This window comes from Cotesia glomerata, linkage group LG1 (genome assembly GCF_020080835.1).
Source record: "Cotesia glomerata isolate CgM1 linkage group LG1, MPM_Cglom_v2.3, whole genome shotgun sequence".
In the NCBI taxonomy this organism is placed as follows: Eukaryota; Metazoa; Arthropoda; class Insecta; order Hymenoptera; family Braconidae; genus Cotesia; species Cotesia glomerata.
The window spans coordinates 33,440,264-33,684,696 of record NC_058158.1 but is presented as its reverse complement, the minus strand read 5'-3'; the positions used below and the strand labels follow the sequence as shown (position 1 = coordinate 33,684,696).

General features: G+C 30.3%; 29 protein-coding genes, 3 long non-coding RNA genes and 1 other non-coding gene across 63 annotated transcripts; 15 read left to right on the top strand and 18 right to left on the bottom strand.

The window, feature by feature from the left end:
• Positions 1-1,146: 1,146 nt before the first annotated feature.
• On the top strand, positions 1,147-4,106 carry LOC123275221 (UPF0692 protein CG33108). 5 transcript variants are annotated; one of them, XM_044743191.1, is made up of 4 exons: positions 1,147-1,303; positions 2,154-2,589; positions 3,122-3,454; positions 3,525-4,106. In XM_044743191.1, exons 2-4 carry the CDS (start codon positions 2,375-2,377, stop codon positions 3,724-3,726), a joined length of 750 nt encoding a protein of 249 aa, XP_044599126.1. In that variant the 5' UTR covers positions 1,147-1,303; positions 2,154-2,374; the 3' UTR covers positions 3,727-4,106. The 5 variants fall into 5 exon arrangements, with proteins under 5 accessions (XP_044599126.1, XP_044599124.1, XP_044599128.1 ...); XM_044743189.1 differs by having other exon boundaries at positions 1,149-1,308; XM_044743193.1 differs by lacking the exon at positions 1,147-1,303 and adding an exon at positions 1,879-1,898.
• Positions 4,107-7,984: 3,878 nt separating this feature from the next.
• On the bottom strand, positions 7,985-22,725 carry LOC123264643 (phosphofurin acidic cluster sorting protein 2). Of its 5 annotated transcripts, none has more exons than XM_044728056.1 (12): positions 22,503-22,725; positions 13,949-14,540; positions 13,751-13,850; positions 13,513-13,668; positions 12,816-12,935; positions 11,909-11,935; positions 11,094-11,380; positions 10,799-11,004; positions 9,611-9,958; positions 9,095-9,489; positions 8,898-9,014; positions 7,985-8,771 (listed from the first exon to the last, which is right to left on the bottom strand). In XM_044728056.1, exons 1-12 carry the CDS (start codon positions 22,604-22,606, stop codon positions 8,638-8,640), a joined length of 2,586 nt encoding a protein of 861 aa, XP_044583991.1. In that variant the 5' UTR covers positions 22,607-22,725; the 3' UTR covers positions 7,985-8,637. The 5 variants fall into 5 exon arrangements, with proteins under 5 accessions (XP_044583991.1, XP_044583983.1, XP_044584004.1 ...); XM_044728048.1 differs by having other exon boundaries at positions 12,816-12,938; positions 22,503-22,724; XM_044728069.1 differs by lacking the exon at positions 11,909-11,935 and having other exon boundaries at positions 22,503-22,724.
• A 581-nt stretch (positions 22,726-23,306) lies between these two features.
• LOC123264634 (protein YIF1B) lies at positions 23,307-25,237 on the bottom strand. The gene is made up of 4 exons (XM_044728036.1): positions 24,890-25,237; positions 24,538-24,617; positions 24,091-24,462; positions 23,307-24,008 (listed from the first exon to the last, which is right to left on the bottom strand). The coding sequence occupies exons 1-4, from the start codon at positions 24,918-24,920 to the stop codon at positions 23,475-23,477; spliced, it is 1,017 nt and encodes a 338-aa protein (XP_044583971.1). The 5' UTR covers positions 24,921-25,237; the 3' UTR covers positions 23,307-23,474.
• Positions 25,238-25,628: 391 nt separating this feature from the next.
• Trnac-gca lies at positions 25,629-25,700 on the bottom strand. The gene has a single exon. It is a non-coding gene; the product is annotated as a tRNA-Cys (tRNA).
• Positions 25,701-26,160: 460 nt separating this feature from the next.
• On the top strand, positions 26,161-35,180 carry LOC123264576 (ankycorbin). Of its 6 annotated transcripts, XM_044727910.1 has the most exons (14): positions 26,161-26,408; positions 27,740-28,090; positions 28,913-29,247; positions 29,755-30,031; positions 30,146-30,394; positions 30,637-31,061; positions 31,300-31,422; positions 31,591-32,409; positions 32,482-33,695; positions 33,753-34,061; positions 34,143-34,219; positions 34,290-34,444; positions 34,555-34,631; positions 34,833-35,180. In XM_044727910.1, exons 2-14 carry the CDS (start codon positions 27,867-27,869, stop codon positions 34,992-34,994), a joined length of 4,446 nt encoding a protein of 1,481 aa, XP_044583845.1. In that variant the 5' UTR covers positions 26,161-26,408; positions 27,740-27,866; the 3' UTR covers positions 34,995-35,180. The 6 variants fall into 6 exon arrangements, with proteins under 6 accessions (XP_044583845.1, XP_044583837.1, XP_044583862.1 ...); XM_044727902.1 differs by having other exon boundaries at positions 31,591-33,695; XM_044727927.1 differs by having other exon boundaries at positions 31,591-33,695; positions 34,542-34,631; positions 34,833-34,986.
• Positions 35,181-35,524: 344 nt separating this feature from the next.
• On the top strand, positions 35,525-41,339 carry LOC123264611 (cyclin-dependent kinase-like 4). Of its 5 annotated transcripts, none has more exons than XM_044727981.1 (6): positions 35,525-35,821; positions 37,727-37,916; positions 39,191-39,538; positions 39,615-39,875; positions 39,964-40,122; positions 40,837-41,339. In XM_044727981.1, the coding sequence occupies exons 1-6, from the start codon at positions 35,754-35,756 to the stop codon at positions 40,975-40,977; spliced, it is 1,167 nt and encodes a 388-aa protein (XP_044583916.1). In that variant the 5' UTR covers positions 35,525-35,753; the 3' UTR covers positions 40,978-41,339. The 5 variants fall into 5 exon arrangements, with proteins under 5 accessions (XP_044583916.1, XP_044583906.1, XP_044583944.1 ...); XM_044727971.1 differs by having other exon boundaries at positions 35,527-35,821; positions 39,615-39,881; XM_044728009.1 differs by lacking the exon at positions 35,525-35,821 and adding an exon at positions 36,905-37,009 and having other exon boundaries at positions 39,615-39,881.
• A 52-nt stretch (positions 41,340-41,391) lies between these two features.
• Positions 41,392-44,084, top strand: LOC123264626 (1,5-anhydro-D-fructose reductase-like). The gene is made up of 8 exons (XM_044728022.1): positions 41,392-41,529; positions 42,013-42,145; positions 42,244-42,408; positions 42,944-43,147; positions 43,232-43,348; positions 43,421-43,815; positions 43,888-43,933; positions 44,000-44,084. The coding sequence occupies exons 1-8, from the start codon at positions 41,474-41,476 to the stop codon at positions 44,024-44,026; spliced, it is 1,143 nt and encodes a 380-aa protein (XP_044583957.1). The 5' UTR covers positions 41,392-41,473; the 3' UTR covers positions 44,027-44,084.
• A 64-nt stretch (positions 44,085-44,148) lies between these two features.
• LOC123264605 (DNA replication licensing factor Mcm5) lies at positions 44,149-46,913 on the bottom strand. The gene is made up of 3 exons (XM_044727958.1): positions 46,339-46,913; positions 46,106-46,278; positions 44,149-45,818 (listed from the first exon to the last, which is right to left on the bottom strand). The coding sequence occupies exons 1-3, from the start codon at positions 46,744-46,746 to the stop codon at positions 44,201-44,203; spliced, it is 2,199 nt and encodes a 732-aa protein (XP_044583893.1). The 5' UTR covers positions 46,747-46,913; the 3' UTR covers positions 44,149-44,200.
• A 396-nt stretch (positions 46,914-47,309) lies between these two features.
• Positions 47,310-60,666, top strand: LOC123264572 (WD repeat and FYVE domain-containing protein 3). Its single transcript, XM_044727886.1, has 5 exons — positions 47,310-47,538; positions 47,672-47,991; positions 48,652-48,892; positions 49,008-58,981; positions 59,222-60,666. The coding sequence occupies exons 3-5, from the start codon at positions 48,668-48,670 to the stop codon at positions 59,334-59,336; spliced, it is 10,314 nt and encodes a 3,437-aa protein (XP_044583821.1). The 5' UTR covers positions 47,310-47,538; positions 47,672-47,991; positions 48,652-48,667; the 3' UTR covers positions 59,337-60,666.
• Positions 60,667-62,325: 1,659 nt separating this feature from the next.
• Positions 62,326-64,457, bottom strand: LOC123264564 (chromosome-associated kinesin KIF4-like). The gene is made up of 5 exons (XM_044727874.1): positions 64,159-64,457; positions 63,692-64,046; positions 63,149-63,400; positions 62,657-63,068; positions 62,326-62,569 (listed from the first exon to the last, which is right to left on the bottom strand). The coding sequence occupies exons 1-5, from the start codon at positions 64,206-64,208 to the stop codon at positions 62,445-62,447; spliced, it is 1,194 nt and encodes a 397-aa protein (XP_044583809.1). The 5' UTR covers positions 64,209-64,457; the 3' UTR covers positions 62,326-62,444.
• Positions 64,458-67,973: 3,516 nt separating this feature from the next.
• Positions 67,974-70,300, top strand: LOC123265372. The gene has a single exon (XM_044729097.1). The coding sequence runs from the start codon at positions 68,536-68,538 to the stop codon at positions 70,261-70,263; it is 1,728 nt and encodes a 575-aa protein (XP_044585032.1). The 5' UTR covers positions 67,974-68,535; the 3' UTR covers positions 70,264-70,300.
• A 1,654-nt stretch (positions 70,301-71,954) lies between these two features.
• Positions 71,955-73,164, bottom strand: LOC123267531. 3 transcript variants are annotated; one of them, XR_006510068.1, is made up of 5 exons: positions 72,864-73,164; positions 72,694-72,795; positions 72,531-72,576; positions 72,179-72,431; positions 71,955-72,106 (listed from the first exon to the last, which is right to left on the bottom strand). It is a non-coding gene; the product is annotated as an uncharacterized LOC123267531 (long non-coding RNA). The 3 variants fall into 3 exon arrangements; XR_006510066.1 differs by having other exon boundaries at positions 71,955-72,178; positions 72,258-72,431; XR_006510067.1 differs by having other exon boundaries at positions 72,258-72,431.
• A 700-nt stretch (positions 73,165-73,864) lies between these two features.
• Positions 73,865-85,210, top strand: LOC123261307 (rootletin). 3 transcript variants are annotated; one of them, XM_044722905.1, is made up of 3 exons: positions 73,865-74,001; positions 77,568-77,660; positions 78,468-85,210. In XM_044722905.1, exons 1-3 carry the CDS (start codon positions 73,993-73,995, stop codon positions 84,273-84,275), a joined length of 5,910 nt encoding a protein of 1,969 aa, XP_044578840.1. In that variant the 5' UTR covers positions 73,865-73,992; the 3' UTR covers positions 84,276-85,210. The 3 variants fall into 3 exon arrangements, with proteins under 3 accessions (XP_044578840.1, XP_044578830.1, XP_044578847.1); XM_044722895.1 differs by lacking the exon at positions 73,865-74,001 and adding an exon at positions 77,288-77,368; XM_044722912.1 differs by lacking the exons at positions 73,865-74,001; positions 77,568-77,660 and adding an exon at positions 77,887-78,033.
• Positions 73,905-77,294, bottom strand: LOC123261323. The gene is made up of 4 exons (XR_006508666.1): positions 77,159-77,294; positions 76,743-76,951; positions 75,765-76,030; positions 73,905-73,981 (listed from the first exon to the last, which is right to left on the bottom strand). It is a non-coding gene; the product is annotated as an uncharacterized LOC123261323 (long non-coding RNA).
• Positions 85,211-85,376: 166 nt separating the features above from the next.
• LOC123262617 (venom acid phosphatase Acph-1-like) lies at positions 85,377-86,439 on the bottom strand. Its single transcript, XM_044724894.1, has 3 exons — positions 86,055-86,439; positions 85,654-85,983; positions 85,377-85,571 (listed from the first exon to the last, which is right to left on the bottom strand). The coding sequence occupies exons 1-3, from the start codon at positions 86,262-86,264 to the stop codon at positions 85,410-85,412; spliced, it is 702 nt and encodes a 233-aa protein (XP_044580829.1). The 5' UTR covers positions 86,265-86,439; the 3' UTR covers positions 85,377-85,409.
• A 15-nt stretch (positions 86,440-86,454) lies between these two features.
• On the bottom strand, positions 86,455-93,827 carry LOC123275185. The gene is made up of 10 exons (XM_044743138.1): positions 93,682-93,827; positions 91,472-91,576; positions 91,127-91,392; positions 90,763-91,046; positions 90,480-90,688; positions 90,264-90,407; positions 87,825-88,073; positions 87,288-87,719; positions 86,886-87,218; positions 86,455-86,812 (listed from the first exon to the last, which is right to left on the bottom strand). Exons 1-10 carry the CDS (start codon positions 93,766-93,768, stop codon positions 86,654-86,656), a joined length of 2,268 nt encoding a protein of 755 aa, XP_044599073.1. The 5' UTR covers positions 93,769-93,827; the 3' UTR covers positions 86,455-86,653.
• A 428-nt stretch (positions 93,828-94,255) lies between these two features.
• LOC123275177 (venom acid phosphatase Acph-1-like) lies at positions 94,256-99,355 on the bottom strand. Its single transcript, XM_044743126.1, has 14 exons — positions 98,993-99,355; positions 98,633-98,900; positions 98,453-98,552; positions 98,267-98,371; positions 97,475-97,740; positions 97,104-97,387; positions 96,621-96,829; positions 96,379-96,555; positions 95,952-96,065; positions 95,781-95,885; positions 95,199-95,461; positions 94,831-95,114; positions 94,540-94,748; positions 94,256-94,447 (listed from the first exon to the last, which is right to left on the bottom strand). Exons 3-14 carry the CDS (start codon positions 98,540-98,542, stop codon positions 94,301-94,303), a joined length of 2,253 nt encoding a protein of 750 aa, XP_044599061.1. The 5' UTR covers positions 98,543-98,552; positions 98,633-98,900; positions 98,993-99,355; the 3' UTR covers positions 94,256-94,300.
• A 2,079-nt stretch (positions 99,356-101,434) lies between these two features.
• LOC123275170 lies at positions 101,435-107,989 on the bottom strand. The gene is made up of 11 exons (XM_044743114.1): positions 107,848-107,989; positions 107,642-107,715; positions 105,993-106,113; positions 105,717-105,824; positions 105,362-105,627; positions 105,020-105,303; positions 104,046-104,437; positions 103,244-103,450; positions 102,119-102,547; positions 101,712-102,044; positions 101,435-101,640 (listed from the first exon to the last, which is right to left on the bottom strand). Exons 3-11 carry the CDS (start codon positions 106,077-106,079, stop codon positions 101,476-101,478), a joined length of 2,271 nt encoding a protein of 756 aa, XP_044599049.1. The 5' UTR covers positions 106,080-106,113; positions 107,642-107,715; positions 107,848-107,989; the 3' UTR covers positions 101,435-101,475.
• On the top strand, positions 107,986-109,957 carry LOC123262771 (venom acid phosphatase Acph-1-like). 3 transcript variants are annotated; one of them, XM_044725192.1, is made up of 7 exons: positions 107,986-108,083; positions 108,208-108,318; positions 108,399-108,512; positions 108,580-108,793; positions 108,916-109,112; positions 109,183-109,518; positions 109,599-109,956. In XM_044725192.1, exons 2-7 carry the CDS (start codon positions 108,238-108,240, stop codon positions 109,821-109,823), a joined length of 1,167 nt encoding a protein of 388 aa, XP_044581127.1. In that variant the 5' UTR covers positions 107,986-108,083; positions 108,208-108,237; the 3' UTR covers positions 109,824-109,956. The 3 variants fall into 3 exon arrangements, with proteins under 3 accessions (XP_044581127.1, XP_044581136.1, XP_044581121.1); XM_044725201.1 differs by having other exon boundaries at positions 108,058-108,150; positions 109,599-109,957; XM_044725186.1 differs by lacking the exon at positions 107,986-108,083 and having other exon boundaries at positions 108,120-108,318.
• On the bottom strand, positions 109,938-112,063 carry LOC123262762. Its single transcript, XM_044725173.1, has 3 exons — positions 111,947-112,063; positions 110,446-111,476; positions 109,938-110,390 (listed from the first exon to the last, which is right to left on the bottom strand). Exons 1-3 carry the CDS (start codon positions 112,035-112,037, stop codon positions 109,938-109,940), a joined length of 1,575 nt encoding a protein of 524 aa, XP_044581108.1. The 5' UTR covers positions 112,038-112,063.
• Positions 112,064-112,222: 159 nt separating this feature from the next.
• On the top strand, positions 112,223-113,181 carry LOC123275327 (mitochondrial import inner membrane translocase subunit Tim13). Its single transcript, XM_044743401.1, has 3 exons — positions 112,223-112,448; positions 112,513-112,581; positions 112,783-113,181. Exons 1-3 carry the CDS (start codon positions 112,344-112,346, stop codon positions 112,879-112,881), a joined length of 273 nt encoding a protein of 90 aa, XP_044599336.1. The 5' UTR covers positions 112,223-112,343; the 3' UTR covers positions 112,882-113,181.
• A 1,450-nt stretch (positions 113,182-114,631) lies between these two features.
• On the bottom strand, positions 114,632-118,460 carry LOC123275304 (uncharacterized protein DDB_G0283357-like). 4 transcript variants are annotated; one of them, XM_044743330.1, is made up of 6 exons: positions 118,256-118,460; positions 118,060-118,113; positions 117,685-117,951; positions 116,771-117,617; positions 116,482-116,699; positions 114,632-116,350 (listed from the first exon to the last, which is right to left on the bottom strand). In XM_044743330.1, exons 1-6 carry the CDS (start codon positions 118,349-118,351, stop codon positions 116,270-116,272), a joined length of 1,563 nt encoding a protein of 520 aa, XP_044599265.1. In that variant the 5' UTR covers positions 118,352-118,460; the 3' UTR covers positions 114,632-116,269. The 4 variants fall into 4 exon arrangements, with proteins under 4 accessions (XP_044599265.1, XP_044599274.1, XP_044599284.1 ...); XM_044743339.1 differs by having other exon boundaries at positions 116,482-116,696; XM_044743349.1 differs by having other exon boundaries at positions 116,506-116,699; positions 118,256-118,459.
• Positions 118,461-118,557: 97 nt separating this feature from the next.
• On the top strand, positions 118,558-119,674 carry LOC123275320 (39S ribosomal protein L27, mitochondrial). Its single transcript, XM_044743388.1, has 3 exons — positions 118,558-118,764; positions 119,176-119,342; positions 119,421-119,674. The coding sequence occupies exons 1-3, from the start codon at positions 118,677-118,679 to the stop codon at positions 119,622-119,624; spliced, it is 459 nt and encodes a 152-aa protein (XP_044599323.1). The 5' UTR covers positions 118,558-118,676; the 3' UTR covers positions 119,625-119,674.
• A 17-nt stretch (positions 119,675-119,691) lies between these two features.
• Positions 119,692-121,510, bottom strand: LOC123275317 (tRNA-splicing endonuclease subunit Sen34). The gene is made up of 5 exons (XM_044743374.1): positions 121,319-121,510; positions 120,974-121,245; positions 120,683-120,893; positions 120,015-120,170; positions 119,692-119,924 (listed from the first exon to the last, which is right to left on the bottom strand). The coding sequence occupies exons 1-5, from the start codon at positions 121,368-121,370 to the stop codon at positions 119,731-119,733; spliced, it is 885 nt and encodes a 294-aa protein (XP_044599309.1). The 5' UTR covers positions 121,371-121,510; the 3' UTR covers positions 119,692-119,730.
• A 117-nt stretch (positions 121,511-121,627) lies between these two features.
• On the top strand, positions 121,628-126,470 carry LOC123275294 (splicing factor 1-like). Its single transcript, XM_044743319.1, has 8 exons — positions 121,628-121,934; positions 122,014-122,166; positions 122,735-122,810; positions 124,211-124,363; positions 124,451-124,557; positions 124,640-124,806; positions 124,874-125,032; positions 125,189-126,470. The coding sequence occupies exons 1-8, from the start codon at positions 121,751-121,753 to the stop codon at positions 126,038-126,040; spliced, it is 1,851 nt and encodes a 616-aa protein (XP_044599254.1). The 5' UTR covers positions 121,628-121,750; the 3' UTR covers positions 126,041-126,470.
• A 256-nt stretch (positions 126,471-126,726) lies between these two features.
• Positions 126,727-128,148, top strand: LOC123275074 (microtubule-associated protein 1B-like). The gene is made up of 4 exons (XM_044742979.1): positions 126,727-126,861; positions 127,072-127,416; positions 127,489-127,596; positions 127,682-128,148. Exons 2-4 carry the CDS (start codon positions 127,073-127,075, stop codon positions 128,070-128,072), a joined length of 843 nt encoding a protein of 280 aa, XP_044598914.1. The 5' UTR covers positions 126,727-126,861; position 127,072; the 3' UTR covers positions 128,073-128,148.
• A 25-nt stretch (positions 128,149-128,173) lies between these two features.
• Positions 128,174-130,878, bottom strand: LOC123275073 (sodium channel protein Nach-like). 2 transcript variants are annotated; one of them, XM_044742976.1, is made up of 6 exons: positions 130,685-130,878; positions 129,914-130,126; positions 129,455-129,754; positions 128,613-129,185; positions 128,385-128,494; positions 128,174-128,316 (listed from the first exon to the last, which is right to left on the bottom strand). In XM_044742976.1, exons 1-6 carry the CDS (start codon positions 130,876-130,878, stop codon positions 128,174-128,176), a joined length of 1,533 nt encoding a protein of 510 aa, XP_044598911.1. The 2 variants fall into 2 exon arrangements, with proteins under 2 accessions (XP_044598911.1, XP_044598913.1); XM_044742978.1 differs by lacking the exon at positions 129,914-130,126.
• A 977-nt stretch (positions 130,879-131,855) lies between these two features.
• Positions 131,856-135,524, top strand: LOC123275072 (exostosin-1). The gene is made up of 8 exons (XM_044742975.1): positions 131,856-131,994; positions 132,362-133,510; positions 133,605-133,806; positions 133,926-134,045; positions 134,124-134,354; positions 134,533-134,799; positions 134,928-135,178; positions 135,317-135,524. Exons 2-8 carry the CDS (start codon positions 132,627-132,629, stop codon positions 135,495-135,497), a joined length of 2,136 nt encoding a protein of 711 aa, XP_044598910.1. The 5' UTR covers positions 131,856-131,994; positions 132,362-132,626; the 3' UTR covers positions 135,498-135,524.
• Positions 135,525-137,593: 2,069 nt separating this feature from the next.
• LOC123275071 (mucin-12) lies at positions 137,594-185,775 on the top strand. Of its 4 annotated transcripts, none has more exons than XM_044742972.1 (17): positions 137,594-137,792; positions 140,629-140,733; positions 166,294-166,468; positions 169,523-169,621; positions 171,988-173,881; positions 174,901-174,950; positions 175,074-175,222; positions 175,342-175,541; positions 176,950-176,993; positions 177,218-177,352; positions 177,810-177,848; positions 178,357-178,550; positions 181,148-181,373; positions 181,819-181,948; positions 182,092-182,399; positions 184,111-184,309; positions 184,408-185,775. In XM_044742972.1, the coding sequence occupies exons 2-17, from the start codon at positions 140,682-140,684 to the stop codon at positions 184,564-184,566; spliced, it is 4,053 nt and encodes a 1,350-aa protein (XP_044598907.1). In that variant the 5' UTR covers positions 137,594-137,792; positions 140,629-140,681; the 3' UTR covers positions 184,567-185,775. The 4 variants fall into 4 exon arrangements, with proteins under 4 accessions (XP_044598907.1, XP_044598908.1, XP_044598909.1 ...); XM_044742974.1 differs by lacking the exon at positions 137,594-137,792 and having other exon boundaries at positions 140,115-140,733; positions 171,988-172,720; positions 172,829-173,881; XM_044742971.1 differs by lacking the exons at positions 137,594-137,792; positions 181,148-181,373 and adding an exon at positions 180,568-180,793 and having other exon boundaries at positions 140,115-140,733.
• Positions 185,776-188,272: 2,497 nt separating this feature from the next.
• LOC123262921 lies at positions 188,273-189,647 on the top strand. The gene is made up of 4 exons (XM_044725417.1): positions 188,273-188,411; positions 188,596-188,749; positions 188,834-189,017; positions 189,256-189,647. Exons 1-4 carry the CDS (start codon positions 188,344-188,346, stop codon positions 189,579-189,581), a joined length of 732 nt encoding a protein of 243 aa, XP_044581352.1. The 5' UTR covers positions 188,273-188,343; the 3' UTR covers positions 189,582-189,647.
• Positions 189,648-200,936: 11,289 nt separating this feature from the next.
• On the bottom strand, positions 200,937-206,239 carry LOC123275161 (adenylate cyclase type 10-like). The gene is made up of 14 exons (XM_044743101.1): positions 206,161-206,239; positions 205,708-205,841; positions 205,512-205,626; positions 205,221-205,440; positions 204,839-205,139; positions 204,645-204,763; positions 204,443-204,584; positions 204,164-204,307; positions 203,902-204,108; positions 203,588-203,844; positions 202,383-202,804; positions 201,827-202,044; positions 201,317-201,494; positions 200,937-201,148 (listed from the first exon to the last, which is right to left on the bottom strand). The coding sequence occupies exons 1-14, from the start codon at positions 206,237-206,239 to the stop codon at positions 200,937-200,939; spliced, it is 2,748 nt and encodes a 915-aa protein (XP_044599036.1).
• A 1,936-nt stretch (positions 206,240-208,175) lies between these two features.
• On the bottom strand, positions 208,176-209,938 carry LOC123269698 (protein hunchback). The gene has a single exon (XM_044735537.1). It carries the CDS (start codon positions 209,930-209,932, stop codon positions 208,238-208,240), a length of 1,695 nt encoding a protein of 564 aa, XP_044591472.1. The 5' UTR covers positions 209,933-209,938; the 3' UTR covers positions 208,176-208,237.
• A 503-nt stretch (positions 209,939-210,441) lies between these two features.
• On the bottom strand, positions 210,442-213,080 carry LOC123269706. The gene is made up of 2 exons (XR_006510461.1): positions 212,617-213,080; positions 210,442-210,486 (listed from the first exon to the last, which is right to left on the bottom strand). It is a non-coding gene; the product is annotated as an uncharacterized LOC123269706 (long non-coding RNA).
• Positions 213,081-244,433: the final 31,353 nt, after the last annotated feature.

Genomic DNA, 244,433 nt, shown 5'->3' with positions numbered 1-244,433 from the left:
ACAATTATTTCCCAAAAAGCAAGATTTTCGTCTCTGGTGTCTAAACTCGTTGAGTTATCCATCATCACTGTTTGGTAAATAATTTTACCGAGTATTCTACTGTGTTTATTTTTTTATTCACTTACTCTGCTTATGTTATGTGTAAAGTTAAAGGGCAAGAATTGAATATTCATTACTTTCAATTCAATTCATTTCCTAAAATCATTTTGAATGAAAACTACTTCACTTTGTAGCTTATATTCAAAATAAATCATACTATTATCAGTGATTCACGAAAATCTTACAATTGACATGAAAAATATAAATTTGAGTTCTTATCAAATAAATTTTGATGATGATAAATACTCTGCATGGTCTTCTAATCTCAATAGAACTGAGTAGACAACTGAGAACTGAGAACTTGTTCATAGTTTTATTTGATTGAAGGAAATCATAATAATGATTGACATATTGAAGGTAATTTCAAGAACTCGTTAATTCCGCATCTGAAAAAAATCAACAATTATAGACTAACTGGCGTTGAAGTATACATAACTTATTATAATCGGCATTCATGTATGTCATTATTTTTTTGTGGACCTTTTTTCATTCATTATTATTGAAATTGCAATTTAATGTGATGAAAAGTGGTGTACCATCGTTGTTGATCTTCGATCTTTAATCACGTATGCAATATTTGTACAGACAGTATGCAAAAAAATTTGCCATTGATATGAAGTCTTCAAACGGCTGGATATCGATGATCAGCGCAGTGACCATGTTATTGATCTTGACAGAAATAGTAATATATTCCTTGCGGTAATTACAGGTTCAATTAATTATGTAATTAACAAATCTATAGGCAAATAAAAATTATGTCTATTTTTAAGCACCAAAAAAATATGTTAATTTGGAATATATCTTCTCTTTTGTTATTGATAATAAACAAGCAAGGTTGCAATTATTAGAAGTGTAAAAAATTGTTATTGAATTTTTTTTTTAATAATATTGTATTGCAAAATTTGTTTACTAATTTTTGCGTTTTTATTTCAGGGATTTTCATTCAATGAATTCAAAAACTTCTTATGTGTCGTAAAATTACTGACTGAGGAAGTAACTGAAAAGTTGGCTACTAGATGTCAGGATAAAGGAATTATTTCAGTGATTCTTCAAGTCATATGTCCAGGACGTCAAACTTGAATTATTATTATTCTATTGTGTGACACTAAAACTTCAATACTACTAGAGTTATCTTCTTAATTGATATTATATTAATTATCAATAGATTTAAAAACCATATAAATGTTATTCAGTTTTTGAATATGTAAGGTAATTTCTGTTTAGTTTTCATTTTTTAAATCATCTGATAAAAAAATTAAATGGCAGTTCTTTCTCGATTACGGTTCATTTGACACTTGTACTTAATAATTAAATAATAAATATTTTTTATTCTTCAGTTGCAGTAAAATACAAATTTAATTACAAACAGTATTTATTTTTAAAACAATTAAAATTTAGTTTTTAAAATTCTATTTTATTTTATATAAGTAAAATTCAATAAACCGCGCCCTTAAAAATAAAATAAAATTTAACAAGTGTACATACACTTGTAAAAAAAAGCCTATAATTGCAATCATAAGTAATGTCAGTGTCAGTTAGTGTATCGTTCTTGTAATTAATGTGAATTTACTTTTTGATATATAAAATTTTTAAAAATTGTAAATATTTTTCTTTATGATTTTATTATTATTATTTAACAATATCAATTGCAATAATACGCATAAAAATAAATAGTTAAATAATTGTGAAAAAATGACATTTGGGCTTGTTCACAAGAATTTAATTAATCATTGCTAATTTTTTTTACGTCAATGATCCGTCACTACTAGTTCGAGAAATTATATAATCTTTGATACTCCGTGAGTCATAATATAATGTTATTAAATAATAATTTAATAATTTAAAGCGTAATCAAACGTCAAAGCATTCAATAATATAAGTAAAGTAATAAAATGTTAAGGATTAATTTTCTATAAATTCCTGAATCGCAAGCAAAATGGACGATTTATCGGAGTAATAATTTTATTGATGATATGTATAATTTATAATTATTATTTCTTTCAATAAGCTTGTTTTTATTGCTCTTTTAAATAAAAGTGTTTATCAATTTGCAGATAAATGGAGCGATGTCACTGATGAACCAGCGGTTTAATTATTGTTTTATGTGAGCTAAGTGCAATAGTAGTTGAATTACAGATAAAAATGCTCAGGAGTAATTAAAGAAAGAAATATAACAGTAGTGTATTATTAACAGTTTCTAGAAAGTTAAAAATATAGTACACTTAAAATTACAACGTTAAATTTAAAGGGAACTTAATAATAGAATCATCGATTAATGTACAATACGACGATGCCCGCTCCTCCGACTCAAGCTCCAGCTTGTAAGAAAAAAGCAGAAACTAATGAATCAGAAAATTTACCGCCTTGGGCTAAAATTACTCTAACATCATCTGAGGCGGAGATTGAAAAATTGATTGCAAGACACGCACTTAAGGATGCTGAAGTCACCTATTTTTCACAAGTCGAACCAATTCTGCAGGATGGACCTCAGTAAGTTACTAATTATTTCGTTTAAACAGAAAAAAATGTTCTTGAATCAAGTATATAATTTTGAAGAACTTGATATTCTTGATTTGATTAGAAAAATTCTTGATTGAAGGAAATTACCCTCTTTAAAATTATATTCTTGGTTCAAGAATTTTTCTCTTGAATCAAGTTAATTTTTTTTTCAGTGTACATATCGACGGTCTAATTAGCAATTTGTCTAACTCCTTATTTTTTAGATGGTGATTTTTTAACATTTTAATGTAGCAATAGTCCAATTATAAATTATTTAAATGATTCAAACCAAAATATTATACCTTTATTAGATATTAATGATATTAAATGGTTTTTTAAAATGATAATAAATTTTGAACTAATTGTTTTTTTCGTACAAATGGAAAATTCTCTAAAATGGAGTTAGACAAATTGCTAATTAGAACGTCGATATGTAAATAATTAGCTTATTTGAGGAATTTATTAAAAGTTTCAAGTTAATGAATGTAAAATAAGTAATACATATATGTATGTGTTTATACAGATGTGGGTTGGTGGCTCTGTCAATGGCATCTCAAGAATACACTAAACCTGTATCTGTAACCCAGCTACTGGCGGAAGCACGTGTGCGTGGTTTTACTCAACACGGTGAGGTTTACAGTGTTGATTTTATGGGAACATTGGCTGCTGAATATTTACCAGATCACCGACCAGATGTACTTGTGGATTTACAGACTTGCCCGGATACGTTGACTCATGCATTAGCTCATGGTGCCATGGTGCTAATTCCGTACGATTCGGATTTTAATCATGCGCCGTGTTTGAAGAGAGGACATAAAGCTCACTGGGCTCTTCTGGTCGGCTTGATATCATCTCGGTAAAAATCACATCACATCACAGAGAATAGGCTATTAGTCAGCATTAATAAAATATTTTTCTATTTACAGGCAAGGGTATTATGTTCTCGCAAGACATGGCAAGTCACGGCATTTAGCTTGCTGGCCGCTGAGAGATTTAATTGAGAGCAATGGTAATTTAGAGGAAGAAGGCACAGCTAGGCATGCGGGTGGTTACGTCATTCCGAAAGGAGGTGTAGGAGGACAAAGAGGCCTCCGTGGTCGTGCGTTAGCTCTTCATCCGTATGTATGAAACAATGTTAATATGATGCGTCATACTACTGCTCGTTATCATCGTGGGAAATAGATCTCGACGCATCAGTAGTGAGTAGCACTATCATTGAAATCTGTAATTTTGCTTCAACTACGGTAAAAATACTATAACTAAAACCAAATAACATTCAATAACAAAAAAAAAAAGAGATATTTAATTATTGTAATACGAATAATCGTCATTTCTTGATAACAAGAAATGAATTTTATGTACTTTTGTCTCTCACTATTTAATATTTAATCTATTTATGTATATAAATTATTCTATTTGGTGTAACGAGATTCGTCAAGCTTGTGCAATTTTTAAAGTAGTAGAACCGCTGCTATTTTATTTAAATATTTATTTATGCATTTGTTATTCAAAAAAAACTTTTTGTTTTTCAAATAATTGTTTTTATATGGATAAATTTATTTTATTATCACAGATTTACTGTGATAGCAGAACGAATTGATTTATTGTCACAGAAAATACTTTTAGAAAAAAAAGTATGAATGTAATGATTAATTGTCCATACTAAATTTTTTATTTACAGTGATTGTATTTAATTATGTAGACCAAATTTTATTTTGAACAAATTTATGTTTTTTGTTTTATTGTTTAATTTTATTGCTAATTATTAAAGATTACATTTATATAACTGCACTATGTATTTTTAATTTAAGAAAATTGTTTTATTTTATTTGTTTTTATGACTATTGTTTTTAAAAGAATTATATTGAGAAAAAAAATATATATATAACTCGTAAATGAATGGAAAAATATATAAAATATCTGTTTCAAATTGGAAAATATTGCAATACCAGTGAAAAAAATTTTTGTTATACAATTGTGTTTTCAACGAATTGGAAAATTATTTATATAATCTTGCTATTGTATTTTTAAATTTAGTTTATAAGTATACGATGTGAAAATTACTTAAAAATATCAATAAAATTATGCAAAAAAATGTGTATTTGAAAAAAAAAAAAAATAAATAAATAAAAAAAAATCTTACCATTATTCAGAAAAAAATGTAACTAAATTACAAAATAAAATGACTCGACAGCGCAAAAATCAAGATTATTAGTAATAGATATTATAATCATAGTTTAAATGAAATAATAATTATAAAAATCAGAGTAAAAAATGTCTATTTAATTTTGAAAATCTATCAATCTATTAATTGCTTGTCATTAATTTTAATTGGCGTTAAGTAAACCAAAGAGCGAATAAAATTGATTTTTATAGACACTAAAAATTATTTAAACATATATAATAAAACCAAATATTGTTAATTTAATATAATTAAATTATTTAAAATTTTTTTCAGTATTGTAATGTAATAAAAATGATGAATTAATTCAAATATACTTGTTTGTGTCACTGTTTAACATTAATCGATAACTTGAATGAAATGTGTTCAACTAAAAATGTTTTCTAAAAAAATAAAAAATAATGAATAAGTGTGAAGAAATAGAGGTAACAAATGTAGTACAAAAAAATGCGTTACATTTTTATTTCAAGAAGCTTACAAACATCAACAACATATGCATTTGTTTTATTATAATTATATTTATCATTACGCCTCGGTAACCGTACTGTACCTCTTATCATTAATATTTAATAACTAAAACAGCATTTCCGATGCTCATTTCCTTTTGGGTTTCTTGTTTTTTTTTTTTCTTTAACTTTTATTTTAATACATATTTGAATTATTTCTGTTTTAAATTGCATCAACTTGTGTCCTGAGCATAATGATATTTTAATAAATTCCTCAGCTTAGTTTATAATTGATTCAATAATTAATGAAAAGTTTATCAGTTTTTAAAAAGTTGTTTTTATAATTAAAGCTTTAACCAAAGAGCAAACAAAATCATCAGAAATGATTTTTAATTAATATCACATGTTAAAACATTATAATTTTCTACAATTTATTAATTAAAAAAAAACAGTAACTTATACTAAAAATTTAACCGGACTAAAAAAAATATTATTTATAGTAATAATAATAATTAGATTACCTACGAGCCCAGGGCACAAGAAATAACTAATCTAATTAATAATTAATAATATCCGCAGTTTGAAAATTACAATTTAAAATTATGTATCACATACAGGTATTTCATATTTTATTATACAAATAATGGGGAGTTGAATTAAATCAGGCTTCGCAAAAAATTATCATTATTTTAATTATTAATTGTTAGATAAATTTACTACCAAACACTACTCATTTTCCTTCTACTGGCATTCTCGTTTCTCATACATTTTTTTTTCCGTTCATACACTCACATACACTCAAGTTCTTAGTTTTTTTCTTTTTCGCGGTAGTCTTCACACATAAAGATCTTTGTGTTGCTGGTAACATTGCAAAATGTTTGTTAAGTAGGCACTTTCAGATATTCTGTCCCACTATCGATGACAATTGATAAGGGACCACTCACACTTTTCAATCATTACTTAATCCATCGTAATTTACTATTACCTATTTAATTATTTTTCCATTATAATTATTTAGCTCGTTAAATTTATATTTTAAAATTTCTTTTTTTTATAATTATAATAAACACACATTAATTTCTTTCATTTCATTGCGACAGTATCATCAATTGTGCACATAGAGTTTTCACATAAACACGAGATATGCTTTTCATTTTATCATAGCTTTGAGCTTTAACTCAGTTAAAAATTGATAAAAATAATAAAAATGAATTTTACATAATTTTTTATCAATCGAAATGTTAACAGCCTTTTTTTTAATTAAACTCTCTAATATTTTTGATAATATATTATTATATAATTATCTGTACATGTACAGCTGACATCCTTTTATAAACACAGTAAAGATGTCTAGTTCTATAAACAATTATCCTTTTTTTTTAATCGTAGATATATTCACTTGTTTATTAATTAATAATAAATATTAATTAATAAATTAACTTAAAAATTCCATTTAAATATATTATTACCATTATGTCTTTAATTATTGTAGGCTTTTGAGCTTGGGCCTGCCTCTATAGCCCTATAAAACTCGCTTTATTATAAACAGAAATCATTTTATTATTTTCCTTCTAATTATTCTTTGTCTTTTGACTTCACGTGCTAACGACCTCATCAAGACTCTGCCAACTTTAATGTAAATTAAAGAGAAAAAAAAAAAACATTCTAGTTTAACATTTAAATAATGTTATTGAATCTGTAAAAAAAAATCATGGTTATTGATTTATGACTAGAATAATGAGTAATTTAAAATTACAATTATTATTGTAACTGGTGAAATATCCGTTCGGTCAATGGTTCGCTTAACCATTAACAGTGGGTCGAGCACGCGATTAGATATATGTATATAATATAACTAGCAATTAATTTTGTTTTGTTTATCATCAATATCAATAAATGTAAATGAATGAATTATTGCAATTTTTTTTTTAATTAAATGAAGTTAATCCTCATTAAAATAATTTATACTTGATATTCAACATTTTATTATAAAAAAATAAATTTAGCTATTAATTTATCAAAATTTTTTTTTTTTCATCAAAATATTTTTTAACCATAAATTATTGATACTGCAAAATCCATAAAATGAGGATCCTTTTTTAAAATATAATATAAAATGATGATATACTATAATATACATTTAATATAAAAAAAAAAAAATTATTTAATGTACAAATTGAAAATTTTTGTGCGATAATTTCAGCAACGATCGTCGTCACATTTATCTAATACATATTTTTATACTTATATATTATAAGTAATATATAGATATATGAATATGTTATTATTAGGGCGATGGAGTATTTATTCATACAAGTCAAATGGCAGGTTTTGTTGCTGAAAGTTATCCCAGCAAGCTCTGTTTAACGATGAGGCAGTCACTCAAGTACATCATGGCCCTTTCTGTATCTATTCACATCAATTCCACAATTATTTTAGTAATATATGTATTTATATATATATATATTTTTTTTTTATTTATATATTTAACTATTTTATATTTTAATTAAATTTTGTTCTATGACTTTTATACTTTAAAATTATTAAGCCCAACTGAATCTTAAGCAAAGAATTAATTAAAACTTTTCTTGGTGTATAATAAAATGAAGACTAGTAACAATGAAAGAAAAAGTTGAGGCTGTTGCAAGCCGGGTTAAAATAAAAATTTGCTGTCTTTTATAAAAATTTTTCAACAGTCGATTGGTAGTATATAAAAGATGGGCTAGGTGTATGTTATGTTGATGGTTATTAATTTTTGTTCATTAATTTGGCATTAGGCAGTCATTGCAACCCACTACGTTGCTCGAAAGAATTTATAGCAAATAATTTTATTTTATTAAATATTATTCGCTTTAAAAATTAGACGTACCTATTGTAAAATTATTTACTTTTTTAGATACTCAATTTTATGAAGGAATGATATTTTTTTAAATTCTAATTTCTATCGCGAAAATTGTGAATTTATAATATAAATATATACTTAAGATAAAAAACAAAACTTTTTTAATCAAAAAATAATACTTTAAAAGTATATTGGGAAGAAAACATTTGAATAAAATCAATAATTGTATTATAAAAACAGCTTTTAGCTAACTTATAATTCATAACGATGGAAAAAAAAAACAACAAAGAAAACGAAAACAAAATAGAGTTATAAACATAAAAGAAGTCTTAGGAAAACTCGTTATCGAGTAATAGTTAAGAGCTTCAAAGTCCACATTACGTGTTAATAAAACTCGATATTGGAAAGAAGAAAAAAAAACGTCACAAACTCATCATTAAAAGTACCACGGGCTGATCCCCAAGGGCTTAAATTAATCAGCGTGACGAACAGCTAAATCGATTCTAACGAATTTCAATCCTAAATAAATTAAGGAATAATTCAAGCATTTAATAGGGAGACTTTGAAATTCAGGTGAGACTTGCGGTTTGTTGGAGCGGGTTGTATATAAGCATTGCTACCGGGAACGTCTTAATATGCGTTTGCCATTGCGCCGAGAGTTGGAAGAATTTAACGCCGTACCACTCTGTTCCGTCAATAGTAACTGAAAATGAAGTAATAATAAAAAATGATAATGTGAGCAGATAAATATATGCAATATAAAAATCAATATTTCGATCATTATATCATTTGTTTAATCGTGAACAATCAATTGGGAGTATAAGCTCACCTCTCCATGGAATGTTGTGAGTTTTAGCGGAGCAAATGAGTCGAGTCACGCCATCCACTGCCTGGCTCTTGGGCTCGTTCTCTTTCTCTTTCTCTTTTTTCTTACCCAGTCTCATTACTGCAAAAATACTCGTGTTACGCAAAATAGGATACTTTAAACAGGATAAGAATTAAATAAAACATAATTATCTAAATTACTTTTCTGTTTCTTCTCTTTAGTCGTGTAATTCATAGAAAGATACGGTCCAGGATTCTCTCCCATTGTTGGTAATCTCTGGACATGTAACGCCCTGAAAGCTTGACGCAGTGTGCTCTTGCCTTTATCACCCAATGTTGGCTTGCTCCAGTAGTCAAGTTGAAGTTCAACTGGCTCCCAGCCGTCACGTGGCTGACTGACATTTGGACTGCTCGGAGGAGTTAATTTACCGGGCGGTGGTATCGCCAGACTGGGCGGCGGCAAGGATGGCGGCGACCCCGAGGACACTGCTGCACCTTCTTCAAGGTCAACTGAAGCGGAAGTGCTGCTGTCAGGACACCCGACGCGCACGTCGTTTACAAATGGAATGAATATTTGACTGCTGTCGTCTGTCTCCCTGTTGACAACAACGTATGAATATTCAATAAGGACATTTAGTTATTTAAATAAATATATATTTATTTTATCCAACTCGGAAAGACTAGCGCGTCATACGAGACTGCGGATAAATATCGTACCTGTACGTGACCATGGCCTCGGCGATTGGTAGTAAAAGAGTAGGCCCAGTTGCTGCTAAGTATTCAGACACACGAGCTGCGCCTTCACTCGCTCCGCTGGCTTCACGCTCCAGCAACTCTCGCCATTCTTCCCCAAACAGCATCGAGTACTTGCTGTCGATAGACCCAAGGTACTTGGCTAGCGAGTTGGAACCCAATGGTACTATCAAAAAACGCAGATAACTTTGCCAGTCTGGAGGTCTGAAGCTCAACAAATCTACGTAATGCCTTAAAACGGCGTTTACGAAACTATCTCCACCAGCTATCACTACTTTTATTGGCGCAGGTGGTTTTGCTGAACTATTACAACTGAAAATAGTTAAAAAAAAAAATTATGGTAATTATTTACAAGTGGTCAAACCTATTTTTGGCCATAACTAGGTGAAAAATTAACATTTTCAAATTTTTTTTTATTCTGCTTGTTTTTACGGCACATTTATGATAAAAAATGTAAAAGAAAAAAATAAAGATTTCGATAGCTTTTTTGTCTTCAAAAGTTGGAAAAAATTTTGGCTCTCATGTTTTTAGATAAAATTTCTATTTTATCTTTTTTTGATTTTTTTTTTTTTTTTTTTTTAAAGTAAGGTAAAATACCCAGTTGTTGACACTGGCCTAGTTATTGACACTTGCAATTTTATTTTAATTAAAAAAAAAACAAATCAACTCTAATAAATTTATAAATATAATTTTTGAATTATAAATTTCAAGATAATTGTTTTTTTGACATTTTATTTTTTTAATTAGAATAAAATTGCAAGTGTCAATAACTGGGTCTTTTACCTTATGTAAAAAACGAACAATTTAAAAAAAGTTGAATATCATAATTTTCTAAAAGATTTATAAATTTTTTGAAAATTTGTTAAAATTATGATAATTAACTTTTTTTTTTTCATTTTTCATTTTTTTATTTATTTTCCAAAAAAAAATGTATCAATAAAATCAAATAAAAATTTCGTTCAAAAAAATGAAAATTAAAATGGTCGATCCCACTTGTAAATGATTACTAAAATTATTCATCGTTCAATTATCTAACTATGAGTAACTAAGTTGTGATAAAAATAATTACTATGTCAAATAATCACAATGCAACTCGCGGATGTATTTAAAAATAATAACGCAATTAACACCAGGTAAAAAAACAATTCTTACAATTTTTGTATCCTCGCGATTAGACAGGTGAAGGTTGCGCGGATATCCGCTGGCGAGGCAGTTGTAAGAACTCGTAGATTGCGTTCTTGAAGCCGGGCTGCTAGAACAGCACCGCCAGGATCTGCTAGAGAAACTAAAGATACTGCTTCCGGTAATGAGTCATCGGGCAGTACGCGGCTCAATTGCTCAACAAGGGCTTTTCTCGGCTAGAGATTGAATGAAAGGGGATTAGTCATTTTTTGTAGATTATATACGAAATAAAGTGAAAAAAAATTGAAATGAAAAATGAACGAACCTCGGAATTATTCAGCTCTACTGACGGCTTAAGATCAACGCTTAGGCTTTGCTTTTTAGATTTATTGCTTCCAGGCGTACCTCGGTCTCTGGCAAAGAGCCTGCTTCGGCGGTCAGAGTTTTCATTTTTGTTCGAGTGCTGGTGATACTGCGGGTGCTCGGATTTAGGAGGCGATCCGGCTACAGTACTTGGTGCGTCATTAGCTTCATGATCGGTCCAATTTTCAGGATGCGAATCGCTGTCAGCTCTTCTTGAGCTATCGTCGCTTTGTCTGTCGCCGCCTCTTTCTGCAATTTATTGACGTTACTCTTTTTTCTACGTAATAATAATACTCGGTGGTGTTGGCATACTATCGGACTGTAGATATACATTCTAGCTAGCCGTTATGTAGTATTATATCAGATTGACGGAAAATAAATCGACATTGTGAAATAAGTAAGGTACATAATAAGTTACTTTGTGAGTAGTAAGAAGACACTGTTGAGAAAAAAAATATGATTTATAGTTTTACGTGCCAAGATAAATTATCACTTAGGATATAAATTTTATAATGTTAATTTTTTTTTTTATTATTATATATTATTTTTCATGTTTTTTACTGCCTTGGTCAGTTTTATTTAACTTTGATTGAAATAGTTATTTGATTTATAAATATAATTTTTCTTTTTGTTTTTACTTTAATAACAATAAAAAACATTTGATTGATATTCAAAGTGAAGCAGCGAGGAATTACTTACGCAGTGGATTACTATAAACGTGGGCATACAGATTTAACAGAGACATAAAAGATTTTATAGAATGAAGAGAATACGTACGTATATATGTGAGTAGAAAAATAGAGACTTCAGTTCAAGTTGGATAATATGAAATAGTAATTTTAAAATAAATAATAAAACAAATATTTAAATACATATATATGTACGCGCACACGTACATACAATATTTAAAATTCCAATTTAAATAAGGGAGATTTAATGAATAAATTACAAATAATAAAAAAAATTATACACTTTCATACATAGTTAAATAAGGAAATGTACATGCAGTTTATTGTTAATTACTCAAATGTGTTTAATAAAAATAAAATACAATTTTAATTGTTTTCAGCTAATAAATAGTAATTTATTCAAACTACTGCTTAGTAATACATAAAGTACATAATTAAGTGTGAATTAAAAAGAAAATGAAAAAGATAAAAATGAAAATTAAAAAATATAAAGTATTAAATAATATAAAAAAAAAATACAAATATACATTATAAACTTTGTTTTAGTTACGAATTAAATCAAATCTTTGCCTAGTGTATTATTTATGAGGACACGACGTCAAATGCAAAAGAACTTCAAGCGCTGGAGTTGCGCCTCCAATCTATAAAATTCATTTTCTTTTAAATAAACTCAGTCTTACTTTGTTTTAAATTATAAAATATGCGCTAAGTTATTGACATAAATAATCAACAACTAAAAATGATTGCCAGCTACAGAATAACTAAAAAAAAAAAAAAAAAAAGAAAAAAAAATAAAAATTATATAAATTAAAAACGCGATTGCATGCTCGGTTTTAAAACCGTTCATGCTTTCAATGCTAGATGGTGTTTTAATTAAGATTAAATAATCAATTAAACTACTCGATGATGGTGAATAAGGGTGTGTGAAAGAACGTAGAAGAAATGAGAAAAGCAAATGAATAATAAAGGACGTGATGCTTTATATATTTACGTACCTGGGGTTGTATGTCCCACACGTGTTTTCTCTTTGACAGTTGAGCCTGATGATGACTGGCATACATTTGCTGCCGCTGTTGTTGCTGTTGTGGTATTAGTGGCACTCTCCTCTTTGGTAACTACTATTGAATTGTACCATGCAACAGTGCAAAGCCAGCCCACCAAGACTTTCATTTAGTTTAATGAATTTTCATAGTTATATCGATTCAGGGATATTTATTTTTATTTATTAAAATATATAATAATTTATACTTGCAGTATTCGATTGAATTGAACGATAATTTAATCTATTTTTTTCCTTTGGCCTTTCAAAGCTTATAAAATAAAACCTTTTTTATACTGTTAAATTCATGAATGAACATTATTATTATTATATGCGAAGGGAAAGATGATACGATTTACATTATTGACAAAAAACCAAATACTGAATAAAATGTATTGTCACAAAGCTTTTTAAATATTTTTCTTATAGATTTGCTTTAAGAAAATGATAAAGAATAACAAAACCATGCTTCGGTTTATCTTTCATGATAAGATTGTGAGGCTCACGTATGTGTAAATAAAAATGAGGATACAAAATAAATAATAAAATATAACAAGATTCGAAAGCTCGGCGCTCAACGTGCCTCAAATTCTACAGATACGATATACGAATGGAAAGTAATATGTGTTATCGGAGAAAGGAAAATAACTCACCGGGGTGAGGTGGTGCTAAAAGTGAACGACTAGAGCTGAAGAACGGCCTCAGTGATGGCTTTGGAGTACTGCTAACAGACATCGTATCCAACTCAGGCCCGCTATCCGACAAGTCCTCTAACTCATCAAAGAGTTCTTCAATTTCCATGTCACCGCCTGGAATCAACACTTATAAAATTAATTTAACCATTTTACTCAACAAGTATTGTTCTTGAACACGCCGTTGTGTTCCACTTACCCGATAACTTTTGTCCAATCTCTTCCTGGTCGTGTTCCAGCTCTTCTGAAACTCGGAACCGCTTGAGTAGAGCAATAAACTTTTGCTTCAAGTTTCTTTGCTATAAAACCATGAATAATATTATATTATTGAAGTATAAATAAAAGTTTAAAAATTTAATAAAATAGTAACGCCAATAATAAACTTGAATGAACATACTCGAGCATTCGGAGGAATTTTATTTCTATTTTTCCGCCTGTGGACTTCTAAAGTAGGCTCACTGTCACTGCCCTCAGCTTCGCCTTCAGAGCTGAATTCTTCTTCCTCGTCGCTGTATTCTGGACCAAGTCGCTCGTTTGGATCGTTGAGCAGTCTTTTGTCCTGATCAACCGGCTGTGAGCTCAATGCAATAACATTTACTTTAGCCAATACCACTGAATGCCCGCCATATTTTTCCGCTTTATCTGACACTAGCTCTAACTCAAGATCCATTTGCTTCTGCAGGACTTGAGCCATATTTATTACACCCTCTGCTAATGTTTTGTACCCTAGCATTGTACGGTTCTTGTATCTCTTTCTTCTCTGCAGGAGTATCAGCAATTTATTGCCTTCGCGTTTGAGAAAGTGCGGGTATTGAAGGGCAAACTGCAGTTCCAGTTCAGTGTCGAGAATTCCGCCCGATGGAATAACCATTTCGTTGGAACGTAATGTCCTTTTGGAGCTTTGCATCTTAACTGCGATGCTGATGGAAGCCAGATCTGCGCCCAAAGGCCGGAGAATCACAAGCCGAGTAAGGGTCAATGTGCACAATCTAAAATAAAAACAGAAAAAAAAAAATAACTAGTATTATTAACATTATAATAGATTTGAAAGTTTTTATTGAAAACTAAATTTATATTTGCCAATAAAATTTTAATATTGTCAATTAATACTCATGGAGATATAGGTCGCTGATTTTAATTCAGAAGTAAAAGTTTTGAAATTCTAAAGAGCGGATCCAATATTGGAAGTTTAAATTAAAAAAAAATAAAATATTTAAAAGTTTACTATTCAATATTTTCAATCGATTCATTTAAAACAATAACTATTTTTAATTAATTTTAATTAACGATTGCAAATGCATTTTTTTTTTTTTTATAAAATATGGATTTAAGGAAGATCATTACCCTGAAAAATTAATCAGTAATACATTAAGAGGGAATTGAACTTATATAATGGATATGAGTCTCCAACTGGCAGTTTTTATCCATGACAACTTTTATTTCTACAGAGGGGGTGGTCTCTAAATATAACCACTGCTAGTAACTACAGGTGGTAAAGCTACTACACTCAGATAAACGACATCAATATCTATAGACTACGGTTTGTCGGTGTTCATATACTTATATCCATTTATACACATATATAAACATACATAGTAATAAAGGCGAGACGAAAAGAGTGAACTTTAGCTTAGTCGGCACGCGATGAACGAGTCGTGATTAAACCCAAGCCCGAGAGGGTCTACGTCTTGACTCGCCTTCTTTATTTTTTATTTTAAATTCCCATTCTCGCAATAATTTTTGCATACCCAAATAGAGTTTAAAGCAGAATAACGGGAGCACAAGTACAGTACAGTATATTTCTGTCCAAGGAAACCAGGCAAAATTGTTACACAATCGATTGTTGGTATTATCAACAAAACGAATAGTCATAAAACAATTTGCCATGTTGTTGCTACAATGGTGATGCACGGAATATAGATGAACAGCTAGCTATATTGATCGTATATGTATATGTAAGGGTAAAACAGAGGTAATTGACAATGAAGGTGTGCGTGTGGCTCCAGGGGGTCGGCTACGCCGATGAGGCTCCCGTTGTCGTGATAGCCAATGAAAAAACCCCATACACTTGGATTTATAACAGGTGTATTGTACATTATGTGGATAGTTATATAGAAGATTGCTTGTACAATTAATTACACTAGCGTCATTTTACTTTTTTTTTTAAAAGCACCAACTACTTTATCGTTTAAACTTTATGTTGGATAGAAATTAATCGAATTTGTTTTACAGCCAGCTTATCCACTGAGTTTTAATGTTGAAATAACTTGAATGGCAAGTTTATTGTCCAGTGAATAGAACAATAAGGAACTTAAATATACGATAGACTTAATTCATAAGCTTTATCTTTAAGCAATGACTGTGGCAAGTGTTGCTTTTGTTTGCAGTGAATTGTTCATGAGCATTTTCACACGTTTATCACTATCATCGCCGGTAAACTCTGTACTAGGCTATTTTTAACCCGCAGAAACGTAATATACTGCATATAAGATGTTTTGTTGGATGTCTAGTTGTACTTGTGCAATTTTACAATGTTACTATTGCTGTTGCTAGTTGGTTCTAGCCGCGGAGACATCAAATCGATCCAGTGGTTTGCGTTGGAGTTTACACATTTGCTAGCATATTCGCACGCACCTGCTACCTGCTCGTATCTCTAGAACATAATCTTGTGCTATCTCACTTCATTCGTCACCGGACGTTTCCGATGGTTATTTCTCTGAGAATTTTATCCTGTGTGGGCGTAAAACTTTACAAGTATAACAGCACAACTAAGCTTGATACAAATCATATAATTTTTTTTTTTAACGTGTACTTGCAGTCTTTCATCCACACTTGGCTCTTCTATATATAATGTACATTTATATGTATATACTCTCAACTTGATTTCTTAACATGAGAACCGTATAAATCACTCGTAGACGGTGAATGAAATACACGAGAATCCGAGCTGAGAATGAATATATATCCAGTAGTTAAGTGAATCTCCACTTTTTTATTTGATTTGCGCAGAATACTCAGCTCTCATTTACTCAACAATTGATTCTTGATCCTCTAAAATTGCATGAAACTAGAATCTAAAATAAAATAAAAAATTTTTAATAGAAATAGTACTGACGTATATTCGTATTTAATTAAATTAAAAGATAATAGATCACCTGAAGATTATTATACTCATACGACAAATATATTGCGATAAAGGTAAAGTGAAGATAATGAGACGTTTGATGAATCAAGTGGTCATGATTTCCTGGTAAAAGCCCACTGCTTTCAACCACCCACAAACTCTATCGATATTGTTGTAATACACATGTGTGTAAAGTTATAAGCACACAAAGTAATACGTAATAATGAAAACGTGAGTGATACAGAGTAACTATAATAGATTGGTATGTATAGATACCCTACAAAACCACTAGTTTGATTAACATCAGATACAAATGCAACTATAGATGGAAGGATGCGAGGTTTCATATTTACCGTTGACTTGTGACGTTTATGACGTTTGGGTTTGTGTCTGAAAATGGAATATCGATTCACTACTACATATTACTACTACTACTAGTACTTTTTCTATCTACTACTACTACTACTACTACTACTACTACTACTACTTCTACTATTATGAGAATCAGTGGTGTTGATACTAGCACAACTACCAGCCGAGAGACTGAATAAGAGAAAGACATATAGACACAGTCTTTAATACTACTCTCTTTCTAACGTATAAAATGTAGGAGTTAGGAGTAGTTGGACTAGCTCGAACGAACAGGTGTATGTTTCTTTTATTCGAAACCCTCATTCGTTTCGTCGCAATGACGTACATACTGCTTTATTATTTATTTTAAGTAAATTATTCACTGAACGCGTTACCTCGAAATGCTCAAATTATTTTTTATTGTTTGATTTAAGTGTAATAATATGCAGTAGAATCGATTTTAATATCTATCAGCTATTCTTGGTCAGCCAATGTTCATTTTGATATTAATATTAAGACCGTGTATAATGATTATTGTAAAATTGTAGCGAATGATATATGTATGATATGTAAATGTTGTGAGATAGAGGGCACATGTATATATAATGATAATATATTGAGGAAGTATTAAATGAAATGGAGTGTGTCAAGGATACGTGATATGTGTGATAATTGATGGATGTGTTTGAAGAATTTTTGGCATACAAAACGTGATAGACAGTCACACGTGAAGTAATAGTTAGCCAGATAAACATTTTGCGAAACTAAAATGTGTCTCGACGTTTAGTCTTTTGGCACGACACGACCAGCACGTGGCTCTTCTTTATGAAATAATATAATATGAGAAAATATCGCTCTTCTTAGTCTGTTATTGTTTTACCGTTAATTAAATGAGTAGGCTAGAATATTAAAGAATGTATAATAGGTCATTAGAGGTAATAAATTATAATAAACTAGACAAGTAAACCTTGTAAAAAAATATAAAAAGTATACGCCATTAAGGCTAATGGCCGTAAGAATACAATATACGGGCAGCAATTTATATTAGGATTTTAGGTGAAAATTCGAGGTACAATAAGCCCTAAATACGCCCAACCAGTGCGACGGTATTATACGCAGTCTGGAACTAACTGAATTGAAGAAGAAAATTAAAAAAAGTTAAGAAAAATTGCGATGGGAGTAAATAATAAAAGACCCACGTGATGAAAAGTCAAGTGGTTGCTAAAGTAAATAGTATAAAGCAAAAAGAATAATATGTGTATACTTTTAAAAATTTATCTTGGAGCTAAATCTCTTGACGTAATGACAGCTGTGTTGATAATTTATTTCATATGCATAAATTCCAATAACATCTAATAGAACTTATCTTTATTTTTCTCACTAAAAAATATGAACTGGTAAATAAATTCACAGGGGTTGAATGTTGGCCTCGATTCCGGGTATGTATGTGCATACGTATACAACCACTCGTGAGCTTTTTATCCTCACTCTCTTTCCTCTTAGAATTTTTTACTCTTCTTTCTCTACATTAGTTCCTTCAGTCTTGAGTGCATGAGTTTGCCTCCACTTCTTTCACCTCTACCATTTCCATCTCCATCTTTTCTTGTGTCGAGATCGAAGAAACTGACATTGGGTTGCTCTTCAGCATTCCAAGAGCATGCAGCTATATAGCTTTAGAACATCTAGTAAAACGTGCTGGAGACAGAACTAAAAAATAAATAGTAATAAGAGTTGAGCAATAAAAAAACTAAATTACGAAAATTTAATAACATTTTTCCGAGATTTTTGTAATAATAGAGCTTTTGATAAAAATACGTCTGTTGTTCCAACCACTTTATCCATTTCGTTTTCATTATTTTATTTACCTTACATTTCGCGATTATTTGTTTAACTTATTATATTAGTAGACTAATTGTGTGTATACGAAGAGATGAGAAACACTAGCCCGTGGTTGGCTTGACTTTTATGCAATTTAGTAGGTTTATTAGTGTTGAAAAGTACGAGTAAAAAGAATTGTACGTACAGTTGTACTGTACAGTTGTTGTTGGAAGGAAGGTCGATCAGTTTCGAGAAATCTTCTTTGTATTCACGCTTTGCAATGTCTTTCATTCCCTCTCACGGCTCTTTGTCGAGGTCGTTCTTTTTATTTTATTTTGCATTTTTTTTTATACCTTTTACACCGATGTCCTCTTTTTTCTCAACTCTTCCACTTTTATACTAGATTTTTCATCACTTTTTTACCATTTTTCCAGCGGGACCAGTAGCAGCACTAGCAATAGCAGCAGCAGAAATAATTTTTTTTTCCAACAAAGAAGACCTAAAAAAAGAATATAAAAACGATGAATTTTAATTGAACCACTGAAGAACAAGACGAGTTAATGAAGTATCGATTGATATGAGAGAACGTAGTCCAGCGTCAATCGAGCATAAGTCCAAAAAAATAATATATTTTCAAGGTCGTGGTTTGCTGGTTATAGATTTAACTAGTACCTTGTGTTCATACCGATGATCCCTTTGATTAATTAACGTATATATTATATGTATACATAATAGATACCACAAAGCCTGGATAATCTACATTAGGGTCAAATGTTCATGACATTTGTATTTGATTGGCTGCTCTAACGCGCTTTGATCCTCTTTCTCGTTCCTCATCATCGTCGTTACAGTATAATACAATTAAAGGTAAATATTATTAAAACTGTGTATTTTATATTATAAACTGAATATGAGAGCACGTTTATTCTTTTGGCCCTCAAATCCCGCATTGCACCAGCTCCCAGTATTACGTCAGACAAATGCAACAAGCGTACACCAAATCCTAAATGGTTTGTCTCTTCAGGCGTGCAATTATAAATCGACTTAGTTAATAATTGATTTAAAAATAAATTAATTTGTTTCACTGCTTATTTTTCTTTCTGCTTACTTATTTATTCAGCCAGCTTAGTTCTTCTTGTTTTTTTTTTCTTCTGCTTCTTCTCTCAAGTCTTTTCCTTATTTTTCTTTTTCTGCAAAAATACACAGAATGGCCTTCTATTTTCGATGCACATTAAAATTTTAGGGTTTCCTTGAAACCTTGATTGTTTACGCACGAGTCTAAAATAAAAATAATATTACACACAAGGGATATATCTCCATCAGATTGTTTATATGTCCTGATAAGTTAAGATAAGATTTCAGAGTAAAAGAGAAAATCAAAAACTTCACATGGGATATGTCAACTCGAATGAAACTAGTATAGATCCAATTGCCAGTTAATTTGATAGATTTTTAGGGGAGAATAGTCCTCTGTTCAGAGCCATCTGTTTCTTTTATCTTTTTCGTTTTATAAGATTTCTTTTATACGTCATTAATTGATTGATTTGCTTGATAAATTTATTCATATAACTATCATTATCATAAGCACGGTTACATTTTTATAATCATGGGGTGTTTCTCAATCGATAATTTTACTTCAAATTCTATTCAACGCAACAAATAAAATTTAATAACAATAACAATGTAAGAAAATAAGTATTGCTGAAATATTTTTTTCTTTATATCGTCAGTGATTGTACTGTACTCGTTACCTCTAAGATTAGTAGAAGATTTTTTTTTATTCTTGAGATAAGAAAAAGATAAGACTTTTGAATGATAAAATACGGCAATACATAAATTTTCTAGCTATTACGTCTATTTTTGGGTAGTCAGGTATACTTTATTGCTGTTTTTCTTGAAAAGATACCTTCACCCACAGCAAATCACGTGATAAAAAGTATATTGCCCGTATATTTTCTAATTGCTTGGCATTGTTGGCTTACGAAAGAGCCAAACATATTTGTGTATTATTCTTAGAAATTTATTTAGGATTTGAAACGATTCATGTAAAACACAAAATAATCATTTATATTTATAATTTTCGTGGAATACTTTTTACTTGACAGAACGCTTTAAATAAATTAGCGTGTCATTAAAATTTATTTACAAGAGCCGAGGTTTTAGTATGTATCAGCAGCAGTAGAGCAATAGCTAAAGCAAAAGCATACCATGATATGAATATGAGTCATTTTACAAGCAGCGTGAATATTATATGTTTAGCTGTGATAAAAAAGAAAAAAAATATTTTTAATCGATTTATTAGATTGTGATGCGGCCATGTTTTAAAACACTCTCACAACATAATAACACACACGTCAAGTACTACAGGATCGAATTATATTACATGTATCGTATACATGGAAACCTTATCTGTCTGCACTGGCGTATATTTCAATATGCTCTTCATTAAGAGCTTCCGATTTTGATCAAGAGTTAAAAGAAACTTTTTTTTACGCATCGTCATCGCTCTCACCAAAACAACGGGGCCAATTGTTTTAGCTTTTTTTTACGGCGCAGCTCTTTAATAAATCGTAGTTTTTAATTCGTTTAATTAAATCGAATAAATCTTAATATTAATTTATAAAATTTAACCAAGTATATGAGCTTGGAATTTGAATGACAGTGACACATAATTATAATTACATGACAATCAATCATTTAAATGAATCATCCAGAACCGGAGAGTGTATGTGGGATGGACATTAAATGTTAATGAATTTTCCCATCGGGATCAAAATTCTGGCGTGTCAACAGCAGCCGAGAATGCGCGTGATGAAAGTTTATGAGCATTTTTGAATGGTCATTAAACTCGATAAAACAGCAACAAAATAGCAAGATCATTTTAACTGAAACAAAATAATAATACTGTTGATGATGATGATGATGATGATAATATATAATTATTATAATACAAGGGAAATATAAACAAACAAACAAACAAATATAAATTCAAAATAGGTGTGAAAGTTGGCATGTTAAACTAACCCATCGATAGTATCTCACATATTAGTGAGTGACGTTAGTTTGATTTAATTGAATAATAAATTAAATCTTGATAGAATTTAGGTCTCAATGAATCCAACGTGACTCGATGATTGATCAATTGTCATTGAGAATAAGCACGTGTAAGAGAGATACGATTTGCGTATTAAATGAGGGAGATCTGTCAAGCTGAGAGAATTGACAGCTCGCATCCGTTTGTGCTCCTGAGACAGCTACGCATTATCCTGCCTCGTCATGCCTACTCTACCTTTGCTTCCAATAAAATACATTTTCCATTATATACAATTTATTGGAGCTATCTCGGATTTATTTAACTCATAATTTTGGAGTTATCTCCACACAGCAGAGCATCTATGAGTAAGAGGGAATCATCACAGAATCAATAGCTCGCAGACACGGAGGCTAAAAGAAAGATAAATTAAAATAATAATATTTGCTGGAGAATAAATGATCGGTCACACGTATAATGTATTTCCTACTAGCAACGTATATATATTTTGGCGTCTGTCGTGCTTCTCTCTGATAGTTGACTGAGCGCGATGTCGTTCACACCGGATGATGATACAAGACGACGCGAATCTTTACAATTATGACAATAATGCTTGGGGGTTATTACCTGGGTATGCAATTCGGTGGTGTGCGATCAACTTCCCAGGTAGCAAAGAGCTTCATTGGCACTGGCCGGCTCGCTGGAGCCGTCACTTTTGTCCGTTCCGCCATTATTTGGCCGTGCGGCCTACCACCAATTACACACACCACACCTACACACTGCCGCACTCCACGGCGAACTGATCTGTAATCTGTGAAATAAAACAGCTAAGACCCGGTCAGCCAGTACAAGCTAATGCTAGAGGACTTTAGTGAGCGGGCGTATGTTTTCACCATCTTTTTGGTATTACTAACGCCATCTATTTTCAGATTATTATTATTGCGGCAAATTTTAAATTTGTATCAACACTTGTATTTATTTTGCTAAAATAATAAATAAAAAAAAAAGAATTTTAATAAAGATGTTTGTGTTAATTAATTTATTTTTTTATCTTATGTATATAATTATTAATGTGTCAAAAATATTTATCAAGCTTACTCTAAATAATTTAGAGCAATCATGTATTTTTTATATTTTTTTTAAGATTTCAAGAATTAAAAAAAAATAAAATTTACATTTTAATATGAGACTGAAGTTAAAAATTTTCACTGATAATTTTCTTTAATTTTTACATGTGGAATTTTTTTTCATAACAATTTTATTGTTATAAAATTCTAAAAAAATTTCTAATGTTTGTCAACTTCAGTGTTAGGTATATTTCAATTCTGATTCTTAAATTTTTTATATAATAATATTTAAAATATTTGTTAAGTAAAATTAACTTAAAAAAAAATATTACTAGGTATTGAATAAACGAAAATCATAGTCGAATTTGATAGAAAATAGCGTAGCGATGAATAATATATTCTGATGTATTTTTATACAAAAATTAACCAATAATTAAATTGCTTTACATATTTAATTTAGTTGTCTGCTTTTCTTGCTCATTGATTCACTTACGATCACAATTACAAAATATTAATTAAATAATTAATTGACTTATGAAATAAGATGATAAGAGAGCCACCACATGAGGAAAGGCTGGAGCATGGCAAAAAATAAAATAAAGTACAATCGTCTCTTATTACCAGTAGCAGAGTAAGAAGAGTGTCCTTCAGGAATAACGCGCAATTTTAATGATCTTATTAGGAAAAAGGCAAGTGATATACTGAAGTATATTAAAACACCATAGTAACCAACTCGCCCGAAAATCAATGACAGCAATATTGCAAGATTTATTCCAACGTATTTGTAACCACCATAAGCTACCATATCGAGAGTCCTTAAGCTCGTGTCTAAATTCATCACATAAAGCGTTATTGTGTGAACAACCAATTCGATAATACCCCAAGCGAGTGCTGTGCTTGAAATTATTCCTAGCTGTTCAGGTGTGAAACGTTCTTGAGTGCCCAGTGACAATCCTGCTATTACAACATAAGTTAAAAATGCCATCGTTGGAATATACATGTCTGGGGCATTCTTTTCGTAACGTGGCTGTAAAGGTACATCTTGTTCGTACTTTACTGACCAATCCTAGAAAATAAAAATAAAAAATTAACAATCAATAAATCTTCAATTATCACTTTGTAAAAAATTTTATCGACTTGTTAATTACCTTATGCGTAAATGGGAAAAAAAGAAGTGCTAATTTTAAAAAAACGTAGTCTGTGTCTACAGCAAAGTAGTATTTCAATGCACTAACGGGTACATATTTTTGCAAATGCTGTTTTCCAGAACCAACAAGAGCATCTCCATACTGCATAGCCATATTAGCTACCATTGGTTCAGCGAGAATATTAGCTGCGAACTGTGGAGACGGAAAAGAACTTTGTGGTGTCTCTGAAGGGTATGGAGGCATCGGTGACCCAGTATTCATTGCTGGTTGCATTGGAGGAGCCATGCCCTGCTGGTTAAATCCATACGCTGGTGAAGGCTGTTCTGGTATATTAAAACCGTAATCTGGCTGGATTCCATTGTTCATAGGAACCTGAAATTATTTTAATGAATAAACTGATGTATTTTTTAATTATACTTTTACGTTACGTCATGTTAAAATTTTTACCTGCTGATACATATACGAATTTGGTGGAGATGCTGGTGCTGGAAATCCTGCCGAAGGATCTAATATCCTTTTAGGCTTGCCTGAAAAATTAGTTATCATGAGTTTCACTAATAAAGCACAACAAGAGTCTTATTATGACTTATTATAATTTTATTTCTCGAGTATTGTTGCTTTGGAGTAAACTTAACCTCTCTTTTTATTTTCTCTTGAAATTTTAGGTTATTATTAATTCTACTAAGTAATAAAAATTAAAAAATTAAATTTCATAAATTAATATTTAAATTACAAACACAAAAATAAATTATTTGCACTTATAATAATTTATTATTAAAAAAAAAAACTGTAAATTTACCTCTTCGAGCTCCCGAATGATTATAATTCATGTTGACGTTTTATTTTAATAAATTTATTTTATAATCTTACTGTAATAATAATTGTTAATTATTATTTAACTCCAAAAAACAATAATATTTTGGGTCCACCCGTCGTTATTTATTCTTATTTATTATTATACAGTATATTGAAAACAAGTCAACTTGTACGTCGCCATGTCCCGTCATTCATTGCGCCTATATTTTACGCTGAGCCTTCGTCATCTTTTAGCTCGTGGCAAACCGTATGATTTTGACAGATGTTTATATCAAATTACATCTCTAAATTATTACAAGTCTGTAATTGACAATTTAATCGTCTCTTTCAATCACTCCTCAATAAAGAATCTGCTTTTATTATTGATAGTTGATTTTTTATTTAATACTACAATTTATTTATCGGTTAAAATTCAGTAAAACTGTTTATTTATTTTTATTATTATTTATATAATTGTAGTAAGCTGTAGAAAATATTTTCCCTTTGTTTTTTATTATTGTTTTCTTTTACATTAAATACTTGTTAATAATTTTATAAATTATCTCATAACTTAAATTTTATGTACATATGGAATTTTTATTTTTATTTTTTTTTAATACCTTTTAATTTTTAAATAAGTTTAAAGATAATTTTTAAATATTAATTAATAAATTTTATTAGAAAAAAAAATCAATAAAAGTTTTTACATAAACTGTGGCAAAAATGAAAACTAAAAAAAAACAAGGGGGCACCCGGGTTTGAACCGGGGACCTCTCGATCTGCAGTCGAATGCTCTACCACTGAGCTATACCCCCGAAATGTTGAGAGGAAAGGATCTAATTTAGTACTTAAGCTTAAAATAATAACAAAAATTTAAAATTGTCACTAAAAAAATAAATTGATTCACTTAAAACATAAATTATTCTCTCGCATAATTTAAATTCTAATTTAATTTCTAATTTTATCCAATTTACTTAACAAGCTCTATTATATTATTGTTTCCTAGTGTGCGATATTTATTTATATGTATTTGAAAATAGAAATGTTTATATATTTCTTAAAGAAGAATATTACTGCAGACAATTTGAATTAATGAAGTGACGCTTGGCACGATAGGAAGTGTCATTTCCTCGACGACTTTGGTAAATATATAAATGTATGAGGATTACGAGTAAATACGTCACCAGGGGGTTGGTTTCCAATAGCAACCTTAGCATTAACTGCGCTGCTTGGAGAACTGTATAAAAGCACAGTAGTGTATGCCCAACCGGCGTCAGAAGCTCTTCAATTTCTTCGCGACTGCAATTTCCTCGTGGTCGGCTGTCTTAAACAAATATTTATCCATTACTAAAATTTTTATAAAAAATAATTTTTACATATAATGTAAAAAAACTATTTAGCCATTCAATACTTACGTGCAATATTTTTTTACGAAAGAAGAAAACAATGCTGTTATTGATATAGTTGAGTAACATGTGTCCAGTGTGTTGTAGATCAACATTGAAGCTTTACTTGTCACTTTTGTAAGTATAAAAAACAATATTTGAATTAATTTTTCTACAACAATAATAATAATTATTATGAAAACAGTAATGAATAAATATACGCAGTTTGAATATCCATAAATTCATCACAATGATGCACGGTTCATCGGATTCAGTAATGTCCGTAAAAGGTATGGCGGGTAGGGTTGAATTAATGGAAATAACGATTTTCAGTCACCGCTGATGGTGTAAAGTTCCAACAACATGTGCACGTGGGTTCGTTGGACAGCTCTTTGTGTACATACATTTGAACTATATACACAATAATATGTACTACAAAGTTACCTGTATGCATAAAACCTGATCCAGTGAAATATAATGTCCTCAATGCTTATCACGTGCGTTACTCTAAGTCACGAATGTTTACTAATATTGCTGAGCCATGTCCTTATTTTCTATTTATTTGTAAACATGAATTACTTATTTTGGAGACTTTAATGCAAGAAGTTGCTCCTGTTCTTTTATAAAAATTAAGAAGAAAAGATTAGAACTTTGCTAAGTGAAGAAGTAAATGTACAGGCGAACTAAAATGCGCGCAGTATGATGTAGCGTGATGTCTGACAGACAGGAGCTCTACAACGCAGAGTTGTTTTATGTTTGAAAGTTTAACGAAGAGTGAATGGAAATGTCTATATTCTTCATTAATTATAAATTATATCACAGTATTTTTAAATGAAGCTATAGTTGTAGTTTCATTAAATAGTTTCAGTTTTTTAATTTAGGTCGATTGTAGAAAGGGAAGAAAACTTTTTGAAATAAACTTAAAAAAACCATTAAGGTTTTTTTATAATTTTTATCACAATCTCCGTAGATTATGGTGTCATACTGTAATTACTGTAAATCACTGTACGTACCGTACTCTACCGTATTTTGGATCCGTCAGGGTTGATTGTATCTCCAAGTTGTTATTTAGATTTGAAATTAATTTTTAGGGTCACCGGTGGAATTAGGGTGATAGATTATAAGCTTGAATAGTATCAGGTTACATATTATCGCGTTAATTAATGACAATTCATCACATGGTGACCTTGTCGAGTAATCAACTATAAAAAATTTCGTTATCGAGTGGGATTGTTGTGCTGTCGGGTATCCATGACAACCTGAGTGACCAGGTCAATTGAGAGCACGTGGTCAGTAACCAGAGCTCTGGATTCGGCACCACTGATTTGAGATATCATAGAAGGAAGGGTAGAATAGACCCCCCGAGATTGTCTGCTATGATTTGAGTGTTGTATTCGTGCTCCAGATTTCCAGAAATTAGGTCGGAAGTGACGCTTGAGCGGTACGATAATTCCAGAGTCTTTTCTTAGGTCACGGAATAGTCAGCTGCCGGGAGTTGTGCGATGAAGGCGGCCGACAGCGACGGAGCGTCATGCCGTCCTGGCAGTGCTGCTGGACGCTGAGATCAGGAAGCCGGTGGCCGGTTGTCAGGCTGGTATGGATACTAAGACTCCACCGATAGCGTTCAAGCATCAGGAGAAGAACATTCAAGCTTTCAGAGCTGACAGGACCGCTAAAGCTGGAGATCTATCATTGCCTCCCCTTACGCCACTGCCAAACGGAAGTGCAAAAAATAAGTCTGCAATTTTTGGTGTACAATGGAATAAACGGGTACCTTGTGTTGATAAAAGTCAGGAACGGACTAAGAAACGGCCTTACAGGTAATTTATTTCATTGTTGATTTTTTTTTATTAAATGCTGAGAAGAAATAAAAATTATGTTTAAACAAGATTTTTTTAAAAAACAATTTAATATATTAATTTTTTGAGAGTTGGATATTAATTTCTGTTTTTATTATTATTAGCATCAAACTATGATACTGAAATCAGCAGACAACAATTTTTTGATTTTTTTCTTTAATTAATTTAAAACTAAGAAAATATTTTTAAAAAATTGGACTCAAAGTTTTTCAAATCTTTTACAAGTGAAATTTTTCTAAGGATTTTTTAAAAATAATTTTTTCAATAAGAAAAATCATAAAAATTGTCAGATTTCTGCAAAATTCATTTTTATAACAAACTAATAGCTTCACTTGAATGATATAAAAATTATTTCAATCAATTTGATTAATTTTTCAGATAAAAAAGTGTATTATTGTCAAAAACATAAATTTTCAAAAGTATATTTTTTCTCAGTGTAAAAAATAAAAAATAATTTATAAGTTTATAGATTATAACTTTTCATTTCTATCCAACAGTTCGTAGATGCAGTGATTTCATCAACCTCTAGAAGAAAATAAAATATTAATTGATAAAAAAGTATACATGCTTTTAAATAATTAATTAATCTTTCATTATTAATACAAATTTAGCAATAATTAATAGAATGAAAAATTATAATCATCTAAATACTTATGAATAAGTTATATACTATAATAGATTTTTTATTTATCTGAAATAAAAAAAAAAAATAAATAATGAAATTTTAAAAAATGTCCATAAAATAATAAAAAAAATTTTTTATAAAATAAAAATAACTTCTAGAGTACTTCAAATTGGAGCAACTCCATTAATGCACGCCTGCCAGCAAGGTGACAGATCACGCGTGTTAAGATTATTAAAGGAACAAGAAGAAACAATAGGATATCGTGATCGTACCCTGAGGAACGCACTCCACTACTGCATGGACGCGGCAACAGGAGGTGCAGTAGCTTCTGCTGCACCGGAACTCGTTAACGCTGTCGACGCTGAAGGACATACTCCACTTCATCTCGCAGTTATTGCTGGAGACACGCAATTAGTGGCAGTTTTGCTAGCTAATGGAGCGGATGTCAACGCAAAAGACTTGGAAGGACACAGTGTACTTCACTGGGCCACTGGTATGTTACCTTTTCCTGTTAACATATTTAGATTTCTATCGACCGCTTCTCCAATCATCTATATTGATGTTTTCCTGCAAAAAAAAAATTTATACACAAGAAAACAGAGTCAATAATTATTTAGAAATTATTTGTTTAGTTTCGCGTGAAACATAAAATGTATAATTGTTTCAACGATAAAAAATAATCGAGTATTATGTCATGAATTCTTAACAGTAAATAACGATCTAGGGAGAGAAGGAGTTATCAGGAAGGTTTAATCTCCTCGAAGTAATCGAGTAACACTGTTTGGTCAGTTAAGGTCAGTAGGTCACTAATAACGAGACACGTCGAGTTTGTGAGGACGGATCACGCGAGAACAGCCACGCGTCTACGTTAAATTCTTACTTCGACCCAGTGTCCTTGGTTTTTATTTAAGAGCTAGAAATATGACATGACATCAAAGGATCATAAATCATCCATCAACATCAACATTGTACTTGTATCCTTATGAAATATTTTTTGCAGTTTGTGGAGAAGCAGAATGTGTAAGATTGGTGCTTGCTGCTGGAGCCAGACCTTCTACGCCAGATTTAAGAGGCGGATCACCTTTGCATTACGCTGCTCAATGTTGCGGTGCAGCGGTCACAGCAGAGCTATCTGTTCCCAAGAAGGTCGGGTTGAAGGTACTGCAGACTCTTCTTGAATTTGGTGCAAATGTAAACGCAAAAGACGAAGATGGCCGACAACCAATTTTGTGGGCAGCTAGTGCTGGAAGTGTAGAAGCAGTATTGGCTCTAGCAAGGTAAATATTTAATTATTTTATGAAAAACAACGTTACCGTGATCGCGTGTGTACTATATACTCAATAATTAACGAATAATCATAATTATAATCCGATCATTATTGATAATTTCAGAACAGGAGGATCAGCGGCTGCAGGAGCTACGGACAAGGATGGCTTGACTGCGTTGCATTGCGCAGCTTCTAGAGGTCACGCGAGGTGTGTAGAAGCGTTGGTTAATTTTTGTGGCGCTCAACCGGATCATGTTGATGATAATGGATGCTCGGCGCTTCATTATGCAGCTACTCTGGGTCATGCAGATGCTACTGCGCTTCTTCTCAGGCTTGGAGCTGATCCAAATCGGCAGGATCGAAAAGGAAGAACGTGAGTTTCAGGAATTATAAATAAATAATTTATTTATTTGAACGCCAATCGGCATTATACAACAATTAGTATATTCCTTAAATTATAAATTTTTAAATTCAGAAATTTTGGCTTGAAAATTGCACAAAAATAAATTTATTTGGTGACGCCTAGAAAAAATTAAAAAATTAACTGTGTTATTAAATTAATAATATTGCAAAATATGTTTCTTGATAAGTATTAATTTTAAAATAAACACACAGACCTGCTTTGTGTGCTGCTGCCAAAGGGCAACTTGAGACTCTGAAGATACTTGCGCTACATGGAGGCTCGCTGCATGCAAGAACTGTTCGTGGAACTGGAGTAGCTCATGAAGCTGTCTTGTCCGGAAGAATAGAGCTTATTGAATGGCTGGCGAGGAAGAAACCCGCGACTCTTGATGTAGCGACACACGATGGCAGGACTCCGTTGCATGTTGCTGCGCTTCATGGGTACTTGGATGCTTGCAAAGTACTTCTTGATCATGGAGCAAGGATAAATTCTGTTTTTCGGACCAGTAAAAGCGGTCCAATGACTCCGCTGGATGCTGCTTTGTATCGGGGTCATCGAGACTGTGCGAAGCTTATTCAAATGCACGGTGGGACGACTGCACAACATTTACGAACTCACAGGACAGCTCCTAATAGAGGTGAATTTAATTATCAATATTATTGACCGTAGTTGAAATATTTTATGATTATTTATAAAAAATTTAATTTTTTTAATGATTGCATTTTTTTTATAAAAGTTACTTTGAAATTGTAATCCGGGAAAACGAAAAGTGATGAGAAGAAAAGTACTTAATTTATAATACTATATAACTAAGTCATTTAATAGATTCAGTCTATTCAATTTAAATGTAATTAGTATATATGTAAATTTATTAGAGAACAATAAACCAATCACAAATGAGATGGGATCCAAAATAAGGAAATTAGGAGTTTTGTACTCTAGAGACTGCAATTCTAAAGTAACTTGTGCGCTTGTAGCATCGAGGGAGACTCGAAGTTGTGCGTAGTTTAATTATTAGAAAATCAAATTTGCACTTTAACAAAATCACTTTAATTATTAATTACTTACACTGTGTGTTTAATTAATGATCGTTATAACTTTGAATTGTAAACAGTTTCAAAAGTTTTAATTGTAAATTATTATAATTATATCAATGTTGTTTATAGTTTTTGCTGCCAAGTTGAAAGTTAAACGTCGGGGATCAAGTTCTGGAAGTGAAAGTGACTCTGGGAGAAATCATCGAGAGCCAGATGTTTACATAGAAGAACATTGGGTGGAAAAACGTACTCGAAGAAGAAATACTCCTAGAAAACACGAAGACCGACGAGGCAGCAGAAGTTTCAGTGAAGAAGAAGTTAGATTGTCGAAATCTTCACGTCGCGATCGTCGGCGTAGAGCTCGCAGTGAGTCGGCTCGTTATGAAGAGAGTGAGCCTGAAAAGAGAGACCGTAAGAAAAGCTGCAGTAAAAAACACTCCAAACATGAATATGGAGAGTCGTCGAGTGAATCTGATGGTTATACTTCCGATGATGTTGTTGAGTGTGAAATAGATAAAAAAAGTAAATGCCATGGAAGTCAAGATGACGAACGCAGTTTAAGTGATGATAGCTTAGAAGTTGTTGTAGTTCGACGGTCGCTCGAAAAAAAATCTGAAAAGGTTCAATATTCTGGAAGAAGTTCAAAAACTCCGAGAGAAACGTCGAGAGAAACTAAAATGACAGAGACTAAACGTAAAAGTTCAAGAAGAAAAACGAAAACAGTTTCTTCGAGTAGTAAAGAAGAAAACGGAGCTACGGAAAAAAATAAGAGTCGTGAGTCTGTAAGTGAAGGTTCTACTGAAAGAAAAGAAGGAAAAAGCAAACCGGAAAAACGTCTTCGGAAGGACACAACTGACAGTACAAGCCAAGAAGCTGTTGAGAGGGTTACTGTAACAGCTATGGTTCACAAGGATCAAGATACTCCTAGATCTGCTCATCGGACACACGGTAGTGAATCTAAACATGAAGATTTTAAAATAGATGATGAATTTTCGAAAAATAAAATTGATGATATTTTAGAGAAAGCTGATGAAATGCAGAACGCTTTGATGGCCAAGGCGGCTGACCTTAAGAAAGATGTTGATGAAATACGCCGTCAGATGTCTGACAAAAAGTCTACTGGCGAAAAAGACGAGGCTGATGGTAAACATAGGAAAAAGTCTGCGTCAAAAGGTAGGAAAGATAGTAAAAGTGATGTGAAGGCCGCTTCACAAGATTCCCAATCGGAACTTTCAAAATTACAGAGTCAACATGAGGAGAAAGGTGGTGGGGAGAAAGATGATGCTACGACTAAAGAGTCAACTGCAATGGAAGGTGAGAAAGTTGAGGATGTTCAAAGTGAGACCAAAAGTCAAAATCTGCAGAAAAGTGAAGAAGAGATTAAAGAGAAGACTAGAGATAAGTCTGTGACGGAGGAAGATCGAAGTTCTAGCAGAGATGAGGTGTCGGTTAGAAGCAAAAGATCGATTGAGTCAGGATCTCAGACTAGTGAATCTGATAAAGAATCTGTAATTCAAATAGAAAAAGCGGATGATAAGAAGAGTGAAGGCAAAAGTAGAAATTTGGTTGATGGAGGGAAAAAAGAAACAGAAGAAATTAAAAAAGATATTGAGGTGGAAGATGAAAAAAAAGAAGAGATAAATGCTGCAAAAGAAGTTGAAGTTAATGATAAAGAAAAAACTTTAGTTGAAGATAAAAAGGAAAAATTAGATGAAAAAGCAGAACATGACGACTCTGAAAAAGTGGAATCAATGAAAGTAAAATCGGCACAAGAGACAGTGGCTCAAGAAAGCTCACCGTCAGCACCAAAGTCTGTTGACAAACAAGAAGCAGAAGGATCGATTTCTGATAATTTACGACACATTGATAGTTCATCGAGTTCAGCAAAGTCATCAAGAAAATTATCACATTCACGACCGTCTACTGGCAAGAGCAGAAGAGCTAGCTCAAAGTCTTCATCGAAAAAAAGTCTTTTTGAAAGTTCAGAAGAACGTTCACCCGATCGAAGTGCCATTGTTGCGGTCATTGAGAGTCCAGAGTGGGATGAGGAGGATGAAGAAGTCGCCAAAGAAATTCGCGATGTTGTTGGTGACGCTGAACCAGAAGAAGATTCTGATGCAGAAGACGAAGATAGTTTGGGAGTTCTCAGAGTTATACCGAGCACAAGTGAAGAAGAATCTCCAAGGCGATTGAAAAAAATTTTAAGAGAGTCAAAGAGAGATAAATTACCTCGAGTAAGTTGTTTTAGACATTTAAATAATAATTGTTATAATTAATTATATTGTTTTTAGGTTGAAAGGAAAAGCATCGGCAGTCCGCGAGGTCTTCGTACACAAACTAAACAGCGCCGAGACAGCGGAGGCAGAGATAGTGGAATCGAGCCTAGTCCAAGGGTTTCTAAGATACCGAAGAGAACTCTCAAATGCTGTCCCAATACTGAGAAGCAACAAGCGCTGAATATTGACACTATTACTCGTGATGTACAAATAAGCTTACGGAGGTATCATTTGGAAAGAAAAATATTTTTTCAATTAATGGAACTTAAGAGACTGCAGATACGGCATGGGAGAGCTAATGAACAAGTTTTGGTGAAACGACAAGTAATATTTATTATTTAAATTATAAATATGTTTATACTAGACTTGAATTAATAAATTAATAAATTTATTTTCTTATTTTAGGTTGAAATGTTTCATAAAGCTGGAATGTCCGGCCCAGCTTTGGGAGTCGCTAAATATGATCAAGCTTATACATTCAAGTTTGTATTTTAATATTTATGGCAATGAAAATTAATGAATAATCAATTAAATAAATAAATACTTTTTCAGAGACTTTGAAACTTTTCTTTATGAACAATTGCGACGTTTACAAAGAAGACCAACGTCATCAGACAAGTGTACTGACCCAAAACAATGCACAAAGAAAACCCACCGCTGTCATCATGCAACAAGCGCTTACACATCAGTGCCTGTATTCACTTACCGTAAGGATAAACTTTTTAATAATAGAAATGATTTTTTTTTAGATTGGGAATTAGGTAATTAGAGTAGTTAGAACTGATCTGCGTAGTTTGATAGTAGATTATAATTACAGTGGGCGGAGGAAGCCAAGAACGAGACGAGGGGTCTCTTTTTCCAAGAATAGAGAGTCGGGGAAAGGGTCAAATGACGGTATTAATTGTTAAAAATTAGAAATATATTTTTTTTTATCAAAATCGACAAAAATTTTCATCATTCTGGCTTTTTTCAAGTACCGCAGATCATTTGACAATTAATCATTTTTCATAATCTTTCTCCTTAATTAATTTATATTATTGTAAAGTTATTTATTTTTTTAAAGAATTACTTTTAGTAAAAGTTTACTATTTGCAGGTCGAAGTAACAAGAGGTGAAGAGAAGCAAATTATAGCCTTGCCAGCTGAAAAATTAGATCGCACAAAAAGATACTTTGTCACGTTTACAGTGAGGGGTGATAACGATGAAAGTGATATCAAGACTCCGCGCAACGCACAAAGAGCGACCAAAAGCGTGTGAAATTTGAAAACTGCCAGAGGAATAACTTTACAAATCTAGGATATTTAATATAAATTGTGTTATTATAAGAAAACAAAATAGATGTATGTACTGTATGAAATTAATTAATAAAACTAAGCGACGTTGTTTATAAGGTCATCCGCAAAAAAAAAAAAAAAAAAAAACGGGACCATTTATCCGTCCAAGTAAAGCGTCAATGTAAAATTAATAAGCAAATAAATAACTTGTGTATAATAATTAATCTTGAATTAAAATTAAAATTGTTGAATTTATTGTAGTGATCGATAAACTTGTTTACTATTCACGTAAAACCCTTCATCTATGATTAAAAAAATAGTTTCCTTTGTGGGGATAAAAAAATGTAAATATTCATCAACCTAAATTGAATTTATGATCAGCTCTGATAAGTTTGACGTAGAATTCTTTAGTTAAGTCAAAGTCGTGCTGCTTTTATAATAATAAAAGCATTATAATATATATTGCTATCAAGACTTGGTTCTCTTTACTAACTATCGATCTCACGTGACGTAGTTGTTTTGAAAGTATATAGCAATGAAGGCTCTTCGGTGTTACGCTCCGGCCTTTGCCAATAACTACACCGTAGATTTCAGTAGTAAGAACAGGTCTCTGTTAATAATGTTAATTGTGAATTGTTTGCTGAAATTAGTACCGATAATAATTGTGGGGATAAAATTAAGTACTATGTGATTTACTAAAGTTACAAGCAAAATTTACTACGGATTTCAGTGAAGCCTTCGCATGGACAAATGGCTCCAAGACGGAAAGCTCTGGCTCTTTGGCAATACTTTGCCGTTGCTGCCTCGAAGGTTTGTTTATTTTCTTCCAATATTCCAGTTATTAACCCATAAATACTTTATTTTGATACTTTTTTGCTATCTATCATCACAAGTAGACTTTATTTAATCGATACCGCTATTGTGTCATCGGCGGTAATCCGATTATTTCGCCACGTTTCTTTGATAAAACACGTGTTAAGTATCTGAGCGTGGATCTCTGTTGTGAAGGTATAAACTTTGTATATTATCTATGTCAATGTAAACAATGTATACAACAAAAATATATCAGCATATTTCCTTTTAGCAATGATACGTGGGCGTAAAGTAATAAAAGAACTTAATAATAGACTAAAGAAGTAAACATACATATGAAGAAATATTGACCCAATATTTGCGACATACATCGTCCATTTTGGCGGTCTGAAACTCTAATTAAAATTTATTAATATTCTACACTGATAGAAGGATTTTTTAGTATTTAAGAAGATTTCTTTGTATTTAAGAAATCATTTCTTAAATATCATTTCTTAGTATTTAAAAAATATTTCTTAGTATTTAAGAAATATTTCTTAAATACTGAGAAATATTTTATAAATACTAAGAAATGATTTTTTAAACACAAAGAAATCTTCTTAAATGCTAAGAAACCCTTTTATCAGTGTATCAAACTTTCTTGGGATAATTTTAACAATTTGCAGATCCGAGAAATATCAAAATAATCTTCTTTCGTGACCTCTAGAGAAGCAAATCGATGATCTATGACGTTTAAACCTGTAACACGCTATTCTTTGTTTGCTCCACACATCATACTCGTAATTATAGATCGAATAAATTATTAAGATAACAATATTTCTATATAAGATATTAATCCTAATTGGTTTAGCCTTGAATCCTTCATTTATTATTTCTTCAGACGTAATAACTGAAGAAACAACAAGTACATATTTAGCTGATGTCAGTATATGAGTTGATTTTCGATAAAATTAATAAAAAGGTTGTATGATATGATATCAACCTTGATGGTCGCGTTAATGCATGGTAGTTTATATCGATTGTCAATAATCAAGCAGCATATTTCTATTCTATATTATATTATATGGACGTAGGTACATATTTAATATACCCAGGTAAATTAGTACTACATGACAAGTCGCTGAGTGCAGGTGCCATTGTGTGTAGGTGATAACACGTCGTAATGAATTTTATGATGGAACTTTTGTAAGTGACATATCACTGTCATTATACGATCATCTTCACGTCATTGTTTTAAATTAAACACTGTATAAAGTGTGTATAAAGATAAGAGTTCAACGCTTTATAAATGGCAGGATGCCTTCCTGCTTGCTTCAGGTTCGAATAATTTATTCGCTTCTCGTAAAGTCACCAATGTCGGCTAAAACACATAAAAAATCATCAGATAAATGAAAAAATATTGTAATAAAGCAGTCATACATAAAAAAAAACTTATGGTTTACGATTGTGATAGTCTGTGCACGCAATTTAAATTTTACCCTTCATAAAATCCAACATCTAGTGTTGTATTTTAATTATCTATGAATTTTTTAAATCGAGACTTTGCGTGTTACACACTCGGTACGGTCAGAATAATGCGCGGGCGCGAACCCTTGTCCAGCAGGCTTCCCTTGGCTCTCTCAGGAGTTTGACCTCTGGTCAATGGTGAAAAGGACAGTCTTAACTGCAGTCTCCAGCGGAACGGAATGCTATTTACGCAGCAGTTCGCTCTTCCCTGCCTAGGAAGGCTTAACAAAAAGTCGGTAGTCTAAATAGTTATTAACATAAATTATTTTAAATTTATTCTTCGGATGCTGCACTAGTTTGTGGATCATGGGTCATCATTCCATACCATAAATCTAACTTTTGATTATTATTATTGCTGAATTATACTTGAGTGGTCGTAATGTTTTGTGTGACCAGGTCTCGGGCACCGAGTAAAACAATGGAGAGATATGAGAGGCTGGGAAGACTTGGTGAAGGTAGCTATGGAGTGGTGTTCCAGTGCAGAGACAGGCAAACAGGAAGACTGGTAGCTGTTAAGAAGTTTCAACAGACTGAAGACGACCCCCTTATAAGAAAAATCGCTCTCAGAGAAATACGGCTGCTTAAGGTATTTATTATTATTTTTTTTTTCATACTACTTATCTTCATTTTATCTTTTCAGGGCATCAATATTTTATCTGTAATAAAATATAAATTTTCTATACTTATTCATAGATAGCACAGGTATATGGCACAGGTAGATAGCACAGGTATATCTTCACAGAGGGTACTTACGTATTTTGTTATATATTAAAAGAATCTTCAAAAAGCTTGCTATCGTGAAAGCGTCTTTAAGATCTGCTCAGCAGTTTCGTGCTCCGGAAGCTCTGCGCCGGAAGTTAAAGACCTTATCGCTGCCAGACATACTATACAGAGTAAGAGCTACGGTGAATTTCTTTTGCAAGCGACGTTGCTGTATTAAAAGAGACCAGAAGCCTCGCATGCAGCAAATCAATCCTCTTTTTACTGCGACTATTATTGTGTACCTTTGTGTGGATTTATATTGGAGGGTGAACATACATGGTACACTAATATAGTGTTCCTACTTGTTATGGTGAAGGCGGACGGTGGTCAATATCGTCCCCGGTCAATACCTTGCCGTGTAAATATTCTCCATACCGTCTTATCTATAATCGGTTCTTTCTCCTGTAGTATAATATATCATGTATGTACAAATAATTTCCCGTTAGTTTACCAGTAAACTTATTTAATATTTGTAACTTGTGACCTTTTCTAACTTGATATGCAAGTTTACGTGAATTTTCTTCAAGGTTTTCTCTCTTCATGAATATAAATATTCCGCGTGAATCATTAATAATAGCGTACACCTCATGTTAACAATGCTTTTTATACATACTTGCCTTTGAATATTCACCACTTAGATTCTTATCAATTTTTTTCATGTTTTACGAAATTATATTCCTTTGTAATAGCTTTGGTGTTATATTTTATACTCAGGAAAAAAAATTGACTTGAATCAAGTGAATAATTTTAAAGAATTTCATTTTCTTGATTTGAATAAAAAAATTTTTAAATTAAGAAATTTTTTTTTTATTTAAGTTAATTTTACTTTTTTTTCTTTCACGACATTATTTATCATAAATGCGCCGTAAAAAACAGCAGAATCAAAAAAAAAATTAAAAAATGTTAATTTTTCACCCAGATATGTTCAAAAATAGGGTGGACTCCACTTGTAAATATTTATCAATTATTTTCTTGGTTTAAGAATTTTTTCTTGATTCAAGTTAATTTTTGTTTTTTTTTTTTTCAGTGTATTTTTAGAACAATAAAATTTTATTTTAATGAATAATATCATAAAAATTAAATTTAACTGTATTACAGAACCTCAAGCATCCAAACTTAGTGAATTTATTAGAAGTCTTCAGAAGAAAAAGAAAACTTCACTTAGTATTTGAGTACTGCGAGCACACGCTGCTCAATGAGATGGAAAAGTATCCGCGAGGATGCCCAGAGCAGATGACAAGACAACTCACCTGGCAAATTCTTCAGGGTGTTGCTTACTGTCATAGACTCGGCTGTGTTCACAGAGACGTAAAGCCGGAAAATATTCTCATCACAGGCGACGGCGTTGTTAAACTCTGCGACTTCGGGTTCGCAAGAATGCTAAGTCCTGGAGAAAATTACACCGAGTACGTTGCGACCAGGTGGTATCGAGCGCCAGAGCTTTTGGTAAGTAAAAAAAAAATTACTTGAAAGGTTTTAATTTATTCTTCAGAATTTAAATGACTTTTCTTCTTGATATCAGGTCGGCGATACTCAGTATGGAACTCCCGTTGATGTTTGGGCAATTGGGTGCGTGTTTGCCGAGTTAATTCGAGGAGAAGCACTTTGGCCAGGTAAATCCGATGTTGATCAACTGTATTTAATCAGAAGAACTCTAGGAGATCTTTTACCTCGCCACATGATAATTTTTCAACAAAATGAATTCTTCGCTGGTGTTACTCTGCCCACGCCTCAGTCAGTAATGCCTCTAGAAGCTGTTCTCCCCATGACTGCTAGTACACCTGTACAAGTAAAATGAATTAAATATATATTTTCTAATATGTAAATTTATGAAATAAAATAGTGTAAAAATAATTACAATTATTTTACAGATTGATTTTCTGAAAAAATGCCTAGAAAAAGACCCAGATCACAGGTGGACTTGTGATCAATTATTACAACATGTATACTTTGAAAACTTCCACTATATGTTGCCTAATGGCGAAATTGAAGAATATGAAAAGAATCGGAAGTATCGAGATCGATCACGAGTAAGTTTATTGGAGGAAAATTTTATCTATATTATTAAGAGAATAAGCAAAATTTTATGGCCAGTGTATTTATATGATAAAATGGGTTTTTATGGTTTAATTTGGTATCCTTAGAAAAGTCTTGATTTGAATTTGTATCTTTTCATGTTTTCATATCATTTTCACCAATAGTCAATTTATGATGATGAGTATTTAGGCTGCATTCGAAAATGATCTATCTCTAGATACATAATTAAGAAATGACCTTGTATCTCGTGAACTACTGACATTTTTAAAGATATAAACTCATCCCGACATTACAATCATCCAGACCTTTCATTTCCGATGAAAATTCAAAATTTGGCCGGAAGTGCCCAAACTAAGCTTCTGTTAAAAAATTCTATGAAAATCAAATACATCGTCTCACTCCAAAATATTTTGGCACACCCTTATATATATATATATATATATATGTATTGTATATATGAAAAATATATCAAAATGCATGTGGATACTCAAATGAAAGCTCTTGATGAGTATAACATCGGGATGAGCTTATATCTTTAAAAACGTCAATAGTTAAAAAAGTACAGTGCAATTTAACAAAAGTTATGATTTAATAAAACAAAATTTTATTTATTTATAGTTCACAAGTCACGGCAGTCACATAGTGATTGCAAGGTTGCTAGTAATTAATTAATTTTATAAAAAATATAAAATAAAATTGTTTTACAGAATTCCAATTACAATCAAATGGTGCTGCCGCAACTAACTTCCAAAGGTGGAGGACTTCATCAGGAAAGCCTTCCAAAAAGTTCGTCTGTCCAGCAACATCAAGACTTTGATCATTTACCTACAATTCGTGGATGTAATTAGTCTTGGTACTAAATAAGTTATTGTAATATACTGTCCATTTTTAACTGTAAAAAACTGTATAATTACTTCTTCTCAATGTACTTATTTCTTCGTCTATTTAATCCAATAATTTAACAATTATTATTTATTTATTTTTATTTTTTTATTTATTACTATCATATTTATTTAAATTAATTAATAACAATTAAACGATGAAATATTTATTCTAAAGTACATTTATAATTCAGTTATATAAAGTTTTATTGATAAACTATTTAGTCTTCTAAAAATAAGCTGTAAAGTAATTTGTATCGCTAACAATGCTTCATCTAACAGACTGAAGTTGATGTAAAAAGAATAAACAATAAAAAAAATTAAATACCCATCGGTTTTGAGATCTCATGATTTAAATAGTCCAGTCGCTTAAATCAGTCACTGATCTTCCTCAGCATCGACAACTTCTTTTAATTACTACAATTAATTTTTAAGCGTTTTTATATTTAATTAATTTTACAAAATGTTTTCTATTATTTCATATGTTTTACGAATTAACTCCAAACATTCAACTATTTCGTATGTTTATTTATTTTTTTATTTTTTTTGCCTGATAAATTTTTCTTATAAACCCTTGAATTTTTTTTTCTTGTATAAGCCGCATATCCTTGATAAGTTCGATATCCAATATTTGATGTGCTCTTATAAAAAAAAGTAAAGCATAATAAATTTTTTGCTATTTAAGTTTGCATCGATCAGTTTGAACATTCTCAATTCAAAGAACTAGAGTGCATGCGCTTTGGTGCTCCGAAATAGTTATTGCACTCTGTTGCAATGCAATACCTGTTCCATTCCTTGAATTATTAGGTTTTTAATATCATTATCATGCTCAGCAACTTTGACAACCGTTAATTAAATTATTAATACTTGCATGTCTTCAATTAAATGATAATTACTCGAAAAATATTGGCATTGATGTGTGCTTTATAAATAAATTTGATTTATCAGTGTATACTTGGCGTTGAAAATTTAATTCTATAAATAATGCTTGTGCAATTGTAGCCTCGGTGCTATTGCGACCGGGAAAAATTACAAGTTTCAACTATCGGGAATAACTCGCGGGATATTTACAATGAAATCTATTAAATTGTCATCGGGTTATGATATGCCAATGGTTGGCCTTGGAACTTGGCAGGTGATTGCAAACTATAATTATTTTAAACAATAAATAAAGTCATTGATTATTAAATTCAAATTAATCAATAATAAATTTGTGTTGTGTTCTACATTTAGACCAAACCAGAAGAAGTTGCTTATGCTGTCACTACGGCTCTGCATTTTGGATATCGACACTTTGATACAGCATTCAATTACAGGAATGAAGAAATTGTTGGTAATGGTTTAAAAAAGTGGTTTGCTGAAGGTGGAAAAAGAGAAGATGTATTTATTACTTCTAAGGTAATTAATTATTAAAATTTTAATTAAATTTGATAATTATTTATCATGTGGGATCACATATCTAAGTAAAAAATTAACATTTTTTAATTTTTTTTAATCTGATTGTTTTTACGGTGGATTTATGGTGGTGATATCGAAAATACCAAAAAATTAATATTTCGATAGATTTTTTACCTTCAAATATTGGAAAAAATTTTGGCTCTCATGTTTTTGGATAAAATTTCTATTTTATCTTTTTTTGATATATTTTTTTTGACAAGTACATAAAAAAAAAAAACGAACAATTTAAAAAAAAAAAAAAGTTGAATATCTCAATTTTCTAAAAAATTTATAAATTTTTTTGAAAATTTGTTAAAAATTGTGATAATCAACTTTTTTTTTTAATTTTTAATTTTTTTATATATTTTTCAAAAAAAATATGTCAATAAAATCAAATAGAAATTTCGTTGAAAAAAATGAAAATGAAAATGGTAGACCCCACTTGTAAATAATTACCTTAAATTTATTTTTAAATTAATATAAATTTTTATTTTAGTTACCTCATTTTGGAAACCGACCATCAGACGTTGAAAAGTATGTCAAAATGTCATTGCAAAATCTTGAACTGGATTACATAGATATGTTTTTAATTCATATGCCTTTTGCCTTTGTCTGTGATAAAACTGGCCTTGCACCTGTAATTAATGAAGATGGAAGTTATGAATTGGACTTGGATACTGATCCTGTCTCTGTTTGGAAGGTTTAAAATTTTTTTAACATATTCACAATAATCAATTTTCATGCCAATAATTTTTGTTTATCCGCACCAATAAACAAATTTCAGGAAATGGAGAAACAAGTCAAAGCTGGTAGAATAAGATCTATTGGAATGAGTAACTTTAACGAGGATCAAATACTTGACGTGTACAATAATTCTGAAATAAAACCAAGTAATGTACAGGTAATAAAAACAATTTCAATTAAATTTAATAATTTATTAAATGAATAATTAAAAACCGCTAAAATTTATTAGGTGGAATTACATGCGTATTTTCAACAAAAAGCACTGAGAGAATTTTGCAAAAAACTTAACATTGCGGTGACTGCTTACAGTCCGTTGGGATCTCCTGGATCTAAAGAATACTTCCAATCGAAATACAACTACAGTCCCGACCAATTTCCAGACTTATTACGGCACCCAACAGTTCAAAAAATAGCAAACAATCATAATAAATCGACGGGACAAGTTTTGTTGCGATACTCAGTGCAGATGGGCGTAATAGTTATTCCTAAGAGTACTGATTATGATCGAATAAAAGCTAATATTGATATTCTTGACTTTGAGTTAACAAATGATGAAATGAAAGAAATGGAATCATTAAATCAAGAGCCTGAGGGACGGATCTTTACATTTTTATTCTTCAAAGGGTAATTGATTCATTACCTGATTTGATTAGCATTCACTTTAAATTTAATATTAATATAAATATTATTTTTCAGAGTTGAAAATCATCCACAATACCCTTTCAAATATCTACTTCGAGAGGTAAGCTGTTTTTATACTTTTTAATTAAAAATATAACTATATTAATATTATAATTAAAACTTTCAGGAAAAAAAGGTCGCAGCTGCTAAGTAAAAAAAATTTATTCAAATTATTTTCATAAAAAACATCCACTTCTTAAATTGGCACAAAAAATTTAATTTTATTATTCGCATTTTCTAGCTGTTATAAAAATAAAAAAAAAATATTTACGACCGTTAAATAACTAAGCGTTTATGATTAATTCATTAAATTGACATTATTTATAATTTACATAAGTCTGTATAACATTTTGCGTTGCATACGGTGTTGTAATTCACCACGACGGATCATTGTGTGAATAACTTTGAAAATAGCACGCTCTGGGAATTTTTGCCTCGTAAAATCGTTGACAATATTCTGTTCAGACACTTGAGAGCCAACAGCAAACCGACGTTTCAGCTGTTTCTCAATTTGAGCAAGCATTTCGTGATCTTCTTCTGACGTGAAACCTTCGGCGCCAGCAAGAGATCCAGATACCGCTGCGTCGAGTGTTGAAACTTGGAAAAGTCGAAGAGCCTCATTGACATGAACTTCTGTGGCGAATGGGAGCAAACGCATTTTAGCCAAAGATTCCGATATTCTTATAATAGCTTCCAATTGTCTCACAGTTATTGGAATCGATAAACGTTTCTCAGTGTCTTTTTCGTGCTCGTGAGTACCAGCACGCATCATAACGTAACGATTTTGCAATTTTTCACCGGCCTCTTTGCTCAATCTCGGACCACAGCGTGATCTGCAGTATTGAATGTATTTTTTCAACACAGCCAGTGGTAGTTCGCCTTCCGTAGATTGATCAGTAACTTGACCAGCGTTTGCGTGAATATTCATAACGTGTTTAGCGAGAGTGATATCTCGTGACTGTTCATGCTCATCCTTGACAATGAAAATCATGTCGAAACGTGAAAGAATCGTAGGCATAAAATCAATATTATCATCACCTTTAATATCATCCCAACGTCCAAAGATTGAGTTAGCTGCTGCTAGTACAGAGCAACGAGTATTTAAAGTCGTGGTGATTCCAGCTTTAGCTATTGAGATAGTTTGCTGCTCCATAGCTTCGTGAATAGCAACTCTGTCATCTTCTTTCATCTTATCAAACTCGTCGATACAAACAACACCACCATCAGCCAGTACCATAGCACCTCCTTCCATAACGAAATTCCTTGAAGTCGGGTCACGAGTCACAGAAGCAGTTAAACCAGCAGCAGAACTTCCTTTGCCCGAAGTATAAATTCCAATTGGAGCAACTGTCTCTACGAATTTTAGCAACTGAGACTTAGCAGTACCTGGATCTCCCAACATCAACACGTTGATGTCACCTCTTCTGCATAACCCATCAGGCATACGTTTCCTCGAGCCTCCAAACAGCAAACATGCAATAGCTTTTTTAATATCAAAAGCACCAAAAATACTAGGCGCTATACTTTTTGCTATTTTTTCATAAATCAATGGATCAGCTGCTAGACGTTTGAACATATCTTCCTCCTCGTTGGTGATAATTGGTTGAGTACCACGTCCAGTGTTTTCGCCATCAACAGAGATACCGATCACACGGATGTAAGGAGCTCGTACGCCGACTAACGTTTTTTCTCGTCCTCCTCGTCTACCTCCGGCTCCTGATACCTTTTTGATGGAATAAATTCCTAGAATAAGAACTCTGTTTCCCGGTACGACTCGATCACACAGGTAGCGGTCACAGTAGAGTTGCAAATGCCTCGGCATTTCTCCTTGAGGAATGTTGTCAGGTAATTCCTGAAGCTTCAATACTTGAAAATCGACGCAGCGACACATATCGGGCATCACAAAGAAAGGATCCAGCTGACATTTCGGTCTTCCAGCTTGCTCTCTTTATAAATTAAAATAAAATTAATTATTATTAAACTGAATTTAACAGACATCTAACAATTTTTTAGATTTTTATAACAATTAAATTACAATGAAAAAAATTTAGTAAAAAAAATCCACATGTAGAAATTTCAAAAAATTATTAGTGCGAATTTTTAAAAATATGATTTTTATAATAATTTGTTGGTTATAAAAATTCCAAAAATTTTTAAATGTCTGCTAATTTCAGTATCATTGATTATTATGCAGATAAAAAAAAATTTTTAAATAAATAATTAAAATACATACGTTGTACACTTTCTTGGTAATGCGTAGCCTTCTAAGCCAGGTTTTATTGGGATGTTACTCTGAATTGTTCTACAAGATCTGCATTGGATTGAAATTTTAGTCGCTTTGGACCTGATTCCTGAAGCAGATACAATAATTCCGGGGATTTTGATCAACTTGGAGACAATATCAGGCTAGAAAAATAAAATAATGTTAATTATCATTAAATTTTTAAATATAAATTACTAATTTACCTTCATGCCTCTTAGCGAGGTTGGGTTACCATCAGAAGACAGCAATATCTGAATATCCTCAACTTTTTCCTCGCCCAACGGTCTCGGTGCAGTCAACTCGTCGGCAACATCTCTGGCTGCTTCCTCAAACACTGGCAAATATTCAGTAGGCTGTTTGTATAATTTCTCTGCCAAGGGCTCGTCGAATGCTCCCAAATCTTCGAGATTAATTTCAACCCAATACCGTCCCAAGTTGTAATTACGTTTAAGTGCATCACGATATTTATAATTAAAATTTCCTTCATGAAATTGCCTTATAAACTCTTTGAACTTTTTTTTGTACGTTTGGAGCTTTAGTTGGTCATCGCGTTGCTCGTCAGACGCAAAATTATCCGAAAAAAATACTTGGGGTGCGTCAAAATCATTCATGATGATAATCACTTAGCAACTTTGGGTAATTGTTTTAATTTTTAACAGTAAGTTTTGATTATTTAACTTAAATATAAACTAACACAAACTAACTTGTCGTTTATAACCACTTAATGCTACACAACAATCGGCAGTTGGCGGGAAACGTGATAGCGCAGCAGAAAAACTTATAAAAGTTACAACACTCTAGAGGTTATCTTTAATTGTCAAAACAAACCTAGTTGCTATTCTGACCGCTTATTGTAGGAGCGCTGCGGTATTTTTTTTTATTATTAAAAGTGTTTTATCAAAAAATTAAATTGGCAATTATCTTAATTTATAAAAAAAAATTTTTATTAATTATAATAAATAAAAAAATCCATTACAAAAATTATTAAAGTGAAAATTAAAAACTTTTTATGTTGATAACTAGAAAACTATTGTATCTGCAATTTAAGCAATAAATTGTTGTAATAGTTACAACAAATGACCGATTGGAGCGCGCATTATTATGAAAAAACTATTATTGTTATTCATTAGAAAGAAAAGTCTAAAGTGCTGTAGAGTATGACAATCTAATGGTTTTGTTGTAATTTGTGTTACTCAGCTTGTCGTTGTACCACGTGATCATCATATCGACGTATCGCATTCGGTCCATGTATTTATCGGGCACCACAAAAATATACCTGTCAAAGTTAAATGGCTACGACCAATAAAAATTATATCCTACTAGTGTGATATTTTTTAAAATTCACTAAAATGTAGTGATTTGAAAAATTAAAAAACCCGGGATAATAAAACTCGGCAATTGGAGTGCGTAATTTAAATTAATTGCGTTATTGTAATCTTGATCAATTGAAAATACATATACATAAACATATATGTATATGTATATGTATGTGTATATTTAAATAAATAATAAAAACAAGTTTAATTTATTAAACAGGAGCATGAAGAGAGAGGTGCGAGGAAAAAAAATAGGTACAAAGATTTATTAAATTACGACTTGCTCGTGGGCGGTTACCTGTGACGTTTCTGACTCTGAATGACACTTGCTCGATCGTTGATGTCGCTATGATTTAGATTGGTCGTCGGGAGAGAAAAGAGAGTGCTGTGCATAGAGAAAAGTAAATATTGAGCCACTGAAGATTATTCTACGTGAATAATATAATGAACGCAGAACGGCGCGCGATTATTTACGTGCGTCGTTCAATGATACATTTTTTTTGTGACAGTTAATTATTTAAGAGTTTACAGAAAAGTAAGGTGCGCATTTTATATCTATTTTTACTATTATCATTCATAAATAAAAGAAATGTCATATTTGAGAAAGTGTTACATATTTTATTCTAGAATTCATGAAGGAGAGGGCACTATTTTTGATTGTTTCATTGATTAATTTCGCTGACCAAATACTATTATTATAAAGTCGTCGTCAACTCGATTTTTTTTATAATTTCGTCACTTATTATTGTTATTCTTACTCCATTATTATATTGTTCATAATTATCATTGTCATGTTTAATTTGCGTAGATGTGATTATTGCTCATCTATAAACAATTGACTAATTAATATTTTATATAACAATCCAGATGATAAATGCGGTTTTGATTTTATGAATCATTTATCTAATGTATATATATTATGCAACGACAGCTGTGATGTGTGACATTTGTGCATCGTAAATCGTAGGCCACAAAAAAAAAAAAAAAAAAAAAAAAAAAATTTTCCTTATTTGATTCTAATTATCATATGCTTTCAGTAGATATTAATATTACTTAAGTTATCATAAATATTCAAGTAACAATTTATTATTAGTCATTATGTACTATAATATTGATTCGATTAATTTAAAGATACGATAATAATGATAATGTATACAATACGGTGACTGTTTAGTTAAATATTGTTAAATTTTTTTACAGAATAATATTTTAAACAATGAATATAATGCGGAAATTGCGAGGGGCCAGTGCAGTTGGAGGAATGGGCTTCAGTGGTACTGGGAGTGTTGATGATTGTGGGGGAGCTAGCAATCCTCAACATACGGAACTAGGTCTGATGCACCTAAAGAAGTTATTTTCCGAGTATACACATCCAGCACATCCACTGTCAGAGGCCGAGAAGGATGATAAGCTTTATAATATGTTACCACTATTTTGCAAGGTATAATAATAATATCGCTATTGTGTTTGTAAATTATATTTTCAAGTTATTTAATTAATATGATAAGGGTACGAGCATACATAATGCATTTACTTATTTATTGATTATTTTATAGGTATTCGGATCTAGTCCTGCTGGAGACATGAGTGAAAAATTTCGAGATATTCTGGCTTTTACACAGCAAGTGTCCAAGCTGATGGTATCTGAGATAAGAAGACGAGCGAGTAATCAGAGCACAGAGACAGCCAGCTGTGCGATAGTTAAATTATTAGAGATCGAAAATAGTGAAGAGTCTAGTAATGGTTGGATGTTATTGTCAACGTTAAATTTATTAGCAGCTGGTGACGCATTGCTGATACAAGCAATGACAACAGCTTCAGTGCCATCGACACTTGTCAAGTGTTTGTATTTGTTTTTTGATTTACCAGAAATGAATGACGCAGAAGCGGATATAACTGATGTTAATAGTGAATTCACACCTCGAGAGCGAAGAATATTACTCCAAAAAATATTCGTCCAATTGCTTGTAAGACTTTGCAGTCATCCGTATCCAGCAGAAGAGCTTGCAAGAAAAGATGATTTGACACTATTGTTCTCAGCGATAACCAGCTGGTGCCCACAGTACAATGTCATGTGGCGTAAGAGTGCTGCTGAAGTATTGATGACACTATCTCGACATGGACTCACTCAAAATGTAGTATCTTATATTCATAATAAAGGATGTATAGCGCTTTGCATCGACAATATGCAACGTGTACCTGAGCTAGCGCCGCTTGAAGTTGTTGAAATGTTTGTAACGGTATTTTGTTTTTTAAAAGACTCTAGCGAAGTATCACAAATGCTTTTGGATGACTTTCGTGTTTGTCAAGGATATATTTTCTTATCGGAATTTCTGCTGAAACACGCACCTTCACGATTAGAACAGGAGGGGAATGCTGAAGCGCAAGACGCTATTAGAAATTTAGTGCTGATGTTAGCTTCGCTGACAATGTGTGGACATACTGAATTAAAACCGAGTCAAGCAAGTATGGGCTCGTTATTCCAGATGCTTGGGTTTTCTTTACCCCAACCCAGCAATCGAGGCGGTAGTGTTAGAAATATTCAAGCATTCCAAGTACTTCAGTCCGTATTTGTTAAATCAAATTCGTCACTTTTGTGCTGCACTATACTTGACGCCATATCCAGTGTTTATCACAGCGATAACGCTAATTATTTTATACTAGAAGGACAGAATACCTTATCACAGTTTGCTGAAAAAATACATTTGAAAAATCCTGAAATACAAAAAAAGTTCTTTCAATTATTAGAGTTTATAGTGTTTCAGCTTAACTTTGTGCCTTGCAAAGAACTCATATCTCTCTCGATTCTACTCAAGTCAAATCACTCTGTCAGTTGTAGTATACTGGCAATGGAAACACTGTTGAATATACTCCGACACAATGTAATATTCAAGGATGTATACCGAGAAGTAGGAATGTTAGAAGTTTTTGTTACTTGTTTACATCGCTATGCGACCTTGTTGAAGGATAAGCAGTCAGCAACTGATCAAGGCTTGGAGTACAAAATGTGCCCTGATCAGGAGCGTCTCGGTCAATTAGTGATGGAAGCTCTCACAACTTTACTGGCAGGTAATGTACAGAACGCAAATGTCTTCAGAGAGTGTACGGGAGCCCGGTGTGCTCATAATCTTGTTCCCTATGTGGATTGTCGGTTTCAAGCGCTGGGTATCGTAAGAGAACTTATTGTCAGCGCCGGTGGAGATGATGATATGGCAACATTACTTGGCATAATGCACTCAGCACCCGCAAGTGCTTTGGTTCTCAAGTCTCACATACTCCTGGCACTTCTGACATGTTTACGAGAATCTCATCGTACAAGAACTGTTTTCCGTAAAGTTGGAGGCTTTGTTTATGTCATGTCAGTACTTGTTTCTCTCGAAGGACAACTTGGACCACTGCCTCATAAATCTTCAGAACCTTGTAACGATAACATTCCACAGAGAAGTCCTCAAAATGAATCACAGCTTCTTAATCTTCTACATCTTGTATTTCAAACAATATGTACTGCTATGAGATTTGAACCGGCAAATGCCAAATTTTTCCATCTTGAAATATGTCAATCAAGTTTATGTGATACTCTACGACTACTCGGCTGTTTTTCATCTCAAACTACACTTACGGAGTGTAATCACCCAGTGCCATCAAATTACCACAATACCTGGCAAAGTTTATTTAATGGAAACGTTCTAGAGCCTTCATTTCCTAGTGAAATACCTAAAAGTTTATCTTATGCATGTTTGTTGCTAAGATTACTTTACGATGTTGCACTCGACGTCTTTGAGAAACCAAACATGGCTGTAATTGGTATAAGATCACCGTGTCATAAGCAATCCAGCTTGGAAAACCAGAGATCAGTAGACTCACCAGTGAGCGGAAAACGTTCAACTGTTAATTCACTCAATTTAAATCCCCCTGCACCAGAACCAATTATAGTTCATCCAGGTATTGTTGTAGGGATGCTTCACCTATTGCCTTCAATAACTGAGCGAACAAAACCAGAATACGCTCTGGCTCTTCAGATTTACGTAGCAGAAGTAATCAAGAGTCTTGTACGCTCGGAGCGTAATCAGCAAGTCATGTGTGACTCTGGAATGGCTGGAGAACTATTAACAATGGGTAGAGTTGCGTTACAAGATGAGACTCACCCGCTCCATCAACCTCTGCAGTACATTATAGAACGTCTTGCGGCTCAGTCATTAGAGCCCAAGGATTTACGAGAGTTTTTACGACTCGGCGATCCGCTTTGCTGCATTTCGCTGGACGATATAGAAGCAAACAAACCTCGCGGTGGGCCAGTTCCACTGACACGTATCAAGACTCTTGTGTCAATGACAACACCCAAGGACTTTAGAGCTCATGGTTCGTGTACTCTACCACCGTTTGTTGAGTTTGACATGAGCGCAGAAGGTTTCGCGAGTCTCTATTTACCCAGCATTGCACCACAGAGTACAACTCCACCAACAGTAGTCTCTGCTGACAACAGTGTGCTGGGTGGAATAGGTTCCGGAGACCGTCTGTTTCCTCCACAAACTGGACTTACATACAGTACATGGATCTGCGTTGATAAATTCAGCGATCCTCGAACAGATCCTCACTGCGTGAGACTTTTAACTTTAGTACGGAGTCCACCCTCAGGTACTCGAGATATAATTTGCTTTGCCGCTGTTTTGAGCGCCAGAGACAAAGCAATTATAGTGTCTACCCAAGAAACTCAGATGCCACAAAGTATAGGTGAGTGGGAGCCAGAAGGTGTTGGAGAAAGTGGAGCACGAGTTTGGTGTCCTGATCTACTTCACGAAGGACAATGGCATCACATTGCTATTGTGTTGAACCGTGCAGTGCTGAAAAATTCAAGTTTTTCTCTTTACTTGGACGGTCAACATATTCAGAGCCAAAAACTTCATTATATTACTCAAACTCCCGGAGGAGGAGCTACTAATTTGACAGTCGCGTCGCCTGTTTACGGATACATCGGTACACCTCCATGTTGGAGGCGTTACTCCAAACTTACTTGGAAGCAAGGACCTTGTCATTTAGTGGAAGAAGTTTTCAACTCACAGAACATTCTTACACTCTTTAAATTAGGTCCTCACTACATGGGAAGTATGCAAGCGCCACAATTTATCGGACCTGAACCTCTGTCTTCTTTACTATCCGAAGAAAAAGTTGTATTTGGATTAAACGCCAAAGCGATGTCACAATTAACGTTAGCAAAGATACGGAAAGTCTACAGCAGAGCTGACACCAAGTCAATTGCCAAGCAGCTCGGTATGTCTTCTCATGAAAACGCGACTCCAATTCGCGTTCTGCACAACTCCGCTGGTCATCTCAGTGGACCAGCTCGTGCTCTTGGAGGTGTCGTAGTTGGTTATCTTGGTGTAAGAGTTTTCAACCCACGACCAGTTGCCACGACAATTGACAATGTGGGAGGGTGCTCTGTGCTCCTAGGTCTCATTGCCATGGCTCAGGACGTTGAGTCACTCTACGCAGCTGTAAAAGCTCTCGTGTGTGTTGTAAGGTCAAACCAAGCTGCACAACAGGAGATGGATCGTCGCCGAGGCTACCAAACTCTGGCCATGTTATTGCGAAGAAAGTGTCCGCTGCTAAACAGTCATATTCTTCATTTAACTTTCAGTCTTGTAGGAACAGTTGACAGTGGAAGGGAAACCAGTGCCATACCCAACGTCACTGCGTTCCAAGATTTATTGTGTGACTTGCAAGTATGGCACGAAGCTCCAGGTGAGCTGCTTCGATCTCTTCTGGAGCATTTGTATGAATTAGTTGCCGAGTCTAATGAAAAACGCACCAACCTGAGATTGATGCGAGATTTGCAGTTAGTTCATAAATTATTGCACATTTTAAGTGAAGTAAAGCAGAATTCAACGAGACAAGTTCTTTTAGCGTTGCTGAGTATTTTACTCGCGCAACCACGTCAAGCAGATCTTCTGTGGTTTGGACAATTCATTGTCGCTACTCTACCCCTGGTATCTGAAAAGCATCTAGTCCCACGTGAAAACGAAGGTCCGAAAGAAGGTGAAGGTGAAAGTATTTTATTACGCAACAGATGTCTCCAGTTATTACACTCGTTATTGTTCAATGGATCTAAAGTTAATGCGACAATGTGCGATGAATTGTCTAAAGTTCTCGGTTTGGACTGGGTACTATTGTTCTTACAATCCGGTCTTCATAGTACAACTATTGTGTGGGGATTACGGATACTCGTAGCTGTTTGTTCAGTCCAATCGATACTTCAAAAGTTTAAAGAGGGAACGAGTAATGGTGGCTGGTTGAGACACACTGATCACAATAAAATGGCAATGGCCTTGGGTTGTCAACAACAAACTTCGACTGGTGAAATTAAACCAGCCGGATTAAATGTACCAGGATTCCAGCATCTCGGCTGGCTATTACCGCAACACGTCGATCTTGTTCCTGAATTGTATTTTCTTTTCATCGGGCTCATGTTAGTCCAGCCAATTAAATTACTGCCAGCTGATTCTAAATTAGAGCTTGATAATATTTGGAATTTCATGTTTGGAGTCCCGGCGAATCACTCACTGTCAACTTTTAATGGAAAAATAAATTTGTGTCCAGACGCTGTAGTTGTACTTTTAGCAATGGTTCGCACAATGCTTAACACGCACTTCAGTAATCCTGACAACTTACCCGAGTGGCTTACTGAGTATCCGGTGACAATAATACAATTTCTCTTCTTTTTGTATCACAACTTCACAGATTTTATGCAAGTCTTTATGTCAGCCGAGGTATTGGGTGCTTTAGCGGGTACATTGTTCCCCAAACCTTTGAGTGGAAGTCAAGACAGCAGTGGAGCAAGCACTCCAGCGGATGAACAAGAACCAGTACTTGTTAGATCACCTTCCAAGGACATCGGATTAACAAATCATCCGGCAAGGAAATTTGTCATGGATTTCTTGAGAGTTATCGTAGTTGATTCATTGTCTCTTCCAGTAACAGCTAAATCTCCTCCAGCGATCGATCTCGTCTTGGAAGCTTGGCCAGAGTATGCATCGACCGGCCAGCAGACACGTTACCAAACAGAAATATTGTCGATTTTAATGGAACATCTTCTAGCAGCGGATGTATTGATCGGCGAACAAGCAGCGTTGCCCGTCGTCCCCGGTGGCTCGGTTAATAATATAACTAATAATGTTTGCTATGTTACAGCAAGAATAGTTGATAAACTCTGGCAAGGAGCACTGACAAAAGATCCTCATGAAGTATTTGATTTTATTGTTAAACTTATTGGACAAGCTAAAAGAAGACCCGGAGCTGTCAGTATGGAAGGTCTTCATCACTGCTTAAATCGAACAATTTTATTCTTATTGTCACGCTCAACAGATTCAATTACCGATCAAATGGCAGTACTAGAAGCTTTACATAAATTAACAACTCACAGGCTGCTGGTCTTTGGTGCTGGGAATCATGAATTGGAATTTATAAGTTGTTTGACTTACTGTCTTCTTCAGCTTACTGCTGACATTAAAATAATGCTTGATACAAACATGAAAACAACATGGCACGTCAATCCTCAAGTTGAGTCTAGCGACGATCGTCTAACGTCTCACCAAGGTCATAATTTAATGGCAGTAGCGGCAACAAGAGTCTGGGAAGAACTGTATGTATGTAAAAAACCAGCTATCGAAGAAGTTTTCAAAATTTCTCTACCAGCTCCGGTAAATAATGAACGTGCACCAGATTTATCGAGTGTACGTGATCTTGTTCATGAACAAGCCACAAGACTTTGGCTCAATTATGTCATCTTGGAACGCAAAGCTTCTTACAGAGTACCTTGGGAATTACACAATCAAATTCAATCAAAGATACAGAAAGTAACTGGAGGATTGACAAGACTAGCAAGTCGTACCAAAGTCAGAAAAGAAGAGTCTGTGAGACCGAGACTGAGACTCCATCACAGTGCCGTTGCTCAGTGGACGGAGCAGCATGTGGGATTAGTGAGAGAATTGGCAGCTACTAGGAAACTTCAGCATCAACAAACTTACCAGCATACCCAGCGATATGTTTATCAAGAGTGGCTCCAGACTGAGACTGAGTTGACTCGAGAGCGCGGCCTCTGGGGTCCACCAACGCCCACTGTTTTGGACAAGTGGATGCTGGACATGACAGAAGGCCCTTGTAGAATGCGTAAGAAGATGATGAAAAACGAACTGTTTTATATACACTATCCTTATCGGCCCGAGTTGGATCATCCTGATAATAAACAGCTCAAATATAAGGTAGCCTCGAGTATGGACAGCAAAGAATATTATTTGAAACAACTCAATAATTCATCAGGTATGTTTGAACGTGAACGCGATCCAGTAATAGATGATACTCCATTGGCCATGCATGAAGGCTCTACTGAGAGTGAACCGCCGATGGTTCCTTGCACGTTGGAACGTCACGCAAGCGAACCTGATGAAGCTCCTGAAGACAATGAGCAAGAAGAAGAAAATAATCAAGCTGTTCCTGACAATCAAACTCTCCTGAGATTATTGGAGGAGCATGAAAAAATTAGCCACATGTTCAGATGCGCTAGAATTCAGGGTTTGGATACCACAGAAGGGCTTTTGTTGTTTGGCAAAGAACACTTTTATGTTATAGACGGATTTACTCTGCTAAAGTCTCGCGAGATCAGAGATATTGAAAGTCTGCCAGACGCCTATGAGCCGATTCTTCCCTCGCCCGGGTCACCAAGAAGATCACGAGCTATGAGACAGTGCTCGAAATTTAATTATGAAGACATTAGAGAAGTTCACAAGAGGAGGTATTTATTGCAACCCATCGCTCTTGAAGTATTTAGTGGTGACGGTAGGAATTATTTACTTGCATTCCCGAGGAAAGTTAGGAACAAAGTTTACCAAAGATTCATGACATTCGCGACGGCGATCGCCGACAGTGCTCATCAGTCAGTGGCGGGGCAAAAGAGGACAGCTAATGTCGAGCAAGCTACTGGATTACTGTCGAATCTTATTGGCGAAACCTCGGTTACTCAGCGGTGGGTGAGAGGAGAAATATCAAACTTTCAATATTTGATGCATTTAAATACTTTGGCTGGTCGAAGTTACAACGACTTGATGCAGTACCCAATTTTCCCTTGGATTTTAGCAGACTATGACAGCGAAGAGATTGATTTTAACGACCCAGCTACTTTCAGAGACTTCAGCAAGCCTATGGGAGCTCAGAGTCCCGAAAGATTGCTGCAGTTTAAAAAGAGATACAAAGAATGGGATGATCCTCACGGTGAAACTCCACCTTATCACTACGGAACTCACTACTCATCTGCGATGATTGTTTGCTCTTATTTAGTAAGAATGGAGCCTTTTACTCAGCACTTTTTGCGACTTCAAGGAGGACACTTTGATCTCGCTGACCGAATGTTCAACAGCATCAAAGAAGCGTGGTCGTCTGCTTCAAAACACAACATGGCTGATGTAAAAGAACTTATTCCAGAATTCTTCTATCTTCCCGAATTTCTCATCAACTCAAATCACTTTGACTTGGGTTCAAAGCAAAGCGGAGTTCAGTTGGGTGATATCGTCCTCCCGCCCTGGGCGAAACAAGATCCTCGAGAGTTCATCAGAGTTCACAGACTAGCACTGGAGAGTGACTATGTTTCGCAGAATCTTCATCACTGGATAGATCTTATATTTGGGTACAAGCAAAACGGGCCAGCAGCTGTCGAAGCGGTCAACGTGTTCCATCATTTGTTCTACGAAGGCAACGTTGATATTTACACCATAGACGATCCATTGAAGAAGAACGCAACCATTGGATTTATCAATAATTTTGGACAAATACCTAAACAACTGTTCAAAAAACCTCATCCTTGTAAAAAGATGAGTGTTAGAACAAGTGTTATCGATCCGGGACCCATAACACCTGGTTTAAGTATCACCGCAACGGATAGACTATTTTTCCACAACCTAGACAATCTAAAGCCTTCATTACAGCCTATTAAGGAGCTCAAAGGTCCAGTAGGCCAGATTTTACATATTGATAAAACAGTATCAGCTGTTGAACAAAATAAGACACTAATTCCTCCCTCGTTTAACAAATACGTAGCATGGGGCTTTGCTGATCACTCGCTTAGAATAGGTAATTATGACAGCGAGAAAGCGATATTCGTTTGTGAAGCGATGATGCAAAGCAACGGAGAAATAGTCGCTTGTGTTTGTCCGTCTTCCAAGTTAATAGTCACCGCTGGGACAAGCTCAGTAGTTACAGTCTGGGAGTACTCGAAGCGTCAATTATCAATCAAGCAGTGTCTTTACGGTCATACAGAAGCAGTTACGTGTCTGTCATCAAGCCCCGCTTACAATGTAATTGTCTCTGGGTCGCGTGATGGAACGGCTATCATTTGGGATCTCTCACGGTGTCTTTTCGTGAGGCAATTAAGAGGTCATGCAGGTCCAGTGGCGGCTGTCGCGATAAATGATCTCACGGGTGATATTGCGACGTGTGCGGCAACTTGGCTCCACGTCTGGAGTATCAATGGTGAGGAATTGGCGAGTGTTAACACGTGTGTGGGACGTGCTGATAGAATGCAGCAGATTTTGTGTGTCGCTTTTAGTCAAACGCATGAGTGGGACTCGCAAAATGTCATTATGACTGGATCCACTGATGGTGTTGCACGAATGTGGTCCATGGACTACGTCCAGGTGCCTGCTGAAGAAGAAAAGCCTGAGGAACTTGCTGAGAAGAAAGCAGTTAAGAAACAACCCAGCACTGAGGAAGAAAGAACTGAAAGTACCAAGAAGAGAGTTCATGAGTTGGTCAAGCAGATGAGTATTTCTGCTGAGGAGTCCAGTCTGATGATGAAAAGCGGCTCTGAGAGCAGTTTGTCTGAAGCTGAAACTCTTAAGGAAGCTTCTCGTCTTCATGAAGAAAAGGAAGAGTGTTCTGATAACGAGTCGAGCAATAGTTCCAACAATAAAGTATGCTCCAAAAATGCACAATCTCCAACTGTGGTCTTGAGGCGAAAAAGCCGGGGTAACCCGATGTTTAGGAAAAGTGAGGGAGGCGGTAGAGCTGACAGCGAAGGAATACAAGCTAACGAGTCTACTCACACTCTCAGTACTGATTCTGACAGTGCTTTGAGGACCAGCAAAAGTGACACCAGCTTGACTGACAGTTTTGTTATGGTCAGTGAAGCAGACACCAAACCCAGGAGAATTAACCCGCAGAATGTTCTGAGGGATGGATTCAAATGGCAGAGGCAGCTTGTTTTTAGAAGTAAATTAACTATGCACACAGCTTATGATCGCAAAGATAACGCAGAGCCTGCTTCGATAACAGCTTTGGCAGTTTCGAAAGACCATAAAACTGTATACGTCGGTGACACTCGGGGTCGAGTATTCTCGTGGAGCGTTTGTGAGCAACCTGGACGCACTGTAGCTGATCACTGGCTTAAAGATGAAGGCGCTGATTCCTGTGTTGGTTGTGGAGTTAGATTTAATCTATATGAGAGACGACATCACTGTCGTAATTGCGGACAAGTTTTTTGTTCAAAGTAAGGGTTATTTATTTTAATTTAAATAAATTAGAATAGAATATAATTTTATTTGTATCACAATATTTAGTGTTTTACAAAACTGTTACCATTTTACAATTATAATAATTATTTTTTAACCGTTTTCTTTGGTACACTCTTTTTTTATAATTACACACCACTCTTTATAAAACACTTTAATTTATTACAATTAAATAAATTAGAGTGTTGTTTTATTAATGTATTATTTTTTATTTTTAGGTGCAGCAGGTTCGAGTCTAAAATTTCAAGACTGGGAATCCTGAAGCCTGTCAGAGTGTGTCAGGGATGTCATTCACAGCTGAGATCTCAATGTTCTACTGACAGTAATACTTAATCTGTTGGTAATACTACTGCTTGATTACTGAAACTAGAATCACAATTGTCCGATAAACCACCAAATGTCCTCACATTACTTCTATAGGAACTTATTAATCTTGTGAGTATGTATTTATAATACAGTGTAAAAACTGTTTGCACATTTCGTAAGGTATGCTTAAATTAATTAAAGTATTTTGTGGTATTAGAATTTTTATTGATAAATTATTAATTGATTTTTGAGATAAATTCTGGGAATAGTTGACAAAATAGAATTTTCAGTCGAGTACCTACTGTACAATCATTTTTTAGCTGGGAATATTGATGTTTATTTTTTATTCATTATTATATTACTCATTGATACATTTTATGTATCACAAACAATCATGAATGTTTAGAATTTAAGGGCTGATGCATTACTTACAAACTGTGATTTTTTTACTTGTCGCAATTTAATTTTTTTTCGTTTGTTATTTTATAATTTGATTTATTGAAATAGTTTTTATTAACAAACGCAATAGATTTATTATTTTTTTTAGTGATCAAAAATTTTAATTGTATTTTTTTTTATTTTGCAATAACTGATATCCGCTTTTTAATTTATAAATAAAAATTTGTGCTATTGTAGACAATACATAAGATGTGCTTGAACAAGAGTTCAAATGGAGTGTTATAAATTATACAACGGCTTAGCTTAGTATAACAATAATTACGTGTGTATAGATCTTAAAACTGTGTGATTCTTTAGAATCTATTGATGTAATACCTAATGATCAAGACCTATGGACATGGAAGACATTAAAAAAAAATAATAATGATAATAATAAAGTATTTATTCACTGATTCAATCTTCTGAAAGGCAGCTTGCATATTTTAATTTATCTTACTTGATAGATAATTCAGTGGAATTGATGATTATATAAAAATAATAAAAGAAAATGTATTTTGCATTTTGTAACAAATGATAATTATAATAATGCTGAGATCCTTTAGAAGATTGGAGAATATATTTATTAATTATATATAATAAATAATAAAATAAATAAAAAGCAAATTCTAAAGATGAAAAATTAGACCCAAGTATTAGAACGGTGAAAATCCGTTGTAAAAGCCAAATCATAACAACAAGGCTGAATAATCAATGGTGTATAAAAATTGTACGGAATCAATATTATTATCTATTGTTATTATATAGTTAGTTAATAATCGCAGAAAATTTAATATAGAAAATTGCAGTGAATAGTTAAACAAACGTTTATAGTATAAAAAAAAAAAAAAAGAAAAAAGTACGTAGATCCATTGCATTGGCATTAAAATAATAATAATAATAATAATAATAATAATAAAAACAAATATCTATATAAATGAAAAATTAGACATCATTAATTATATAATGAAAAAGAGAGAAATAAAATTCAGTAATGTTGGGTTGTGAGAATGAAAATGTTTGAATTGAATGACAATTAAAAAGTAGAATGGCTTTAAGTTATTTGTATACTATAATATGATTGATTTTAATTATTGTAATAAAAATATTAAATTTGTAAAGGCACTAGTATCGATTCTCTAGTCAACAATATGAGCTAGTGCCTTTACAAATATTATTTGTTGTTAATTATTATTTTATTTAGTAATTTTTAAACAGTGATTTAATTATTATATGGTTTTAATAATTTTTTGACAGTATTAAATGTAACAATATTTTAAAATATATATTTAAATTGTATATAATAATTGTGACAATATCATTTATTTGTATGCATTATAATAATCATTGCATCGTTTTATCTATTTAATACAAACGAAGTAAAAGTTTATATTGGAGACAAAAGTTATTTATTCGATAAGAGTAAAATAAAATTTATAGTATTTGTTTATTTCTATTATAATATTATCGTGATTTTTTTTTATTTTATTTTTTATTTATCCATAGTTTTGAATGATTCGAAAAATAAATGTCTAAACAACGTGAAAATGTAATAAGTCAATCGGCTGAATTATATTTATGACAATTATTCAATGAATGGTTTTGTTTTTTAATTTTAGATATAAATTTATGTATGTGTGAATAATATATTATTAAGATATAACAAATAAAAAAATTATAATAACATGTCAACTGCTACTTTGTTACAGTAATGATTAAATAATGTCAGATTACTTGAGAAAAATAAAGTAAATATTTAAAAAAAAAAATAGCTTTGTTATTGTTGATGTGATTGTAAATAATATAGCGAGAGAGAAGAAATTTCTTCACAGTCATTAGTAAATTTATCGCTATCACTTTTGTAAACAATTTTCTACCATTGTTTCACCATATATATTCCATTACCATAATATAATAATATTCGGACCGATTATAGTTAATTTTACTACTAATAGGATAAATTATTTTCAACACAAGTAATATAATCATAATCTTTAATAAAAACTTTAATTTAATACAACTTGATTAGTCACATAAATACACTTAATTAACATTGCATTAATATACCTCAATAAACAGTTATTTCTATTTTAGTTTACTTAAATGTATCCACTATAATATAAGCTATGAGTAATTTATAAAATTATCAGCTAAGCAATATAAAAATAGTCATCGGGCTAAATTTTCTTTATAAAAGAGATTATTCTTGTTTTTTTTTAGTAAATTCTAAACTCAGTTATTAAAGTTTTTGTCATGACATTATAATGTATTAGAGTTATACTATAATAATAAAAAAAAAAATCTGTTAGTAGCTATTTTCAAAATTATGTTAATTCTATAAGAAAAATCCGTAATAGAAAGTACTGAAAAATTTATAATTTTATGATTGAGTAAAAGATAAATTAGTTTAGCACGACAGAAACACTACTTAGCCAAGATCAATAACAGCTTTGATATCAACATCATTTTGAATAAATTATAAAAATAGAAGTATAATAAATAATTTCGAGTTCAATTTTCCGATAAATTAGTAAGAATATAATCAATCATTTTAATTTAATATAAAATATTTTTTTTTGTGTGAGGACTTAAATAGAAAATTTTATCACTGTACCATCGACATTTACCTTTAAGCCAATAAATATATCAAATAATCTACGTATAAATCTAAAAATGCATAACTGGCCAGCCAGCTGATTCTTAAATTTTTTTGCAACTTCTTTCATGAGTATCAATACGGTAAGCAAAAAACTTACGGTGACATTTACGACATTCAACCAGGTTAGATTGGTGTTGATCCCAATCAACTTTTTCTTTGAAAATATCTAAAAATAATGAAATGTTAACATTTCAGTTCATCTATTAACAATGAATATCACGTATAAAATAAAAAAAACTCTTCTATTGTTTACCCGGTGGTGGAGTCGGTGATACAATAGGCTTCGATGAATCTGCCATTGAAACAGATAAAAATACATCGTCATCGTCATAACCGGAAGTATTTTTCTTCAAGTTTGGCGATTTAGATTTCGACCGAGTGGTACGATCCGATGACGGACCAGCAATTGGACTGTGCGCTAATTTATGTCTAGGCTTCATGGGATTACTTGCGGGTGAGGGCACTTCAAGCTTACATGAATTGACTTGTAAAGATGTGTTCGTTTCATTGACAATTGTATTGGTGCTCGATACATTCGGTGACGGTGAACGATTTTCAACTGTAACATCAAGTCCAAGCTCTGAATTATTAAGAGTATTCATACTTTTATTTGGAGGACTACGCGGTAGTTGGTGTCTTGGCTTCATCGGGTTTATAATACTTTCCTAGAAATTAACAAAAAACAAAAATAAAAACATCATCTTTGTAGAATAATTATGATTGGTAAAAAAAAAAATTATTTTACTTCTTCAGGCGATGTTTCACTACTATAAGAACGGTTCTCCGGTTCAGGAGTATTAAAAAGCGACTTTGGTTTAGAAGGTCGTATTGGAGTTCCGTCCGAACTTGAATCCTCATTCATCATTTTCACCTGACGATTACGAGTAACACGTTCGTTCGGTGCTGGATTTTTCTCAACTTTCTTTTTGGTCTCTTTTTTACGGGTTTGCACGTTCTCTTTATCTTCATCGTCTTCATCTTCACTTGCTCGGTCAACCTTCAACAGATCCATCAGAATTAATAAACAAAAATTAGTCAAAAAATGTAGCAGAAATTTACAGGCACATACATACAATAACAATTTCTATCATTATTATTCTTATTATGTTATGTTATCATATTACTTATCATATTATTTTATCAATAATTAATCTATTAATTAATATCACATCTATATTATGATTAATATTATATTAATTTAATATGTACTTATTATGTATTTAATTATGATGGTCCTTAGAGAGCACTTGCTCTAAGATCAAAATTTAATAAATAAATAAATACATACCTGGTTCTTACACAAATCAGTGCATCTACAAAACTCGCTGCAAGATTTATCTTTTTTAACACAGCCACATCTCTTGGATCCACAGTCACCACTGCATGAACATCCTGCATTCTGGTCTTTCTTGAGAACATTGGAAGAGCCTCTACGGGTTTTTTTGACTCTCGGTGAATCTACTGCACTCTTCGAACGAACTTTTGACGGATCAAGTGTTTGATTTACCAGGACACTGTTGTTACCCTGGTGATTCTGCAATGACATAACCCGGAGTTGCTCTTCTAATTCCTTAATTCGATTTTTAGCTTGCTCTAGAGTGATATCTGGAGCTGCTGCTTCTTCCTCTTCAAGAGCTGGATGTCTAAAAAAAAAAAATTATCATCAAAGTATTGAATTTATAATTTAAAATATAACTTATAACAATAACATGTAAATATAAATTACCAAAAAAAAAAAAAAAAAAAAAAACTTACACAAAAGGCTCAACTTGTTTAGTTCTTACTCGACGTCGTTTTGGAGGCATTTTGTTGATTATCTCAGTCGCTAACCTTTTATAACAGTGATGACCACCTATATTGTAATTACCGAAATGAGTTTGTAAATTGTTACACTAATTAATCAATTATTACGGGGTCCTTTAGACAGTAAAATTAAATAAAAAATGTAAACTAAATTGATGTTATTAAGTATGTAAAACCGGCTACTAAATATCTCAGCTATCACAGAAACACCCGGGGTAGTAAATGTCAACGGTTCTTTTCAAATTCTATACAATGAACTTTCTCGAAATCAATTCTGCCAATATTTTATCGGTAATATAGAAAATTTACTATCAACTTTATTCAGTCATGCCAACTTGAACTTTCAGGCGGTCGAGGTCTGAAGATTTGAAGTGTAAAAATTTAAATGTTGGCACATTTCGTAAGGTATGCTCAAATTAATTTAAGTATTTTGTGGTATTAGAATTTTTATTGATAAATTATTAATTGATTTTTGAGATAAATTCTGGGAATAGTTGACAAAATAGAATTTTCAGTCGAGTACCTATATTGAATATATGGAATGCATGAAAAAATGTGTAATTTTACATCTGCATTTTTATAAATTTTTGTTTTTAATTTCAATTTTGTGAGAAATTTATATTTTATTTAATTTCAATTTTTAAAAAATTTTAATTCTCAACAAATATGAATAACTGTCAAAATAATCTTCCATAATTTTGCGAAAATTCATTGATATGTCAAGTTTTCCAGAAATTGATTAGTTGTAACGAAATTAAAAAAAAATCACTCACGATTTTGTAGGATGTGGTGTGGAATTTTTACATAATATCTAAAAATTACTACAGCTGAAAGGGGATACTCATGGGCCAACTGTAATGTTCTCAAAGCAATAATTTAAAAACATTCACGGTGGTGTGATTCGAATTTAACAGATGGCTCTACTTTGAAAAGTTAAAATAATAATAATGATGCCAAAAGACGCCATATTTTTTGTTTAAATTTTTCATTATAATTCAACAATCATTTAAACGGAAAATACTTGTATGTAAATAAGATAAAACAAAATTTATCTGGATTAAAATGGTGTAATTTGATCCTGCGCATCCCCTCGCGGTTTTGAGAATGCCGTAAAAATACCGTAATTTTTCGGCATTTATGCTCATGCCGTATATTTACCGTTATAATTCGGTAATAATGCGGTTAAACTATAGTTGTTTTGGCCAGTTTTTATACTGTAGTTATCCAGTATATATACTGCACTTATGCTGTACAGTTACCAAAAATATACTATACAATTACCGCATTAATGCCCAAATTTTACCCAAAAAATTCCAAATAATTACCGTAATAATACAGTAATTTTGCCGAATATTTTCTGACATAATGGACAATTGTTAAAGATTTAGTTTTATTTTTAGTTCACTTCTATGTTAGAAATGAATAAAATGAAAAATTTTAAATTTTGCTTTTTATTCTCTATCGCTACTTTGCAAAAATAAATACTGTTTTTGAATAAAAAATATGTAGAATATTATTTTTTAATTAGGTATTTAGCAGTAATTAATATAAAATAATACATATGTTAAGTAAATATATTGTAATTTTAATTTCAATTTTTAATTTCTCACTTAGAAAATTGCAAATTTTCTAAAATCGAAAAGTTATATTATTTCACATATATAATTATATTATTTAATTTTAAATATGCTTATCGTAAGATGGACGGTGTGGCTTAATGTTTATAGAATAAGCAAAAAAACAATATGGTATAGACTGGGTAGCTCAAATGGTAGAGTAGCCGACATGTCCCCAGGAGGTTCTGGGTTCGAATCCCAGTCCGAGCGTTATTTAATTTTACACAATTTTTTAAATATGGTTTTAATACAATCATTTTACCGCCTTATTACCGTAAATATGCCGCATTTTCAGCGTAAATATTCTAAATTTTTAGCGTAAATGTATGGCATTTTACGGTAAATGTTCCATAATTTTTCGATAAAAAAACTGACCAAAACAACCGAAAAAATGCTGAAAAAATACCGCATTAATACTATATAATTGCGACATTTTTCAGCATTTACAACCGCATAGGGTCGAAGTACGAAGCGTTTTTTTCACATAAAGGATCTTTTACTGTTAAAAATCCATATTAGTGCGTAAAAATTTAGCCCGTGAAATGTTGATAAATTTCCAAAGATTTCTTTTTTTTTTTTTTTTCTATTTTCCATTAGCAAAATCGCTTCGCTCTTCGATAAAAAATTGTATAAATGGTATGTATGTAAGTTTTCATTCATTTTTGACAAGATTTTCTGTGTTTACTTTCTGTTTGAAATTCAAATGGAAATGAGAAAAATTAAGAAATGTCAGTAAGAAAGATTATCGACAAAATTTTCTATAAACCGTTCTTAAGGAAGTATAGGACGTACAGTCCGTTCACTGAGTTTCATCTCACAATGCATATATATATAGCTATACTATAGTACGTGACTTAAGAGACTTAAGAAGGATTAATTTTGTTCGAGACTGTACTTTCAGAAAACTTAACAAGTTTTTACTAGTGATTTAATGAAATTTAGCTTACCGAAATAATCTTTTATGCATTAAATAACTATATTATTATCAAATAATTGATAATTTATTTTAAATTTGAATAAAATAATAAGTTTTTTAATTTTTAATATTTTTTAAAAAGTTTGGCAACGAATAAATTTTATCGCGGTTGCGCATGCGTTGACTGCTCTATTCGTGTTTGTGATGTGTACGTGTGTATTACGTTTACAAGTAATGCTATTAAAAATATAAAAATATTAAAGCATTAAAATATTGATTATTTAATTATGTTATGTTTTATAATAAATAACAACAATTTTATAATACTTTTCTTAACTTATTTGATATTTCTTTTAACCTATTTCATTGAAGCTTTAAATTTCCCGCGTGACCCACCATGTACGGCGTTGCCGTCAACATAACCCACATTTGCTATGGCTGACTATTTTTTTTAAATTTAGATTTTTCAAACTCAATTATTTTTATAACTAAGTACCCTCAACTTAATTTTACTTTTTCAATAATTTTTGAAATTTTTTTTTTTTTCTTACAATGAGTTTTTCGAAGCTTTCTCATTATTTTTTCATCGTGAAATTTATTAAAACAAGAGTAGTTGTGAGATTTGGTATGTCATTACAATGTTAAATGACCTGTTTTAAATCTTGTTTTATAACTAAACTATGAACCCTAGGTCTCTGAAATTTTAACACAACACGTATTAAATATATTTCTATCGATCCTAAAAATTTTAAATTGATCTCATTATTTCGACTTAACTCCCATACCTCCTTAAAAAAAATTCACTCAGGTTTTTTGTCACTGACATGACGTTTGATAAATCACAATAGACCCGTGTTGGTAAGTATCGACATTCCAAGAGTCGAAAAAAAGTCGACATGATTAATCGATTATATGTGGATTTTAAAAAATTAAATCGGATAGTTTAACATATATAAGTATGTATAATCTCTTAGAGGTCAAAGGATCTTGGAAAAGTGGAGTATAAAATGTAATGTTTATCAGTTTTATGACAAACGTTTAAAATCGTCGTTGGATTAAACTTTTCCGTGTGAGTTGCCATTAAACTTACAGTGAGAAAAATATTATTATTGGAGATGAAATGTAAATTACTTAGTTGTGTAAAATCTAATTTTCTAATTCTTTGTAAATGAAGATATCTTTTATAGCTATAAATTTTTTTTTACAGTTAAATTTTGACAATACTTAAAAAAAATATGATAATTATATAAAACTTGAAGTTTATCCAAAAGATTCTTCATTGACAAAAAATTAACTTAAAATGTTGATAATTAACAAAATCAGTAAGGATTTTTTGTGATAATTTCAGAGCATGTGATAAAATTGTCATGCAAAATTATAGAAGGATTAATCCTCTTGTAATGGATGATTTCGCCATTTATTTTTTTTCTCCACGCGCAGTGTCTAAAGTGGTGTACAACGATTAGATAAGCACTTCGGTTCATAGTGCGCTTGGGATACAGACCTCATAAGAGACCGTGATTTTGACGAACCGGTCTCAGTTCAATACGCGTTTGCATACTTGCAAATTCATTTGCTGGGATGTTATTATATTTTCAACTAAAATAATAACTTCTCTTTAATAATAATGCTGTGAGACTAAGTGAATCTGTCTATAAATTAAACAAATTTTCCAAAACTCCGTTTAAAAACAAAATCCGGATTATGAATTTATAGTCTTCATTTTAGTGTGCATTTTCGGATAAAAAGTGAAACTGATTTATTTAATAGTTGTACATTTAAAAAAAATAATTCAAGATGCCGACTTGCGCGAGTGACAATTCTTTACACTTTTATGGATCTAGAAGTCCGTCTGGATCACGCAGCAATAGCGTGTCGCCAATATTGTCAAGCTCTCCTCTCTCTAGCTCGCCGACGCAAATGAACATGATGACAAACTTTAAACGTTCTATTTCAGACATGTCAAACTCGTCTCAATCTTCTACCTGGTCTGAAAAGTCTGCTAGTAGTGCAGTAGCAGCACCCACGATAATGTTGCGTAGGAATAAATGTAAGCATCAAAATCAACCACCATCAGTATCATCACCACCAATTGATAACAAACAGCATCCAAAAATCAACATACCTAAACGGGGTATTTTGATACGTTTAATAATGTGGTACTTTAATTTCATTGTTCACATCGTCAGTGGTACGATAAACACAACATTATTCATGATGCGAGCTCCAACAGTTTGGGCTTCTTTTTGGGTCTGCATATTTTTCGTGATTCTCCAGTTGCCTCTGACATTCCTTAAATATTTCATCTCTATTCTCTATACACCGGCATCTGAGCTAGCTCGTCACAAAAGATGCGTGTTGATAAGCGGTGGAAGTACCGTCCAAGCTGTACATCTCGCCAGAAATTTTCACAAAGCAGGCGCGAGAGTAATCGTCTGTGAAATAGAAGGTTTATTTAGTCTAGCACGCTTCTCTATAGCTTGCTCAAAGTTCTACACAGTCCCACGACCCAGCTTGAACAACGCAATGGAGTACATAAAAGCATTGAAAAATATCGTCGAAAAAGAAAAAGCTACCTATTATATACCAGTGAGTTCAACGAGCCCAGCTTACTATGACGCGTTAGCAAAAATTCATTTAGAGACACTGGGTTGTGAGTGTTTTGTGCCTTGTGCCAGTGAAGTAACAGCTCTAGATGACCCTTTGGAATTATTAAAACGTTGCCAGTCTGCGGGATTAACAACTCCAGTTTATTTTGTTCTGAAATCCGTTGATGATGCTTTGTTGCTCTACGAAACTGGAGCGCTAAGATCCGACAGACACATGATGCTGGCAGCAGGTCCAGCTGGTCTTCGAGATCGCATCAAACTCGCCTTACCGCCAAGTGCTCAAGAGTTTCAAAATATTCGTCACGATATCAGTGACAAGAAGCCTTGGGTAGTAATCCGTGACCCGGGAGGTCCTCATTACATTACTTGTACGACAGTTAAAAATTCAAAGGTGGTCGCCAATGTTATTTGCCGAGTTGATGAAGCTAAAGGCTTGATACCAGAGACGAGGAACGATATTCAGCAGTGGCTGGAACTTTTCTTCGCGCGCTCCTTCAGCTTGATGCCTATCAGCGGTCACCTGAGCTTCAGACTGGTCGCTTCTGAAAATAATGAGATCTTTCCAATAGGATGTCGCGTTGGTGTGGGCTTACCTTATGTCTGTTTGACGAGTGTCCATCCGCGACTAGTTTGGCGACCCTGCAGGCACTTTTCACGGCAAAGCTCGGGTCCACTGCTGGTCGGTGAACCCTGTCAGATCAAAGAAAAAGCTTTTCCAAGTGCCTTAAAGCAGGCTGCTGATAAAGCAACCAATTTCTTCGGCAGTGTCCTCAACAAAAGGGAAGCTCTTTTTGTTTACTGGGACCCTTTGCCTTACTGCGCTTACTATCATCTTCAATTGCCGTTCATACGCATTGCAGGAGCGCTCAGGGCGCAGCCTCATCAACATAATCCACCTCTTGCTGTTGTACAGTGAATGTTCTAGGACATAAAAAAATAAACTGATGTATTTATACTGTTTAATTATTTAATTAAAGTTATCTTTAATATTTTTTTAGGACAAAAAAACTTTTACGTAACTTCAATTTAAAGATCTCACTGTATAAATGAATTAAAATTTATGATCATCAATTAATATTTTTATAAAAATGTTTAAAAAAGAATGTATGAGTGATTGAAACATAAAAAAACAAAATATTATCACCGATTGTAGCTCATATTTTTGTTCGCCAATAATACGATTTGGTATATAAATACATATATTTATATTTATTATGTATGCTGTTGATGATATTATAATATGTAAGCTTGGGTGGAAAATTTACGGCATTATCTCGTAGTCTATATACTCTCGACAAATATTATTAAATACAAGTGTAGGATTATCGCGAGTATACTTTGAGCATACAAGTACATAGGGGCTATTTAATACAATTATTATTAATATATTTTAACGTGTTAATTATATATAAATGTACATATATTATTATTATTATTATATTATATTAATGTTATTATTTATGTAAATTATATTAAATACGTACAAATTACTTTTTAAAGAAATAATTTTAAATATCTAAATAAGAATATATATATATATATATATATATATATATATATATATATATATATATATATATATATATATATATATATATATATATATATATGAAGAATTAATGAGAGCGCAAGAGATTAGTAAAGTGTGAATGACTTGATTTATAAAAATATATTTATAAACACACAGATAAATAATCTGCGACATTATTTTTTTAATAGTATTCTAGTATTTAGATGTCATATTTTAGTATACGTATTTAAGATATTAATATTGTTATTGTTATTATGTAGAGCATTACGTATTGAATTTTAATTCAATAAATGACATTTGATTTAAGGTGAATAAAAATAAATAAATTTAATGAATAATAGGTTCTACGATTAGTAAGAATAATTTTTTTTCTGATATAAATCAAAGTGCTGTTTATAAGATTAAATACTCCAAATCTCACGTATTATCTTTTTTTTTTTTCTTCAAGATTATTCTTCGAGATACTCCAATTTTTATCGTAAATACGGAGAAAAAGTAAACAAATAACTACCGAGGTGTGATATTTAATTTCATTACGCAGTAATTACCGATACATTCATATAACTTGCGAATAAATGACCCGAGTTTACGGACTTTGACAAGCCGGGGTCGTCATCTAGCGATGCCCGCGACTTTTCTGTTATCATTGTCACGGCTTTTTTTTATTAAACATTATAAACATTGATTTTTTATCTTTTTTTAATTTTATAATTTAATTCATTACTTCACACTTGCAATTTTAATGCTAAATTAAGAGATGCTATAATCTCATTTTTAGTTAGTAGTAAAAACAATGATAATCAGCCAGAGCTCTGTAAATAAATTTTATGAGCAAGATTAAATAAATTCTTTTAAAACTTAAATTAAAAAAAACTTCTCTAACTTTTTGTGCTAATAAGTTTTCTAAGAAAATTAAAACTAAAAACTATAAGATAGAAGACATGAAAAAATTGTAGTTGTAAAAAAAAATAGTTTAATATGTCATCACTGACATCAACTACTAACTTTTTATTTAAAAAAAAGTTTTATTATCATGAATCCCTTGACAACCGAGCTAAATAAATCAATAGCTTGGCTCCTCTACGGTTATTCTAAATTTGATTTTCTTTGTACTCTCTTTCCATTATTGTGGGCTATTCTTCTTCTTTTCTTAAGCTCATTTTAAGTGAGTGAAGAACAGAGGTCGTTCATCCTGTTTCGTCACGCAAGCAGTTGCATCATCCAAAAGCTACAAGATGAGAAAATGCAGATGACTTTCAGAGCAAAGTTATTTTCAGATAAGACTACTAATTAACCGTACCTGTAAAACAGCGAATATTTAGGTAAAAAAGTGAAAAAATAATCGAGATAAGACAAGTTTGAAAGTGAATTGGTCTTACAGCCGTTTTCTTACTGGCAGTAGCGTGTGCCACGTAGGGCCTGGTACCAGCAATTTATAATGGGAAATAATCCATCCGGTTTTACATACCAATGGTTCCTTTCTGTATTTATATTTCCTAGATTATTCACCCTGTTGCTACGTTTAGCTCATCATATTTTTATAAACATCAAATCTGCAATAACAACTGATAACTAATTATGAAAAAACAAACTTTCAAATTTAATGCGATAATAACGGGCATAAACAGGAATCGGCTAAACACATAAAATACCTTATTTGATCATTTAAAGCAGTGTTACTTATCAGCAAGGTCAAGGCTTTAGATAAATTTAAAATAATTATTTTTATATTTAGTTTTATGGTTTATACTTAAGTGTAATTATTTTACAAGTTATTTGATAATTTTATTTTTTATTTGCGATATGTCAATGTACCTGTCACGGATCACGAAGACATTGGCCCTGTAAAATATTATTTGCGTGCTCAGTTAAAATGCCATCCTCGAGCAAGCAGTAGACTATCTTCCAGCGCGCAATCTGAATGAGATAGAAAAATCATGAATAAATATTTTTAAGTTATATAGTCTAACTTTTTGTGTATTGACAATATTGTATCGTGACAAAGGAAATCACTAGAGTATCGTCTGTTTCGCGTTTTTCTTGAGTACCTAAGATTCTTCGTAGAACGCACGCGTGTCTTATTCCTTGGCGAGTTTAATGCTTATAAATCATGATGTAATATAAATAAATAAATAAGATAAAATAAAATGAAACAGAGTAAAGCTTGTATTTGGGATTACGATGGTGAAGAAAAGAATTCTGGTGATGCCGGTACCGTTGACCTCAATGTCGTGACAACAGCCATCAATCCGCAACTGATTTACTACAAGTGCACTGGCGCCTGAAACCCAAAACTCATTAGACCTACAACACGGGTAAACTTTTATAACTATTAAAAAAATAAGACAAAATCAATAATACGTACTTATTATTGACATAAATAAGTAAGTATCTATAATACTTATACAGAAAAAAAAATTTTACTTGAATTACGTAAATAATTTTAAAGAACTTCATCTTCTTGATTTAAGTAAAAAAATTCTTAAACTAATAAAAATTTTCTTGGTTTAAATAAATTTTACTTGATTTAAGGATTTTTCGTCTTGATTCAAGACAATGAAACTTTTAAAAATTATTTTCTGGGTTCAAGAATTTTTCTCTTAATTCAAATTAATATTTTTTTTATTCTGCGTACTTATATATTGTATTTATGTTTTTAATTTTTTTTTTTTTTTTAGGAATTAATTCCAATATAATTTGTCCAGAACGAAAACTCTATCAGCGAAGAAACTGGATCAGCATTTCCAAGCATGGTAAGATTTAATAAGCTTTTCTGGTGTGATAGAGATAGAAACTTGATGTCTATCATCAGGAAGCTAGAAAGCTACCCCCGTGCTAGGGCGCCCCACGCGGTTTCAGAAGAGCCGGCGAGTATGCCAGACACGCGATCACTGCTGGTGGTTAAAGTGGTGGTAGTTCCACCCGACAGTCTGGAATCAGTCAGTAAAGACCTGTCGTTCGTCGTGAACGCACCGGAAGTAAGTTCTCACCTTCTCGTAGGGCCGGACCGAGCCCTGAGAATCGTTTGGCCGCCTCAACTCTGTCCGTCTTCGAGATCATCTTGCTAAGTCTCTCCGCTCGTTTGTGATCAAGTTCTTCAAGTCTGAAATCAAAATGCCACGGGTAAGAATTCAATTATTAATTGTTGATATAAAATTGAATAAATAAATACATAGCATACATAGATTTTGATAATCTGGTATAATGGATCCAATTGTAACATTAGACTTCTCAACTTACAGTTAGTAGAGAATCGATAGATTTCATCAACGAAACTTGAGTAAAATAGCGAGTGCGTGCTACTTAATAATCGTCTAGATACTAGAATAGATACTAGACTAGAATACTCTATGATCTATCATCAAAATAATTTAGTACGCAGATTACTCAAGATAAATTACAGATATACTTGCAATTATTGGAAGCAAAAATACAAGATTTTATATTTATATTTATTTAAATATATTATTCTGAAATATATATCCAGTGGACATAAAAAGGGAGTGAATTTTGTTTTCTTCAAATGACCGCTGGTCACTTCCGTATATATGAATTGATGACGCATAGTTGATGTAATGAATAAGAGTAGATTCACGTGCCCAGTCCCCATTCAACCCTACGATCAGACACGCGCAGTTCGAAACCTTATCTCGTTCTGATAAAATTAAAAACTAACTTTTGATCATGTTTACCATATGTAATATTTTTTATAAAATTGCGATAATCTTAAAACGATTTTAAATTTTGTATAAAATATGAACTTTAATAGAATTCATTATTTTTAAAATAACATTGATAATTTCAGTTAATTATTTTGAAATCAAAATTGTATACATTAAAAATTCTTCCTCTACTAAAATTGTTAAAAATTTTAAATCTGTATATGTAATTAAAATCAAATTAAAAAATTAAAAATAATGAAATACAAGGAAGAATATAAAATAAAACTAAAAAATCAATTCCCTCAGTTAAAAGACAATCGAAGGTTCATATTTGCTCTATTATTCTACCCTCTCTCATTTAGACACCTCAAGCACGTGTTTTTGCGCTGTGACACGTGTGTACATATTAATAATGCATAAAAGTGTGAGGAAAGCATACATAAATGCGACATATGGCCTGAGTATTGATCAGTACAGGTTTTTCTAAATAATAAATAAAATACCTCCGACGCACTAACGCATGAATAAAAATACATAATTCATTTTTTACAATAAAAATTACTTATTTTCGTGACATAATTACTCTGATTAAAAATTAATTGAATGCGATAAATGAAATCCAAGGGTTTATCTATACATCTAATCTGATTAATAAATCGTTCAATAATAAATAATTATCATTGAAGTATTTTTTAAAAGCAGATAATAAAATTCTTTTAGCAGGAAGTATGTTATTTTAAAACATATAATTGGGTGAAGATTAATCACTGGCCTCTTTTTGAAGAAGATCATCACCAATGTGAAAGAAGTTTGGGCAGATAGTTAGTATCTATTTGATAAAAAAATATTTTTGGCACTTTTACGAACATTACGAAATACATATTCTAAGTACATGATGTATATATAATATGCAAAGTGTAATAAAAGGCCTTGAGACGGATATTACTGTCAAGTATGCACAGTGATAACGACGTAGCGTCGCGACGTTTGAACATTGACCACAGTATTATATAGTTTCCGTGATACTCTGATACATGGATCTGATGAAATTGTTGAGGAATGAGAACGTCAATGCATAAAAATAATTTTTTTTTTTTTCATTTTTTAATCGTAGACTCCTTAAACTTTGATCTGTGATCCTAGGTTGACATTTTTCACGACCTCTACTTGACACTAACTGATAGTAAAATTGAAGTTGAAGTTTATACAGAAGTATAAAATTACAATAAGGGTATCTAAAAACTCTGAATGTCGATCATACGTGTAGTAGATGTGATTGAACTTTATAAATCCAAGTTTAAAATGTCTGGATATAAATATGCAGTTTGTTAACCCAATTGCCGATGTAATGGCGTTTCATGGTCAAGGTTGATATCAGAAGTTATTGTTGATTCTCAGTGATTATGCGACCATGCGCGCACGAGAAATTCAAAGGTAACATTCTTGTACGATAATAATCTCCCGTTCTCCAGACACATATTATTAATAATCTGTATTAAAATATAATGCATTAATATTCACACAGATATTTTCAGACATTTATAATTATAATTATACTTGTACGTTATTATTAAAATAATAATGGAATAATTAATAGAATTGTTACTGTTATTAATTAATAGACATCAATCAATAGATTATGTTTATCTTGAATTAATTACTGAGAAAGTAGTAAAAGTATTGGAAAAATCCAGCACTTATCATTATGAAGATGATGATTGATTTTTATACTGTAAAGAGAGTTAATATTGTTAAAAATTTAAAAATAAAAATAATTTATTGCGGATCATTGATAGAAAGATTACTTTTTATCTCTATTATTAGAAACAAGCGATTGGAATAATGAGTAAGGGGTGTCATCGAGTTGACAGCTCAAATTCCAAATAAAGTCGTGACGAGAGTTGTTTTCCAATCAGGCGTGTGTACAATTTGTCGGTCACGCAATAAATATCATGAGTTATTGTCTGTTACAAAGTTCATTTACTCGTTCGGTACTCGAGACAATTATATATCAATGGAAGCTTTTGTGTGTGCGTAAGTATGAATATATTTATTGTTAATAAATAATATTTTAATAACTTAAAAGATAATCGCTGGACAGCAAGTTTGTAAAGACTAATTTAATAATAAATATCTGATTTATTTTTCAGTCACTAAATTATATTCGATTGGAGAAGAAGAACAAAACATGTAAATATTTACCCAGACAAGGATCTGAACTTTGGAGCCTAGCTGATAATTAAAATAGAGCTGTGAAATAGATCACATAGGTGATAAACGCCAGTTATAGTTAGCAGTTTATCTGCTTCTAATGATTATTAATCCAGGTGGTGAATTCCCGGGGATTTATTAGCACTTTGCATGAACCAACTTCCTGAAGTAATGGTTACAACTCGTGATATTCTGTAATACTAAAACCATCAAAGTATCACATCATCATTATCATCATCTACCTACATATTAATATACTTTTATAATTTTTTTTAATAGTTACTTTTTTTTTTTTTTTTTTTTTCCTGCATTGAACATCAAGTATTTTTGTTTCTGAATGATATAAAGTGTCGAACAAATCTGGAAAAAATCGTAAATAAAAAACAATAAAAATAAATAGCACGCACGTTCTTGGTTTGCTAGCAGGTATCCACCAGCTAGTTCCATCATACATCGATTGGTGCCATACTGTGCCAGGTGTTACCTTGTATTTCTATCCTTTTTCTTCTGTTACTCCACGACATGAGCAATGAAGAAAGATTTTTAAGCTCTAACTCATATTTTACTCATACTTAATTTTTTTTATGCATTCTTGTAGTACTGCTCATGAATATTCGGTAAACTTTTTACTTTTTTTTTCATGATATTATTATCCCATATTTTTTCAAACTAAAAAAACTATGAATATTTTTTTATACTTACCCACTGTAATTTTTAATAATTGTTTTTCTTCTTAGTAATTAAAATTATTTAAATGAATTAGAAATACTATATTTTCTTCTGGGTTAAAAAAATGTATTTTTTTATTGATTGCAGGCTTTATCCAAAGGGCCTCCTCATTCAACAATTAGAGGACAGATTGAAAGAAGGCGGCCACCGTTTCTCAGAGGCACTGCAAAAGCAATCGAGGTAATTATTTTGTAAGAATATAATTCATTTATGCAATTTTAAAAGTATTACCATTATGTGAATTCAATGATATTTTTATATATGTAGAGCCCGCGGAAATGTTTTCAAAATAATAATAACAAGCGAACGTAGCGCTCGACCACTAGCGCGATAGAATCATGAACTAAATTAAAAACGTAAACAAACAAATATATAACCTGCAGTATGAATATTTGACAGCTGGGTTGTTGTTAAACAATAATGACACTTGTGTCGAAAAAAAATGATTTTATATGTTATATTAAATTATAATAAATAAAATAATTTAATTAATAATCATGTGATGTGATTGTAATTATTTAACAAAATGTTTCGACGACGTTTAGATTTCTCGGTAAAGTTAATAGAATATTTTTAAGCATAATAATTATGATTATTAGAATATTGAAGATTTTAAAAACTTCCAAATTTAAAAATATAAATTTTAAAAAATTTGTGTAAATAATTTTCTAAAATTTTTTATTGATATAATTATTTATAACACTAAAGTTAAATTTATAATAGTAACATTAAATTAGAACTAAAAAAATATTTTTTAAAAATTGCACTTGAAGTTTTTCAAAATTTTTACAAATGAAATTTTTTTTTTAATAATTTTTTCAATAAAAAAAAAATTCTAAAAATAATTAAATGTCGGCTAACTTAATTTTCATTAATTATTTATTTTTGTAGCATAAAAATTTTTTTCTACAAATCCAAAAATTATCAGATATTTTATATTTTATATATTTAATTGTTTTCCTATTAGTTAATTTTTTATTTTTGCAGCCAGGGTCAAATGGAGCAAGAGCAGAGCCTGGAGGATTGGAAGCTGGTGGTGGAGACCGTGGTAGCGATGAAGAATTACACCCGGACACGCTTATTCGACAGAACTTTGAGCTACGTCATCGCTTGGAGGAAGAAGCTGCGAGTTACAAACGTCGATTAAATACCTACAGACAAGCACAGCAGCATCAGGCTGCACTGGTTTCTCGTTTACAGGCAAAAGTGCTCCAATACAAGCAGAGATGTTCGGAATTGGAGAACCAGATGGTCGAGTCACTGCCTGCAGAAGTGTCACGAGTCGCTGTTTCACCCAGTACTTCCGCGTTGGAAGCTGCCCACCAGACGCTGAGAGAGTTGCGTGACGAGCAGATAAGTGATCTGGAAACAGCAATACGCAAGCTCAATGAGGAGAGAAGGCGCTCGGATAAGCTTATGGAGATAAATTCGTCTTTAAAAAATCAACTAGAAGAATCTCACAGAACTAATGAAACATTGACTAATGATTTGCAGAAATTGAGCACGGACTGGGATGTTCTCAGGGAAGAAATGACTCTCAAAGAAGACGAGTGGAAGGAAGAAGAGCTGGCCTTCAATGAATACTATACGTCTGAACACCATCGTTTATTGAATTTGTGGCGCGATGTTGTCGCTCTCAAACGTATTTTTTCGGACATGAAATCGTCTACTGAAAGAGACTTGACTAAATTTCAGAATAAATTATCAACTGCGACAAATGAAATGACATCGGCTTGCAGTGGTGTTAAACTTGCGCTACAAATTCAATCCAGTTCTCTCCAATCTTCGGTTACTCAGCAGTTCCATGCTCAGGAAGCCTCGGACTTAAAGTCAGAAGTGGAAAACATCAGACAACAGTGGGAAGTTGCGCAAAATGAAATTAGAATGAAGGATGAACGTATCAATCAATTGATCAGAGAAATTCATAGCATTGAAGAAAGATGTGGTAAGGCTGAAGCTGGTATTGGACAAGCTGCTAAAATTCAAGAGGATGTTGAGATATTAGAAGCCGCTTTGCGTGATATTGCTCATGCAGTTATTCAAGACGCCGAAACACGGGAAATAGAAAATATTCAGCCTCCTCCGCATGTTCATTTGTCTCCAACTGGTGTTGGCATGCCTCAACGATCGCCCAAACGCGGTACAAGAAGCAATACCATTCCTGCGTTTGCTGAGAGTACGATAAGTGCTGTACAAGCGGCGTTACATAAATATCAGTTAACTATTCATGAGCTTCAAGTTAAATTACAGACAAATGCTGAGCAATTAGCACTGACGAGAAAGCAATGTGACTCGGCGGAAGAAAATGTTCAATTACTGGAAGAACGCACGACTGAGTTAATTATTCAGCTTGATACTACCCGAGCACAGAGCACGCAATTGTTACAAGAACGTGACATGCTGCAAAAAAGTTTGGATTCTGTGAGAACAGAAAAGATTTCTTTGGAAAAAAGTAAAGTAGAAATGAATCATACTATTGAGGATCTTAATAGCGATTATGAAAAATTGCAAAAAGTAAATAGTAAATTGCAAAAAATTTGCGATAGCTTGGAGGATGATAAGATGTATTTACAGGGCGAGTTGGATAGAATTAATAAAGAGTTTGATGTGAGGGAAATGAGCTTCAGATCTGAAGAAGAACGATGCAGTCGGATGCGCGAAGAATTGTTGACGGTAAGAGAAGAGTTGAGCAAAATATATCTGGCTAAAGATATGTTAGAACAACAGAAGCTTGAGTCTGATAATTTGATAACTCAAATTGAGAAAAGTAAAGGGGATTTGGAGCTGGAGTTGGAAAGAATTTTGTTGGAGAAATCAGATGTTCAGGACGAATTGATTAAATCAGAGGCTATTTGTAATAATCATGAGAAAGATAAACAGAGGCTTGGAGAAGAATTGAAGAGGATGGAGGAAGAAAAAAATAAATTAGCGAGTCAATGTTGTGATCAGTCGGGTGACTTAAGCTCTTTGAGAAAAGAATTATTGCAAGCTGAACAAGCGCGCTTGGACTCTGAAGCTGATAAGGTAACGCTGAATGAGAAGATTAAATTTTTGGAAATCGAAAAGGAGAAGGTGGAGATCGAGTTGGGGCAAGTAATGCGTGAACGAAGCGATTTAAGTAACCAGTTGTCAATATTGGCGCGTAAGAAGGAATCTTTGAACGAAGAGTTGATGAGGACAAAACAGCGGTTGGAGCAATCGAATGAAATGAATGCAAGGATAAATAGAAATTTGGAAGAACTTGTTAAAGATAATGAGGAGAAGCAAGTTATTTTGGAGACGAATGAAAAAGAGTTTCAGAGGATGCAAGAATTGCTGGCGTCAATGCGAAGTGAAAAGGAAACTTTAGAAGGTGTTTTGTTTGACACTCAAACAAATCTTGAAGCCACGCATTTGAAGAAGGTACAATTGGAAAAAGAACAACAGGAACTGCTGGTGAAACAAGAAGCTTTGAAGGGACAAATTGCGAGGTTGACTAAAGATTTAGAGAACAGTGAGAAGCGAGCGCAAGATATTAAACAAAATCTTACTCAACAGCGAGGTAATCAGGAGGCTGAATTCCAGCAAATAATTGCCAATATGAAAAAGCAGAATGAAGATACTAGTAAAAAATTGAATGAAGAAAAAGAACAAATACGCGTGTCTCTTGAAAAGCGATTGCAACAGACGGTGAATACACTGGAAGGCCAGAAAGATGATGAGCTTAATCAAATGCAGAACAGAATTGATGAACTACAGCAGCATATTGACAATTTATGTCAGCAACATGAGGAAGCTTTACTGCGAGCTGAAAATGACAAGCAACAGGCACTGCTGATTGCTCACCATGACCAGCAAGCGCTGATGGAAAAACTCGAGAATATATTCCGTGAGTTGGAGGGTGAAAAGGGTACTTTAGATCGCTTGAGAAGAGAAGCGAATGCTCGTGCAGAGCAAGACCGTACTAATATTAATCAGCTTCGGGATGAATTGAGTAGAATGAAGACGAAATTAGAGGAAACTAAATTGCAAGATGACGAGGAAAAAATGAAACTTGAATTGAAGATCGAAGATATGTTGAAAGAACGTGAGTCAGCTCAAAAAGAGTGCGAGGAATTAAGAGTTCAGCTACAAGTTGCGGAGGACAAGGTTGATAGTCTGCAGAATCAGTTGCATGAGACCACCAGGAAGCTCAAAGATACGGAAAATACAATCGAGTCTTTGAGGAAAGAACTAGTGGATGTGCGAAGGCAGTTGGCTGACTCGAATTTCGCTATGGATAAGTATAATAATACTAATAAAGAATTAAGGGAGCATGTAAAACGCATCGAAGGCGAAAAAAGAGAGCAGTCTCGAGCGCTTGAGGAAGCTTATCAAAAAATAGCGACGATGGAAGACGCGCGAACAGCTTTGGAAGCTGAAAAATCACGGCTTCAAGGACAAATAAGAGATATGGAGCATGAGATAATACAAATCCAACAGCAGCTTCGGTTCACGGAAGGTGAATTACAAAAGAGTCAGTCTGTTAATTCTCAAGCGCAAAATGAAGAACGGGAATTACAAGGTCGCTTGGCTAATGAAATTGAGGAGAGAGAACGTCTTCAATTGCAGCTACACCAGCTTAAGAAACAAGTTATTGATCTGGACAACAGTTTAGAGGTAACGAGACAAGACATGGGTAAATTGAGATCACGAGCTGATGAAGAAGACGAAAGATGGCGGGCAAGAGAACAAGAGCTTCTGGTAAGACTTGAAGACAGTCGTTGCAGAGAAAGAAAGCTCGAAGATCAGAAACATAATTTAGAGGTGTGTCTGGCTGATGCATCTCAGCAGCTTCAAGAGCTCAAAGCTCGTTTTGGCGGCTCTGAAGGGCGGGTTAGAGCTCTGGACAGTCAGCTGGCTCAATTGGAGGCTGCTAAAAAGGAAGTCGAGCAGAAATTGAGCAGTGTCGGGTCGACTCTACGACGTATTACTGGTATTCAACTGGATGGTTCTGTTAATATGCCGTTCAAGCTGATGAGTCCTTCGAGGAGGTGGAGTCCAGCGCGAGCTTCTCATCAGGAGCATGATGTCAATCGTGACGTGATTCTGGACGTCGATCCTGAAGCCGTAAGGAAAGGCGTACGCTCGCTCATGCAGCAGGTTGCTCAAATTGAACGCGAAAGAGATGATTGCAAAACCGAGTTGAGTAATGTTAAAAAACAATTGGCTGAAGCTCTGGAGTGTCAGACTAAATCTGACTCTAAGATAAACAATATCAGTATTACTTTGAGGAATATTCAGGACGAAAAAGCTTCATTGGAAGCACAATTGTCGCAAAAACAAACGTCTTACCAAAGTTTACATGAGGCGTTACACCAGAAGACTCAAGAAAATGAATACTTGCGTGAAAAAGTGACCGCTTTGGAGCTGACTGTTAGCAGCGAGTCTGAAGAAAAGAGTCAGTATGAGGAGAAATTGGAGAAAATGAGACAAGCCTTTGGTAGATGTGATAATGAAAAGCGTAGCTTGCAAGAAGATTTAGGAAGATCTGAGGCTCGAGCGACTAAATTAGAATTGCAACGAATGTCACTGGAAGGAGATTTGCAGCGGCTGCAAATGGTTTTGCAGGAGAAAGATGGGAATCTCCAGAAATTGCAAGACCGGTTTGATGCCCAAGTTAAAACGTCAAGTGGTCTGGAAGAGCGTTGCGCGTCATTGAAGTCCACTATAGAACAGTTGAATCTCTGTTTAGAGCGAGCAGCTGCTACTGAGAGTGAGCTGAAGAGTGAAATAAATTCAATGCGACGAACGATAATGGAAAATAACGCGCTGATGCAGAGTACTAACGACCGTGTTAAGCAGCTTCAAAAACAACTGGCTAATGCTGATAATGAACGACGAGTTGTCTCAGAAAGATTGGACGTGGCTCAACAATCGGTTATGGAGCTGAAACACGCGAATCAAACTCTGATGGACCAGAACTCGCGGTTACAAAATGACCTGGCGAATAATGAAGTTCAGCGATCTGGTCTCGAGTCGCAGCTCAGACTAGCAACCTGGCCACAGGAGAGTCCTTCAAATAAGGACGACGAGGTGGTGAGACAATTGCATGCAGTTCAACGAGACCGCAGTGAAATGCGAGGCAAGCTGGATGCATTGAACGACAAAGTACGGCTTCTAGAAGTCGACAAGCGCAATCTGGAGAGACAACTGGCTTCTGCTAGAGCTAGTGGAGGACGAAGCAAGAGCTACGAACGTCCAGAGAAGGCACACGTTGAGTTGATGGGCTCCAATGTCAGTGTTGATCTTCTTGAGCAGGAGAATCGTGATCTACGTTTGAAAATTCGAAGACTAGATACTCTTCTGGCTGAGAAAGAGGCTGAACTCGTCAGGTGCAAGACACTTCACAGTCATTCACACTCGGCGAGAGATTCAAGTCGCGATCGGATGGCGGAAATTGAAAGACTAAGAGCTGCTCAACTTCAAGCTGAGAAATTGCTGGAAGCTCGCGAGCAAAGTCATCGGCAGCAGGTTCTACGGCTGGAAAATCAGATTCAACTGTTAAGAGAACAGTTGAGCCAGGAAATAAAACGTCGACAGCTTTATGTTCTGCGTAGCACGCGAGCTGGCAGAGAAATGCAGCACTTACGTCAAGCACTGGGTGATTCTTTGAAAACTGTCTCCCAAGATCCGTCTTTGGATGCTGTTTTGTTGGAGCATGAAGCCAGGAAATTGGACAGCACGGTTACAAGTACCACAAGTTTGCCGCCTTCGTTGGCGCTTCCTGCTCCGTCTTATGATAGATACTCTCCTATTCCCTCACCGTTGAAGTAAAGTTTATTGTTGGGATTATTTGAGAAAGGTAATTTGATGCAATGACAGCATGTGTTCAAAAAATTTTTTTAAAATTATATTATTAATACTTTTGGCAAATTTTACACGTCGAGTGCCTTTTAAATACTTTTTTAAATTTATAAATTAAATTATTACTATTAGCGGCATTGATAAATATTTACGCCGTACAAATAGCCATATATTACGGTAATGATAAGAAAAATATCATTCCATAGTCTAATTTTAGTCTTGCCAGTGGCATTTAAAAATTTTTTAATAGAGTAATGGAATTATTTATCTGCCTGATACTTGAGTATATTTTTAAATTATAACTTATTTATTAATTAATGTAGTATAGAGATTTTGATTTTTTATTATTTTTTAATGACTTTTTTTTTAAAAATCATCAAGTCAATGTATTTCGACATCCGTCCATATCAGTTTTATAGTACAAATTTTTTAGTTACTTATTTATAGCTTTACTTACTAAGAAAATTTATTATTATTAAATTATTATCAATATTATTATAAATTATTATAAATATATCAATAATCCGTGTTACGTTATGCGTAATGAAGGAATAAAATATCTATGACTATTTAAAGTACGATTTAAAGAGGGAGTTGATAATTGCTACATTTGGTCTTGGGACAAGACTATAAGTAATAAAATGTAGCAAATAATTGTAGAGATTAGTCACAGCTCGATGTCGATTAAAGTGAAAAATAAAAATTATTGAAAGAAGCTTAGAGTAGGTATCAAGGATTGTGTCGGTTCTTTAATATAGAGAACATTTGACATTCAGTCCAAATCACGATAAACTCTGGAATTTCAATAGGCTTGCGGATTATAAATTATTTAAATGTTATAAATTATTTACACATTTTGGAATAATTAAAAAATTTTATGATTTAAATTCCATGGTTTAAATTTATCAGCGTTAGATTTTGAATAACATTCTTTACAAATTGTGTTAAATTTTTTTCAGGTTTGTCAATTTGAACGAAGTAGATAAATTGAATAAATAAAAAACAAATATATCAATTTAGCATTATTTATTTAATTTAATTAATTTAACATTAACTTTTTTCCTTTTATTAATATTTGAATCATGCTGCAAATTGTCTGAAAATTCATTTTAAGGACTCAAAATAGGTTCGTTTGCCGCAATCTTCTTCAAAGTCATCAAGAGTTACATTTTTCAAAACTTTTTCGAATGTTTGAAGCGAGCAAAGTGATTTTTGGCATCCTGGGATCACAAGTTTTGTCAGCATATGGCCTTTTTTGTGAATCACCTGGAAGTATATGCAAAATAATTATTAAAAATTTTCCATTCAAATAAAATGTAATTTAGAATTCTGATAAAATTTAACAAACCTTAACATAGATTTCATTATTAATTTCATGTAATTCGAATATCACGGTGCTAAGATAATTTGGAATATGAGGATCATAAACTCCAAGAGTATTAAGAATCGCTGCGGTATGGAATTCATGATTGATATAAAAGTATGCTTTATAATCGTCTGTTTTCTCAACAAAATTATTGACATGGTCCAAAAATTTTCTAATCCAAATTCCACCAGTAAGCCGCTTCATTCTGTTTGTGTAACTTTGAAGCTTGTATTCAATAACGCTCATATTCCAAAGTTGTCCGTATGGAAAGACCGAGTCCACCCACGGTTCTGTCTCAAGACCAAGATTAGTCTAACAGAAAAATACATGAATGTTATTTTATTTTTGATTTTATTGAAATATTATTAATATAAATTCAATACCTGAGCAACGAAATTATGATAAAGACTTAAGCTTTGAGAACTGCTTGAATGTTCAATACCGGTATGAGCTGATAAATATTTAAGAAGTATTTTCAATTTTTTTAAGTCTTCTTGCTGTTTTACAATGTTTTCGGATATTTGTTTATCGATTAAGTAATTTTCGCACAACGCGAATGCGTTATTAAGAGTATCTTCTTCATAAGATACCATGTTAATTGGAATATATATTGGAAATAGTGTTGAATTCCAATTTTGTGGTCTGGCATTTGAGTAAAGGCCGGCTGCGACCCACCAGGCGGTAGTAATTGTCCTACTAGTGTCAGTAGACCGAAAATAAACTTCATTTTCATCATAAGTCGATCCCAATAATTCATCATATCTGTTTCTTAAATCAATAAAGTAAGCTTAGACTATTTTGGATTGACAAAAAATCTTTATTTAAGCATTTACAATGTTATATAAAAAATGCCTTTTATTTTTAAAGTACAATATGAATTAGAATTTAATAATAAAGAAAAAACAGCAAAGTTATTATACATTGCTCGTTATTATAAAATGAATTACTCGTCTAATGACAGAGCTTTTATTTCTGTAGCATACTATAGATTAGAAAAATATCCATATCTTCCACAATCTTGTTGAAAATCTTCAAGAATAACATCCTTCAAGACCATTTTGAAGGTATCAAGCGGACAAAGCAAAGTTTCACAACCTTTGATAACAACTTCTTTAATTATATCTTCATTTTTATGAACCACCTAAAATTATTTAAAATGGATCATTTCAAGAAACAGTAGAATCATTGTTTTTTTATTTAATTATTTTTCATACCTTGACATAATATTTATTATCGACTTCATGCAATTCAAAAATCACTGAACTTAAATAACTCGGAACGTGTGGCTCATAAATATCTAAAGCGTTTAATATCGCTGCCACATGAAATTCGCTGTAAATATAAAAGTATCCTTTTCTCTGGATATTTATGCCGCTCAGTAAATCTTGAGCGCGGTTCAAAAAATTTCTTATCCAAATTCCACCTAAAAGTCGTTTCATACGCGGTGTCCACGTTTGTAATAGATATTCAACAGCGCTCAACTCCAAAAGTTTCCCATTTGGAAATATTGATTTTGTCCATTCCTCCAACTCAAGGCCAAGATTAGACTAGAAAAGTAAAAATGTAGTTATTTTTTTATCATATAAAAAATATGAATCATTGCAAAATTATCTTACCTCAGAAACAAATTGGCCGTAAAGAAGATAACTTTGATAAGCATTTGAGTGAGTAATTCCAGTATGTTCCGATAAATAATTATAAAATTTTTTTACATCAGAAAAAATACTAAACATCTTTTGTACTTGAATATCCGAATTTTTTCTATCGATTAAATAATTTTCACACATATATTTTGTATAATATAAATAATCTTTATCTTTTTTTTCCGAGTCAATCGTAATTGTTATATTTTCTAAACTAGAGTTCCAATGTATATTACCGTGAGAATTCGGAAACATACCTACTGCAACAAAACGCGCAGTATTAATCGTTCTTTCTTCGAAAAGAGCGCGAAAATAAACAGAGTCGTTGTCATAAATCGGTTCGATTAATTCTTTATATCTTTCTTGTAAAAAATGACCCATTGTTAAAGAATTTCGCTTTCCTTTCTGAAAATTAAAACCTATTTATCATTTGTTCTTACATTTATTTAATTTATTTGCCTGTTTATACTTCAATGAAAATTTAAACAGTTACAAAATGAATACACTCACATCTGTCAGTTTCATTGGTCCAGCAGGTGCCCATGTATAATTGATATATGGATCATTTGGATAGAAAATGACAGCATAATCCATCTCCGAAGGATATCGATCTCCATGACGCATTGTTGCGTGAACCAGGATCAACTTCGCGTCAGAAATATTAAAGAAGATCGAAATAAACATTAGAACTGACCACTTCATCTCGGACATCTTTGCTCGAAATCTCGAACTACTGGGTTCTATTTTTGTATTTTTATTTTTTCAAGCGAGTAATTTTCTCTGATTGTGTAACTAAACGCGAATACGTAAAAAAAGAGAATGATGTAATACACGTGTTAATGAAAATTGAGTAATATCTTTTTTTGGCGTAGCGTAGTATTACTTTGGAATAAATGTCAACGTTAACAACCGAGTGAATGAATATTTTATGTTTGTAAACTTTTGCGTAGAAATTTTATAATTTATTTTCAAACAACTAAAGCAACATACTTTAATAAGATACTTAAACTGCGAGTAAACGATTGTTATACCAGTGAGTAAATTCCAACAACTAATGACTTTACAATTATAAAGCAATTATGAAATCTTAATTATGTGCTTCTATCGTTAAAAAAAAAAATTATATATCTTCTAATATATCAAATTCTCGTGTCACAATGTTCGTTCCCATACTCCTCTGAAACGGCTTGACCGATTCTCATGAAATTTTTTATGCATATTTAGTAAGCCTGAGAATCGGCTACTATCTATTTTTCTAACCTCTAAGTGATAAGGGGTGTTCACCCCAAAATTTTTTTTTTATTTTTTTGATAAAATTTTTTTTTTTTTATTTTTTTATTATGTGGCATGAAAAAATACATACAACTCTAAATTTGCACTTTTTTATCACCAACCCTTGCTTTTTAATAGTCATTTTCATAATTTTATCATTTTCTATCCCGCTCGATAACATCAATTATTATCACTTGGTAAGTTATCCCCTCCATGTGTCTACCGGTGTCACTTCTCACCCTGTAAACAGCACGGAGTAGGGATGTTACCTCTACAGTTTTCGGCTATTATTAGTGTTTATGCTTCAAGCGTAGTAGTTAAACATTTTTACTATCTCAGTGAAAAAATGAATAAAAATCACAAAATTGCTCATAATGGTGATTTTTGCAAGAACAAAGAAATTGAAGCTTCGAGGCACAATGAAAAAAAAATCGCAGCGCTTTGAATTTTTGAGGAATTTTAGGGGACACTTTGAGGTTAAAAAATTACCGACGATATCCTTCATTCATCCATTTTATCCAAAGTTATACCAAGTTATCCAAATATCCTTAATTATGCGAATTTTTGTCTTTTTTTCAGTCCGAGTTTTCAATTCGAAAAAAATTTTTTTTCTAAAAGATGTTTACATTTTCTTATAGAGAATATCGTGCAGTTTTCAAAACCCTCCTTCGATTTCCTGTACAATCATTATTTTCGGAGTTATTGAATATCAAAGTCAAAAAGAACTTTTTTGCTTTGATTGACGATAACTCCGCGGCAAATCGTCGTACAGGCTTTTTGAATACGCCAAATTAAAGAGTATTAAATTCTCTAAAAGAACTTTTGAACGAAACAATCAAAAAAATGTTTTTGAAGCCCGTGGACCTTTTTTTAGACGGGAAAAAATTTGGAAAATTTTTTTTTCGGTAGTTTTCTTAAGATTTCTCCATACCTGGACATGACAAAAATTTTTCATGGTCATATCTGAAAACTAGACACTTGGAGCTACAATTTGCTTTTTTTATTTTTTCTGTACGACCATTTTCCTCGGAGTTACAGCTTGTTGAAAATCACCCAAAAATTTGGAATTTTTTTTATATCCCTTAATTTTTGTGACTAGTGTATAATTTTTTTCCCCGGGTAACGATGTGATTATTGATGTTTTTCTAGATTTTAATTTCGTAGAATTATATAGATAGAATTTTTTTTTTTTTTTTTTTTTTTAATTCATAACTCAAGATTATAACAGATTACCTAGGCATCCAAAACATTTGAAGATTATAATTTATAATACTACTATATTGAATTTTAAATAAATTTATGCCAAGAAATTAATAGTCATTTTATTTCGAAATATCAGTCATTACACACTATATTTTATTTACGTCATCAAAGGATCTATTTAACAAATAAGTGTAAAAATAAATTAAAATAAACATCTAATTACTTTGTTATGAAGTTCTCTTTTGAGTTTTTATGGCTCTGAAATTATTAGACAACCGACAATTTTTTGATTTTTAAGCTAGATGTCAAAAATTATTTTTAAAAAATTGCATTTATAATTTTTCAGAGTTTCTAAATATGGAATTTTATAGATAAATTTTTCTTGTCATAATTTATTTGTTAAAAAAATTCTAAAAATTATCAAATGTCTCTAAATTTCAATATCATGAATTTTTATATAATCATTAGCCATTATACATCTATTTTACAATTCATTTCTTCATCAGAAGCTATGAAATTTTTCATTAACGTCATGAATTCATTGAATGGACACAAAACATTACACCCAGGTATTTTTAAATCAGCTACAGTCGGCGGAATTCCAAGATAATAACGTGCCTAGATACATAAATATTTATTAGATTCATATATTTATGAAAATTTAGCTCTAATTAAGTAAAAACAATTTACCTTAACAAAATAACTATCATTTCTACGCAACAGTTCAACCATGACACTACTTGAAAATTTTGGAACATGTGGAACATAGTCACTAAGAACAGCAAGAAGCGCCACAACAGTTTGATCGTGGCCACTGAAGAGATTCATTTTTGGATGATAATTAGGTTTTCCATTAACTATATCTTTCATTGTATCAGTTATATTCCGAAGCAGTCGACCTAAAGCCGTAAGTTAATTAACAAACAATTATTTAATATTTAAGTCACAAAAAAAAAAAATTGAAAAAACTTACCACTTCTCAATTTTTTCAGTTTATCATTGTAAAATATTATTTTATACTCAAAATTTACGGCATCAAGGAGCGGACCATCAGGAAAAATTCCTTCAGACCACTTGGGAAGTGGACGTTCTAATCCAGCTAAAGCTGTTAATCCATTAGACAAAAGAAATAATTGATAAAACGTTGTTATTTCTTTTCCAGTCGCTGCCGAAATATTTTGCATAAGAGGGCGAAATTGTTCCATTTCACTTTTCACATCAGGCAACTCTTTTACTTTTTTAAATTCTTCTAGATATCTACTCAGAATATAATTTACAGTAAAGTACTTACTAAAGAAACTAATACTTGAATTGATTATATTCATATTTTCGCTTACTCGGAACAAGTAAAAGATTTCAAAAAAATATCTTTATCTTGCGGAATATAAGATGTGAGAATTGGCTGCCAATTTAAAGATTCATTCCAAACTTGTGGGCCTTTTGGAGGATAAAGTGCAGCTGCAACGAGCTGCAATGACATCCGTGTCCTGGTGGTACCTGTACTCAGAGCTACCAGATTTTTTGGAATGTAAATATCGCCCAGAAAATCGTTGTAGAGAGTACGTAATGTTTGTCCTAATTGATACACTCGTTGTTTACCTTTCTAATTAGGAAAACTGATTGATTAATTAATTAATTATCATTTATTGTAGATACAAAATAAAGTTTGACAATATACTTACAGCAGTCAATTGTGCTTTTCCTAGCGGATGATAATCATCATGTAAATACGGGTCATTTGGGTAAGTTTCATCTTCGACTGGTGTACGATCTCCATGACGAAAAACCTGGTGAAAAAATATATTCTTCTTCATTTCTATTATGAAAACTTATCAAAAGATAGTTAATGAAAAAATTAATACGTACAACAGTCACAAATTTTAATTCATCATCTACTGATGCGACATATTTAATTAAATTAAGTACTAACACACAACTGAGTAATTTAAAAATCATCGTAATAAAATTGAACAGAATGATTCAATTAGCAAAAAATCATCCTGTTACTTTAAAAATAGATTTAAATTAGAATATATAAGAAAATGATACTGCGATGCTTCTAGTCGCTTGTTAACTTTTAATTCTACTAATTCACTTAAAAGTATAGGATTCATAAATTTTATGAAATTCATATTCATTCACTATTTGATAAACAAACAAGCCTGCATTATTCATTTGAAACTATATTTAAATGACATATTTAGTAATTATACGATTCCTTGACTTATGCGAATTAAAATATTGAGCTTATTGTATAATTTTAGTTCATGGAAAGAAGATAAATTTTTTGAGAGTGAAGCTCATATGTTAGAATCGTTATCTTTTAATTTATAACTTTATGATCACAATGTCGAAGAATAAAAGTTTATTGTATGCTATATACATAATAATTTCGATGTTTTATTAAAAGTTAATGTCTTTTACACTCCATTTCTTCATCAGAAGGTATAAAATTTTTCATTAATTCCATAAAATCCGTGAATGGACACAAAATTTTACAACCAGGAATTTTTAAATCAACCACAGTTGGTGGGATTCCCAAGTAATAACGTGCCTTAAAATGAAAAACATAAAATATTTATTTCAATCTAATCAAGTAAATTTATACAATTTTTTGGATTTCACAAAACTAATTTACCTTGACGAAATAATTATCATTCTTACGCAATAATTCAACCATGACACTACTGGAATATTTAGGAACATGTAAAACATTATCGCTAACAAGAACAAGCAAAGCTGCTACAGTTTGATCATGAGCGCTGAAAATGTTCATTTTTTGATGGGTTTTTAACTTTCCAACAATTATATCTTTCATTGTGTCCGTAATGTTTCGCAAGACCATACCTGAAACAATAAACCAACAAAAGTGAGTGACTTATTTAGTATTCGCTAATTTAAAATAATTTAATTTTGATCTACCACTTCGCAATCTTTTGAGATTATCATTATAAAAAATTGTTTTGTAGTCCAAATCTGCTGCATCTGAGAGCAAACCGTCAGGAAAGATATCTTCAGACCATTTAGGTAATGAACGATTCATTGACTTTAATGCCGTGAAGTCGTTGAACAAAAGATGTAAGTCATGAAGTGTAGAATACTCTTTACCGGTTTCAACTGATAGATTTTGCATCAATGGACGAAATCGTTCAATTTCAGTTTTCAACTCTGGTAGTTCCAGAACTCGTTTCAATTCTTCTTTGTATCTTTGAAGAAATGTTTATATCATAATATATATTATCCATAGAAGAAACATTATATGTATCGTTTGCATTCTATAATTTTTTTAGAAAAACTTACTGTAAACACAAAAATGGTCTTAAAAGAGTGTCTTCAATTTCCGGAACATAAGATGTAAGAATTGGTTGCCAGTTTAGAGATTCATTCCAGACTTGTGGACCTTTTGGAGGATAAAGTGCAGAAAGCACAAGTTGCAAGGACATTCGTGTCCTGTCGAAGCCAGTGCTTCGCGCTACCAGGTCTTTTGGTCTGTAAATATCCCCAAGGAAATCATTGTAGAGAGTGTGCAGAGTTTGACCTAATTGATACTCTCGCTGTTTTCCAACCTACGTTTGTAAGTTAATTTATTATTACTTCATTGCCTAACCTCTGAGTGCTTGGAATTTTAAAAATAGTGAAGATTACTTACAGATGTTAGTTGTCCATGACCAAGAGGATAAAAGTCATCATTCACATATAGATCATTTGGATACTGTTCTTTTGCATCAGGAGTCCTGTCTCCATGGCGAAAAACCTCGGGAAAAATTAATTAAGAGCACTAATTTATAAATTGAAAAAAAATTAACTCATATATATATATATATATATATATATATATATATATATATATATATATATATATATATATATATAAATTGATGACTAAACTTACAACAGTCACGAATTGCAATTCTTCTGTCGATATAGCACATGTTATGAAATTAACAATTAGTATCCAAACAACCAACTTAAACTTCATTTTGATGATCAATGTAAGTTTGTAGGAATAGCAAAAACACTATAAAATAGTATTTCAATAACCTCAATAATTTCAAACTTCATTAATCCACAAATAGAGCTAGTCGTTCATTAAAATTCATAACTAACTGCTGTTAAGAAAACAATCGAGTCTTCATTATTCATTAAAAATTTATTTGAATGACAATGAGTGAATTATACGAGTCCATGACTTAATTCGAGTACATTAACTCGCTAGTAGGTATGTAATGAATTTACCACCGTAAAAACGATAACTTCATAGTTTTAATTGTATAATGGAAAGTAATAATTTCAAACGATTAAAAAAATACCACATTAAAAAATTTTTCCAATAACGCAAAAAAAATTTCTGAATATTTTATCATGCGAGTCTAATTCTACTTAATCCCACTTATTTTGAAGAAGAAATAGCAACAAAGCTGAAAAGTTGGGAGAAGAATTGAATATTTGGACAAAAAAGCCTTAAATTTATTTTAATTTATCTATTGAAGACAACTTTTATTGTAAACTCATTAACTTTTTTCGCTACACATTAATTCAACATCAGTGGCTATTAAATTCTTCATTAAAACCATAAAATCATTGAATGGACAAAAAACATCACATCCTGGAATTTGAATATCCTTTACTACTTGCGGGATCCCCAAATAATAACGTATCTAAAATAAAAATTCCAAAAGGTTAGCAATAATCGTTATTCACTCTTTTATCTTTTCTTCTTTAAATATAGAGCAAAACATGTGAAGCTTACTCTAACATAATAATCAAAGTCGTATTTTATTAATTCAACCATCACACTACTTGAATATTCGGGCATATGAGGATAGTACGCTCCAAAAATGAAGAGAAGTGACGCAACATTGGTATCATGCCCGCTGAAGATTGTTATTTTTTGTTCTACATTTTCAGTTCCATTAATTATATCCATCATTGTGTCAGTGATATTCCTTAGAAGCATACCTATTTACAATAAACCACTCTTTCTCATAATTTTATCGTAATTATTACATTAATATTTAAACAAATATCTTAAATTACTTACCGCCTCTCAACCTTTTGAGATCGTCATTAGAATTTTTCATTTCGTAATCCAAAACAGTTCCATTGAGCAATAATCCATGAGGGAAAATGTCAGTCGCCCATTTGTCAAGCGGTAATCTCATTGATGATTCAGCCATCAGAACATTATAAAGAAGCAAGAAATCAAAAGGCGTCGATAAATTTTTCCCAGTAATTACAGTGAGATTCTGCATAAGTGACCGAAATTTTTCTATTTCTTCTTTCATTTCAGGAAGCTCTATTACTCTATTCAACTCTGCAATATATCTGCAAATGATATTATCATCAATTCAACAGTTTACTTCTATATCAGCGGTTCTAATAAATTAATTTTAGTACGGGAGCTGTTACCTGGGGCATAGAATCGGCACTAGAAGAGAATCATCAGCTCTCTTGGCATAAGTCGTAGGAATTGGCTGCCATTTCAAATTCTCATTCCAAATCTGTGAATCGCTTGGAGGAAACAATCCAGCTAGGACTAATTGCAAAGACGTTTTCGTTCTGTCATAATCAGTACTACGAGCTACTAAATATTTTGGATCATAGTCTCCTAGGAAGTTGTAGTAGAGAGTGCGTAAACGTTGGCCTAGTTTATAAGCTCGTCGCTTACCTTCCTACAGGAATTTTATGAAATTAAAAATTTTGTCAGATTATTTTTAGTATTAAATTCTTCTGCTTCAATAAAATCTTATCGCATTTGGAATGACACTGAAATTAGCAGACACTTGAAAATTTTTATTGAAAAATAAACAAGACATAGAAAATTATTTTTCAAAAATTTCATCTATAATTTCTAAAGCTTCTATGGAAATTTTTAAATAATTTTTTTTTTACTATGATATATTTGTTAAAAAATTTTTAAAAATTATAAGATCTCTTAATTTCAGTATCATTATTCGGAAGAATAATTATTTTATATAAAAAAAAACTTACTCTGGTTAATTGTCCATAACCGTCTTGAGAGAAGTCATAACTTTTGTATGGATCATTTGGATACATCTCAGAATTATCGGGTGTTCTGTCTCCATGACGAAAGACCTTAAAAAAAATTATTGTTATTAATTATTGTTTAACAAATCGCTATAAAAATTAATATTTACTTACGACGGTAACATGTTTATATTCTAATGATGATTCTGGAATGGCCGAATTTATGTATGAATTGAAATAAAAAAATAAAAAAACAAACAGATTAATTTTCATTATTTTTATGTAATTCATAACAATAACTTAATTATTTTTTATTAATTGAAGATATATAAATTTATAACTTTTAAAATATAAGACTAGTTTTTATATTATATAATAGATTAAATTCAGAGTCTCAGTAAAAAGAAATTCTGTTATGATCACTCTTATCTTCAAGCGAAAGATTAAAACTAAACGTAAGTATGCGCAACTGAGTTCTTATACACTATTAAGTGAGGAGCTGATGAGTCATTGAAACTATTCCCTTATATCAGTTTTGGTTTTTATATTTTGAAAATTAAAATAAGAATGAATTATAATGTATATTTTTAATCTAATTTCAGTAGTTTATAACAATCTCAGAATCATTTGTAAAACTTTTGTTGTCGCACTTAGCTTCTTCGTCTGAAGGTATGAATTTTTTCATTAACTTCATGAAGCTATTGAATGGACAAATAATGTCGCACCCTGGTACTTTCAAATCGACCACCGATGACGGAATCCCAAGATAATGGCGTACCTAAAATAATAAATATATATAAAAATAAAAAGTGAGTAAAGGTGAATTATTTCATTATAACATACCCTGACAAAGTAACTATTATTTTTATGCAGTAGTTCAACATTAACACTGCTTGAAAATCGAGGCACATGGGCACTGTAATCACTAAAGATCGCAAGAAGAGAAGCTACATTTGCATCATGACCACTGAAAATTGTCATTTTCTGATGGGTCTTTAATTTTCCATCAACTATACCCTTCATTGTGTTTGTGATATTTCGAAGAACCATACCTGTAGGCAGTTATAAATAACAATTAATTAAATCAAACAAGTAAGTGGAATAAAAATTATTTCATGAAAATTAACTTGGTAGATAATTAATAATTTGTAAAAAATAAATTATTGCAAAATAAAAATAAGAAAAAAAATTGACATTTAGAAATTTATAAAATTAAAAAATGCAATTTTTTAAAAATATTTTTTTTGTTAAATAAAATTTAAAAATAGTCAAGTAACTGTTAACTTTAATATCATAATTATTTATTCTTATTTGAAGAAAACTCACCGCTTCTTAATCTTTTTAGATTGTCATTATAAAACAGCGATTTGTATTCGAGATTAGCTCCATCTACGAGTAATCCACGGGGAAAAATTTCTTCAGACCATTTAGGGAGTGATCGATTCATCGCTGCCAGAGCCATAAATCCATTATACAGCAAAAATAAATCATTTGTTGTTGATATTTCTTTTCCAGCTTGAAGAGTGAGATTTTGCATAAGTGGTCGGAATTTAGCGAGTTCCTTCTTTAGTTCTGGTGATTTTTTGAGTTTTTCATATTCTGCTACATACCTTCAGAATTTTAAGTGTTATATTGTTGATTATAAAAATTATAAGCTTTCATCCTATGATGTTATTTATTTTTTAGAATATACTTACAAGGGACACAATTCAGGTTTGAGAAGAGTATCATCTTTTTCTTCAACATAAGATGTAAGAATCGGTTGCCAACACAAAGATTCATTCCATACTTGAGAACCTTTTGGAGGAAACAATGCAGAAAGCACAAGTTGCAAAGACATGCGAGTTCTATCAATACTCGTACTTCGAGCGAATATATCTTTTGTATAATAAATATCACCCAGGAAGTCGTTGTAGAGGTCATGCAAAACCTGGCCAAGTTTATACTCACGCTGCTTGCCGGTCTATATGTAATAATTTTTTACCTTTAATATTAATAATTCTAGTAACTTTTAATTTTAAAATTAATTTGAATCAGGATTTTGAAGATCAAAATGATTTTATGATTTTAATTTCATTTATTTTAACATGCGACATTTCGTCAGTTTCATTCTGACATCATTAGGCACCTTAAAATTTTACAATATAAAAACACATAGTCCTTAATTTACAAAAATTACTGCGCAGAGTTATTGTTGATAATTTATTACTTATCAATATATTGATTAATATATTAACTAGAAAAATTTTTGTATGTAAAAAAAAATGTCGTGCGCAGTAATTATTGTAAATTAAGGACTATGTGTTTTTATATTGTAAAATTTTAAGGTGCCTGATGATATCAGAATAGAACTAACGAAACGTGGCATGCTAAAATAAATGAAATAAAAAACATAATATCATTTTGATGTAAAAATCCTGATTTAAATTAATTATAGAAAAATTTAGACCTGATTAGAGCAATAATTTTAAAATTTATAAAATACTTGCAATTGTCAATTGTCCTCGACCAAGTGGGTGATAGTCATCGTGTAGATAAGGGTCCGTCGGATAAATTTCATTGTTTTCTGGAGTTCGATCTCCGTGTCGGAAAAGCTTTTTTTTTATTTACAAAAATATAATTTTTTATAAATAATTTTAGTAATTAGTTATTTCAGGAATTAATAATTTACTTACCACAGCGACAAATTTTAGTTCATACTCCATTGACACGGCATGGGTGATAAAATAAGTAACAAATAAAAATTCTAATAATTTAAAGCCCATTTTTGGTAAACTGTAACAAATTCGATTGTTGAAAAACAATTAAACAAAGTTAGTTAAATTATTTATTATTATATTCTAAAAAAGTAATACCGTCCCGATTATCGTTATCCAATAGCAGTAGTTTTCCTTCAACTGACGTTAAAATTTATGACAAGTTAAAACTTATCACTAGCCAGTAGCAATAGTTTTCTTCAAACTGGTTAAATGTTTCAAGTTATTTTATAACTCAAGAAACAGTTTGATAGACAAACAAGTATTTATTATTCACTATATTATTAAAATGACTAATGGCAGATTACACACGTCCTTGGCTTAGAGCGAGTTGATATAATTATACGTTGACCAGCAAACGTACTATCTAAAAAGAAACAATTTAATTTCTAGCGAAGAAGATATTTAATTGAAAGAAAATAACGAATTAAGTTTTTTTTTAGATTTAATTCAACTGACCTTATTGACGTTCTAGAGTAGAATGTCACGAGTAACTGAAAAAACTGAAACTGAAACTGAAAAAACTGAGTTTATTAGTCCAGGAGATGACACTGATAAGGGCGTGCTTATCAATTTTAACTATCATCTAATCAATAATACTTTCTGGACTTAGATACAGATATCTTTCTCGTGTTGACGAATATTTTTTTGTTTTATAAAGAGATTTCTTGAGTATACAAACACAACACTTAAATTTATGTATGATAATAACAAATTCTAAGTTTTATTTACCAATAGTCGGATCTTGATAAAGCACCCCGTCTTTTTACTCAATTTTTTGATCAGATAAAATTAAATCATTCATAAGCATCGTAAAATTACAAAGTAGGCAAGGATTGAGACAATACCTAAGTAATGACGAATCTAGAAGAAAAAAATTATCAATAGGTCAAGAGTTTACTTACAAAATAGAACAGCTCAGGGTAAAATAAGATAAAATATTTTATTAGAGCAAATAGATTCTATATTTATCATAGAAAATAATTTCAATAAAATTTTAAGTCATTAAATTATTAGTAATAAATAAAAAAAGTTTAAGGTATTACCCTCGCGACTTCCGTCGTCAAAAGTTTATACTAGAGTATACGGTACAATATACCGGATAGTTATTATTGACAAGCCTAAAACTTTTGCTGTTTATGTACTTATTTCAGCCAATCACGAACGAGAAACTGATCGTTTGAAAAATCTGGCAACACTGCGTGAGCATTAAAAGATATTTTATAGTGGTTATACTGTAGCGTTTTTGGACTAGCTGTAGACTAACCTCTGTTTTGATACATGCGTTTATTTATTTATTTACATACATTTATTTGGAAATATAGTAACAATGTCTGAAAAAATCGACATATAAAAGACGATTCATGAAAAAGTCCTTGAAAAACGACAGAAATCTCTAGCACGTATGGAAATAACTATACAAATAACAAATAGAAAAAAAATAATTGACAATATTGTTTTGTTTTTCAGAAAAATAAGTAATTAAATTTTTGTCTTTATAATGTATTAACTTGATTTTTAAATTTAAGTATTTTTTTATTATTTCATCTGACTATTATTTTTATAACTTATGAAAGATTAATATATATTATTATATTAAAATTGTTAACTTTTTGACTTTTTAATAAATATAAAAAATTAAAATTAATTCAGCCGACATTTAAAAATTTTTAGAATTTTTTTATTGAAAAAAATGATTACAAAAATAAAAAATTTCACTTGAAAAAAACTTCAAAAACTGTAAATGCAATATAAAAAATTTTTTCTTATTTAATTATTAAAAAATCAAAAATTAAAAATGTCGACTAACTTTAGTATCATAAAAAATACTTATTTTCATAAAATAATCATGGTTTTTTTAAATAAATAAAATTAATAATTATAATATTGCACCTAACGTAAATTAAACTTTTCAAATTTGTCAGCATGCGCATCTCATACTTCTTTCGCGGCTTACAAAACTTGCGCTGTTGCCACAGCTTTATTAACGTATCCCCTCCTCGGCTAAAGTCTGGTAAATTTTTAATTACTTATTACTAAATATCTCTGAAACTGTGTGGTAATTATCAATGAATTTTTTTTTTTTTTTAATTGTTTAGTTGTTAGTTAACGTTACTCTAGTTTTTTAAAAAGATCCTAAGAAAAGTTTCTAAGATATAAAAAATGTTTGTAGGTAAATTTTTTCGATATCCCGTATACTGTAATGTATAAGAGCGTTCAAAACTCAAACTTTGAAATTAAATATCTCGGAAACTAGATGGTCAAAAATTCTCAAATTGCGCCAATCGACGCAGAATTATATGAACATTAATCTGCCAAAATTAAAAAAAAATCCTAAGAAAACGACTTTGGCGAGGGGTACTACCTTAATAATTATTAATTACTTACCCCAATATAATTATCAGTCTCATTATTGAGTAACAAAAACATCGAAACTATAATGCGGTACTTTGAGAGGCTCAAAAAGTCCAAGAAGTTTTACGTTTATTCTCTTTTGGATAAAAATTGTATCAATTAATGAAATTATTTGGATCTTCTTCGTAGTCGACTTAAATAAAAAAAAAATTCAAGTAAAAGATTAAAGAATTTTATATTTAAAAAAAAAAATATTAATCATATTCAAGATCAAGATCATAACTATAAGATATATACTGTTTGGTTAATTATCAAAATCTTAATTGCTGTTCAATAATTACAATAAAGTTACATTTTCTTTTATCACACTGAGTTATAGTACATTATATGTATGGATAAGGAGTACGACAATTAATTACATAATTAAGTGTTTTAGCGATAAAGTAAGTTAATTGCTATAATATAATTTTAATTATAGTAAGTTAAAGTAGTAATTTTAAAGTAAGTAATTGAAGTTAATTATAATAATATAATTTTTTTCAAATATTTAGCATTGACATTTTTTATTGTAGGAAGATATTTTGCAATTATAAATCAATGATACTAAAATTCCCTTTACGGCCACAATCTATATCAAAACTTTGCATTGTAACGTTTTTCAAAACTTTCTTGAATGTCTCCAATGAACAAACTGAGCTCTCACAACCTGGTACCACAAATTCTGTAAGGTTGTTTTCATTTATATACACCACCTACGATTAATAATTTACATTAGATATTTATATTAAGCAAAAAATCAATCAGAAAAAAAAATAAAACAAACCTTGACGTAATATTCATCATTAGATTCATGTAATTCAAAAATTAACGTGCTCGCATACCCCGGGATATGGGGCTTATAAACTTTAAGAGTGTTTAAAATCGCTCCGACTTGAATTTCATTGCTTGCATAGAAGAATCCTTTCCGCTCAACATTTCTTCCACTGAGCAAATCATCAACGTGGTCTAAAAACGTTTTTATCCAAATTCCCCCCATCAGTCTTTTCATCCTATCAGTGTAAGTTTGAAGAATATATTCGATTGCGCTTATATCCACAAGCTTTCCATCAGGAAATATTTTATCCGTCCACGGCTCCAGTTCAAGACCAAGACTCGCCTGAAGATAAATTAATTATCAGCATAGTTAATTAATCTTTCATTTCAATAAATTGATATAAAAATTTTTCTTACATAGGCGGCTAATTGGTGATATAGAATCCAGCCTTGTATTGGTCTTGTGTGATTAACGCCAGTATTCAAAGACAAATAGTCGAAGAAATCTTGGACGTCACCGATGACTTCGAGCAATCGATCTACTTCTTGGGCAGCTTTCTTCCTGTCGATGGAGTAATTTTCGCAAGACATCATAGCATAATTCATAACGTCTTCTTCCGTAGGTACTGAGTATACGGGAATAGGAATCCAGGGTAAGTTTGGGTTCCAAATTTGAGAAGATGAAGGCGGAAAAAGACCTGCCGCTACCAGGTGCGCAGTATTTATTGCTCGAGTCATTGCAATTGATTTGAAATATACAGAACTGGGTTTATATATTGGCCCCAATAAATCTTTATATTTTTCTCGTAATAATTTCCCTAGATTATATGCACGTAGTTTACCTTTCTGTAAGTAATAATTCATTTAATTAATCATCTATATTATTAATAGAATAAGAAAAATTTTGTGTCCAGGATAGTCATATAATAAAATCGGTCTTTTTAGTGAAATTTAGTGTCATTGCAAAGGTCTTGAATTTTGCCTTTTCAAGGTTTCATATCATTCTCACCGATAGTCAATTTATTATGATAAGTATTTGGAGCTGCATTCAAAAATGCTCCATCTCTAGATACATAATTAAGAAATTACCTTGTATTTTGTGAACTATTGACATTTTTAAAGATATAAGTTCACCTGACATTACACTCATCGAGACCTTTCATTTGAGTACCCACATCATTTTCATATATTTTATATATTTATATATATTATATATATGTATCTATGAAAAATATCAAAAATGCATGTGGTACTCAAATGAAAAATTTTGCTAACATCGGGATGAGCTTATATCTTTAAAAACGTTAATAGTTAAGAAAGTACAGTGCAATTTAACAAAAGTCATTATTTAATAAATCAAAATTTTATTTATTTATAGTTCACAAGCCACGACAGTCACATAGTGACTGCAAGGTTGCTAGTTAATTATTAAAAGCAAAAGTTACTTTATTTTTTCCAATAATTCTAAATTCAAAAAAATATCTTCTGAATTTTTTATTACAAAATAAAAATTACAAATCTGATTAATAGATTAATATTTACATTTGTTAATTCCATAGGTCCATCTGGATACCAATCGCGATCTTTATATGGATCTTTCGGATAAAATAAAAATGCAGAAGATCCATCAATTGGATTACGATCAGAGTGTCGAATCGTAGCTTGAATTAACTTTATTTCCGCATCACAAAAATAAAAAATACTGATAAGTATGAAGAAGCTTGCTTTGATTAACATTTCACCAATATTTTAAATAATAATTTATATACTACGACAGTAAACTTATTAATTATCAATGATTAACTTCTGATACTACTTATAAAAGATACAGATATCAACTGATTTGCAGTTAGATAAAAAACTAATTGTTAGATAACTACATACTAAGTAGGACAGTGATACTCTTATTAATAAGTGCGTGCGTAATAAATCAGAGTTGTATGTTTAGTAATTTATTTGTGGTGATATTAAATTTAATTACATATTCTAATACAAAATTTTCAGTACGCTTCTAATGTAAGTTTTTCAATAGATTGAGTTTTGATACACTTCTAGCAATTAAAATACAATTAACTTATATTAAGTATAATTATATAAAATTAAATTGAAACTTACAATTAACATTTCAATTAAGTACTAATAATTATAAATATCTAAGATAAGAATAATTAGATAAAAATTATTCAAAATCAGCTTTATACTTCTAACTATTAAAATACAATTATTTGAATCAATTAATTTATATTAAGTATAATTATATATTAATCTATTGAAATTGAAAATTAATTAAGTACTAACTACAATTTAAACTATACTTGAGATGAGAAAAATTAAATAAAAATTATTCACTATCAGCTTTATTGATGACCGCTCGATATGGAGATACGCCTTTGATACATATCTTATCGTCGTCAGAAGGTATAACATTTTTCATTATCCTCATAAAGTCATTGAATGGACAAGGAACAGCGCATCCTGGAATTTGTTTCTCCACAGATTTTGGTGGGATTCCCAAGTAATGTCGTATTCCGACAAAATAATCAGTCTGATTACGAAGTAATTCAATAATTACAGCGCTGCTGTATGGAGGCACGTGAGGTTCGAATACACCAAGAGTATTCAAAAGAGACGCGACGTTTGTTTCATGTCCGCTTAGTAAATTAATCTTCGGCGCGTTGTGAGTTTTATTGTTGATTATATTTGTCATAATATCTGTGAAGTGTCTAACGAACATTCCTGTAATAAATAATAACATTAAATAGAGGTAGTGATAATAATCGATACTGCCATTCTAATATGTTGTATCCCACAAAATTTGATATATTGACTTTTTTTGAAAAATAGAATCACAACAATATTATGCAAGTCATATTAAAAATTTAAAGGTCAAATAATTTAATAACTATTTTTAAATAAATATTTTCATCCGTTGAATTCCATTTAATTAATATTAAAAATTAACTGTTTTTACACGGAAAAAAAAAAAAAAAAAAAAAAACAGGAATAATTACAGTATAAAATGTAAAATCCGTCTCGTCGTAATCAAAACTAGAAAAATTACAGTTTGAGAGCTTTTAATGTAAATATTACATTTTATAAAATTCTGTAATTCTTATAAAATCTGTAATAATTACAATCTGAAACTGTAATTTTTCCAGTTTTCATCACGAAGCGCCACTTGCATTATATACTGTAATTTTTCGAGTTTTCTTTTTTCCGTGTACTGTCTACTGTAAAATTTTTTAAATGTGGGATATGACGTATTAGAATGACAGTATCGTAATACTAAAACAAGACGAATTTTGCAAAAATATTTACCGCCGTTTAATCTTCTAAGTTTTTCATTGTAATGAGTTATTTTATAATCTAATGTGATTCCGTCCCATAGTGCACCTTTAGGAAAAATTCCTTCTGTCCATGAAGGTAGTTTTAATCCCATAACATACTCTGCCATCAAATTGTGATACATATCATAGATGTCTGTTGTTGTATTTATAATTTTACCAGAAAGTAATGTAAGTTTTTGCATAAATGGACGCATTTTGTTTACTTGTTTTTTTACTTCTGGTAATTCTTTTACTCGATTTAACTCTTCTAAAAATCTAAAAATAATTTAATTAATTTAAATAAATATAATTATAATTAATAGTGATTTCTTACTTTGGACATTCTTCAGGAATCATAAGAATATCAATATCACCGGGTTGATAAGTAAAAGCAATTGGTTGCCAGATGAGATTTTTATTCCAAACTTGGTCACCTTTTGGAGGGTACAGAGCACTCATTACCAATTGTAAAGACATTTTAGCTCTATCGTACTCCGTACTTCGAGCCATTATTTTTTTTGGAACACACGTTTCTCCCAAAAAGTCATTGTAACGATTGCGAAGATAAATACCTAGATCGAATTCTCTCTTCTTACCACGCTAAAATAAATAAATTATTAAAAAACAGTAGTCAAGGTTGGACTTGTTAAGAATTATCAAATTGAGCAATAAGTTATCCAAATACTTACATTAGTTAATCCTCCGTGGCCTTCCGGGAAGAATTCATAATATTTGTATGGATCATTCGGGTATTGCTCTCTTCCATTATCAGGTGCGCGGTCTCCATGTCGGAATACCTCGTGAAAAAAAAAAAAAAATGTTAAAATTCAATAAATAAATTATAATTCTGTAAGTAACAATTTATTATAAAAAGTAAAATATTATTGTTATTGCAAAAGATTTGATTAAACATTGTTTATCTGTAAATTTTTAAGATATAAAATATAAATAAAGTTAAAACTTACTACGGCTAAAAATTCCAGATCATACTCAGCAGATTCAATTTGTATTATTAAATTAATAATGACTAGTAAACACAATTTAAACGTCATTGTTGTACATAAATTTCTTCTTTAGTTTTAATACCTGAAAATTAAAATTAATTCATGTTTTTAAATTATTAGTTAATTAATTTACATTTTTAAAATATTATTCACCCAGCAGAAAAAATACAAAAGCAATTATTTGTCATTTGAAATTTACTATCAATTGTGCAATTTATCATCACTAATAAACACATCAAGTATTGAATTTTTATTTATATTGTCATTAATTATTAATTATTTATTGTTACGATACGAAGATCTCAGTGTGAGTGTAATTATGCGGAGGCAACTTTTAAATTAATTGACGTACGCACTGCACGCGATCGCAAGTATGTACTTCTCAGATGAAGGCAATTGACAATTAAACGGCCATAACTTGTTATTAATAAAATATAAATTTATTTTATTACAATGTTTATCGAATTTTAAAACTAACCGAAATTATATCACTATAATTGTAATTTTTAAGAAATCACACGCGAATAACTACCCGCAAAGAAGAAAATACTTTACGATAAAACCGATTGAATTTTATTGAAATCAATTGAATGCGATTGAATGTCAATTAAAGTGAACGAGACATACATTACTCAATAATTGACAGAATACGTAAATTACACGCTCTAAAAAATACTTTCTTGCCGCAGTTTGGAAGAAAATTTTTAAATGAACACAAACTCAAACTGATCTGCAATTTCTTACTGTCCGTTCGCGACAAAGTTTATCGACGCAAGTAACCAATTAATTAATTAATGATTTATTATATATAACTATTATTTTATTGTATGCTGAGAAATTACGTAAAACATTTGTTAATTAGAAGAAGAAAAATAAATTTTAAGTGATGAATAATAGTTTTTTCATACTTTAATTGATTGAGAAATTGTCTCGTGGAAATCAATTGAAAGAACCCTCACCAAAATAATTTAGTCTATCGAACGTAACTGTCAAACCCAAAAACGATTTTACTGTATATATAGGTTCTTAATTAATAATATAATACTTAAACAAATTATATATAATTAGATAGTTATTAGTAAATTTTGTCCTTGACTTTTAATATTTATTTATTTTAAAAATGTATTGGTAAAATTTTCAAAATTTGAACAAAATACCAGTAAGGTATTAAATTAATCATTTGAATTTTTCTTCATTTTCATTTTTATTTAATCAACAAAATTTAAACTATTGATTATTTTTCATTAAAATATATCATAATACCAAAATAAAAAATTAATAATTAAAATTAATTTTCAAAAATGGTCGATCATTCAAATTCATGAGATTGAATTTTTATATGTTATATTTTTAGTTTAAACAAATGTTAATTTTTCAACTTTATCATTAGAATACTTATTTAAAACTACATAACACTTTTTAAATAATGCATATATGCGGCAATTTAACCCAAACTACTTATTATTAGTCGTCTATTTACTGATAAATTTATTTACATAATTGTTAGAATATAAAATAGTTTATTATTGTAGTAAATAAGTATAAAATATTTAAATATTTAACATCTAAGTATTGTCAATAATTTATAAAATATTATAATTTATAATTACCAAGGATTAAAAGAATTTATCTGACGTAATGAAAAAATTTACCTCTACTGTTCCTGACGCTTTCGCACAAAATACTAATAATAAAAAAATAATTTTATTAAATTTTATTACACACGGATAAAATTAATAAAGTAAACTAATTTATCAATAATACATTCACTTAAGTCTTGTTAGTATTTATTCATTAAATGTATGCCTGGAAGTACCTTCATGATTTACAATAAAGATAAATTACTATTTCTACGTGTAAGAAGATAAGAATTTTAATGTTTTCTAAGATCATGCCTGAGCGGTGTGGATTTATACTAGCCATAATGTCATCATTATTTTATTCTTTTGTGTAGTTGAATCAGTTCAAGTGGGAGAGAAACGATCACGAGTCTAGTGGCATTTTTTTTCATATTGAGTCGTCTGAAGAATTTTCCATGTCTCACTGCTGAAGATTCGTATCTGAAGTTTACTTTGGATTTCTGTGAATGAAATTTAAGATTTAATTAACAATAATAATTGTAATAATTCTTATTCTATAACAATAATTACTACAACTAATAACAATCTTTAAAAAGTGTTCAGATACTTGATAAATTTTTGGTGTCATGATGCTGCTGCTTGGAACTCTTGTTCTATGTCTCTCCGGGTCTGTACTGTCAGATCAACAATTGAAATTAGTGCATGTGGTAACTAATATTTTTAATTATATATATGAATATGTCTACTTACAGTTTTTTTATAATTTATTATTGTTTGAAACCAACAGGTATTTTCACATAAATTGTACGCGCCAATTAAAATCAATGAAGACAATACTTATACGTATCCTGAAAAATTAGACTATAAATATTTTTTGGAGTCTACTGATGACATGGTAAATGTAAGTATCATTGAGTTAATTTCATAATTAGCTTTTTTTTTAATTTTAAATTTGATTGATTGTACAGTCAGCAAAAATGGACATGTATAATCTAGGAGTATATTTAAGAAAAAATTACAATTCTTTTCTTGGAGAAATTTTTCACCCAGATTTAATGAGAACGCGAACGACAGAGTACCCTCTGTCTATGATTTCTGGACTTCTGGTGAACACAGGTCTTTGGCCTCCTGCTGAAGCTCAAGTTTGGCAAAGTGGCTTAAATTGGCAACCAGTTCCAACAGGTACTAACTAAAATTATTATAAATACTGTTTATAACTTATTTCAAATATTTAATACTTATTTCAAATTTTTACCTCGAATACACTGTTAAAATAATAATAAGTACACTCAAATTTTTTCCAGACTACATATCAGCAAAACGCGATACTTTATTATTAGGAAGTCTATGTCCAGGTTTTTCTGAAGATGAAAAAAAAGCTCAGATTGCTTTAAGGTCTCTTAAACATGAATCATTATATTCTTCTGCAACCAAATCATATGGATCAGTAATAAAAACTCCTTCAGACGTCGCATTACTTTCTTCTGTTTTCCAAACTATTGTAAGTGTAAATTAATTTAATTTATTTAATTAATTTTTTAATAAATTAAATATATACTCATCTTATCTAGGTTGATTCCAATATGTCTCTTCCTGCATGGGCTTCAGATTTATCCACAGATATTTCAGAGTTAACTTTCTTATCCTACGACCAGTTGGCAAATACCGAGCGTCAGAAGAAGTTAAACGGTGGAACATTGCTCAAAAAAATAATCAGTGACTCGTTGACCCATCAGGAGAGCAACGGCACCAGTAAACTTAAAATTATAATGTACAGTGCCGAAGACCGTAACATTATCGGATTATTGAAGAATATAAATTTGTGGTCGCCTCATTATTTAAGTTCAACGACAGCACTCATTTTTGAGACCTATAATGATACTTTGACAAACAAATACTCGCTAAAAGTAAGAAACTTAATTATTTAATACAATTTTTTTATAATACAATTAATTAATGCGTCAATTGCGTTTATATCTCATTACAGATGATGTTTTATTCATATAATGAAACAGTTCCTTTTAAATTAAAAAACTGTGATCAATATTGTCCACTTGACAAGTTCTCTAATGAATTAAAGAATGTACTTCCTGAAAACGTGACAGCTTTATGCGAAGAAATATCGAATGCATCGCCAATACCAATAATTAATTTAGTTCTTTTATTTATTTTGTTAAGTATGACAATGATTAATATTTATTCAAACTTCTAAAATTGACTTTAAAATTACTAAAATATTAAAATACAATAAATAATTTAAAAAATCTTATAAATAACAAATAACCAAAGCTACCGATAAAAAAGGTTAAAACTTAATCTATAATTATTACGACAATAAACAAATTAATTTAAGAACCCATTCTGCTTTCAAAGGATTAATTGATTTATAAGTTCCCAATAATTTCTTTAAGCTAATAATCAAAAATTCTTTCAAGTCATCTTCAGGAATAGCTCGCGGCTCGTTGAACGTAGGATCAAAGTGAGCAATTAGTTGTCTTCGCCACAAAGCTGTTATTTTTGCTGGTGAATCTTGAAGTTTTGTTTTCACCATTTCGCAGCTTATCATTTCACAGAATTTTTTTATCGTAATCTCCAATCCATAGAGAATTATATACTCATGTCTCTCTATTGATCTTTTTAAACGAATATCAATACATTGAGAAGCGTCTACTAACGAGTCAAATAATTGCGTAATCAGAAAATCTAGTGTTTCTTTGATCGTTTTCAAAGATTTGTTAAGCTCTAGGACCATTGACACATAAAGTTGAGCCTTGAAGTTCTAAAATATAATAAAGATTAAAAATTTATGACATTAACTAATAAATAATTTTTACCGTAAGATTGTTGTGTACTGAAGCATCAAAGGCTTTTTTGATAGTCGACATAATTATTTTAATGAAAAAATGAGTAATGGTGATATTGTTTTTTTCCTTTCTTTCTAAACGAATTACGAAATCTCCGATTGTTTGAAAAGATTCTACAATAAGCGATTTATTTTTAAAAATATTTTCAAAGGCTTTTTCTGAGTTAAATTCATTGAGAAAATCACGTACGACAGTCAGAGCGAAATCATCCAGCTGACATTGTTCATGAATGAACATCAATTGATCTGATGAAATCGTATAATCCTGCTTTGGGCTTTCTAATATCTTTTCACCATCAGTTTGCTTAAAAAAACTAATGTAATCTGTTTGTTGGTGCGAATTCTCAGAATTCGCTTCTTCATTTGAGAACTGACACAGCAGGTAACTACTAATAAAGGTGTCAATGTCAATTCCACTATCAGCAACGCTATTTATCGGACTAAGCATAAATGATTTCGGAATGGAATCTTCACCGAAACTCACTAACGGGCTACATTGACTTGCCTCTAAATCTTCTTCCGGTAAAACTGATTTTTTAATCTTCTTTACTCGCTTCTTCTTAGATTTTTTATGACTGCTAACCTTCGTACTGTTTGTTATGTCCTTCAGTTCTTGACAATCATCATCTTCTTCTTCTTTTTCTAGACTTCGCTTCTTTATCTTTAAAATAATCGGTTCATTTTTTTTCTCTAAATTGGACTCACAGGTTGTCGAGAATTGTTTGACTAGGCTCCGTACGTCATCAGCTGATACATTAGACTCCCTTTTAATGCATGATTTGAGCCATGTTATCACTCGAAGAAACTTTAATTGCTTTTCCCATTTAAAATTTGGACTGACAACAGCAGGTAAATTCAAATTTTGTGGCTTGTCATAATCAGCATGATAAGTACATGTACAATTTTTAGGCTCTGCTGATTCTTGCTCAACATTCAATTCTTCTCTTGTAAATTCAGTTAGTAGGTCTATTAAAATTGGCGACTTTGTTTCAATCCTTTTAGCTATTTACATAAAAAAATAAATTATAAGTTACACTAGCTATTATAAAAATTATTATATTACTGAAATTAAAATACATCTGTCAATTTTTTTTAAATTTTTATAATAACTAAATTGTTATAAAAACATTTTATTAAAAATATTCCACATCTAAAAATTCAAAGAAATTACAAGTATATTTTTTTTTATAATTAACATTTAACAGAAATTAAAAAACTTGTCAGATTTCTGCTGATTTCAGTATCATAAATTATTCATGACATTAAAGTTAGCAGTCACTTAACAATTTTTTAATTTTATTTATCAAAAAATTTGTTCTAAAAAATTGTATTTTTTATTTTTTTAAATTTCTACATGTCAATTTTTTTTGCCATAATTTATTTATTATAAAATTTTTTAAATTATTAAATATATGCTAAATTAATTTTCATAAATTATTCATGCTAGAAATTAATAATAAAAATTAACTTACCGATTGGCTTATTTGTTTTTATACAATTATTTGATAAGGTATTCAATAGTTTATCAGAGATAGTATTTAAAAAATTATCATGTAAATTCATGATTAAAATTCATTAAATAAATATAAAATAGCAACACCTTTAATTATTAATTATTTTTGTCTTCATTAATCAGTAGTTTTTAATAAACTGAACCTGATTAGATTCAAATTTATAGTTTCGATATTCGATTGTAACAATCGAGATTTGAGGTTAGAGATAATCTATAACAAGTATAGTGCACAACTTCAGTTGGCTGAAGTCTCGTGGTTCGTGGTCCACCGGTGTGATCAAACGTGCACTTTGTACATTTATAAATAATCAAATAAATTAATTAAAGTAATAAATATTAAAAAATATTTTTAAACAATGGAGTCTTTACAGACAGGATCATTAGCTAATATTGATAAAGATGAACTTATGCAACAGGTTAAACAAGAAATAGCTGTTGCAAATGCCCAAGAATTACTCACGGTAATATATTGCATAATTAAATACATTTAAATTATTTAAATTTAATAATTATTATAATTTACAGAAAATAACAGAAAAATGTTTCAAGAAATGTATCATTAAGCCGGGAAGTTCCTTGGATAGTTCAGAACAGGTATAAAAAAATTCTCATCTTAGAATTTGTTTTATTATTAGAATTTTGAGTTTATAATTAAAAGTTTTGTTTATGTCACAAATATACATTTAAGATATTTATTTAATCATCTAAGTTTTTTTTATTAAAAATTAAAAATCTTTTAAATTAAAAATTCTAAAATTCTAAACATTAATTAGAAAATAATTATTTCTATTTCAGAAATGTGTTGCAATGTGCATGGATCGTTACATGGATGCATTTAATGTCGTATCTAAAGCCTACAGTAATCGATTGCAGAGAGAGCGCAATAGATTGTAAATAAATAAATAAATGTATTTATGTATTATAACATAAATATAAATTAAAATTATGTTTGGTATTATAAGATGATGTAATTTTTTAGTTCGATTGAATTATTAGAAAAAAAATTATAATTGTTAAAGCTATGATACTAAATAATTTTTTTTTTTACTTCAGTTACATTAATAATAATGATTATTATAAAAATGTTAAATAGTTGTTTTGTATTTATAAATATTAATAATTGAAAATAATTACCACAATTATTTGTAAATACATAATTTTATTTGGACTGAATACAATTACTATCATTTTTTTAAGTTTTAATTAATTTTTTTTACAAATTACATAGGAACAACATTATTTTAAGTCTATTTCACACGAATTTTCCATCTAGTGTGGAGCAGATTTATCATTCGAGTTTTCATTTCAACTTGGGCGGCCACAAAAATCGTTATAAAACAATTAAAATAAATTATTTCAAAATTTTTAATAAAACTGAATTTCGGTTTTTTTTTTTTTTTATAAAATACTTTTAATTATTTAAGAGTGTATAAAATGAAAATAAATTGTATTGAAAACTATTTTAAACTTCATTTTTGATTACTTTTGTTCGATAAAAGTTTACATACCAATATTTATTACAATTATAAATCAATTCCATTATAATATTTATATAAATTGGTGAAATTATCAACTATTTATGTTTAGATCTATGTATAATAATATATACAATGCTTCAAGGTATTATAAAGTATCTCCGGATTTAATAATAAATCGGAAGCTCTTTAATCATATTCTTAATCTATAATTATAATTTTCAGAGTTTTTAAATCATGCAGATAAATGCAGTAAAAATAGAAAACAAAAAATTATTATAATAAACAATTACAACAAATTGAGTAAAGCATGCATAATAAATATTATAAAGTACATAAAAATTATTTAAATAGTAAGTGTCAATTAAACGGATCAATTATTAATTTTTTTTTTTCTCAAAATAAATAGTGTCTATAAAAATGTAGATCTTTGTTAAAATATATATAACAAATTTATATAAGTAGCCACAATAATATGACAATTATAAAATTCCACAATATTATTTGCATTGGTTTATTATTATTTTTAAGTATGATTTAAATTATTAATTATTATTAATACACGCTAAAAGGCACAATATAGCTACCAATATATTCAACGTGGTTACAAAATTATTATCTTCGTCTGTTATATATATTTCTGTCAAAATATATAACATTATCATTTACTTTACTTAATTTTAATAATTCTTATTTTTAAACGATTAATATTATAAATAAAAATATTTCACCGGAAAAAAAGTCAACAATAATATAAATAGAATAATAATAGAGCTGATGCTCAACTATGAAGAAAACAAAATTACAATTTTTCTTACATACTATGCTTACATAATTATAAATTTAAAAATACAAATAAGTAATTTAAATTGTCAAAAGTTTCCCATAATAAGTATGTTGTATCTCCATAGAAGATTATAAATAATTGATCGCTTTAACATTAATTGTAATCAGAAATATTACTGGAATGTAGTTACTACATAAATTATAACATACGTGGGAATGTACAATGCAGTCCTGAATTTAAAGTATTTATTTCATAAATTAATTAATTAATAAACTAATAATAATGTTTGATAAAATGTATGATTGAATATTTACGTAGATATTCAGACAACAAAATGTAACCACGTTGATTGGTCAGGAACACACCTGCTTACTTTTATTTGTAATTATTTTGTTTTATATTTTCTCAAATTTACGAAGGGCTAATGTTGGTCAAGCTCAGTTATTTTTTTTTTTTTCGCTTTTTAAAATGCAGCCTTATAAATGTATTTTTGTAATTATTTTTGAGATACCTCATCAGTTTTTTTTATAAATTAATTAAATATATACTATAGTTAGAGCAGAAAAATGAACATTTGAAAAAATCGATCGATGTCTCTTATAATTAAATACGCAATATATATATTTTTTTTTCGTCTATATAGCATTAAAAATGTATTGAGTCAATTTTAAATTTTAAATTGTACTCAAGTTTCTTTTTTTTTGTTCTAATTAAATACATCAAGATGAAATGATTTATCGTATCATTAAATCGGAATTGCTTTAATAATTCTCACTGTAAAGGATTGCCCAAAAATCACAATAGTATACATTTGTCTACAGTTTTAAAACAATAATTTAATTCTATTTTTTATTATTTTTTGTCATTACTCATTACTCGTATTTATCAGTATTATTCAATATTTAATATTTAAAGTCCTTGCAATCGGCAAGAAAAAATATACAAGTACTTAAATTTACTAAACTCTGATAGATAATTTTAAAAACACTTAGCACCATATTTAATTATCGTCAAGAAAAAATAACTTGATAGATTTTTTTATTTTTCAGGCAATCCACATTACTTAAGACGGATGATTTATCAGTATCTATTAAGATACTTTAGCAGTTAGCTTCAGTCAAATGAGGTAATACACAACAGTCAATATATGCAGAAATATTTTCACGATTAACAAACAAAAATTACAGTGGGCAAAGTGGAACAATTATTTCTTTTTTAACTAAAACTTATTAACGTCAACAAACGTTATTACTTTTACAGTCCATAAATAATCTCTCTGACAAACGTAATATAATTATTATTCAAATAATAATGAGATTAATAATTATATCAATTTTATTAGTAGTAATAATAATAATAATAATAATAATAATAATAAAAATAATAATAATATTAATTACAATTACAATTATAATTATAATAGTAGTAGTAGTAATAGTAATACTAAGCGCAATTGCAGAATAACGCAGGAGGAAATTCATCCAAATAGATAAACAATTTAACATATCAATATATAATCTGTCATCAAAGTTATTATTTTTATTTTATATCAATAAATTTTCTAGTTGAGTTTATTCAGCCAAACAGGCATTTCTATACATTTATATTGTTGATAATAAATTATCTTTGTACTACAAAATGTAGAAAAATATTATGTTTAGAATATTCATCTCTGTACAAAAAAATTATGGATAAAATTCGATATTTGATAGAGTGTGATAGGGAATAAAGATTTGTATAATATAATGTAATAATAATAATAATAACATTCAGACTTGTTCCTTCTACGTTTTTTTGCAGCGCAACTTACCAATTAAATATTGAGCCACGTCTCTGGCAGTGTCCATGCCTTCAGTTAAGGACATTGAACCGCTCAAGTGTCTTTATTTTTCGTAATTAATTACAACTCTGTGGACCTCAGACCATCATTGTCATTAATAAGATCTAAATAACGCCCACAGACTTGTGTTCGGTTTACAAAAAACTCTCATCGTAATTCTAAATAACAATAAAATACATACTACGCTTTTTCAGTACAGTCCAACGCATTACCCATCGCGAAATTAGCGATACTCTTATTATCTCCGGAGGTATCATCGAGCTGCAATAAAACAATGACGCTTAAACTCGTATAAAAAGGTGTTTATTATCCGGGTTTTTGCTATTTGTCGACCGGCGACGTATTTTTTCCGAAGAAAATAAATTATTTCAAATAACAACAGAATCACTCACACAAGAAATATTAGTGCTTAATACCTCTTCTATTTCGTCGATATCTTCGCTGATTTCTTCGCTCCGAGCACTTTGACTCTTGTCGTCGATTACTGTCTGCGGCAGTTGTTTCACAGGACTCTCGATATTTTTATCTGGGTTCTTAGCTGGACTCTGTTCGTTGGTACTGCCTGACGCAGAAGAAACAAAATCTTCTTCATAATTATCCGGATCTCCTGCTAAAAAAAATACTCATTTAGTTTATTATTTCAACCGCTTAATTATCAAATAAATAATTAAATTCACATACTCAGTCCAATGTCCATCAATTCCTTCAAATCATTAATATTAGTTTTTTTGCCATTCAAAGGAGGTAAATCGCTAAAAATAGAATTTGTCTTCGGGACGAGGGGTGGCAAATCACCGAGTAATGATTCATTTTTTTTAGTTGCTCCAACTTTTTCTAATTTACCATCAACAATTATTTCTTCAAAATAAACAGTCTTACTAAATGAATTATTATCCACATCAACTTTACGGAGATTTTGAGCATTATTTGTATTTTGTAACTCGACACTACTAACAGCTGTTGTTGTAACCGCTGCCGTAATTTTCGACTTTGATTCCTCATTTGAATCTAATTCCGACTCCACAACGTTCGATTCATCGAACTTGATTAAATGCTCACTTTTATTCAGTAATTTTTTCGACTCATTGTCATTTTTTTTTCCATATGACGGGCAGTTTGTTGTTGGTGAATTTTGATTATTTTGTGTCGGCGATGAATTATTGTGTGATGATGTTGATAAATTATTATTACCTGTTTCATTATCATCTAACTTATTTTTATCAGTTTCGCAATCATTTTCTGAACTTGTGTTTTCCCTGAGTGATTTATTATGTACTTCACAACTTGAGGTATCAATTAGTGCATTAGTTAATATTTTACCGGACGTTTTTTTATCTGTTATTGTCACATTTATTGGAATTTCTTGACTAAAATCTGAAATACTTTCTGCTTTTTCCGATGAATCATTGTCATTAGATAGTGAGGTTGATTCTTTATGGACTACTTGTGGAATTGATACATCAAATGTTTCATTATTTATATTGCTTGTTTCACATGATTTTAAATTGCTATCATTAATTGATTCATTCTAAAATTGAATATTATAATTATTATTAATATTAATTATTAATTTATTAAAAAATAAAAAAAATTACCTTTGAGTTATTAAAGGTACCATTAATGCTGTTCTTAAGTAATTCTCCAAGCAATGGTTCTGTTGAATTAATACCCAACTTTTCACACAATTTATTTCTGCCCATATAATTGTACTCCTTTCCAATATAAGTTTCTGGATCGTATACAGATATTGTGTAATCCAGACCAAAGTATTCTAAAAATTCTCTAACTAATGAAAATAATAATTTTCCTTCAGAATTAGCCAGGTACTGTTTTACTGTTTTGTTTAAAAGTGGTTCGGGATTCTAAATAAAATAGAAAAATAAATAAAATCCATCAGTAATCATCAAAGCAACCGACCTACTGAGCCTGGTCGATAATATTAAAGCGTAATATAAAAATAGCAAACTTACAACTACGGATTCTTGCTCTTCAAGTGCTAAAAAGACACTAGCTCGAAGTTCAGCCTAAATAAAATAAATAAAAATGTGTTGAACAGGTGTGTTAATTAAAGGACAATTATTTTTGCCTCATGTCTTTATTTTATTACGCCGCCAGTTCAACAGTTAACCTTAAATCCAAGACAATAAATAATAAATAAAAACTTACCCGGACTTTAGCAAGAACTCCATTATTTTCTAGGGTCTGTACCACTAGGTCTCGTAACTCCGTATCTTCCTCCATTGATATGTTTCCGTCTATCATTGTGACAAATAATAATTAAACCACCAGAAGTACTTGAAGATGTAAATATTTAGGCTGCCTTCGGCTGCCTTCCCATTGCGCGCTATTTAATCATCTGTATGTTACGTACTATACAAACATATGTATAGTATATTTTTAATTGTCCACTCCACTTAATATACCTTTTTTTTCATAGAGACGATGTTATTGGTATTATCATCAGCTGATTTAAATAAAAAAGAAATTATTTTATCGACTATAAAGAAGGTTAATGCTCAAAAGTTTTGATTTAATAAATAATTAGTGTGGTTTGTTTACAAGTTTTTAGAGTAAAAAATTAAAAATAATGTCAATGATATCACAAACTGTCTTTTCTACTCTACGAAATATCAAACAAAATTTATTAACTCCAGCTATAGTCACACATAATCATGGTAAAGTTATAAACAAATTATTTAACTTATACTTTCAATAAAAGTTATCACACTAAAGTTAGCCGTCACTTGAAAATTTTTTAATTTTTTTATCAAACAAATTTTTTCCCAAAAATAATTTTTAAAAAATTGCATTTTTAATTTTTTTAAATTTCTACATGTCAATTTTTTTTGACAAAATTTATTTGTTAAAAAAATGATTAAAATTAAAATTTAATAAATATCTGCTAAAGAAATTTTCACATGAAAATTAATTTAGCGTATATTTAATAATTTTTTAAAAATGATTTTTTGGGACAAACTTTTTTGTTAATTAAAATTAAAAAATTTTTAAGTGACTGCTAACTTTAATGTCATAATTTTCATACAAAAGTTGAATGACAATTGATAAAATTTTTTATTATTTTACAGTCATTGTCAGAAATAAAACGAGAAATACACGTACAACGACACAAAATCGAGGTGGTAATAAAACAAGACCATATCATAGGGGTTGGAAATGTCAGGATGGTGAAGTTGTTACTGGAGGAACTCTTTTAGCTACTCAATTAACACCCCGGTGGCATCCTGGCCTTAATGTAATTTAATTTCTTTATTCATGAGCTTCAAATAATTGTTAATTCTTCATTAATAATTTTTTTTTTTATTCTCTACAGGTTGGATTTGGTAAGAATGGAACTCTCTTTGCGATTGTACCAGGAAAGGTAGTTGTCACATGTGAAAAGTGTGATCTTAACTGGAACCACACTTGGGTACAAAGACACTACTCTAATAGAAAAGGCGAAGTTATCTACAAGAAACATTTCAACATTATACCAGAGAAGCAGCACGACCGTTTTAAATTGGTTGATGCAATTTAAATATAAATGTAGTTGGTAAATAAATTGGAATAAATTTTGTTGATTATAAAGGATATAAATATTTTATTTTTTTATACATAATTACAGTAAACCTTATAATTAATAATCAAATCATATTTGAATTGTCATATTGAAATGACTGATAAGCAATTTTATTGTCGTCAGAAAAATAAGCGTATACTTGAGTTTTTCTCACGTGACAAGCAACTCTGCATTGACCGGTTAAATTAAGAATTGGGATTTCTTCGTCTATATCCATGCATGAAACTATAAATTGTGAATGAAACATTATAGGATCACCTGAAATTTAAATAGATATTTAATACATAATTATCAAAGCAGGTTACTCAAATCGGAGTTATATAGCTATGAGTAATGATGTCATGTTACCTGGATAAGCGAGATAATCACCACCAAATTTTTCTCCAAGAGTTAAATAATATCCTTTTTTCCAGAAATCTTTGTACACCTCACATCTTAACTTTTCTTGGACAGTTTGAGGATAATTCCATTCAACTTCTTTTATATCAGTACTCCAAGGATAAACTGCAATGATTTTAATCCTTCAATATTTATATTATAATTTTAATGTTTAAAAATATTAATTAAGCATAGAATGAGCGAATGAGGATTGAGGCTATTAAAAGTCATATATTGTTAACAACTGTTTGATTGCATGATGGCAATGATTAATGACCATTATTATGATGATAATAATATGATAATAACAGAAGCTATATTTAAAAAAATAAAATGTTCTCAAAAAACCAATTATCTTTAAATTTATAATTCAAAAATTATATTTATTAATTTACTAAAGTCGATTTTTTTTTTTTTTTTTTTTTTTTTTTTTTAATTGAAATAAAATTGCATAACTGGGTCTTTTACCTTAGTAATATTTAATTATTGAATTTCTTCAAAATTTAGAGTCTTTGTAGACTAATATTTTATAATTATATCGATGTTTTTAACTAAGTTACTTGCTACTTACTATGTATGGTCACAGGGGATGTAATCCCATGATCTAATAAATTAATAAATAAATAAATAAATCTTACTTGTGTGTATTTGAATCAGAGCATCATCTGGATCAAGATTTGGACATTTGCTAAGTTGTTCAGCCACAAGAGCATCTCGATCTATCTCAACTCTTTTTACTGCCTCAGCTGTAGCATCATCCAAAGTCTTCTTCATACTCTTTTTAGAAGTCTTCAATCCTAAACTTTTGCGCTTTTTACCTTCAATAATAGAATCAATTTTTCCGAGTATCTAAAAAAAATAATTCACGAATTAAATTTACAACAGAGTAGATTTTAGTACAAATAATTAAAGTGAAAAAATATACAAACTAGCTTCTTTTTTCCATCTTTCAGAGCAGTCTCTTGCTCTTTAAACATTTTCTTCCTAAAATTTTCAAAAACTTTCCTCATATCATCATCGGGCTCTTGCCTTAAGCTCGGATATTCAACAAGCCGAGCAATTTTATTTTCCAGCAATAAAGTTACTTCTTCTGGAAGTATCATCAGAGGTAATCCTTGCATTATTTCTTGCCGAGGAAGAGTGTGTGGGCATCCAATTGTCGCTCCAACTATACGGTGTTCTCTTCTCAGTGTCAGCCAATCTAATTAAAATTAAATTCTTAATTATCAACAAACAATTAAAGTTTCTTAAGAATAAAAATAAAATAAAAATACCTTCAGCGCTCCAAACAAATACATTCCCATGTGACATAACTAAATCAATCATTTTCTATTTATTTCAATTTCTTCTCAAAATTTAAATAATTTATTTTTGTTGTTAAAAATTCATTAAAATGTATTAAATCACTATGAAAATTTATTTGTTAGTTTAATTAATAAATACAGTAGTTATTTAATATGGTGTCGATAAGTATACTATAGATGGAACTAATTGCAATTTCTATCACACGGAGTACGGCTTAAAAGGCGCAGTTATCGTGTCCGTTCTCATAGCAGGCCGTAGTTCGCCATTTTTGTCTACAAGGCAAGTCACAGTGTCCAGTTGTGTGTGCAAAATTATATCTTCGTTTATGCGATTGTCTGAGTAATTATCTAAAAGTAATAGTAATATTAAATTTTTAGCATAAAATAACCAAGAGACTGATAATGAATCAGTCACGTAATTACACATCTTTATTGAATCCAAGTTACTTACAAAATGCTCAAAATGCTTCGAGTGCAAATGCAGCTGCGGCTGCCGCGGCCGCTGCTGCCGCGGCTGTTTCTGCTGCTATTGCCAATGGAACAGCATTGAACAGTTCATTATCCTCCAAAAAGAGAGAATCTGAAGGTATTTATTAATTAATAATTAAAATTGTAAAAATTACTCTGATAAAATATTGGAGCTTAAATAAAAACTATTTTTTCAGATGATGTTAAATCGGAGAAAGAATCAAAAGAGGAGCGTCGTAAAAGGAGGAAGACGAGATGGGGTGGTAGTGAACATGATAAAACTTTTATTCCTGGGATGCCTACTGTCCTACCCACAAACTTGACTGCCGAACAGGAACAAGCTTATCTCTGTAAGTTGGCTCATTAATTTAATTACTTAATTCATTATTTACTTTTTTTTTCCCTTTTAATTTTAATTATGATTATTATCAGTTATCTTTTTTTTTTTTATTTTTTTTTTTACTGTTATTACTCTAATATAAATTTATACTTACAAATACTTATTATTAAGCTTTTAATTAATTTTATATATTTTTTTAATGCATAATTTTCGATTTAATGTTTATAATAGTTATACTTGTGCTTTGAAATGATTATTATTATAACGAAAATATTAATTGAGGTAAGAATGTTTCCATGTATATTGAATTTCACAATTCAATATACATTAAATGATAACCTGACGTTATGTGTGGTAAAAAAAAAAATTAATATTTATTAATGCAAATTTATTTCATTTGGCAGAAAAAAATTCGTAATGTTTACTTATTGGTAATAAATTAACTGATATACCTCACATGCTTCAGATAATAATGGAAACCAATATTTAGGTTTATAAAATGTATAAAGTATATTTAGTATATATCAACATTGTCTAACTATTGGGGTTTCTGCCCCTTCTAACCCATTGGTTTACAGTTCAGCTGCAGATTGAGGAAATCAGCAGGAAACTAAGGACCGGAGATCTGGGGATTCCACTTAATCCTGAGGAAAGGTTTGAATGAAAACTATACATACAACAAAGTGACCATAATCTATCTATATAACCTAGCGCCACTCAGCAGACTACAATTAAACGCTACTAAATAATGACTTTAAAGACGATGGCTAAAATTAAGGATATTAAAAACAATTGATATATCGATGACTCAATTCAATCGATTAAAATGCCAAGGCTCAGATTTATTCTTCACAAACACAAGCAAATGATGAATTATGATAATATTGGTTTGCCCTAATCAATTTATATTTTTTATTAATTCCTTTTTTTTTTTTTTTTTGAGTGTTTAAACTACACTGCCTACAAGTTGTTAGGCATCGATTACTGAAGACTATTGTTGTTATCATTTATAATCGCATTTATTACATCAATTTACATTTGATTAATTATCTTTTACTTTCTCAAACGGATTGATATTTATTATTTAATTTTCCTTGTAACTCTACTGCCCATTTAAAATCAAAAGTCAGTTTCGATTACCGCTTTTTCTTTTTTTGTAAAAAAGTTTTATCTAAAGTATTACAATATTATAAGTAAATACCGCTAGGTTTTTTATACACTAATAACTAATTAAAAATATTTAACGAGCTAATTACAGGAAAAAAAAAATTAAATTATAAATTTTACATTCAATTGATTATTACTTTCAGGTACATCTTAATTATTTCATTAATTCTATCCTTTGTTAATTTTTTTTAATCAATTGATTTATTCCAATAGGACATTACTGTAATATTTATTATGATTATTGTAGCAGGACCTGTTGCTCTATTTTAATCATCGTTAGTATTTATTTAAATTAAAATTTACAATCAAATTAATTAATAATGATGATAAATAATAATAATGAAACATATTAGGTATTTTTCTAATAATCACAGGATTTATCTTAGCAGCTGACATCATACCCAAATCCGCCGTGTACAATCGTGCAGTCTTCCAGTGGTTTATCTACAATTAAATATAGATAAAAAATAAATGTTCAATCACACTATTATATTCACAGCAAGTGTGACTCCTTATACTTAACGTTAAAACACGGGCAATGTTGGAAATTTTTTTAAACTAAAAGTAATATCAATAATAGTTATAGATGAATAATAATTACCATTACAATACTATTTTTTAATTAATAATTAATCACTTTCCGACATAGTCGGCGTTTATCCGAGTATCGAAGTTACAACTGCACATCATTTTGCTTTGTATAATTTTTTTAATTACTATAATTTAAAAACATTTTTCTTTTTTAACGAGCCTTTCTTATTTTTTCAATTCGATCTGCGATTAGCATATCATTGATTCAGGCTAAATCAATAGAATCAGGTCGCTTGTATAATAGTACCATCTTAGTATCGACATTGTTGCATGACAGTTATATATTTTTTTTTCAGATCACCCTCACCTGAGCCTATTTACAGTAGTGACGGTAAACGGTTGAATACCAGAGAGTATCGTACAAGACGTAAATTGGAAGAAGAACGACATAATCTTATTCAGAAGATATTAAAAATAAATCCTGACTTTAAGCCTCCGCCAGATTACAAGTAAATAATCTTCATTCAACAAAATCAATTATTGATTTTATTTTTTTGTTAATACTCACGGTGATATTAATTAATTATTGATTTTAGGCCTCCAATAATTCGTGTTCATGATAAAGTTATGATACCACAAGAAGAGCATCCGGATATTAATTTTGTAGGACTGCTTATTGGACCGCGTGGAAACACTTTGAAATGTAAATACTTCATTTTTTTTTTTTAATATTTTTTAGAGCTTAAGGACTTTGAGAACAAATTTCAAATGAGTTAATTTTTCAGCTATGGAAAAAGAAACCGGTGCTAAAATTATTATCCGAGGTAAAGGATCCGTAAAAGAAGGCAAAGTTGGCAGAAAAGATGGACAACCTCTGCCAGGTGAAGATGAACCTTTGCATGCATATATTACTGCCAATAATTTGGAAGCTGTTAAAAAAGCAGTTGAACGAGTAAGTATAATTTGATGGATTAAATATTGAGCCATTTAATTATTTTAATAAAAATTTTTTGTTACAGATTCATGAAATAATTAGACAGGGTGTTGAAGTACCCGAAGGACAAAATGATTTGAGACGTAATCAATTACGTGAATTAGCATTATTAAATGGAACTTTGCGTGAGAACGATGGTCCACGCTGTACGAATTGCGGAGCTTCCGATCATAAATCATGGCTGGTAAATTATTCACCCTACTATTAATTATTAGTATAAAAATATATGTTAATTATATAATATATATTTAATATATATTAATATAAAAATATATATTAATTATTAATATAAAAATATAACACATCAGTATTAACGATTTTTTTTTTTTAATTATTTCAGTGTCCTGATAAACCAAATGTTACAAATAACATCGTGTGTTCAAGTTGTGGTGGTGCTGGTCATATTGCACGTGATTGTCGATCGAAGCGTCCAGGTCAAGGTGGACCAGCAGCCGCAGGAATGACCGGAATGGGTCCAGCTGGAGACAAAGCCAAGATCGATGAAGAATATATGTCGCTTATGGCTGAATTAGGTGAAGGTCCACCACCAGATCGGTCTAAATCAACACCACGGACTAATGCGACCGCGAATCCCAATTATCCGGGATTATTCGATCGTCAACAAACACCAAGAGCTCTGATGGCGTCACCAGCGCATCCACCACCGCAAATGATGCAAGGTGGGCCACCACCGATGATGCCACCGCCTGGTATGGCTCCACCACCTTGGACTCCTCAAGGCGATCCTAACGGAATGAACGGAATGAACATGCAATGGCAACAACAGCCAGTCAGTATGCCTCCGCCGCCAGGTGTTATGCAGCCACCACCTCCACCACCAGGATCTGCGCCAACTCAGACTAATATTCCACCACTGATGCCATGGATGGCTGGGAACAATCAGCCTCCTCCACCGGGACAAATGCCTCCAACGCAAATGCCACCACCGGGTATGGGAATCCCGCCTTGGCAGCAAGCTCAGCAAGCAGCCATGAGACCACCACCTCCAGGCACTGCTCCTCCTCCTGGTTATCCAGGTTGGCAACAGCCTCCCATGGGTAGTTGGCCTCCGGCTGCACCCGTCCCACCACCACCGCAGCCGCAACAAAACCCCGCGCCTCCTGGCATCGATTTTAATTCATTACCAACTCTTTTGGCTCAGCCACCACCACCTCCACCGCCAACTAGTTAGTCGAGGGAATTTTAATAAATTAAATAATTGTAGATTTTCACAATTTTATTATTGAATTAATAAAATTGAATTAAAATTATAGAATGAACTAATTTTTGTGTATTCGTTAAATCGAAATGTGTTTTCAAAAGTTATAAATTTTCAATCATTGGCAAATTTAATTATTTTCTTTAAATATTATTATAAACGATCAATAATGTACTACACATTTTATTTTATCTATTGCACGCAATTATCTTTTATCGCAATTACTTTAATTTTGTTATAAGCTAGAATACATATTAATTATATAATTACTATTATTTCATATTGGCATGTATGACTATATTTTAGTTATATATTTCTACATTAATACGAAACTTTTATTAATCGTCATGTGTACTGTGAGAATTATACACAATAAAATCTCTTGATTCGTTTTCACATAAAACTATATTTATTGTTTACCGTCCATAGATTTAATTATAATTTATGTGTACGCTGAATTAAAACTGATTTTAATTATTTCATATAAAAAATTTATTATTAATTTATGAAAATTAAGTTAGCCGACATTTAAAAATTAAAAAAATTTTTTTTATTGAAAAAATTATTACAAAAAAATTAATTTGTAAAAAATTTTAAAAACTATACGTGCAATTTTTAGATTTAATTATTTTTTCCAGTATTTTTAAAAAATTTATATACTTAAGTATAATTGTTGAGATATGCGCGCGCCACCTCGATATCGAGAATTTCGAATGTAGTATGTATTGTTGAACCCAACCTTCAATTGAAAATTTATGTTTGTCAACACGTGGTCTACTGAGTTGTACTAGCTTGTGAGTAAAAATATAATAATAATTTATAGAAGTAAATATTAATTATAATTTGTTCATATATTAAAAGTTTTGTTGTTAAAAATATTGGTTTATAATTTTAAGCATATTATTAAATCAAATAACCTCTGTTATAATTTTCTGGTCAATTTTATTTAGGTTATATTTAAGTAAACTTAATAAACTAATTTTGTTTTTTAATAATTTTTTTAGTATGATGAAGTCTGAAACCAGTGAAAAATTAACTGAAGAACAAGAAAGAGTTCTGTATGTTCGCTTACCACATACAATAAAAAATGTAGACCAAGTACAAGAGTTATTTGTAGGTGACTTTAAAGTTAAGTTACCTAGAAAGTCAGGAAGGCATTGTCATGTCATTTTTTCAAATATTGAGGAGAAAATGACGAATTTAAAAGCTATTAAAGATAAATTAATAAATGGTAAACGAATAGTCGCCTATCCCCCGAAAGTAAAGTCTTCTAAAGACATCAAAATTAAACCGGATAAAAAAGTTGTCATTCCTATACCCAAGAAACCTGCTAAAAAATTAACAAGAATGTAAGTATTTTTTTTAACAACTAAATTAAATCAATCAAACTGCATATTTTTAATTTTTATTATTAATTACAGTTTATTCGTATGTAATATCAATCCGGTAACAAAACTACATGAGGTTCAAACAGCTTTCGAAGGAGTTAAGACAATTACATTTATAAAAGGTCCAATTAAAAATACCAAGTAAGTTTATTTTTTTAATATTTTATTTATGTATTTACATTTTTTACTAACTGGTTTTATTGAACTTTTTTTATAATTTATTTAGACAAGCAATTGTAAAACTTGAAGATGCCAAAGTAGCTGCTGAGTACTTAACAAAAGAAAGACCGGCACCTATTTTACATGGTCATAAATTAGTGATAAAAGCTGACACAAGGAAACAAAACAAAAAGAAAAAATCTCCTGGCCTGAAAATGTGGGACGGCGAAGTTGATATCACAGATAAAGTAGCGTTCAAGGACAGTAAAGTTAAAAACACCAAAAAAAAGAATAAAAATAATAAGAAAGACACCGTGCCGGTGCTTTCTGTTACAAGCGAAGAAATAGACGCAGAGTCTGGACTCAAGGTGTGGGATGGTGAAGCAGATATCACTGAAGTAGTTGAATTTAAAGATAAAGCGCCTGTTAAAAAGACCCGTAAGATTAAACAATCTTAATTGAAGAAGGGAATAAATAGAAAATTATGTAAGAATTTGAATTATTTATAATAAAATTTTTTTAATTGTAAGTAAACTTATTCATAAATATTTTAATTGAATCAAGCTGATAGTGGATGAACTTGAGCTTTAGGTTTATTTCTGCGTGTTAGTTTCCATATTAAGTAACCAAGGTAATAGACAAATTCGAATATCGAAACGAAACTGCACCCAAGAAACAAGCTGAAGACACCGCCGAGAGATGCTATTTAAAATTTAATTAATTATTATTTTAAAAATGATAATTAAAATTTATAAAACTAATTTACTTACATACTAAGTTAATCCATGATAGTACTAATTCTCTACTTTGTAGCATAAAGGTCAAGCTTGCGTACCCAATATGTATAGCAGTCGGATCTTTATACTTCAAAGATGTTTGGCTGGTAATTATTATTATTTATAATTTATTAATATATTGTTAATAATTTATTATTTATAAAAAGCTTATTAAGTATTTTTATTTTAATTAATATTGCAATTATTGAAGTTAATACTTACTAAAATTCCGCGGGATTATACTGAGCAGCAATGAAGTCTAATGATGATGTTGAGACCTTGAATGTAGTACCTTCACAATCAGGCTTGCATCCACATTGTTTATCTCGAAAGTTCAAATCTTCATACTTTGATTTGTGCTCTGCTAAACAGGGAACATGAGTCAAATTGCAGATTGTGTCATTGGAATAAATAATAGACGCGTAGAATGGTATGCAGTGACAGTAATTGCGAATTATTTTTTCACGACACTTTACGTAACAATTATCTGCGCGGTACAGAAAATCAGGCTTTGACATAAAACAGTCTCTTTCTTCAACCGGAAGGTCTTGGACTTCTTGGCTGACAATGAGTTGAGTCCCTTTAAGAGCTCCTATTACTTCCTGCTTAAATCCTGCCACGAACTCTTGGGCTGATGGACCAGGATACGTATTCCGTTCATGGATAATTATCTTAGTACCTTCTCCGAACATAGTAAAGCTTAATCGGTCTTCTTTAGGATAAGATTTTACTAGTATGGATAAAGTAAAGTCCATGCCAAAATCAGGACTCCTAAATTCTGGCAAATTTTTGTATCTGCGTGGTAACAAATACAATAATTAATCATTGTAATTAATGATAAATTTAGTCGGTAGTAAAGTTTTAAATTGTTTTGTTGCGTAAGACGAATATGATGAATAATTAAGACTAATAAATTAGCATAAATCTTAACTTTGTGCGGACAAAAGTGTGTTTATAATTGATTCCATCATCAGTGCAAAGTGTGGCTAAAATTTTTTGCAGAATAGGTCAAGGAATACTGTGTAAGCATCTGAGTAGTAAAGATTAAGAGATTGTACGAGTACCTTTCTTCCCCATCATACCGAGCGTAGTTGTATGAACAACAAAGACCGTAAGGTGTTAATGTTGATGTCAGCAACTCTTCACAAGGTGTTATTTCCATTTCAAATCTACATAAAACAATAAAATCTTCACACGGTAAGCTTACTATTTTGAATAATTTAAGAATCGAAAAATTATTCGCGTTTAAAAATTGCTGAAGCCTTTGTGTTTGATTAGGATATCTGTTCGTTGGTATCAAGGCTTCCCGAAGAAAAACAAGGTCTTTTATTAAATTCTCAGGAGTGTAGTCCTTGGGCCAGCGTCTGAAATTTATTAGCCATTATCAGTTATCATTTAGATTAGGAAATTCGTGGTATATCTACGTGGTAAAATTCAATTATTTTAAACTTCAATACCACGAATTTCCTGGATTATAAATTATCATTATCACTTTTTGATTAAAATAATTTATTGTAAATTACAAAGTTCCAGTAGTTAAAGCCTCTTCAACGCGATGCAAAGAAGCAATTGTTGAGTGACAATAAGTGATTGCAGGAAATGAAAAATACCAAGATGGGTATTGATTACTTATAACAAGTGTTCTCATATTTGCGGCTTTGTGTTTTATGTAAAATGTTTGAGCTAATTGGGTAGCTGATATTACTGACAGAATAATTACTAGTACCCAAAAAATCCTAGTCAACAAAAAAAATATTTGGTAATTATTTTCAAGTGGAGTCTACCCTATTTTTGGCCATATCTAGGTAAATATTAAAATTTTTTAATTTTTTTTCGATTCTGCTTGTTTTAACGGCGCATTTGTGATAAAAAAATGTCGTGAAAGAAAAAAATAAAGATTTCGATAGCTTTTTTGCTTTCAAAAGTTGGAAAAAATTTTGGCTCTCATGTTTGTGGATAAAATTTCTATTTTATCTTTTTTTGATATATATTTTTTTGAAAAGTAAATAAAAAAACGAACAATTAAAAAAAAAAAAGTTGAATATCACAATTTCCTAAAAAATTTATAAATTTTTTTGAAAATTTGTTAAAATTGTGATAATCAACTTTTTTTTTAAATTGTTCATTTTTTTATGTATTTTCCAAAAAAAAAAAATATATCATTAAAATCAAATAGAAATTTCGTTCAAAAAAATGAAAATTAAAATAGTGGACCCCACTTGTAAATAATTACCAAATATTTAAATTAATACAGCAGAGACATTTGAATTCTAGTAAAAATAATAAGTACATACTTTCCCCAAGTTGACTTGACGTGAACAGTATATTTGAGTCCATGTACTGTTGAATTAGCTGCAAATTCATTGTAAGTTTCACAGATAGTATTGCAAACACTTTTAGATTCTTTGGGAGTATCTTCAAAATTTCTTTGAAAATTTCTATTCCTTATAGAAGCCAACGGCGGGCGTCTGAATCGTGGCTCGTACATTGTATACAATAAAGTAAGTACTGCAATATTCTCTTTAAATCGATGCATTTGTGTTAATAATTTATCAGGAGGTTTGAGTAAATCATGCGATCTGATAATTTATATAGACTTACTTTATTTTCAGATCTCCATAACGATAACGTATATTTTAAATGAAAAATTAAATACAGAAGCTCGGTAAGGTAGTTTTTGCTGAGAGAGCAAGTACCACCGATCGAGCGTAGCAGAAGCAGCAGGAGAGTGTATGATAACCAGTCGCGGATATGAGTGACATAAAGTGACAAGGAGAGTAATGGAATACGCGCATTGGCAAAAACAGCGAAGAGAGAGAGAGAGAGAGCTGGAGGTCGAAACTGAGTGACGAGAGGAATCAAGAGTCAAGAGGGTATAAAGCTATTTTCTATCCGTTCATCCAAATGTCATGGCAGCTTGCACAGTGTATTTTAAAAAAGCTGAGTACTGTTTGTTAAACAATGTGTTGTTATTTTATTTTTAAGGTTAAGAGCAGATTGTTGATGATTATCGAGTGGATATGAGCTATTTATTGTTAAAAATGTTTCTGTGCGTATGTAAATTGCCGGCAAGACGTTCAAAGTCCATGTTTGTCAGGACTAACCTAAAACCATCATGCTCAGCACTACGTTTGGATTTTAAATGTCGGAATTAATCAGCTATTTTACAATGATATGTCGCTTTTATCTTGGACGTACCATGGATTTATTTAATGTAATTATGATAATCTCAATACAAATACATGCTAAGTAAATAGATAAAAAATATATGTTTAATAGAGGGAATAATTTTATTAGCAACGGCAATGACGTTTAATAAAAAAAAAAATGTATCTCTACAAGTAAGCTATCAGCAATGGTAATAATAATAATGGTGATGGTAAATTTGTGAGTAAAATTAAAAATAGTGATGAGACTTGAATTTGTGATTGCAATTGGCTATGAAGAATTATTCAAAGATATATAGAAGTTTTAAATACGTAATTGCAGAGTGTGCATATACGTATTATTATTATAAAAAGCGGATGCTACGTGTCGTATTTTATAGCGTCGAAGAGTCAAGTACTTCGACGACTACTGAATATTCTGTTTCGATTTATCAAAGGTAAACCTTTTTTTATATTTATATTTATATTTGCATTTTATTGAATTTTTAAATTCACTTTCATACTCCAAAGTTTCAATATTAATTTTTTGATAATATATTTTAGAAAATGTCATGAATAATTTACTACAGTTTAAAGAAGATAAATTATTACTTAAAAGAGATATATCTTTTTATAAAAAATTATTCAATTTAATGAAATAAAAACTAAGTACTGTTATGATAGTTTAAATAAGATGTAATAAAGTAACTCTCGTGTCTGTGATTTATTTAAATTGGTCCGTTGTCATATGACCGAGAAGAAACAATCAGTAGTCTGTTTGAAATGATTCACTTTATAATTATTTTATTACTTTTTCTGTTACAGCAATATCTCGCAATGGAGTCAATTTTCAACTAGCATAATTCAATTGCCATGTCTACTGAGATTAATAATATTTGTAATTATTTTTTATTATAATTATTGCAATGCATTTTCAATATAGCATAGTGATTTCAAATAATTATATTATTATTGATAATAATATAACTAATTATAGTAATAATAAACAACAGACAATACTATTAGCTTAATGTAATCGTGAGTGTAAAATAACACAAGTTAAATATCTAAACTAATATAAAAAATAAATATGCAAGCCAAAAAACGGTACTTATTACTATTTGTCACTTGCGCGTTTCTTGGCTACTGCTACTTCGGAGGTTACAGATTAAAAAGTAAAAAACGTAACGAAATAACGCACGATTACTGGGATAAATTGCCATCGTATTTATCTATTAACGAAGAATTTTATGATAAGGATCTCAAAATTTCAAACAATAAACTATCAGTAGTCCATCCTGCGAGACAATGTCGCATGGAGACATGTTTCGATTACACAAGATGCAAGCAAGGATTTTCTGTCTATGTATATCCTATCGAAGATACTATCAGTCCTCTCTACCAAAAAATATTGAATGTTATCACTGAATCTCGCTACTACACGAGTGATCCAACGCGGGCTTGTATACTTGTACTGGCGCTGGACACGCTGGATCGCGATCCGCTTTCTACGGAGTTTGGTCACAATTTACCATCAAAGCTGATGCGTCTGCCCTACTGGAATGAAGGACGGAACCATCTGATATTTAATTTATACTCGGGTACCTGGCCAGATTACATAGAAGATGCCCTGGCGTTCAATATTGGCTACGCGATGCTGGCCAAAGCCAGTATGTCTATCAGTATGCTCAGGCCAAACTTTGATGTGTCTATTCCGCTGTTTGGAAAACAACACCCAGAACGTGGTGGTGAACCTGGTCAGGCAGCAGAGAATAATTTTCCAAGTAATAAAAAGTACCTCGCGGCATTCAAGGGTAAAAGATACGTACATGGTATTGGCTCGGAAACGAGAAATGCTCTCTATCATCTTCACAATGGGAAGGATCTGGTGTTTGTGACGACTTGCAGGCACGGTAAATCTTGGAGAGAACTCCAGGATGAACATTGTCAACAGGATAATCAAGAATATGATACGTAAGTTTATTATCATGATTTTTTTTATTATTATAAATTAATATTTTATTTTTAATATACATTTTATTGATTTTATTTTTTTTTGCTATTTCAGGTATGACTATGAAGTCCTACTATTGAACTCAACGTTTTGTTTAGTACCGAGAGGACGTAGGCTTGGCAGCTTTAGGTTTCTGGAAGCTCTAAAAGCCGGATGTATTCCAGTTATTCTGAGCAATGGGTGGGCCTTAGCATTTCATGATCGTATCGACTGGAATCAAGCGGTTATATTTACAGACGAGAGATTGTTATTTCAAGTTCGTATAGTATTTTCTCTTTGTATATATGTATTCGTATATATTCTTCTTTTTTTTTTTTCACCAATTTCTAACCATTTTTATATATTCCGTGACTAATATAATAATTTTATTTTTAGATTCCAGATATATTGCGTTCCGTTTCAAACACACAAATTCTAAAATTAAGACAGCAAACACAATTTTTGTGGGAGCGATATTTTTCTTCAATTGAAAAAATAATTTTCACAGTATTTGAAGTAAGTTATTATTAATTTAATTTTTAAAATCAATAATTAATAAATTTTTATCATTCATATTATTATTAATATTTAAAGAATATTCGTGAGCGATTGCCATGGGAAGGAGCACGCGAAAAACTCATTTGGAACACATATCCTGGTGCATTGGCCATCCTGCCTCAATTCGCTGACAGTCAACAGGAGCTTCCGTTTTCGAACAATGATCCGGGCAATGCATTCACTGCCATTATTTATTCTCAGTTAGGATCTACGGCTGTTCTTTATCGCTTACTCCGAAGTGTTGCCAAGAGCAAATATTTAGATAAGGTATATATGCTGCTAGTAGGAATATATATAAGTACATATAAGATAACTTTTCATTATAAATTCGACCTTTGGTAATCGATAAGCTATTATACATATTGCATGTTTATATTTATATTTATTCAGTTTTAATAATTATGAAAATCGATATCATAATTATTTTTTATGTTTACTCTTATAGATTATTTTAATGTGGAATTCCGACATTCCTGTACCGAGAAGGCCACGTTGGCAAGGCATCAAAGTAACAATCACAGTGATAGTTGCGAGCAGTATTTCTCAACGCTTCTATCCTTATCCTCAAATCGAGACTAGTGCCATATTATCACTAGACGAAGACGTAACTCTTAATACCGACGAGATTGACTTTGCATTTGTCGTCTGGCAGTCATTTCCTGATCGAATAGTCGGATATCCAGCGAGATCTCACTACTGGGATGATTCCAAGGTTATTAATATCTTTAGAAAGTTTTTAATAACACTCCATATTAATTAATTTTTTTTTTTTTTTTTTGTAAATGATATATAATGCAATAGTTATATAATTATTTAATAACAAGTTATATGCAATTACAGAGATCGTGGGGTTACACCAGTAAATGGACAAACGACTACAGCATAGTATTAACGGGGGCAGCTTTTTATCATCGTTATTACAATACGCTGTACACTGAATCGCTGAGCTCAACATTGCACAAAACAGTCGAGCAGTCACAAAATTGCGAAGACATACTTATGAATTTTTTGGTGAGCCATGTGACACGACGGCCGCCTATTAAAGTGACTCAGCGTAAACTTTATAAAGACACTACGGCAGCTGGAATTAGGTAAGCATCAAGATTGTTCATTGAGCATGTTTCCTTTTAATTTATCTATATTACACACCACTTAAGTCATTTATGATTTTAATAATCTTAATGTTTGTGGCCTTGGCTTGATTTATTTATTTTTTAATTTTTTTCCAGATCCTCGTGGAATGACCCAGATCACTTTACACAGCGTCAGACCTGTATGAATACTTTTGTAGCTGTTTTCGGTTACATGCCTTTGCTCCGCTCCAACATGAGACTGGATCCTGTGTTGTTCAAAGACCCGGTTAGCAATTTACGTAAAAAATACCGACAAATTGAACTAGTTAGTAACTGAATAAATGAACATCCAAATAAATGGAGAACAGTAAAATGATATGACAATTTTCCAATGAGGGATATTTGTCGGTAAAAGCCATAATAGAATTGTCTATAGTAGACTCAGTATCGCGAGTGAACTGATAATTGTAATTATGACGGTGAGTGATGAATTTTTGACAAAGACAATGCACTTTTTAATACGAATAAAATATTTTTTTTGACAATTTGTTACCCAGAGATTGATAACAATCAAAAATCATTTAAATCATTCCGCGACTTTGTTATAAATTTTTTCATTGCTAAATATAAATATATATATTAATATAAATATAATAATTAACGGTGAAATATATCCCGTGTGATATTTCATCAGGGCCATCTTATTAAGTTGTGTACATAAATAAAAATCGTTTCATAGCAATTATTATTAATAATAATAAAACAATATATTATTTAACAGATACGAGGAGTGTGTCGTGTTTTGCACCTCATCCATCAATGATAATCTCCTGGCTAATTATCCTGTAATATCCTAGTAATTATTTAATTGCAGCTGTTTGGTAAGTTCCTACATATCCTTTTCATCTACAAAACTAGTTTTGATATTAAAATTTCCTCCAGATCCGCTAGATAATCCTACGCATGCTTTACATCCGCAATTCCCTTTCCGATCTACGGGAAAAAAAGTAATACAAGAACAATCACCTGTGGTGTGACTAAAGTCACATAATAATATTTCACAAGTTAATGTATTCTTACTATCCACAGAGCGAGTTTTTAAATGATTTTTTTTTCTCCTACTCATTATCCATATATAATCTCCAAGCAATCACTGATTGCGAGCACTGCGAAGGCCAATTGATATTAATTCTTGGCAGTGTTTAGTATGTTTTATTGCCGATAGATTTGGCGTGTGAAAAAAAGGCAAATACAATAAAGTTTAAACGAAAAATCACGTAACGGGCGTTGTATGGTGAACGGGCCGACTCTGGGTCCGTTTCGTCCCACGCTGGGGCGGTAAGTAAGAGCGGGAGGACACGAGCTAGCTCCCTTGCGAAAGCCCCGTATAGTACTAACTTTATCTAAACACCGCTCCCATGATTTCTCAGCCGTCGAGACTTTGCTAGATAAGTCTCCTCGTTTTATTCTTATTTTATTGTCGTTGTTATAGTTAAAGCTGCCTTTGTGGTAGTCGTAGATTGTTGTTAGTATTATTGAATTGTTATTATTCAGGGTCATTGAAATAATAATTACTACAATTACGATTGCCGATCCAAAATGTAGCAAAATAATTGCATCTCCATGACAAATACGCGTGAGCGTTGACAATTATTCCATTTAAGTAGAAAATAGTCGTGGGACTCGGGCAATTAACCATCAACCAGGCTAAATGTAATGACATTACCTGGCAAATTTGGTAAACAATAATTACAACATTTTTATTGTTAATAATTCGAAATATGCAGCGTGCGGCTAAAAGAAGAAAAAAATTTTTTAATCTTTGAAGCGCTAAAATTTGAATTTTGGCGCCAAATAAAAATTTAAAAATTTAGTTCACTTTTTAGCCGCCAGAGGCACTGAAACTCGAACTTATCCCGGCGCGGCAATACAGCTGCTCAGAGCTTTAGAGCACGCCTCAGAATACACCCGTTTATTAAGTAGTACTCATCATTCGGATCATTGTTTATAATTTATACCAAAGCAATTAAAATCATTATGATATTTGGCAATAACTATTTTCCCTTTTTATTTTCGTCATTCAATAAATTTCAATTGAATGATTATCAAAGCAAGTTGTAGCAATATTATAATTAACAATAAGGATTCACGGAGTGATTTGAAAGCAGTAATTAACGTTTAGTTTAACTGAATAAAACCCGCCAGAATGATAAGCAGCAACCGTCACGCGTCAAAAAATTCTAATAAAAATCTAAAATCAAAGCAATACAACAATAAAATTATTAAAGAGAGTTAAATTGAAATATAATTAAGAAACAACGTAAAATAATATCGTAAGTATCGTAACCCCGTTTGACACAATATAATCGATCAATCTACCGGTTTTTAAAAGTGTTTATTTATATTTATTGTTCTTTTTATTCTATTTCTTAGATGATCTGGCTAGTGATCAAGTCACTCACTTGGAACATGAATAGATAAGATTGAACAACAGCTACGGGAACTCTAAAAATGAAGTAATAACAAGAAATAATCTAAAGCTACCACTTATTATCATTTCCTCTCTGGAGCTCCTGCCTGAGAATCCACTCACCGTTTCGATGGTTAGATTTACCTGAGAGCAATCGTCAAGGTAAAAAGAAAGGTTACTACATCTTAGGTAATGTGTGCAGTGGCCAGTTATTATACCACGACAAAACACGTATTATATATTTTACATACGACATTAACATTACGTATTGTGTGTTGGTCGCTGTGAGAGTTTTATTTTGCCGAGGACTACGTAGTCTCACAGGATTCTATTTTACACTAGCATATTCTTGACACAGCAATCTGCTCTGAAAAATATGTGTAATTGAGTGTAGATCTGTTCAATGGACATCCGGTTATAAATTTATACACACTGGATACTATAAATTAACGCTAATTCATAGCTGATAATTTAGACAACCGCTTGTGCGGTTACTTAGCTCAGTCGTTGATAAAGGGGTTGAAAATGGCTGACTGTTAGTAGTAGTAGGCTTAACCGAGATAATGCTCTCAGGCTGTCTCGCGCTGAAGGTACTCGTACTCCTTTATCCAGCAAAAGTAAAAGCGCAATGATTTAAAAGTTCACCGAGTACTTACCAAGTATCAATGAACATTAAATGCGTATCAGAAATAACGTCTCAAGAGCTATTCAACAATTTAAACCGAGTAGAGGGCTTTTAATACACCGCTTTGTGCGTGAACCGGGGCATAATAAATTACCCGGACGCTAACAGAGAATATATTCTGCGTGCATTAATCTCTCTATTTCCGTCTCTTTTTTTTTTCCTCTCGACTTATCTCTCCGTCTCTTCAGTATCTTTTACTTTTTGTTGTTAATTTCCTCTTACTCTGGACTCTGGTAAATTCCAAATAAAAGGCATGTGATTGATTTATAAATTAAAGATTTAGTTTTAATTGAGTCCAGTCTAAAATACCGTCCAGTCATCATGATCAGTCTTTAGTCTACACTATTATGTGTAATGGGTGTGTTTATAAATTTATATATTTATATTATATACATCGATGTCGTAAATCTATTATTTGGAATGTATCAAATTATTCAAATAAGTCTACACAAGCTTTCGATATATTAATTATTCAGATATTTGAGCCATCTCTCGATTTCTAACGCACGCCGGGAAGAATTATGCAAGGGACACCAGTAACTTGCGTGCCTCGCTTTACTTACCCAGTACGTTTTATACACAGAAACCTACTCTGCTATCCAATAAAATGGATTTTATAAAATATTAAAGTCGTAAGTGTTATAGCGATAAATTATTTTAGCAGGTGCAGTACCGAGGCGTAACGTAAAACTCTTCTTCTCGCTTTCGGTTTCGTGAGATGCCTATAACTAATCCATGCCCCCGATAATATTAATTACTCTATCTTCTATCCACGTGGTTGTAAGTTGTTTCTTTAAATGCTGGGAATTAAATATTTTTATTGTTTTTTTGTTTTTTTTTTTTTAACTCTGATAGACATATTAAGGCTTGTCGATCAGGATTCGTACGTTCAATCTTTCAAATCAACACCACTGTCAATAAACAAAATTACTCTTGCTGTAATGTTACATGAGCTGTTGTAATTTATAAATCTATAAGTAAATCAATGTCGGTTTTTAAAATTTATCTGTATCGAGATTTATCAAAAGAGTACTGAGAGTCCTCGGGGCGTTTAATATTTCATTTTTCGAGCAGCAAACAATGCTGCTATATCTGTCGAGCAATTAATCTCAATCTGATAGTTGTAATAGTAATAATAAAGAAAAAAAAAAACAACAATGAAAATGAAATAAATAACTTTAATACATAATAATAATTTGCTGAGAAGGTTATGCCTTTTTAATGCAATACCAACTTGTCAATCCAACAACGGTTTGGTTATACAATAATAAGATTAAAATCAAATAGCTTTTGATACACTTTTGATTATTATTTATAAATTCATTTCATTGTATAATTAAATAGAGTGAGTGACTGCCGAAAAAAAAATGAAACGGGTTGGCCATGAAATTCTATAACTCTTATAAGTTGCTACTCATAACTATAATTACAATCACGCCGAAATTGAAAAATAAAAATAAAAGGAGAAAGGTGTTGAAAATAAAACGGATTTAAGATCAGGCGGAGGTGGAGATGGTGATAGAGGTAGAGGCTCTAATAAAATCCAAGTGGGGTTTGGTTGTCTGAGGAAGGAGCTGAAGATAGTTATGGTGGTGGCAATTGTACTCAGTGCGTTGATATCCCCTTACATTACTCTTAACACTCCCTTCTTAGTCGGTTATACATATAACGATAGATAGAAAGGTGAGTTATACCTTATAGCGTACTAATACCACAGCAGAGACTGAATACAGAGTAAACCGCGAGTTAAGACAGTCAGGATTGGGATATAGGAGGTATCGAGTAAGGTATACACGAGATACACACTCAGTCACCTTTCTCTACTCGTGACTGAAGCATATGTTTTGCGACCGTCAATGGCGCTGTCTCGTGGCTCTAAACGGCGCACCGACTTACCTCAGCTCTAAACTAAAAGCAGTAGCAACACCTTTTTAGCAGTCAGACGGGACTGCATTATCTCGTCGACACGTCAACCTACATTTATATAAACACAGATCCAATACCTATTACAATATATCTTCATCCATTTATTATTGTTACAAGTTTTTTTTTTTTTTTTTGTAATAAGTATAATAATAAAATTATCTCATGAACAATCGGACTATTATCGCGTGTTTAGTGTTCAGTGAAATATTATTTGTATAAATTTAACTTTTTATTTGTTCCCGCGGATTAAATCTCTCGCGAAACTGATTTTTAGTTTCACCTGAATTTCACGTGAGATTTTTTTATGACGAGTGTCGCGACTTTTAGAAAACTTATTGCAAATTTTTGATAATAATAATAATTTATTTTTTACTTGTTGGTTGACAGAGAATAAATAAATTAGATTGTGGATTGAAAATTAGAAGATAATAAAAGTCAAGATGTTACTGGTGAGCAGTCTTCTTCTGATATTGGCGGCTGTATCCAGAGTGGGTGAGTGGTGAAAACATTATACATGATCCTTGACACATATATTTACTTTTCCATCAACACAACAAACTATTGAGTTTTAACATGTGTTTATGTATTTATTTATTTATTCATTTTATTGCTGACTGACTGATTGCCTTAGAAAAATTTCTAACGCTAATTTATTAACACCAAGTTTCAGTAGACACATAATTTATAATCATAACCGGTTTGCCGACTGCATTTTACGCGACTTTACTTTAAATGTAAAATGTCATTTTAATTTTAATGAAAATTTTATTTATTAGCGAGGTAATAAATAGTCTAGCTTTATCTTAAGTTATATCTCATGCACGTATGCAGCAAAAAGGAGTAAAGGGACCAAACGCCGGGAGAATGCTAAGAAAATGTCAGTTTACGTAATCGCGAGCGTTGGATAACCGGTATCAGCTCTTAAATTTGAACTATCTAATCATTAATCCTGCAGGGTTGCCTCGGGCCTACCCTCGGGGTTGCTTAGATCCTATGATCATTTTTTGTTTGTTATTGGTGCAAGTATTTTTAAAATTTAATAAACTAGAACCTCGGGAGGTTGGAGAAAATTTCCAGTTCGTCGATACAAAAAATACGTGAGAAAATCATGAGATTGTTTTTATTGTTGTAAATGAAATAATTAATTAGTGTTCAATGACTCAATTTAGCTAATTGATTGTGTAAGACAATTATATCAGAAATATATTTGCATTGAGCTCATTTGAAAGGTCAGTAAAAAAGAGTTTTTACACAATTAATTGATTGTAATTCTAAGAAGATACTCATTCTCATTCTCATTACCAGGCCAGGTTATTGCGTCGTGATATTTTAGTCTATAAATGGTCATTACCATATATGATTATGCTTTAAATTATTGCTTTTTATTTTTGCTTACAAATATTAAAATTTGTTTTTAAGTTAATCTTTTGAAATCAAAGTCCCAAAATTATTTAGAAAAAATTTCTTTTTAAGTTTTATAAGGAAACTATTTTAAAAATCATTCTAAAGGTTTTTAACCAATGAAATTGTTAAATAATTATTAAAATTATATTTTTCAAAGATCAGATTATTGAAAAGAATTTTCAAAAAAATTTCTATCGTTTTTATTAGTTAAAAAATATATTTTAAAGGTCATAATTTTTAAAAGATTTAATTAAAGACAAAATAAAAGAAATTTATTGCAATAATTTAAAAATTTGAAATAAAAAAAAGCAACAACCTAATATACTTCCATTTACAATATATCAAACAAATAACCATTAAACTACTTTAAAATTTCATTAGATTCACATTACAACATGTATCTTAAATACGTCATTGAACCGCTCAAACGTGGGATAATTCGCTTACTCATGTAGAAATTACCCGTAGAAATTAGTAAGCATAATAGAATAGAGAGAGAGAGAAAATTTTATATTCGCTATCCAAAAGTGTTTTGTATTCAGCGCTCGGCTTCTGTTTCGCTCGATTGTTCTTATTACTTCTCTTAAACTAAACTTTTGCAATCACGAGGCTTTATTCGAGCCTTCTATACTAGCTACCGGGGGAATTAAAAAGCGACACCCTTACGAAATTTGTTCTCAAAAGTGTAACACTTCCGTTAGACTTAAAAAAAAAATCAATAAAAAATGGAGAGATTTATTAATTATTAATATTAGTTATTACTCTTTCTATAATCACATACATATTTATAAATTAATAGATAAAATATAGACTAGTCGACTTTTTGCTCTTAATTTTGTGATAATTTATTTAATTTTATACGACAAGTCTTGTCACGATAAACTACTGTACTACACATAATTACTCTTTTTACTCGGAAATTATTTTACCGGAAGAATAATTTATTTATTTCTATTTAATGTATAATATAAAATAATATAACATATGTACCTGTAATAAATACTATTTATAATATCGCGTAAGAACATCCAATGTTATTCTCAATAAAATATAATAGCTTCGCGTTTACTTACTGTTAAGCAGGTATACTACATACCCATGCAAACTATTATTACTAAACAAATAATAAATTGAATTATATTTATATTCCAAGTACTTACTCAAACGTAAAATATAGATTTAACTCCCGATATCATTGTTTACCTTTTAAATAAACTTTTCACAATTTCCTCCAAATTCAAAATTTTAAACTCCGCAATTTTATGACTGCATAATTATACCCCCTTAAAAAATTTTTCCGTCAACTCACTGCATTGCAGTATTTATAAATTAAAGCATTATAACAGAAATGAGAAAGTGAAAAAAATATAAAATTAAAACAATTGACATTCTTTCCGAGATGGACAAAGGACAATTCTGTTACACCTTGTCATTATCCCAATGAGTTTAATGTTTAATGTCTTAACATAACTCTTGCAGAGTATAACATTATAATATTACTATTATTATTGTTATTGTTCATTCACTCTTGTTCTTCAACATTATCATTATTATTATTATCATCATTACTCTTGACTTTTGAGAAATAACCCTTTTACACCGATCTATTATTATCGTTATTTTATAATTATAAAACACAATTACACTATATGACCTCGATACTGAAAGTTACTTTAAAAGTCTTTTTTTTTTTATAATATTTATGCCTATTATCATTTATCAGACGGGATAGCTCTGTTAATTTTTAAGAACAGAAGATAAACAACCGAGTTGTCAGATAATTATTTTGAGGCACGTGCCAAGCTCAGTGATTTATTGCTTTAAAAAAAAAAAAAAAAAAAAAAAAAGAAAAAAAAAAATAGATAAAACTACACAAGGCAGTAATACATTTTTTTCGTGACTTTCATCTGGACAACGAAGTCTTAGGGTGACCTCGAAGAGGAGCTTTTATCGCTCCTTTTCCCTTCTACCTTCTATTCACATTATCGTGCCGCTTATTGGGTAGTCCGTAAATTCTAGAGTCAAGGTACGCGTGCTTTTAATTTTTTTTATTATTTATGGTATATATCGTTCGCCTGTTCTTCTGTTGTTTTGTAGCTGTAGCTGTTGTTGTTGTTGTACATCTGAATCTAAAAAAGAATGAACGCGAGGAACATATCGTGATGTCTATGTGCTATGTGGAATTCTTGGTGCAATGTAGTTATTTCTTTTATTCTCCATCTTGGTCTTGGTCTTTGTCTCAGGTCTGAGTCTTTGCTCGGTTCTCCATCTGATCTTGTTTTACTACACCTCACTAGCATACCCGGGCTTGTACATCCAGCCTCGACAAGTAAAGTTGAGTCTGATGGTTGAGTCTGCACAGCCAATACGAGATTCCCCTTGGTGATAGTTATAAGCGTTCCGGCTGTACTCGCGCAATCGTGGCCTATGAAATATACGAGCAGTTGAGTCGTTCAGAAAGGAGTTCTTATATATATATATATATATATATATATATATATATATATAGCATATATATATATATATATATATATATATATATATATATAAATGTACGTATAGCATATAAGAATATATTGTGTATTAGCGAGTATTGTGTACAGATATCGAGGGGCGGAGATTAAGTATGCACCAAGGAGTATACTATAACATATAGCATACGTATTGCTATAATAAATAAATAAATATAAAAGGAGGATAGGACTGAGAATGTTTAAGAACTGGTTTGCCTAGGTGAGGTGAGGTGTTATTGCATTGTTTGCTTATAAGACGCAATCAATCATTTGCAATGCATTCTACACCCTGACATCATTAAGTTCTCCAACAATTTTCCTTTTTTAAGTTTTATTTTTTCAAATTTTATTTCTAATGAAGAATTTATTCTGTTAAAAAAAAATTTTTTTAGTTTAAAAATTTTCTTTTTGATTTAAACGTTGGAAATAATTTTTAAGAGAAAAAATCTTTAACCAAATTAATTTTTTTTTACAAGTATGAGAAGACTTAAAAATTTAATTTATTCCTTTTATTAATTATAAAAGATGCGAATATCTTGTCGAAGGATAAAAAAGAATGAATTATGTCGAACAAAAGAGTTACGTAAAAACAAGTTATAAAAAATTTTAATCAATGGTTTAATAATAAATAAATAATAAATTATTAATAAATAAGATAAATAATTTATGGGCTAAGCGAAAAAATTAGCATCCCTGTATTAATAATAAATCTCAGGTGATCGGGTGTCTATAGAAAGGAAAAAAGCTCGTGGAATTCATCCACAGCACAAGATCCTGTAACACGGACTTGGTGGTCTGTGGAGGAGTGAAACACGTCAACGGGCGTGGGTGGCAAGCCCAAAGAACTTGAACCTCCTATTTTATTATCAGAGTTTGATGTTCAAGCAGTATTATTACACTGGTGTAAATTCTACGGATAAATAATTGAATAATAAAAAATAGCCACGGTTATCTCACAAAAAATCAATTTTTTATTATAATAAACAGCTAGAAAATGAAAATAATTTTTTTATGTGAAGTAAGAATTGATTAATCAAACTTCAATCAATGTTGGTCATATGTCATAATAATTTCATAAAAAATACCGGTCTCACACAAATGATCCATTAGTCACACTAATGACTTTTCAAACTCAACTGAAATTATTGTAACCAAAAAATATAAACATCCAAGTATAATTTATCAATAAAATGCAAATCAACAATTAATATGATAATATGTAACTGAACTTTAGATCTAACTTTTAACTTTAAACTTTAAATCGTATATTTATTTAATAAACCCACAGTCAATTATGTCAGTTATGTCAGTGTCTTGAAAAAACATCTTAAAAGGCTTTCATTGATAGAGATTAAATTAAAAAATAAGAATCTTATTATTATCTCCACATGAATAAACTTTTTAAACCATCACAAGCACGTGGCTTTCATATAATAAGTCAATAGCTCCGGGCGAAAACCTTTTCTATAAATTAACTCCCCACGTCTTGAAATTTCCGGCATAATTAATATCGACGTGTATCAAAATCTTGTCTACAATTTATTTTTATATTGATTCAAAATTATTCACTATCAGTCATAAGTAATAATTTATCAATTATCAATTTAAATAAATAAATAAATTTATAATTTATTACACATTGCACATATTCAAAACATAGCGAAATAATATTGTTATCTAACAACAATTATACCAACACAATGGATAGTGGATTATAAAGGATAATGGCGGTCTTGGGCAACCAAAAAAGTTGCTTAATATTTAGATAAATATTTTAGCATATCAACAATCGTATCTAAGATTTAATTTTATTAACTTTATTTTATTTACATTATTATAACTTTTAACTTAACAAGACTATTTAATTAAAATTTATTATTATGAAAAAAGCTATTGACTTTTAATGAGTCACGTTCTAGTTAATTTAGTGGATAGTCCGGTTGACATTACCTTCGACAATATTCGAAAGTGTGATATTTAATCTTAAATAATTATTTAGATTTATAAATACATACTTTTGAAGTAAACATAGTAAATAATAAACAGTAAATGAAAAAGTGTCTGGTATGATATGATGAAATCCATCGAATGCTGCGAGGAAAGTTCAATCGTTGTAAAAAATTACACTCATCCCATCTTATTGGTCTGCAATTTTCCGTAGCAAACCAACTTACTTACTTACTTACTTCTATATTTATATATCTACTCAGACAAGCAATTGGTAATTAGTGTCGGTTGATCAGAGCCTCGCAATAATGCTGTCGACTTGCAAAATAAAATTCAAAAAATTTATAAACGAGCATTTACGATATTATTATATTTTCTTTGATGCCAAGAGGTCGGACAAGAGGAAATACTGAATCGAGATTATGGGATACTATCCCAACAGATACAGAAGTATGTTATGATGTTAAGAACAACTATATTTATTTATATGTGTGTAGTTGAAGACGGTGAGGTATTTTATAATGTACTGCTGAGCTAAGTGTGGCCTATTGCATCAGATCAGAGAAATTTGAGCCATGTGGATGTGTATGAAGTCTGAGGAATAATATTTATTGAGATAATAAAAAATATTGACATTAAATTATAAACTTTCTTTATCATCATGATTATGATTTAAACCCTCAAAGGTCGCTATTGTTAATTAACGATCAAAAATTGATAATCATTCGCAGTTTTCTAGGTATATTGCTTCTTAGTGTCTAATTATATTAGTTTTCAGTAGCTTGAGTAAAAAGTAATAGACTATTAACAACTTGATAATCGGTGTTTTGCAATTCGCGTATATGGCAGTAATAGCAATATAATAATAAAATTCTATTATTATTGTATTATTCTCGTAAAATAATTATTATATACTTTTAAAATTGCGTATTAAAGGCCTACCATATCGGCGGATTTATTACTCACGATCGACCGTTTGAATTTAAAGCGTAAACGCGTAGCTGGGATCCAAACACTTGCTTAATCCAATAGCGTTTTTATAAATGATAAAAAAAGTAAAAAATACTTTCTCTAACAAAAAAATACTTTCTATCAGTCAATGACGGGATTTTTTGCCACCCGAATATATCGACGCTACTAATTCGCCGGTTCTACCGGTTTAAAAACTACAAAAATAAAATAAGAGTATATCGTATTCAACCTATGGAAATTATTTTCCGTTTCGTCCCTAAAACTCAGCCTGGCGCCAGCCAAAAACAATTTAATCCCAAATTTAATGTCTTTAAAAAGTGATAAATAAAATAAAGTGTACACTTTTACACGATTTAGAAACCCGAATTCCTTTTCTACAGAACGTCTTCTGATGGGCTATTGGTTTCTAGCCTTAACCCGGCTACTATTTTTTATTATACCAAAAGTCACTGTTATAAACAACTCACGAAGAATAATAATAATTGTAGAACCAGTGGAATAAATATCGTTTTTTTATCGCCATAAAAAAAGTATAGTGTCCCTCATGTTGTTTTTAATGGTGATTATTATTGTTATTATGGCATATTTCGGGGCATTGCTTAAGCCAAAACTTTCGCTCTTTTATTCGAGTTAACTTGAAAGTAACATATTAACCTTTATTATATCCCGTGGTCTGTGTTTTTATCCGAAAATAAAACGCGCGTCCTCGAGGAGGTCGCAAACATTTTTATTCCTCTCTACTCAATAAAGTGAACCCGGACCTTCCCTCTTTCAAATCCGGGAGTCCAAGGACCATGATCTCCACAAACTTGATACATGCTCGGTGAAAAATATATAACATAATAATGAAAGTATCCAACCTAAACGACCTTCTGACAATCCTTACACTCTTTTTCATTATATATATTTAGATTTATATTGAGCTTTCATTCTCGCAACAAATCGATTGGAAATCCGCCGGAAAGTTACTCGCGTTGAATGGACAATTACCCGAATAAAAAGGGCGTGATTAAATACTAACATTATACGTTTATTATTGTCGTGGAATATAAATAAACTAAAGTTAATAAAAAAAAAAATTAAACTAAACTGTTGATTGAATCTCGCGTGAAAAACCTTGATCAATTCTGCCGTGGGATCGATCAGAGCCACACTCCCACGGCAATTCGAGATTTCTCGAACCTTATAGAGTATCATACGTCACTTACACTATATATCTATATATTATATTATATTATATTTATACACGCATACACTAGCCAGCGAAAATACAACCTGTCGGGAAAGGTGAATTACGTCAATTTTCCAAGCGTCACGTTTTAACCAGCTGATATATATATTTTATATCTATATGTGTGTGTATATGTGTATATATAAAATAATACTTATCTATTATACATTCCGGTAAATTTATTTTATTATTTCTTCTTTATATACTACATCGTACATTGTATAAACATTTACAATGTAAACGATCCGTAATACAACACAAAGTACATTTCATTATTTCGCATGATATATTTTAATTTTATTAGAATTTTTTTATGCAATCAATTGCAATTCTGTTGCAAGTTATGGATTAATTATATATTGAAATAACTTGATAGTTCTTATTAATTGTTATGCATCCTGCGTTATGGTTATGATGCATTTTTTTAAAGTTTATTTATTGTAAAAAACAATGCGCTGAGATTTTTCATTAATAAAATTTTCTATTCTCAGGATTATCGACAACAATGAAATGCTCGTGACATAATAACGGTAATTTTAGAGAAACTGATCGATTTATAATGCAATACTGTAAGCTATTCGTTATTGTGGATTGTACATATAAACTCTCAGCCTATTATATTACATTTGCTGTAAACTAGCTTTGTTATTATTTTATTATATTACGGAGACTAAGATGTAAGATCAGTTATAAGGATTTTATTATTTATAAATATAAATTTCTGTCCGACAGAGCAAATTTTAATGGCCACTTTGAGATACAGATACTACGTGTATATATAGACTCGGGATAGTAATGTATAAGAATACTTTATACGCTGCATGCTGATGGGAGATACTGGGCATTAAAACGGGTGTTCGTAGGCGCGAACGCCGTGTTCGGTGATATCCTTTAAGATTTCACGCGTTTGCTGAGAACTTGCAGGACATTATCGTCGCCGAGTTGTCTTTCAGCTTTTATTTTCGAATAATAATTTTTTTTTTCTTGTAAAAGAGAATGGAAAAAGAGTATGGGTTTTTCTTTCATTATAAATTTTTGTCGCGGCATAAAGACAAATTATTTTTTATTGGTAGTCAACGTCGGAATTCACTGTCAAGCTTAAGCTAATCGTTTCGATGGCTCCGGGTCATCTACCTCATCAATGTTTTATTTTTATTTTTATTTATAAACTTGTAAAGTTTAATGTTAGATTGTGATAAATAAATTTGAATAAAGTAAACTTTAGAATATCTAACTTCAAGTTGTTTAGCTTAAAGGTAAACTCTTTTTTTAATTGAAGTGAAATTTTCTTAGAAGAAAATCTTTAAGTGCTGGTTTACATAAATGCGTTCTCGGTACGCACTACTCGAATGATAATACTGAAATTACGGTTAAAGGATAAGAGATATGAGAAAATTGATGGTGACCTTTTTTGTAGGAAATTAAATTTTCTATAGAAAAAATCTTTTATAATTTTTTCATATTTTCAATATTTTACCTACAATTTTTATTTTAAACTTAATTAATTTTTATAGCTCTGAAATGAAAAAAAAAAAAAAAGTTTTTTTTCAATTTTGTTTAATAAGAAAAAAATGAAAAATAATTTGGAGTTTGCTAATAAAGATCTAAGTATGGATATAATTTAAATGAACAATTTAAATGCTCTCACATTATAGCAATATCTAAACGAGTGAATACGTCTATTGGTCACGAGTACACTTATAATACATTAACGCACGGCCGGCGTACTTTCTAGAGCGCGACCGAACTCTTACGGGTACGTAGTTTTGGTGAAAATCCCGGCGGAATCGAAAGTGAATTATAATCTCGATCGGGATTGTATATTATATGCACTCCATATACCATCTACCTCTTCTTTGCATTTCCCTTTCCTTTTCTAAAGGAAGCATATTACGCTCCGGCTTTTAGTAAATAAAGCAAAAAAAAATCTACTTATAATCTTAACTTTTATTCGAGAAAAGAATATCCATGCATCCGCACCGGTCGCCGGTACCCGTGAGAATGATCGTAAACTTTATTTATGCATCTGCATTAACGTCCGAAATGCAACACAGTAAATAACTTATTTTTCATCTAAACGTTCAAATATTTCTCTTTCATTTTTATGAATATTTTTAAACTATATATATTGCAAATAATGACATGCATTTATTATTATTTATTGGCTGTCGTTAAATTATAACCGACTAATTAGATGAGTCGAAGGAAACATTTTAAGCAAATGATACTAATTTTTTTTTCAACAAATAAATCATTGTTAAAATTTTAGAAGTATTTTTTTTCATAATAATTTGTGTTAAAAAAAAAAATTAGTTGATGAAAAAATGCATGTGTAATATATTAAAAAGAAACAACAAGTGCAAATCTTTATTTAAAATTAATTTTAATAAAAATATTAGAAAATTAATTAGACCGGTTCCGGCTATCCGAAAAATTTAATAATCGTTAGTGCAGGGACATAAAATTCACATGTTATTCTGCTCGTATGTTTTCCGGAGTAGTAAAACAAGCAGACATTGGACTTTCTATATGTAGTATAGACCTCGGCCTCTAGTAATATAATTTTCTTGAAGGTATATACAATCTGCATTGGGTGGAGGAAACACCGCAGAATTGAAAGTAAAATACACCCAATATATGTACTTGAGTGCAACGCACTTGCGTGTTATATATTATGTCTCGTGTACGATCGGGAATCGTGTACACAGCACACATAATGTAATATAATGTACATATAAGTGAAGGATAGTTCTTGCCTGATCGAGTTTCACGTAAATATTTAAATAAGTATAATAACTAACATATTACAGGTTACAGATTTAAAAGTAGTTCCATTTGATAACTGACCAAGGTTCTCTAAAGGGCGGCCACCCAAATATCCGGGTGTCCTCGTCTCTTTGAATTACTCTCGCCCTTGAGGTTGATGATATATTGGATCGATCTTAAATTATTTCTTCCAATTAATCATGAAATGCGTATTAGAATCATCAACTAATTAACATTTTATATATTCATTAGCTTTAAATCTTGAGAAATTGAATTGAAAAGTCGGTTTTTGGTTTTAAGATCTCGACGCTTCCTTGTCTTAACTTAAGATCTGAGACAAGATATAAATCTTTCGAAACTTGTATAGTTTTCAACAAGTTTTTATACGAGCATTAAGTATTAGATTGTTATTATCAGGAAACTATGAACTATGATTGAAAATATTTGTTCGAAATGACAAGTACGAGACGAGAATGCGACACATAACGGAATTGATATCTGGATCCGGTCGATTTGCGCAATTCAACGAGTAATAATATCACAAGATAGAGTTAGATTCATTAGTCGGTCTGAGATAAGAATAAAAGTTTGAGTGGGTATTTACGGGTCAATCGATCATAGTACTTTCCGAGAGAGACAGCGATAGGAAGAATGGGAATGAGAATGAGAATGAAATAATAATCATAACGATTTATTATGGTTAGTTGGATTTGTGGGAATTAATCTAGTGTGAAGAAATAAATGAACAAAGGATTGTAACAAAACAAAAGTCGTCAAATGTGATTTGATAATACTCATGATTAATATAAAAGTATTATGTTATGATTTTCAATCTATTTTGATAATTATAACTTATAACTTTCTCATGATTCAATTGTATTGCTAAATTTTATTTCTTAATTTATTAACATTTTTTTACTGATATGTATTAAGAATTAGATAATTAGAAAATTAATATTTAAATATAAAGTTCATAGAAGTAATTAGTTTTTTTTTTATAAAATTTTTTTTGTGACTAATAATTAGTCATTTTTAATTATTTACGATGCTTTTGAAAAATTATATCCTTCTATTAATTTTCTTGATGAGTAATTATTTTTTTTTTTTAAGAATAATACTCTGTCATTAACCTGAGATTAATGTTTCAATGAATAAAATTTTTACCGCTCAAACCAAAATAATTTTGTTCAATAGAAAACAAAATTTCCATTTATTTATACCCAAATATCTCTTTGAATTTATTGAAGTAATTAAAAAAAAAAATTCTATAAATCAAATACTTTCCCACGTTTTTATTAGATTTTTTTTTTTATTTGAATATCAATAGCTTTTTTATGGAGAATCTTTTATATATTTTTTATCAATGAGAATAAAAATTACTTTTAAATAACAACTTAAATTTTTACTCAAATTTTCTAGTATATTTCTTTCAAATACTAAACATTCCAATCATTTAAAAATGGTAAGATACGAATAATAAATTATTTTAAAAAATAAAATGAACATTTTCGAAACTTTTAAACGACTATTTAAAAAAAATGTAAAAATAACAATAGTACCAATAACAGCGAATTTAAAATCACTGTAGTGTAAAGAAATAAATAAAAATACCAAAGAATATTAAGGTAAAAATAAAATAAATATCTCAGAATAGAAATTACGCAATCAAACTATTTATATTTATAGTGATAGATTTAGTTTTGACAATAACAGTTATGCCTTAAGAGGTAAAAAGCCGAGTTAAATAATCAAACCCTGGAATCTCTAGTATTTATATATTATTTTAAGTTGTGTTTACAATATATATAACGAGCGGTACGTGATTGAAGTAAAATGATCGAGGTCTGCACAAAATAAATAACATAACCACACCCGGGAGGTACATGCACATAACAGATAAAGAGATATTATATGTTTATTTCGATACACGGGTTAGCCGTTGCATTAATATTGAGCCCTCCCGTTGCGATTTTAATTAACTAATGAACCTCGTTGTATCTCCATTTAAAATAAATCTACTATTGCTTTTATTTAGCTATTTTTATCCGCGTTATTATTCATCTTGTTACTTATCATCATCATTATTATTATTATTATTATTATTATTATTATTATTATTAATATAACTCTAACTCATTATTGTTATTATTACATAATGATAAAAATGCTCTTCCAATTTATAGTTAATTAGCGAGCATTAAATAAAAATATTTTCCATTTAATTTTTAATTAATAAGTTTTAAACGTAGCTCAGTTATTTATATAAATTACAAATTACACTTTTATACAGATAATTAATCGGCATTTTAAAAATAATAAGTGATTTAATGATTAGATAATTTAATAATTTACTTTAGACGAGCGATTATTTTTTATGAACTTTTCGTAATATTACTTGAACTATATCTCCTGCGACCTTCAGGCCTTCACACTATTCGAAAGCTTAGGCGTTGAGTTAAGCCATTATTATATTTTAATGCTTATACTTACTTACTTACTTACTAATAATTATGAATATTATTGTTTCATAATAAAATGAAATTATGGATTATGGTGAATGAATAAAGACTTTGACTAAATTATTTTAGCAATAACAACAAATTACAAAATAAAGTATAACGAAAACGATATTAGTCTAACAATGGTCAGAACTAACAAACATGGAGAAAAACTAAACAACGATGTAACTTCACGCCTCGTGTACACATGGATGCTCATAGACCGAGAAGCTGGCCTCTTTGCATACATTTATTGTTTACGGTATGGTATCACCGTCATGCCTCGTTAAAACTCTCAACAAGGTAATGTTGAGCTGAATCTTAGACCGCTAAGGAGGTTCCAATGCTGCCCATAGTTAAAAAACTATTAAATAATATAAATTCTAACGAAAAATTATGATTCTATAGAAGTTTTAATTTATTTATACTGTCACCAAGTTTTAACTGATCTACGGTGTGAATTTTAGAAAATTTCCATTTAATTTTAAAAAATAATATTTATTTATGAATTAAATAGAAAAAATTTGAAACACATTTCTTATTTAACGATTTTTAAAAAGAAATCAAAAAAATTACACAGAAAAAACAAATTTTTTGCGCCAAGGAAATTTTAAGGAAGACAAGTTATTTTGGAGAAGAAGAAATTTTCTTGACTCAAGAAAATTTTCTTGGCTCAAGAAACTATGACTTCAATCAAAAAATTTTCTATCTTCCTTAATATTTTCTTGAGCCAAGAAAATTTACACTCCAGTCAAGAATTTTTTTTTTTTCAGTATACAATATTTTTCTTTTTTAATTTAGAGACAAGGTAGTGTTTGCGCCAAACACACCTCAAACGCATGGGTGTGCACTGAATTGATGCGAGCGAATTTTTTCTTTTTAAATAATAATAATTCAATGTAAAAAAAATATTTCAACAGTTGTTATGATACGAGTTAATTTATTGCACTATGATAAACAAACATCTATTTAATTTGACGACGCGAGGCTGGAACTGGGACCTCCTACTGGAAAAACAAAGGCAAAAGTAAGGTATATTTATCTGCATACACAATAATAGTCATTCATAGGCTCAGAAAATTAACGATTTAACGCTAGTATGTAGAAACCGTAATGGTAGTTGCGATCACGGGCGATAGTTGTAACTTATAGTTATAATATTCGCAACTCCTCCCACAAGTGTAGGGGCGCGTTGACGTAAATAAGACAAGAGTTCACTTTTATATGCATATAAACGATATACATACATACTAACAGTTGTATTGTCTTATAAAAAGGTTAGATACAACCTCGGGATTGCGGCACACCCCAGTCTAAGAGCGCGAAAAGTGAAAAAAATTCTTTGGCTTTTTCTTGCTTCTGAAGCGTTCGCCAACGCGTACCACGGTCTCTTTTTATTCCCACCATTTAAAATCCATGACATACGAACTCACAATAATAATGATATTGATAATAACAATATAATAAATATATAATGTATAATGTGTACTTTTATTTGATGGGAGATTTATGGGCGGCTATTACACAAACTTCTGATACAACGGATTTGAGTCTAGTCTCAGTCTATTATTCATTAACGTTCACTGATTGCCGATCGCTGTTAAATATTTTTAATTAATTTTATAGCACATCAATTACTCGAACGCTCTGCTGACGCTTAAGCTGAATCCGGGTAAATTGGTTGACCTGCTTTTTAACAAATCAACACTTTGGGTCTAACTGCCCGTTTCTTGACTTTTATTAATATATTATTATTTCTTGTTTTGTATCTCATCAGAGCTCTGACGCAATAGTGTCTTTAATAATACATGCTCGTGTAATTGAAACAAAAGACAGGTTGGTCACGCGAATTTAAACTTGTACATTCTTGACAACTTGTCGAGTGACTTAACTCTGTACTGAGAGAGGATGAAAAGTAATAACTCTATTTCACGGTGATGATCCTGTCGTCTTACATTTCAACAAATTTCTCCCTTTTTATACTTTGTAACAATAATATTTAATTGTTATTATTTTTACTTGTCATAAATACCATTTATTACTATAAAAATTAATTGTTATTTTATTTTAATAACTTTTAAATTTCTTTAGTGAAAACATAAATTTTTTACTTTAAATCTTGTATAGTTTCGCGACTAACAATTAATTTATGATAGTTAACTCTCCTTACATTATTTTAATACGACCATCAAAGTATAAATATTACCTGATATAATATTTATCCATCATAAACCAGTAATTGTTTGCTGTTGATACTTTTTCGAAACTCCTAAGATTACTCGCGTGACGCTTTTGATATTTCTGATAGAATCGTGACTAAAGGCATCTGAGATCGTGAGATCTCGAAGCTAATGCCAGAGAGAGGTTGCCCGGTAGTTCTCTGCTGTCTTACTTTGTCTCTATATATTTGTTATGTTTAATAAATTCAAGCATATATGTTTTAATAAGTAAATAATACAAGCATTGAATAAACTTTAATTTATTATTTTGTCTTTTTTTTCACTTATTAATACATTGTAGGATTATTAGTAGTAGCTTTAATTTATACAGGCATTAAATTTATTGTGTCTTTTAATTGTATCTTAATGGTTTATTGACTTTCAAAGAACTCAAGACATTTCTTTGAGGAAAAAAGTGCAATTATATTTACATTTATAGATCATATGTTGTAGACTCAATACATTGAGAATACGTGCGATTGAGAAAGGGTTCGTGGATAGGCGTGCCGAGTGGAAATGATATCTCTGCAGTCAGACCAAATGATGGAATTATTATTATTATTATCGTTATTATATATAAATATAATAATAAACACATTAGTGCTTTGAGGTTGTCGTGGTTAATTTAATTTCTTGGTTATGTTTATTGCTTCAATTACAACATGTACGGTCCATTAAATAGTATAAATAAAATAATGTCAACTATTTCTTATAAAGAGGCGCTGTAGCAGAGTATTTGTCGGCAAATAATTGCCAAGAAATTAATAAATAGAAAAATTAAAAGTGATTGAAGTTATCAAACTGCTAAAAATTGTTGGGAACTTTTTTTAACAAAGAAATTATTACAGAAAAAATTCCACCTGTGGAAATTAAAAAAATAAATTATAAATGCAGTTTATTAAAAATTTCTTTTTAGTACTAGTTTATTTTTTAGATAAAATAAAAAACTTGTCAGGTGTCAGCCGGTTTCAGAATCAGGATAATAAATAATAACCAAAAAAAATCTTGAAAGAGTCAATAACAATTAAATGTCTTTTGTAAATATTAACGGTCGTTGCTCTTGCGTTTCGGCATCAGTTAAAACTGACTATTTATGGTGGAAAACGTCAGGAGTGAACAAGATATCAAAGAGGATAATGCTAATAGAAGAGGCGACTAAGTCAAATGTTAGTATCTGGACGATGATTTAGGATACGAGTTTACGGGTAGTTGAGAAAGCTGATTTGAATCGTCGTCACGCTAGGGTATGTCCGATTTCTTTTAGCTGACCTCGAGACCAGGATTGTGATAAAATATTGCGAATGCGAATACGGGGTTTATAAAGGAAGAGTGGAAACTAGTTGAGCATTAGATTTATCATACAATCATCATCATCATCATCATTATGATTATCATTATCATAATCTTTTTCCTTTTATTATCATCTTGGTATTCATCTCCATACAAAGATGTCGTAAAACGCGAGGTTGGAAGAAAAAGTCAGGATTTCCGTTATAAATAGTTATTCAGGTGATGTCCTTGTCTCTTTTAATATTTGAATACGGGGAAATTTTTTTCTGTACAATATGATTTACTTTTTTAGGTTTGTGAATTATGGTTCATTGTTTTTTTTTAGGATTTTAGTTTCCACGATTTTATATTCATAAAATATTATTTATAATTATATTAAAATAAAATTTGTTCATTTTTTTTAAAGGTTGTTTGAAAATTTTGAATAGGATGGTTATAATTACTTGCCCTTCACGTAAATCGAACTCAAACTTTCTGCGTGTCGAAAGAAGTTTAGAATTTACTATTAATAATGAACATAAAAATTGACTAAACATTTTTATTTGATTGTAAACATTTTTTAAATTTAATTGAATCGATTATATAAATGATTTATACTCGAATTTATCAAATATTACAAGAGAAATTTAGTAGTTTGTGTATAAAAACTAAAATCTTTACAAGCCTATAAAATCACGACCTTATTATTTTTGACCATGAAAAATTCGACAACTTTCTCACATGTTTTTGTACTCTATACTGGATTTATAACAAAAAAATTACAAAATTTATTGAAAGTATATTACATATGTTCTCAACATCATTTGAAAGGTTCCAAATTCTATTTAATGAGAGTTAAATAAATAGTAGTGATTATAAACGATATCGTAATTTTTTATGACGAAAAAAATTACATACATAATAATTATTTTGGGTTAAGTGGTTTAACAAGTTACCAAAACATTTCAGTCGTTGAAATACTAGGTAAATTTATGTTACCTTCAAACAAGTCAATAAATGCCTAGCTAGTATCGCTGAAAAATGTCGAACACAAAATTAAGAGAACTTGTTAAAGGGTAAAATAATATATATATATATATATATATATATATATATATATATATATATATATATATAGCGTTATAGCTCATAAATTTATTCATGCATCAATAAGATACATGATAACTTGTCTTGTTTCGACGGATAATCGATCCTACGCTGTGTATGTAATGATTATAGCCCTTCTCTTCCTCGTACAAGATCAACGTGAGAATCATGCTAAGATTTATGGTCGAGTATATGTATTCCGAGGTGGAGAACTAGCCAATGACTACTCATAATGAGGAGGTACACGAAACTTTAAGTATCGCCGGCTTTTTACCTTATTCTCTTTTTTCATTTTATTGCTATCATGATTCTTGGTCTAACTTTTGTTATTGTTATTGTTATGTTTCATTTTCATTACTATTACACATAACACTGTTATATTATCGCCCGGCTGGACTAGTATATGTGATAAAAAATCTACTTTTTGAAGAGAAATATTTTTGATTCAAGAATTTTTGTCTTGAAACTCGTTTTCTACAATTTTGATCAAAAGTATGTAATCAAATTCTTAATTTAAAAAAATAATTTCATTCAACTAATAATAATTTCGTTTTCCTTTAAGAACTTCATATTCTTGACTTGAAAAAAATTTCTTCTTTTAAAATACATAATAACGTATTTAAGACTTATTTTGAAAAAAAGTAATTTGTCTAAGACTATAATTCTTTAATAACGAATTTTTTCCCTATATCTAAACGTTGTACATTTTTAATGAGTGAAATTTATAAAATAATATTTTTCTTAACTCAAGTAATTTTTTTTTCAATGTAGTTCACCTTGTTAATCATTAAAACATTATTTATTAAAACAATAAATAATATAAATCACATTTGAAATAACTAACGGTTAACAATGACATATTTAAACATGTAGTTTCATTAATATTTATTTTGATTTTAATTTTTTTATTTATGATGCTATAAAGTTCATTAATATTAGATAGAGGAGAATTTTCGTCTCAAAAATTCGAGACCAAGAACTTCGTCAATAATTCGATTAAAAAATGAATGTAAAATAATAAATTACAATATAAAAAAAAAAATAATCATTAATTTCTTATCTTCTCAAATAATACATTGTGTCTTTGATTCATAATTAATTAGAGAAATGAAAAAACACATATCCTCGTGCTTTTCATTTTTTCCATCGATAATTTCGAGATAACAATAATCGTTACGTATACGTACTTGGCAGTAATGAAATCTTACGTTATAATTTATATCCATTATTTTATTATAATAAATACACGTTATGTTTTTATACTCATAAATTTCATTTTGGTCTTCCCATGTTAAATATTAAATATTAAATTCTTTTCCATTATTGCATAATCTCTGTTTTTTATTCGACTTCTTATGTGTAACACATTCCATCCAGTCACGAAGAAAGCTGCTTCACAAATAAAAGTTAATAAAAAAATTCTTAACTCCAAAAGCAAAGCAAGCTGTTAAACAAACTCTTATCTTTTTTGTGACAATCTAACCAAGAAATGCAGTAGTCTACACTCGTTGATACGCATAAATAATTTCGAAAGTGAAAATACAAATAAAGTGTCCAATCAATCGGAACACACACAGACACACACGCCTTCACTCTCGAACCCAAGATCATGCTAATGCATTAATTTTCACAGCAATTTCGTAAATTATCGTTAAATCACTCCCAATTAAATCGGGGGACCGTCAGTTTTCTAGATATCAATCAAGAAATTAATCAATTTTTCCGGGCGTCGGGCGTTAAGGAACATAAAAAAATATATAATTCAAACTGCAAATTCTACGTTATACATATGCTCATGCATGTTATATATTTATACACAAGGAACGCCTTAAGCCGTTGTAGCTGAAACTGTCCAGCATTATGCAAGCAATGCTCCAGTTTCAAAGTTCCCTCGCTGAATATTCCAACTCACTTTCACTCATTCACTCAAACTTATTTTATCCTCTTGCCTCTATATTACTCTTTACTTGATACACCCAACCTTACTATTACAATTCTTTCTCTTTCTCTCTCCTTCGCTTCCGTATTGCCTTTCTTTTTTAAAGCCAAATGTCTTGTCTTGTCTCTCCCTTGCCTCGATCAGTCTGCAGTATGGTAGTACTCTACCTTTTAGTAGTAGAGCATTGCATTACGCCTTTACTTGTTCATTTTACTCTCATTCGCATAAAATGACTTTCACTTATTCTATACTGTTAAACACAGACTTTATATAAATATATATATATATATAAATCTACTCCTTCGATAAATACTGTGTAGTACCGGGTCCTCCACGTGGCTATTATTATAAACTTTTTACGAAGTAAATTGAAAAATAACAGTCATTTTATTTAAATAATTCAATCAACACTTGAATTATTGTCGCTATAAAAAATCCAACTACTAATTAATTTTTTATAAAGGCGGTTGATTATTTATTTATTTTACTTACATTAGTTTTTTTATGTATAATGAATAAAATAAAATAAATGTGATGTTGATGAGAGAAAGGCATTACGAGGCCGTTCTCGAGGACGTTTGATATCGATCGATTTTCTTTAGATCACTATAAACTAAGTACATATACAAACCAGAATTTCATTCACTCGCATCGTGGCTCGTGATAGATACTCATCCTCTTTACTAGGCCTACGACTAGTATAGTAATATATGTTCGATGTAATGCATTAGTATGTATACTCAGTAAGTCAATGTCATTTATCCTCAACTCAAGTTCATCGGTATGCCAGCTACACGATTTCACCTGAGATGTATCAATGGATATTTATCCATAAGCTTAATTGATTAGTAGATGGTTAATTCTATACGTGGTTTTATTTTTTAGTCATTTATTTTTTTATTGATAAGCCTTACGCTGGACTTGAAGATAAGGAGATTAAGAAACGTATTACGTGTGTAGAATATTATGAAAAAATTAAGATATGTTAACTTTATCAACAGAATATATTGCATGTTTTAATTCAGTTTAATTATTTATATATTATTATTTTTTAAATGTTATAAAGAAATAAAATAAAATTAATTTTAACAAAAGTTATAATTGATTAAAAAAAAATAAAATTAAAATTATTTTGATGTTAAATTGTAAAGTAATTTTTGAAAAAAAAAATTTAATTATAGTTAACTTTTTTGATTTGTTCAACAAGAATATTTTCAATATTTGGTAATTTTTATTTATTCCGAATTTTAAAATTTGATCTTAAAAATTCAAAATATAAATTTAAACTTTAGTTCACTTAAATTCAAAATTAATGATTAGAGAAATGAAAAAAAAAAAAGTTTTTTTCTTAACGATTACTAAATTACTAGAATAAATTTTTATTAGAGTTCATAATAATAAAATATATTTATTTAAATAAAAATAGCTATAATTTGCATATTAAAATTGGCGGAATAAAATTATTAAAAGTTATCTAATAAATTGAATTTCTTTTTACGCTAATATTTCTAACCACTAGCTCAAGATGAATCAAGTTATCAAGTGCACTTGTAGCTTGAGACAATCGAAATCATTTACTTATACCTTACATAAAGTATCAGGTGAAACATCCAGTCTACCATAAAGAGTAATCCGAGTGATAATGTAGTAACAAATAGCTGAATTTTCACTCTATTATTTAGATAATAAATATAATTAAATAACTGCCAGTGAATAGTTAGTAAACAGGTAATTTATTTTTTTAAGACATTCAAATTCATTATATTACAATGAACCATACTTATTAATTACTATGTATAATATAGATATACTTAGTTTATACCTTATTTAAATTGGCATTATTTTTATGCAGTCATTAACCATTTTTTAGTCTAAAAACTACCAAGTTAATTGTCAGCGCTCTCTAATCTCTAACAGCATATTTATATTTCCTCGTTAAATGTATTTAGCGAGACATCGTTAAATAACTTTATTTATGTAGTAGGAGATTTACAATAATCGTTTATCCTTTAGGAAAAAAATTTACAATGATTACTCGCTCATTAGCTGGTTATTAATGAAGGGAAGTTGATAAAATGGATCTTTGAGATTGACGTAAGAATTTAATGTACTTATTAAATAAAATGAGTTAATTTTATTGTTACTTTGATCTAAAATTTTTTTTATTATTTATTTATTTAATATTAACCGGAGATTATTTTTATAATTATTATTATCTAATATCTTGTAATAAATATAATAAATAGTTACTCGATAATTTTCTGAAAGTATTAAAAAGAAAGTGACAATAAAAAAAAGTGATTGTCTATATCGGAAACTTGGAATTTTATTTGATTTGAAATTACCGCAATTATATTTTTTATATACACTTAGATATTTTATTTAGTTTTTATCTCGGGAGATTATAAAATTATCGTTAATGTTTTATAGTTACAAAACAATTTAAAAAACTTCGGGTCGAAAAATTATTTTAAATTATTTCACTAAACCGAATTTTAGTAATAAGTATTAAGCATTAAGTATACAGTTAAAGTGATGGGTGATGAAACGCCAAGTGTTATGAAAAAATACATTATTTCTATTGTTTTAAAAGTGTTTCTTAATAGCGCCACTCGAGTAATTCATTAATAGAGAGTAGGAAAAATTTTATGTTAAATTAAATTGACATAAAGACCATTATAACTTACAACTTATAAGTTATTATAAACACGTCCCACTAACCCGCTTTAATCTGCAGCATAATCATCCTTTTCTAAAGCATTACATTTGCACATTTTGCTGATGACGAGAAAATTGTTTAATTTTTTTTTTCCTTTTTTATTTCAAATTTAAATTTCTTCTTAACTAATAGAGAATGTTGGTTTAAATATTCATTAATGTTATTTATTGTACGTAAATATTTAGAAATTTCTTTGCTTGCAATATTGTAAATTTTTTCTTATAATTTATTAAGTGTTTACCATTATAATGGAAACAAAACTATCAAATAATCACCTACAATTCAAAAGTTAACATTAAAATATTGTCAAAAGTAAAATTTTGTTTGAAAAATTATAATTTCATTGTTTCTAATTTTATTTTAATTTTTTATTTTCTAAAAATTTTTTAATGTAACAAAAAAAATAATTAAGTATGCTTATTTAAATTCAAATCGTTAAAATTTTTGTTACACACTACTTGCGTAAATTATTCAAATTATAAAAATTTGTTAATTTCACTCCAAACATTTCAACATTAATCACGAATTATAAATATAATTTAGAAAAGTAGTTTAGAGAATCGAAAAAATATTGCAGCAACAAACTAAAAGATTATTTTGTTATCGGTAAGAATTCAGGTAGCCGTTGTTGTTGATATTCCTTCCTATATTTTTCTCCATGTTCTACATCCATTCTCGTGTTTTAAATGTACAAGTACTTCAAACAAGGTCGACCAAAAATCCAGTTACTTTTCACTACATATCTTACGTAACAAGATCTTATAAATACACTTTCCGTGCATTAAATCCTTGCAGGATATGTATGCAGGAATCGAAAGGAACTGGTGGACAAATTTAAATAAAAACATTCACCTTATTGAAAAAATAATAAATATTCCTATGTAGCTTTTTATCAATACCACCAACTACGTAGTTAATGATATTCATGCCCGAGCATATCAATTTATTTAATATTCAACAAAAAAAGATATAAAGTTACCTTATATACTTATACTATTTACTTCAGCGTTTATGGATTCAATACAAAATTTATTGAATATTAAATAAAATGATTGAATATTATAGATTATAGATTACGCAATTGAAAAGTAGGCAGATAGTTTTATAATATAAATTAAATAATCCTATAACAAAATAAAATAACCATATCTTGAGTTTATTTCGAGCAACAGTTGTTTAAGTGATTAATACCAGTGATTAAATTTTTGATTGTTGCAATTCATTAATCTTCATTGTATTTAAATTCGTTACTTATTCATTCATCGTACTTGTTAATAAATTTAATACAAACATTGTAGACATTTAATATAATACTTCAGGACTTATTAGACAACCGTGAATATTATTTCAGTAGCCGAACAAGTACAACTATGAGTACTATACCAGTAACAAGTACTTACTAATGTAATGTAACTACAACTACAAGCACTAGTTGTGACGCAACACGATAAATCCCGTTCGATTTCTTCTAGACTTTATCTAAAGCCTGTTTTCCTTCGTGTGCTTGTTTTGTTTCTCTCTTTCTCTCGGAAGGCTTTTTCACAGTCATGAAACAGGTGTCTAAAGCCACACGCACATAATTACATTAAATTTACTTTTTATTCGATTAATAACTGAAAAAAAAATATTGATCAACTTCAAGCTGAAGTTTTTATTATTTAATTGAAAAAATAATTCTTATAAAAACAAACAAATCAATTTTTAGAGTTACACAATTTATTAATTCCACCTGACGTTTATTTATTCGCAATTGATATTAAATAGCCAGCTGTCAATTAATCTTGTGAGATTGTATGATAAATATTCGTGGTGGTCAATACTGGGACTGCTTTTGGTTATATTACTGTTGACGGTGATATGGCGAAGTTGATGACGAATGACGGAAGACTTTAAACATTAATACACGCGGAAATGTTATTTGTTCGCTGTTGCTGAGCTGTAAAATTAATAATAATGGTCGACGTACATATAAGAATGTATAACAGGAATAAACGGTTTGCTGAATTATCGGAAAGCAAGACGGTTAGCCGGCGTCGATATGTGCAATACAATATAATCATAGTTGACGCCCCATAAGTTGAATTGCGCGGAAATAACCTGTGGATTTTTGCTGCTCTTCCAACCGACGCGAATGCCCACGGGATTTACAAGTTACATGTTATAGTTATAGTACTTATAGTCTTATTTGATCTATATTTATATATCTACTGGAAAGGCTAGAAGAAATAAATGTGTGCATGTGTGTGTGTGTGTGTGTGTGTGTGTGTGTGTGTGTGTGTGTGTGTGTGTGTTAAATTAGTGAGGAGTATAGGAGAATAGAACTGGTTAGGTCAGACAGAAGTCGACACGGATGAGCGACCATAATTTCGCTAACTTCATCGAGATTTGCTTTGTAAAAAATACTTTTATAATTGCATTTTAATGCTCAGTATAATCGATTTTTAGTCATTATCATTATCATTAGGCGGCTTTTATTATTATCAATTAAAGTTACGAGAAGTAAAGTAATTTCAACACGGACTTGGTACGTGGCGTTAATTTCGAATTTTTGTGTTATTAGTATTTTTACTGTCAGCTTAATATATTATGCAAAAAAAGGTTGAAATATTGTCATTAATCATAAAGAATTATCTTTTATAGTGAATTTCTTTCCCTCCGAGTGCTAGTACAAGTTATATCTACAATAATAATTATGAGTTATTTGAATGCAGTTATTTTATTTACTGCATTTTTTAAAAAAATTTATTCTGACATTTTAAACTAAGATCAATTTGTATCTACGGTGATTAAAAGGCTGTTTTATTGACAGTCGATTGTGAAAAATGAGGTTTCCAAATGGGAAACATATTTTTGATATGAAAAAATTTTTAAATAATAAATAATTCAATTATTACTTGATTTAATAAATTAAAAATTCTATTCAATCAGTAAAATATTTAATTAATAATTTTAATAATAATTTATGTAGTCACACCAAGTACAAGTTCAAATCCCATTTCTTTTAATTAAAATAAATTGTTGAACCTTCTACAAAATCAATTTTCAATGTCTATTCAATAAATAAAAAATAAATTAATCAAAAAATCTTAAGAATTTCCTTTCAAAAATAATAATTAAAATCAAAACTAAATGTCTAGGTTAAAATATAGTTTTACAATTCTATAACTTCCAAGTATTTTTATAATAATGATAAATTTATTACTAGTTGTTTGAATAAATTAATTAACAATTCATAAACAATTATAATTAATAATGACATTAATAACAACAACAACGTTATTAAATATTTATTGCTTAACTACTATAATGATTACAATTATATTATTATTATTATATTATGACTTTTAAAAAGTATTTACCACAATTTAAAACAATGTTATATTTTTATAAATCAGTACTTATATTTACACTCTTTAAAATTACACTTACATAACCATCATTAATTTTATTATCATTACTTTGTTACAGGATGCCAGAGAAATACTCCAAGAAGTCCTCGGGCGAGTCGGAACGACGCGGCTCTTGAATTCGAGTGTCCCGAGGAGTTTGGGTACTATCCCCACCCACGGGACTGCACTCAGTATTACGTGTGTGTTTTTGGCGGTGCACTTTTAGAGTCATGTACCGGCGGGCTTATGTACAGGTAAAGTATTGCTCAATCTCAATAAAAATATTTAAAAAACCTTAAGAAAATAAAAATAAAACAAGTCACCGGACAAATTTATCCTTTCACTTAATCGTTTTCATTTTATTAAAAAAAAAATAAAGCCGAGAGCCAAACCCGAAAATCCCAGTAATTATTTATCTGTAAGAGCTACACTTACAGTAAGAGTTTAAGTTATCTTTACAAAAAATGGGTACGGAAACATTTATGTAAAAGCAGAGTTCATACTCTAGAGCCTCAAGTCTTGGGACATCGTACAGTATATTTATATATATATTATATATCTATACTTTCATACAAGATATTACTTTGTATTTAATTTAATATGAAGAGAATCCAATGAAAGTGAGAAGCCTGAACATTAGACTTACGGTAATCATAGACTCTGTACAGTACACTCTGGTATAAATAAAAGTATGAAGTTTTATATTTGACGGCTCGATTATCATATGAACTACCTCATACCATATTTACCGCATACAGCAAGTAAACTACTCCGTATTGAGGATCAGTTTCTCATTGCAAATCCAACTATTGTTAGGACTGTCGTCAGCTAACAAGCCGTGGGACTCGATCCCTCAACATAATCATTATATGGACAAACGCGAGGAAAAAAATTGTAAAAACTAGAGCTACTGACGTGCGAATTCCTTCTCTTCGCTTTAAATATTTTTCTACGCTATTGTTTTAGTTGGAACAATTAGTAATTTTAATTATTTTCAAACTAAAAACTAAACTCTACTGATGTTAATTAGCAATAATGATTAAGATAAATATCCAGATCTGAAGTTTTCATTCATTCTCACCTTTTAATTCATGCAGCTTCGTCGGATATTGAGATTTTGTGATAAACTTTATTTATTCAGATTTTCTGGAAGAAAATTGTTTATTTAACGGCTAATCTTGTCAGATCTTGTTTTATTTAGACATTAAATACGTTGAAGTAAATATTATTGAATATTATTACAAGATTAATTCAATGATCAGCAGAATTATTATATAATGTAATTTTGTCAAAATAATTTATCAGAATACTCTTCAATTTTCTTTTAAGATTCGAAAGTAATGATTTATCTCTTATTTTTATCTAGAGTCGAATTGTAATTAAGATTCTGTCATTTTAAATTTTTGAACCTTTAATATTTTAATTATTAAAATTTTAATATTGGATACTCATTAATTTTTTTTTAATAATTAAATTAATTTTAATAAAAATTAAAAAATTTAAGAAACTTCCCATAAATTTAATAATTAAAAACAAAATTTTTTTAGCTTATTTAATTTAAAAAAAATTTTTCAATTTTTTAATTGACTAAAAATTATAATTTTTTATTGAGAACAGAAATTTGTCCAAAAATACTTAAAAAAGTAAAAATTAAAAAGATCAATGTCAAAAAAAAATAAACTCCAATATTTATAAATTTGTTATCCGGTTGGCTGAATAAGTTTACCAGTCCAAAAGTCTCACGCGCTTTGAATAGTAAAAGGATATTTAGCCGTGGCCGTATCCTACCCCTGAAATAAAAAATGATGGCTGTTTTGCCACACCCAGGTCACCGTTGAGTCGAGTCACGACGCGTGTTCAGAGTAATGTTATGGTCTGTCGTTATTTGCAAAAAATGCCAAGCATATGTGTATACATATGTGTAATGTGTGCATTTATTCAAAGGATAAGTTCCATAATACACCTTCTAAATATTTCATTATAACCCGTGCAACTCATAACAACACACGTAATATAAATAAATAAACAGTTTATTTATATCTAGTGTGACATACGCTAAAATCCGCGAGATTTGTAACCGAATGTTACAAATCTCTAGATAACGTGATCCAATTAAGGATAATCAAACGACAGTCTTGTAACGCCAAATACGCGGTATCGCAATTTAATTCTTTTAGCATTTTCTGGATTATTACACCATGAAATTAGCCCAGGGGTATTGATTATTAGCTATTTTATTTCATTTAATAATAAACTTTTTAAATCATGTTCCCCAGAATGGACTTATACATAAAGCGGTAATGACTAAAATAAAATGTCATTAAATTCCGATTGTCGTAAAGTCATTTATTATTTGTCAGTTGTAAATATTTTCCGATTTACTAAATTGGAAATATAGAAAGGAGTTGCCTCTATTAGATTTGATCCAATATTTTAACGCTGAGCAACAGAAAAAATAAATTATCATTGTTAACTATCCACATTACAATTATATTTTATGTAACAATAATAATATTTAATAATATCAAGCCGAGATTGGTGATCGGTGATCTAGATCCCACGCAATCATTGCGACATATCATCTGGTAAGTGGATAAATATAGACTGATAAATATTTATGCATTGTGCTTGCTTTAATTTATATAATATAATAACTTTGAACTATACTGTACTGTATCGAGGGATTGATAGGAACAAACAGCGAAAAGGAATCCGAAAGTCAAAGAAAGCAAGGTCGATTTGTGATCGATTGGTGCTCGAAGGCACGCGCTAAGATATAAATCTTGATTGTTTCACCTCTCGGTTGGGTTAAGTTCTTTTATGTTATGTACTATCGACAATAATATAAAACATATACGATACACATAAACAGGTCCAGGTGATACTTGCCTATCAACAAGATTTACTAGTATACATACTTTTCTTATTAACGAGATTTTTATCGGACTGTTATTTACTTTTTTGATTTTGTTTAATGGTAAATGCTGCGCAACCTTTGGTCTATTTTATTTTTTATCTAGCAGTACCAATTATAATAATGCTATTTAATTAATTGATAGTTGTTTTATCTTATTTTGATAGTTAATAAACGATAGCAATAAATCATACGTCTCAATCAGGGTATTGAGATATATACTATGTAAGCACCCGGTTAACTTGAAGAAACACTTTGCCAGTAAAAAAGATAGTAATTAATTTTTAATTTGATATTGGCTTAATTAAAAAGTTTATGATACTTAATTACGAGTTATAATTTTTTTTTATAAAGTTTTTTGTGTTATTAATACTTAATGGGTTGTATTTTTTAGCCACGAGCTCCAGACATGTGACTGGCCACGTAATGTTGGTTGCCAAAGCAGTTCTGCTGCTAATCAGGATGTCGAAGATGAAGATCCTTTATTGGAACGGTAAGCTGTTTTTTTTATTTTTTTTTCTGACCAGTAATTTATAATAATTAATTCTGAACTATTTTCTTTAATTTTTTATATATTCAAAAAATGCGTAATGTCAAAACTATATACTAAAGAAGAATATCAATAATAATTGACATTTAGTAACTTTTTCACGAATTTTTCTCACTCTGAGAAATTACCATGAGTTTATTGGCTTTAAAAAATTATTTCTTCATTAGTATCTGATTAGAATTTGAAAAAAAAAAATATTTGATGTTTTTTTTTTTTTAAATTAATCATTTTTTTACTTGTAAAATTTCTAGAAAAAAAAAACAAAACGATTGATTGATTTTTTTTAGTTAAATATTTCAAGGAGACGATTGACAGATTAAAATTCGAAATCGTATTAAGCAATTTTTGTCTCATTATGTAAAAAAAAAAATAATAATGATAAAAACAATAATAATAAAAACGATAAAGATAATAATAATGATACAAAAAGTTGAGCAATAAAGTCTCAGTAGTCATTATAAATAGCAGACAAAAGTGTATATTCAACAATTTCACATAGTGCATTATGTTATTTTTGAATGAATGGAGAAAAATACATAAAGACCGACAATAATATATTACGGTGTACATAAAACGATGAGTTGTTATTCCAGAGTAAGTGAAACTGTCGGAAAATTTAATTCAACTGAGTTTACTACCGGTATATAGCTTAGTGCTTAGTAATTCACATTAGTATTAGTAGATCACCGAGGTGCCTGAAAATTAGGTCCAGTTGCATTATTAAGAAGAAAAAGTTTCTTAAAAGTTAATCGTGGTAATCTAGCGGAGTTTAGTGTTGGTGTGTTGCCGGAAACATTGCGCCGAGTCATGAGTATTATATACCAGATACCAAGGAATAGAGCAGGGAGCTCTGATTATAGTTGCGAGCACTCCTGGGAATCCAGGCTAACTATCCAAAGAGCCTTTTGATCTCGCTAATTTTCTTCCTTATACCCGTGGCCTCTTGCCCTCACTCCCCTGTAGCTACTTGCTGAGCGATGCTTTTTACATTCAATTATCGCACTCTTTACCTCAATAGCTCGTGGATATATCACATTATTTAACCGTAATTATGGTCATTGGCCCTCCATTACTAATCCCTAATACACTGTTATGTTATCGCTGTTTTCCTCCTCGTATTCACTCATCAGAGATTTTAAGGCGAAGCTTGTGGTTATGATTGCACACCTTTGACGCGAAACCGGGTGTGCTCACTTTTCTTAATATCATTTACCATATGTTATTATTTGGAGGAAAAATCATGCAATTGATGTGTTTTTCATTATGTAATAGTAAACATATATTACAAATAACAAACTTTAATTATTTTTCATGGTGTACGACTATTGATTCATTTTGTAAACAGAATATCTCTTCAAAAACTTGATAAAATATATTTTTTCTTTTTTTATAAGCTTTGGGTTTCTGTAATGTATAAATTTATTAAAAATCACTGTTAAAATCATTATCGTTTATTTATGTTAAGGTAGTTGGGTCATGCAAGGAATATTTCAAGAAAATTATGAATTTTTTTTTATTGAAAGATAAATATATTAATAATTCACCACCAAAATTTCAGATCAATTCACTACACCGTTTTTGAGTAATTAATTGTTGAAATTGCATCTTTTACACGTAGGGATATAGAGAGATGGTAAAGTTAGTATGAAATCTTCCGTACCACTCGTGTGATGTAAATAGATTCCAAATAGACATCAAATAGATTGATGAAAAACATCATTTTTAAATTATCAGCATCTACCAATTATTGACTAGTTAAAAAAAAAAAGCAATGAATTTTAAATTTTAAATTATCTATACTAATATTATAAAGAGGAAAGATTTGATTGTTTGTTTGTTTGTTTGTTTGTTTGTTTGGATTGAATAGGCTCCGAAACTACTGAACCGATTTGAAAAATTCTTTCACTGTTGGGAAGCTACACTATCCCCGGGTGACATAGGCTATATTACATCATAATTAATGTTAAAATTTTTGTTAAATACCCGTGCGAAGCCGGGGCGGACTGCTAGTTGAAGATAAATATAAGTTATCATTAAAATTGATTGCGTTTGATAAATTCACTAGAAATATAATTTTTACAATAAATTAATTAAAAATTCTAAATTTTAATTAACTATTTTTTTACTTATTTTTCTTTTTTTTTTATTTTTTAATTAAATTTTTAGTTTTCTTATTTCAAGATTTTTTTTTTCGGTACTTTCAAATTAATTGCAATCTAAGTTTGAAATTATATTATTAAAAATTTTAAACCTAGTATTTTTCAAGTTAAGAAAAATGACTAATATATAAATAATTTAATTTGTTCCAGAGCCGCAAAGGCAGAATCCCAGCAACGGCAGCATCAGCAGCGTCAACCAGTCCACCGTCAGCAGGTCCAGCTAACCTCTCCATCCCCGTCTCTGTCCCAAGCAACAGAGCGTCAATCTCGGCACCGTCCCCAGCAGCAGCATCAGCACCGTACGTACCCCGACGAGGAGTACGAGCCAGCATCGGAGATCGAAAGCGACCGTCAGCAGCGCGTTTACCGCGGCCAGCCATCGACGATCGGTCAAGTCCAACGAGACCGGGACGGCCTCAGGAGGAACATTATTTCCGTAAGTCCAACGCACCCGTCTCACCCCGCTTCCATCACATCTCCACCAACACCACCACAGTCGTCCGACGAGGACAATGATAGTGTGGGACACGAAACAACCGCGAGTCAAATGACTGCTTCCACAACAACTAAAGATCTCAACTCGCCTATCACAACTCTCACAACAACAACAACAACAACAACAACATCAATGTCTTCATCTTCGTCGTCGACTGCAAATTTCCCGGCGAGGTCAAACGTCGGTCAATCACGCGATAGAAAAGATTACGCGATCTATGAGGCAACCAGACGTAATTACATTATCGTCAGCTCGCCTTCACCTTTCAAGCTGCCTCCTCGAGAAGATACAGACAAAGATAAAGACAATTACGATGATGATCAACCGGCAGTAACGACACCTCAATCCATTAGAACGCCACCCGTGCTAAGTGATCAACCTTTCCAGGTAAATGTTGTTCCTGATCAAACTGTCAATTCTCCAAGCACTATCGACGCTCTTCCAGACGTCGACTCGACAGTAGTAAGTCACTCAACCTCTAATTCTAATTCTCAGTCCCAGTCGAGCAGGTTTGATGATCTAGAGCAAAACGAAATCTCAGTGAGCCCACCGGCGCCTCGAAAACACCCGACCTATGACTTTTACGATGAAACTATTGGCAAAAGTAATAGCAATTACATGATTGGCACGTCATCCTTGAGACCCAGAGTTAAATCACGAATAGCGAACCGAGGAAGGGAGAGATACCATGGCTCTAATTACGTTACCATGAAAGTCGTCCGCAAGCGGCCGGTCAGTGACCGAGACCAGGATACCAAGGATTCGTTTAAAAGTGACGTGACAGTTCCACTTAGCCGGTCAACAACTCCTTCTACCCAAACGCCTTCATCATCACCAACGACACCGTCATTACCATCAACATCAGCGGATCAGCGCAGAAATCAAAAGATCCTTCACTTGCCTCAAAAGGTCCTAGCCGCTACCGGACCCGGCAAATCCGACCGGTTAGACGATACACCCACGACATTAAGCCCGCTCAAGAGAGCCTACATAATGAGCAAGCTCCAGCAGCAACGAGATCAAGAAGACGTTGAAGGAAATGAAATATCCCCGGCTTCAGGTCTTCAACACCAGTACAAGTCTTTCGACTCGAAGAAACATGACATCAGACTGCCCCAGACCTTGACGGGCAATTCTTCTATCACTTCTACTACTTCTTCTGTTTCTAAGACTATGTTAACAGGAGCAGCAGGAGTTAAAGCTTCTACTAAAATTGTTAAGGCTACTTCTTTGTATCCCGCTAAAGTGGAACTCTCGACAACGCCAACACCATTCCGACATGTCCCGACAGCGGAGATTGAGAGGAATGAAATATCAGCGACATCCTTAAACCTGACACCGGTTAAACTATCGGTGGTAAATCAACCGAGAACTCGTCATGACAAAAAAGATCTGAGTGTATCTGCAGAAGCTTCTTCTTCTTCTTCTTCTTCTTCTTCTTCTACTACTACGACTACTACTATGAGTACTACTACTGATTCTTCTACTACAAGTGCTACTGCACTACGGCAGCAAAACTCAGGACAGCGTAGGACCATCACGACACTCGTAAGTCAAGTCCAACACGTTCCTTCAATTGGCTCTGACTTCTTCTATCGGGTTCTGAAACCTTCAATTCTAAACAATCCATCAATTACAAGACATCAAGATCTTCTTGGCAAATTTATTAATATTAATAACAGTAGAAAAATTATTAATAATAATATTAATAAAACAAAGTATTATTAACATAAAACAACTTAATTAAAAAAAATAAATAAATAAATAAATAAAACAATGACAAAATTAAACTGTGATCAATTGCAGACGTAATCGATTGTGTCACCGACCATCAATAATTAACTCGTCTGGCAGATGTCTCGTGTTTCCTTACGGCAACAAAATATTTAACATAATAAATGCCTCTCTGATATTTCCTACAGTATTTTGTGAAAGAATTATGCAAAATAACTCTAAAAATTAAATAAAAATAAAGAAGGAGCCGATGTATGTAGGATTAATGTACCTCAGTGCTGGTCGTTAAGTCAAGAGGCGACGTAAAGTAGCGTTCGACTAAACAAAACGGAAGACCCGTGAAATCGCGTGGGCCCGTTACGTGCGTGACGGTTTATCCATTTACGTCTCTGAAAGTATAAATAAAAAAAAAATATAAATCAAGTACCTAGTACCTAATAATAAAATAGTTAATACAGTCGACGCTCTCTGTATTGGACCTCTCTGTATTTGACCACATTCTTCCTCTGTATTTGACGATTTTACACAGCTCTTATGGACAAGGACGAGTCAAATACAGAGAATGGTCCTGTACGGGCGAGTCAAATACAAAGAGCGTTGACTGTAAATGATGGGCATTCTTAGTCTTAACTCTTACTCTGTACTGTATTATACTAGTTGATGTACATGTAGCACGTCTTTACTCCACCATTCTTTCATTCTTTCCATACAAGCTAATACCTACTCTTTCTCTCTAACGACCATCAAGGACTTCCTTTGTGGTCATTATTATTCTCTATTATAATTAGCAAGCTTCATTTTTTTAGTCTAACACTCAGTTTGTTTTATTCCAGGAGAGGGAGAAGGAAAGCTTTGCGCGCATTCAAACAGACAGTCCTTACAGGTAATTATTTTTATTTATGTATGCAATATACTGCTGCAACATGTTTCATGACATTTCATACTTATTAGCAATTATTAAATGCTTAAGATAATTTAAATGTTTGATCATTAAAAATTACCACAGAACTATTCCTTCGGAGAATCCACGTGTCGTAAAAACCACACCGTCGACACCTGCCGCTCCAGCTCCTACTATTTCAAAGGCCTACTATGATCATGATAGTTATCCTTACTATCTCTACGACGATGACGTTTCTATTTATAAGGACGATGGTGAGTTATGAAATTATATTTATTTGCATTAATTATTTTTATTATAAAAAAAAAAATCAGCTATTTAATTATGGATTATTATAAAATCTTCAATTTTTTAAATAATTTATCTCTTACAGATTATCCCCAGTACGCTCTTAACCAATCAGTACCAATCCAATCTCATCCTCCACAACAGCAAACCGTCCGTATCGCCGAGGTCACGCCAAACTCAAAGACTTACACGCAAAAGTCAAAGAAAGTACCCGCGAACGATGTTAATAAGTATAATTTCAATTCAGAAGTCACTGCCGCGGATTACGACATCTATGATAACCAGGTAATTACTGAGAACACTTTACTTCTATAGATTAAAGTTATTTGAAACTAGTAAGTTATTAAAGACTCGATAAATTGACTGTTTCTTAATATAAAATTAAAGTTTTCTTATTTTATTGCACGACTCATGATGCGAAGCATCAGAGAGTGCTTTACGATCGAAAAATTTTTTTTGCCTTATTTCGGCAGCTATTTTTTTATTATTATAATATTTTGCATACTATTGTCAAGATAATTTAAAGGAGATTAATTTGACACTTTTCAAAAATTGACTCAGTGCAATAGAAACGGAAAAAAACATCAAAATAGGTCAAAAAATTTTCCTTTCCGTCATGTATAAAACTCTAAAAACATTGTAACTTGCGAAAAAATGCATTAATTGATTAAAAATTTTTTTTTTAATTCTTTGAAAGAATTGTAGGTCAACGAATGCCAATGGCTAGGTAATTCAGTGTCGTTTATAAACAATTAATAAAATAAAACAAAAACCAGAAGACTGTATGTCTATACAGAGTGTCCCAGAAGTAACGGACGCCATTGTAGCATCTGATAAACAAAATAATTCTGAGACGAAAAGTCCTTAGCCATTTTTTAATCAGACGCATCGATAATTAATTATTAATTAAAATAACGTCCTTTTATGCGTTAGAGAGAGATCGCTAGTGTCAAGTCAAGTGCGTTCCAACGAAGACGCTTGCACGTGTGAATGTGTAAGTAAATATTTGTGACTACGTTAGCTATAGAAATTAGTTAGTCATACAGTTAGTTGTGTTTTTGTTTGGCACATACTTTACTGGACACTGGCGCTCTCTCTCTAACAAATAAAGAGACGTTATTTTTAATTAATAATTAATTATCTATGCGGTTAATTGAAAAATGGCTAAGGACTTTTCGTCTCAGAATTATTTTTTTCATCAGATGCTACAATGGCGTCCGTGACTTTTGGGACACCCTGTATATATTGTGTACTTTTATCTCACTAGAGCCGTTTGCGCATTATCGTGCTATTTTAGCTGTTTTATATATTTTTTTTTCACATTCTTTGTTTTATTCTTTGTTTTTGAGTTATTTTGATACTAAGCTAATTTCAATCAACCATCAATTTTAATAAATAGGATTATGAGTTGTGCATTATGAGTCGTGCACTTTTAGATTTTATAATAATAAAGTTAGCCGACATTTTTGATTTTTTTATTTTGTTTAATTTATTAAATTATAACTAAAAAATATTTTTAAAAAATTGCACTTATAGTTTTTTAAGTTTTTAACAGATAAAAAAAAATTTTTTTTTTGTTTTTTGTAATAATTCTTTAATAGAAAAAATCATAAAAATTTTTAGATGTCGGCTAACTTTATTTTCATTTAGATTTTCCAAACTTTTTATATTTATTCTCGAAAATAATTTTCAGGGTCACAAGAATAAATTCCATATCAACGATCAGCAGTCTTACAGGTAAGAATAATACTCACCAAAACAAAGCCCGTAAATAATTCAGGTAATTAATTATTTAAACTTTCATCTTACTGTTGATGCTACCCACGTTTAAAAATTCCCAGCCGTTGAACTCGGTGAATCTTGCATTTTATTAAAAGTAGTTAAATAAAGGATAGGCATATAAAGGTTTACTTGTAATTTATTATTTATTATTTATAATTTAAAATTTTATTAATGTGTAGGCCAAACAGCATCAGTCCTCAAGTGGTTCACGTGACGACACCAAATGCCATTGATGCTTACGTTCCATTAACGACGACGACTCAAGCCCCGCCGACGACAACTGCCCGTCCTTACACGACAGTAACTGTTCCAAGGTGTGTAGAATTCAACAAATAACAATTATGTTTAACATTTCACATTCATATCTCGTAAATCGTATCTTTACCTCACAACATACCTCACAATACAATGCAAGTATCAATATAACGGCGAATTAATGACAATAAATTACCATCATTGCGTTAATTTAAGGCCACGTAAATACAAACCCTTGTTTGGCCGAGACCTAATTTTAATTCATTAAATGCATTCAATCTTCACTTACATTCATTCCAAATTCAGCGACTCAAAAAATAAAATTTAATTGCTCTCCTTTATTCACTTTCACCCTAATACTTCATATTCTATCTGCAGTGAACAGTTACACATAAATATAAATATATGTGTATGTATGATATATATATATATATATATATATATATATATATGTTGTATTATTAACTTTCGTTTTCAATCCGGAAGTTGCATTAATAAATTCATTTTATTTAACAGCCGAAGCAGACAAAACGTTAACCGAGGAACTGCACCACCGTAAGTCATAATAACTCATGTAATAAAAAATAACAATTAAAGTAGTAATAACTACAATAATAATAATTATTATCACCATTTCTAAAATATTTAGCTCATCAAATGGTGACCTATTGAGAAATAAATGCACACATCAGTCGACAACAGTTAAATCGAGCGTTTATCCCATTAATTATCTTTAAGTTAATTGATCTTCAAACGTATTTGACATACTGATTATATAATTACAACTATTTACTATCTTTTAAGTGTTTACAATAATAAATACTGTAATTATTTGTAATCCATTAGCCTCGAATCAGCATTATATGGTTTTAATAATATTACAGGATTACATAAACGCCAATTTAAATGTTGCGCGGTATTTAAATTAAAATTTGGACCTTAATAGTCGTTAAAATTGAAAAAAAAAAAAAAAATTTAATTATCGAATTGAAGTTTATTTAAACTTTTAACAAGCTGGAATTTCTTTCATTTTTTATTAAATAAAACCCCGTTTTTATTCTAGACGACTACGCCCAACACTAAAACCATCTACGGAAATAGTCTCAAAGGCCCAGGAGTTTGTTGACATCTACAGACATCCACCATCAAGACCAGCGCCAATTTATCCTACGCCTCAGGTAGACAAACCAGCAGCCAAATGCCGCAAAGATGTTTGCTTACTTCCGGATTGTAACTGCGGCGGACCTGATATTCCAGGTAACCCACATATTTTTATTATTATATTTATTTATTCTCAATCATCAACGTCACCTTTTTGATTTAAGTACAAGTAATTACATCAAATTAAATGTCATTATTATTATAATTCATTTATTTATTTATTTTAGAATTACAAAATAATATTTTTATCGATTTGTTGACTATTCAAAAGAGTCTGTAGCAATAACGAATCGAGCGTTGCGAAACCGGTACATCATAATGGACATGACCACACGGACTATTTATAAATGTGGTTGGTCATTTATTTAAGATAAGATGAGTTGGTGTCTCTTTACTCAAACAGTTTTTATTTTAACTGTGTTTAAAAGACTGTGTAACGGTAGATTTGTAAAACAACTAGACACAGTGCTTGTTACACATTCGCCAATTCGCTAATAAGTGAAGCTTGTAATAATTGTTTTTTATTTTTTATTTTGTATTCATCCATCCGCTTGAAGCTGTTGTTATTATCATTATTATTATTGTTATTGTACTTAAGCATATGAGTAGATATATTAATAGTTAGCATATTTTAGCACAATGTGCGATGATGACTAATAACAAAGACTTTCATCGTTAGCCAATGTACAATTGAATATGGTACGTCCGAAAACCATTACATTACATTATATTGAGAACGTGGATGTCGATGCTGATGAAGAACAGGCATGTCAATTGTCTGCATCGCAATGTACTGCTTACCGAGTTCAGTTACTTTCACCGATTCTAATATTACATACGCTACGCATTGCGCGGGACATTCGAAAGTGAAATAGATCCGCATATATATCTCTACACATATAAATATAAATATACATATATATTTATATCTATATCTATATATATATATACTTTCATAGAATAGCGGAATACAGTAGAGCCCAATTAACGTTTTATTCGTCGCACGCCTCTACTCTGTGAATGTTCTCATGTGTAAAGACAATCACATTATGTCTCTAGACTAAGCTCAGACATTGTGCCCGGCTGAATATCAAAAAATTTTATACTTAATTTTATTATTTAAATTTCAAAAAAAGATAACAAATTTACTTTTAAATTACATTTCATGTGAAAGTTTTTTTTTTTTTTTTTTTTTTTTTTAATTTTGTAGAGATCAATATAATTATAATGTAATGTATTATTAACATAACTTCACTTTGGGTGAATTTAAGTTAAATTTCCTGTAAGCTATCCGTGATTTAGAGTCATTAATTCAATAGGTTATTTTCTAATATCAAAATATATTAGGTAATAATGAATGAAATATAGAATTTGATCTTGGTGTTATCATTTTTAACAATTTCTCTTGTCTAGAGACACAGAAAACAGATGAAAACAGTCACGCTTCGCGGTTATTTATATATAAAATCACAGCAAGGGAAAAACATAGATTGACCAGTGAAAAAACCAAACTTTCGACGGATTAAATTATAATTTAACTGTCATTTACCTTTTATTTATTTACGGATTAAATTAATTTATGAATTATTTATATTTATCTCAGCATTTATCTAATGAATAGTTTACTCGTATTGTCCTGGAGAGTTTAGTTTTCCGCGTTATCGGTTGTGTAGTTCATCATGAGATTAATGTAGCATTTAACGACCATGAAAACGGTATTGCCCTCGGCTTAAACCGTCTAATCAACAATAAGATCTATCGAGACTCGAGACGTTTTTATTATTGCACCTCTAGTCAATATATAATATATAATTCAGTAAATAGTAAATAAAATACATATGTAGTATCCACAGTATCTAATAATAATTCTCCAGATAAATACTGTACAGTGCTCCTCGAAAGTACAGAGCGGTTAATAAATAAGTATATACTTATCGCGTGGCTTATATAAAGTATAAATAAAAACCAACTAGTACACCGAGAATAGATTAATTTAAAAATTTAATCCACATACTTTCGAGTGATTAGATTTAATTATAATAATAGCAATACTTGGGGTAAAAATTTTCGGAAAAATTCATTAGATATTGAAATATCAAATTGAAAAATTCAGGTGGAATAGATGTTGAACAGACACCACAGATTGTTCTTCTGACTTTCGACGACGCCGTTAACGATCTTAACAAACAGCTCTACGAGGATTTGTTCGAACGGGGCCGGAAAAATCCAAATGGGTGTCCAATATCAGCAACTTTCTACGTGTCGCATGAATGGACTGATTATAGCCAAGTTCAAAACCTTTATGCCGATGGACACGAGCTCGCTTCTCACACAGTCTCGTAAGTCGCGTCAGCGAAGTTCGAGGCTCGGAGATTCTTAATTAAAATCAAAATAAAATCATCGCATTATATATTAATTACAATAGCTTTGGGGCAAACTCATCGGAAGAAATAATACAAAATACCGGCAAAACTTTTGTGGAAAAAAGTTGGCCTTAAAAAAAATTAAATTTTTACTTCTATTTCTTTTAACAATGTTAAAAAACTAATCTGGTACATGTACTAACTAAAAATTTCTTTTCTGTTCTTTCCTCTTCTTTGAATTAACCCAAACAATATCATGGCCTGAAAAAATCAATGCACTTCCTGGTGAATCTGATTATCCCCCGTGATCCCGACCTCCTAACACTGTAGGGGACTACTTGCCTGAGGAAATACCGCAGATAGTACTGCTGACCTTTGACGACTCGGTGAATGATCTGAACAAGGGCCTGTATGCGGATCTCTTCGAGAAGGGACGAAAAAACCCAAACGGCTGTCCTATCTCCGCGACATTCTACGTTTCGCACGAATGGACTGACTACAGCCAAGTACAAAATCTTTATGCTTCTGGGCATGAGATTGCCTCTCACACGGTGTCGTAAGTATCGCGTAATAATCATCATCATCATTTATTATCATTATTATCATAACAACCATACCATCATTTTAAAACACACGTATGATTTACTCATGTCATGCAAACGAGCCAAGTCTACAATCGTCTCTCATAATTTTACCTTGGTCTCTAATGCTAATGGTAAAAGCTTTGAACAAACACTAATTACAATCTTACAAAACACTTTTATTGGTTGATATATGATGATAAAAATAACTATAAGGAAATAATATAATAAGATTAATGCTTTTTAATATTAAATTTAAATACTAAAAATTACAATGGTAATGAATCGATCAGCCTCGTGCTCCTAATACAATTTTAAGTAGAAACAAAAAATTTTTTTTTAACTTTAAAATCATTAAAATAAGTTGATTAATTGATTAAAATACAGACGTAATAATGATAATACGATTACAAAATCCAGGCACAGTTTTGGCGAGCAGTTCTCAGCTAGGAAGTGGGCCAGAGAAGTTGCTGGTCAACGAGAAATTCTCGCTGCTTATGGTGGAGTCAAGTTGGAAGATGTCAAAGGAATGCGCGCTCCATTCCTCTCGGTGAGTTTTTTTTTTTTCCATGTAACCTGATTTATGGTTATTTATTGCACTCACTTCTCAATTCGACTTTAACGATAATATGTTTACATGTTTAATTATTTATTTATTTATTTATTTATTTATTCATTTACGGTTTTTGATAGGTCGGAGGCAACAATATGTTCAGAATGCTGTGGGAGACCAACTTTACATACGACTCCTCGATGCCGATCTATGAAAACAGACCCCCGAGCTGGCCTTATACTCTCGATTACAAATTATTCCACGACTGTATGATTCCTCCATGTCCGACGAGGTCTTATCCCGGATTGTGGGAAGTGCCTATGGTCATGTGGCAAGATCTTAACGGTGGTCGCTGCTCTATGGGAGATGCTTGCTCTAATCCGCCAACTGCTAATGGAGTTTACAAAATGCTTATCAAAAACTTTGAACGTCATTATACTACTAACAGGTAAGTTAAATTTTTTTTTAGTATAATATTATTATTATTATTATTATCACTTTATAGATATTTTCTGACGTAAGTCATTAAATTTTCAGTTTATTGGCTATTCAGTCTAATACAACAATTTTTTTTTTATTTTTTCGTAATATTGTTAGCCTGTATTTCCCTCCAGGCATAAACAATTTATCCTTAATTCATATCTAAATTTGTTATTAAACATAAATTTGACTGAAAAAATTATTTGGATGACCCAGACCAGGACTCGAATCTAGATCTTTTGGTTACGCGTCAAAGGCTCTACCTTTTAAGCTATCCGAGACATTATGCATTTGGTTTTTTATATTTATTTTTTTATTTTTTCCAAAGCAATATATAATATTTAGTAATAGTTCAAAGAAAAGATATTAATTATGTTAAATGATATTTAATAATATAATAAAACTATAATATAGTTAATAAATTAGCTCATTATTTAATTTATTATTATTATTATTATTATTATGAGTTTTACTTGTATACCGTTTTCTGGTTTTTACAAGGCTAATTGTCTCAGCTTCTCCGCATATAGTCTTTTTCAACTCTTTATTATCAACATATGCTCCGCTCTATCTTTCAACACAATCTTTCAACTCTTTTATTGTCAACATGTTCTCCGCTCTTTTTATAATCAACATGTTCTCCACTTTTTATTATCAACATGTTCCCCGCTTTTTATAATCAACATATCATTTCGCACATAATTCTATTCTCAATGCGGCTGTGGACCGACTTGTGCTTTCTGTACTGTATTTACCCTATTCCTCACCCCTTTCTATCGGTTGTTGGAATAGTGGCGATGGGGAAACCACAGACAAAACCCATGCCAGTACAGTCGGCTACCGGAGCGATCTCCGACGGTTGGTGTTGGAACTATTCGAACAACCGTCGGGGCTCGAACCCTTGCCCCACGACATGATGCACGAACGAACTAACGGGATAATGACTTAGTCCGCTCGGCCATCATGCCGCTCATTAATTAATTTATTTAAGGGAATAATTAGCATTTAAGAATTAAAGCTTTGGTTTATATAAAGTCATTATATATTATATTAAATAATATTGTTCATACTCTGTTACTATCTTCAACTCTGTATTTATTGAATAACCCTGTTATTGGCCCTCAGGGCTATTGGGTTTAAATAAAAGAAATAAATAAATTAAGTATTTTTGATAATAGCATCATGTGATGACAATTCAAAACAAAATTATATTAATGTTCAAGTTGTTTAGAAGGATATTGTTACTTATCTATGTATAAAGAAAAAGTTAAAAATAAAATCCTTTTTCAAAACCAAAACCAAACAAAAAAAGCTATCCGAGACACATTTGGCGCGTAACCAAAAGATCCAGGTTTGAGTCCTGGTCTGGGCCGTCCGAATTATTTTTTCAATCAAATTTATCTTTAATGACAAATTTAGATATGAATTGAGGATAGATTGTTTATGCCTGGAGGGAAATACAGGCTAACAATATAATGAAAAATTAGAGAAAAAAAAAATAGTTGTATTAGACTGGATAGCCAAATAAACTGAAAATTTAATGACTTACGTCAGAAAATATCTATAAAGTATTATAAAAACCAGTCTTTAGAGAAAATAAATATTAAAATTATGATATTTTTATAATAAAAATTTTTTTCTTTTTTAATAATTGCTAATATTTGTTTGAATTATTATAGAGCACCATTTGGTCTATTCTATCACGCTGCATGGTTTACTCAACCACACCACAAAGAAGGATTTATCTCCTTCTTAGACACAATCGTTGCCATGGATGATGTCTGGGTAATAACAAATACCCAAGCTATTGAATGGGTCAGAAATCCGACGCCTCTTGCTTTATTAGATACTTTTGAACCATTTGGATGTAACTACCAGGTAAATATTGGATTTATTTTATTTCATCATTTTTTAATATAAATTTTTAAAACTTTCAAGTAGTCTTATTAATTTTTTTTATCAATTACAAAAAATAGGGACGACCTAAAAAGTGTAATAATCCAAAAGTATGTAACCTCTGGCACAAGAGTGGCGTGAGGTACATGAAAACGTGCCAACCTTGTCCGGATATCTACCCCTGGACGGGCAAGACCGGAATCCGCAGTAGCCGCATCGACAATGACATCGAAAATTGAAATAATTAATATTAATGATTTAAAATAAAAATTAATTTATATAAAAACAAAGGTAAAAAAAAACTAAATACACACGTGACATTGTTATAATAATTGATAATTGAAAAGCAATGAAGAGAAACCCACCAGCAATTTATATTATTTATAACAAACATACAAACGTTAAAATTGGTTTTTTTATAACTACGATTAGAATACGTAACAATATTCTTAATTCTTTTCTTAATCAATTTGTCCACGTGTGGATTCACGCGATATTATAGACATCTGCGGACAATTTATCAAGGCGCTGTGTCAAATACTACCAGCTGAGTACGTCAATGTGGTTTTAAATACATAGATAATAACAGTTATTATTCTTTAGATTAATATTTGATTTTAAATCCGTAATCTTCATCTTTTAATCATAAATTTATGTATAAAAATAAAAATAAAAAATGCTACGGATAATATTATACAACAATGCCATAAATATAGTATAAACTTTCGAAAGTAAATAATCTGACGCTTATTAATGTATTCTGTGACTGGTATTATATTTAAATTGATGCAAACACGAATTGCTGTTCAAAGATAAAAAAATTATTTTTTTATTTGTTGTCAAATCCATCAATTAAATCGGGACTCATTAAATCAAAAGTGTTTTTATTAACACACACACACACACTTATTTGTATATAAAAAGATTGGCTCAAGATCTGTCTCGATTTGATAAATAAAAGCCTTCTTGGCGTACTCGGCTAATTTTATAGTAGGTAAATTAATAAAATAAAAATACAATAAAATACGTACGTACATTTAAATAATCAGGTGTCGTATCGTAAAGCTATAAAATGAAAGTACTTATAGCATATTAATATAACCGAGCATACGGCAAAGATATGAGATCACATGAGATATGATATATAAAATGAAAAATAAAATACAATAGTAACGATGTAACATAGATTTTATTGTATTTTGCTGAGTGTTCAGTTATTTGTGCCGATTAATATGAGATTTTTAATTATTTAATAGCTCAGAATGTAAGTTACGAGTTACTAGGCGCAGATGCGATGAGGGCGGATGTTTTCGAGTGACCGTGTTTGCGAGCATGGTTGCTATACAAAATACAAATGTCGCTAGACATTGCAATAATTTAGTTAAGTACTTATTGTAATTTTTGATGTCTTTATAATAAATTTATCTATAAATTTTCTTTTTAATTAACCATCATCTCAGAATAATTATATCCTGGCCCTAATAATAATTTTAAGTAATAATTATAAAATACTGATACCTCTAACATTAATAACGGTTAAATCTTCTTAAGGTAGTTTGGCAGCTAAGCCATAAAAACTTTGATTGTCTTTTTGACAGTTAAATATGCCAAAAAAAAAAAAAAAACTTCTAACAAACAGTTAGTTAAAAATTTTAATAATTTCTAACGGCGGAATTAATTTGTTTATTAATTATAAGTAAACCAAAAAAGTTTAAATATCTCCGAAACTATGAATCTGATGTATAAAGTTTCTACAAAAAAATTGTAAAGCTTTAGAGTCATGCCGGCCGCTTTACCATTTGAGCTACCCCGTCTATACCAAAGAATCACGGGTTCTATATTTTCCATACTATTTAATATAGTTTTCTCCACCACTATCATAAGTATTTTCGCTTGTTAAATTATTTAAATTACCAAAGAAGTAATCTTAGATGGCACTGGTAGACATCAAATGACATTTTTAAATCCAACAACAACGTCCGACAACGTATAAGTACACATAATTAGAAGTAGCAGTTCTTAATTAGAATTAGAAGTGGCTAGTTGATAATTTTTGATTACTCGTGCTTAAGGTTCCATCCGGATTTCAATTGGGTAAGCAATTTTTGTTGTATTAAAATAAATATATTATAAATAAATTTATAGACAAATATGGAAAAAATTAATCATACTAAAGTTAGCCAACATTTTTAATTTATTGGTTTTTTTCATTTATTAAAATAGAGCTAAAAATATTCTTTTTAAATTACACTTATAATTTTTCATTCTTTTTTGGAAATAAAATTTTTTTTCTTATTTTTTTGTGATAATTTCGTTATTGATAAAAAAATTTTTAATTTTTAGATGTCGGCAAACTTAATTTTCATAAAATGTTATAGCTTAGCATTCCGAATATGTGCGCACGCTGCACGTATGTATGTGCGTTATTCCCTAAACACATTTTTGGCAATATCTTTTACACAAGTTTATTGATCGATCCCAAAAATAAATCAGCTCTTAATCTTGAATAGTAATGACTATCGTTGCAAATTCCATTAAAATCAATTATTCAATTATTCACTAGATATCGGATTTCATTCTGAGAATTTTGATAAAGCTTCCTTAACTGAGCTAAGAGCCAGTTTTTCCAATATATTTATATATATTGCTATGTTTTTAAATATATTTCCAATATATTTAAAAACAAATAATATATAAATATATTTTAACAGTTGATAAAAATTTATTCCGGTTTGAAAAACTGGCCAGAAATAACTTCAAGCTTGAAGAGCTCAAAGTTAATAGCAGAAGTTTTGAATATTAATAATATAATAAAAAATAAAAATATAATAAAAAATTAGTAACAATTTTTGTAATAATTATTTAAATAATCAAATAATCAATTACAATACTTAAGTTAGCTAACAACTACCTTTTTTTTTTTTTATTTTTATAACAAAATAATTTTAATAAAAAAATACTTTTATAAATTTTCACTAAATTTTTTTTCAATTTTTACATATGAATTTTTTTCCTATAATGAGTTAATTATACAGAAATTTATAATGTCTGTCAACTTATGTGTAATAATTATTTTCTACTAATACAATGTAATCCCTTTCAAGAAACAAAAATATCAATACTTAGTACTTAAGTCTATTTATCATTGTCGAAATCAATTATACTTTTCGATGTAATTTGTTTTGCTTGAACCTCGTTAATAATCAATAGTAAACAATGCAGTTGTCACTTAATTTAATACTTTTCTATGAATGAAAGTAAATTCTAACAAATAATAATTTCTGTTAAGGAAGATGATTTTTCCGGACGAAATATGGCTGCTTATTTTGGAAAACCTAAGCATTCCAGAGTTGATAAAATTACAGCTAGTTTCCCAACATTTCAATGAATTGGTAAAATATGTCTTGAATAAACACCCGGGATGGGAAGATTTAGTTAAGAAGAATATTACAATGGAGTGGCTGGAAGATGTGATGGTGAAGGCTTGTCCCTACGACCTGATAAGCCATCAAAATGATATTCACGATCCGGCGCTGTGGCGAAAGACTTATTTATATTATATAAAATGGCAGAAGATTCTTGTGAATGATCACAAGATGTTCACCATGGTTAAAAATTTCAAGTCCATTTGGATTGCCTCTACCTTTGGTGAGTTGAAATCATTTTACTTAATGATAAAATATCTTTAGATTTCAAAAACTATGTTATTTTCAAAGATGAAAGATTCTGATTATGTCGTTGACTTATTCTACAGATAATTACCTATTGGTTGGATTCGAAAATTTTATGATTCGAGTTTACACTTTCTTTGATGATGACCCCTTTAAGCTATTGTTCTCAACTAACCACGGTCACATCTTAGTTCAGGCAGAATTTTGGTATTCCAGTTACGTAATTACATTACAGATATTTGTTAATAATTATTAACTGATTTGTAATTAACTAATGCTAACGTGCTTTTTATTTCATCTCTAGATGGTGATTTACTGGTTGTATCTATAGACAGAGATTGCGGTATGAGGTTCTGGGATATTAAGAAGAAAATCGAGATCGCTAATAATGGTTGCTCCACTAAACGCATCAGGTAATCCTCATCTATCTTATTTCTCATAAATGTCGTTATTGTGTAATTAAGTGAATAGGGATTTCGGCTGTGAAAAGCTGATGCAAAGAGCAGAGTGTATAGGTACTCACACGAGTGCGGAAAGCCTTTTATGTACTCGATTTATATACATGAATAAACTTGATTGATTAATGATGACCAATAGCCACAACGGATGCCGAGATTTCTGCATAGGCCAAGAAAATGGAATTTTAACATCATTTGAGAGAGTTGGTAATAATATTATACCTGGCCCGTCAATCAATTTAGAACTCTCAAAGGATGAAGAAGTGCTCATACATACTTTTCACAAAAATAATGTAATTAATATCGTTATTTTTAATGAATTTATCATGAATAATAATCTGATGCTTTTTAAATTACACCTTTGTTTTCGATTCTAGATATCAATACTAACATACGCGTACGGTGGAGTTATACTTTATAATTACGAAGTGTTGATCAATAACGGGATCTTAACTGGGTTTAAATTAATTCATGAAACAGTTTCTATAGTTTTACCTTTTCTAATAAACCAATGGGCCAAATTTACTATACTAAATGTAGATTACTACTATGTAACCAACGGTAAGTTTCAAGATTAATACTAAAAATTAGTGCTGTACAATTTGGCCGACTAAACCGGCCAGAAAGTTTAACCATTAACCGGTTAAGTTAGTTAAACGGTTAAGTGATTAACCAGCTGACCGATGAACTAATTAACCTGGTTAAACTTTCTGGCCGGTTTAGTCGGCCAAATTGTACAGCACTACTAAAAATCCCTACTTTAACATCGATTTTCAACTAATTTGATCAAAATTAACAGATTTTTGGGGATTCGCAACGAATTATCACTTAGAAGACGATCATTTAATAAATTGTTATGTGCCCCTACACTCTGATGTCTTGTCAATGCTGATGCATGCTCACTTGATTATTCTTGGTTTTCAAGACGGTTCCATTAGATTATTTTCGATTAAAAATATCGCTGAGATGATGGAGCTACCCAACGATACCACCAGAATTCTATGTTCAAGAAAGATTCAGATTACCGATAAGCCGATATTTATTTTGAATTTTTGGAAAGTTGAAGAAAAAAATTTCATTGTTGCTATTACGGATGAAACGATTCATTTGATTAGGTTTTCATAGAATTTTTTATTACTAACTGATTATTTGTCATTGTATTTTGCAATATTGTAATAAATAATAATAAAAGAATCAAATTTTATTGTATTTTTCGGAGTGTTATTTGTACCCATTACATTTACTTGCGCCAAAGTTTGATAGAAGTTTAATAAAACACCAATCTTTAAATTTTCAAACTGTAATTACTTTTGAATGAATAAGCCGGTTTTAATACTTATTTCCTACCATATACCTTGCTTTATTATTTTTAACTTCCCGCTAAGAAAATTGAAAATTTTCAAAAATCGGGAAGTTATTGCTTTTACCCCGTTTTGCGAAAATCGAGTTTTCATCAGATCTCGACGTTTTAAGGTCACAGGAAGTTTCCCTGACTATTCCCGCGATGGTGTCCGTGCGGATGTATGTGTGTGTGTGGGTGTGTGTGTAAACCTCTTATAACTTTTGAACGGCTCGGCCGATCGGATCGAAATAGGTGGCGATCTAAAGAGTATCCTTGCCATTAAATTTCGGAAAAATTTGAATTGATTCGGTTAGCTAGATTTTGAGAAATCTCAAAAATAAAATTTTCAAAAAATCGTTTTTTTGGAATAACTTCTAAACGGCTTCACCGCTCAATTCCAAAAACTAATCAGCTCTTGAGCTTGAAAAACCACGTCGATTGCCATCAGTCCCATCAAAATCGGTTGATTCGTTCGAGAGCTATTGAAAACGAAAAATTTCGAAAAAAGTGTTTTTTTCACATGACTTCGAGATTTCTTTTCGGATCGTTTTTGACAAAATAAAATTATTATTAGAGCTCAAAAAATCACGTCGATCGCCACCAAGAACGTGGAAATTAGTTAATTGGTTCGTGAGTTATCGTTGTCGAAAAAATTCGGAAAAGTGAATTTTTCAAATTTCTCTAAGATTTTCAGTTCGATCAGTTTGTGTTCAAAAGTATATCATAGATTCTAAAAAACTGCGTGGAATTCTGCCAACCGTATGAAAATCGATTCATTCATTTAGAAATTATTGCAGTTTGAAAATTCAAAAAATACTGTTTTATTAAACTTTTATCAGACAAAAGCTATTTCTTTGAGCTCGGAGAGCTCAAAATAACACACAAATAGTATTTTTCAGCTCGAAGAGCTCAGAAACGTCATAAGTGCAATTTCAAGCGTTTAGGTATGGAATTAGCGGGAAGTTGCAGGGATGGCCTTTAGGGTCAACCGTTTTCCAGATTTTTTTTATAACTATAACGGGATTAATGGATCTCAGAATACTCGAATGCGCGTCCATTCAGCCGTTCAATTACAATCTCTCGCCTTATGTGAAAAGGAACACCTTTTCTGATATGCATCATCTTCTTCATTGCTCTTGTTACCAAACCAGTAATTAATTTTCAGTTAAAAATAATATTTTATTTTTGTTCTATAAGCTTGTAAATGATTTCAATACAAATGTTGCTGTCAGAGATGAGCAGTTACCCAGTTACGCTGGTTGCAAATTACTTGAGTTCAAGGTAAAGGCCTTTCGTCTGGTTGTTTATGAGAAAATATTGCCTAGTCAAAAGAGAGAATTACATTCAAGAGCTGCCAAGATTTATAAACGACAAGCTAGAACTTGTATTTCGTGTGGTGGTGGATCTTTTTTAAATGCTTTGGGTGTTGTACAAGGGGTTAGACTATTTTTTTATTCAAATAATTATCTAAAACATCTTTTTTTTAACATTAAAACTTTTTAAGTTTGAAGTATATTTTTTCAAAGCTACTTTTAAAAAATCACTCAGCTTTTTGAAATTCAAAAATTTCATGTTAATTTATTTTTAAAATTTTTGGATTAAATATCTTAATCTAATTTTTTCGATAAATAATTAAATTGATTGAACATTTTTAAAGATTGGAACTGATGCAAGAGCATTAGGACCATCTATAGTTAGAAGATCTTTGTCTAGAGATTTCATTTATTTTAGTAAATTCAAATTTCGAAGACGTAGTTCATCGACTGAAAGTCCTAATCAAGAAGGAATTCATCATCAGAAAATTTCAATTTTATCAACTCACTCTAAAGATCGAGGTCAATTTATTTTATTTAAATATTTGATTTTATAAATTAAAAATAATAAAATCTAATTCGATTTTTTTTAAATGAATCTCAATATTCTTCAGATGGAACAATCAACACCTTCTGACAAAAGAAATTTAACTAAATCTAAGTTACTTTTGCTGAAGAAAAGTGAAATTGCGATTGTGAAAATGTGTTGAATGGAGTTTTTCAAGAACTTTTATGGCATCTTCAGCACACTGGTTGATTTACATTATATTATATTTAAAATTGTAAATGAAATTATGAAATAGTTTTATTTAATTTACGCAATATTTAATTACAGATTGGTCAAACAAACTCGTGGAGTACATGATGGAGTACAGCGCGGGGCTGATTTTTATTTGTAGATACTATGAAGCATTTAACATTCTAATAATCACCAAAGAGATAAATGATAAATTACCTTTCGAAAAGAGACGGAAAAATAAATACATTATATGGGGCTTGATGGGTAAGTTGATTTGAGAATTTCAATTGTAGATGTAAGTTATCAGGTAATTAATCATAATTTTTTAACTTAAATTTGATAGGCGATACTTCAGTAGCATTAGAAAATAATTCAAAAGCAAAAAAGTATTTCAAAGAGGCAATAAGACTTCAAACTAATGATCAACATTATGATATGCTCTATGTGAGGACTAAAGTTATATGCCGGGTTTGGCATCGAAAAATTAATAGAAAATTGATAAACAGATTCTATAAAAACAGATTTTCCGAAAATGAAATGTCAAGACGGCTGGTTATTGCTTATCATTTTATGAAACTATCTAAAGTTTTGTTGGTAATCTATATTATTAAGAGAATAAGAAAAATTTTGTCTCCAGGATAGTCATATGATAAAATCGGTTTTTTTTTTTAGTGAAACTTAGTGTCTTAGCTTAGTGTCACTGCAAAAGTCTTGACTTGAATTTGTGCCTTTTCAAGGTTTCATATCATTCTTACTGATGGTCAATTTATGATGATAAATATTTAGGCTGCATTCGAAAATGCTCTATCTCTAGATACATAATTAAAAAATCATCTTGTATCTTGTGAACTATTAACATTTTTAATTATATAAGTTTATCCCGACATTACACTCATCGAGACCTTTCATTTGAGTACCCACATCATTTTTTCATATATTTTATCTATTTATATATATTATATATATGTATATATGAAAAATATATCAAAATGCATGTGGGTACTCAAATGAAAGCTCTTGATAAGTGTAACGTCAGGATGAGCTTATATTTTTAAAAACGTCAATAGTTAAGGAAGTACAGTGCAATTTAACAAAAGTCATTATTTAATAAAGCAAAATTTTATTTATTTATAGTTCACAAGTCACGGCAGTCACATAGTGACTGCAAGGTTGCTAATTATAGTTCATCTATTTTTAATTATAATGATTATTAATATTTATAATTGAATTTAAGATACTAGGAGAAAGTAATCGCGCGGAATTGATAGAAATTGACGCAATTAATATCGGATTTTAAAGAAGAAGTCAACAACGATAATTCACGACCAAATCAACCGATTTTGACCGGCCCAGCGACGATCGACGTTGCTTATTGATGTTAAGGTAGTTGGGCCCAATTATAAAAAGCAAAAATTCAAGAAACCTCTCAAACTCCGTATAGAAGTATTTAAATACATAATACACAGGCTGTTAAAATTTAGGGACGATGTACCACGTCTAACCGAAGATAATTGCAATTGAAAATGACATTTTTACACAGGTGGTATGGGAAAAAAGAGAGAAAACCGCGAAGTTTTATTATTTTTATATTAAAGAAATTTTAAAAATTTCACTAAAAACTAATATTACTTAGATTAATACATGTATAATTACCCTACAAAATTCTAGAACTCCCTACCACATAGTTTTTGATAAATCATTGATAAACTAGTAAAGTAAACAAATAAAGTCATGAGTGAAAGTAAGTGAGCGATAGCCCGTAAGAGAGGCGATACTAGCGAATGAAAGAGACAGCACACAGAAAAAAAAATGTTCTTGAATCAAGTATATAATTTTGAAGAACTTAATATTCTTGATTTGAGTAGAAATATTCTTGATTTAAGGAAATTTTTCTTGATTTAAGAAAATTTTACTTGATTCAAGAATTTTTCGCCTTGATTTAAGACAATTACTCTCTTCAAAATTATATTCTTGTTTCAAGAATTTTTCTCTAACGTCGAGATCTGATAAAAACTCGATTTTCGAAGAACGGGGAAAAACCAATAACTTCCTGATTTTCGAAAATTTTTAATTTTCTTAGCGAGAAGTTAAAAATAATTCAGATATTATTTTTTAAAAATTTTATATATGGTGACGGTTACATAAAAATATTCGAAAAAAAATTGTAAAAAGTAGTTCTATCAATCCAACGAAGCGCAAAAACTAGTTTTATGTATCAATGAAAAAAATCCTTCTTCACAGATTTTTTATGCAGATGTTCTATTCAGAAGACTTTAGTTTTCCTCCAGGTGAAAAAAGGGTATAAAAAAGGGTTTCCCAATTTCTTACTCTATTATTCGAAACTGTCTATTGTCATGACAGATTATTTTTTCGGTAAAAAGAAATAAAAAAGAATCTGTCAATGTAAAAAAAATATATGGATGAATATATATTATATCCAGCTAAAAAGTTTAGGTAAATTTATACCTCGAGGTCTTCGGAATTCAAGTTGACGAATGAAAAGGAGTTGGACAGTAACATCAATGATTGTAAGACCGAGTTCTTAGAATATGAGATATTAAGTTGGGGAAAAAAAAAATTTTGTTGTCTTATAGATAATTGAATTTGAAATTTTTACTGCATGCTTTTCTGAAAGTAGTTTTAAAAATAAAGAAAAAATAACTAATTAGATTTATTGACTGTTCGATTTAATTTCGACCTGCGTTTATGGGGGGGCAGAGTCCACTTGTACCTCACTAAGGTTCGGTTAGAGTACAGAATTTTAATATTGAAAAAATCCTACAAAAGTGTTGCCTTTCTCCAAAAAACTCAACCAATTTAAGGTATAGATATTTATTGTAATAGGTATTAAGAGTGAGAGCATATTTTACTTATCTTTTTTTTTTTTTGAAGTGTCTATTGTCACTACCTACATTTACGGTAGGCACTTTTATTTTACAGAGACCTGATGACTTTCAACAAATTTATGAATTGTTAGAGTATCTCTTACGAAACCATTACTCGGTGATAAATTGTAAAAATTGCCAATCAGCTTTCTTTTTTGACTTCAAATTTCTAAGCTTTACATGCTTATTTATTTTACTTGGGAAAATTTTTGCGACGGCAACTAGACGAATAATTTTAAATAAGAATGTTTAGTCTACGGTTTAAAAATGACTTATACTAGTAAACTAACCGACAACAATATCTTTTTTACCCTTAAAGCCCGCATCCTATTTTCATTTAAGTCGGTGCATGGTTAAACAAGAATTAACTTTAATCCTTCATGGTACTTACTTCAACTTGTTGGGTTTTTCCCAACAGAAATGCTACTTTGCCTAAACAGTTCATTATTGTCAGCTCAATATTACTTTAAGCTAATATGTTTTTAAAATACAAGCCGAAAAAAATTATAACTGAGATATTGCAATAATTATTAATACACTGTAAAAAATCCAGAGTGAATCGGGAGTGAATTTTACTCCCATTTCACTCCCATCACTCGGAGTTCCGGAGTAAAGTAATTAATCACTCCGCGTAGGGAGTGAATCCAGAGTTTTCATTTGCGGAGTGAATTCAGAGTGATTTCGGAGTGATTTCGAATTTCACTCCGAAAAACATCCGCGTTCGGAGTTTTTAAAATAAATAAAATAAGGATGAATTTTCGTTCTACAAAAAAAAAATCTTAAAATTATTAATCTTTATATATATATATATATATATATTTCTTCTGTGCGTGTGTTTGTCACTGAACTCCTCCTAAACGGCTGGACCGATTTTAATGAAATTTTTTGTGTGTCTTCCGGTGGATTCCAGAATGGTTTAGATTCACAATTCAGTCCACGAGAAAATGTTTATTTAATAGATTTTTTATTTATAAATTGTTGTTGACCTTGACTACCCACATGCACTTTTCATATATTTTATAAATATCATATATATAAGATATATGAAAAAATTCATGTGGGTACTCAAATGAAAGGTCTCGATGAGTATAATCACAATGGACTTATATTTATGAAAATTTTAATAATTAACGAATGATAATGTATTTTGTCAACTAATGATATTTTTAAAGATATAAGCTCATCCCGATGTTACACTCATCAAGACCTTTCATTTGAGTACCCACATCAATTTTTCATATATTATATATATATGTATACATATATCATATACATATATTTTTCATATATGTATATATTATATGTATGTATATATATTTACGAAAAATATATCAAAAATGCATGTGGGTACTCAAATGAAAGGTCTTGATGAGTGTAACATCGGGATGAGCTTATATTTTTAAAAATATCATTAGTTGACAAGATACAATGTCATTTCTTAATTATTGAAGTTTTGAAAGATATAAACTCATCCCGATGTTACACTCATCGAGTTCTTTCATTTAATATCACATTTTTATATATTTTATATATATGGTATTTGTAGAATATATAAATATATAAAATATATCAAAAATGCATGTGAGTACTCAAATGAAAGCTCTTGATGAGTATAAAATCAGAATGGGCTTATATTTACAAAAATGTTAATTATTGAAGAATGCCCATTGTATATTGTTAACTAATGATGTTTTTAACTATACAAGCTCATTCCTAAAATTTCTAAATTTAAGACGTGTGTACATGACAACGTCTGTCGGGTCCGCTAGTATATATATATATATATATATATATGTATATATCTCTATATTTTCTTTTGACAATTTTTAATTATAATTAATTTATAAAAAAAAAATAAATAAAAACATTATATTAATAATTAAAATGAAATATTATTAAAAATAATAAATTAAATTTTTAATAATTAAATATAAAAAGGGTTTATAAAAATATTTTCTTTACAAAAATTTATTTATTCTAAATTCATTTATTTTGGGAGTGAATGCGGAGTGAATTTTATTATCAATAAAAATTAACTCCTTCTCGGAGTAAATATCACTCCCGCTGGGAGTGAATCAATTAAAAATCATTCACTCTTCATTCACTCTTCATTCACTCCGCGTTCACTCCGCAAATTTTTTACAGTGTAATCATATATGATTAAATTATAAAATACTAGCTGTTACTCACCCACTCTGCTGGGCGCTTTATAGAATTGCATTTTAGATCTAGACTTGAAATTTAATTAGAGTATTGTTTTGACTTACACAGATTCCCAATTCTGTCAAATTGGCATGCACCTTTTATTCATGTATTTCTAGCTATAATATTCATTGTAACTTTCAATTTGCAATCATTATACCATTTCCGTGTCTTTCTTATAAAAATGAATAATAATTAATATGAAAAAAAAAAAAATTTTAATGAGCATTGAAAGTTTCAGTTAAAGAAATTGCAGGTCTCATAAGTGAAGAAATCTGCCTAGTATATAAACATAACCAATCGAATTAAAAAATTTATTTTAAACAAATAAATAATTTCTAAGTCAAAAAAATATAGGTTTCGGATGATATGTGCATACAGGTTGATAATAATAAAGCAGAAAATTTTGAAAGAAGCTTTGAAAGGCAGATTAACAGTGCGATTTGAAAGAAAAGTTAAAAGGCAGATCAATACTGTGATGAAAAATAAATTTGAAGGCAGTAAATAGAGAGAGACAGTAATACTGTGATGAAAAAATTTTAAAAGGCAGTTCTTACTGTTGAACAATGTAACAAATCTATCTAATTATCCATAGATTCCGAATAAGTAATTACCAACATATCATATACTAAAACCTTCTTGGAAACACACTGCATTCTATGGTATAAGTATTATTCCGATCGGTTCAGTAGTTTTCATAGTATAACCGAACAAAAATACCGACTCTCCATTTATTATTATAGATAATTGAAATTCTTTGGATAGTATATAATTATAAAACATTAATAAAAAAGTATCAAAAATTTTAAGTGACTTTTAAGTGATAAATTTTGTATAAAATAATATTAATATAAAAATTAATATTATTATTAAATGTACTGAGTCTATAATAATGTTCAAGTAAATTTTTACATTTACATATTATTATCATTATTAAAGTATTATAAACTGCAGATAGCGAGTAATAAATATATAAAAACATAAAAAGATAATTATACTTTTATAAATTTTAAACTTAAAAATTTTTCGATTATACTTTGAAGTCTAAATAATTAAATATATCTAAATTTTTTTATACAATTATTCATAAACTCCGAAATAATTATATAACAAATAATTAAAAATATCTTTTGATAATTATAAATAGGAGTCAGGAGGTAAACTAAAGAATAGAATAGAAGACCATGCTTTCACGTCAAAGTCGTGTATATCTCGCCAATTAAAACTGTCAACATGTCTCACGTTCTCCATCCAATAGCTGGACGTATTATTAAACTGCAGCTTCTCCCACATCTAATAAACAAATAATTTAATATTCTCTGTCACTATTAAAAGATATATTAGCGAATCTCTAATACAATAAAATCAACATGAATTACGGACCTTTTCATTGAGTAAAATCCAAGCTAGTAACATTTCATTACTCTGAAAACTTGCATACTTTCTCGCCTTTTTCAGCAGACTCTTAGCTGAATGCTTGTCCCCGTGAGCCAATTTAAAGTATGCCTTCAACATGTAAAACCGTGGTTTTATGAACACGGCATTACTTAAATGTTGCTCGAGAGTTTTTAAGATTAATTTTGTGTTTTGAAGAAGTTCCGAAAGCTCGTCGGAGCGCTTAATGTTGATGCAGCGTCGCAGCTCAAGAAAGTAAACTTCGAAAGTCTAAAAAATAAACGAAATAATCAGAGTAGAAGAAAACTGGATTTTATCTTGAATTAATTTAGTGATGTAATGACTAATTATTTATTATATAACCTTTAGAAGATTTAATAACTGCGCATAATTGTCAGGCTTTATGTTCACTGCATACGACGCACAGCACTGCGCAAATGTAGCTGTCACGGCCGTTCCTCTGGGATAATTATTTTAATCTATTATTATCTTGTATCTTTTCTATTTATTTGTTTACTTACGATCGAAGTTGCCATATCCAGAGACAAGTTAATAGTCTCTTGAGGCTTTCCGGGTCGCGAAAAACACAGGATCTATTTTTATTGGCTACCGCAATTACATTACTATTATTATTTATAATATTCTATTTGTTTAATTATTTTAAAGTTGAGCAATATTTTAATTAATTTCACCGATAATTTCCTTTGCATACTCGGCACACTGTTCAAAAGATTTTAAAACCATTCCAGCATCTAACGTTAGGTCTAATGACAATGCATAATACCAAGTAATACTGGACTTGTCAATATCTTGGTTCGACAGGTGGTACAATTCTTGCATTAAATCTGCAGTTTCATATATTCGCTTCATACGAATCTAAAAAATTAATAATTTATAAGTAAAAAATTAATTTTATACATTATTTTTGTGAATTAATTTATAAATACTGTCAAATTGATCAATAAAGGTAAAATATCTAATTGTACGGCAGTTACGTGTAATGATTTTGATATTTTAAATAATTTAGACCCGATTTCTAGTGCATTATTATACTCTCCCAGAAGTAATCTGTTGAAATTAAATTTAAATGTAAAAAAAGAATTATTATAGTATTAGAGTTAATTTATGTAATTGATTTACAGTCACATACTTTACTTCGAACATTGATTTAAAGACTCGAAGTACAAAAACAATTTCATCAACATACGCCCACCAAAATTTCTTCATTATGATCATCAAAATTTGTTTGTCGAGTTTTCGGGCTGTTTTTAGTTGACTGCAAGCTCGAAAAATTTCACAAGCTTTTATATAGAGCTCGCATTTTTGAGTAAAGCCTTCTGAGCTTGAAAATCCGATATTAAATGCGTCAATTGCTATCAATTCCGCGCGATTACTTTCTCCTTGTATCTTAAATTCAATTATAAATATTAATAATCATAATTAAAATTAGATTAATTATAACTAGCAACCTTGCGGTCACTATGTGACTGCCGTAACTTGTGAACTATAAATAAATAAAATTTTGCTTTATTAAATAATGACTATTGTTAAACTGCACTGTACTTTCTTAACTATTGACGTTTTTAGAGATATAAACTCATCCCGACGCTACACTCATCAAGAGCTTTCATTTGAGTACCTACATGCATTTTTGATATATTTTTCATATATACATTTATATAATATATATAAATATATAAAATATATGAAAAAATGATGTGGGTACTCAAATGAAAGGTCTCGATGAGTGTAATGTCGGGATGAACTTATATATTTAAAAATGTTAATAGTTCACAAGATACAAGATGATTTTTTAATTATGTATCTAGAGATAAAGCATTTTCAAATGCAGCCTAAATATTTATCGTCATAAATTGACCATCAGTGAGAATGACATGAAACCTTAAAAAGATACAAATTTAAGTTAAGACCTTTGCAATGACACTAAGTTTCACTATTAAAACCGATTTTATCATATGACTATCCTGGAGACAAAATTTTTCTTATTCTGTTAATAATATAGATTACCAACAAAACTTTAGATAGTTTCATAAGATGATAAGCAATAACCAGTCGTCTTGACATTTCATTTTCGGAAAATCTGTTTTTATAGAATCTGTTTATCAATTTTCTATTAATTTTTCGATGCCAAACCCGGCATATAACTTTGGGCCTCACACAGAGCATATCATAATGTTGATCATTAGTTTGAAGTCTTATTGCCTCTTTGAAATACTTTTTTGCTTTTGAAATATTTCCTAATGCTACTGAAGCATCGCCTATCAAATTTAAGTTAAAAAATTGTGATTAATTACCTGACAACTTACATCTACAATTGAAATATTCAAATCAATTTACCCATCAAGCCCCATATGATATATTTATTTTTCCATCTCTTTTCGAGAGGTAATTTATCATTTATCTCCTTGGTGATTATTAGAATGTTAAATGCTTCATAGTATCTACAAATAAAAATCAGCCCCGCGCTGTACTCCATCATGTACTCCACTAGTTTGTTTGACCAATCTGTAATTAAAAATTGCGTAAATTAAATAAAACTATTTCATAATTTCATTTATAATTTTAAGTATAATATAATGTTAATCAACCAGTGTGCTGAAGATGCCATAAAAGTTCTTGGAAAACTCCATTCAACACATTTTCACAATCGCAATTTCTAAAATCGATCAGGCTAAATTTCTTCAACTGTGATCGTCTTGAAGGATCACTTTTCTTCAGCAAAAGTAACTCAGATTTAGTTAAATTTCTTTTGTCAGAAGGTGTTGATAGTTCATCTGAAGAATATTGAGATTCATCTAAAGAAACTCGAATTAGATTATATTATTTTTTATTTATAAAATCAAATATTTAAATATTTAATATTTAATAATTATATTCAATTATATTGAATATTTAATAATTTTAATATTTAATATTTAATAATTAAATATTTTTACTATAAATATTTAATTTAAATAAAGTACGTTGATCTTTAGAGTGAGTTGGTAAAATTGAAATTTTCTGATGATGAATTCCTTCTTGATTAGGACTTTCAGTCGATGAACTACGTCTTCGAAATTTGAATTTACTAAAATAAATGGCATCTCTAGACAAAGATCTTCTAACTATAGATGGTCTTAATGCTCTTGCATCAGTTCCAATCTTTAAAAATGTTCAATCAATTTAATTATTTATTGAAAAAATTAGACTAAGATATTTAATCCAAAAATTTAAAAAATAAGTCAACATGAAACTTTTGAATTTCAAAAAGCTGAGTGATTTTTTAAAAGTAGTTTTGAAAAATATACTTCAAACTTAAAAAGTTTTAATGTTAAAAAAAATGGCCATAATTTATAGCTAAATTTGTCATTAAAGACAAATTTGGGAACTGGGGAAATAAAGGATAAAGGGGGGAGGAGGGACCTTACTCAGTAGGAATTTTTCGGTAAGATGGAATGTTTTCGATAATTATTTGAATGAAAAAATAATCTAACCCCTTGTACAACACCCAAAGCATTTAAAAAAGATCCACCACCACACGAAATACAAGTTTTAGCTTGTCGTTCATAAATCTCGACAGCTCTTGAATGTAATTCTCTCTTCTGACTAGGCAATATTTGCTCATAAACAAACCGACGAAAGGCCTTTACCTTGAACTCAAGTAATTTGCAACCAGCGTAACTGGGTAACTGCTCATCTCTGACAGCTACATCTGTATTGAAATAATTCACAAGCTTATAAAACAAAAATAAAATGTTATTATTAACTGAAAATTAATTACTGGTTTGGTAACAAGAACAATGAAGAAGATGATGCATATCAGAAAAGGTGTTTCTTTTCACATAAGGCGAGAAATTGTAATTGAAACGCTGAATGGACGCGCACTCGACTATTCTGAGATTCATTAATCGAGTTATAGCTAAAAAAAAAAAAAAATAATAAAGTAAGGTATATGGTAGGAAATAAATATTAAAACCGTAAGCCGTTATTACAGTAGTAATTCATAGCAACATTTAAATATTATTTTATTGCGAGTTATAAAATTCTTACCTCTAGCTGTGTGAAAGTCCATTGAATTTGGTGTTACATTCTCGAGTGTTTCTCTCGTAAAAATATCCCCGAGCACAGCTGCTGATCTTAATACACTTTGTTCATAAGATGTGAGTTTGTGGAACAATTTTTTGTATAAAGTTTCAATGTCGAGATAAGTGTCATCTCTAATAAACTGGCTGTTTATAGATGTAGACTTAATATCTAAAACATGAAATTTATCTTGCGGAAGATGAGGATTTATCTCTTCGGGGAAGACACCGTATGGCACTTTAATGACAGAAACAAGTGGAGGTGAAATCAGGTCTTGGAAATTTACTTTTCCACCACGAAAATAAAATTCAAACCACTTTCTTTCGAGTACTAGAGATATGAAAGCCTCCAACCAACCTGCATTCATCCAATTTGCATTGTTTAGAATTCTAAAATTTTTTTATATTGATTATTACATGTTTATAAATAAAAAATAAAATAACTAGTCATTTTAAAATTGATAATATTAAAGTTAGTGAAGATTCATAATTTTTTTTAATTAAATTATTAAAAGGGTAATCGACGTGGGTAACTCGGTACTTATTAACTCGGACAAAAAAAACTTGAATATAAATATTTCTATCCAAAAATCTGGGGGGTAGAGGTTAGCGAAACTTCCCCATTCTTTAGTACCAATTGCAAGGTATTAATGAAGTTTATAATAAATATGTTGCTACGATGATGACCATCATGTAGTGATGATGATGGTGTTGGTAGTAGTAATGATAAGGGTAATGGTGATGAATGACCATCGTGATGATGATGATGATGATGATGGTGGTGGTCACGGTGATGATAACGGTAATGATGACCATCAGGTCGTAATGATGATAATGATGATGATGATGATGATAGTGGTCGCGGTGATTATGATGATAATGGTGGTGTTGGTCGCGGTGATTATGATTATGATGATGATGATAATAATGATGATGATGATAATGATGATGATAATAATGATGATGATAATAATGATGATGATAATAATGATGATGATAGTAATGATAATGATGATGATAATAATAATGATGATGATGATGATGATGATAATAATAATAATTATGATGATAATGATGATGACCGGAGTTGTTTTGACTGAGTTATTCTGGTATGCAACCATACAAAATAAATAGTTTGGTTAGTTATAAATTGATAAAGTTTATATTATTTACTTGTCAATTTTTTCAGAAATTGCATGAACATTGAGAAACTGACAAATTAAAATACCCATTTCTTTAGAATCAAATCCATTAAGCGTAAATTTAAAAAGTCTAGAATCATTATAATGGTTTGAAGATATTGATTTAAAATTGTCAATGGTCATTGCCAAAAAGAAATTGTTACAATTCATAATCCGAGTTACAAAAGCCCAAGATTCCAAATCCATGAAATGGATATCGTCAATAAAAATACCCGTGGGTTTTTGGACCTGAAAAGTAATAATAGTTTTTAAGTATAAAAAATAAATAAATATTACAGTACTTACTGATCCTAATAGTTTATCAAAAAGGGTAAGGGTTTTAGAAATATGCTGCTCTTCATTTTCTGACAGAAAAGTTGACGAATGGGTGAAATCAACATTAAAAAGGACATTAAGATAGCAGAATTTACTTAACGGGATAATGTTTCCAATTTTTTTTATTAGGCTCTTCTTTCTCTCCTCGACGGAGTAACAATCGTGGATTTGGAATATCTAAAAATTTTAGATTAATTAAAACTTAATTTATGAACAATAAAATGATACTTACTTCTAATAAAATATAATAAATAGTATTGTAAGCTCTTGTGGTGTTTAAAAAATTCAACGAAACAGTGCAAGTTGATATTTGACGGGATTTTGCTATTAGAACGCACTCATCAAGCAGTCTAGATTTTCCAGCACTGTCAGAACCCTTTTAAAAAGAAAGACAAGCGAATATTATGATAAAAATTAAAAAAGTGTCTTCAATTAAGGGCCTTTAATTTGTCCAACAATTAATCAACTACAAAACTTGAAAATAAAAAATTTATATTAAAAATTTTCTTACTTCAATAAGAACTCCGCAGTAATTTCGACTAGGAACACAAATATCATCCAGGATATCAGTTAATTTTTCTAATTTATCAAAACATCCGATAATTGGATAAATTTTATCAATTTTTCTGCTGACCAAACTCTCTTTTTCGTCCCTTAAATTAAATTAAATTTTTTGTATTAAAAAATATCATAATTATTTCAAAACAACTAACAATTGATGAAACTCATAAATATTAAATTTTCCAAAGCCAGTGATTCCTTTGACGCTGCGTAAACGAAAATTTTTTCTTGGTAAATTACTATACAGTACTGTGTCAAAATCACAATTAACCTGAAATAGTTTAAAATTAAATTAAAATTCTGGTTGAATAATCGTGATGTAAAAAAAGGAAAATCAATAACAAACATATTGGTTAGCAACAGTAGCGATTTTTTTAGATTTTTCACACGATAAACCTGTACAGGTAAAAGTTTGTCTTATTGTGTGACCAATCACTCCACAAAATACCATTCCTGTAGAAATTCCCATGGATAATTTCACTATATCTTCAATGTTGCTCAAGATCATCCGATACTTTTCTGCGCAAATCAAACTATTTTCATGAAGAAAATGATTATCTGGTGAGAAACCAAAGTACACCGAAAAAAATATTCTTTTTGGATAGACCTTGACTGTTTTGATAATTCCAAGATATTTTTCTGTCAATCTGTATAAATATATAAAAACAAATAATAATACAAATCAGCTACTGTAATCAAGAAATAATTAGATAATTTCCAATAAATACTTGTAGAGAGCATGAAAGCATTTGTCACTTAAATTGACTATTTCTTGAGTTTTACTTTTTACAGGAGTAATATTTATTGATAAAATTGACACTTTCTGTATCTGAGTCAGCAATTCTAGAGCACGGTGCTTTTCAATTTCAGAAGTGAGTAGTGGTATCAAAAATGTTGATAATTTGTCGCCTATTTTTAGAGTTACAGCATCGTTTATAGAAGATCTATCTGTTAAAAATTTTTTTTTCTTTAATTAAAAATGTTTATGAAGAATATTAGAGTATAAAAATTTGATTTACATGGATTGGATGTTGGTTCTTTACTAGTTGTCATATGTGTAATTGAAATTTTTTCATCTTTACTTTTATTTGGAATTCTCCTCTCCAATTTTGAAAGTCCAATCTCGTTTATAATCTTTAAGAAATGAAAAAAAGTGATAAAATTTGTAAAACTGGATTAAAAAGTGAAAAATTATTAAAAAGGAAAACATTTTACTTTGACATTATCTGAATCTACGGGAAGATATTCATAATTACTCGGTAGGACATATTGCCAAGTGCTTTTAGTCAGAATAACTTCCCCAGGATTACAATTATTTGCTGCCGACTCAGCTTCAATGATCGGTTGACCTACTAGTACCCATTTTTTAAAATTATCATTGCCAATTAATGAAAATGCAACGTCTCCAGTTGAAATAGTAATTTTTACTTAAACAAAGAAAAATTAGTAAAACTATTGACCCTACAGACCCTTCTTGCAACTTTTGGCTAATTTCAATTCCAAAGCTCTCTAAAATACTAAAAAAAAAAACCAATAACTTCCCAATTTTATAAAAATCATTGATTTTTATAGCAGAAAGTTAAAACTTGTCTAATACTAATTAGGGGCTCTTAAAAATAAAAAAATTCACTCACTTTTAACTTGTAAAATAGTTGAAATATTTTTCACCCCTTTCTGGCATTTCAATCCACATTTTATCACTGCTTCCACAATTTCCGCTGCTAACTGAAATGTCGGTACTTTCCATACCGCCAAAATTTCATCAGCTTCCAATTTAATCACGTCTCCTTCATAATTATAAATATTTTCAATAATTGGTCCCAAATATTTGTTGAGTAAAAAATTCAATCCATAGCTCGCGCTGTTTTCAGTCGGCGAAAATTTATCCCAGATGTCATTTAAGTCTAATTAAATTCAGAAATTGTTAACTAGTTAAATTATAATTAATCCTAGTTAATTATAATTAAAAATTTACTCGAGATTTCAATAAATAGAATGACAGCTAAAAATTCCTCTAGACTTTTTTTTGCGAAATCTGTTTTGTAAATTATTTCGTCTGGGACGAATGTTGATATCAATTGTGTTCTTATTTTTTCTTGATGAGCACGATAAGACTAAAGATATTTATTTATTAAATGCTGAATTAGATATTATGAGTTAATTAATATTAATACTTACCTGACACAAAGAAATTTTTTCAGTTTCAAAAACTGGCCCAAAAAGTTCTGGAATCCAGTGAATTGTTTGAGACTCGCTGCTACTTTTACTAGTCAGCGAATCTTTTCCATGCCACAAATTTTCTTTGTAACTTGGAGATTTTTTCATTATTATTTAATTTAAACTAATTATAAATAAGTATTGATATTTTTAAAATCATAAATGACTAAGTTCATGCATTGGAAGGTAGGGTTACATAAAGATCAATAATACGTTTTTTTGTTTTTTATTTTGTTTTTTGTTGTTTTTCTATCAAGTACACACAATCATTGGCTGCGTTCAAGTTTGCTAAGTTCTTGCAGATCTTAGTATATCTTGTAACAACAAGTTAAAGTAACTATATTATTTTTTTTTTAAATCTATAACAAAACAATCCAAGGTATATTTATTTAAGTACGTCTAAAATTAATTTTTTGGTAGATAAAGTCAGCCCTGCTCAGAACTTAGTAAACCCGAACGCAGCCATTATGTAAAAATAGAAAATTGAATATATAGTAAGAAACTATTTACAAATGTACAAAATATCAATATACTTAAATTGAAAATTTTTTATCAAAACATTAATTTTTTTTTTAATTTGTTTTTTTTTTAATGTTTTTTTTTTTTTATTTGTTTTATTTTAATTTTTTTTTTTTTTATTTGTTTTATTTTAATTTTTTTTTTTTTTAATTTATTTTTTTTTAGTCAGATTTAATTGCTCAAATCGTACCGTCGACTTGGGCTTCGAGAACCCACGTCTGGCTGGTAAGTTAGTTTGAGGGCTCTATAGTCTACTCGGCTAACGTCGCCGGCAAAAAAACATTAATTAATGTCAGGTATTTTTATAATTTGATTATTACAAATGAATCGTTTATTTGAGAAACCCCATAAGTCATATGAGGTTCCCATATGACTTATAGGGTTTCTCAAATAAACGATTCAAATATTGTAAAGTTTTATAAAAAATACTTTTAACAAGAATCTACTTTTACATTGTTGTAAACTGTATAATTTAAATGAGATCAGAATACGAAGACTACTTAGTCCTTTAAAAGCGAAGATACCTGGTCTCATCAAAATTAACAGCGACTTTAGGTACCCCACCCCGTTTATGCCAATAATAATAATAATAATTATAAATTTGTAGATTAAATAAATTGTAGATTAAAATAAATAATTTAAATAATCAAATAATACATATTGGCAATAATATAAATGACTACATTACATTGCACTCTCCAAATAAAAAATATAATTAACTTATTTAGACTAGAAAAATAAAATTGTTTGTTTATTTTTCCATTTAATTAGCAGTAAAATAAACAAACAAGTTTATTTTACCACGGTGGTAAGGGGTAGCTTTGGTAATTAGAAAATGTTTAAATTATCTGTATTAAATTATCAGCCCAAGATTCACTTAGATGAGTTTAAATTAATTTTTTTAGTATAGTAGTTATAAGTTTATACAACTTAATTTTTTCAATTCGGGGACCTAATTAACAGGTAGTGCTGTGGATGATTTTCACAGGTAATGTCATGTGATCTTCTACTACTCTTGTTTACTAACGTACTTGATGATAGTCGTGCCCTTGCGTTTGCTAGCGCCGGAGGATCGACCGGTGTTTGAGGACTCGTTGTTAGAGTCCTTCATCGACAAATTCAAAGCTTGAGTTTCTTCAACTTCGTCTGAAGAAATTTCCATAGGATTTGCAACTGTAGGTCTTATAGTAGAAGTAGACATCATTGTCATCGCAAGTAACAAGCCGAAGTTCAAAGGTGTATTGACTATTGATGAGTAGTTGGTCGGTTCCATCTGAGAGCCTGAAGAGTTTGACATAGATGGTAAGATACTTTGTAAATACATAGGATTTGCATTGTGATTTTCTATGGTTGGTGATATGCTTCCCAACTGAGCATCCTGTCGTCCAAGATTTTGGGCTTCATTAAGATTTTCCTGAAGCAGATTATCATTAAGACACTCGGATGAAATTGGAGGTGTCTTAACAGTTGGCTTCTGTTTTCGATTTGCTCCCATAGAAGTTTTATCTTTTTTATTTTTTTTATTTGTTTTAGGGCCTCGTTTCTTTCCGTAAACATCAATTTCTTTGTCAATTTCATTTCCTTCTATATCAAAAACTTTTCCAACTTTATGTCCTCTAGCTTGCAGATGAATTTTAAAATTGTTAACGTATTTGTTTCCATAATGACAGTCTTTGCAGATGTAGAAATAAAAATCAATATGCTGTTTTTCGTGACTTCTCAACATTGCTTTGTTGGTAGCGGTGTAATTGCATTTACTGCATAAGAATTCCCGTAGTCCTTGGTGCAAACACTTGTGATAAGTGAGATGATGATTGAGATCGGTGACGAAGGCACAATAAGGCTCCGGACACTCATAAAGTTTATTCGGTGGCACATGTTTTCTAAAGTGAATCCATAATTCATGTTTTGTATCAAATGAGTACTTACAAAACTTGCACGTAACCCTTGAAATTATTCCTTTTGAGTAACGTGGAATCTTGAACCCAGGCGCCGTTTCGTACACTTCCTGTGTCAATATCGTGTAAGTGAATTTGGCGGGCTTTTTTCTTCGGGAATTACGTTTTTTCATATAAACAACAGAACTTTTAGTGGGAGTTGGCGTACCGACGTTATTAGGACTTGTCAAGTTTACATCGTTTTGACAAACATTGGTCGGAATTGATTGCTCTTGATGATAGTTTTCCATTGAAGATGTTGAGGGAACTGGTGACTGATTTAACTCTCTATGCTGGTAAACTTGTTTTGATGAGCCACTAGCCGGCATATTCTGTCGTAAAAATTCCATTTTATTCATTTCTTTCTTCATTTTCTTCTTTTGACACTTCTCTTTTAGCTTGGCGATTCTTACGGTGGGGCTTGACTTCAAGTCAGGAGATGGGCTCCTCTGACTGGGAAATTGCTGACAAGGTACGTTGGACGAAGTAGATGCTCCTTGGTCGAATTTGAATTTCATCGCTAATGATAAGGGTTTTTCAACAAAACCATGGGGTGATGGTGAATTGGAAAATGGCCTGGTCAGTTCTTCGGGGCTTGGTAGTGATCTTGGGTTTGAATTTTCACTATCAGAATAGTATGAATTCGAATTTTTCCTTATTGGTCCGCCGAAATTCATCCAATCCTCCCAGAACAAAGGTTTAGTTGGAGTTACGGAGTGACTCCCCGATGGATTAATGTAACTGGTACATCCATTGTGATTCTCCATTCTTTCTAGACTCTGTAATTTTTAATAATTTAGTTAGTAAAAATTATTAATATTGATATTATTATTATTATTATTAGAAATTACAAAAAAATTTTTAGGAGCAAGTACTTGCATCGGACATTTTGTGTAAGCAATCACGTAAAGGGGAAGAAAATCCAACCGAGGGTTGAATTTCAAGGGAGGAGTATGAACAAAGGGGAATGAGAGTCGAATGCGTGGACGAATTTAGACGGGGAAGTCAGATAAAAAAAAGGAAAATAATGAAAAATGGCGGAAGGATTTTTTACTATATACGCAACGAGTAAAACAAAAAAAAAGAGTATAAATTAAATAAAAAGACAAAAATGTATAAATTTGAAAAATTACTTACTGTATAAGGTGATGTGTAGGGATATGGAGACCTCTTTATCAGGTCCATGGGCTCCGCTCTTGAATGCCCCTTTCCCTGTGATAGCATTAGACTCTCGTAAACAGGATCTATAGATAGGCCTCGATGGAATTGATTGATTAAATTGTTATACATCGTGGTGCGTTTCTTCAATCAGATCGTTTGCCTGTTGAATTTATTTTGTTATTAATAATTTGAAAATTTTATTTTTGAAAAACTTATCATTTATTTGAGTTAGAGTTATAAATTTATATTCTATAATTCTATGAAGCGTTTTTTTAAATACAAAATGAATTGAAATAAATTTTTTTTTATTATAAAATTTGAATAAAAATTTAAAACTTAAGAATTTACTTAAAAATATTCACGGCTAAATTTTTTGATAAAAATAAATAATATTCATACCAAAATTGATGACAAAATTTTTTTTTTAATAAAAAAAAAAAATTAATTAACTTTATTTAGATAATGGATTGAAAAAAATAATAAAATGTAAATGGTCAAAAAATAAGTGAGTATAAATTCAGAGAATTTTTAGTCACTGAGTAAAAAAAAATCAAAACAATTGCAGCACGTGCTTTGGTAGTAGTATTCGGCATATAAGGAAAGTTAAAATAAAAAAGATATCAAACGGATAACCGCTTTGTCGGTATTATTGATCGCATTAAAAACATTAAATACATAATCCTAAAATAAACAAGAGAATTATAAATTTTATATAATCGTTTTTAGTTAACAGGCTACTCTTTTCAATTTTTTTCCCGTTGCTTCGAAATAAAATAAAACAAAGAATTGGAATAATAGAAAAGAATAAAATAAAATAGAGCTGACGATTTATCTTATTTATTTTTTTGGCTCCCTTCGAGTCGTCAATTCTACTGGATAATAATAATTACTATCTAGACAAACTACCCCTCTTGATTACCCGATCGATTTACGTCGTAAAGTTCATCTAGTAGAATTTTATGGAATTTATAAAAAATTTTAAATAAAAAAAATTGAAATTTTTGCTAGTTTATTTTTGTGATAAAAAAATTTTATGAAAATAATATTTAATTCTAATTATCACTAGTTTTTTTACTGTAAAAACCACACATGCAAATTTTATTTAATTTTAATTTTTGCTTGTTTTTATTATAGACAAAATTTTATAAAAATAGAACGTGATAATATTATCTCATTTTAATTATCTATAGTTCATTTTACTGCGAAAATATTTTTGTAAAAATAAAACATTAAAATTTTTTTTTAATTTTCGTTTCTGCTAGTTTATTGTTATGATAAAAAAATTTTTGTAAAAATAAGACATGAAAATTCTGTTAATTAAAATTTTTGCATTATATTTTTACGACAAAAAAATTAAACAAATTTTTTTTTATTGTAAATTTTGCGATTTTTATCTTTTTATAGAAAAATTTTATGAAAATGAATCATGATTATTGTTTTTACTATCAATTTTCGTTACTTTTTATTATAATTATAAAAAAAAATGTTGTGAAAATAAATCATTAAAATTTTATTTAATTGTAATTTGCGCTAGTTGTTTTTCTTAGAAAAAAACATTTTTTTTTAAATTAAAGATTATAATTTATGATACTGAAGTAAGCTGACTGATTTGTTTGTTATAAAATAATAAAAAAAAAAAAAATTAAAAGTAGTAATTACAATAGAATATATTTTCCTAAAAATCAACAATCATAATTTTTATTATTCACATGTGGAATTTTTTTATTAAAGTCAATTATAGTACTATTCAAATTTTATTTCATTCTAATTTTTACGTTTTTCTGTTATTAAAAATATTTGTGAAAATGAAAAATGATAATTATTTTTATTATTTATTTTCGCTAATTTTTTTCATGAAAAAATTTTGTAAAAAAAGCTAATATTTTTTTGTAAAGAAAAAATTCTAAGAAATTTATTGTTGAATGCATCAATTACTTTTATGTAAATTGTTAAGAATATACTTAGATCGAAAAATTTATTGATATGAATGTCTAATAAGATTAGTATTTAGGTATTATTTCAACTTTTTATTTTAAATCTAATCTTTTTCCATCACCTACTGCATGCTTAAGAACTGACACGCGTTAAAAAAAATATACCGATAACGATAACAAGAAATTTATTCTTAAAAAACAACAAGTACTTAATAGTATTTTTCATTATACTTTCAGTTTTATAATTTAAGTTATAAATTACAAGCTATAAACTTCATAAAATTGTAAAAAAAAAAACACATGACAAATTATGTTAAAAATAAATTATGTAAATAAAATAAAAATTAAAAATTTACCTTTTGATATTCCTTTAAAATTCGAAAGATCCAATTGGAAAATGAACTGTTAAAAAACTTTCACCAGATATTGTTTATATAACAAAAAACTCAATAATACTGTCTGTTATCAATATAACAGACTTGAATAAAAAAACTATCTAGACGTAGTAAGGTCTATTAGAAAAGACAAAAATAAAAACCAAAACGAACTACTGACTGAAACTGTGATGGTCACGCTACAGCTAGCTGTTCATTCAAGGGGTGCTGAATGAAGAATGGTGAAATTACTCCAAGCATTCCTCTTTAAATAATATCATGGGAAGCATGGGCCTGAAGCCGAACTACCCCTACCGGCCACTTCTTCGACCAATCAAAGCGCTTCCTTCAAGCCCCCGATACAAGAAAAATTCTGACGCATGCGCATAGTACATTTCCGAGACTCATTCACCCCTCTCTTTACTACTTCCGGTCCTTTCGTACTTGCAACCCTGCGGAGTGCAGATGCACCTAGGTGTTTTCTACCTTAACGGTAAGCCTATCGATAGTATTTTCACCATCCATGTACAACTACACTCCCAATATATATACAAAACAATGCACTTGAATGAATTATTACAGTCCTAACCATAGTCATTTCATATAAGGTAAAAACGCCTACTATTTAAAGGGTGCCCACTACTGACACCCAATTTAATTTTATTGTTTAATTATTAAAATTTGTTAATAATCACAATTGTTGGTATTTCATGACAATTTTACATATTTTTTAAAATAAGGAATAGTAAAATTTAATTCCAAGATATAAACTATTTACCGCAATAAAATTTCATTTTTTCAAGTAGGCAAAATTTGCTTATACGTTTGTAATTTCTTGAAAATATTGTTAAAAAAAAAACCTTATTTTTAAAACCAGATTTCTCAATGTTTTTTTATATAATTGCATTGTTTAAAATTATTTTAGATTTTTTCTACTCTAAAAAACCATAAAATCATTTATTTATAATTTATCGTGTTAAAATTAATTTTAAAATAACAGAAATTATTGATAGTTTTGCATTAGTTAGTAAAGATGATTATTGTAAATATAAATTTATAAATTTTGTAAAAAATTGTTATATTCAACTTTTTTTTTTTCAAATTGTTCATTTTTTTACGTATTTTTCAAAAAAAAAAAAATATATCAATAAAATCAAATAGAAATATCGTTCAAAAAAATGAAAATTAAAATAGTTGACCCCACTTGTAAATACTTTACAAATTTTCAAAAAAATTTAACAATTTTTTAGAAAATTGTGATATTCAACTTTTTTTTTTTAGTTGTTCGTTTTTTTATTGTATTTTTCAAAAAAAAAATATATCCATAACATTAAATAGAAATTTCTTTCGAAAAAATAAAAATTAAAATGGTTGACTAAACTTGTAAATATCTTACAAATTTTCAAAAAAATTTATCAATTTTCTAAAAAATTGTGATATTCAACTTTTTTTTTTCAAATTATTCATTTTTTTATGTTTTTTTCAAAAAAAAAAAATATATCAATAAAATCAAATAGAAATTTCGTTCGAAGAAATGAAAATTCAAATAGTTGACTCCAGTTGTAAATATTTTACAAATTTTCAAAAAAATTTAACAATTTTTTAAAAAATTGTGATATTCAACTTTTCTTTTTAATTTTTTTGTTTTTCTATGTACTTTTCAAAAAAAAATGTGTCAATAAAATCAAATAGAAACTTTGTTCAAAAAAATAAAAATTTAAATGGTTAAACTCCACTTGTAAATATTTTACAAATTTTATAAATTTTCAAAAAAATTTATCAATTTTTTAGAAAATTGTAATATTTAACTTTTTTTTTATAATTGTTCGTTTTTTTATGTACTTTTAAAAAAAAAAAAATATATCGAAAAAAGATAAAATAGAAATTTTATCCAATAACATGAGAGTGAAAATTTTTTCCAACTTTTAAAAGCAAAAAAGCTATCGAATCTTAATTTTTTTCTTTCACGACATTTTTTATCATAAATGCGCCGTAAAAAAAAGCAGAATCAAAAAAAAAATTTGAAAATGTTAATTTTTTACTTTGTTATGGCTCAAAATGGGGTTGAACCCACTTGTAAATAATTACCGTAAGAACGATGATTAAAGTATCCTATAAAAAAAATTGACAATATTGATTTGAAACACCAATTCCACTTAAATTCAATCAATTTTTTAATCAGTGTAAGGTATTGCATAGATCTAATTTAAATAGTCTAAAAAAAAATATGCAAATATCATTAAAGAAAATATAAATTTTTTGTATCTAAGTGATTCAATAATATTTATGTTTCTAAAATGGATAGAAAAATAAATATTATTCGTATTTTTTATGAAACGAAACGATCGATCGATCAAACCATCGGAGTTTCGCAGCGACCAAGAGAAAAAAATACATTCATTTATTATTTGACATTAGGGCTGATGCAGGCTTTTATAGCTGTATATATATACATAATATGGCCGTACACCGCGGCCATTCCTATTTCGTTGGGATGAAACGCAGACGGCAGATTTGTGATTTGGCAAGGGGTGGAACTTGGACCGTATGGGAAACGGTAATACTGACGAGTGAGGGTGGAAGTGGATGAAGTCACCCTCCCATAGACTATTTTTTTATTTTTTCTTGTAATTTCAAAGATTTTTATGGTAAAATCCCGAAAATATATTTATTTTTCCAGCCATAAATTTATCGTTTTTTTAAATACAAAACTGTTTCATATAATAGCCTAAAGAGCTTAGTCGGGCTTCTATTCTGACAAAATTACTATCGTTGATAATTCTTTTTAAAGTTTTTGTTATTTTCAGTTTTAGCATTCACAGTTATCTCTTTTTTTTTTTTTTCAATTTATTCAAAAAAGTTTTAAATTACTAACAAAGAAAATTCTAAGTTAACAAAAGTGATGAGCTCGTCATATATTCGTCTATTTTGGTCATTATTCAAGCTTCTATTTATACATAAATCAGCCAGGCTCATAGACATCTTATTACAATTACATTTAACTATGCCTAATGATAAATTAAGAAGATAATAATTTCGACACTCAGGTAAAAAGTGGGCGCTTCTGACAAGCAATATTTTAATTTTTTCAAAAGAACCTTTAGGAACGAAAGAAAGGTATTTAATACTCTTGGTATCCATATCTGATGTCGAAATTAAATATTAGAACTTATTTGTCACACAAGCTTTGTCTGGACACGTACACTGTAAAAAAAACCCAGGCGAAGTTCGAATTTTTGGTATTAAATTCTAACATCGGTGTTAAATTAACACTGACGGTGTGTATTAATTGATTTTCAGTGTTAAAGCGATGTTAAAATATTTACCTATGTTGAGAAATTATTTTTTCATAATTTTTAATTAATTTACTTACTCCCCCTGAAATGAAATTCACTTCATAAGGATTTTTTTTTTATTAATAAAAAACAAAACTTGGCAGAGTAAATAATTTATTTTTTTTTTTATTGAATAAAAATAAAAAAATGGTTGTTACTCGTTTAAAAATTATAAAATATGTTTTTAAAAATTTTTTTAAATAAAATTAATATAAAACCATAATGGATTTTTGTCGAAATTTGATTTTTTCTCAAATTTTTTGTTCTCAACTAACGAAAAATTTTTTTTCTAATTAGAATAATTTTTATGAATTAAAATTTATTTTTATCATCATTTTTTATAAAAAAAAATAGTATTATTTTGGTATAATTTGATGAAACAATCTTAAAAATTATGAGCAAGATCACGATAGAGTGGACCCCAAAGTTAATTAACAATAAGATAATAAAAAAATAATTTTAAGCTATTAACATTTTCATAAAATATAGATATTTGACAATAAATCCTGAAAATTTCAGTAATTTATCTTCAACGAATGAATGGTATTCTATTTTTTAATTACAGGTACTCAAAATTCTTATTAAAAAAAAAATTTTTGATGGAATAAAAATTTTGAAATATCTTTTGGAGGATTAATTTTTCATAGTAACAACTGGATAAAAAATCTGGAAATCGGTTCACTGCGCAGACCAACCCTAAAACTTCCCGCTAAGTTCGAATTTGAAACCCCCTTAAAATGTATTTTTTGGTTGATATTTGAGCTTTTCAAGATCAAAGCACCATTTTTCACATTTTGAGCTCTTAGAGCTTAAAATATATTTATTGAGTAAACTATAACTTTTGAATGCGTCGTTTCATTTTCATTTTCATTTTAGAAAATGCATTCGACACAGTTTTTTAAGCAAGAAAAATTTATACATGATTTTATTACGATTTTTCCGCATGTTTTAAAGTTATTTTGAAAAAAACATAAAAATTCAAAATTTTTTTTTAAGTTTTGACAAACCCTTTCGAATGGCAAGTCATAGAATTCAATCGGTTGATTCGTTTTTGAGAAACCGTACGACAAAAATTTATTTACACGCAATTTTCCTGAAGTGGAAAATTTTCAATTTTCTTTAACGGAAAGTTCAAAAATATATAGACTTAATTTTCAGAATCAAATAGAAAATGGAGGGTCCACGACGTGATCTTGCTCTTATTTCACTTACCGACAAATGGTAAGGCCGTTCTATCTTTTCACGATTTTGACTGTAATTTTAACGATAATTTTCAAAGAAAATTTTTTTCATTATACTTTCTAGACATAAATTACTGGAAATTCCCTTCAATTAGTGATTATTCACTATTCGAGAAAATTATCGTTAATTCATATCTAAAAAATAAAAAGAATTTGACGGAGAAACAATAAAAAAAACACATCGAGATAAGTCTAGGATTCATACCTGGATAAACCGAAACTCGTCTCCAAAACCTCAACTCTTTACCCGCATAAATTTTTTCAGAAAAATTTTTTTAACCCGTATTTTTATTCCATTGAATAAGTAACAGTCTAAACAAGTTCATTCACTTTCTATTGGGCTCGTATTTTTTTTTTTTTGTTTCTCCTATTCAGTTTTGTCAAACTACTTGAAAATAACACGGCTATTTAGCTTAATCCTTTTCATACCTCAACCTTCCCATTTCCCTGCCTGTTTTCTATTTTCCTTTATCTTCCTACTTTTCTTATAAAAAGCCTCGAATATACACCAAAAAAAAAAAAGGCGGACTAAAATTACCAGATGCAGATACTAGACCTTTACTTCTTTAAGCATAAAAATTTGTCACATTTTAACCCACAAAAAAAAACAGTTTAAGCTGTTGAGTAAATAAAAAACCCTGAGAACTAAACGAAGATGTTCTGGATCAAAAAAATTCAAGTAAAAGAGTAAATTTTTTTGAAAAATCTTTTAAAACTTATTTTTTTCGATAAAAAATTTTTCAACAGGTAGATGCACTTGTTCCGCTATTTGTTATTAGGACCTTATGTTATTGCTATGCTACAAAAAATTTAATAAAAAAGTGCCCTCGCCTTTACCCTTGATGTACATGACGCGGAATAGATATGTGGTAAAAAAACTCCCCTATTTTCAACAGGTTCCCGTTTTTTCAGGCTAGGTATTTCAAGAGGAATAACAGAACATAAAAAATTTACTATATAAGTATTGAGATACTAGAGTTATTATAGGCTATATGTGAACCGATAGAGCTATTAGAAGAAAAAACGCGTGAAAAAACTCCCCTTGATAGTTTCAACAGGTTGAGTGTGTGGTATATGAAGCCTTTGTGCTTCGGGCGTGTAACAGGCTTTTTAAAAGTATATAAACCAAATACGGTTTAACTTTTCATGACCCCACTATCTAGCTAGGTGTTTAAACCCGGATTTGTGTAATCTGATGTTACGCTAATTCACAAAGAAGGGTTATAAAAAAGTGCCCCTCGTTTTTTTTGGGGAATCATTTTGACAGTATCATCTTCATTATAAATAAAAGATCAAAACAATCCATTAAAATAAAATTTAACTTTTTTATAGTTGATATTTGTGTACATGACACATATGTATTTTTTCATTGATCGGCTGAATGAATAAAGTGAAATAAAAGTGCAAATCACAGTGTGTGTGTACGAATAGAAATCTTGAGTTTTTTATAAAGATTTGAAAAGGTCCACGCACTTCCGGACTCAGGCTATTGAAATGGAGTGAAGGTACATATAAGCATCCATATTGTGGTAGATCGATCAAGAATTTATTTTATATATATTTTTTAGAGTAGACACTGGACGACCTGAAGAGGACTCAGAAATTGACTTGTAGGTTTGGGACTGTCGTATTCAAAAAATACAGCCCGGTGTGTGATGCGTCGGTTTTTTTTTTTTTTCGACTATTATATAGTTTGAAATATATTTCCTTATACGTATATTTTTTTCCCCGTTTTTTTATTCATTCCTGATGGTCATTGTGTTTAGACGCTAGTGCATTAAACGCATTCTTAATGGGCTCTTCTATTGTCGTTTCCGTTGGTCTATTTGAATTTTGATATAAAGCTTAGTGATTTGCTAAAATTTTTGAATTTGTAGGGAGAATTTTAGTATAAATAATATGAAGAAATAATTTGATATTAACTATGAAGTAATATAAATTTTTTATGCTATATTTTCTCGAATTTTTCGAAAAATATTATAGTGAAATGATTTTTAACTTAAAAATATTTAATAAAAAGGAAAAAAAAAATCTAGATTCCTATTTATTAGATAACACACGTTAATATTATTAAATAATTATTTTTAACAATTATGAGAAGACAAAAATATCAATTTTATTGGATTGGATTCCTTAATAAAAAATTCATTTTGATTTAAGGATAAAAAAAATTATGAATCAAAAAAATTATTTAAAAAAATTTTCTTGTTTTGAGTTAAATAAAAAAACTTTTTATAAAGTAAAATTTCTTTAGAACTAATCAATAATAATCATTTCTATTTAAAAATATTGCCTAAATAATTTAATATCAAAATTTTTATTTTTCAGTATAAAAACTCCATATGATTTGTAGATATTTTTAATTGTCTAATAATTAGAATAAAATTTATATTCTGAAGTAAAAAAATGAAGAAGGAACATTGTTAATTTTTGAATAAATCTATTATAGAGTAAAAAATTTAAAACCGAGCATACGGAAGTCTCGCGACGACGCGTGCTAGCTCGTCCCATCGTACCCAGTATCGGGTATCGGCTACTGGTGGGTCCAGTCCAAGGTGGACTTTTTTTATAAACGAAGAACATGTACAAAAAAAGTATAAATAGGGAAGTATGAATAAAAAAAATAAAAATGAGAAAAAAACGCATTATAAAAGGGGAGGAATGAATAAAAAAAATCCCAAGGGCCAAGGGGTCGAGAGAGAGAGATGGAGAGAGACAGACGAAAGAGACAAAGAGAGAGCAAGGTTTGAAAAGTGGCCGGAATTAACGCGTGCCAGAGGGTTCTCCCTCGCCCCTAAGATCTATCACGGGGACATGGGGTGCACGCGCAAGCGTTCTCTGTCGCTCCGCCTCTGGTTTTAAATGAATGATCCGCGTGCCCCTCGATGAAGGAAAGCCGATACAAAAAAAATAAAAACAGAATAAAAAAAAACTGAAATGAAAATGATCGCCACGCTGGACCTGGCTCTAATATAATAAAATATTAGATACTTACTGTGGAGACTGTGTTTAGAGAAAATCCGATTTTGTGTCTTCTTTACATTACTCTTGACAAAACCAATCCTATCTCACGCTCCACTTCTTTCATTCACCATCGAGTGCCTGCATCTCGATGCCTATCTTTTACAACATTTTAATCTTTTCGAACAAAAAAATCACCCCTTTTAGAATTATTTAATTTTATAAGAAAAAGATTAAGTATCGAGTTGATTTTTTCCCTCATCTTTCAAAATTAAGATTCAATAAAACTCAATTACTTTAATTTTATAATAAGATAATAAAATAATCATTACTTTATTGCAACCATAATTAATAACTTCCGTTTTTTACAAGAGAATTATATATTTTTTAAAGAACTTTTTTTTTTTATATTTATAGATACCCAAGATGTTTTGGTAGTTATACAGCTGCCTTTATGGCGGTCCAGTGGCTACGATTAACCACAGTTGGAAAAATTTGGTCTTTTATTTCGGATTTCGGAATCTATATTTTTATCCGTTTGTTGTCGGCATTAGAAGTGTTAGTAGAGAAATAGATCATTTTAAAACTTTATTTTTTTGAAAATATTAGATATAAATACTTGAAAATATTTTCAATTTATTAAAAAAAAAAAACAGTTGACTAATTAGAAAGCTTTGAATTATAAGAAAGATAGTTTTAAATGAGCTATTATTTTATAATAGTTGGAGATTAATTTTTTATGAAAATTTAATTATATTTATAGCTTTCTAAAATGAAATTTGTAAAAAAACCAAGATTAATTGACATAATTATGTTTTAAAGATATAATACTAAAGAAAAAATGATTATTTTTTAATTTTTTTTTCTATCCTTGCAAAAACCTTTTTTCTTAATTAAATTTTTCTTCATACTTATAAAAATAAAGTATTTATTTATCGTGAGGTTTGCAATAGCCTAGTCGGCTCGGTATCAATATTTTGAAAGAGTGGGACCAGGGTTCGATTCCGGCACGCATCAATATTTTCAGTGAGTAAGGTAAAAGCCCCAATAGATGCTCATGTACCAGTACATGATCACTCCATGTGTTTTTATATCGATATATTGATCAATATTTGTGAATATAGATATATAAATACATAGGGTGATCATATACTGGTACATGATCATCTATTGGGGCTTTTACCTTATAAATAAAAAGAATATGTGCGTTATATTGCCAGCCTCTGTACTGGCATGGGTTTTCTCTGTGGTTTCCCCATATCACTATTCCAATAACCTCTAGAAAGAGGTGAAGAATAAGGTAAATACAGTAAAGAAAGCACAAATCAGTCCATAGCCGCAGTGAAAATAAGGAAGTTGATAAACGAGGAAAATATAGGAGTGAAATGGGACGTGCTGAGGTCCAACGAAGTGAGAATTATTTATTTATCGTGATGGTAAATATAGTAAGCATTAATTAAAAAGTCATTGTCATCAAAATATAAATCATTAAAAATTAATGATAGTAATTTAATTATTAAATGAATCTTCATACGTATTGTTAAGGAATAGTATATTGTGTGACTAGGGATGAAACAAAACGATTTCAGACCAGAGTGAAGTTGCCTGCCCGAGCGAAGCGAGGGCTGGCATCACTCGGTCTGAAATCGTGTTTCATCCCGCGTCACACATTATATTTTTCATATAAGTTGCATTAAAAATGCTAGTTTCAATGTCTGGAGCCAACCAGAACTAGATAGTTTCAGACGAACAGCGAAAATACCATTTTATTATGAAACTTATAATAAAATAGAAAGTAATAGTTTATTTTTTACCAAACATTATTCGTAAATTGACAAGTTTTCTTTTATCATTCTTATTTATGCTTAATAACAGAATTATAATATGTCAGTACAGTTTAACGGTTAGAATGACAATTATAAAGGTATAAAATAAACAAACAATTGATAGGATTGAAAATAAAGCTGCAACTTCAGCTCGCGGACAGACAATCGTCATTTTCTGTCCACCGGGAAGAAATAATTGATACCTGCCCGGCACAGTCGCATTGGTCTGAAATTGTCTAGTTTCGGTTGGCTCAACAGGCATTGAAACTCACATTTTCAATGCAGGTTATATGAAAAATAATTAAAATATTAGCAAATAAAATAATTAGTTGAAAATCAGTAATAAGGTCAAGCATAATTAATTAAGCCTCATAATTTGTTTTAAATTTGCATTTTTGTATGCATACTCTCTAAACATGAATTAGTGAAAATTCACTGGAATAAGTGAATATTCACTTTTTCTAAGTGCCAATCGAACCACTTTGGTTTCACGCAGTTTTTTGAGTTCTTTAAAAAATCTTTAAGCGTAAACTGGTCAGACTAAAAATTTCATAGAAATTCTGAAAAAAACATTTTTTTCAATTTTTGTTGATAACGATATCTCCCGAGCAAATCAACCGATTTTGACCGGACTGGTGGCAATCGACGTGGTTTTTTGAGGTTAAAGGCTGATTAGTTTTTAGAATTGATCGGTTTAGCCGTTTAAAAGATATTTCAAAAAAACGAATTTTTGGAAATTTTATTTTTGAGATTTCTCAAAATTGATCAACTCAAATTCTGTAAATTAGTATCAGAATTCTAGGGGCAAAAGAACTCTTCAGAACGCCGCTTATTTCGATCGAATCGGATGACCCGTTCAAAAGTTATGAGAGATATATACACACACTCACACACACACACATACAGATACGGTGATATCACCGCGGAAATAGTCAGGAAAGCTTCCTAGGACCTCAAAACGTCGAGATCTGATGAAAACTCGATTTTCGAAAAACGGGGTGAAAATAATAACTTCCCGATTTTTGAAAATTTTCAATTTTCTTAGCGGGAAGTTAAAAAATTCAATTATAAATAAAACAATAATTCTAATAATCTGAGAACAATGAACGACATCCAATTGTCCCAATAAATAGTCAGTAGCATCGCCCTTTAGTATTTACTATCATTACTCCAATTTCCCTAGATATACTGGATTTATAATAAATATCGCTCAATGATATTGAATTCTGCGTGAGCGAGTATTGAAAAAGGTTTATGTACTTACAGTACAAATAGTTTTGACCAATGTATTTTATTTTATTTTATTATTGGTCTATCATAAATACACATATGAAGGAGGAAACAAATAAAATAAAGTTCCTTCTGTTGATTTGTAATGAAAAAAATCCGGTCGTTAAAGTCCTAACAAGCAGAGTAAAGCGGTGGTAATAATTTTGAGCGGAGAAGAATGCTGGGGGTCCATCAGATCCATGCCTTGAATTTTCGACCGACACAAAAAAAAAAGCATATACATGTATAACATATATCTTTTGAAATAAAATAAAATGTCTGGTGATGAAAAAGCCGGAGGAGATGTCGTGTAGCAATAATCAGCATCAGAACAGTCAGTAGTTAGAAGCAAGCTCCTAAGCTGAGCGTTATTGGTTATTGGTAGAGTTTTAGGAATCCCTGGTCAGGGGTGATCGTGGTACCGCTGGTGATACGCGATGGCTGCTGGACAATGACCAGTGTCGCACATTCGCGTACGTGCAATGGCCAACTATAAATCTTGTATTGTCCATCGGCAGTGTTTAGTTGCCCGCATATTAACCCCGGGGTGCAAAGGCCGCGTTCTGGGCTTTGTTCGAAGGGTGACCCCTCTCAATATGAGCGTGACCCCTCGTCTTATTTTACAGGCGTCTCTTCTTTATCGGGTTGACGGGAGAGAAACTGTTTTGGTAACCAAGTAACCCAGTAGTGACCAATCAAAATCAATCGTTTTAGTTCCCAACACCTAATACACATTTATATATATATATTTGATTTTTCTTTCAAATATTCTATTTCATTTCATTTCGTTTTATTATATTTTACTTTACTTTATTTTATTTTATTATACATATCACAAGTTGACGATATAAAATACCCCGTGTCCACGAAGGCTGGGAGCCGTGTGAGATTTTTATAAATTTCGTGTCATGGACAAATGCTCCCAATTATTTTTTCAATTTCATCTGAGAAATAAAATTCTGATCACATGAATCTATATAATTATTTCATACCTCTGAAAGAGTGATTTTTTGGATATATTGATACAATTTATTTATTCGGATTAATTTAAATCACTTTTTGTGGAATGATAAATAATTGATTTATTTATTTTAAGTATTTATTAAAGCTAATCATTTTTTTTATAAGTTTTTTTATTACACTGATGAAAATAATGAACTTAAAGAAAAATATAATTTTAAACCGAAAACATCATTTTAGAGAATTTCTTCTTCTTGAGTCGAGCAGAATCTTCCAATTGCGAAAAAAATCCTCTAATCAGTATAATTTTGTGTCTTTTAAGCTACAAAATTGATTGAGCACTTCAAAGTATGAATGGGTGATAAATAACGATAAAATTAAAATTGAACCAAAAAAATATATCTTGACTCAAGAATTTTTCCTCTTGGCTCAAGAAATTCATTTTCTTCCAATTGGTGTTCTTGGTACAAGATTTTTGCTCTTGAGTCAAGTTAAATTTTTTATCAGTGTATAAAAATTCCGAAATCGTGTGAAATTAACTTAAACCAAAAAAAATTTATTCAAGATGTTTTCTTCTTGAATTAAATTGACTTTTTTATTAACGCCATCAATTTGAATAAAATGTAATAAAAAACTGAGAAAAAAATTAATAAATAATTATAAAAAGTATAACATTGCTTAAAGTTCATCAACTAAAAAATTTAATTATAATCTTTTCAGATTACTACTAATTCTCATTATTAATTGATAAATCATTTTTTAAGTGAAGAGCAGATCTCCAACCCGTACTATGATATATTTATCAAATTATATTTATTTTCTAAAACGTTTTTATACCTATCAAGAAAACGAACAGATGAAAAATTAGTTTTGTATATAACAAAGGGAGGCTCTAAATTTGAAAAGGTGAAAATTATAGCTTCAAATAGTTATTTTCCAAATGTTTTAACGCTCAATATTTATTCAGACAGAAGCATATTGTATTTATTAGAAATTATTTTTTGTTTTTTCAATTTTCTACACCACTCGAAACGAATTAAAACTTGTCATTTAAAATCGAAATTTTTTTGATAATTATCATACGCAGTATTTTAATATTTGATTCGTGTATAATAACTCTATATATATTTAAAGAGAGAGAGTATTTATGTGTAGGTGCGTAAAAATAAAGGCACGAGCGCGACGTCAAGCTGTAAAATAGAGAGCGAAGAATTGCTGGGCGCGATCTCATGGAAAATGAGACACGGTTCTTTAATCTTGTGTTAAGCCACAGCTGTCAAATGTACGTATGTACCTTAAACCTTAATATTGTAGAAGAATCTGTATAATATACATATATGTAAAGGAAACGAAACAAAACTATAGATAGAAAAAGGATTTCATTTTATGGGATAAAATTGTCATGAGTCATTAAATGAATCATGTTTCTTTATTTTTTTTCCCGGAAAAAAATAAATACATCTAAAAAAATATCATGTATATTATATATGTAAAATAATATTTTATATTTAATGAATCCTCAAAAATGTAAAATTTTTTATTTTTTATTTTTTTAATATTATTATTTGAAGAAAATGAAGTGAAGCGAGTGTTATTTTTCCTTTTCTGATGGAAAACAGTTTGTCGCGTGCGGGAAGAGTAATTATCTAAAGACTTCCTCAATATAGAGACTTTAAAGTGAAAAGAGGTGGTTTGTGTACGTCTGACAGCCGTCTAACGACCTCCGTGTTTATTATAAGCGCTGAGTTGCGCCACGCGCTACCCCACCACACAAGCTACTGATATTACACGACCCTCTGGTTTCGGGCTCCTTTTTATCGTTTATGGCCAAGTAAAAGCCAAAGAAAGGAAGATGTAGAAAATCCAAAGTCCATAAGAGTAGGACGACGATACAATTCAACATAATAGCGAAGGGAGAAACTACGGGGATGCTGAGATTCCGTCCTCCGATATACTTCAACCCAGATAAAAAACTATACGCTGAAAAAAAACTTGGAAAAAAATTTTCACCTTGCACATGATACACTGGTGTTTCGATAAAAAAATTTGAGTACAACAGTTGCTTTTTACACTTGTTAGTTTTTTTTTTTATAACCATAAATCAATTAATTTTTCTTATTAATCTAATTATAAATAGACAGTTTTATAACTAAAAAAATTTTGGAGAATCATCTCTGTCAATAATTCAAACTAGATGATTTTTTACGGTTCAGTTGGATAATCTTTTATTTTTGGTCAGATGGTTTTTTAATTAGTAAACTGTAGGCTACGATTAATTTTTTTCATGCGGTAAGTTTTTAGATGAGATATAAAAATTTCTTTAAAATATTTGCGTGTACAAATTTACAACAATATTTTTAATTAATTTGATAAAATTGTACTAAAAAAAAATTGATTTATTTAAAAATGACTACTTTCTTTTTTTTAATTACAAAAAAATCCGAAAATTATTATTCTTAATTAATTAAAAATAAGCAAATATAAGTTAATAAAAAAATTATAGCATGTGTCATGAAATAAAAACATAACACAAAATTAAGACAACAAAAAATATACTTGAAGCTAATAGTAAAAACTGCAAGATATGTTATTGGAAAGAGTCTAAAAAAAACTAGTATTAGTAAATAGTACAGCCAAGGGACACCGAGTCCGCATATAAAAAAATACAAGGGTAGTGTTAGCAGATGAACCATAAGTATCGGTCAACCCCGCACGAGCTTGGGTCAGCTGTCAGATGTTTGTCCTTGTGTCCTGCGAACGTATAGGTAAATCTCAATACTCTATCCCGTATCCAAAAGAACGGGACACCATTTGCGAGCGAGGATTTTGATGCAGCCTGCGCGGGCTAGGTTTCTTTTATTTTTCGAAAAAAATAGCTGGTATGCTACACCATAACTACTCGGACCGTACGTTTTTTTATCCCTCGTCTTTCCGTTTTTTTCTATAGAAATTCTTTGCTCTCCACTTTGATGATAGAGACCCCGTGTTTAATAGAAGCTTTTTCACATTCGAGACACGGATATGTAACGACTTTGGTCCTGCTCCCAGCGGGTCCACGATTTGTGATTTGTCGTCATCATTTTTTCCTTTTTTAGTAAAAGTACACACTAAAATTTTGAATCATTTTTTATCTGCCTCAAAATGGTCAATAAATTTAATTAAGGGTGAGAATGGACACGAGATTTAGTATTGTGTGAATGTGAAGCGAGAGATGTGGATGTTTTACTTATTCCATTTGAAATTTCACACATGAGTCTGGATTTACAAAATAAAAATAAAAATGAAATGTAACGTACGGACAAAAAAAGGGTTGACTTTATTATTTTTGGTTTTTGTATTTTTTCTTGTCTGGCCGCTCTTATTTGCGATGACGATCACGACGGTGAGGGTGGACGGGTTTAGCACGTGGCGGTTTCATTTTTCTGGTAACTCATTTTGAACCCCTTTCATCATTTTTCGTTCAATTTTTCTGAGCTTATATATAATAGTTATATTATAGATACATACAGATGTACGTAAAGAATGTGGATACATTTGTTGTCAGAAATCACCGGGCATGCTCCATTTTATTTGAAGGAAAATGAACCAAACGCAAATTCAACCCCTTCATGCTGGTTTTCCATCCATTTATAAATAAAATACAGATAGACATCTATTTTCATTGGTATCTATTGATCAATTCACGCGTGTGACATTCTTAGGTATAAAGGGGACTGATATAACATACGGTCGAAAAAAAATTTTTTTTTTTGTTAAAAATGAGTTAAATGTATCAGTTGAGATTCTAGATGATGGTGAGAATTTATGTATATATATATGTATTATTGGTTTGTGTACCTGAGCAAAAGCTGATGAGAGCATCACTCATGGATGTTATAGAAAAAATAGGCATAAGTAGAGCTGGGGCGTCGTTTAAACAGCTGTGGCCAACCCCTTTCGGAAAAACCAAACGAAAAAAAGAGTCTCGTATTTTGGGGAAAAAAATATTTTTATGAGATCAAAGAAGGAAATATGTTTTAGAAGCAGAAGGTAAAGTTGAGAGAAATAAAAAAAAAATATTGTAAGCGTATATTTTTTTTAATAAGTTTGATGAAATTGATTATTTTTTATTACTCATTACTAATCAGTAATGTAATTAGTGTTTTTTTGAAGACGTCAATAATACAAATTATCTTATGGTATTTTTAATCGATAACTTTATGATTGACAGGAATTAAGCAAGTATTCATGTATTATAAACATATATTATTTTTTTGTGATAATTTATATCATTTTTTAGTGCTCATGGCGAAATTATAGAGATTAATAAAAAATTTAGAAAATTTAATTTTTTAAGGTTTCATAAAAACTTTACTATCTCTGATACAAATGATAAAATTGTACAGGAGTCATTTTTTTTAATAGAAATTGTATCTGAAATGTATGTAAGAATGTTCATTGTAAATCAAAAGTTTTTTTTTACATATCTGCTTCGGAAGTTTAAATTCCTGTCCTGTTTTACTGAAAAAAAGTTTCACTATCAAAAGACTCGATAGAGTCTAGCGCCAAGTTCCGTTCTCAAGCCAGACTACCGAGTGTGTATATACCGTAAGCAGAACGGTTTTTTGAGGTTACAAATTTTTTTTCAAATTTATTTTGATTTTTTTTTTATATGATATTTTATAATAGTAGTTCATGCTTTTTATTACGCGTATTACTTGATTATTATCAATTATCTTTATAATTTCTATTTAAAATTATTAAAAATAATTCGCACAAACTATAGCGACCCAGATTTTTAGATTTTAACTTTTTTTTTTATGTAAAAAGCGGACGGCCAGAGACTAAATAATATAAGAATGCATGCTAATCTTATAATAGATGGAAAACTACAGTGAAAAAAGACATTTAACAGTTTACAATTACATACGCCAGGCAGCGCAAGAATAACTTTTACATGAACTATAGCTTAAAGGGGATAGTTTGCCACCGGAAATGTATTAAATTAAAATTGTCAATTTTTATTATAATTACAAAAAATACTGAAATCCGAGCAAAAATCATGGTGTGCATGATTGTGTACTTTAATTTTTTTTAAAAGTCCTAGTAGATAGATTTTAGGAATTTCATAAAAAGTGAAATATTTTGTAACCACGCACACTAAATACGTTCCAAAATTGTATCTTTTAATTTTTAAATTTACAAAAAAATTTTTTTTAATTTCCGAAAATCATATACAACCATATCGGTTACTTGGATTTTTTAATTTTTTATTTTCTATCTTTTTGTAAAGAAATAAAATTTTTTTTTCTTAATAGTCTTATGAACGTGGACTTGGCGCGATTTTTTTTACAGTGAAACTGTTTTCGCTCGGATTTTCTTATCAAGAAACAAATGAAATAGTGTAACAGTTGCATTAATCTATCCGCAAAAAGTAGAGGTAGAAATTAAAAATTTTTGCCACAGGTAATGTGAAAAATTATATATCTGTCAGGAAGAAAATTAGAATATAATTGCTAAATGAGTAGCAGTTTTCTAATACCTATTGTTCCTTTAAATATTTAATGACTTTTCATACCCCCAGGGGAGATTTCGTTACATTATCATTGTTATAATTTGCACTTGTAAATTCTATTTACTATTGATTTATTTTTAATTTAAAACATGCATCCTAATAGCAAAGAAGGATTTAAATGCTTTCTTTTTTACAAAATTAATTTATAAACTGTAATGCAATAATGAAGAGATAAGCCTGATTACAATGACTGGTTTTTCCCAAGACGTATTTATAAATTATGGGTGTTTGACCAATATACAGGCTGAAAAAATTTATAACAACCTTCAGTAGAAACAAATTTCCTTGAGTTGTAAATGTTTTTTGGTTTTCTAATATTTTTAGGAGCCCTACGGTAATTGTCCTACTAACTTTTGTTGTTACTTTTTCCGTGTACACTGTTATAACGTCTCATAGTTATGCCCAGAAACAAAGTTTTCTGCTTTGTTACTGGGTATTAAGACAACAATGCAACCCGATAAAAGTCAAATTTTTACAGCGTCATAATTTTTACAGTTTCTTTTCAAACAAATAATTTTTTTCAGAATTCAGTAGTGACTTTCTCTACAAAGTAAAGTCAATATACAAATTGCAATTTGTTAACTTTAAATTTATATTCAAATGACATAGCCATTTTTTTCCGTACCTAACCAGGACATATAAATTCATCAAAAAAATACCTCCATTGACTGCGACCTTGGGGATTAAACCTGACACAAAAATAAGGCCAGAGGCAAATGGGTCGACGACTTTAAATTTACTGAATACTTTTCAACCCCAAGTTCTCAAGACTAGACTCTTTTCAAGTGACCTTGTTATTTATTTTCACCTTTTTCTGCTTACCCAATATTAGCTATAATAAAAATATTGTTTTTAAATATCATGCCAACACGAGTGAAAACAAATGAAAATTTTATTTGTCATCTTTGAGAATTATTATTGTATTGAAAATTTTAAATATTATCATCGATACTGCCACACTGATAGAAGGATTTGTTTATGGTTAAAAATATTTGTTAATATTTAACAAATCATTTATTAGAGACCACTTTTTAGTCCTTAAAAAATATTTCTTAGAATTATTTAAAAAGATTTATTAATATTTAATAAATTAATATCAGATTTATTAAATACAAAACAAATCATTTTAAATACAAAGAAATATTTGTTTATTAGTAAAAAGTGGTCTCTAATAAATGATTTGTTAACTATTAACAAATATTTTTTAATACAAATAAATCCTTCTATCAGTGCATTCTAATACGTCGTATCCCACATTTAGAAAATTTTACAACAGACGACAGAGATTTAACGGATAAAAATACACAGAAAAAAGTAAACTGTAATATTCACTCGGATTACGGTTAATTTTTATTGTTTCAAACAGTAAAGCGGACATCGGGGTGGCAAAAATATAAATATTACAGAACTTAATGTAGAAAGTATAAAAACCACAATTTATAATTTAATATCCAAAATAAGTGATTAGTAGCTGTCACTATAACGACTTTTTCATCTTAAAAAATTACAGTTTCAAACAGTAAAAATTGCCATTTCAATATATAGTCCATATTATGAGGAGAAGGGGAACTCAGATGAAAAAGAAGGGGGTCTCACTCTGGGAGAATTTAATATTTGAAACAGTAAAAATTATACTTTTAAAATATATATATATATATTATATATAATATTATAATATTATATATAATATATAATAATATATATATATATATATATATGTATATATATATATATATATATATATATATATATATATATATATATATATTTGTATATTTATATATATTTAAATGTATACATTTTACAAGTTCAAGCAAGTCAATAATTACAGTTTGATTTTTAGCGTTGCGTTTAAAATTTACCATTTTACTTTGTAAATATTGACGTTGCTTGTATTAGAAATTTACTAACTTTATTTTATACTTTTTACATATCATAAGATCATTTTTTAGGTACGAAATGATAAATATAAAAATCTGAATTCTTAATTATTATACTTTAACATTTTAGACATTCACATAGTGAATATTACTGTTTGAAATAGTATTTTTTTCCATATAAAGAGTAAATTGTAACGACTAAATGGTAAATATTATAAAGTGAATAGTAAAATGACGATTTTACTGTTTGAAATGGTAATTTTTAGCAGCTGATCATTACTTATTATAAATCGACTGTTATTTATTACAGTTTACTTTTTTCCGTGTATTTGTTTAAAAATAATTATTAAACTATTTGACCTTTAAATTTTGAATATGACTTGTTTAATATTGATATGATGCTAATTTTCAAAAAAAGTCAATTGCACACCTTATAAGCGAAGCGGATGAGGTTGTGCTCTACACTCACCTTACAAAAATCAAGCGATTTTTTTTTTTAATTTTGTGGGATATTTCACTAATTTTAGTAGCTTTATAAAATTACCTAAGAAACGATTATGCAGGTTATTGATGTGTATTACAAAGTTGATATTAGATAACTAAAAGGAGTTATGGATAATGTTTCGAATAACACATCCGGGAGAGCTCCATATTTTCGTGACTTTTTTTGATTCTCTTTTTTATTTATCATTTTATTTAGTTTTGTTATCGTATAACTACATCATATAAATAATTAAGATGAAAATATAAATAAATCTCCTAAATGTATACTCTTAGAGCTTAGTAGGTTCCAGGCCAAAATAAGCAAGTTTTATGGAAGCCTTTAAAAGCCAGGTAGGTTAAGACATGATATTGTCGCAAGTTATGTACGCTTACACCTGTTTTTTTAACACCTTTGTAAACCTATGTAATAAATGTTTATCAAAATAAACGTTTAATAAAAAAATCGTAAAATATGGTTTAATGTAATAAGACGTTGCAATCTTGATTTTTAGGGTCGTACTAGTAGCACATACGTATGCGTTTCGCGTTTAAGAAGGGTTTACATTTTTCCTCTCTCTCGCCCTCTATTGGACAAACGAAAGTATCTCTGTCATACTTGTACAACAAATGGAATCTTAAAACGCATTTTACGCATAAATAAATGAAAATTTTCCAAAAAAGCGCTTCGCTCTTCGATAGATAATTAAATTATCTATCGAAGAGCGAAGCGCTTTTTTCGAAATTTTATCACATACATGAGAAAAACACGTTTGAAAATCAACTATAAACCGCTCTTAAGGAATACAAAACTGGACAAGTTCTTAGAGCGAAACTAACAAATCCTGGTTCGATTCCCGGCCCGGGTTGTCAAAATAATATTTTTCTCAACTGAATGGCTCCTCCTTTTTCTTCATCCTTTCTTCTTTCTTTTCCAAAAAAGCCATTAAATGACAAATTAGTTATTAAATATGATAAAATAGTTACACTATTCTCTAGATTAATATTTTATTAGAGTATAGAAATTATTATCATAATATTATGGTTTCAATACTTTAGAATTAAATTGCCTACACAAGTATAAATTCACTTTAAAGATGTTAAATTGAGTCCACGTATAAATTTATTTGTTTGCTAACTTTTTGTAAATAAATCTTTAGTTTAATAAATTTTTTGCAAAATTTATTTGGATGAAAAATTTTATTCCATATTTTTTTTTGTTATTTTCTAATAATAAAATATAAATTATTATTTAACAATATTTATACTTTAATAGAATTATTTTTTAGATAAAAAGTTTTGCTTAATATTTAGGAAGTGAGAATTCGCCGAATGAGGCACCTGGGGCACACACACAGGGCACGGGTACTAGCACGGATACAGTGTATAATAGACCCGTGCCCCTTGCCTCATCGGGCGAATTCTCACACTCTAATATTTATTCAATTTTTTATTTTTTTAATTCTTAAATTATAAAATCAGAGATAAATTAGTTTATGGCAACGCACTAAAAATAATTTAACATTTGTAAAATACAATTTTGACTTTAGTTTTAAAAATTTAAAGAATTTTTATACAAAATTTATTTAACAAATATCCTAATCAAAAATTTACACGTACACTGTAAACAATTTTTAATTGATTTAATAAAATACGCTTAGGTATAGGATTAACAAGAAGTTGCAGAAATAGCCTTTAGAATCTAACGTTTTCCAAATTTTTTTGACATTCATTATAATCTTATTATAAATACATTTAACTATTAAGAGTTTGAAAATTCTGTGAAACATTTTTTCCTCAAAAATAACAATAATATCGTTTAAGCAAAAATTTGTTTGGATAATTCGGAACGAATAGTTCTTCATGGTGAATAAGCAAAGTGATAGAGTAGATTATAAATCTACAAAAATTTATAAGGGTCGTAAAAAAGGAAGTATGACATAAAAATATGATTTAAAGAAGCCCGCATAGACTCCTTTCTAAACTTTAGTCCAGGAAAGCTACATTTACAATCCCTTAAAAACAGTTAGAAGGTTAGAAAATTAGAATATTTAGAGCACGCAAAAATAAAAGTTTAGCTCCATTACGTTTGCAACTTTTTAAGTGACCAACTTCGATTTATGATCTGTCAGTAGACATTGTTATCCTTTTAGAAAGAAGAATGATTGACGACGGAACATCAGAGAAAAAATACTTAAGTTATAACTTATCTTTAGCTTTTTGAATATAAATCTTTTAAAGTATGAATTCATAAATGCTTGGATTATTTACAGCTAATTTTAGTTTATTATGAAGAAAACTTTGTTAAGTACTGACTAAGTATTTATATTTCTGGACATACTTGGGAATTTTTTGGAGTTAAAATTTAGAAGACTCCACTGTAATTTTATTATTATCATTCACAACTCGAGGTTTAAGGCTTCTATATTTAAATTGATTGTAATGAGAAAATAAATAGAATGTTTAAGTTGTAAAAAAAAACTATCCACGCCCAGGTAGACTTTTTGACGACAGCCTAAACGTTTGGGAAAAATTAAGTCGGTTTGACGGAGCTTACTCTTGAATATAAACTGTTAAATATACAGTATCTATTTCCCATTCAGTTTCTAACAATACATGAAACTCATTTAGTAATTAAGGAAAAAACAAAAGGAAAAAAAACCCCAGACTGGGGAAAAACCCAAAAAAATTTAAGAAAATATTTTAGACTCGTGTATAGGGGCTCGGGATTTGAAATTTCTCTGTAAACAAAAAAATTTCTTAAAAAGGTTAAGCTCTTTTTTATTTTAGATTTAGACAGTTTTTCATAGCGGCCGGTATTAAGAGTTGTCAGAGAGGTAAAAGATTTTAATTTTATTACACCTCGTACAAGATGGTACAAGTCATGCAAATCCTTAAGCAAACTGAAAGTTTTAAGGTATTAGAAAAAAAATTTTACCTTTTTTTTTTTTTTAAAAAAGTTCAAGGTAATCCGGAGATTACGGAGAATTTTTTACGTTAAAGTAAATACGATGAAGTACTTGGGAAGCAAAAATTAAGAGATTAACATTTTGAAAAAATTTTAGAAATAAAATTAATTTAATATTTCTGTTTTTCACCAAATTGAGATTAAAATAGAAAGTTTTATCATAAAAAAACGTCAGAGAAAAAAAAATGAAAACTTCTTAATTTTAAATTAACATTAAATTTTATGTATCAGAGCAAATTTTTATAAACATAAATGTTTAAATAAATTCAACGCTCGAATTTTCATAATTTCAAATTATCTGTCTTAAGATTTTTCGCGGTAAGATTAAAGTTGTCAGGTCAAGCAGACGCGATACAATGGGCATGAACAAAGTAGAGTACATCTACTCCAATATTGGTAAAAAAAGAGATAAAAAACTACATAAAAAAAGAGGAAAACAGCTAAAAAAAATAAAATAAGGGAGAAATCGAGAAGAGAAAGCGATAAAAGAGGGTAGTAGTTCAGAAGCAAAGACAGATCCCGCTTTTCTTATTTCATTCCACACACATGTGTATAAAAAAACGGACTTTTGCGACAGGGCGAAATACTGTCGCGGGGTTTCATCAACCGAAACGAGAAAGCGAAGCCAGTTTGGTTCTTCCCCGCTTGTATACATTTCCACATATACAAAAAATTCTTCATATGAACATAAAAAATAAAACTGAAAAAAAAAATTATTTTTTAGTTTTCTTTTTCATGTTCATACATGGAGAATTTTTTATATAAGTGGAAATGTACTAGGGTGATTAAAAAAAAATCCAATATTTTTTATTCAAGAAAAATTTTTTTCGACTATTTTATATTGAAAATGAAGTTTTGAAAAAAAAAGTTTTTTTTTTGACTAAATTTTTAACTTCCCGCTACGAAAATCGAAGATTTTCAAAAATCGGGAAGTTATTGTTTTCACCCCGTTTTGCAAAAACTGAGTTTTCATCAGATCTCGACGTTTGAAGGTCACAGGAAGCTTCCCTGACTATCCCCGCGAGGTTGTCACGGTGTCTGTATGTATGTATGTATGTATGTATGTGTGTGTGTATGTGTGTGTGTGTGTGTGTGTGTGTGTGTGTGTGTGTGTGTGTGTGTGTGTGTGTGTGTGTGTGTGTGTGTGTGTGTGTGTGTGTGTGTGTGTGTGTGTGTGTGTGTGTGTGTGTGTGTGAAAGTATGTAAACCGCTTATAACTTTTGAACGGCTTGACCGATTTCATCGCGGTTAGTGCCATTCGAAAGGGCTTGGCCAAACTTAGATTTTGAAAACTATTTGGACCGATTCAGATCAATAGATTTTGAGAAATCTTAAAAAAACTTAAAAAAAAAATTTTTTCAAATGTGGTTTTTTTGGAATAACTTTTAAACGGCTCGATGGTTCAATTCCAAAAACTAATCAGCTTTTAACCTCAAAAAACCACGTCGATTGCCACCAGTCCGGTCAAAATCGGTTGATTCGTTCGAGAGATATCGTGAACGAAAGAAAACCGAAAAAAGTGTTTTTTCGGAATAACTCCGAAATTTCTAGCGCGATCAATTAAAAATTTGAGATTCTTTGTGAGGCTTGAAAAACTGCGTCGAATGCTACCAACCGCGTGAAAATCGGTTTATTCATTCAAAAGTTATTGCGGTTTAAAAATTCAAATAATAGTGTCATCAAATCCCTATCAGACTTTTGAGCTCGAAGAGCTCAAATCCTAAGAAAACAATCTCTTTGAGCTTGAAGAGCTCAAAATAACCCATAAATTGTATTTTTGAGCTCGAAGAGCTCAAAAACGTCATTGGTGCAATTTTAAGCGCCTAAGTATGGAATTAGCGGGAAGTTGCAGGGATGGCCTTCAGGGTCAACCGTTTTCCTAATTTTTTTTTAACTGTTCTTTTTGAAAAAAAATTGTTCAAACATATCTTTATCGTTAAATTTTAGATTAAAAGAAAAATAAAAAATTTCTCAATGATTACTATTTTTCATTATTATCATTGTTATCTTTTTTGTAATCATATTAAACTTTAATATTTTCTGCAGATTAAACTTTTTCAAAATTGTGCACTGTAAAAAATTTTTTGGACTCGGTGTGGTGTAAATGGTTCGGTGTTAAAATTTTTAACACGAACGGTGTGAAAATCACACTAAGTGTAATGTTGAATTTGAACGGTGTGAATTCTAAATTTTACACCACCAAGCGCGTAAATGTATTTCCTGAAAATTTCTCATTAATTAATTAATTTGATTGATTAGTTTCAGACTTGTACGATATTAAATTATAAATATAAACATGTAGAAATAAATATTTAAAAGTATGTTTTTTTTTTTATATATTATGCTATTTTAAGGAGTAAAATCATCCCAACGTAAATCTTAATATCATTGGAAAGTCTGCAACAAGAATGTTAATATTCAAGTTGTTAAAAATTTATCTAATTATACGGTGGATTCTATATTAGAGTCTATTGATAAAAATGCGAATGTTTATAGTGTTAAATATATTTTTATATATTTTTAAAGATATAAGCTCATCCGATATTACTCTCATCAAAAATCTTTACTTAAGTACCCACATCATTTTTTCATATATTTATTCTTAATATCAATACCCACAATGAAAAAATATATATGCGCATATATACTGACAAAAATACATATACGTCGCACATATAAAATATATACGCCACATACTTTTTTTTTGCCCCCGTATATGCGGCATATGTTTTTTTCAGTACGGGTATCTAGAGGTGTCACATGGTGATTTTTGATTTCCCATTTAAATAACACGGGAATTTTTTTTTTTTTTGGAATTTTGATGTATCTCAACGAGTTATTGTGTAGTAAAAATAAATAAATATTTTTGTAGGAAATTGAACGGCCTACAAAAAAGGTTTGATATAATTTTTCGCTAAGTCAACTCGTTTAAAAATTATTCGCAGTTAAAGTTCAACTTAAAATAATACTATGACTTTCACAATTTTTTATACTTTTTAAGAAGGAATAAGGTTGGCAATAGCCTAATCGGCTCGGTACCTGCATTTCGAAAGAGTGGGACCAGGGTTCGATTCCGGCGCGCACCAATATTTTTCAATGATTATAAACTAAGAATATGTGCGTTTCATTGCCAGCCTCTGTACCGGTCGGATTTTCTGTGGTTTTCCCATATAGTTATGGAGGTAAAATGTCATTATAGAAGTACCTCCATACTATTTAAGACCGTAATGCAAATGCAGGTACTGATTATAACGCGTAAGTCGGCCACAGTCGCAGCACATGTGTGTCGGGCATGAAAAAATCCCGACATGCAGGGGGTGGGGACGAAAAAGTGGTTGAGAGTTATAATGACGGGGTTGAGAGACTATATTGCGGAGAAAAAAGTGGAGAGACAATAATTCCCCACCCTCCCTTGTAAAACACTCTACAGTGATACAAGTAAAACCATCCTCAATTATAACCTCAATTATACTTTTTAAGAATAAAACGACTTAAAATCATAAAATAACACATTTTTCGTGATTTTTCTCGTTTTTATTTCCCAAATTTATTGAGAAAAACTTATGTTATATGATAACCTACTCCCAATGCGGATTGCGGGGGTGGGTGTTAACAATGAAAATTTTAAATTTACTAGCTATAGTTCCTACAGACTTAATTTGGTAGTAGTCTTTTATTGGTCATTTATAAATCATCTCAATACGGATTTCAATAAATTTTACTTCCTTTTCTGTGTACAGAAATAAAATTTGATAGAACCAGGGAAGAGAAACAGGGAATTCCAGAAATGGCCTCCAGGGTCAACCGATTTGAATATTTTTTTTTTGTTAATAATTAGATATCAGCTAAAAAAAAATTTCGCGATAATTGACTTCATATGCTGACTGTGTCAGAGAGATGTGTAGAATAGAAAAAATGTTGTTGTTTATGAACTAGGACTTTTTGAGACATGAAATTTAGGATAAGTCTACTGAGTTTCAATGGAATTTTCTAAAAATTTCCTTACAAAAATCGTCTCTCCGGCAGCAGGGGAAAAGTCAAATGGTAATATATTATTACCCACCAACAAATAATATAGTTATTAGGTGACTGAAAGGTAGTTACGGACAATGTCTCGGATAGCTTAACTGGTAGAGCCTTTGACGCGTAACCAAACGATCCGGGTTCGAGTCCCGGTCTGGGCTGTCTGAATTATTTTTTTCGGTTACCGAAAAATTCCTACTGAGTAAGGTCCCTCCTCTCCCCTTTATCCTTTATTTCCCCAGTTCCCAAATTTGTCTTTAATGACAAATTTAGTTATAAATTATGGCTATGAACCTGGCAATGAAAAGTCATTGTAAGGTTTTTAAAACTTAATATTAATGATAGTTATTCAGTCAACGGACTAAGAATTTTACATAAATTCATGGAAATAACATGTTATTTTTGCTGATCACATAACCGATAAATTTTTCTTATTGCGAGATCGCGGGTTTGTAACAGATAAAAATGAATGAATTTTCCAAACATTTGATATATAAAAAATAAATTTGGCTAATTATTTAAATAGAATTTGTAAAAAACATGTTAAATTTATTTTATATAAAAAATTGATGTCACTGAAAAAATTTTAAATAACAGAAAAATTCTTCGCATTCGAAGCTAGTTAGATTTCAACTTCACTTATGAGACTTGCTATGACTTCAACTAAAACTTTCAATGCTCCATTTAGAATTTGTGCTAATCAAAACAATACTCCAATTAAATTTCAAGTCCAGATCTAAAAATGCAATTCTACAAAGTGCTCAGCGAAGCAAGCGGGTAACAGCAAATTAATAAATAATAGATATAATCGCATCAAAAATCTTTACAGTACTTCCAACTACATTGAAATCAGTTTTCAACGCTTTTATTCGAATTGTGTGCTGTATGGCATAAGTTTTTCTCAATATTTTGAGAAGTAAAAACGAGAAAAATCACAAAAAATATGTTGCTTTATGATTTTAAGCCGTTTTATTGTTAAAAAGTATAAAAAATTGTGAAAGTCATCGTATATTATTTAAAGTTGAACTTTAACTGCGAATAACTTTTAACCGAGTTGATTTAGCGAAAAATTATATCAGACTTTTTTTGAAGACCGTTCAATTTCCTACAAAAATATTTATTTATTTTTACCATACAATAACTCGTTGAGATACATCAAAATTCCAAAATTCCAAAAAAAAAAAAAAAATTCCCGTGTTATTTAAATGAGAAATCAAAAATCACCATGTGACACCTCTAGATATTGATATTAAGAGCTCAAACTCTACCAGAATTTTTTTTTCGTCATCTTGGAAGATATTTTCGCGGTAGCTAAAGAAAAAAAAATTAAAAGTTTTTTTTGGCCCACCCTAATATGTATATATGAAAAATATAGCAAAATGCATGTGAGTATTCAAATGAACGCTCTTGATGAGTGTAACATCAGGATAAGCTTATATCTTTAAATATATCAATGATGTCAAAGAAATGACCTTGTATCTTGTGAACTATTGACATTTTTAAAGATATATGCTCATCCCGATGTTACACTTATCAAGACCTTTCATTTGAGTACCCACATGCATTTTGATATATTTTTCATATATACATATATATAATATATATAAATATATGAAAAATTGATGTGGGTACTAAAATGAAAGGTCTTGATGAGTGTAACATCAGGATGAGCTTATATCTTTAAAGATGTCAATAGTTCATAAGATACAAGGTCATTTCGTAATTATTGATATTTTTAAAGATATAAGCTCATCCCGATGTTACACTCATCAAGACCTTTTATTTGAGTACCCACATGCATTTTGATATATTTTTCATATATACATATATATAATATATATAAATATATGAAAAATTGATGTGGGTACTAAAATGAAAGGTCTTGATGAGTGTAACATCAGGATGAGCTTATATCTTTAAAAATGTCAATAGATCATAAGATACAAGGTCATTTCGTAATTATTGACATTTTTAAAGATATATGCTCATCCCGATGTTACACTTATCAAGACCTTTCATTTGAGTACCCACATGCATTTTGATATATTTTTCATATATACATATATATAATATATATAAATATATGAAAAATTGATGTGGGTACTAAAATGAAAGGTCTTGATGAGTGTAACATCAGGATGAGCTTATATCTTTAAAGATGTCAATAGTTCATAAGATACAAGGTCATTTCGTAATTATTGATATTTTTAAAGATATAAGCTCATCCCGATGTTACACTCATCAAGACCTTTTATTTGAGTACCCACATGCATTTTGATATATTTTTCATATATACATATATATAATATATATAAATATATGAAAAATTGATGTGGGTACTCAAATGAAAGGTCTTGATGAGTGTAACATCGGGATGAGCTTATATCTTTAGAAACGTCAATAGTTAAAAAAGTACAGTGCAATTTAACAAAAGTCATTATTTAAGAAAGCAAAATTTTATTTATTTATAGTTCACAAGTCACGGCAGTTACATATAGAGACTGCAAGGTTGCTAGTAATAGTGATTAAATTTTCAAAGTTATAAATAATAACACGGAATAGTGTAAACCCGTAAATTACACCGTGTTAAATTTACACGAGTGAAAATTTCACACGGAGGAAATTTTACACCGAAATTTCACACTTACAAGGCGGTGTAAAAGTCCCTGGGTCCAACTTTACACCGAAATTTTTTACAGTTTATTTTTCGAATTTCTATTTTTTTTTACAGTTTCAAATTTTGAAACAAGCCAAAAATTACAGATTGCTTGATTGGTATCCCAATTAGCCCAAATGAAATGAAGTTCACGTAAACCTGCGGCCGGAATTTGACGTAAAGTTTACTCTCTAAATCTGAAACAGTGAAAATCACTGGAAATTAGTGGTATATTCACTATTTCACAGTTATAAGTATACCACTTGGTATATTATAGCTGTGAAACAGTGAAATTCCACTGATTCATTTTAAGAGAGTACGCTAACAGTAAAGCAATAGTTGTACTTATTAACGGGAAAGTTGACGTTAACAACTTAATAAGTTAACGTCAACTTTCTGCAAACTTTGCGTCAACTTTGATGCGAACATTTCGATTAATTCCAGCCGTAGTTTTACGCTAACTTGATGCGTAAGTTAAAGTCAAGTTCCGTGAAACTGTTGTAAATACAAAAGTTGACGTGAAATTAACGTAAAGTTGACGTAAAGCTGTTATTGAACATAAACTAATACACCGACAAAATGTAAGTTACCATCTAATATTAATTGCAGGTAATACAGGTAATTATCTAGCAGTCGTGTGTTACCCTGTAGCATTTTCATTACCTTCATGCTAACATCACGTGATAGAGGTCTTTTTACTCAAAATGCTGCCCCAGCAATTACTGGCTTATGAATTACTCCGAAAAAAAAAAAAAATAAATAAATAAAATTACATAGAAAATGCTCTTCTACCAATAAAATTATACAGTTATCTTTTTTTATCAGGGATTATTATTAAAATCTTATTTACTTAAGAAAAAAAAATGGATCTGTAATAGCATTTTTGTTCCAATTGCAACAGAGATAACAGGATTTTCTTCGGTAAATGCAGAGATAAAAATGTCGAAATTGCTTTTAAGCTTTAAGTATCATTTGTAAATCAATTAGCTTCAGAAAAACTATTTGCAAATGTTTTTAAAATTAAAAACTGTAAAAGGAAAAAAATAATTAGCGCTGGCGCCTATAAGAATTATTTTAAGCCGAGAGGCGCCGACAAACTGTTATGCTCTTACGACACACCGAAAAATCGTAATTAAGAGTTGTTCTATCAGTACTCTTCAATTGTGTAAATCTGACCACTTGTTTCATCGTGATTAATATTTATTATAATTACAAGATTTATAAATACTAATAAATCACAATAAGAGAATGATCTTACAAAAATAAAATGACGTTAAAATTAGCAGTCTCCTTTTTTTTAATTTTTTTTAACAAACTAATTTATTCGAAAAAATTATGTTGAAAAAATTGCATTTTTTATTTTTTTAAATTTCTAGATGTCAATTCTTTTTTCCTATTTTTTTTTTTTTTTTTTAATTTATTTTTCATCAAAATTTTTAAAACTATTAAATTTCTGTTAAATTAATTTTCATAAAATAAAATGAAAAAAAAACTTATACAAATTGAAGACTAGGATTAATAAAATGAAACATGACAAAATTTTTGTAAGTAAACAATATGTATATTTGTTATTATTATTATTATTATTATTGCTAAGGCACTTTGTTATCGATATAAAAATGTAAGTGACAATTATTCGCCAATGAGCATATTCAAATACTGGTATATCAAACATCTAATTACTTAATTTATTAATTAATATAATAAACGTGTTTATTGATTATTAATCTCTTTATCGACATATATAAAGTTTATTTCGTGTACAGTATCAAAAATGAATTATCTCAATTATTTCTTCTCTTTACGTATCAGATTTATAAAAAAACTCGTATTAAACAATTTCAATAACTTTTCATGTAATAATTTACGTTGAATCGTAAAATATAATTAAATGAACTCATAATTTACACTAAAAGCAAGACAATGTAATAGTGTATTAAACTAAACATGTAATTAATTTATATATATTTAAAGCGATACATATATGAGATAACAGTCCTAGAAATTACAATTTATTTAAACTATAGTACTCTTCCTTTTTATTGTCATTGTCTTGTAATTTCTAGGATTATTATATTCAGTTGGATTTATCTGGTAAGTTTATTTCCAACTATATTTGTTTAATATTATTTAATATGTATATTTTTTTTCTTTATAATCTCGTGAGTAAATACATCAATACAAAATACACAATTATTTATCTACTGTATATAAGGCACATTCTCAATAATTACACAGTAAATTTCATTAAAATAATAACTAATTAATTAATTATAATTATTATATTACATGAAATTTACATGTGTACTTTTGAGACCATAGATATAGTCAGCGTCTCAGCGAACTTTTTTTTATAAAATACGTTCCCAGAAAAAAGTCACGAGAGCTTATTGCAACCGATATACATTTACAAATTATCAATTACCAGATATATAAACTTAACATAAATCAATCAATTATTTTAATAATTTTCGACGAAAATAATGAACGATTCAACTTTTCAACATTCAATAATCTCTTTAATAATCTCTTCAACTATTATTATATTTTGTATTAAACAAATATAATTACAAAACATTTAATTTCAAAAAATATATATTCATATGTATTATATATATACATATATAACAAAATCGTTCATTATTT

Excerpts from the sequence above, each read along its gene's own strand:
- LOC123275221 (XM_044743191.1), top strand. The coding sequence starts at position 2,375 with ATGTACAATACGACGATGCCCGCTCCTCCGACTCAAGCTCCAGCTTGT. Across the intron at positions 2,590-3,121 it reads ATTCTGCAGGATGGACCTCA|ATGTGGGTTGGTGGCTCTGT; the intron begins GTAAGTTACTAA and ends GTGTTTATACAG. Across the intron at positions 3,455-3,524 it reads GTCGGCTTGATATCATCTCG|GCAAGGGTATTATGTTCTCG; the intron begins GTAAAAATCACA and ends TTCTATTTACAG.
- LOC123264643 (XM_044728048.1), bottom strand. The coding sequence starts at position 22,606 with ATGGCGGAACGGACAAAAGTGACGGCTCCAGCGAGCCGGCCAGTGCCA. Across the intron at positions 9,490-9,610 it reads GAGGCCATGGTCACGTACAG|GGAGACAGACGACAGCAGTC; the intron begins GTACGATATTTA and ends TGTTGTCAACAG. Across the intron at positions 8,772-8,897 it reads TCACAACATTCCATGGAGAG|TTACTATTGACGGAACAGAG; the intron begins GTGAGCTTATAC and ends CTTCATTTTCAG.
- LOC123264634 (XM_044728036.1), bottom strand. The coding sequence starts at position 24,920 with ATGAATTATAATCATTCGGGAGCTCGAAGAG. Across the intron at positions 24,463-24,537 it reads ATTCGTATATGTATCAGCAG|GTTCCTATGAACAATGGAAT; the intron begins GTAAAAATTTTA and ends AAATAATTTCAG. Across the intron at positions 24,009-24,090 it reads TTTTCCCATTTACGCATAAG|GATTGGTCAGTAAAGTACGA; the intron begins GTAATTAACAAG and ends TTTATTTTCTAG.
- LOC123264576 (XM_044727902.1), top strand. The coding sequence starts at position 27,867 with ATGGATACTAAGACTCCACCGATAGCGTTCAAGCATCAGGAGAAGAAC. Across the intron at positions 31,423-31,590 it reads ATCGAGGGAGACTCGAAGTT|TTTTTGCTGCCAAGTTGAAA; the intron begins GTGCGTAGTTTA and ends TGTTGTTTATAG. Across the intron at positions 34,445-34,554 it reads AGTGCCTGTATTCACTTACC|TGGGCGGAGGAAGCCAAGAA; the intron begins GTAAGGATAAAC and ends TTATAATTACAG.
- LOC123264611 (XM_044727971.1), top strand. The coding sequence starts at position 35,754 with ATGGACAAATGGCTCCAAGACGGAAAGCTCTGGCTCTTTGGCAATACT. Across the intron at positions 39,882-39,963 it reads CTGCTAGTACACCTGTACAA|ATTGATTTTCTGAAAAAATG; the intron begins GTAAAATGAATT and ends ATTATTTTACAG. Across the intron at positions 40,123-40,836 it reads AGTATCGAGATCGATCACGA|AATTCCAATTACAATCAAAT; the intron begins GTAAGTTTATTG and ends ATTGTTTTACAG.
- LOC123264626 (XM_044728022.1), top strand. The coding sequence starts at position 41,474 with ATGTTTTCTATTATTTCATATGTTTTACGAATTAACTCCAAACATTCA. Across the intron at positions 43,349-43,420 it reads TAAAACCAAGTAATGTACAG|GTGGAATTACATGCGTATTT; the intron begins GTAATAAAAACA and ends AAAATTTATTAG. Across the intron at positions 43,934-43,999 it reads TCAAATATCTACTTCGAGAG|GAAAAAAAGGTCGCAGCTGC; the intron begins GTAAGCTGTTTT and ends TAAAACTTTCAG.
- LOC123264605 (XM_044727958.1), bottom strand. The coding sequence starts at position 46,746 with ATGAATGATTTTGACGCACCCCAAGTATTTTTTTCGGATAATTTTGCG. Across the intron at positions 46,279-46,338 it reads CCTCGCTAAGAGGCATGAAG|CCTGATATTGTCTCCAAGTT; the intron begins GTAAATTAGTAA and ends TTATTTTTCTAG. Across the intron at positions 45,819-46,105 it reads TTACCAAGAAAGTGTACAAC|AGAGCAAGCTGGAAGACCGA; the intron begins GTATGTATTTTA and ends TAATTTATAAAG.
- LOC123264572 (XM_044727886.1), top strand. The coding sequence starts at position 48,668 with ATGAATATAATGCGGAAATTGCGAGGGGCCAGTGCAGTTGGAGGAATG. Across the intron at positions 48,893-49,007 it reads TGTTACCACTATTTTGCAAG|GTATTCGGATCTAGTCCTGC; the intron begins GTATAATAATAA and ends ATTATTTTATAG. Across the intron at positions 58,982-59,221 it reads GGACAAGTTTTTTGTTCAAA|GTGCAGCAGGTTCGAGTCTA; the intron begins GTAAGGGTTATT and ends TTTTATTTTTAG.
- LOC123264564 (XM_044727874.1), bottom strand. The coding sequence starts at position 64,208 with ATGCCTCCAAAACGACGTCGAGTAAGAACTAAACAAGTTGAGCCTTTT. Across the intron at positions 64,047-64,158 it reads AAACAAGTTGAGCCTTTTGT|ACATCCAGCTCTTGAAGAGG; the intron begins GTAAGTTTTTTT and ends TTTTTTTTTTAG. Across the intron at positions 63,069-63,148 it reads GTGAAACATCGCCTGAAGAA|GAAAGTATTATAAACCCGAT; the intron begins GTAAAATAATTT and ends GTTAATTTCTAG.
- LOC123265372 (XM_044729097.1), top strand. The coding sequence starts at position 68,536 with ATGCCGACTTGCGCGAGTGACAATTCTTTACACTTTTATGGATCTAGA.
- LOC123261307 (XM_044722895.1), top strand. The coding sequence starts at position 77,336 with ATGCATTCTTGTAGTACTGCTCATGAATATTCG. Across the intron at positions 77,369-77,567 it reads GTACTGCTCATGAATATTCG|GCTTTATCCAAAGGGCCTCC; the intron begins GTAAACTTTTTA and ends TATTGATTGCAG. Across the intron at positions 77,661-78,467 it reads GCACTGCAAAAGCAATCGAG|CCAGGGTCAAATGGAGCAAG; the intron begins GTAATTATTTTG and ends TTATTTTTGCAG.
- LOC123262617 (XM_044724894.1), bottom strand. The coding sequence starts at position 86,264 with ATGGTATCTTATGAAGAAGATACTCTTAATAACGCATTCGCGTTGTGC. Across the intron at positions 85,984-86,054 it reads ATCATAATTTCGTTGCTCAG|ACTAATCTTGGTCTTGAGAC; the intron begins GTATTGAATTTA and ends TTTTTCTGTTAG. Across the intron at positions 85,572-85,653 it reads ATAATGAAATCTATGTTAAG|GTGATTCACAAAAAAGGCCA; the intron begins GTTTGTTAAATT and ends ATATACTTCCAG.
- LOC123275185 (XM_044743138.1), bottom strand. The coding sequence starts at position 93,768 with ATGAAGTTTAAGTTGGTTGTTTGGATACTAATTGTTAATTTCATAACA. Across the intron at positions 91,577-93,681 it reads AATTGCAATTCGTGACTGTT|GTTTTTCGTCATGGAGATCG; the intron begins GTAAGTTTAGTC and ends TTTTTTCACCAG. Across the intron at positions 87,720-87,824 it reads GACCAATGAAACTGACAGAT|AAAGGAAAGCGAAATTCTTT; the intron begins GTGAGTGTATTC and ends TTTAATTTTCAG.
- LOC123275177 (XM_044743126.1), bottom strand. The coding sequence starts at position 98,542 with ATGGGCTTTAAATTATTAGAATTTTTATTTGTTACTTATTTTATCACC. Across the intron at positions 96,556-96,620 it reads ATAATAGTTACTTTGTCAGG|GTACGCCATTATCTTGGGAT; the intron begins GTATGTTATAAT and ends TTATTATTTTAG. Across the intron at positions 96,066-96,378 it reads CTGAGATTGTTATAAACTAC|AATTACATAAAAATAATGAA; the intron begins TGAAATTAGATT and ends GTTATTGTTATG.
- LOC123275170 (XM_044743114.1), bottom strand. The coding sequence starts at position 106,079 with ATGACGTTTAAATTGTGTTTACTAGTCATTATTAATTTAATAATACAA. Across the intron at positions 103,451-104,045 it reads TCAATAAAGCTGATAGTGAA|AATATTGGTGAAATGTTAAT; the intron begins TAATTTTTATTT and ends ATTATTATTTAA. Across the intron at positions 102,548-103,243 it reads GACCTATGGAATTAACAAAT|AAAGGTAAACTACGTGCATA; the intron begins GTAAATATTAAT and ends TATTACTTACAG.
- LOC123262771 (XM_044725201.1), top strand. The coding sequence starts at position 108,238 with ATGATGCTGCTGCTTGGAACTCTTGTTCTATGTCTCTCCGGGTCTGTA. Across the intron at positions 108,513-108,579 it reads CTACTGATGACATGGTAAAT|TCAGCAAAAATGGACATGTA; the intron begins GTAAGTATCATT and ends TTGATTGTACAG. Across the intron at positions 109,519-109,598 it reads CAAACAAATACTCGCTAAAA|ATGATGTTTTATTCATATAA; the intron begins GTAAGAAACTTA and ends ATCTCATTACAG.
- LOC123262762 (XM_044725173.1), bottom strand. The coding sequence starts at position 112,037 with ATGAATTTACATGATAATTTTTTAAATACTATCTCTGATAAACTATTG. Across the intron at positions 111,477-111,946 it reads AAAAACAAATAAGCCAATCG|CTAAAAGGATTGAAACAAAG; the intron begins GTAAGTTAATTT and ends TTATGTAAATAG. Across the intron at positions 110,391-110,445 it reads CAGTACACAACAATCTTACG|AACTTCAAGGCTCAACTTTA; the intron begins GTAAAAATTATT and ends ATTATATTTTAG.
- LOC123275327 (XM_044743401.1), top strand. The coding sequence starts at position 112,344 with ATGGAGTCTTTACAGACAGGATCATTAGCTAATATTGATAAAGATGAA. Across the intron at positions 112,449-112,512 it reads ATGCCCAAGAATTACTCACG|AAAATAACAGAAAAATGTTT; the intron begins GTAATATATTGC and ends TATAATTTACAG. Across the intron at positions 112,582-112,782 it reads CCTTGGATAGTTCAGAACAG|AAATGTGTTGCAATGTGCAT; the intron begins GTATAAAAAAAT and ends TTTCTATTTCAG.
- LOC123275304 (XM_044743330.1), bottom strand. The coding sequence starts at position 118,351 with ATGATAGACGGAAACATATCAATGGAGGAAGATACGGAGTTACGAGAC. Across the intron at positions 117,952-118,059 it reads AAGAGCAAGAATCCGTAGTT|AATCCCGAACCACTTTTAAA; the intron begins GTAAGTTTGCTA and ends TATTTTATTTAG. Across the intron at positions 116,700-116,770 it reads ATTGATGGACATTGGACTGA|CAGGAGATCCGGATAATTAT; the intron begins GTATGTGAATTT and ends TATTTTTTTTAG.
- LOC123275320 (XM_044743388.1), top strand. The coding sequence starts at position 118,677 with ATGTCAATGATATCACAAACTGTCTTTTCTACTCTACGAAATATCAAA. Across the intron at positions 118,765-119,175 it reads TATAGTCACACATAATCATG|TCATTGTCAGAAATAAAACG; the intron begins GTAAAGTTATAA and ends ATTATTTTACAG. Across the intron at positions 119,343-119,420 it reads GGTGGCATCCTGGCCTTAAT|GTTGGATTTGGTAAGAATGG; the intron begins GTAATTTAATTT and ends TATTCTCTACAG.
- LOC123275317 (XM_044743374.1), bottom strand. The coding sequence starts at position 121,370 with ATGATTGATTTAGTTATGTCACATGGGAATGTATTTGTTTGGAGCGCT. Across the intron at positions 121,246-121,318 it reads ATTTGTTTGGAGCGCTGAAG|ATTGGCTGACACTGAGAAGA; the intron begins GTATTTTTATTT and ends AATTTTAATTAG. Across the intron at positions 119,925-120,014 it reads TGATTATCTCGCTTATCCAG|GTGATCCTATAATGTTTCAT; the intron begins GTAACATGACAT and ends TTTAAATTTCAG.
- LOC123275294 (XM_044743319.1), top strand. The coding sequence starts at position 121,751 with ATGAATCAGTCACGTAATTACACATCTTTATTGAATCCAAGTTACTTA. Across the intron at positions 122,811-124,210 it reads CCACTTAATCCTGAGGAAAG|ATCACCCTCACCTGAGCCTA; the intron begins GTTTGAATGAAA and ends TTTTTTTTTCAG. Across the intron at positions 124,364-124,450 it reads AAGCCTCCGCCAGATTACAA|GCCTCCAATAATTCGTGTTC; the intron begins GTAAATAATCTT and ends TATTGATTTTAG.
- LOC123275074 (XM_044742979.1), top strand. The coding sequence starts at position 127,073 with ATGATGAAGTCTGAAACCAGTGAAAAATTAACTGAAGAACAAGAAAGA. Across the intron at positions 127,417-127,488 it reads GCTAAAAAATTAACAAGAAT|TTTATTCGTATGTAATATCA; the intron begins GTAAGTATTTTT and ends TATTAATTACAG. Across the intron at positions 127,597-127,681 it reads GGTCCAATTAAAAATACCAA|ACAAGCAATTGTAAAACTTG; the intron begins GTAAGTTTATTT and ends TAATTTATTTAG.
- LOC123275073 (XM_044742976.1), bottom strand. The coding sequence starts at position 130,878 with ATGTACGAGCCACGATTCAGACGCCCGCCGTTGGCTTCTATAAGGAAT. Across the intron at positions 129,755-129,913 it reads GCTTTAACTACTGGAACTTT|ACGCTGGCCCAAGGACTACA; the intron begins GTAATTTACAAT and ends AATAAATTTCAG. Across the intron at positions 128,495-128,612 it reads TATAATCCCGCGGAATTTTA|CCAAACATCTTTGAAGTATA; the intron begins GTAAGTATTAAC and ends AATAATTACCAG.
- LOC123275072 (XM_044742975.1), top strand. The coding sequence starts at position 132,627 with ATGCAAGCCAAAAAACGGTACTTATTACTATTTGTCACTTGCGCGTTT. Across the intron at positions 133,807-133,925 it reads ACGAGAGATTGTTATTTCAA|ATTCCAGATATATTGCGTTC; the intron begins GTTCGTATAGTA and ends TTTTATTTTTAG. Across the intron at positions 134,355-134,532 it reads AGAGCAAATATTTAGATAAG|ATTATTTTAATGTGGAATTC; the intron begins GTATATATGCTG and ends TTACTCTTATAG.
- LOC123275071 (XM_044742972.1), top strand. The coding sequence starts at position 140,682 with ATGTTACTGGTGAGCAGTCTTCTTCTGATATTGGCGGCTGTATCCAGA. Across the intron at positions 178,551-181,147 it reads CGGCGGACCTGATATTCCAG|GGGACTACTTGCCTGAGGAA; the intron begins GTAACCCACATA and ends CTAACACTGTAG. Across the intron at positions 184,310-184,407 it reads CATTTGGATGTAACTACCAG|GGACGACCTAAAAAGTGTAA; the intron begins GTAAATATTGGA and ends TACAAAAAATAG.
- LOC123262921 (XM_044725417.1), top strand. The coding sequence starts at position 188,344 with ATGAGGTTCTGGGATATTAAGAAGAAAATCGAGATCGCTAATAATGGT. Across the intron at positions 188,412-188,595 it reads TGCTCCACTAAACGCATCAG|CCACAACGGATGCCGAGATT; the intron begins GTAATCCTCATC and ends GATGACCAATAG. Across the intron at positions 188,750-188,833 it reads ATACTTTTCACAAAAATAAT|ATATCAATACTAACATACGC; the intron begins GTAATTAATATC and ends TTTCGATTCTAG.
- LOC123275161 (XM_044743101.1), bottom strand. The coding sequence starts at position 206,239 with ATGGAAAGTACCGACATTTCAGTTAGCAGCGGAAATTGTGGAAGCAGT. Across the intron at positions 205,140-205,220 it reads TGCTTTCATGCTCTCTACAA|ATTGACAGAAAAATATCTTG; the intron begins GTATTTATTGGA and ends ATATTTATACAG. Across the intron at positions 204,109-204,163 it reads TTTATTATATTTTATTAGAA|ATATTCCAAATCCACGATTG; the intron begins GTAAGTATCATT and ends TAAAATTTTTAG.
- LOC123269698 (XM_044735537.1), bottom strand. The coding sequence starts at position 209,932 with ATGGAGAATCACAATGGATGTACCAGTTACATTAATCCATCGGGGAGT.